The sequence below is a fragment of the Fundulus heteroclitus genome, chromosome 6 (genome assembly GCF_011125445.2).
Source record: "Fundulus heteroclitus isolate FHET01 chromosome 6, MU-UCD_Fhet_4.1, whole genome shotgun sequence".
In the NCBI taxonomy this organism is placed as follows: Eukaryota; Metazoa; Chordata; class Actinopteri; order Cyprinodontiformes; family Fundulidae; genus Fundulus; species Fundulus heteroclitus.
This window is the reverse complement of record NC_046366.1, coordinates 19,088,486-19,376,843: the sequence shown is the minus strand read 5'-3', so window position 1 is coordinate 19,376,843 and position 288,358 is coordinate 19,088,486. Positions and strand designations below refer to the sequence as shown.

The window sequence follows — 288,358 nt, the reverse complement described above, 5'->3', positions numbered from 1 at the left end:
CTCCCCATCCCCACACACACACACACACATTAATCTAAATATCTGTGTGTCTGCAAGTACTATACAGTAAACTCTTACATAATGTAGCATCAGGATGCGTTTGATCCAGGAGGCTGACCGAGCCATAGCATGCCTTTTTTTTTTATTTTAAATATCAGTGCAGTATTAAGACTACAAACTGTTTACCTGATACCCCAAAAATCTGGGCTCTCCCGCGCACAGACACACACACAGAACGGTTCTGGACACAGTAGACGGACTCACTCGTACCGAGCTCAGGGGTTCGTACTATCACGACAAAAAAAAAAAAAAAAACAACAACACAGAGACAGCTGAGAGGTAACATGAGCAGACCTGAAAACGCAGGAGGCCGTGTCCTGCACGGGGAAAAGGCTTCGATATCAAACTGTTTGAGGTTTTCTTTTCTTTTTATATTAAACCTTGTCCCAGCTGGGTAAAAACATTCTGAAGTACCGGAAATGTATTGCTACACAGTGTTACTCCTTTGAGTTTATATATATATATATATATATATATATATATATATATATATATATATATATATATATATATATATATATATATAAATAATAATATATATATATATATATATATAATAAACACACTATAAATGACCAGTAAGCTCAGTTTAAGGATATATCTATATATGTTTGTTTAATCTTGTGAACTGAAGACGAGAGAATAGACATTTCTGAAGGTGTGAATCCAGCTTCAGGGATTCTTAAATCAGTCGAGTATACTGAAATATTGACGATCTGACAGCTTTTAAAATGTTGCACAGCAGCACAGAGCGGCAGCTTCACCTGCTCCGTTTATAAATAGCAAGTACAATGAAAGCCATCAATCATTTCACAAAATAACAATGTGCAGATATTCATCTATAGGTCACAAGGCGCTCTGTCATATCGTCTTGGATTGATTTGCATCGGATGCATCAGCGAAATGAATGAAAACTGACCAAATCTCCCCCCCCCCTTTTTTTTGTTGTTTCTTTTTCTTTCTTAAACGGTTAATACGTATTCAGAATCGGTTCTGCCCTCGCTCTCCCAAACCGGACGCGTCGACAGGTCAGAGGTCAGGAAAGCGGCTCGGATCTTCCTTGTATTCGGCAGGGATGGAGAAAATAGACTCGTCAAACTCGTCGTAGCGGAACTCCTGAAAGGTGACAGTAGCTGTGATCGTGGGGAAGACGGGGATGTCTGCGAGTCAAGAAAAAGAAAACAACAATAATAAAAAAAACTAACAAAAAAAAAAAAAAACATCACTCCTGTGATGTTTCCCTCTGATACTCGCCCACTCGCAGGCGGTGCAGTGGCAGGTCGACACGTACCGAGTTTGACGGGAAACCCCGGTGGAAGCTTCATTTGAACGAACTCTCGGAGTTTGTTGAAGTGCTTGAACGGGGCGATGACTTCCAACACGTTTAGTAACCTGGAGGCAGAGCAAAGAGAGTCAGCAAAGCATTAAAAGAACGTCGAGGAGATTAGATGCAACATGAGATCCTGGTTGAACACGGTTAAAAAAATGGGTTTACAACTTCTCATTCAGAAACTTTATACAAAAATTAAAAAAAACGTGGTGTTTTTTTAAATGAAAACATAGAGAATGCACCAGGAAGAGATGGGGGGGGGGGTCATTGTTCCTTGACAATGTGGAAGACAATTTAACTGCTCAGCTCTTAGGTCTTCATAAATCCCTGAATGGATTGTTTTTAGGTCAGCGTTTGGGCGCTGCGTGAACACTGCGGTTCATTCTGAGTTCATCCTTGTCTGCACAACGCTTGATTCTTTTTAATGTTATTTCAAACATTCGCAGCTGAAATTTGCAAATCCCCCCCCCACCCCCCAGCAAGAACGCTTTTCCTCCTAAGCTGATCTAGTAAGTTCTAGTAACAAACAAAAAAGGACATTTTACAGAATCCAATCTAATCGGCATATTATTGTTCTTTTATTTCTTTTTAACATTTTTTTGAACAAATGAGCAATTTTGACATTTATTAGTTCGGCTGTGCGAAAAACACCGAGGTGACTCAGTGAGAGGGGAACAATGGCAGCAAAGAGATGATGGGCTAATTATTTTTCACTTTCACAGATGGAGATGTGAGAAGACAAAGAAAAAAAAAAAATCTGTATTTTTATTGTAACAGAATTTCAAAGCACGGACATCCTCTTCACTAATACAAAGATTAGGAACAGGGTGACTATAAAATGAGGCATATTTAGGTATGTGCGTCCATTTTCAAGAGATGATGCGCCGAGCGTGGCGACGGCGACCAGGGTTTCCACAAACATCAGCAGTTTAAAACGTTTTAAGACAACAGTACAAGTCCAACAACTTAACAGCCAGGTTGTTACTTTTTTAAACTTCAGAGTTTCCAGCTTCTAAGGTTCTTCATCTGCAAAGAAATACACACGAGGACTGAGATTTAGCATTAAATATCGCCAACATGCCATCCGCTGATATAAGATGCAAAAGTCAGCTTAGTCAATGAGCAATCCTTCAGTAAAACCATGTTTTCCAACCACTTCTGTCTCCAACGAAGAGGCATCAATAATTTAATATCCACTCGCTGCAGGAAGGCTAGAAAACATGTCTGGATGCTGTTAAAATCTGTTTGAATCGGCTAATATCGGTCCCCGGATAACGCAAATCCTCGCTCCCCAGTCTTCAAGCTCTGATCTGACTGTTTTAATACTGAAATATTTGTAAAAACTGGAAACCAGTGCATTATTGACTTCACAGTTATGCACTCACTTGTGTTGTGCCGTCATAAAATACATCAAAGTTCACGGTTGTAACGAGAAAAAAAATTTAACTTTTGTAAGATGCTCTTTTAGCTGGAGGAGAAAAAAAAAAAAAAAAAAAAAAAAAAAAACTTACCAAAGAGCTCCCAGGACTGAGACTTCAGATAATATAATCAGCTATAAGACAACCGCAGCACTGATCCCTTTTTTTTCCCCCATTAAATTGAACATTATAAAAGTAGCAAATATATTTTCAACAATGCAAAGCAGAAAATGTGAAGAGGAAGAATGACATTAAAAAGCCATTAACTGTAATAAAGAATGGGGTTTTAATGTTGTCCCCATTAAGGTTCACTCAGCAGAGTGAGATAATGCAATCTCCTTACGTAACACGGCCTGCATTCATCCTACATCATTTACTCCCTTTAACATGCGTGTATCTTTTAAACGGCGCTTTTCTCAAAATCGACTTTACTTGTTCTCCATGGCCGATTTGGAGATTATGAGTCGACGAAAACACCATTTTAGCTGACAACGAAACACGTTCTGAGATAAAGTTGAGCTTTTAGTGCATTACACGCAATAAAGTACTGCAAAAAAACAAAAACAAAAAAAAAACATGGCATTAGTCTCAGGATTAACCTACAGTACCTCTGAAAGACTGATGGCTGAAAATCCAACACTTATTAAAAACAAAGTGATAAATCTGTTCCCATGTTCTAACAGGCGTTTTAGGATTTGGAAAGAAAATGGCCCAACTTCTAGGAATTGCAGTTTTTTTTTTTATTTAAAGTTATTTTCATTACATGTAAAATAACAGTTAATTGGGAAACCAATTATTGAAGGTGGAAATTATAATCAGCTATGGCCACAAAAAATAACCTTCTACACGTCGCTATTAACAGCTGGGCGGCTGTTTAAACGTGTCTCTTAAACAGAACAGGTATTGCTTATTTATCTGTTTTCTAGAAAAAAAAGGAAGAAGTCTGTTCATTTTCGTCTTCAGTTCAGGGATGGGGTGGATTCCTCTGGTTTGCCTTTGTGGATTTCCTTATCAGCGGTTATGCCGTCGAAGAAGTGAAAGCTTTCATGTTGCAGGCCTTATTATCTGAATTATTTTATCTCTACTCAACGCTTTTCTGAAACCCCCAGGAGTGTTTCCTGGATCAAGCAGCGCTGAGAAGTCTGCGGAGAGATCTGAGGAGGATGGGATGTACTTACGACTCGATGCCTAGAGGAAAATCCTGGCTCATGGCTACAGTGGCTTTGAAGTTCTTCTTGCTTTCCTTGCACATGAGCTCCCGGCCGAGGTGAGGCGGCCTGGAGGGGAGAGGAGACGCGTGAAGATGTATTACCCGCTCAGCATTTACACAGACTGGCTTGGAGCTGCCCCGAATACTCGGTGCAAAGGCAGATGAAACCACAGAAACGCACTTTCCGTGCTCCGCCGTTATGTACTCTTCCCAAGAAATGGTGTTGGGGGCTGGAGCTGTGAGAGACTGCCTCCTCGCAGGCTGCAGACGGGAAAACATCAGTCAGGGCGGATAACCGCTGCTCTGAAGTGACACAGCTGCTAACTGCTGGCAAAACGCAGACAGATCATAGGGATGAACTGTTTTTTTACCTCAAAATTCTGTTCGCTGATGCTTCCTCCTTTACTCAGGCTCTCCATGATGGCTTTGTTCCTCAGGATGTCTTCCTCGCTCAAATGTTCCCGCCGTTTCCTCGACTCCAGCACCAGACCGTTGACGGCGTAGAAGTCAGCCATGAAGTTTCCCACCCTCTCCTGAACAGCAAACGAGCGTCTACATGTGATCGGAAGCGACTTTGGAACTCTAAAAACACTCAGAACTTAAACCGGGACACGGACCTTGGGCTACCTTCACACTGCAGGCCTTGATGCTAAATTCCGATTTTTTTGTGATTTTATTTGTGATTTTTTTCTAAATATATGCGACTTGTATGTGATCTCCTGTGTGAACTGAATTCATACGCCTAAGTGTCTCGCATGCGCAGTAGAGGACGCGATGACGTCATACGTAGCAAGCGTGCTCATTGTTTGCGGAAGTAAACATCGTAATGCTGCAGCGTATCTTGCGTTCTTTACGTTATTCTCCAACCGGAGCCAGCACATTACCAACGCAATCTTTTTAAGAAGATCGAAAAGGAAGTTTGCCAAATTTTAGCGACGTGAGCGGCTTTACTGATACGGACTTCATTCATAATTTTCGAATGACAAAGGAAACCTTTATGTGCGTCTGAACGGCTCTCTTTAGCGCTCTCACATAAAAACACACAACTTCGGCGGCCATAGCAGTGAGTAAACGCGTTGCCGTGGGGCTGTATGGACTTACAACAGGTGTTTGTTGCCGCACAATAGTCAACCTCTTTGGCATAGCCAGGTCCACCGTTAGTGACGTTTGTCAAATATCAATGACGTGTAGGCTGGATCAGATGCGTATCGGATTCAGGACCACATATCCAAGCGGCCCGGGTCGCATTTGAAAAAATCTGATCTGTGTTGTTCAGACTGTCATGAAAAGATCAGATACAGGTCGCATATGGGCAAAAAAAAAAAAAATAAAATCAGAATTGGGTCACTTCAGGCTGCAGCGTGAACGTATCCCAAGAGACAACATGACCCCTCTGAGCAGTTTTAGCCCTGCAACTGCTACGCTGAAGCCCTCAAGGCTTTAAACTTCAGGATTTTTCCTTTAACAGATGTTTTTTTTATTTTCTTTTTTTGCCTGTCCTCAATTATTATTAGAATGTCTTTAACTAAATAATAATTACAGCAAAAAATATAGATTTTACTGCACGCCGAAAAACAATACATCATCATGACATAGTTGTTTTATTTCAGTGATATTACCCAAAACGTGAAACCCATATAGATTCATTACACACAGTGATGTGCTTTAAGTGCCTATTAGCTGATTGGCTTAGAGATAATGAAAACCCCAAATTTAGTTTCTCAGGGGAAAAAAAAGCGATTTTTAATGACGAAACATATAACGCACAGGGGAGACGTCTGATAACCACGTGAAAGGAAAGTTGTGTGGAGGGAAAAAAGCAGATAAGTGACAGGGATAACGGCAGCTTTCATAGGACTGTGAAGCAAAGCAGCGCACATACACATCCAGGACATGTGCTGCAGCTGTCAACACCCTTCATGCCAAGCCACTCCAGAACCACAGGCAACATCAGAGGCTTCTGCTAAGGATCAGGAGGATCGGTTTGATAGAAGCCCAGGTTCACGATAGAACCCGGGCTTCTATCGCGCCTCAGCAGAACCACAGGTGGGTCGCCTCCATGCCACACCGCACTGATGCAGGAAATCATGCAAAAGGAGCACCAACCAAGTATTTAGCGCAGACACTTCACAATACAAGCTACGATTCACTAGGCAGACACTTCTTTATTAAAAATGCCTTTTAAAACTGGTCTTTTGTGTTGCTTTAATTTTCCTGAGAAACTAAACTTTAGGTTTCCCTCAGATAGAAGTCATAAATACCAAAATTAACAGTAAAACACGCTTTGCACAAATCACTTTGTCTGTGATCAAATCTACATGATGAATATGTTTCGCACGCTGAATTGAACTACTGCAACGTGCGGCTGCATTTCTAACACTACGTTGGGTAGGAAATGTATGAAATTGAATGTTTTGTGGGTAATATAATTTTTTTTTTAAATTGTTACCAAATACCGGTATATAATACTGAGTAGTGTGTGACACCGATGCTTCAGGTATGACATTATTACCTGCTAGTTTATTCTAAATGCTTCAAATAGAATAGTTTTATCAAGAAGAAACCATTTGCTTCTTTAATAGATAATAATTAGCATTATTCATCGGTACTTCTAAATATATCTACAACGTGGCCTAAAACACTGAATATCTAATTTAATGGTAAAAAACCTTTCTTCTAGATTTTTTTTAAACAATTCCTTATTTATTTATTATTTTTCTTTATAATTTATTTATCCATCACTTTAATTGTTGGGCTCTTTCAACACTTATTTTACTTGTAATTTACAGACCTAAATTATTAAAACGTAGCATTTTAAATGAGGTTTCTCATGACGCTCTGACGCGAGCCTCACCGTTTTGTCCTCTCTGAAGAGCCAGCCGATCTGACTCCGAGAGAAAGTTATCGACTTCGTTGACAGGGTTGCAGAGTAGACGTCGCTGCTCATCAGGATGTCCACCTCCTCCTCAGTCTCCATCTCTGACTCCTAAGGAGGAGAGTGAGCGTCGCTTGTCGTTACAAATTAAAAAATAATAAACAAATCACTTATTTTAACCGATTTCTGGTCACGGTCACCTCATGGTGTATTCTTTGGTACACTTTTGCTTCGTTGTCCAGAACCACGAAGGACTGGGCGGGCGGGGCGTCGCCGTTGAAAATGAAGCTCAGATCTCCGCGCTGACACTTCATGTCGTTGAAGTCGATGAGTGTCGTGTCAAGTCTAAATCAGGATGGAGGACAGCGAATTAGGAGGGCGCAGAGATTGTTTTGACCCACTTTCTGGCTCTAAAAGAAGTTCTTGGCCTAAATACCAACTATTTGCTGCATTCGACACTCCACATTCTACTTCCTCACTGGCACAGGAACTTTATTTTCAGTGTTTCACCTGATATTAATGCCCTGCTTGTAGATTTTACAAGCGTCGGATGGCAGGATCCTGGACAGCAAAGGCACTGGAACAGACAGAAACCGATTTGAGTCCTCTAATGTGTCACAGAGAAGAAATTACTTCCTAATGGTAACCATGAACCGCTGGAAAACAACAGGACAGCATATATCAACTATTCCTTAATCTGATGTCACATCTACACCTTTAGATGGTTATGCAATTTACAACTTGTTAGTGATCTCACCCCAGCTTTGAAAGTCCCAATGAACCTCGAGGTAAAAGTCACCAAGCTGCAAAATAAATACAATTTAAAAAAATACAGGCTAAAGCATAGATATGGATGAAAAGAGAAGACGATTTGAAGGGCTGGCTTTATTTGTTTATACCAGATCTCTTTAACTACAGTAAACTCATTGTTCGGTAACACAGGACAGCTGCAGCGTTAAAATCCACACAGAGCTGTGTGATCCTCACCTCCCTGAGAGCCTTCAGTAATTTCGGCCTCTTTTCCTCCACGTTCTCTCTTGACTGCTGCTTTAACTTCCTTAATATCGCCGTGACTGGAGAAAAATAAAAAAGGAATAACAGGGGCAGAGAAATGAGCTCAGACACGTTTTTACCAGCACAGAGGCGAGTTCCATCCACTGAAGGCTTTTCTAAAAAAAACAAACAAATGAATGCAGCCGACTTCCCGAATTAGAGCTGACATCACTGGCTGCCTCCAGCGTTTTTCCATACGTTTAAGAGTCAGCAAATCTTTAGGTTGATGAGCACCATGGCTCCTAGTCTGAACGGCCGGCGAAAGATCAAAGTACTGCGCACACACCTGCTTTGGCCGCAGAGGAAAAACGTATTTCAGATTTGTGGACACGTGGCCGCTGCACCCGGAGCGAATCAGCAGCTACAACCCGCCGGCTCATGAAACGTGGCCCATCTCAGAAACTAACCAGTGACCCTTTAATGATAAGTGGACTGAACAGAGCCAGTCAGCACATCTCGGTGTATCCTGGTTGACTCATGCGAGGGGGGGGGGGGGGGGGGGTGTTAGTGCTGACGAGGCGCATGCAGCACATTCAGCTGCTCAAACCGACGACACAGGTGACTTCAGACAAGCCTGCATTGTGTTGTTAAGACTTGTTACAATTTATCTAGAAGAGTGTTTTTTTTCTGCTCTAACTAAATAATAGCAGCAGTTCGCTTTTCCTTAAGCAAAAACTCATGATGTTCCATTAATTCATGACTTTGCGTGTCCTTGCAGATGACGGCCCTCTCCCTCTACCCCTCACTGCTGCCCCCCCCATGAGAGGCGTGACCTTCTCGAAGCAGAGCTCCTGGTCCCGCATCCTGTCCTCGGCCAGCTTGCCACGACAGGCGACTGTAGCTGAGATGCATACTAAACAAAGTTTTGGGGTCCTTTGTAAAAATGGCCGGCCTTAAAGTCTCCGACGCGAGCTGGGAAAGCAGAGGCTGCCGGTCGCAGAAAGTGAGAACGAAGGAGTCGGGTCAGTTGCTACTGTTTTTGTTATTTTATCTGGAATAAAATGAAAACATAAGGGGGTTGCCATCAGTCCGTAACATTAGAAGTCAGAGCACGAACTGCCTCTGGTCTGACCTGGATGACGAGCAAACAAACTTCATACCCTTTAGCTTTGTGTAGCAGACATCACATCATATAGACAACAAAAGCGACCACAGTAACCGCGCAGCATCCATAAACTGAAAAATGAACAAGGGAGGAATCTAGCATCAAGGCGACTGTTCTGAAATGAAATCTCAGGAAAATTTGAGCGAAAATCTGAACACAAACCCGGATAAAAAAGTGACTTTTTTTTAGCAGCAAAAGGAAGCTGGAACGTCACCGAGTAACGATCCCTGTTCAATCCTTGTCAAACACGACGTCGCATTGCTGCCGCCAAAGCATCACAACAGTACACCCCTCCGGTTGTTTAGACTCGCTGAATAACAATCGCATGCGCGGCTCTTGATTCCCGACGTCAAAACAGCGGGTGTGCTGCAGACGTGCCACTGAAAGGTCCCGTCATGATCTCCTCAGAGCTGTCTTCCTGCGACTTACTCATCTGTCTGTCACCGTAGCTGATAGCTTCTGCGAGGGGACTCCATCCCTGCGCATTCTTTATCTTTACAGGGGCGTTGTGAGCCAGGAGGAGAAGAGCACACTCTGAAAGACAAAAACACAAGAGGCAAACGTGAAGCCGCACGGTTAACCTGACCGTTGGTTCTACGACGGCGACACATGCCATGAGCACACAGAGAAGCGGCAGAACATGATGAAATCTGGGCGGTGTATTGCCCCGGTCATGATCTCTGCTAGTTTAGGGTCACCAGGGCTGGGTGTCATCTAGGATGAGCCGATTCGATACGATTCTCGATATAGCTCAGCTTGATTTGATGACTCCAACATTGATAATTTATTACTTTCAAATGAATGCCCAAAGTGATTCAATCAACAAAACCAGCCAAATATATTTATGTTCAATTTATTGAACATTGATATATTAACAGGAAAATAAAGTGCATTTGGTTCAATGCATCTCAGAAACCAAAAATGTGCCCAAACGTCTGATTTTAGGGACGAAGGAGCTTCTAAGATCCTGTCGGCCATTCCGCAAATTCATCTCACTTGCACTTCCTCGCTGTGAACAGTAATGGCGTGCTGTAATACCGCCCCCTAGGGGTTGGGAGGTATATCGACATTGAAAGCAGAGATATCGATATTAAATCGTTTTTTTAAAAACATTGATATTAATCTTTGTATCGATTTTTATGCACAGCCCTAAGGATCACAATTGCTCGTTTTCCCTGACACCAGTCGATAACGGTTAATAGAGTCGGACGACTCTGACGACGCGTTGCTGGCCTCCTCCAGCCAGTAAAAATGCTTTGTATACCGCTTAAGAGGAAAGCCCTCCTGGTCTGCTTCTGCCCAACTCATTTGCCTCCTAACTGTGCAGGAACACGGCCAGTGTTGAGGTTATGATGCAGAGTTTGCACGAGATAAAATAGCCACGTTCTATGCTAATCGTCCAACGCTTGGGTGGCATGTTTTAGAAGCACGCTCTGCGACAGCGGGCTCAGCCGTTGATCGTTAAAAATGCTTTACGTTCTGTAAGTGGAGCATGCTCCTAAAAGCGATCAGTAAACCGATTTAACCAAATTGATGGGAACATTTATTTCCTCCTCTTAAGAGGTTCAGAAGGTATGAAAAATATGATGTCCAATCTCTGCGGACCTCCGCGTTGCTGCGAAATAAAGCTTACAGATGCAAATGCTGGCTTTTTTTTTTTTTGAGCGACAGGTGTGCGATGATCAGCCTACGTGTAGATGGCATGAGCTGGAGCGGCATGGAGGTGCACGAAGGTTTCAAAAAGGTCTGACTCCCAAACTGATAAACCTTCCTGTCACACCGTTCCAGCAGTTTCAAATCCTTTCAATGAGATGCAGGAGGTACAGGGGGCAAGTTACAATCAGCATGTCTGCCTAAGCTGCTGGTTCTACCCGAGCAGATAGTGAGATCGTTAATGAAGCATTATCAGCTCGGTATAGTCCCAGTGTTACTCTTTAAACCCCCGGAACATTAACGTGGGATCATTTTCTGCAATAATTTTGCTTCAGCTTACATAAAGAAAAAAACAAATGTTACCGATAAAGATACAACTATAGAATATTTAAGCATCGGAAACAATTGCTCTTGCTGTTCTGTCTAAAATGGAAACAGAGATTAGCTTCCTGACAATGCAAAAAACCTGGGTTTGCAATATTATTGTGAGTTGCTATTTAACCCACATTTCCACTCTTCTATTCTGGCATTATCACTCTCCATATATAGGGACTGGATATGCTGTTAGTCTGCCGAGTTAGAACGTGTCACACTTGAAATATAATGGCTGATAGAACAAGTGCTTTGCAATAAAAATGATTGTGATTTGATATATAGCAAAACTATATATATTAGGTCTTGTTATGTGTTTTGGGTTGATATTTTTGTGTAAGCGCCATCATACTGCAAAAATCATAGTATTTTATATGAAGGTAATCATATCATAGGAGTCCCATATAGGCCACTCCTTAATCAAGAATATTTTAGCTCAGCTCTGCATATCTCAGAAAATTACAGGTTGAACGGCAGTAATGTGGTGCTGGTTCCAAAGCATGGTGAAGAACACTCAAAATTGTATTTACTGGCATATCCAGTTAAACACTGACAATGAAAAAAAAATATGCCCAACCTATTTATCAGGCTTTACTACTGAGTTTGTCTCCTTTACCTCTGTGGCCCAACATTATGGCAAGGTGAAGAGGGGTGTTCCCTAAAAAGACAAACAAAATCAGTCCACGTCAGACACAAACAGGCATTAGTCTATAGCAACTTTGACTTATTTCAGCAATTCTATGGAAAAAGCCCAAACTCATAACATAGATCCGTGACACACAGGGGGGTGGCTGCTCAGAGTGCCGAACAGCCAGCAAGCATATTCCTGGAAAGTTAAGCGGAAGGACAAAAGTGTGGCCTAAACGCCTTGCGAGAAAGCTGTCAAATGTTCTGTAACGTATTAAACATGCACGTTATTGGCTAATATTCCGATTTTCTGAAGGAAAACTGAATTTTTGGCTTTTCACTAAGCCACAATCCATAGAAATCAACTCTTTAAATATAATCCCCCCCTGTCTGTAATTAACGGATATAACACAGGTTTGACTTTCATAGTGGAATTACCGGCATAGACGTTTGATTTTCATTCTCATGCATTGAAACGCAGCAAACGCAGCTTGGGCCAGGCTTACCGTGCACGTCTTTTTGAGCGATGCTGTTGGTCCTGATGAGAGACGACAGCCGGCGGACGTCCCCTTTGAACACGCACTCGTGTACGGGGAACTCGGGCTCCTCGCTGGTCAGGAGGATGATGGGGTTCTTGTTGTCGTCGCTGACCACGGGCGCGTTGCCGTTCACGTTGTTGGCGTTGAGCTGCTGCTGCTGCTGCTGCAGCGCCGACGACTTGACGGGTTTCTGGAAAGCCTTGTTGGACCTGAAGCGGTTACAGTTGCCGTTGGGCACCGTCCCGTTGGACGTCTCGTCGTATGAGTCCATGATGGCTTCATTTTTATTCGCTTTGTTGTTGTGATCCTTCCGCATGGTGCGTATCTTTTCACCTGTCATGATGACTACCGTCCGCGTTGGGTGACTTTAGCTACTACAAAATGGTGAAGATGAAAGCGAACATAACAAACCCCCCTCCCGACTGACGCACAGTAAAATAAAACAATCGCTTATTGTTTAAGTGTTTTTTAAAATATATATATATATGTATATATAATTCAAATATCGTTACACCTGCTGACAGACTGGAAGCCAGCATTAGCTTCCATCAGACGTTAGCTTGCTAGCCCTAAATAAAAAATGAATACGGTGGGTGCGGCGATGAATAAAGAAATTAACCGTAAACATAACAGAACACACACGCACTAAATGAACACAAAGAGAGAAATGGAAACGACCTTCGGACGACTACATCGTTGTGTCTTCTGTCGCCTTTAAACGCACGTTTTAAAAAATAAAATCGGTTCAGTCTTTGCAGCAAAAAAAAAAAGAGAGTAAAAGTCCGGAGGACAGGTTGGTACAATAAGCCAACCGAGCTAACGTTCTCGCTAGCGAAACAACTGACAGCAGACAGCAAACATCGCGAGATCACGGAACTCGTTATGAAAAAAAACGAGACTGGAGCAAACGGCTGGCTCTGGGTCTGAATGTAAACTGGCGGTGGGATTTCTGGCTCTGTTTCGGGATCCAAATCAATTGGAAAGTAAAAACTAAATGTTTTGGTTGACATGTGTGAAGTAAACAAAAGAACTGTAAATGTCTTAGCAAAACAACAGCCCAATAAAACCCTATAATTCTTACAAGTATTTTGAGGCAGGCTTCCGCTCTGCAGCTTTGCATATCTTGAGACTGACGTTTTTACTCATAGGAGCTCAGCCAGGTTTAAGCAAGCGGTTTTGTGGACATCAATTTCACCTATTGTCATAGATTCTCAAATGTACTTTAATCTGGACTTTAACATGGTGACTCGAACTCACGAAAGTGCTCTGATCCAATCAATGCCTTTGTAGGGCTGTTTTTAAGGTTGTCAGGCGCTCTCTTACCCGAAATTCCCGAATATGAAGTATTTACTGCCTCTGGAGTTGTTTTTCTTAGAATTGCCCTTTATTTGTGCATGTACGAATTATACAAATTCCCTACATACAAATCTTACACATCTATTTTTTGCACTTTTTAAGCTTCCCAGGTAATATGCTTGGTTAGTGCAAACAACTGATCTCAAAAGTGTAAAATTTAAATCTGTTTTATGTGTGTGTGTGTTTAATGTTATTTGTGTGCATCCTGATAATCTGTATAAAAAAAAAAAAAAATCATCATGTGACACCAAAGATGCTTGATTCTTGCTCCATCCATCTTTGCTAGTTTGGAAAACCTCTATTAGTTTTCAAAAACTATTATAAGGTTAAAGGATATTTATTAAAAAAGACATATTAGGCAGAAAAACTAGATGTTTTACTCTATTTTGGTATGGCATGGGTTGTATGGAAGGTTAGAGATGACACCCAGGCAAAAAAGAATAAATCGATGCAAATAAAATGGAGCCAATCAAAATATAACTTGATATTTTAATGTTTGTACAATATACACATCTATCATGTTACAGCAGAAAATAAATTATGTCCTTACAGTGTCATATTTATACGAGACTGTACTGGAGATTAATGAGACTGATCTGACTGAACTATCAGCCTTTCTTATTGATCGACCGCAGGGGCACAGGAGGTTTCACGGATACAAAATAAACCACGTTGTCACACAGAGTACCGGTAGACAGTTAATGAAGTATCTGGATTCATAAAATGCTGAGCAAAGACAAAACTGACCGAAATTAATGTGGCATGTCGAATCCTAGGACAAAATGAATCGGTTCAGAACATGTATAAATGTAGCAATTGATAGCGTTTGTGTTTTAATAATAAAATGTCTTCTTTCCATATCTCTTTAGTTCTGAAGGTTAACTACAGAACCTTCAACCATAAAAGCAATCAAACCACGAAAAAGGGCACTGAAAATCATATTAATCAAAGTTACTCAAGAGGAAAAACTTAAAGAAATCTTTTATTTAGTTCCCCTTCTCAGTTTAGTAAAAATTGTAAATGAAATTAAAAATGACAGCTTATGATATATATATATATATATATATATATATATATATATATATATATATATATATATATATATATATATATATATATAAATAAATAAATATTTACTCTCAGTTCTTATTTTAATGGTTCAACAAATAATGAAACATAATTCTGAAACTGAATGAATTTCATTGCTTTTGTGAATTTCTGTCTCAAAGTCTATGAATCTTGACCATAGTGTATCATAGACTAAATGCAGATTTGTTTTCCAAAGTACAATATGGAAACTTTGCTCAATTTCTTTTGTTTGTAAAAATGAAAAAAGAAATTGTGGCTTTAGCGCTTGTTTTCCAATTCTAAAAGGATGGGTCCAGTCCAACCCGAACTTAAAAGTATCTAAAGTAGTGACATGTTGTGAAGTGGGTATCTTTTGTTTTTATATGAGTCTGTATTAGAATAGTAGCAATAGAGCAGTAGTAAAATTCGGCGAGTAAATCAAAAACAGATAACCTGATTTGTGCAATGATACGATCCATGATGTTCCAATTTTAAATAAAGCTTCTTATAGAAATCAATTAAAAAAAGCACAGAATTTGCCAATCATTAGTAGATGCTTCTCTTTTGGAAAATGGTGGAAAATAAACAACTTGAACAAACTGTTTTCCTTTTCCCATACATATGCAGGACTGCAAAAAGGATCCAAGCAGACAGCACCTAGTGGCTCTCCGTCTGCGAGTTGCCCTCCCCACCAGGTGGTGGCGCTGAAGACCCGAGCCGCCACGACAGTCAAAACAACACGAAGCGCGACGTTTCTGTTTGTGGAGCAACAAGTAGCTAAGCTAGCACGCCTCGTTCCCAAGAATGGCAACCAAGGCGTCCAAGAAAGGGAAGAAAGTAGTAAACCAAGAAGAGCTGCGGCGGCTGATGAGGGAGAAGCAGAGGCAGAACACGGAGAAGAAGCGCGTGGAATCTCCCTTCGCCAAATACAACAGTTTGGGTCACCTCAGCTGCGTCCTGTGCGCCGTGCAGGTGAAGTCTGAGCTGCTGTGGCCAGCCCATGTTCTGGGCAAACCGCATAAGGACAAGGTTGCAGAGTTGAAGGAAGCAAAGAGTCAACCAGCTGCGCCACAGAGTCAGCCGGTGAAAAGGAAAGCGACGGACAGCGCGGAAGTCGCCGGAAAAAAGACCAAACCGGCGGAGCAGTCTGGCTCAGGGTTGCCCGGAGACTTCTTCGAGAAAGGCACCGAAAAGGCGCCTGACTCTGCGCAGAAATCGGCAGGACTCAGCCTCTTAGCGGGAGTTTATGAGGAGGAGGAGGACGACGACGAAGACGCCGGTGAGCCCACGCCCGCAGCGCCGTCAGCCGCGGAGCTGCCGGCGGACTTCTTCGACAGCTCCATCCCGCCCGCGCCCGCCGTCTCCCACTCGGGCTCCATCCTCAAGGCGGACGTCCCGGAGAAGAGCGCCGAGAAGAAGGACAACACCGCCGAGGCGCTGCCCGAGGGCTTCTTCGACGACCCTGTGCGGGACGCCAAGGTCCGCAACGTCGACGCCCCCAAGGACCACATGGACAAGGAGTGGGAAGAGTTCCAGAAGGAGATCCGACAGGTGAACACCAAGTCCGAGGCCATCGTGGCGGAGGACGACGAAGAGGGGCGGCTGGAGCGTCAGATCGACGAGATCGACGAGCAGATCGAGTGCTACAAGAGGGTGGAGCTGCTGAGGGACAGGAGGGACGTGCTGAAAAGCCAGTCTGCGCCCAGAAAGGATGAAGAGATGGAGACTGAGGAAGACGACGGAGAGGAGGGGGAAGAGGATGAAGAGGGGTTGCTGGGGCTTTTGTCCCAGGACTGGAGGGCTAAAGGGGCTCTGGCCTAGAGTAAAACTTGTAAAACATTTTTTTTTTTTTCTTGGTCGAGATTGTTCATCTGTCCTTAAACAGGCAGCATGTGTACATAGTTCTGCTAAGAGTCACCATCTTTTGTAAATGTCATTTTGAGTCGGGCAGCATAATTCAGTAAAACCTGTGCCACACAAAACCAAGGCGACTCCAACAAACCTTTCGCTGTCTTTATTGGTTGGTGCTCAAACAAAAAAAACAAAACACGCATTCATAAACATCTCATTTACAGTTGCATCGTGGACCCAAACATCTGGCAGACACAGAAGCTTGACTAACCATCGTCCTGCAAAAAAAACCCAAAACTTAAATTCATAAATTATTGTTCCACGGTGAGCAACATGGAAAAAAAATAAAATAAAATAGATGTACCTGTAAATTGGTCAACTTTCCCTTGATCTGGAGGTCAGTTACGAGCAATCGAACCTTTCCATTTAAAGCATCAAGACCAACTCAAACCATTTTTAGTCAGTGGACTTGGATGTACTTTTTTTTTTTTGCTTAGGTTACAAACATTTTGATGCAAAAGGGTGCATCTGGAGTATCATCCAAAAATGAATTCAGTAATAATGCTGAAAAGTGACACTCATAAGAGATTCAATGCACAGTGACATATTCCAAGTGTTTATTTCTGTTAATTTTGATGATTCCTTACAGCTAACCAAAACCCACATTCCAGCTTCTCGGAAAAAGGGATTGTAATACAGAAATGTACAGTTGCTAAAGAGTCTGGTCGTTCAGAGCTGTACGCAAGCAGGTTGGTGGAAAGTCGAGTGGAAGGAAAAAAAACTTGCATTTTATTTCCCTACAGGATTTGGCGCATTCTCAGAAGTATCAGCGAACCTTTCTGACCCGTCGTCTAGAGCAGTGGAACCCAGCCCTGGTTCTCAGGGACCCCCTGTCCTGCATATTTCAGATGTCTGCTCCAGCTCACCAGATTCAAATGATTGCAAAACCTCCTCTGCATTTAATTGAGTGCTGAAAAAGCCTCTTAATCAGCCATTAATTTGGGCGTGTGGTTCCTGAGGACCAGGGTAGGGAACCACTGGTCTACAGCAGTGATCAGCAAAGAGAAAGCTTTGCCCAGGATTCAAATAGATTGAAAAATATGATTGGATAAAAATGCATGTGCTTTAGTAACAGAGCTGGAACTATTTTAGGGTTTTAGAAATATTTAATTCATCTTTTACGATAAGCAAGGAGGAAGCACCTTCCTCAAGCTGTTAAATGTTGAATTGCTGTAATGAACCTTGCTCCTATTATATCAAACATTCATTTTTTGTTTATGTTCACTTAAACTCAAGATCCAATTGACCCAATCAACTGATTTGATTAAAACACCACCAATGTGCACTTTATTTGGAAGGTAAACTGTGTTTATGACAAAGGAAATACATTTGCAGCCTAATGATTAAAAAAGGTATTTCTTGTTCCTTTAATGTTGTGGAGTTTCTATGCAACCCAGTAGAAAATAAACCCTGTGTCTGTTTTTTTTAAATTATTTTTAATAAAAAAGAAAAAGCCTGCTTAGTTTGAGATAATCTTTGTTCAAAATTATTAGGTGCTGCTGCGGGGGGTCCCAGAGAGCCACATGTGGCTCCAGAAGCGCAGGTTGCAGACCCCTGCTCTAGAGGAAGATAATAATGTGCCTGGTAGATATACCGTCCACAATGATACGGTTTTCACATCTCATTATTGACGTGACGACATCAGAACACAATTTACAGGCCCAGGAGAGCCCAGACTTCTTGGCTGAACGTCAAACCCTGTTGGTTGCAGAAACACACGTTTCTCCTGGCTTTCAATGTAAGAACCACAAGTCACAGCTTTTTCTACTTGCATAGCAATGGACTCATTTCCCCTAGAGCAGTTTGCTCACCTTCAAAAACCTTACATGAGATCCTCCACTCGTCTCCAGCAACAAGTCTGTATCTTGGTCTGCCCACAGATGGGGCATCTGAGCGCAGACGGACCGGTAAAGCTCTAAAAGTAGAACCGAGACAAAACCTGTTTCCACTGAAGAACAAAACGGCAGGAAGTGATCACCGGCTGATGGGTGAATGGGAAACGGGGAAATATTTGGGGTTTAGAAAAATCACTGATGCCATTTCATGTCGTTTGACGTGAAGATTTCGATGTACAGTTTTAATATAGACAGATTTGCTTGTTGATTCTTCTGAATATCCGTTTACATATTTGGTTCTTAGGTTTTAATGAATACAAGATACACAAAAACCTCAAATTTGAAGCTGGTGTACTTTTTTAGTTTTTTTTTCTTTTTACATAATGTTATCCTTTTACAGAGGAAACAACTGAAAGATGCTACTACTATTGGAGTATAAGTTTAAATATCAATAATTTGGTAAATTAATAAATGCTGCTACTGCTACAAGCAGCACTTATTCATATTGCATTATTTTTCTTTGATAGATTAGGTTCCTTTTATCTTATTTTTTTGCTATATAGTGCTGGATATTAAAACAGAAACACTTTCTTTAAATGGCATGACGTCATTTTGAGGCCATTTTGTCTACCAGTAGATGAGAGACGTCCCGTTATTAAAGCAACCGGAGGTTAGTTAACGCCTCAGTCTGATCGCCTCTGTGCTACACCGCACTCATGCAGTAATTCATGCAAAAGAAGCACTGGTGTACAGTATATGGACATATCTTGTGGGTTTGGCCAGCGTTATCAAATCATTTTTTTTTTATTGCGTGGGTTTTTATAGAGAATGGCAAGCTAAGCATTATCTTCTGAGAGTGTACATTGAGTTTTTATTTGCCGTAAACCGTAATAATCAAAATGAACGGAAATCAGTGCTTGAAATACGTCCTTCTGTGCAGAATGCAGTGTTTATGATTTTTACTTGAGTGTAATTACTGCAATAAGTTAGCTCTTCAAAGACATCATTTACTAAGCTATACCTACTTAGGGTAATCTTGCTATTTTAAAATAATAACTATAAATTAACCTCTTTTTTTTTTAAACCAGGTCAGAACTAATGGGAAACCTGAAAATAATAAACAGGAAAACAAAAACCAGGTCAATCATCTCTACAGATACATTTAAACAACCAAACCAAAGTTGAAAATACATTTTTACAGAGCACACCAACGTCTGAACATGAACCTTTTTGTGAATCCACACATAATTAGGTCCTTTATAATGCAATAAAACGTATCAAGTAAATGGTGATCGTCAGTGTTCCTTCACACTACTAGTTACATGTTGTGAGCTCGGCGTGCCTTCTTCCCACAGTGATACCTCACTTATTGCTACATGTGCCTCACATAAGTATCCGTTCCGAACTCCTGTAAAGAGTTTGTAGCCCTTCAAAATCTGCAAAACATCAGGCGAGGAGAAAAGCAAAAACAACACGCAACAAAACTACAGATAAATGCCCAGATGGACAAATCACATGATCACAACTGCCACTCTAAAAAGGTGGAGGAAAGCAGAGCTTCAAATGTCAGTTTCAGCTTAGAAAAGAGCCATACAAAAGTTTTGACTGTTCTTATACTTGATTGTTTTAGAGGGGAAGTTAGGAAACGGTCTAAAAACACAACCAAAGTCTGGGAAAAGAGCCATTTCTAGTAGTCATCTGTAAACATTCATAAAAAGTCGTTCTCCGGGCCTACACATAAGCTTTAGGGCGAGTTGAGCCAGGTGTTGATGTAGACACGTGGGACATTTTTTTTGCGATAGCTGGCAGTTTACATCCTAAAATAGTTTAGCAAACAAAAAGCATTTACATCGGGGTGAGACACAGAATCAAAACGAAAAATAAAGAATAAAAACTAAATACAACTGGATACATGAACAATTCAAGTTGAAGACTTATGGTGGAAAAGGGGACTTATTTGAGGTTTACCAACATGATTCCGGGAACCGGTTAAAATAAGATCAGATTCATACCGACACCTTTATGGATTTACTGGTTAAAATTCAAGCAATACTTGTATGCTGACAATATATTTAAGTAGGCCTGGGGGGGAGGAGGGAGGTGTGAGGGAAGGGCATACCAGTGCCACTTTTACCACCATCAGAAAGATAAATATTCAGTTCACAAAAGGTGCAGCAACTACAGACGAGGGTGGGGTATCCCCCCCCGACCCCCTCCCAGACCCTGCTGGGTGTTCCAATACTGTTCACTGCTCTCAGTGACGGCGAGCTCACAAACCCACAGCAGCTCTCAGCTCCGTCACCGAGTACCTCCGGTCTCCATCATCGAAGCACGCCACTGCGTCTTCGCTGGGAGCCGATGGCCCAAACTGCGTCTTCAGGTCTTGGTAGGTGACGCCGAGGGAGTCGCGCCTGACCCCGGCTTTCTGGTAGATGTCTTCAAGGTCTGGATAAGGATCGAGAAACAAATCCATCAACAGGGGTCGGGTTTTTAAAGTGGTTTTCTTTACCATCCGAGACATGTCAACGTGCTGCATTCCTCGTCTTCCAGAAGGCTAAAGTACTGGAAGACGAGGTTGTTTGGGCAATCTGCTAAGTAGATTGCCCAAACAATCTACTTCTTAGCAAAATAAATAAATAGAAAATAAAGACTTTCATGAATCTAGACACAGAGAGGGCATGTTTACAAGTAGTAGTACCGACAGTGTCACTGATCTAACAAGATAAAACCTGAGAGAGGCTCGAACAAAGAATGATTCGTAAGACTGGGAGGAAGCCTCCAACTGTCCAAGCAAACATTTAGACTTTAGTGAGTTCTAGTTGAGTTTGTGACCGGGCATTTGAAAACGATCTCTTCTGAGTGCAAACAGAATACAGCGGTAACAAACATTGCATTGTCATGATGTTAAAGCCAAAATTATTGCTAAAGATCAAATATTGCAGATGAGCGGTGACCACTCACCGCTCAAGTCTTCTAGGGAGCTTTCTAAAGTTTGTTCTGTTCTGATATCCTTCTACAATAAGGCTTTTTTTTAGGGTTCCCAAACTTTTATAGTTTTAAAATCCCATCCTTTTCCAGACTTGCATTTCCAAATTTCTTTTCTGGAGTTTTCAAGAAAATCCGGGCAACCTGAGTATAAATTCTTAACATTTACACTTAATGCCCAAATCATTTTAATTATCTTGAAAAAGCCTTTCTTTGACTAACATGTTTTCCGCTAATATTAAGGAATGGCCCAGCCAGACTCTAACAGAGAGTCTGTGGAGAGAGCTAAAGATTAGGGTGATGGCAGGGAGGTCTTCCACTCTCAACGACTTATAGCTCATCATTAAAGATAAATCATATAAATACAGACAGAAACGTGTGAAAAGCTGGTGAGAAGGGCTTGATTGCTGCAATGCATATAAAGGATTATTCGCCTGATTATTGATAAGGGTATATTTTTTTTTTCCAGACATTGTCATCTTTATTCAAATGGAAGTGAAAACATATTTCATAAACACCTTTACAAATCTTGACAAAAAACAATATTGAGACTAGGTTCCCTGTTTTCAGAGTCAATAGTGCCACTTCACTGCTTTGTAAGGACTTTTCAATAAGGCCTAAAGCATCCTAGACAAAATGCAGATTTTGATATATTTAATGGACTGTTTTGTAATAATTGGTACATTTATTCAGTTTGTCAAAAGAACAATAAAAAAAACTTGAATTCTTTGTTTGGCATTGAACAAGACCCAGTTTTAGAACCTCAGGTCCAGTTGAACCTAAGTATAAAAGTAGCAAAATAGAACTTAAAATTTTTCTATACAAAGTGTACATTCAGTCAGTAAGTCAAAAACCAAAATAAGTAATAAGTTGAAATTAAATTATAAGGTAACACAAACTAAAACATGCCATTTGAATATAAATAATATAATAATTATAAATAATTGTAATTTACATCTCATCTGTTAGGCATCGTTAGATCTGTGTCTCACCAAAATCTCTTTATGGTTACATAATGACAATGAAGACTCGATTCTTGCTTTTTGTACTTAATACTTAATAAAATTTTTCCATCCTTATCTAGACCTTCAAAATAAAAATAAAAACATATTCCATATTTTCCTGGCTGTAGAGGACACCTGTATTTTACAACTAAGTTTAATACTGAATATTTCTTCTAAAATCAGTGAACGCACCATATCGAGGTGCCCCCAGGTCAACCAAACAACACTCTGCAACGTGGCAGTTCTTACTAAGTAAACAAGACTCCAAGATATCTATTCTCAGTATCTGTGAGGTGTTTAAAAAGTAAGCAACCATTCATGGTCCTTGAGGGCGAGAAAGAGAGAGCGAGATTTTCAGCAGATAACAGCAAGGCTGAACAAAGAAGAGCAAAGTTGTATCCTTGAGCTTTCAATCTGTCTGCAATGAACCACGCTGAATTTGGAAACTTTGGCCAAAATTGGGGAAATGTCAGCATGAAGGAAGAGATCTGCATTCTTTAGTTTTCAACTCCACCCCTCAGGGCCCGGTGACCTGCGTATGTAAGAAGTGTTCCTGCACCAATTCAGCTGAATCAAATAGCTGAATTAGCTTCCCATATGGCATCTAATGACTAATTCGATTGATTTGGTGTGTTGAACCAGGGAAACATTTAAAAACATTTAGAAATATTTAAAAAGTTTTTCAATGCTGCTGTTAGACCCAAGCGTGTTTTAGTGCAGAGAAGTCAAAATTTACAAAAAAAGGTTGTCTGTGAGTCAAGCTTTTTCAAATAAATGCAAATCGACCACAAAACTCAACTTAAGGGCAACACTAAATTGTTTACATCAAACTCCAACATGGGGAGGCAGTGTGGGGGTTGCAGCATGAGTGCTAGGGGAAAAAAATGTTAATAACAATTTTTGCTCAGCCATGATGATTCTATCAATATGCTTATTGCTCAAGCTATAGCTGGCATTTCAGTCTGATTAAAACCAAAATGTAACACAGCCCACCATTTTCTAATCTACGGGAAATTAGGCAGAACGCACCCCGGCTTAGCTCCACAAGAGAAACAACAAATCTTTAATGAACTGTGTGGTGTGGTTCACCTTTTAGAGAACTGACACCAGGCAGGGACACCGTCTGTGGACATTTTGTTCCAGCGTTCCTCCTAGATCGCTTTGGAGTCAAGAAGCGAGGACGTCTGCTTATCTGTGGCTTTGTCAGCGGCGTGGACATGTCTGTCGCAGGAAGGAGTGAAGGGTCGTGTTAAACAGCTACACAGGGCAAAGAAAGCCCTGAAGATAAAGAGTTTTTTTTTTTTTCCAAAATCACTACCTTCCAAATCCTGAGGTGTTGCTTTCAGGGTTGTTGTTTCCGTCACCCTCTCGGTTACAGGCTCTTGGCTGCTCATACTCGGCGAAGCTACGGCATCATTATACTGCAGTTGAATGGCAGGAAGGAAGCAATTAAATTACTGTGTTTGAAATCCATGGAATAAGTTCAGTATTAGGCTGTTACCAATACTATTTTAATTTTTTTTAATAGTTAAAATTAACTTTAAAAGGGGTTCATTATCTGAAATTCACAGCGTGTTCTGGCACTTAAGCTAATCATTTTTTTAACATTGGGACAAATTGCTCAACTTGACAAAAGTTTTGGAAGCGTTTACACGTATATAACTTTTTATATTTAATGATGACAGTAAGGAAAATGTAGTAAGGAAAACGAGTTGCAAAAAAACAACTGAGTAAAGATGCATTTTGTTATCCTGATGAGGCGATCAGCTCTTATCTGCTGCTGTTAAGGGAGAGCAGCAAGATCTGTCCTTTACCATAAATGCAGAAAAAAAAAAAAAAGAGATAAATCAGTCACCAAAGAATTAGGGCATTACTCACGCTGTGTTTTGACCCATTCTCCAATGAGGCCATTCTTTGATGAAGATCTGCAACAGTAGACAGAAGAATGTGGATCTGCTCATCAGTCCACATATGGTGCTGCTCCTCGGTCTTGTTGACCTCACCCATGGCTCTTTTTAGGTCTGTGATGTCCTGCAGAAATGATACACGACATAAATATAACTGCAGTTTAGTGTTCAATTCATGTGCAAACAACGGGAGACATTCTGAAGACATTTTTTGTATGTGCAATAATGAGACTGACAATTCACTCTTCTTGAGTTTACACCACCCATCTAATATAGTTTATCTGATGAGCCTGAAATAAAAGGGTCCTGGAAAGGATTTTACTTGAATTTCCTTATTTGCACAGTTTAGCAAAAGCCACAGTTTGCAGAGAGGTTAAAAAGTATTTACATTTTTTAACCGCTAAACAACATCAGTCAGAAAAGAGTCAAAGACAATGGCACGGTGAGCAAATCAGAGAAAATAGTGGACAAGAGAGGCATTACGAAACCTGAACATTTCTCCACACTTGAGGAAAAGAATGAGACTTAAAGTGGTTAAGGAGGCTGTGAGGGGGCCGACAGAAACACCGAAACAGCTGCACTCACTTCAAATAACTACTGGGTGCGTTCCACATGAGAAAACTGCCTCCTCTCTTCCAAGTCTGGCTGAAATCTCACAGGACCTTGTAGACGTTACGTTCTGATAAAACCAAAATTAAACTTTCAAGCCTAAAGTCTAACTGGTAAATATGCCACAAAAACAGCGTCCTATTTAACCCAGAACTGAATATGGCGGTGGCCGCATCATGATCTGGGGTTTGTTTCCTTCAGATGAATTAGAACCGGAGCTGCGCGGTATTAAAACATCTGGCTCTAGCAAAGATATTATATAGTAGGCACTGAGATGATCATCTGTTGTTACATACCCACATTTAATTTTTTTTATTTCCTCTCTTTTTCATCTAGCCTTCCTGCACTTTCTGATCTTTAGCATTACGTGTCATTTGTGTCTGGTGTGAGCATTTGATGTTGGCCTCAAAGGTTTTGGCCTCAAAACCTTGAGGTGTCGGGCAGAAAATAAAGGATGAAGGACGAATACATGTTGGGAACACAAAAGCCTTAGAATGACCTCGCCAGAGTCCAGAACAAGATATATCAGGAAACCTGGGATGTCCTCTAAATCTGATAAACCCGAAGAAATGTTTAAAAGGTAGAACGGGCAAATACTGTCAAAACAAGATGTGGGATACTGACAGACTTCTCATAAAAATACTGCATGTTTAAACTGGGAGAAAAATAATAATAAAAATAAATAAATAAATCAGTTAAAAGGTGTGTGCACACAAATGCAACCATTCTTTTAACAGATTTGTTTTTTTTATTGGTTATTGTTTAAATCCTGTTGTCGGTTTTACATCACAAAACCCGCGTTAACAGGAGTGTGTACACTTTTTCAGAGCCACTGTAAGCATAGCTTGTAAAGCTATAGGAAATAAAACAAAATTACTGAGGTCTCGGTTTCAGAAATACATCCACATATAAATATTTGGTGATTTTCTTTGATCTCGTCGCGCTCGTAAAGAAATGAAGACAAATATCTTCCATTCTTTCAGATATCTGACCCAGTTTTAGTTCATAGCATCTACGCTCTCAAAATAGATTGGCACTCATTTAATGTATTATGAATGCAAAGCCAAGGCAGAGATCCCAAAAAAAAAAAAAAAAAAAAAAAAAAAAAAGAAAATGACAGGACCCTCTTATCCCAACGTCTCCTTTAACACAGGCTTGACTAGAACTGCCAAGCTGCTTACATGCGTGGGTTAACACACGTATTAATCTGGCGGTGGTGGCGGCGATCGCTGCTGCTTATCATTTGGATGCATGCCATGATTTGGAAGATCAGCACAATAAGCCTGAACGTACAGAAGTAGATTTTCTTCAGTTTTGAACAAGACAAATGTTAGAGTTATGAATCGAAGGAAGATTACACTGAAACCTCATTTCGCCAATGCACTAGAAACATTTACTTAACCTCAATAGCTGTTAAGTTGCTTGAGGCGCCAATGAAAAAAGGTACTTTCAGCAGGATTTCTAGTGAGCCTAAAGATGTAAAAACATTAAAAAAAAGATCTATATAGCTGCAAAGAGAATTGTATACTTTGGATTAGGGCCGGACGATAATTCCACAACAATATATATTGATTGATAGAAGTGTGGTGCAATAGGGGGGAAAAAAAAGGGTCAATAAAATGTTCAATAGAAAAACAGTTTTCCTTCCTTTTGTATTCTAGCGTATCATGTAGGTTGATACTATAATCATTACATCCCCCCAACCAATAACAAGTGTACATCCAGGAATGGTCAATCATCAAGCTCCGTCCCCTCAAAGAGATCAGAAAGCACCCGATTCTTTTTTTCTCCCCTTTTTTAAAAAACTTGCAGTCCGATAAAAGTTGGTTGAATAAAAGTTTAATTTCAGTCTTCTTTATGTACAAATAGGTCATTAAACAACAGCAGAAAATGACCAGGGCTGCAATTTGTTTTTGAAAAATATCGATATTGATCAATATGATTTCTATTTTATCGCTATGCTTTTTTTCTTAATTGTCCAGCCCCGCTTTGGACTGATGAAAAAGTCTTTAGCTTTGCTCATGTGAAAGTTTACCTTTAGGCGCTGAACCATTTATGGGGTTGTAAAACTTGTAACAAAGACCACAAAGATTTTCACATTGGGAGAGGTTATTTAGTTCCCTGCCGCTTGTTTTTTTTTTTTTGCTTAAGGCAAAAAACAATAACATTAATTTCAATTATGTTCAATTATGCTTAAGGATAACAAAGTCAATGTTTTCGTATGACTACAATGTCTGATTTCAACTGTAACTCATTCTGACGTAATACAGGGTAATAAAGAAGGCACTTTTCAAGGCCAGATATGAAAATAGTTAATTTCAATGAGCAAAAAAGTATCATTTGCAGAGTATGTTGGATTGTAACCTCGAACACGCAATTAAATTCCCATGAGGCAAGTGTTAACCTGACCATCCAGATTGATAATGTGCAGCACTCTCCGTTCTGCACATTATCGAACTGGGACAGCTCCTATCAAATCTGTTTGGGGAAAGGAGGGACATTCAGCAGAACTTTCCGAGCTGATTGGACAATGCGGAACCTAGTGCCCGGCTACATGAAGTTGGTTTTAGCCAATAATGGAATCCAATGAAAATAGCTCCTTTTCCATTGCCACTCAAAATCCTGGGTAGCGTTTCCATAAACATTCACCCTGCTAATTTCACTTTCCTCTGACTTTGGTCCGTCAAGCGGGTGGGAGTTGCGGGAGACCCAGTACTTTGCTCTTCTTTCCCGGGGATTGCTGAGGGGGCGAGGTTGCGTGCAGCAATAAAAACTGTCCGCCACAAGGGTGGAGTAAGGAGAGGTACGGAGATGAGGAGTTTACAAACCTATCGATTTAATAACCTTAATTTATCACAAAAAAGTTGTTTTAAGATGTCTTTAAGTACACCTCCAAACTTCATCTGTGCAGTCAGTGCATCGGGATTATGAGCCAATATTAATCCTGACTTGTCGGGACGGCAGACACCCGCTGACAGACGAAACCACACTGCTGCTGTGTTGACCTAATCTGTGATTTCCCACAGACTAGGTCTGTTCTTCGCGGTGGTAAAGTCAATGTAAAGCGTTTACTAAGTTAGTGGGGGATATCTGCATATAACAGATATCAAATGTGAAAATCCTGGCAGGTTGTTTTCAGCGTTTCGAGTTAATTATAAACTGTTTCACAACAGTTCTTGGCCCAGGCTGTGTGCGCACGGAGAAAGCGGAGGAGACCTGCTCAGCGGGAATAACCTATAACCTATAAAAAATTATTTTGCTGTGATTAAAAGTCCGCAAAACTGTACTTAAAAATAGTCTTGGTTGATGTCAGCATGGCTGAGGAAAAATTCTACTCATGAAGCTCTAAAGTTTGCCGAATGAAGGCAAACTATGAGCACAGATCAGTCACGTCTATCCTCCACTTCTGTCACACACCCACACCCGTCCAGGCAGAAACAAGCTGTGCTTAATTTTTTATGTATTTATACCAACAGCAGTAGAACAGAGAGGAGCCTGGTGGGGATAAATAGGGTCCTGTAAGTCTGTTGTGCGTTGTCCTCCTGTTTCTCCTGAGTCCAGATGAGTGGCAGCCTGAATGGCAGGATATGGATACAACTTCTCTGACTTTGTCTGTTTGACCGTTTTCTTCTTCTCGCCACCTGCTGGATCTGGTTGGTACTGCAGTTTTTCCTTGCAACGACCTTTACGTCATTGAGGCTGTTTTACATAAATGGCCCCTAGAAATGGAAACACGACTAACCTAGAAGCCCCTGACTTTGGTTTACCCCGGGAAACAAGAGCCTCGGGCTTGTAATGGAAAAGGGTCTAATGTAAGCAGCAGCCGCTATGAGAAAACATAACAAGGTGACCAAGTCAGGGCACTTCTTGTTTTTCTTTCAAGGATAAACTCGTGGATTCTTAGAAAACAGATGCGATAGCAGCAGCTACACGTGTGTCCTCCTGTGCAGCCATGTTTATGTTGGTTCGGCAACTCTTCCTTTCGTCACAGCGGACTGTGCCTTAAACCATAATACTGCAACGTGATTGGCCCAAACCGTTTTTTTGTTTCGGTCACAAATGGTTGAAGCGGGAGCGGTACAAGATGGGTTCTTCTGTGTTTGTGAATCCACAAGTACTGCGAGAGTTCAGCTTGCAGGCGAGGTTAGGCAATGTAATAGCAGTTTAAAATGTGTGGAATAAAAGGCAAAACATTACCGCTTTTAGCCCAAAGGGAAACTATTGTAAAAACATAAAGTTTGTGACTATGGGTGAAAGATGTTCAAAAAGGAAAAGAAGTCCAACTGGCTTCTGTCTGAACATTTACTATCACCATGACTGCGATGACAACGAACAAGGAAAAATAGACGACCAAGCAACTAGCTAGTCAGGAACTATGACAAACGCGTCAGGTTTAAAATTACCAAAGTCTTCTTTGACACGTCCTCTTCCTTCTGCTTGTCAAGCATCGTTTCCACGTCATGCTGTACACGCGTGAGCGTGCTGCCAATTGTGGCAACACTCTGAAATAGAAATAAAAATGTGCTTGAGGTTAGTGAAACCGGAGCAAACTGTTAAAGCTCAAGCTTCGGTTGCCTTTACCTTCTGAAGCTCTTCAACTGAGGATGGAAGTAAGATTAGATCCGCGGAGGATTTCAGATTGGTTTTTAAATGGTTAACAGCAGAATCCAGGGACGTGATCTGTTAAAACAAAACACATAGTGTAGCTAAAAGTGTATAAAGTATGTTTAATTCCTCTGAAAAACCACATGTACCTAGTAGAACATTAGTTGTAAAGTGTATTAAATCTGACTAATAGTTGTCAAAATGTTGTTTAGACAGAGCACTGAAATTTTATTTTGGCCCAGATTTACAGAAGTACTGCAAGACAGAACAAAATTACAGCAAGAATTTTGGTTAAAGGGAGAATTTAGAAAAAGATCTCAATGACAACTGCAGCATCTTTTGTCCTTTTTCGAAAAGTTTATTTCCCAGAAATACCAAAATGTGAAATTTTCTCTGCTGGCGTTTCCTTAAAACAGGACACATGCATTTTTATTTGAACAAAAAGTATTATTAGCAGACATAGCTGACCTTACGATTAATTTCTGTCAGGTTAGACCAGAATTTGTTCACTCCCCGGTCCCCGTTTTCAATGTCATTAAGTTTTTTCTCCAGATTTTTCAAGTCCTCGCCCATTTTGGGGATTTCACTCGATGACACTTTCTGGCTGGATTCCACTTAAAAAAAAAAAAAAAAACAGGAACATAAAGTGTTACAAACAGTGCCAAAAACATTTAAAGACCTTTGAAGAAAATTAACTGGTTCACATGACCAAAAGGCAATGTTTTGTTTATTGAAATCACAAGACTGCTTTGTGACACTTACTGCTGTGCAACTTCTCCTTCAGGGAGTCCAAATCTTCTTTCAGTGCAATCTGCATCCATATGAGTCCAGCACAAGCCATGACACAGGCGGCTAGTATGATGAACAAAAACAACGGGTAGCACACGTTGCAGCACTGTGAGTAGCTTCTTCTGTAGAAAAAAAAAAAAAAAAAAGACATGTAACATTAGACTTTAAAACTGCACAGCCTCTTTTATTATTCATGGACAAGGACTCTTAGAAGGCCGCATGTGTGGGAACGATGCGCATGCTCGACAGGAACTGGTCTTGAAAGCATGAGCTGCTAAAGCCAGAGTTTACAAAAGTATTCATCCCCACTCATTTCCCATTTTGGGACACTAAATGTACAAACTGAAGGCCTTAACCTAGTGTTGCGCAGCCTCTAGCAGGGATTCTTACAGGACTGCCCTGTATTTAGCTCCATCCATATTCCCATCAACTCGGACCAGTTTTCTTCTCCCTGCTGATGAAAAAGGTCCACACAGGACGTGGCGTCCCCCCGCCGTGATGCAGTTTTCAGGGTAATGTGCGTTTTTAGCGTGTTTTTTGTACGCACGCCTGTGATTTTAATGCCACTACGATCTGACTGTACCTTCTTCAATATCTTTGCAGTGTCCCCTGCAGACGTGGTCCCCTTCTCGTTTTGGGTTGCTCCGCCCAGCTCACTCTGCGTCTTCTCCTCAGCCATCAAGCTCAAAAATACCTGCGCCTCAGTGTTGGTCCGGTGTGGATTTCAGATGTTTCCGTTTTCTTTCAATAGAGTACTCTCAGAGTCGCTGTTGTGAGGTTTTACTAACGGCGGGTCTGATTCTTGTTAAGGGGTTTTGCACAAGTGAAGCAAAGAGTGACGCCTCCCCCTACCCAATCAGTGACCGGCGTCTTCTGACGATGCATTTTCAGCCCAACTCCGCCAAGAAGGTATTTTAAAAAAAGGGGGCTGGTACCATGGAAACGCTACTAATGGAAAACCCAAATAACTGGATAGAGTGCGAGCCGCCAGAATTGACAAAGACTCCTGGATAGGTGTTTGAATGTCTTCAAAAAGAATTGAACAAATGTCCGGTTGCCTCTGCTTTAAGCCTGTTTGCTGTTGCAATGACCTGGATAACTGAGAATTTGCACAGGCAAACTGGATGGAGCCGTGCCACGGCGCACTGACATGGCACTGATGGGAAAGGGCCATAAGCCTTCATGAGGGTTTTGACTATTACTCTCTAGCGTAACAATCAGACCTTTAGAGAACAGCTGTATTATAAGAAATTCAATTCAACACTAGTGGTCTCTATTTACTACCCATGAGGCTTCTGAAGGCCACTGAACACACAAGGGGTATTGAAGTAAAAGGCGTATTGAAGTAAAAGGCACCGCATACAGCGGCACGCCACACTTTGAAAACCATGTGTTATTTTTCTTCCACTTCATGATCGTGCAGCACTTTGTATTAGTCCATCATATAAAATGCCTATGATTTACGTTTGTGACAGTAATGTAATGTGACACAATACGAACATGTTTAAGGGAGTTCGTGTAATAATTTATGGCTACAATTCCTCAAACAACAATTTTAAATATTTACATTTTTTTTCTTTTAAGCAGCATGCAGTTCTTACGGAGCTGACTGTTTTCTCTGGGGTACAGGAACATATTTAAAGAAGGAAAAGGATCTTGAGAGTTTGTTTTGGAATTCAAACACCAATTTAACATATTTTAGCAAAGACCTTGAAAAAAAAAATCAAATATATTCATACACTGACTTATACAGCAGCAGATCACTCACTTCCCAAAGTTAGTTCCGCCGTTCAGGGTGTTGAAGTCATCATCCTCCGAGCTCGATTCTGATTCCGAGCCCGGTGGTTCGGTTCGGAGAAGTCGGTGCCCTGACCCCTTTTTAGTCTTCTTTCGCTTGCTGTCTCCGAGTCCGATCAGGGCGTTCAGCTCCTTCCTCTTCTTCATCTTCTTCTGAGGAGTCAGCGAACCCGCCGATCCCGATTTAAAGCCAACTAAATCCAATGTTTTGTCCAGTTTGCTGGATGTTGTCTGTTTATGTAGCAGCTAAGCTAACTTCACCCTGCTAGCCGAAATTCAAGCAGCGTAACGCAGAAAACTGATATATAAAGACATCGGGCTCGTCATCCGCCGGGTTACTTTAACAATATAGAGCTACATAGGGTGTTTTAGCTCCTGGTTATCATAACTTTACACCCAGAAAGTTGCTTATGTAAAACAACCGCTTCTGTCAGCTACCGGGTTTTCATGTCTGTTAAGCTAACTCAGCTAGCTATTGTTTGCTAACAGTAGCTTCCGTGTTCTTATTTTACGTCGGTTGTTTTAGAAAATATGTACTCCAATAACGCCCATTTTAACAAAAAACCCAAAATAAAAATAAAACATTACTAGATTAACACACGTTGATTTATAAACGAATTACTATGTTTCTACTAATTTAACCTGCTGCTGTCCGATGCGTCTATAAACCTCACAGCTGATTGGTCCAGTGACAAAGACACAACTTCCGGTGTGTGTTTTTAAGGGAGCGCAAAGGCTCAGTGCACTGGCGACAGATAGAAATGAGAATGGTTAGTTGTAGACTTATAGAAGTCACTACACTGAACGGTGTTCTAATGATAGTATTTTTGAGTTTTCAAACGCTATCTATCTATCTATCTATCTATCTATCTATCTATCTATCTATCTATCTATCTATCTATCTATCTATCTATCTATCTATCTATCTATCTATCTATCTAAAATATGTGCTCCATCAAATATGAGCATGCAAAATTTCAATCAATGATTTAGTCTCTTGTACATTTTGTAGGGCTTTGTACATTTGACTTATTAACAGATGGTCATCCAGCTGTCAGATTCTTTGGACTTGACAGAAAAAAATAATGAAACCAACTTTGTCTATTCTCAGCAATTTGAACAGGATTTGGGGAAGTCTTTGTTTGAAAATGTTTGCTGTGTTTAGCCAATTTTAACAAGTAAATTAAAACCAAATTTTGGTGCAAAAAATCTGCTTTTGAATAAATCTCATTGGATTGATGTGGTCTTATTTACCATGTCATTAAAGAGAATTGTAAAATGTGTGGTTAATAAAAGACAAATACTTTGTGACGTACTTTTTGACGTACCTTCTTTTAAGTTGTTTTTAAAGGCCCCTCCAGAGACGGACATTGCAAATTAGTTGTGACTATAAATATTGTAGTGTTTACATGTTTAATATAAACACTACCTAATATTTTCAGTTGTAAGAAGATGTCAAACTCGTCTGCAATAACTTTGGTCTAATTATAAATAAAGAAATCTCCATTTGCATCAACTACCTGTTCGGCTGGGCCAAATTATTCTTGAATTATAGCATTTGCCCTGATTTTGTTCAACAGACAAGACTTTTTTCACATTGGAGAGAAACAGGGGATTCACGTACAACATTCAAACCTCAGTGAAATTGTTTATCATTTATGAAATAACAGATGTTTGGGTATTCAAAATTACATAAAAACACAGAGTGGAAGTCATATGATGTAAAAAATATAATACAATAAAAGCTACTAAGGAAACCAAAGTAATAATAATAAAAAAATAATACTAATGAACAACTTTGATAAAATGACAAATATTAACCTGTAAAATAAAAGCCTATTTACAGGCCTGGGGTACAGATTATTGATTGATGGATGGATGGATTTAAGTTAAATTCAGGTGTGGTGGGCGTCGGCTGGACCATACCCTCTGTTCTTTTTAATAAACCTTTAACATGCTAAGTGAGGCTGCTGGAGTCTGAGCCAGAGCTATTTTCCCCCTCTGAGCATCACCTTCCCTGAATGCAATTTTTTGTTGGGATGTCCACTTCTGGGAGGAAGTGGATATCCCTGGCCGGCCCAAATGTTTTCCACTTATAATAAATATCCCTCACTGTAAAATGATAGAGTTTGAACAGTTGAAAATGGCTTTATAACCCCTTCTAAATTGATGCACAGCAACAACTGCTTGTCTTTAATCTCTTTGGCCAAGTTATTTCCATCCTGGCACTATATCACCACACACTTGAATGATTCTGTCCAGCGGCCTGTCAAGACTCCTACTTTTACACACGTGGATCTGCAGTTGATCAATCAATCAAGTACTTTAATTAGCAGCCCCTGGATAATGCTTTCCTTCTCTCTCTCATTTTGAAGCGACAAGGGTCCGCGGAGATTTTGCTTTGGCTGTATTTACAGTGAAGAAAACATTGTATTTGCCATGACTGTAAATGACCTGTGAGAGACTTTCACAGTGTGAGGGGATCAGTCTGATGGTGAGGGACTTCCTCGGAGCACCTGCCATATGCAGGCTGAGAGATCTAGTCTCCGTGATTAATGCTGGCTTGTCATAGCTGCCTGCTCAGTAGAGTCTGGAGGAGAGGACTGAGCTGGCCAGGTGACCACAACCCCCCCCCCCCCCCCCTTCCATCATGCTGCATGCACACACTGCCCCCAGCAGACCACTGCTCAGAAATGGTCTCATACCACAGAGTCATTGGATGTTTTTGGCAGTGTCCTTCATGCTCCAAAGAGCCTTTGCCTTCTCAGTAGAGGCAAGTTTAGTCTTTGATATACAGAACTGTGTGGGTGAGCCAGTTCATCTCATTGTTAAGCTGAAGCCAGATATTTACATACAATTGTCTTTTTTGTTTTTTCCTCACTGCTTGACGTTAAATCCGTCTAAAGTTTTTCTCTCTTAGGTCAGTGAGAATGAGTAAGATCACTTTGGTCTGCTTGTCAGAATAACGAAAGTCGTTGTCTTGGCAGATTTTATTACTTTCTTTCAAATTTAGTTTACCTGTGTAAACTGGTAAGGCAAGGCAAGGCAAGGCAAATTTATTTATATAGCACAATTCAGTACAAAGACAATGCAAAGTGCTTTACATGATTAAAATATAACAAAATAAAACAGAATAAAAGCAAGTAGGAATAAAATATAGATAGAAAATAGAACAAAAAAAATTTGGTGATTCAGTTAACTAGGACAGTTGAAGGCAATTTTAAAGAAATGTGTTTTTAATCTTGATTTAAAGGAACTAAGGTTTACCACATCTTTACAGTTTTCTGGAAGTTTGTTCCAGATAATTGGAGCATAGGTAAACTGAATTAGTCACTACACTGGTAAAATAACAGTGTAGTGACTAATTTATAGTTTGTTAAACAACATTTGAGTTAATTGGAGACAAATCTGTAAGCGTACGTCAAGGTAATCTCAGAATACTCTTCTCCCTTGTGTGACAGCGTGGGAAAAGAAATCTTGCAAGATATCAGGAAGATATCACAAGTTGGGTTCATATGCCTGAAGGTGTCCCAGTCCTATGTTCAAACAGCTCTGCAAGTATAATTAACACTGGAATGTCCAGATTTCATTCTGTTCAGGAAAGAAACTTTATATGGCACGGACATGAAGGAGTTTTGGGGCTACATGTTCAAGCATCAAACAAAGGCAAAAGACTTTTTGACGATACTAGCTAAAGCTAGTTGTACTGTTGATGGTAAAATGAGTCCTGTACCAACATAGGCTTAAAGGCCACTCAAAAGGGAAGAAGTCAGGGCTCCAAAGCACAGATTTCATAGCCTGGACAGCCAGACTGAATTACATGGGGCATAAATCAGTCTGGCATGATTTCAATCACAGGCGGGGCTTTACGATACGTCACTCTCAGCGGTAGAATTACCCATAATGCAGCAGCGTTTTTATGCTACAATACCAGTCAATATACATGCGGAGATTATTGTTGCTTGGTGCCTTGGAAGAATAAGAAAGTACATGTGGGTAAAGCATGTATACTCTGATTGTTTTAGACAAAAGCAGCAACAATTGTTTACTGGTGAGTTTGTTCGACGGCTTCACATGTTTCACGGACTACAAATTGAAAAAACAGAGTGTGTTGCTTGGAGTTTTTTGCATCACATTCGCGGTTATCTAATTGGTTCTACCCAGATGACGCTGGTCCTGTTAGTCCCACCTTTGAAATCGAGCTCTACCGGCTCCTTACCAGACTGATATGCAATGTGTACGACGTCAGTATGGCTGGCCAGGCCACAGATTGCAGCTTCTGAATATACTCAGTAACAAATATTTGCACCTCAAAAGTCTAGTAAAAAGGGTCATATATATATATATGTAAAAATCTGGTTTGAAGGAGACATATACAAAATCCACTTTTTTGGCCCTTAAATACATTTTGTTGTGTACTTGGAGTCTCTAGGAGCACAGAAAACTTGAATGTAGTCTGTAGTCCAGGTGCTGTGCAGTTATTTTTATAATCTGCTTGGGTCATATTTTTCAAGCCGTTCACCTTACGTTTTTTTTTAACAATAGTATCAAAACATTTGCTGTGGAACTGCTAAACAAGGTCCTAGATTTTTTTACTAACCAATTTCCAGATCCTCTTTGAGCTGGCAGTTCACAGCAACACAATGCAGAACTGGAGTGTGTCACGCTCTGGTCACTCCAGCATATTATTGGGCATGTTGTTTGAAGGACCTTGAACCAAATTGAAAGTATGACATAAGGTTTTCAGATATGTTTTTTTTTTTTCATTTTGGAAACATCTTTTTAAAACCATGTAATACTTTTATCTAGGTCAGTGGTCCAGGCCTGTCAAGGAGACAATATCTAGACCAAATCTTACATAAAAAAAATGTGTAGAATAAGTTGATGGAGCTTGTCTTCACATAGTGAGACGGCTGGCTGTTTCAGATCCAGTGCCTGTTGGCTCGCTTACCTTCATCTAACATTACCTTCTCCCCTGGACAGCTGCTATGAGGAGATTAGGGGTAAAATAGAGAGACTATGTCCAGCTGTGAGGGAGAGGATTGAAAAATCTATTTGAGAAAGACAAGATAGGAGGAGGACATCACTGGAGTTCCAGGTGTTGTGGGGGAGGGAAGGAGCTCGTGATCTGAAAGTAAATGGTTGAGAGTCTGGTAGTGGTGTACAAGAGGACGGAGGAGAAAGAACAGTCTGAGTCATACTTGCGAAGAAAGTTTCTGCAGCCCCCTAATATTGCTGTTGTGTTCTGAATTATTATTCCAATACCCTTCAGATTTTTTTTTTAATTAGCCTTTTGCAGACTGTTCTCCGTCTTCCTTTTGTAACTGTCCTTTCCTCATCCTATTGTCCTTTTTAGCTTTCTTTTTGATCCCCCCCAGCTATTCAGATCTGACGGCCCCCTCTTTGTCATTCAGCATTTCATTTCCATTATTGTTCACACTGTACACGGATTCTTGTGTCATGTAATGTATTCGGTTTTACACAGAACATTGCAATCGGCTCTCTTAAATGAGTTCCCTTTGGTTCTATTGTCTGTTACTGCAAAAAAAAGGTACTGAACATATCAATGTTAGGCTCAAAAATATATATTTCTAATGGTCCTGTGGACAATAAATGAAGATGAGACATTGGTTAAAAAAAAAAAAAACACGTAATTCACACAAACAAAGAAGTCAAATAAGTCTACACATTAAGCTGTGTATGTGTTGAAAGTGAAATGCACCTGTGTATGCATTGCTCAGGACCGATGTTGGATACTTCTTTCGCACAAACTGTTTAGAGACTGAGGAGGTTCTGGGAGCATCTTCCATACAATTAGATGTTTACTTGTCTTTTTTCATAGATTTTTCAATTGGATTCAGGTCAGGTGATTAACTGGGTTGTTCTAGGAAGGTTATTTTCTTCCCATGAAACCAATAAAGAGTTCCCATGGCTGTGTGTTTCGAACTGTTTCTGGCTTAATAAAACCCCCTTGTTTCGTCTACAGATTTTTTTTAGCGAGAATGTCCCAGTATATTTCTCCATAAGGTTGTCCAATAGCATTTGCTTAGACATAGCCTCAAACCATGATGCTTTAGCCCCTGAGCTTTTCGTTTCATACGCTGTGCAGTGCCAGTCCATCTCCACACATGGAGTTTGCTATGACATTCAAAAGGTTCAATTTCAGTCTCATTCGACTAGACTATAGTTTCCCATTATTTCACTGACCTTTCTCAGTGTTCCGCAGCAAACTCTAAATGAACTTCAACATCTTTTGTCTTCAGTACTGTGGGCTTGCGCAGTGAGTACACACAGAGGGAATTGCGATTCTTTCTTAGTTCCGACAGATTTCAGCTGTTTCTTGGCTTTTAATTTCATTTTTTTTAGCTTTTATTCTTCCTGTGTTTAGCACCTATTTCCTGCCCTTTCTATATATTACTTATAATTTATGGATTTATTTGTTTTGATGTCTTTGTGCTTGTGGATTACTTGGGATATAACCAACATATATTTACTATATAGAAATATATTTACTGAAATAAATATATTTCTAATCTCTAATCCTGTGTTGGCCCCGCTTGGGCGCCCTGCTTTGGGGGTCTGGGGTTATGGGTCCCCCGGCACCTGCCTCGGTGCTCGGGGGAAGCTGGCCTTTGGTTCTTCACAACCACTATTGAGCATTTTTCTTCTGGATAAATTTCACATACACAAGTGCACTCTCACAAACACCCACAGGTGCTGGGTTCCAGGTTCTAAGTGTTCACTTCTATACAGAAAGCCCGTAATTTATTTATTTATTTATTTTATTTTCTCAGCTATCACATTATACATGTTAGTTTAAATAATAATACATATAATTTAGCAATGGCATCAAGGTGTTACTTTATTGTATCTGTAATACTGTATCCGTTGGTTGTGCTGTTCTTTTTACATCTCTCTTTCCAGGTGATGAAGCAGACTGAAGACGTTTTATCATTCTTTCCCTTTTATCTCTTCATTCTTTCACCTCTTTTCTTTCTTTTTTTTCTCTTCTTGTTCTTCTTTTACTCTCCTACTTTCCCATTGTAGTGTCCACATGATTTGAAATACTCCCCGCAGGAATCACAATAAAACTATTTACATGCATAAATCGAGCGGAGCACTATGGCGAAAGCTGATTGCTCCACTTGGGAAAGTAAAATCTGTCGAGCTCTATTTGGCATCAATTCATATTGCCACATTGCTAGACAGGACACTGGAGAATATATATATATATATATATATATATATATATATATATATATATATATATATATATATATATATATACACTGAGAAAAATATTGTTGTTTTTAAATACTTTGTACAATTTTACCTGCAATGCACATTTCTTCACTCAAACATCTGTGCTGATAGTATATATTAGGAGAGTGGAAGAAATCACTGAAGATGCTGTTGAGGAGGAGAGACTGGTGGCCTTAAATCTGCAGCTGTGACCCAACAGTATGTAAAAGACTTTATTATCTGCCTCATCATTGGCAGTGGGGAGAGTTGTTGATGTAAGCTGATATCACAACGACGTGTGAAAGTTCCCTTGATGAGATCGGAAGGTCAAAGGGCAATGACTCGCAGTTCATCGTCCCTCTCTCAAAAGTTTCTTTTTGGAACTGATAAGTTCTTGGTTGCGCCATCTATTCTTCACATATGTCAATGCAACACAGTACACAGATATAACAAATAACAAACGCAACTCCTGATTCTGAAAAAGTTTTGGTTTGTGTTTCAAAAAAGATATACTCATTTCATCACCTTCCCTTTTAGAAAACAGTAGTTTGAGGTGTGAGGAGTCAAGTTTTAAAAGTACCAAGTGTTCCTGTCTTGATTGATAATACAGGATTTTTGCTCCTCAGTGTTTCAGGGTCTCCTCAGCCATTACGTCTCATAATTTATCTCTGGTCTTTCGTGTGGCAGAAGTTATTTCACCAAAATGAATTCTTTATGACGGAGCCAAGATGCTGCAATACCAGCTGAATGGGCTTTGGCTTCCTCGTGGTTCAGTAAGAAATCTGCTCCCCATAAAATAAATTGTTCTGTATCAATGCTTTAATGTGAGTGTGTAAACATGAGTAGACCCACATATCTATCTGCATGCAGGGCTCCTTTTGATTTTGTGCTGAAAAGCTGGGTGGCGTTGGTGATTTCTGTTGCACAACTTTTTCACATTTCACATTTCACAGGACTGTTTTGTACTTTGTGTCAAGGCATCATAAATACAGAGAAGTCAGTGATGTGTTTGAAAACTTGTTTACTCGTCATTGGCTTTTCAGTTATATACTTTAAACTTGAAGTTGTTATTTCTGCTGATGGATTTTGGGAAATCTTCTGGAACACACTAAATAATTTCTTCTTTAGGGTCCTGTTTGGTTTGTAATGCCTCCTCATGCTGGAACATCACAGACATTGGGTCTTGGCTTTTAGCCCCCTGCCTTTGTGCAGAGAGCTTTTCTCTTGATTCTTTCAATTTTTTATGATTCATCCCGACATGAGGTGGTTGCAGGTATTAAGAAGAAACAAGGCTTTAAAAAGTTACAGTTTCAAAACCTCAAAAAAAGTCTGTCAGATAACTGAAAGTAAATTAATCCACTTTTGCCTTGAATACAGGAAACACGCATTTGAAGGTGGAAATATTTCCTGTCTCAAAAACACACAGACAGTGGGGAAACCAAAGGAGTCTCACACGTCATGAGGTGAGGGACTTTGTGTTAGTTTGCAGTTTTGTTCTGTGGTTCACATCTTTTTTTTATTTATTCTCCTTTTGTAACCTTGTGCTCCCCTGCTGTGCTCCATGATTTATCATACTGGTTTCTTTGTTGCGTTGGATCCTCCTGTAAACGTTGGTCTCTTTATCTAATAAATCATAATTCTGTTGCTTTCATTCAACACAACACAGCTTTTAAACTAATGTTAGCCAACTAACAGGCATGTCTGCTTAATAGATGACTACCCATGGGCTGGCTACCCATGCAGGTAGTCTAACTAACCAACCAATTATATTAGTTGGTTATGCTTACATTCTCTGTAAATTTAGTAATTTTTATTAAGGATCCCCATTAGCTGTCACCGTGGCAAACATCTAGTCTTTCTGGGGTCCACATTAAAACATACAATAAAAGCATAGTTACAAATGTTACATTTCCAAAAATATAATTTCTCAACACACCATAATTTAGAAATTGTCAATGAATGCACAAAAGAACAAGTACAATAAAAACAGCAAATAAAACAAATAAAAATAAATGAAGAGTAAAAAGATAAAATAGTATGACATCCTACATAAATGGCTCTTATAATCAACGACTAAATCTAGCACATCCCTTTTCTGTATTTTGCTGTAGACTATGAGGCAAAATCGAATTACAAGGATGTCATGTAATTGATAACATTCTTAAAGCTTTAATAACCAATATTTTATGACGTTTTAAAAGCAGAATGAATATATGTTGTGTATGACAAATTGCATCACAATGAAGACTGTGTGTAAATACTGTACTACTGAGGTATTTTTTATTAAGGTTATGATACCACAATAATCTCATATCTCTCTACACCTGCAGCTGAAACCAGATATTTACATATTCTGTGTAAAAAGATACAGACGATTTTTCCTCCCCCACTGTTTGACATTTGGTCAGACTACATGTTTTCCTGTTTTATATCAGGATTATCAAAGTTAGCTCTATGTGCTCAACTTGGATCCTACCCAGCTTAATAATTACAGGCCTATCTACAAGATTCCTTTTATGTCCAAGGTCCTTGAAAAAATGGTGGCAGAACAGCTAATTTCTTTTATGGAAAAACATAAGCTCTTTGACAATCTTCAGTCAGAATTTCATAAGCTCCATTCCACAGAAATTGCCTTACTTAAAGTTTCTAGTGATATTTTTATGTCTGCAGACTTTGGAGCATCAACAGTAATAGTTTGCCCAGATCTTACATCCGCCTTTGATACTGTCAATCACAGTATTTTGTTTAATAGACTTAACGATGTAGCCAGTCTATCAAGTCAGACTCTAGAGTAGTTTAAATCAGATCTCTCTGGAAGATCTTTTAGTGTTTTTTGGAAACCAATTCATGTCCGACTACCTGCTATGTGGGTTACCACAGGACTCTGTCTTGGGACCTATTCTTTTTCTTTTATATATTTTCCCTCTTGGCCAGATAATCAGGCAGCTCCCTGATGTATCTCATCATTTCTATGCTGATGACATTCAGCTCTATTGTTCTTTTAAACCTACTACATATTTTAAGTTGTCCTGCTTGATAAATTGTGTTAATGATGTTAAACAGTGGCTATGTGACATCTACTTGCAGGTAAACTCTGACAGGAAACACTCATCATTGCCCCTGGGAACCAAATAATGGAAATTAAGACATTTCTGAGTGTATTGGCCTCCTCTGTCAAGCCAAGTCTCAGAAACCTTGGCATCGTTTTTGATTCTGCCAAGGAGTGTCATTTTCGCAGGTTAATCTAAAACTGCTTCTTTCAGCTAAGAAATATTTCTAAGCTTCGAACATTGGAGTCAAAAGCTGAATTAGAGATGATTATTCATGCTTTTATTTCATCTCGTCTAAGGCTATTGTAACAGCTTTTTTATATGTTTGAATAAGAAAGATATTGGCCGTCTGCCGTTAGTGCAAAAGGCTGCTGCAAGGCTTTTAACCAACACAAGAAAAAAGACAGCACATTACCCCAGTTTTCATCTGTTTACGTTTGCAACCGGTAAATTTTAGAATTCATTTTAAAATTTTAGTTTTTACTTTTAGAGCCCTGAGTGTCCGAGCTCCGCCTTTTACAACCATATTCCCCTTTAGCTTGAGAGCCTCCAGGCAAAGGCTGTTAATGGTTCCAGGAACTAATTTCACGACCAGAGGGGATCAGTCTTTTAAAACTGTGGCCCCCAGACTGTGGAATGTGTTGCCGTTATCTGTGGCTTGATGGGTTGAGTAGTTGTCTGGCAATCGGAAGGTTGTGGGTTTAATTCCAGGTTCCCCTTGCCACATGTTGATGTGCCCCTGGGCAAGGCACTTAACCCCAAGTTGCCTACCGAGCTGCGTCTCGGTGTATAAATGTGTGTGTGTTAGTGAGAGCGACTGGGTGAATGTGGCTATAGTGTACAGCGCTTTGGGTGGTCAGCATGACTGCAAAAGTGCTATGTAAGTTCAGTCCATTTACCATCTTTACACTATCTTGATTCTGTTCATTCTTGTAAGAAGCAGTTGAAGACCCACTTTCTTCGACTGGCTTTTAACTAGTTTTATGTTGTGACGTTGCATTTATACTGTTTTATCTTTTTCATATTTTTTCTTGTGTTGTTTTATGGTTGTTTTTATTGTGAAGCACTTTGTGGTTTTTATCCTGTGAAAGGTGCTATATAAATAAAGTTTGCTTACTCACCTAATGCAGAAATAATTAGAAATGAGAGAGCATTACAAAATATCATTGTTACTTTCTTCAATATCAGAAGTTTACATTTTCTAATATTATTTTGCCTAATACAAATTTGAGAAACCCAAGATAATGATGTCATTAGTTTTTAGGTTTGTGATAGGTTTAATTTGCAACGTTTTAGTTAATTCAAGGCCCAGATGTGGATGGAATTTAAGGCAAGACCTAAAACTTATAACTGCCTTAAAACATCAAAAGAAATCAGCCAAGATATCAGGAAGGAAATTTGGGACCTTTACAAGTCTGGTCCATCCTTGGGTACAATGTCCAGATGCCTGAAGATGCTACATTCATTCTGTCGCTTCATGCATGCTTGGTTTGAGAGATTGTTGCAAAGCCATGGTCAATGCAGACGACTGTCCCTGTGGCTCTACACTCTTTCACGAGGAGTGAATGATGCTTGTCAAGGCGCTATATAATATGTTTGGTTTCCTTAGATAGGAAACCTTTGACCAATCTGTCTGTATTTAAATGAGTTTGACTTTGTAAAGTGCCTTGAGATGACATGTGTTGTGAATTGGCGCCATATAAATGATATTGAATTGAAATGAAAACTACTTTATATCTACTTCTAAAATCCTGCAGTACCAAGATTATTTTTTCATAACCAGCTGTATTACTGAGCAGATGCATGTTACACAAGTTTTTAAGAGGAGATGTTATCCTCCAAAGCTCTTGTTAACTCTTTGCGGTCTTTCCGGGATTCTTCTTCTTACTTCCAGTCTTTATTTGAATGTGCTTGGCATCAGCCTCATAATGGCCACGGTCATGTGGTTTTTGTAAAACAGTAGAAATGTTCAGTTCTTATTTGTTATGCAGTATAATCTGTGTATAATCTATTCTATTATAACTAAGGAGTCGACATGTTTTGCTAATCATTGCAGTCAAAAAACGATTCCAGCCGGAGTGTGGTCCACTTCCTTAAAAACTGACAGAATGATGAATGTCTATTTACCTCTGCAGTTCAACTAAAATCCACAGTCTCCAGACAAGGTTTATTGTGTTATTCTAAACCCACAAATTAGCCCACAGATTTTTGTCTTCGCATTTTTGTCAGTGTTTTTAGAATTTGCATACGGTAATACTTTTAACGTATTCAACAAATTCCATAAAATTGCAATTAATGTTTTTGTTTCAGTTTCTTCATGTTCAGCATGAAATCCTCCATAAATCTATTTGACCTAGAGGGCATTTTGGCAGAGCCGGTGGGACACATGGGCCGAGTTCAGCCGGTGTTGCTGCACACTGGCTTTTAGCTCTTTTTCATTGAAAACAGTCCCCCACCGGCCTGTTCTTGGCTTTGAAATATTTTCTTTTGTGTGCCTGTTACCCCCCCTGCACACCACAGTACAGTGCTAACATTAATAACACAGAATGAAAACCCCTCACTAGATGAATTTACAGACACACAAAGGGACCTGAAATGTTCCTCGCAATCGCAGTGTGAGTTTGATTATTGAGTTGCAAAAGATGAGACCCACTGCTGCTGCCTTATTATACTCAGAACATAATTCCTTAAGGCAATAGTTGTCAGTTCACAATAACAGCATAAAACCATACAAAGAAATACAAAGATAGTATTGTGATCTTTTAGCCATGCTGATGGCCCTGCCCTCTATTTAGTGGTCATATACAGTATAATCATTTCATTCAACGTTTGCTTTTCAATTGTGTTCAAGCTTGTAGCTTATGATAATTTAATTCATTTCCATGACCAAAATTTATAAATATGTGAGCAAGAAAGAAAGAAAGAAAGAAAGAAAGACAGAAAGAAAGAAAGAACAAACAAGGAACAGAGCCAAAGCAAAACGTTGGAATGCCAAACTGATGTATCAGTGAGTGACACAATGTGCTCGAAAGACAGTGTTGAGTTCATAAAGCGAAGATTAATATGTTGATTTTATTCAGCGAGGAGAATGAAATCAGGAGAAACGTTTTCTGAGCAGTAGCTTGGAGACCTAAAAAAAAAAAATCTGCCCTTAAAAGGAACTAGTCACATACTATGCCATCATGAAATTCTACACCAGGCGCTCCCTCTGGTTGTATACAAAGGTTTGCCCATTAAATTATTGTGCCCTGTTGGCTTATTATGTTTAATTTATGTGTTTTACATTTGGTTTTTGGTCTGCGTGTTAGTAAACAAAGCACTTTGGTGTATATTTACCATAGCGAGACTACGGGACTGGAAGTATGTTACTGTGCATGCGCATGCAAGGAGATGTAATAGAGCAAGATGAGTAAGCAGTGTCCAGCAGAGGTGCGAAATAAAAGAGGTAAAGTAACCCTAACCCTGTAGATATTGTTGGTCTTCAATGACACTGAGCTGTCCTTTTACTGCTAGGTGTTGCAGGATGGTCTGCTGGCTTTTACAGTAACTGCATCAGTTGTCGCCATCTTGCTTTCCGATAGTTCCCAGGTACTGTTGGCAGATACGGTTGGTACAACAATGTTTATGTCTGCTGATAGCGCCCCGTGCAATGATCTTTTCAGGCTCAAAATGGACTAACTAAACATTATCAGGACGAACACTTGGTGTATATTGTTTAATTTAAGATGAATACATGGTTTTTTGTGTTTTCCATCTAAAAAAGACTGTCTGTCACGAGCCCATTCTGTCTGCATTGCAACCAGAATTGTGCCAAAAACTGAAATTCGAAAAGGCTAAAAAGTCTCGTTGCATTCAAATTTCTGCTCAGGTTCTGACCAGAATTACTATTCAGAAGTGCACCGGTATGCACCAGGAAGCTCCTCTTTAGAGAGGCATTAAGCAGAAACATGATGTGGTTATGGGAGTTTCGCTTTTCCCCATAATCATTCAGAATTTTACTTTTTTTTAACTGCACTAAAGTAGACCAGCTGTCACTGGGTGATTCAGAGGATATGTCTGTTATGTCCCTCAGAGTTTGGCTGCAGTCAGTCTGCACACAACAAATTGTTGTTTGGCTTCAAAAAGTCACTTAAAGCTATTGTGTATTGTTGATGAAATAAAAACAAAACGACATAAAATAAGGCTGCAGCTGCAGTCTAACACTCTCTCCTTCATCTGGCCCAGACACAGTAAAAAATGAGCTCCAGTTCAAGCCAAGTGTTTATGCTAAGCGAGGGCGGAGGTGGATTTAATATGCAGACATCAGCAGAGGTTTTTTGTACTGACATAGGACACAGAATAAATAGAAATTGCTGTGAAAGAAAGCATTTTCTTATACCTGACAACTCCTGTAGGTACTTTGATGTTTGAGACATGGAATTTGACAGATTTCGGATGAAAAGATGTTTTTAAATATTAGAATAATCTTGGTCCATCGGATCCAGGTAAAATTTCATCCTTCATATATAGTGCCCACTTCCTGTTTTTAGGAGAAACATGGCTACAATTTTTTTTTTTTTGTCATTTACATTAAGGTGTAGTGCACCAAACTAGGTGGGAGTTTCTGTGTTGTATCCTGTGTGTTTGCTATAAGTCCTACAGTGTCACATAGGTAGCAAGGTAAAATGGAATCAGTGGCTCTGCTTAGAGCACCTGGTGTGAGAACAAGCATCCTGCTGGGGACCTGTGTGGAGCCATGCCAGTATGAGGCTGCAAATCAAAGCATCGGAGGCGTTTCATCTCCTCACCGGAGTCTGTTTTTCATCCGAGGTTAAGACTGAAAGGATAACACTTCAACCTCGGCTTCCACACATCCACAGCCACGAGGTAGGCAGCATTAGTAGCCCCTCGTTTTCTGATTTCTGCCAAACATTTGTTTTTAGCACTTTGTTCACAGTGGGGTTTGCACACACTCTCACCAGGACCGGTTCCTGCAGCCGTGGGCAGGAAGCAGCCTTGGGAGCTGAAAGAGAATATAAATACCGGTGGCATGATGGAAGATACTGAAAAGAATTGACTGTTAATTGAAGGCTTTCATCTGACATGGCAGACCATGTGAATACAGATTACCATCAGTTGGAAGCAGGGCTGCCGTTAGAATACCAATTTCTCTCACTAGGCGTCTTTTTTTTTTTTTAAATGTATTTAAAATCTTCCAGCTATTATGCTGTTTACTCATCCACCAATAAATAACACATGCTCTTGAAGCCTTCCTGGCTGACAGATGAGAAATAATCTGCATGATATACATAACTGGGACACATGTATGACACGTATATACCCCTTGTTTCTAAATGATGCCTCATCAGGGGGGAAGCACTGCAATTTGCTCTGTTTGCAGTAAAAGCTGTTAGTATGCCGTTAGTCACACTTTTTATGGGAAGCTTAAAACTATGTTTTCAGAGGGACCAGTTTTATCTTCATCACATCCAAGCTTGCCTGTTGTCTGTTTTTTCTCAAGATTCCCTATCTTCATTGGCTGTATAAACATTCAATCCATGAGTAATAATCAGAGAACCAACAAAAAGGCCAGTGGTGACACCAAAAAGAGCTACAGAGAACCACAGCTCAGGCAGGAGAATCTGTTGACAGGACAACTATTAGTCATACAGCCCAGAAATCTGGTGTTTCTACCACAAAGTTTGTCATGACACGATTTCCATTAGTTTCAAGTCTGATCAAGGTGATGCGATATCATCTGCCCATCTAGCTCTATGATTTATATCGATATCAATTTACAAAAAAAGCAACAAATATAATATGGCCATCATATTTCAGAGCACTTGAAAGCATCATGCATTCGAAAGAAAAACAGCATTCTAATAAAAATATTAAAATATGATAATACAAATAAATCACCTGTTCACTATAGTCTTGTGCCTTGTGAATTTTTAAAGATAATGATGTGGACCAATGTTTTCATTTTTGCATCGATGCAACTTGGCTGTTAATCATTTAATTTCAATGTGGATCGATGTATTGTTACGCCCCTAATAATTAGTGTGTGTTTATTTTATTTTTTATCTTATGATTAATGTTGTTGTATGATGACATTACTTTTTAAGTGATCCAAATCACCATTTTTAGTTAGTCAAATTTAAACAACGAGCAGCAGCAGATTCAGAGCACAGAGGCTTTAAGTATGGAAAAACAATGTATCCATCCATCCATCCATCCATCCATCCATCCATCCATCCATCCATCCATCCATCCATCCATCCATCCATCCATCCATCCATCCATCCATCCATCCATCATATAGCCCACGCAGCAGGTTGGGGCCTATCTCTAGCACCAACAGACCAGCAGTGGGTTACATTAACAACAGGGTGACTCGTGATATCTAACCCATAAATTCATTGTGACATATTTTATTAATATTTTAAAATATTGCTAAAAAAAAAAAGGCCAGGGAGCTCTGAAAATGTCTGGAGTGTTTTTTTATAACATGAACCCAGGAACCCCGTCTTCAGTGTAACTGACAAAGATTGACAACAAAATTGTGACATGAGAGCACAGAGAACACGAGAAAGCTTGTTGAAGTTAACAGTGATCTTGTTCTGCAGAATTGAAGTGACCTCGGCCTACATGTGCTCTGTCACTCCTGTGTGGCTCTTTAGATATTGTGCAAAAGGAAATCAGCAGGGGGCAATGTTCTCACATCAAAGAATACCAGCTATACTGCATAAAAGCAATGCTTGAGTCAAGGACAAATGAGCTCAGACTCACTGGTTTAGCTCAGGCTAATGAAGCAATGCAAATATTCTTCATATCCAGCGCAGTGTTAATAACTGATCATGTTTATGCCGTAATATTGACTGCGGCAGCGCCTGCAGAGGTCCTGCAATGTCATAAAGGGCTTGTACGCCTAAATATTTCACTCACACACACAAGCCAGACAGAGGAAATGGCAGCGTTTTCCTCACACAGTCAGCCACACTCAGGGAGCAGAGCGCATTTGAGATCATGTTGTAATAAATAATTAACACAATTGTAACATTCAAGATTGTGCCTGGAAGCCTTTTCAGTGTGAAAAAGCTTCACGCTAAGATGGCAGTTTGACGACTACTTGCTGCTTTAATTTGAAAACCCGTCCTCCTACGCCTCCATCCCCATGTAATCAGGTGAATGCTTTAAATGTAAAGGAAGTTGATCATACTCAATTCAGCAATTAATGCTCTGTTTTCAGCCAGACCCCGTGCTGTGGTATGACTTAATGTAACAAGAGTCTTATATCAAGGCTATATAATGGTTTGATATAATGTAAAAATGGATAAAAGAGAATAGATTAATAAATCAAGGAGCATATGGCTGTGAATAGCAGAGGAAACATATAAGGAGAGGGGTCTTTCTGTATGAATTTCATTGACAAGTCACACTAAATCTTCTGTATTAATGTTCAGTTGCGGTCATATATAACATGTCCCCCTGACGAACCTCATCCCCGTCACCAATAAAACAGGTTCTGCTCAGCGGTCTCCAGTTTTTGTGCAGAGCCGGGTAACGTATTTTAAATTCAATGAGAGCCCGGATTGGTTTCAGAGACAGACGGTACGCCAAAGTTCTCTTTTTCAGTGCATTAGACCAGGATTAGTTTAATCCATGTCTGTGAAATAGGCCCCTCATTTTCCTTCTAATATCTTCAGTACACTAGTATCTTCTTACTTGGGTTTTCTTTCATTTGCCAAGATGAAAAATGCAAAACAATTACAAATTCACAGAGTCTTCCTTTTTTTCCCTTTCTTCTCTTTTTTTGGAAATGGTTGTAGCTGTGTTTACTTACATCTATTTTGCCGAAAGAGTGGGAAAGGGTGGCTTGAAAATGTAAAACAAGAGAGAGAGAGAGAGAGAACAAAAGGCAAACAGATGAGGGGAAGGAACCAGTTAGCATGTATAGGAGAATCAATGAACAGAAAGTAGGGGTGACACAGGCATCTGAAAGGGGGGCGAAATCCATTGACGTTTCTCAGATTTGATTAAAACTGTTTATGTGAGTGAATAAAGCATGACAGACTAAAGAATTGGCTTTATTGATAGCAGTACGTCCGCAGCTTGGAGAACAAAAGAACAAGGCTAATTTTCTCCCAGTTCCTATAAGGCGAAACAGAATTTTGTAGCTTTTTTTCCACCCCCTCGTCTTTTTTTGCTTTCTTTTTTTCTTTAAATCTGTCCCAGCGCAGATTTTAAAAAGGGGTAAACAGAAACACAGCGCTGGCCTAAATTTCTCCCTCACAGCGGCTGTTTTATTAAGTACATCCAGCTTGCAGCAGACCAGACTCCCTTTACTGCAGCTAGTCTGTGGAAAGGGGTCTGATGCATTTGGTGTTGCTGGAACATAGCTGTAAATTCACTGGAGCTGTTGTTATTAGGAAAATTGAGTTTTGGATTTGTGCTTGCAATACTTTAGTCTGTGATTCGATCAAGAGGCAATAAATCTATAGTTTCTTTGCAAATTTAGATCCCTAGCTCTATTATACAGGGTGTTTCCACAGGGCAAACTATGAATGTATCAACATGAAACATTTGAAAAAAGTTTGTTGTGTGCATATTCATTATGGTTATTAATACTGCCAGAGATTTGTTGAGATATGTTAAAAAATATGCAAAACGTCTTGTCAAAAACTGAGCGTCACAGTTAGTGTAGAGCCAATAGGATTAATCCTCATTCTGCAGCGTAAAGGTAGCTTTACCGTTAGTAATAATAATGATAAGAACAGTAGTATTAGTGACAATATTTGTAAAAGTAGTAGCCGTATGTTTTATAATTTTATTCAATTTTGAATCTGTACTACTTCATGTCTATTTTAACTGTGAAAAAAATTGTTTGGAGAATGACACCACTTGCCTCAGAGAGGTTATTTCTACTACTAAAGGTCAAATTAAAAGCTAAACGATGGTTAAAAAGATGAATGCGTTCTAGACTTGCTACATTTTAACACAGAATTTTAAACAAGCATGGGTTATTCCCATGAAATAAACCAAGACATCCAAGAGAGACATTGAGAATGAGTCAAACAGCTGAACTAATATGTTACCGTCTAATTTCTGTCTGCAGAGCATCATTTATAGAACAGCAAGCAATATGATTGTCTTTAGTAAGTTTAAAAGTTAAATTTGACAGCTGCCTTTTTTATTAAATGCTGTCATGGACAAAATACAGCCTCTAGCCCGAACACACAATGCATCCAGCATTCAGACTGTTGTGATTTCCAAAGGAGAGATGATACTGTAAAATCTTTGAATTATCCTCAAATTATGTTGTTTGAAATTCCGATTTAAAACAACATAATTGTTTGAAATCAGAATCGTTGTGTCTCAGTCTGTTAGCTAGGCTGCTATAAGGGCAGTCCAAGGAATAACATCCTATAATGAAAAAAACTGGAGAATGTATACATCAAACTAAAAGCATACTTCCTTACAGGGTCCCTACAGAATCTTATATTTGATATTTTCTGTTTCAGAGATAAAAAAAAACCCCTCATATATATGGCTAGATTTCAGGTCTTAAATTATGTTTAAGTTTACATTTCAAATTATTTTCTTTTAATTGTTTGATGTTTTACCTTCAGAAGTGATTTCATAGGCATTTGTTCTCCGTGTTGTAGCTCTGTGTGAGGAATTATGGCGACCTGTAGGCAGAGAACGGTCCCGGCTGGAGGAATTTAAAGCCAGACATTTAACCCTCAAGCAAACTCTAAAAAAAAAAAACATATCCTTCAAAAACTGGCATAGTGTGATTTATTTAGAGAACTGAAATCCTGAAAGGTTCTCGTTACTAATTCATATACCAGCTCATTGGTCTTAGTTTGGGTTGAAAACAAAGATTTCAGCAGTCGTCTTAAACCTGTCAACAGTGGCTATTTGTGAAAACTACTGTATTCAGTATTAAAAGCCAGGCAACCTATGGCTGTGAAGGGAGTCGAGTAACGCCAGAGCTGAAAAACACCAACTTACTGGACTAATGTATTTTACCATTAAATAAGTTAAATACACCCTGGATTATACGCATTCCTCCCCGGACACCGACTATTCAGCCGGCTCCGCCAGAGGAAGCGGTTCAAGCTGCTGAAATGTAGGACCAACAGCATGAAGGCTGTCAGATCCCTGAACTCCGCTTAAATGTATGTGCAATATTTTTTTTTATGTAGTATGTAGAGTTTTTGTAGAGTTGTAATTTTTTTCTTTATATTTTTCTTCTTGTGAGCTGAAAGTGACAGCTGCCATAATTTCAACATGCAATGGTGTGATGTCAGTAAAACTTTTTCATTTTCATTCTGATATAAGTAAATAAGTTAATATGTTATTTTGGTCAGAATAGGCTTAAAAGCAATGTATATTTGACTTACTAAAACTTGAAACCCATTATTCAGCTGCTGATGACATACTGCTTGTATCATTTTCTTCTGCATGTAGAGGACCAAACTAACATTTCAAATCCTTCCTTCACACATGTAAAGTCAAAATAGAGCTCCATTGAAATCTTGGTGAAAATCTTGGTCTAACCATCTTGCTTGTATCTGGAACATAATGTCTGAAATGTTCTGGCTGATGGACCGTCAAATATTTTTGTTTTGTCCACTGAAACTATTAAAACCAGTAAGGTGTTCAATCTTCAGTGGCTTACATTTTAAAATTACACAGAGACGTTTGAGGAATATCTCAAAGGCAAAAACTGTGTTTTGAAATATAGGATGCAATTCCAGATTTTCATTTTGGACAAGCTTCATTGTCCTCATTGAGAGCAAAGTGGAACCAAAGTCAAATTCCTTGTTTGTGTCACAAACTTGTGATGAAAGCTAATTCTGATTCTGGCTGTCATACAACTTCAAATTTTGTGTCTGTGAGGCTGAAAGCATTTAAAAGATTAATCCAGTCCGTTTTAGGGGAAAAAAAACTTCTCATTTACTGAACTAAACGTAAGGATCAGCATGCTAAAATTTAACAGACTTTAGAAAATATACTTGCAATTACGCTAATATTTTGCCCTACAGTTTTCACATTAGAACTTCTTACTGATAATTATGAGGGACTGAAAGAAAACAGCGCCATTTTACATATCTCTTTATCGCTTGATGAAAGAGCGAGTTCACATTCACGTAGATGCATAAGCATACCTCAGTTTATTAACTGAATTAAATATTTAACTTTTTGTATTTAACTTTACCTTATGAAAAGACAAATAAAGCATTTTGCAAAGTCTATGCACCTTTCTTTGAATATATGAAGAATTTAGGTATGATGCATTCAATAAAGGCAATGAAATGTAAAAACTGTATTCCTTGCAATAGACTGAAGTCAGGGCAGCTGCATCAAACATATACAAAGTGGAGTAGTTTTTATTATTATTATTCTTTTTTCATTTACATAAATCATGTGTTCCTATTTGTTAACATTATTGGTTTTAAGTTAGGCTTGATTGGATTTATACTATTTGATGGGTGTTCTTTTTCATAAAGTTATTAAAAAAAATCAACTATTGCTGGAAACAAACAGCATGTTCCTGAAATCCATTTTCTCAAATTTGCACTGCAGTCCATTACATTATTTATTGTCTTAGTATGTAGAGTAAAGTATGAGGCATCACACCATGATGACAGTGTCTCTGAATTTAATGTTGCACAGCAACACACAGACAACTTTGTCATCACTGCATATCTGAAGGTCAACATCAGGACACACCTCTAAAGGATCATTGAAACACAAAGTCAATATGACGGGACCTAAAATGGCTTCATGTGGAACTCCTGTTTCAATGTTTTGAGAAGATACTATACATTTTTCTTTGCAGACAGATTATATTTTGAAAAGTTTGGGCTCATATAAATAGCAAGTAGTGGATTGAAGCATATTTCAAAGGAGAAATGTGAGATAAAATTCCCCACAATGCAACTTTGGACTACAACTTGTACTATTGCAGCTCATGTAATGTGAGCTATAAAAGTTTTTTTTGCCACATTTTAGTAAAAGAAAACATAACAAATAAAACTCCTAACACCTGCCAAATGTTAGAACCAACCTGTTCAAGGTAAACATTTGCAAATAATGTATGTATTACATCCTGCCATAGATATTCTTTCGTAAGAATGAACCTTCAAAACTTTACATCACAGTGGAATACCAGAGTATGAGCTTAGACGGAAATGAAAGCGTGTTTAGAATGTTTTTAATGACATTTCCTAACTCTAGAACTAAATGCACAAGGATAACAAGTATTCAACCAGTCATCTGTGCTGCTTTAATTCTGGCCGTTGGTGTCCGCTTCACCCAGAAAAAAGGTTTACTCATGGGAGGTTTGCACTGACAGAGACATCTGCTCAGAGTTACTGCCGCCTGCACCTGATTGGAAAATCTGAGGGTGTTACAACTGCACCGAGTTAACGGTCCAATCACATCCATGCATGTGCTCGGGGGGGTAATTTAGGTCTTGTTACACCATACACTATTTAATTATCATTTTTATTACAAGTGAGGGAAGAATAATAAAGAACATGTTACTATCCGACACTTTTATGGCAGGTTTAAAAGGAGAGGTGTTTTCATTTAAGCTTCTGTGATTTGAGATAAATAAGAAAACAGGCTGGTTCGCCTCCTATGTAAACAAACAGGAAGTGAAAGGGGGAAAAAAATATGTATTTAATTTGTTTGGTGTGTTTTGTGGACACTTTCCTTTGCAGAAATGGAAACAAACATTTTTAGAAGGAAAATAACAGCCACGCTCACCATTCAGAGCCTCGGTTTGTGTTAAAAACAGGTCCAGTGTTTGGCTGTATTCTGCTAACATGTTTTAATCTAGTCCTATTAATGAGCTGCTTTCTTTGTGTTTTTTTTTTTTGTTGTTGCTTTAAGAACCATAGTTCTCCTGGAGGTTTTGTGGGCTGCTTATTAAAACGTAGGAGATTGTCTGTTTAAGCGATACTGGAACCATCCCATTTGGCAAGGACAATCACAGCAGCACCCTCACTGTCGCATCATTTTTGGAAAACCCTGTCCGTCTGCCTGCTTTGTCCAGCAAGCCTTGCCCACGTGCCCCACATTCGCTGGCAATTTAATGAATAATGTAATTTCTCCTCTAGTATTCCCAGAATGATCCGCCACACTTGCTTGGAAAAGTATCATTTTTCAACCAACTGATTGTTTTTAATCCCAAAAAAATTACAATTTTGCAGAAAAATAAAAGGCAAATATGACTCCCTGCACTTTGCATTATGCATCCTATTTATATCAAAGTGCAGGCAACAGTGTTTAGTTTCCTTACGCCCGGCTGTACTCACATACTGTGAAGCTGAACTTAATATGCAATTCTCTTTGTGCTGGATCCTCTCCCAGCATCTTCAATCCAGATGCACAAGGGAGAAACCTTGACGAGGCGCGCAAGAGGAAAAACAGCACATTTTGGTATGACTAAAGCCTTCAAAGCATTCTCCACCAGCAAGATATTCTTTTTTTTTGTGTGTGTGATTCAGACTATGGGAGACAAGCATCGCACGGAAAAACACATTTTATATTTTCGGCAGCATGTGTTGCTTTGCCTTTCGGTGGACCTTGACTTTCATGGAGCCCCCACAAAATGATATGTGAACTTTGCGGCAGCTGCAATGAGTGCATGTAGTACAGAAACACAACCATGTCTGATAAAGCAGCGAGGAAAAGCAAATTTTTTTTTTGAAAAGGAGAAAAGGAAATAAGAGGATTATGGTTCATAATGTGTGAGCAATCTCCCGCAAGGGGAAGAAGGCACTGTGGCAGAATACCTGTGGTTCTTGTAAAGGCTATCCTACATTCACAGCACAAGAGAGAAGCGCTCTGATTGGCTTTTGGAAATCATGGTAAAAGCAGCTACAGTGTGAATTTTAATTAAACAGAACACACCAAGAGCTCTCGTATGGGTAAATGTTCATGTTATCGATTTTGGACACTAGTTGTGTCCAAAATTGTCACTACTAAATGTGACATTGATAAGATAAGATCGAAAATAAAATAAATAGTTTAAGGACAAAACTGGGATGGATGTTTTAATTTAAACAAAACTCATGTAATAGGAGTTTATCAAACACACATACACTTCTCTATTAACCAAAAAATTAGAAGTCATTTCAGTTTGGGTAAAGGAGAGATATACCTCTGTTTTCTAAATACTGATGGTTACCCGGTGTACCACAGTGGCATATATATAATACTATATTAAAGAGGTTGAAATTCACTTTGTTTGCAGATGACAATTTTTCCCCCCATTGTACAATTAGGGAACAGGTTGTGGTTACAGTAAAAACTGGTCAGACAAAGACAAATGAATGCTGAATTGTAGCTAAAAAGATCTGTATTATCTTGTTATGTACAAAGAAAAAACAGGGTCAATTAAAATAATGTATGTATGAAACTAGAATTTAGAGTGATAATTGACTCGAAATTGTGTTGGAAGCCTCAAACAAGCCACATTAAAAGTGTAAACTTCCAGAAAATTAAATCAAATACTATCAATATTCATAAAACCACAGGCTTTTAAATTGTGAGATTTAAAAGAAGTGATTTGGCATTGATAATTTACAAAGCATGCACAATTCAAAGGCTTTGAGGGAGGTTTTGAGTTTTTAATATTAAAGAAAATAAGTATGAAATATGAGGAAACAGTTTCTTTCAAAAAGGGAAGGTCAAGGCACACCGCAAATACGAATGAAAAAGGTGAGGAAAAACTGTGAAGGACCATCCTTTATATATATATATATATATATATATATATATATATATATATATATATATATATATATATATATATATATATATATATATATATATATTATATTATAATGATTGTAAAAGGCATATGAAGTATATGGTAATTCAGTGAAAGACGTTAGTCTCCTCTAGAAAAAAAGGAAGTGCATTATTCCCATGGTTATTGCTGCCCAAATTGTGCAATTTCAATGATTGGTAAGTTCAACAGAGCACGTGTTTATATGCCTTAAAGAGCCAGTCACAGGCAGTCAGCAGTAATGGAAAAATGCCAAAACCAAAACTATCCCCAATTTTGAATTGTTTTGCAAACCCAGGTAATAAACGGCTCTGAGTGATGAAGAGGCAGCCAGGGCGTGAAACACTGACTTGTTGGCAAACTTTAATTTATTAAATCACTGCCAGTGAATGATGTGGGATCTGTACCACAAGGCATAGGCAAATGATTTTAGAGAAAGGTGATTATATAGGTCTGGGGGAATTTAGTTCTGACAAAAGGCTTCCAACATTGTGTATAAGCTCCCTTGCTACCGGCTTCCTAAGCTACATCAGATGTTAAGGCTTTATCAGGACTTGAAGCAGTTATTAGCCTGAGCAACAACCCTGCTGAATTTGTTTCCTGTTGAAGAGAATGCCATTAATGAGCTCTGCATGCTTTGGGTTGTATTGATTCCTTTTATTTTTTTTTTCAGTGCCGTTTCCCTGAAAGAAATAGAAATATGACAGCAGGTTACATTGTAGCTAATTCAAAAGGTCATTTATCTCATAAGAAAGGTTAATACGCTCAAAGATTCACTTGAGATCAAATAAAGACATGTACAAAGCCGTTATTATTACAGCTAAGCTGCAAAAATGTCTTCCTCAGTGCATTGAAGGAAAAAAAAAAATTCTATGAAGATAGACAGTGCCTGCATGGAAATCTTGCTGCATTGTAAGGCGGCTGATGGTTTACTCAGTCTGCGCTAAAATACTTCAGCTGGAGGGATTTTGGGGGAGGGTGAAGCATTTATGCCGTCTACTGCATGTTTCTTAAATTACACTATGCAGGTCATTTTCATAGGAGAAAGAAAGCAGGCTCAAGGCATAGTGAATTTGCCTCATTATGCCAGCAGAAACAGAGATTTTCCTGCCAAGCAGCATCACAACCCTTTTCTTTTTCTGACATTGTGTAGAGCTGTAATAGAAAACCCCGCAAATTATCTGCTGTTCTGCAGAAAAATCAAATACAAAGTCAAGTAAGTTGCAGTTCCGATTGAGTGATTACTTAATTAAAACGTTAACATTATTGGCTATCATCATTATTATTATTATTATTATTATTGTCTTGCTGAGGTTTCTTGCAACAAAGAGGCCTTTCAGTTAAAAGCGTGTAACATGTTGTTGGTGAATCCTGTATATCTGCTAAATGTAATATTCTCCCACATAATCTACAAACGCTAGCTTGCTCCAGCATCAAGCTGTGCAATGCAGACAGCTGGCTATTTAAAATATTATTGGAGGAAAACTAGAATTTGCAAAAAGTTCTTTTTAACTGACGAAGGGGAGGATGGCTGGAATGATCTCAAACGGGTGAACAGATTTTTGCCAAGAGTTAATCTGCAAGTAGCTTCTGCACATATTCTCAGAAGAACACAATGATACTGGTAAAGCTCTTGGGGTCACCAGAAAGGGACTCAAGGCCGTTCGCAGACTTTTATTGACAGAGTGTGGGCATGGATGGACAAATAGAAAAACAGTTTCATGAGATTGTGTGCGACTGTCACTGAAAAATATTTTATAACAGCTTCAATAGGTGAAAAGGTCTACCTGGCCCCAGGGAGGTGGAGGAAAAATAACACAAGTCAGTGTCATCCATAAAATAGACTTTTGTTTACATTCTTAACCACACGGGTGATACAGATTGTTAGAATTTGCCCTATAACAGTGGTGTGACAAGTTTCCTGTGGTTTAGTTGGGAGGGTTTTGATAAATATTTGTTTGTGTAGAAATTATGCATTTAACAGCTAGAAGACTGAAAAAAATCTCTCAAATTCTATGGTAATTATTCTGTGAAATTTGTAAAATGCAGCTATATCTAAGATCCTTTTACTTAAATAAATTAACTTAAATACTCAGTTAAATTTGGTAGGTCCTAACTATTCTGAACTTTGGAAGCAACAGGCAATGTTTGTCAATTTATATTTCCTTACGTGAATGGGAGTACAACATTTGAAAACATGCTGCTGTGACACCCTCCCCACAATGCATCCTGAGAGATTCTGGTGGTAGCTGTTGCTGATATTGACCATTTGGGTGGTTGCCCAGGGTGGCATTAAAACAGGGAGGGATGTACAAGCAACAGTTGAATTTATTTGTTGGTCGTGTCTTAAAAAGGTTTTCTCCTGCTTTTTCTTCCATGTGCAGTCAGGTGAGAGTCGGTTCCTTGCTGCTGAGAACATGGAGTTTAGTTTATGTACAAAACTATAATGCATTTTATCCCGCCCCAGAATTGAGATGATTTACCACCATTTGATTTGTTGGGGGATTGGTAAGAACTGCCACAGGAGTCAACCATATTAGTGTATGTGCGGAAAAACCTTTAAACACTATTTGTGTAAAACAGCAAGAGTTGTGAAGAATGTTGAACAAGATCTACAATAAACAAGGAATAAGTAATGAAAGATAGTCAAGTGGTGCAGTGCTGGTGCTGGTGCATGGGTAAGTTCTTATGAAAATGTACCTAAGAATAGGCCAAATCTTCCTTCCTCAGGTAAGACCATTAATTTGAGTTCAATGATTGTTAAAAATATTATTTTAACATGCTTTAGCTGTAAGCAGGATACTCCAAAAAAAAAAAAAAAAAGTCACGTTTATGTCAGTTCCTTGAATCAGTTGTGAGTGGTAGGATATGCACGTTTTTGGTATTTCACATTAAACTAGTGATGCGGCTCATAAGCTGTATAAAAAGTATTAGATAAAGTGTATGTGGAGGTTTATGTTCTGAACAAGTAACATTGTCTGACATTGTAGCAAGGCTTAAAGTAAATCAATGAAATGATGAAGTTTTACCTACAGTCTGTACATGTACGAGTGAGTGCCATTTGTGATGCGGCAGGAAGGGCTTTGTTCAAATCCACAATGCGATAGATTCCATCTTTAATCAGTTGGAAACATGCATGTAGTCTGCTGATGTTTCAATGTTGTTTTTTTTTGTTTGTTTTTTTTTTTTTTTAAGTTCTGTTCAACTTACACAAAGACTGTGACTGATGAAACGCTGCCCTTTGCCCCATGAGCTCATGTCGTGAACTGGAAATATGTGCTCCAGCACGTAGGACGAGCATTTCGATCTGTTTGGTGTATTTCAAATTTCTCAGTCCAGTAGCATCTTTCTTAATACACATTTTAAGATTTCAAGCTTGGTTTGATCCCTAACAAAGCTAAAGCTTATCAGAAGCAGTGGTTAATGTGCACGCACAAGTTTTATGGATGCAGACGATCCTCTTTGTCACGACAGAAACAGAGAGACCTCCGCTCGATTCTGCTTGGCAGTAAAATCATGGCTGACAGGCAGCTCCGGTTTTTCCTTTTTGAAAGCAACTTCTTTATGTTAAAAGGAGCAAAAAATAAGATTTGTTTGTGATTAAGGAATAAAGCCTTTCAAATCAGTTCTAACAATGTGGCATGCAAACCTTTTGCCTGGCAACCACGGCTAAGATGTGTCGTTCATTAGGAACCGCTTCCTCAAGGTTAAGAAGCTGAGCTTGCTCTCAAGTTTGATTTTAGCATTAGCACTGTTGCTAGGATTGACGGAGCTTAGATATTTAAATATATTTCTCTTTACTCTCCTTTTTCAGTGTTTAGGGTTGGTAAGTAAGGATAACATCCAGTGGTGTATTTTTGATGTAAAAGTTTTCATTAAAGAATGTGCACCAACTGTTAAAAAACAATAAAAATAAAATTACAGCGAGGTGCTGAAAAATCAATGTCCCCGTCAGGAATTCACAAAATCCATAGTTTTGAAAAGTGCGATGAAAAAAATCCGCTGTGCACTGATTCAGGTACATGACATCACAAGAGGTACACGAATCGAGACGACGAGACGGCGTTGTGTTTAATTGCATATAATCTGAAGTATGTCTCATTCATAAACCACTCTTATGTGTTTTATTGCTGGCCAATCTTTTATGAAATCCATGCAGTATATGACTCAAATATTTAGCTGCAGCTTAATAGAACAAAGTCAAATAGCAACCAATATTCCATGTGAAAATAAGAGGAAAAGGGAAAAATACAAATAGACAGATCAACTTCCGTCTGCCTTGTGTGACGTCACCAGAGGCATGTTGGTGTCCCTACCTTTAGAGTGGACCTCATCCTGATGTAAAAGCAAATCCTTGCCCCCAGACAAACTTTGAAAAACTCCACTAAAGTGGGCGGGTGCCAAGAGAAAGTGAGAGGTGTGGCGTGATGCGATCAGGATGAGGAAAAGAGACAACTAGCTTAATTCCACATATTGAAACATTGACAGTGACCAGAGCAATGCTGGTAGTTTAATCACAGATCTTTTGAGGAAAACGCTATCGATTAATCTGAAATATGATGTGAAATATGTTTACACAAAAATGTCAAAATTTGCGCTGTAATATAAAGAAAACACTTTCAAGGAATTTATCTGCAAAAAAGGTATACTTAGGGTTTAGCTACTTTTTAAGTGTTGGATTTCTTGGGCTTCTTAATTACTCTGTTCTCTAGTCACTTCCATTTTAGGCCAGTCTTGTGTTCCATGTCCATTCTTGTATTATGGAAGATCTCTTCCCACGTTTTTCTCTGGTCACTACTCTCTTCCCTTTATTATCAGTCTCTCTTTATTAGTATCCGCTGTACCACATCCCCCCGATTGCTCTCACTTGTTTCCAATGTCATTCACCACACTGCCCCTCTGTATATATACTTGCTGGTTTTCTTGGGTCTTTGCTGGTTTCTTTTGTTACTTTCATGTTCCTTGTTGCTCAGCCTGATTTTCCGTTGTTCTTCCTCATTGTTTGGTTCCCTGACCTGTTCTCCGTTTGTGTTCCACATGCCTGCTGTAAGCTGTTTTTGATTTCATGATTAATATACTGCGCTTGCCTTTTTGTCTGCTCTTGGGTCCTTCACAAACCTACACATCAAGACAGTGTGAGTAGAAGATTGTTTTCAGAAGGGTAAGTGTTATCGTCATTAGATTTTGTTTTATACAACAACAAAAAAAGAAAGAAAAAAAAAAAGCAGACCATGTTGTCTAAGGGACAAATCATGTTCAAATTGAGTTTGGTCAATTTTACTGAAAAATAATTGACCTGCAGCTTTAAGGAATTTGTGAAGGTAAGTTTTAAGAAATGAAAAACAGTGAGGTAAAGCTTGTCCACGCCTGAAACACAAAATAACTTAAAACCGGAGCAAAAATGTTCCCATTAAATGTCAAATCAAACCCAAATGTTTTTCATTAGGAGCCTCAAGTTTGATGGAGCTTTATGCCTGTAAAAGCAGCGAAGGTAACCATAACATAATTTGTTGGCGATTTTATTTGCTTTTTATTTAACACATGAAGAATGAACAAAAACACAAAATCAACAGAAGCAGGGTTTGATACAAATGATAAATAGAGCTTGCAAAACATCATCAAGTGGACCTGCAGAGCCACATTCAGAAAACATGGAAAGCAATCAGTGTTACTCACACATCTCATTAAAACACACTTAATCTGCTTAAATCACTAACAGACAACTATCTTTTAAGTAATACATTCTAACATGTGAAGGACCTTTTTAATAATTACCAATATGCCGATGAAATATACTAAACTTTTCTATTCTATCACAACTTTGGTAGAGTAAAAAGCCATATTTATTGCCTTTTTACAGTGACTTTTGTTGCACTTGCTGCATTCTGCAAAGTTGGCTCCATGCCCTTGATCCACTTACAAGAATTGCTGAACTTCATGGATTTTCTATTCATGCCTTGTTCTTTGTTGAGCACAAAGAAACCCAGCATAATGCAAAAGAGCTTTTCATCTTTGTACATGGAGAAATCTACAGTTATGCTGATTCGATTTAGAATCATCACCAAAGTTTGAAAAATGCCACTGAAATGGTAGCAGATGCTCATGAACATAGTTTTTTTTTTTTTTACAACTTGTAATGATGTCTCTCTGTCTCTCTATTTTGGATATGTAATAATTTTTCACTTTTTCTCTATCAGTCTGAAATAGTCGGTGCCAAGGCATGTTTACCCATCCAGGTGCTGGTCAGAAGGCTAGCTTGTCAACATTTCAAACACTTACAGGGTGAAGGATGGCCGCTGGTCTTGAATTTAGGAAAGCTTTCATGAGTCAGATCAGAGGATTTTTATTCTTTTTTTTTTAATATAACAGCTGCAGTCTATCTGCATCTTGTAGCTCAGGGTTACAAGCTCCTAGAACAGAGTTTGATACATATATAGCTCCGTCAGACTTTTCTTCTCACGGCTCAAATCTTTTTGTTTTTAATTTTCCGTCTATGTTGTATATTTAACTGCCGCCTGTTTAGTAGTCAGGGAAGCAGCTTATTTCTACAGTCACATCCCTTAGCTGCACAAAAAAAGATAACCTTTGCAACGATGAGGAAGGAAGAGCAAAAGATAAGAAGATAGTAATTTATTTTTCCCCATGTGGTGCCTGCTCCCTTTGTGCTCTGGTTAACATTCATAATATGAATAAAACCCTCCAAAAATAGATAAAATAACCTTTTGTTAACATACAGGTAAGACAACATTATACTAAGAGACCTCTAAGGGGATATTTATAAAGAATCAGATTTTTTTTAAATGTTCAACAGTGCCTCACAAAGGTGCTCATACCTGTATGACTTTTTGACATAACACCCACAGACTTTAATATATTTTATTTGGGATGATTTCTGATGGACCAAGACAGATTAGCACAAAATTAGATTCAGTTTACAACATTTTTTACAGATAAAAATCTCAAATGAATCAGGTGCATTTTAGATTTAGCACCCCTGAGTCAACACTTAGTAGAATTAACCTTGGCTGTCATTAAAACTGAAAATCCTTCAGGCTATGTCTCTACCAAGCTTTAACATGTGGCCCGTTCTTCCTCGCAAAAGAGCTCAAACTCAGACTGGATGAAGATTATCTGTTAACAGCCCTTTTAACACATGGATATGCTTTGATCTAAACCATTCCACCGCAGCCTGGGCTTTATTTTTAGGGTTGCGATGCTTCCGGAAGGCGGACCTCTGTCCTAGTCTCAAATCTTTAGCGGCTTTGTTTTCGTAGGACTGCTCCATATTTAGATCAATCCTTCTTCTCATCAAAGTTGACCAGCTTCTCTGTCCATGCTGCAACAGAGCATCCCCACAGCAGGATGCTACTGCAGTAATCTTGGAGGCTGAGTATGGGCATAAATTTGGTCTCATCTGACTAATGCACCTTGCTTATGTATTTAGTACAACAACTAACAGCTGTGGGGACCTGTTTTGGTAGTTTCTTTTTTCTTTTTTTATTTACCATTCTCTTCAGCCTTCTGCAAAGATCAGACTTGTGGGGTGCACAACTAATCGCTGCCATGTTAACAGATTCTCCCACCTGAGCTGTGGATCTCTGTAGCTCCTTTAGAGTTACTATAGAACCTCATCCGCTTCTCTGATTCAAGCTCTTCATGTCCGTCCTCTCAGTTCAGGTGAACTGCCATTTTGTGACGGTTTTGACTGATTTTTCTAGGTTTGTAGGTGGGTTTTTTTTATACCTATAGGGGTCCCAGTCAGGTATCCCTCCGGACAAGTTGGATTTTAAGTTTTTTTGGGTTTTTTTTAACCAGTCACACAAGGACCATACATTTCAAGGTGTAGACCCTTAAGTACAATGAATGACAAACAATTGTTTTACACATAAGACCAACAACAGAAATGTTTGTTCCACAGTTTTTTTGTATTTTTTAAATGTCCATTCAAAAATAAACATAAATCCCTTAACCACAAAAAAAAGAAAAAAAAAATCCTTGTTTCCTCCCAAGTAGGCAGGCTTCTACAACAATTGCCCCACAGCAAGAGCTGTGAATAAACAGAAAATACATAAGAATCCTTTCACAATTTAAATTCTACAATACACCAGCAATATCACAACACCACAAACAAAACATACAAAAAAATAGACTTACAGATCAGGAGATGGAAATCTGGCACACAGCAGAAGCAGGAACAGGTTTTCTTTTGTTGCTTTCACTGGACAAATATATTTACATTTTTTTAACTTCTTTAAAGGAGCACTGTTATTAGTTTTGCTTAATTTTAGGTTTTTGAATAATTCTAAAACAATATTTTGTATTAGTGACGTCATCAGCTTCAGGTGACAGGGCAGGGCAGGAGCACAGAAGTGGATGTATTATTTATTGTTTGGCTTATATTTAAAGGATCCGTGAAAGAAAAATCTATCTAGCAAAAAAAACTCAAAAAACATAGCCTGAGGGGTTAAACAGCCTCGGAATAATTATTTTTAAAGTCTGGTCACGGTTGTCTCTGTCTCTTGTCTGTTGAGACACTGACATTTTTGAAACTGCAGTCAGGACCCATCTTGAACTGCGGACAAATCAGGTGAGTGCATGTGGTTGGGGGCGTGGCCAGGGCATGTCTTGGGCTGTCAGAGGACAGGAGGTTAGAGGGAGAGAGGAAAACGGTGCAGCCAGCTCTGTGCAACAAGCAGGTTGTCACAATTTATGCCCAGAAAGGGTTTTTATCATGGTGGCTTTCTGCCTAGAATGGCTACCACATGGGGCCCCATAAGGAAAAAGAAAAAACAACATCAAAATATGTCATCTGGCTTATTTGTGTAAGGTCAGCCAATTAGTCATAAATGCATAGAACTCCTTTCCCCTGTGCTGTGTAAGCATCATAATAACAATATGGCTGAACAACACAAATTCTTTAAATCCTATCCAGCCAGATCAGAGGTTTCCAACTCCAGCGCCATACAGCGGAAACGTTTAGATGTGTCTCTTTTCCAACACGCCCCAATCACATGTCTAAATATCCTCATCAGCACACCATTCAGCCATGCAGAAATCTGGTAATGACCTCTTCATGGGAATCTGGTGTGTTGGAGAGGGGATGGATTAAAAACATAGTTCATGTTTCTGATGAGTTGCATTAAAAAAAAAGTTTTGTTGAAAAATGGCCTTTGTCAGGGTTTGGTACCAAGAAAGAGTACCAATATAGCAAGAACCGCCAGTACTTGCACCATATTCTTCCTCTTCTCAAATAATGGACTGACAACTGTTCTGTGAGATCTTAAAAACTTAGATATATTGTTTCTTTACCTAATCCTGCTTTAAGGTTCTCCGAAACATAATCCCTAGCTTGTATTAGTCTTTAGTCAACACATTTACCCCTTGTATCATCAAACAGCGTTGTTGTACATAGCATTACATTAGTAATGTGTAAAGCTAAATCATAAGCTTGACTGTGCACAGAAATGACGTCACTGGATATAATGTTACAAAGACGAGCTTTATAAAACTCAGAAGGAGGGTCTCCATAGTTTCACGTGATACATTGAGACATGAGTGGTCCGAGCCGGTAGATGCGTGCTTTTTTTGTTAATGTTCCCCATATTTAGGGACCTTTAAATCTCACCAGAAGTGTTTCAAGGAACTATCCTCGACCTGCACGAGACTAAACACGCGCCTCAATCTTCCCGAGGAAACAAAACTCCATTGAGGGACATTTCTTTGTTTTCTTTGACATGAATGGCTAAGTATCGGGTATATGGTATTTTCCTATGTGAATGGTCAACACTTACATGTATGCAATGTTGTGCTGTTTACATACCTGGTTGTGAACGCACTGGAGAAGCTGCTGCTTAGCAGTGGCTCCGCACCTTGTTGTGCCATTGGCAGAGAAAGTTGTCACGGGTTGTCTCCAGTGTGCTGTTTATTCCTGCAAAACAAAACCTGGACTTGCTTGAATGTGCAATCCATTAGTCCACTGTTGTTATCAAATTACGTCTTTTACCTCATAGTGTATTGTGTAAAAAGCAGTTTTCTCAACCAGACAAAAATAAATTCAGGTATAGCTTTTTCAAATAGCTATAAAATCCTAAGTATTTGAGCAAAAAATAAACAAGTAATACATTAAAGCCTTCTCATATCGGCCAAATAGAAGAAAATAAAGCTGTTTCATGTTGTTTAGTGGCGGAGTTTAAACACCTGTCTCAGCTTGGTCCACATGGGGGCCCATTATCATAGTATCAGTGTAAAGGGGGGTAATTATAAATGCATTCCTCACCTTTTACCTTCCCCTTCAGATTCATGCACTCTATTTTGTTGCCTGTCACATGAAATTTACATAAAATACATTGAAGTTGGGGGAGATATTGTGACAAACTATAAAAAAGTTTCTCTAGCCAAAGACCGCTCTTCAACTTGTTTTTAAATGATCTGTTGTTCTTTGAATATGATCTGTCAAATGTATGCTGATGATGCTGTTCCGTATGTCCATGCAAAAGATAAAAAACATGCTGCGCTAGAACTGACAGATGCTATGATAAATGTGTATAACTGGCTATAGAAATCCCAACTATGCTTGAACATATCCAAAACTACTTCTCAAAAAGAGCAAATACTGACAGAGAGCCTAACGTTTTTTGTGCAAGGTAAAACAATTGATGTCGTACAAGAGTTTAAATACTTAGGAATCACTCTTGACTCACAACTTATTTTAAAGACACATAAAAAAAATACTGTGAATAAAATTAAGCTCAACTTGTCCAACTTTAGGTTAATTAGAAACAATCTAATTCTTGAGTCAGCAAAATTGTACTTTGATACTATGATCATGTCACATATGTACGAATGTGTAACAAGTTGGCCATCAGCCTGTAAGACAACACTAAACTGATTTAAATAGTTTATAAACAAGCTTTGAAAGTATTGGATAAAAATCTGAAAACGTACCATCACTGTGAAATATTAACAAAATATGAGTGAATAACTGGGACAACACTCTTAAACACACCAATGCTATCTTGAATTACAACATCATCCATTGCAAACCACCTCCTCTGTTACAAGAATTTATAAAAAATAAATAAATAATTAAAACAGATTAACAAGAGCTGGTTCTAGAGGTGATCGTGCGGTTCCTTTTAGAACGAGTGCCTTTAGTCAAGTCACATTTTCTCTTTGTGCTTCTCACACCTGGATTTCAGTCCCAAACTCAACACGTGAACTCCCGACTCTGACCTCTTTTACCAAACATCTTAAAGCTTGGCTCCTGGAAGTGGAAGAACAGCACTGTTGCCATAACCATGCCTAAATTTGTATATTTGTGTAAAACTAGCAAACTGTTGGGGTACCATTTATAATTTTTCCCGAATTATGATTACAATCATCAGTATTTAATAAATGTAATGTTTTTAGTATTGTGCGCTTAAAATGGCACTTTATATTGACTGTGCAATTGAGATATCTGCGATATAATTGCGCATTCAACACTTTAATATTTTAGCACTCTGCACTTTTATCAGTCCTTTGATATCTAATTTTAGTTTCTAAACACTAGTGAAATATGTATGCTCCCCTGACCTCTTTGGCTAGTATGCTTTATGAACCAATATATTTTTCATTGTTCTTGCCTTTCCTTTAATTTTTATATCCTATTTTTTTCAAGGAAATGTTATCTCTCTCTGTAGTTTCTCCGCCTGTCTATACTGCTCACGACCACACGTGCTTATTGTTCTGTTTTTACTGTTGTTTTATTGATTTTATTATTTAATGTTGTTGACCCAACCTGCCGAAGGGACTACAGATGGAGATTAGCCATAGGCTATAATCTGGCATATTTACATGTACGTGACCATTAATATGCTTTGCCCTTTTTTTAAATAAATAAGCTCAAACTCAAACAAGACAAAGGCTTTGTCAAAGTCAGATATAAAAACAATCTCCTTTTTTTTAACAATGTTGAAATTATATTTTCCATTTGAGGGAACAAGTAAGTAAATATTTGGGGTCTGCAAAACTAAGTTTGGATGCTGATCAGAAATTTGCACAACACTACTCAACTTCACTTAGCAAGTCAATATGGTGCGCTTTATCCTTTCGAAGCTGGAGCGCAGTGGGGATGAATAACTGCTAATTTTAGCATCGGGTCTCTTTTCTGGATATGGAAACTGGAGTTTTTTATTTGCTGTGAATATAAAAAAAAAAAAAAAAAAAAATGCACGTGCAACATCTCATTCACATTAGAGCAATTCCCATGTCAGTTGTCTTCTTTTTCTGCTGTTGAAATTCATAATGCTGGTCAGATGAAACTTTTGTGCAGCAGCTGCTGCTCTTCCCACTCACTTTTTGCAGATTACTTAGCTAGGATTTCTTGAGCAGAAAAGACAAATTCAGCAAACTGTAATGGGCTTCAAAACAAGAGGTTAGGAAAACATAACCTTCTTGTCTGGGGCAATGTGGTGTGAGGAAAAAAAAAAAAAACATGCTGCTTCTGCTAATTCCCTCTGCGGCAAAAAAAAAAAAAAAAAAAAAAAAAAAAAAATCCCTAACAAGTAAAACAAAATCAGCAGAGAAAGTGTGTGTGCCAGGGAGAGAGAAAAATAACACATGTTGCAGGGTCTAAAGTAATGCACCCGATAGCGTCGGACAAGAAAACATACTGTAATGCTTTGTCAGATCACTGGGTTTTTAGAGCAAAATGAATTACCCATCTATGTATGTCTGGGGAGGAGAAAACTGAGCAATTTTGATTTGATAATAATACTTTATGAGCCTCTACAAGCTCCTCTTGAATCTGTTCAAGGAGTACAAGGTTACAACAAAACTGATAACCTATGCAGAAAATATTCTGCTCCAGTGAATATATGTTTTAAGATTATCTCTGATTTTGAATTAATGAGAGAAAACAGCACATATAAAAAAACAGAGACAACAACGATAATAATAATAATAATAATAATAATAACAATAATATGAACATTTAAATGTTCATTATTATTTCATTCTTTATATAATTTTAGACAGATGTTGACATTTTTCTATTTGTTAAATATTAACATTTTTTATCTTTACTATTATTATTGCTATTTTCTTCCTATAATAAAAAAAAGCATTACGTTTTTATGTTAACATGTTTGGATATTAGGGTCAAAATGTTTATTGAGTAGGATTAATCTTATGGTAAAATATTTTAAAAATTTTCAGGACAAAGAATGGTCAGAATAACTTACTTAACTTAACCTTGCTAACAATACTCCTAGGGTTTGTTGATCAAATTACTGGGCTTGTATTTTGAAATCACAAATACAGAGATCTAAAAGTGGTCGTACGACAGTTTTAAAATCTGTTGAAATATCTTTTAATGGTAAATATTAGTAATCGTTTTTTAAAAAAAAAAAATTTCAGCCAGCATATTTCTGCCTTTTTACCCTACATGCAAAAAGGTAGATGCAAGCGAAACCATTCCAAATTCTTGTTGGTTATCTAAGTTCCTCAAAAATGTCAAGATGCTTGTTTCAGAAATTTTGTTCAGTTTTTAAATATTGCATTTAATCACATGCAAATGTCTGCTTATGCAGTCTGAAGGTTGTAGTACGCTGGATAACCTTGCAGATATCCTTGGATTTCTTCAGTGCACTCTAGTTGCTAATAAAAAAAAAACTCTTTACCAATTCAACCAGGTTTTTTATTCATGTCTAAAGAAACCAGACATCGTAATAGTTATGGCATATAACTATTAGTATATATATATATATATATATATATATATATATATATATATATATATATATATATATATAAGCAAATTTTCTCTTAAAATAAAAACCCTTCTGATGGCTGTTAATTAGTTTATTTAATGCCCTTAATACACTATTGTAAGTATTTCTAAATTCTATAAATCTTCATATTTAAGCATTTAACTTTACTCTGTAAACAACATAATTACATGAATTGAATTTAAGTTTTAAATGCAACTCTTTTTGTGTATACTAATTTGCAAAAGAATATTGCTGTATGCATTATAAATCATAAAACACTGCCTTAAATTAAAAAAAAGTTGTTTCCTTGTTTTTATACAACCTCATTATAACGTGAAATTACATTTTTCTCTTGTTGCTTTCTGATTAATTCATGCAATACTGAGTAGCTGCAATGCTTAATGCTCTAAGGGAATCCTATTTAGAGAGAAACTCGTCACCTGAAACGCATTCCTTCATTTACTTCCCCTTCATTTATTTGTTTTGATTTTTATCATAGAGCAAAATGCTTATTAGACAAAGACAGAAAAAAATGGTTTCATGCGAAAGCCCAGACAATCAGGCGGCATGCTTCTTAATATTGCTCAGTCATGAGCAAAGTTAATTCAGATCGGAGCTTGTTCTGACAGCATCATCGCGTTTGCCCTTGAAGACTGCCAACAGACTGAAAAGTTGTGGTCCTGCAGAAACTTTCAATGCACAGATTAACCCTGCCTCCTGTTGTTTGATCTGGTCAAATCATGCGAAGTGCCAGAATTATCCACTCCTTATGCTAATGCCCGGGTTATGTGTAAAGCATCTGAAGACGGCACACGGAGCATCCGCCCCGCCAGCCGTCTTCTTAACAGCTTCCAGCCCGGGATGATGTCACTTCTTACCCTGCAGTGGAGTAATCTATCTCCTGCTAGCCCTGAAGGGCCCCTTAGGAGTTATCAGTCTTTAATAGTTGTCTCTGTTGCAGCTGATTCAATCCGTAACACCATTTTTGGGGCCTGTGCAAGCATAAAACAAACATACTTAATCATTTCTGTCGTTAGCAGAGGAGAAAAATCCTCCGCGAGCCTTTGCTTCTGCGTTCTCTGGGTGCAGAGCATTAATATCAGAGCAGACAAAGTGCTGCGGCTTGCAAGAGGTATGATTACGCACACACTCATGACAGAGGGAGACAGAGAGAGACAGATTCAAACACACACACACACACACACACACACACACACACCCGCGGGCAAAGAGTCTCACACACTGCTCAGTGTGCCACTTCCTCATCTCCTGCTGCTCTGTCCTTAAACCTCTTCACCCTCTTTGCAGGGAGCAGACACTCTGCTCTTTTCTCTTTGTCATGGTAATAACACTAAGCCTAACTGTCCCCCATTCTGCCTGTCAACTTGCATTTATTTTGTTTTCCTTTTTTCTTTCCTCTTGTCGGCATGTACTGTCAGATTTCTTGGGATATGTTAAAGTCCCTCCCTGTATCGTTCGCTGCTCCTGGAACCAATTATATTATCCGGCCTGCCTATTCCTACATAGGAATGGGAAGGAGGGGAGGCAGAGAAGAAAGGGGGGAAAAAAGAGAAGAGACTAGCACTTTTCCCATAGCTAACAGCATCTCACGTTCAAGAGATTTTCCTCCTCTAATCTGTTTTCTCTTTAAAAGTCTTTGCAGTGTAGTTTCTCATTCTTGCCATGACGTCTCCCTCCGACAGTGGGAATAAGGGTCTTCTTGTTGGCGACACCAGCCCACTGCTGTGTGACACATTATCTGGTGTGGTGTGCCACTGCAGCAGGACGCTTGCCTTGGAAGCTGAAAGTATTGTCTGAGCTTCCCTCTTCACCCCTGGCTATCTGCTGCACTCTGGCTTAAGGCTTATCCTCAGGACTCTGCTGTGCTGCCGGGTCACTGAACACAAACAACCTCACCTTTGTGCGCTTATGAGTACACGTTCCAACCATCTGTTGGTCCGTCCATTCGTCCGTCCACATGTGCGCGTAAAGTTTATTTTGATTTTTTGCTGGGAAAAAAAACTGTAATGTAGTGCACATTTGTAAAGATCATGGAAAACGACACGTGATTTTTTTTTTGTTTTTCTTTTCACATGCACGTATGTAGAAAGCTCAGTTGTGTCAGAACTTTTTAGAACCCCCATTTGCTCCACTTACAGCTGTAAGTGTTTTGGTGCATGTCTGCTCGCGTTGCACATCTAGTAATTTAAATATTTCCCCAACCCTTTTTGCAAATAAGCTCAAACTCAGTCAGACTGGACGGAGAGCATATGTGAACAGCAGTTTTTTAAATCCTGCCATGTTTTTTTTTTATTTATTTTTTTTAGATCAGATCAGTTTTTTGTACTTTGACTAGGTCATTCTTACACATGAATATGCTTTGAACCGAACAGCTTTGTGTTTACCTCAGTCCAGCTCTGACCAGCTTCCCTGCTCCTGCTGAAGAAAATCAGCCTCACATCCCGATGTCGATACCATCACGTTTTACTTTGAGGGGAAGTGTTCACGGTGTCGTGCAGTCTTGTTGTCTTTAGACATGGGGTTCTGGGAATTAAGCGCCAAGCATTTTTTAATAGCCCCTGATCTAGTGGAAGACATTCTTATGTCTCTTAAAAAGATGCATTAAGTGCCAAAGATACAACAATGTACTTCATGCAATCTGCTGATGTGTCCTTCAAACACTGCCTGCTTAAATGAACCAAATGGAAGGAAAACAAACACACAAACAAAGATAAACTATGGTAATTTGTGAAGACACTACTGTGCAACTACACACCTTGGCTAAGCTTTGTAGTCAGACAGATAATGAAATGTGTTTTTGTCCTAAGTAAGAGAAGTGCTGCCGAGTCTGGTGGAGGAGTCGTATAGTTTCCTCAGGCTGCTGCAGTAACATCAGAGCTGAGCTGCTAATTTCATAGAATCAGGCTGGAGCAATTTTAATAATCTCCTCTGAAATAAAAGAAATTCAATATTTTTTCATGAAAACAAATATAGCAGGTGGGTAAAAAAGTTCAATTAAGAAAAGACTAAAAACATAAAATGGTGAAAGAATAAATAGACCCATGATATATTTAGATGATGACTTCAAATTTCTGCTGAGGTCTCAGCATAAATGAATATTGTGTTTTAAGGGTACAATCATTTGACCAAAATTGAAGAAAATCAGCTAAGTATGGTCATTTGTTACTTTATCCTTTGTAAAAAAGTGTGAGGAATGAAGAACATGTAGGCAGATGGGTGGGATACGTTGATGAAAACATAAAATGTAAAGGTTCTATATCCAGTTTTTTTAAGCTTTCCAAATTCAATTACAGGCATATACATGACGAAATATTGCCTTCGGCACTACTGTGCATTCATTTGTAACGAAATTAGTGGTTTTCTGTTGTTATTTTCTGGAGCTATTTTGCTGAGCTTTTAACTATGTTATAACTGTTAGAACAGTGTTATAATGCCATTCCTTGGCTTAATGGTGCGTTCACACTGATCAGAGCAACCGATTTACATGATATCCCTATGTAGAAGTGCAACACAGGAGTGATGCAATGCAAAGAAATGCAACAACCACGTTTCTAGCGATGCCACAGGCACGATTTTGGCAATTACAGCGAAGCCACAGTGACCCAACCTGCGATGAAGGACTACAGCGGAGACAAAGCACTCAACATGAACAGTGGCTGATAATGAGTTGAATGACTCATTATCAGCTGAATGACTCAACCAATCAGTTGACTGACTCAACCAATTATTACCAGTCCAGAAAGCACCAAGCATGGAGAAGAGTAAGGAGACTGGACTGGCAGGTAAGTGAAAGCATCACTAGATAGTGCCAGTGCACTACTACATTTCTGGCTTGTCGCCCGTGGTGTGAATTGCTGCCGATATGTCAGGCGAGTGAAACCACACAAATGTGGCGTCGGTGTTACCAAAAACGTGCTTGGTGTGAGCACACCTTGAGAAAGACGCTTGCATTCGCTGCGGTGCCGGCTCCCCCCATGTGGGGTTGCCCTAGAGCTGCTGCAGCATGATATAAAAAAAGAGCAGTATTTTTCGCTGTACAGATTAGGTGCTAAAAGAGCCACTTCTTCTCAACTTTGAGCAAAAATCATCACAGTCTGCCTCACATCACCGCTTGTTTGTGTTGTTTACGCTGCAGAATCCAAAAATACGTTAAAAAAATAAAACTTCTATTCTGTACAGTTGTTTTATTTTTTTAAACCTTTTTTTGGATTGATCATGACCTGGATGACTGAGAATCCTCACCAACGTACTGTGCAGGGGTGGTGAGGTCAAGGTAGATACAAGGTAATGAGTGCTCTACGTCGACCTGGTCATGGCCACTTGTTTTCCAGAGCAGGGAGGGGCTGCTGCTCAGAAAGCAGAATTCACAAGGATTACTCAGACATGCCTGAATCAAGCAAAGCACCACTTTGGGCATGAATTGGATGAAGGAATAGTATTACAACACGGTTAAAAACTCAACAAGTGGATTTCGTATGACGTAGACCCTTTAAAAAGGATCACATTCATCAGAGTCAGAATGAACATGCGTGTAGGCTCTAAATTTAAGAGCAACCTTTCTGAGACAGAATGAGCAGAGATCCAAATCCAGATTTTTTAATAACCCAAAATGTTGATTTGATCTAGGTTTGGCAAAATGTTTTCAACCCTAAGCTCAAAATTCTTGGATAAGCCAGTGTCATGAAAATTCAACAATTTACGGCTATGGGCTAAGCCCCCAAGGTTTCAAGATCCTGCACTGCCTCTGTGTGGAGTATTAGTTTCCGCCACAAATAGTGTTTTGCAAGTAGGTCAAAAAGTTCAACGTTGGTCTCATCTGACCAGAGCTCCTTCTTCCACGTGTTTGCTGTGTCCCCTGAATGATTTGTGGCAGACTACAAATGAGGCTCTCTTTTGGGTTTTCATCAAATCTACAAAAAGCATAAATGGCAGAGGTTCGAAAAGGACAATCAGAAAAAAAACATAGATTTTAACTAATCATTTATTTTCCTTATCTTCTTTTTGCTCACTCTAACAAGATTGAATCAAATCAAATTAAGTCATTTTTAAATAATAATTTCAAGTTGCAGAAAAATGATTTTGAGATAAATAAATAAATGGCCTTTTAATGTTTCTCCACATTCTGTAGGTTGACACAGCCAAGGAATCTGATTGAAATTCTGGTTCTGCATTCCCCTCATGTTTCAGCTGAAAAGCGGGCCTGTATAATTTGCCTAATCACACTTTTAATAGCAGTGGAGCTGTCAAGTACCCCCAGAGCAGGGTAAGGCACATACTGGCTAGAAATGACGTTGCTGAGACAAACACGACAACGTGTCAGAAATGTCACTCGCTCAACAAATTGCCCTTCATTGTTGCTCTGTGACACCTGTGAGTACCTTTCTGTAGACAAGGTGTAATTATGGACTCAAACAAAGATGTAGATGGGAAATAATAATGCAAATTTATCTACTTTAGTGTTTTTTTTTTATTTATTTATAGTGGCTTCCTGCCCATTCTAACTGTTTTTATTCTTGTGGCTGTGATTCTACTCTACAGGCTTGTCACCCTTAAATGATTTTCTTCAGGTTATTGTACTATATGGTAGCGTTTACTCGACTTAATAAATTCTCTATTAAACTGTCATAAACAATATCATAATAATCTTTCTTTGTCTTTAGCACGTTCAAAGAAGCTGGGCATAACATCCGAGAGAATGCTTGTACGGTGTCTATAGCCTATATAATAAAATATAGATATGTGTTGGCAAACATCCATGTTGACTTAGCAAGATCATTTATATAAATGGAACAAATGCGCAATCTGTAACTATGTTAACAATGTTGCTACTGAAACTCCTTAATTGCTCTTCAGTGGAACAGAAATTTGAAAATGCATCGAGAGACCATGAAAGCTGTGGTTCGGAAATGAAAAGTGTGCAGATTGACCGACAAAACGCATGGAAAGAAATCAGATTTAAAGGGCTGCAGCTCACAGAACAAGCATTGATAACCTGGTTTTAATTTGGCAGTGCTTTCACACTTTAGGTTCTCCATCTAAAATGCCTCCTCCAAGTCCCCCTGCCCACTTTAGGTGATTGTGTGCAAGTCATTTTTAGCTGTGGCTACACCCCTCGACTGGAGCGACCGCTCTGGCCTGGTGCAGCCGTCTTCGCCCCAGACCGCTGTGGTAATCGGAGAGACTGAAGTCACCATGACCCTTAGGTTCAGCAACATTTACTGAATATTTTCATCTTTTTTCCAAGATATGGGTTGTGTCATTGACGTGTGTCAAGATTTTGCTTTTACTGTGCATGTTTATGACTAACTGTACATCTAGTTTCCAAGTGCTGCACCTGCCCCCCTTTTGAAAGACCCACAGGCCCTTTATTCTGAGTCACTTTGCGGTTAAAAACATTCCCTACAAAATGGGACACCCTCTCGCACCATTACTCAATGCTGCTTTCTTTTATGTAAGATAGATGTGACGAGTTGCTACCAAATGCATGTTCCGACGATCTCCTGTGCTTTGATTTCAACGAGTGGCCTGCGGAACACTTCCCATGGCAACCTGCTGCAAAATAAACAAATGTAGTGTTTCGAGATGCATTTATCATCTCTAAACACTAGCTGATTAGTAGGAGAGACAGCAAACAAATGTACTGCATTGATGGTTGGGATTTATAGCTTTAAATATTTTCCTTCCTTCCTTTTATTACAAGTATTCATGTGTTGAAGTGTTCAGAGAACAAAGATGTGAAAACAAATGTATCCTAAATTTGAAATAGGTTTAGGGGGCAATTACTTTTTGGTAAAGGGACTTTTTTTTTTCTTTACATTTGAATTGCTTTTAATTCCTAAAAGTATACCATTTTTTTTAATTCACTCAAGTTATTTTTGTTTGATATCAAAATTAATCGATGATCTGAAAAATATATGAGTGACAAAAAAGAAAAACTACTCCATACTTTAGTACAGCACAGTACGAAACTATGACTATGGTTTCGCATAGATAGCTGGTTGAGGCACCCCTGTCAGCAGAGACTGACATCAGATTTTTGAGATAAGATCTGTAAGACTTTTATATCGCTGTGGGGGCATTTAGAGCCATTCTTCTTCCCACATAATTATTTTACGTCAGCCACATTGGAGTGTTTTGATTGCAAAAAGCCTGTTCAACGTCATGCCACAGCATCTCACTTACTTCTAAGTCTTTGACTATAGACCACTGCTGAAACTTCTTTTTGGCCATTTATTTATTTAGCCATTTTAAGGTGGACTAGCTGCCGTGCTTCAGATCATTCTCCAGCGGCATAACTGGATTGCTCTTGCGCTTAAGGTCCCAAACTGATGGCTGGAGATTCTTTGTTAGGCTTTTCTGATTGTGAACAGAAGTCACGGTTTATGTTCAAGAGTTCACAGCATAAAATGTATCTGTCTTGAAACAGCAAAGCAGCTCCAAAGCATCACATTACTTTACGTATGTGTACACATACCTGGCAAATAAAGCTGATTCTGATTCTTACTTTAGATAAAACATTAACTTCCAAACACTTCTGCTTTTTGCCTCATCAGTTCAAAATAACATTTTACCAAAAGAATTTGGCGATCATTTTGATTTTTTTTGTATATTTTTGTTCTCTTTGGTCAGCAGATTAGCTTTTAAATTCTCACATGGATGCCATTCTTGCCTAGTTTTTATATTTATCATTGACTAACTGCCCTTATCCCGAGTGATTCTCAAGGAGATTTAGATGCTGTCTAAGTCCTTTAGAGACCCCCTGGATGAATCTTTGATGCACTTCTGGAGGATTTTGTTGTAGAACCCTGACTCTTGGCAAAGTTCACCACTGTTTTTTTCATTGGAGAATAATGAACTGCGGTTCACCAGAATAAAACATGCAGGATCCAGGAAGGAGCAGTGAAACACAGGAACCATCGGACAGAACACTGGCAAAAAAAACAAAAGAGGAATCCTATGAGGAAGAAACAGATACCAGGAAAAATGTAATACAACTGGGGAACAATCAACAGCGTAAAAATCAGGTGAGGATAATCAACAAAATACTAATCAGCTGTGTGTGTGTGTGTGTGTGTGGGGGGGGGGGGGGGGGTCAGCAATGGCAGAGAACCAAATGAGGACTGGAAAGGATCTAACAGAAATGTAAATGTACAGGAATACAAGAACGAACGGCAACAAAGTAAACAAAGGAATGAATAATTCCGGCCACACAATATTCAATCAATGATGAACACAGAAGAGAATAAAATAAGGCAAAGCCTGACAAGAAAATTATCAAAATGAAAACACAGGTTAAAAATCGCGGGTCCTTCCAGGTTCTCAGGTTTCCCGTATCCTTAATCAGTGTTGTTTACGAAAGGTAAATGCCCAACCTAACCACAAGGGTCCTGCGGGGGTTGTAACACTAACAGGTTTGAAGTTTGATTTAATCTGACTGAGTTTGAGCGATCTTAAGAACGGACAAAAAAAAAATAAAAATCTTTAAAACGACATACTGTAGCCAGTTGAGAGATATCCCAACGCAATTGCAGCTGTGGATGCTACTTTTCTTAGTCTACATCCAAACTTCCAAGAAAATACATCAAAGTTTGGGGTCATAATATGGTGAAATGTAACAAAAAGTTCAGGTGGTATGAATACTTCGGCAAAGCCCTGTACACCTATTGCTGGTGTTACTAGCTTTCACGCTCAGACTTTGGAAAACCCATCAGAGCTGGTTCCCTCTCAGGGTGTCTAATTTCAAAACCTTCAGGGGGTGGCTATTGACTCCTAACGAGTAGACAGAAAAAGCAGAGAAAGGTGTATTTAAAAAAAAAAAAAAAAAAAAAAAAAATCACTACGGTTGCCCTGACAGCACTGCTGCTGCTCTGCTCTTAAATATGTTTAATCTGGGATTGAAATTAATGTGCAGCTGGCTGGTGGTCACACAGCAGGTGTTGACTGAAGCTTGGCTGCTCAAGCAGGGCAGTGCTCATATCTCCACAGCAGCCAATAGTTTATTGATCAGAAGGTGAAAAGCAAGTGATTGTACATGTTGTCATGACACTTCCACAACCAGCCTTCTTGGCAGCATGAGGCAAAACAAGTGCCTGGTGAGGTGTGCTGTGAGGGCCCTGTGTACACACACAGAGATTCAGCAGGAGATGCATAATAGCTGGGTTACTGACAGTTCAGACTCCCAGCTTTTCAGCCCCGCAGTTTGTTAGGAGAGTCTCCTAAAGCGGGGAGAGGAGCTGCAGAGCTCAGCTGAGCAGACAATCTTATTTACATTTATTATATGAGTAAATTTATCCTGACTCATCAGAGAGCAGGAACCAGCATTAAGGCTGCATATCACACAAAATAAATCCTCTTATAAATTCCAACGGCTATACCCACGCGGGAAATGCAAATCAAGACACTTGTATGGGGTAAGGTTTCTGTCAATAATAATAATAAAAAAAAACGTATTCAGAAAAGTAATTTTGTAAATGTTATACAGGAGGCATGCACACATTTGAGATTTGTATTTTTTCCCCCCCCTTGCAGTCATATCACAGATAATTGGAAAATCTGCATTTGATCTGTGAGAATACAATTTTAAATTGTGAAATGCTTCAACTGTATAAACACCAATCACAAACTAATGGATGTGGATTCTTCACTCTGAATATGAATCCCCAAGAGTGAATAAACTGTTCAAAATGATGTGATGGGGTCACAGGCATCATGTGAGAAACACAATAAACATCAGTTTAGCAATTGAGCTAGCAAGGTATCCCACAATAAAGGAGGATTAAATAAATGCAAATTTTACATTCATGCATACTGACTTCTACTGACTAGTATTTACAAAGTTTGCACACTGAATTTGTACATTGTATATCATTATTGTTTACTATACTACTGTGTAAACCTAATCTCCAAGCGTTTTGATTGCAAGGATGCAAACTTTCTTTGAGCCTTTTTAAGTGGTCTTGACCAATAGTTTTTCAGCCTTTTTGAAGGTCTATTAAAGTTTTTGCTGTGGTCTATGGCTTCTTTTTCACTCTGTCAATGAAAGGAAAAGGTGTTGAGTAGGACGGCAGATCTACAGGATCTGAAAGTTATGATTTCAAGAAGAAAAAGAATATCCACAGACCAGACACAATTATGAGAGATGATCAGAGGTTTATCAATAATTCTTTTGGGATAACCGTTTATGTTAAAATTCAAATTTATATTCATAATACCGTGTATTATTATTTGTGTATACAGTACCTGTCAGAGATGTACAGAAATTGGTTTTAAATACATTTTAGGCTTGAAATTATTTATTTAAGTGTTTCATGTTTATGTCATTGTGAAGCAATAAAATATAAAACAATTTCAATAATTTTGGAAGAAAAAAACAATATATTTGTGCACAAGTTTGAGCCTATTGTGGAGTTTTCCTAATCCACATATGGGCAAAACATTGCATACATACTTAGAAATATGCTTACAGCCTCCCTGATATTTGGGCAAAATTCTCTTAATAACTTGCAAAGGAACCACACTTTGTTTGTTGCCATCAAGAAGTTTCTGGTATAATTCTGGCTGGATATTTGACCCCTACTTTTTTGGCAGAATAAAGCTTATTTAAACTGGTTGGTTTCCTGGCATGGACACATTTTTAAAGTATAGTGTTAACATGTTTAAAAGTCTCAGCTTGTTCTGCATCTAATTATGGCTGAGTATCTATCGGTGACTAGTTTGAAGCAAAACTTTTCTGCAGAAAGTATTTGGCTGGCCCCTTGTGATCAGCTGCAAAATTATTGTTTGAAGCCTCTGATTCTTTGGCCATTTAAAACTTGCTCAATTGTTCGACAGTGAAAATGGTTTTCCTGTCAAGTTATGAGGGTTTGTAGCAGGACCAAGAAGTAGACTGGAAATTGGGAGTGACGTGGTGAATGAAAGGATTTTAATGGAAATAAAATCTGACAGTATGGCATCAGGAGGTCAGGATGTAGAACATGGATGGAGCAACAGAAAAGGTAACCTGGGAAATAACAGTGTAATGCACAGAGCATCAGAAAACCCTTTATTCAAGTCAGACACTGTATTGCGCTTAATAGGTTTATAAAAAAAAAAACAATAAACAAAACTTAATGGCAGCAGGCACAGAAACAGATGACCACCAGTGTAGACAGGAGGATGCTCCCAACAGAAGATGACCGGCTGAATGGGCTGGAGGCAGAGATCTGGCCCGTGAAGCAGAGAAATGCTGGAGACAATCCGTGACACAGGCAAGGGTCATACACGGCGAAGGCAGGCAGAAGATGGCAGACAGGTCAGAATGGTCTGGGCAGGAATCGTTGTCAGAAACTGTCCAGGTCGTATCCAGAAATCAGAGGGCCGATGAGGTGTCCAAGGGAGGGCAAGGCGAGACAGGGAAATCCAAAAAACTAGAAACGCGGACGGGGAAACAGACAGTGCAAAACTCTGAATCCTGGACAGCTACTCACGCCAAGGCTTTTGACAACCTGGCAGAGATTGGCTGTGAGAGGCTGGTATGAAAAGGCAGGATCACAGGTGGCATGAGTGCAGGTAATTAGGAGAGAGACAGGTGTAACTACTCACTCTAATTAGCTGAGTACAGTGGGGCAGGGCAGCCGGCCCATAAAACAACAGATGATGGGTGGGGGAAAACAGGAAAGACAGGGCAGAATGCACAACACATAGTAAATTAATGCAGAACAAAACATCCAAATGTTCCAGCAGAGAACAATGAGAACTGATGAGCATTTATACTGAGGGGATGTGATGAGCCGCATGGAAAGCCGTCGACTACGAGCAACAGAATACAGAGCAGCTGGGAGCAGGGAACTGAGGGAAGGTGACTAAAAATAGTGCAAATGGGGTGAACTGAGGCCTTGTACACATAAAGTCATGTATGACTCTTTGTAATAAGGAATATTTCCCTCACATCTTTTTTAAAATAATATTGCACAGGTGGGATTGTTTTCAGAAATGTCTCCATCCCCACGATCGCATCACTGAGATATGTAAACATGCCAAAGGCATAGGGGCCAGTGAGCATAAAGGAACAGACAAGTATGAAAACACCTCACAAACAATAAACAATACTGGAAAATGAACTGAATATTGCAAGACCTACGGAGCATTACAACAAGGAAACGATCCACAATAAATACACAAAACAAAACAAAACCCAAACACTATTGTGACAGTTCCATCATCTTCCAGTTTGTAGACCACCAACAGTTCTTTTTTTATTTAATTTTTTTTAAGCTTTATAACAAATTTACTCTCATCTGAGGGTGACAGTTAAAACTTGGACATAATTTAGTGCTCAAACGTGCCAATGATCCCAAAAACACTTCAAACCTGGCTTTGGAATGGATAAAGCAGGGTGAGATTAAGCCCCTAGGGTGGTCCCAACATCAACCTTATTAACAATTTATGATCTAGGCTTAAAAGCTGCCTCTGTTCCAGAAAACCAATCAAATTGAATTTGCCCTCGTGTTTCTAATAAGAAGAGTGGTCAAATAACCAGCCAGAAATATGCCAGAAATATGCCAGATGGATACAAAAAGAAAGTAGTTTCTCTGCAGCTTGCTAAAGGACATTTGTGTAAATATAACTGAAGGCATACAGAAAAAAAGAATGATTCAAATCCATCATTGAAAGCGCAAAATTACTCAGATTAGCATTCGTGCTGATGCTGAACAGGAATATATATCAGAAATAATCAGAGGTTGGCCAAAGCACTGTGAAAATATGTGTTTGAGAAAGGCTGTTTGTAAAATAGCCCCCAAACATCCAATTTAAAATAGTTTACCTGTTGTGTTTTTGTTTATGTAGATAAAACACCGGTTGGTTTGGGTTGCTTTTTATGCATTGGTCAGTGTTGAGGCTTTACAAGAAAAAGACGAACAAAAAAGAAAAAAGAAAAGAAAAAAACCTGTCCCATGAAAATGGAAAGAACATTTTTAAAAAAGCCGCCAATGTCCAAAGAAGGTTAGATAAGTCTTGTTGGATATGTGACCCTGTCTTCCTGCCATGGACCTCAATTTTATTTGGATTGTCAAATCAGTAGACCAGATTATGTTGAATTTTCAACCACGTATTTTTGTATTTTTATGTAATGTGGAACAATTTTGAAAGTATTCCTCCTTCATTATTCCACTCACTTTGTACAATGGACTAGTGCCACTCGTAACAAAACTGAACCTTAGCATGATGACCACTAGTCTTGACGACTGGTACAGTCTTCCTGGGTTTGAAAGCTTGTCTTGACTCCTTTTGAGTTTAGTAGACTTTCATGCCCAAACAATTCACTGGTCACACTTAAGTGGCTTAACACGAACCAAAACCCCTCTTGGTGGAAAATTATCAGGCATTGGACCGAAGCTTTAGCAGCCAAGATCCAAATAATTATTTGTAAGAACTCCAGGTTCTGGCATAATTCTGACTGAAGGTTTTGTCCATTCTTCTTATCAAAAATGGTAAAGCTCATTGAAATATGTTGGTCTCCTGGTGTACACCAAGATTTTCATTGGGGTCATTATCAAGTTAGAATAGCCAATGGTGTCTAAGCGTCAAACATTAAGTGACTGATTTGACAATGCTCATTCTTCATCATTACCCACTTTATCCAATGCACCAGGGCAAGTTTATTTATTTAGCACTTTTCAACAACAAAAGGAGCCAAGGTTTTGCTACCAGTACTACTGGCAGCCAAACCCGAACATGATGCTACCGCCATCTTGCTTGGCAGCTGGTACAATGCTCTTTGGTTTGAAAGTTTCACATTAACTCCTCTTGAGTCTAGGAGGCTTTGTCTGACTGAACACTTCAATTTTCATTGTTAAGTGGCTTAACAATAGCAATAAAACCTCTCTTTTGGAAACTGACACTGGACAGAAAGTGTGTAAAATTACTTCCTATGTGCCAAAAAATAAATATATTGAAAGAGCTTAACAAAGTCTCTATAAATCTTCCTCATTATGACTACTTTTCAAGACTGTAAGAACAATCTGGGTCCTTGACGTATCTACCTCGATAGATGTATCTCTGAATACTTACTTTTATCATGATATATAATGTGTAATTACCCCCAAGAATATGTATCAATCACATAGTTCTATCCAAGCCACCTCAGTACAGCCTGATTATTCATTTGAGTTTGCATATGATGCCTTCAGTCAGCGTCCCTGTTTTTCATGAGATGGAATAAAGCAACCTCGCCACACTGTTTACGAACTTTTCATCATATCAGCATAACAACTGTTCCTTCTGATGCCACAAGCCGCAGTATAGAAAATTCACAGCTGCCTATGTTTAAGGCTCTATTAATTCCAGCCATGACTGCTGACAGATGAAACAGCTGGCAATAAACTATCTTGACAGCCTTGTGTGTTGTGTGAAAAAAAGAAAAAGGCAGAGAGGAAAAAAAGGACAGTTATAGTTAGGCGGCCCGAGTTTTGGTTACTCTGTCATCGCTTGTGTTGCTTTTCCCCGACTCCGCCAGAGACATCACATCAAAAGAGGAAAGATGGAGAGAATATTTCATCTCCAAACCGTTTCGCTTAGAAGTGTTTCTCAGGACCGCTCAAGGACTAACAGGTAGGCTTTTTGCAGGGGTTTCCTGCTCTCTCTGTACTTCCTCCGCCATGAAAAATTAAATAAACGGAGCCTGCGTGAAACAGCTAAAACTAGCAGTGTGTTTGGTTTTCTTGTACGGATACTTGGTTTGCTTAAGTGCAGTAAATCATTCTGTTAAACGTGCTTCTTATTCAGACTCAAACAATCCTGTCTCCCCAGCTTCTGAGTTGGTCAAACACTTAATCTAATAGCAGTGTATTTAAAGACCGCTTTGAAGCTGTCTCCACTTCCTGCCTGTGGATCCAGAACCTCTGGGGGGCAGTAGAGACATCAACACTTCTTTTATGTCCTTTCCTGCATGTGAGCAGTAAGGTCAGTGCAGGGTTTGAACTTGGCCTCGTGTGTCTTAGCTCGCCCGGCCTCGCTTTAAGCACAGATTGTCACCATTTACAAGCTACTTGTGTAATCTACTTTGTGGCCAAGGGTGGCATACAACCAAAGCCTCTCCTGACAAAAATAAACATCAAGACATTTAGGGAGCTACTAAAACGGTTTCCAACCAAAATATACTTCAGTGCAACCGCGTCAGGAGTTATTTGAAGAATTTTTAACTTTAAACATTTTAAAGTAAAGTGGATTCTTATCTGAACCCAATCTTTCTTACACAGCATGCTATCTGGTTGATATAAATTGGTCCTGTGGGAAGCAATTCCTGCACCATTTATTGGGTTGTTTCTACCGAGGCGTTCAGCCGGACGATCCCTCAAGGATTCACTTGTGTGTGATATGAAGCTTTGGGTGTTCTTGCAGAATCCTTTGATGCTTGTCTCCCATGTAGTCTGAGTTTGTTTCGATTGAGTAGCGGCATCATAAACACAACAAACGCTCTCTGGGTTTGATGCAGCCTATAAACAAGTTGCATGCAGCTTGATTGTAATGATGATTTGGCACAGAATAGAAGCGGCAGGCAGAGCGAGGCTGAAAGTGACCCAGAACAAGATGCTTGGATACGTTGCTGTAAACTGCAGAGACAGCTTCTCAGTCTCAGCTTCTCAGCCAAAACATCTTGATCTGACTCTCAATAGGTCAGCCGATTGAGGCTTGGAGGGTATATATATCTATATATATATATATAAAACACATAAGGTATTGTTTTTTTGTATAAATATGTACTGCACCTGGCACGAGTATTTACACTAGTTGTAATTTCATTTTGTCTTTTTAAATTTCCACAGCCTACAACCACAAGCTTCAGTGCATTCTATTTATTAAAAATAAAATCAGAAATGTGTGCTAATGTATTTGAACTCAGACCCCTTTCCCTAATGTCCCTGAATAAAACCCAGTGAGCCCAGTTGCACAACTACCAACCTGCCATGGCCATTGACAGAAGAAACCAAGGGGCCGTGGCAACTCTGCATGAACTGCAGCGATCTACAGCTCAGGTGGGAAAATCTGTGGACATAAAAAGGAGTGTTTATGCACTCCTCAAATCTGGTCTTTATGTTTTCATTTTTTAAATAAATCTTTATTTGTCATTGTACATTCCAACACAATTTGTCTTCTGCATTTAACCCATCCCCCAGGGAGCACCGGGCAGCTTTACTGCACCTGGGGAGCAAGCTGGGGCTAATGGTCTTGTTCAGGGACCCATGGTGGCAGTCTGCAAGTTTCAAACCGGGCACTTGGAGTCTTCTCAGAAAGCGAGCACTCTGCTTTAACCACTAATCCACCACTCCCAGGTATCCATCCATCTCTCTATTGTCTATATTGGCTTATCTTTAGACGGTTGCAGGGGGTTGGTGCCTATCTCAAGTGGTGTTTGGGTGAGTGATAGGGTACATCCTGGACAGGTCACCAGAACTTTTTCTTCTACATGAAGAATGTTTATTTATAGAGGAAAACTACCACTGAACACACTCTACTCACAGTGAAACAAGTATAGCTACATCAGGCTATGAAGATTAGCCTTTCTTCAGCAGGGACATGGAAGATAAATGGAACTAAATACTGGAGAACACTGAAAGAAAACTTGTAAGAGGCCGTTAAAAGAGTTGAGAATGTGGCAGAGGTTCACCTTCAAGAAGGACGGTGACTCTTAACAGATAGCAAAGAGGATGGTTTCATTTATTTACGGTTTACATAAAAAGCTTTGGAACTAATGTGTCCTTTTCACTTTGCAATGATGTATTATTTTATGCTGGTGCCCAAAACAGTACCGGTGACTTGCACTGAAGTTTTTAGTGATGGCTTGATAAAACATAGGGAAACTTTAGGGTGTATGAACACCTTTACAAGGCACTGTAAAAATATGAATTTTAAGATAAAGCATGATTTAATCATGATTTCTGCTGAAACCACAGGGAAATTAAGTGGAAAAAAAAAAAAATCGATGCACGCATATTTTTACCTGTCAGAAGGGAAGCTGTGTTTGACTAATCAGCATCCAGCACATGCATGGTTTGATGGACTTTAGGTAAAATGGTTAAGGTTGGATTCATCTCGCATCTGTTAAATCCAAACTAGCATACGTCTTCCTTTTTCATGAGGTCAGAGAACGACGTTAAACAAAATTTACCGCTGTAGATGTTTTCGTTTCCCCTCCTTAACAACTCTGGCAAGTTTGATTTATCGTGTTTATCTGACTGGCTAAAAAAAACAGCTGCAGGCAATAGACGACTGGATTATCTGATCACCTGGCAAATATTTATCTTAAAGCCTCGGCGCTTCTGCCAAGAAAGCATTAACATACTTTGATTAAAGAAGATGAAATCATCCACTTGTACAAAAACAAAGAAACTCCTCACTATTAAAACTCTCCCTGACCCTAAAGTCAAATACATAAAAAAAATTAGCCTGAAGAATATACCTCAGTTTTTACTCAGACATTTACTTCTGGTCCACCCTATAATGTTTTCTTTGCTCTCCTCAGCTCGATGGGAATTGATCCGAACTCCGCTGAGGTAACAGCTGCTAAATGTTTCTTACAGATTCCTTCCATAATAGATACCAAACTAAAGACCATCAAGCTGTTATTGTTTTATTTATTTCTCCCGGGGCCCGAGGAGGACTCCGCTAAGAGTCCCTGCGCGTCGAGGTCGAAGTCATCCAGCAGTGGCCTCCGTCTGGCATTTTACCCAGAGCACATCCTGTGGGAGTGGAAGCTGTGGAGCCGGCTGTGCAACCACATCAAACAATGGCTTTTTGTTGTAAACAAAGCCAGGGCAGCTTGCCGGGGGCCCTTTCTCTCTCGCTCGCTCTCTCTCTCTCCCCTCTCTCTCTATCTATCTATCGCTCTCCCCGCCGCTCATGACCCCCTATCCGGCCTGCAGACTATAATTCTCGACTATCAGTAAGTGTGTGCGACACTGCGCCACAGAGTCTCTCTTCCTTTTGTACCTGCGCACAGAAACCGTGAACCTGGCAAGGTAACAGACAAGATTTAAATTCAGCGGCAGCGAAAAGCAAGATGAAAACTAAAGGTTTGCCTTGAGAGGAAACACAATCACCTGAACAGTTGTTTCCCTGGCATTATGCATAATGTCCTTATGTTTGCTTATCGGTGAATTTTAACAGCTTTTTACTGCTGGATTCCAGGGGGTAAGACTCTTACCCCCTGGAAAAGACTGGCACTCTTACCGTAACACTGCCAGTTGTGCATAAAGTATTTAATACGCGGTTGTTTTCCTAAAATATATCATTTATTTGTTTGTGAGCTCAGTTTTTCTTTCAGTTATTTCTCAGTGCCGAAAACAACATTTCTAGTTTCCCTAAAGCTGAATAAAACATTAGTCGCTGATAGATGCGTCCGGGAAAAGCAGACTGCAGTGTTTACAGTGAGGCAGTGATGGTGAAAGTAAAGATTTTAGCCTGAGTGACAATCTGCGCATGGAAAGAATGAATTGGCTTGATTATTTCTGCTCTCAGGGTGATTGTTTAAACAGTTTCATTATTTTTCCTTTCTTTATTTCCACCAAGCTTACATACTAATGTGATTGTTTTCTGTCGGAATGCCTTTTGATTAAATTTGGTTCTGTTTTGTTTTGTATACATTGGTTGAATTTTACTTAATAAACAAAATGAATAAGATAAAACACATTATTTCAAAATGTACCCTTTTGATTCTGCAGTATTAAAGAAGAGGTAGATGTTATTCCCTTTGGTGCATGTCCTTGAGCTGGCTGTTTTTCCTTCTGTATTAACTTACTTTTCAAGTTCTACTAAACAGTTAGAAACTCCAAACATATGATAGTTTTGGCATAAATAAAGAACGTCGAAGGTCTCAAGATTTTTTTGGAGCCTCTCTTCATAATGTTGAACATCTTCTTTTGCCTTTTGAAAGAGTTAGAGGCATCGGAACAAATTCACACAAGTCGCGTTAAGAAATTGTGCCTCCACAAAACTGGCCCATTGGAATTTGAAAACATATTCTGCTTGATATCATTGAGTTCCTTTGCTGAAAACAAAACAAATAAAAAAAACACATTAAATCCGCATTTGTGACCAGGATTAGCCACATATGAAATTTCAAACGTTAAAATAATTTGGTAGTGACACAGGGGTAGAGCATCAGACCCGTGTTCAGAGGCCTCAGTTCTTCACGTGGCTGTCCCTGGTTCGAGTCCCGCCCTGTAGACCTTTACCGCAGGTCTTCACCCTCTCTCTCAACCCCATTTCCTGTCAGCTTACTGTCAAATAAAGTCTACAAGCACAACAAAAATGAAAAAAAGACTAGATAAAAAATCGTGTGGATATGTGGTACTATACAGGTTGGCGAGACAGAGATGTGAAGGATGTTCACCAAGTTAGGGTGATTAGGGATCCAGATGGAAATGTGCCCACAGGTACAACAAGTGTGATAGGAAAACAGGAGTACACTGAAAAGTTGATGAATGAGAAAACCAAAAGAGAACAAAGAGCAGAAGTGACCATTGTGAACCAGAAAGTAGCAAAGATGATTAAGGATGAAGTAAGAAAGGCATTGTAAAGGATGAAGAGTGGAAAGGCAATTGGTCCTGATGAAATACCTGTGGGAGTTTGGAGGGCAGTTTTGGACTAGGCTGTTCAATGAGATCTTAGAGAGCGAGAAGATGCCTGGGGAATGGAGACGAAGTGTGCTGGTACCAATTTTCAAAAACAAGCGAGACGTGCAGAGTTGTGGCAAAAACAAGAGGAAAAAAGTTGATGAGTCATGCAATGAAGTTATGGGAAAAAGTTGTGGAAGCTAAACTGAGGTCGGAAGTGAGCATCTGTTAGCAGCAGTATGGTTTCATGCCAATAAAAAAGGGCTACTGCTTTGAGGATGTTGATGGAGAGAAGCAAAGAGAGGGTCAAAGGGAGCTGCATTGTGTTTTTTGTAGATCTAAAGAAAGCACATGACAGGATCCCAACAGAGGAGCTGTAGTATTGCATGAAGTCTGGAGTTGTAGAGAAGTACGTCAGAGCATGTATGAGAGCTGTAAGACAATGGTGAGGTGTGATGTAGGTGTGACAGAGGGGTTCAAAGGTGGAAGTGGGACTGCATCAAGGATCAGCTCTGAGCCCCTTCTTGTTTGCTGCGGTGATGGACAGGTTGACAGAAGAGGTTAGACTGGAATCTCCATTGACTTAAGATGTTTGAAGATGACATTGTGATCCGCAGTGAGAGCAGGGAACAGATGGAGGAAAATCTAAAGAGATGGAGGTTTGCCCTGGAAAGGATAGGACTGAAGGTTAGTAAGACAGAAGACATGTGGGTGAATCAGAGTGACCCGAGAGGAGCCGTAAGGTTACAGGGAGCAGAAACAAAGAAGGTGAAGGATTTTAAGTACTCAGGGTCAACAGTCCAGAGCAACGGCGAGTGCGTGGAAAAGAGGTGAAGAAACCCTCTTCGGGCAGTTTGGAATGGGTGGAGAAAAGTTTCAGTTGTGTTGTGTGATTAATGAGTATCAGAAAGGTGGGGTTTAGCGACCGTGGCATTGAGGAAGAGACAAGAATCAGAGCTGGAGGTAGCAGAGAGTAAAATGTTGAGGTTCTCTTTGGGAGTGACAAGGATGAATAGGATCAGGAACGAGTAAAGAGAGACAGCTCATGTTAGATGTCATGGAGGTAAACCCAGAGAGGCCAGACTAAGATGGTTTGGACATGTACAGCATAGTGTACATGTCATAGGGCACTGCCTTTAACTCTGTGGAGTTAAAGGCAGCGCCCTATGGTAACTGCGTCAGGCGGGGTCCTCGGCAGCAAGGCCTCCATCAATCGTTCCCCCGAAATGTTTGTGATGTATGTAATGGATGGTTGTACTGGAACTGTAATTTCCCTCTGAGATTATTAAACTATTTCTAGAACTGTAATTTCCCTCTGGGACTATTAAAGTATTTCTGATTCTGATTCATTGGTAGAAGAATGTTGAGGCTGGAACTGTCCTGCAGGAGGTCTAGAGGAAGACAAAAGAGGAGATTTATGGATGGAGTTGAAGAGGACATGAAGGTAGATGTTGTGAAAGAGGAAGCTGCAGAAATTAGGGGTTAGATGGAGACAGAGGACTCGCTGTGGTGACCCCTGAAAGGGAAAAGACGAAAGACAAAGAAGATGTGAGGTATGTAAAGCACAATTTTGCACATTAGGAACTTGGTTTCGGACTATATTGATGGTATAATCCCTGAAACACGCGTAGTCTACATAAATTCACCTGTAAAAATCCTGGGATTAGATGAGAAGGAGCATGAAACTCAAAGGATCACATTTGATGCCACTGTGAAACCCATAAATTAACATGCAAACAAAGCTTAACACATGACAAAAACATGGTGCCTATGTAAATTCCTCTGCGAAAACCATGGGATTACTGCAAAATTGCAAATGAAGTGAATTTTTATGGGATTTTTAGAGTCACGCCAGCTATTCAAAGCATTTTTACATTTACCTTCGTGCACCACAAACGCGCACAGATTTGTACACCACCATGCTGATCTGTAGGAAACTTGGGGTTCAGCTCCTTGTGGAGGGTTTTTCAACATATGCTGTACACATTACTGGATAATGTATTTTCCATATGGACGTCACATCTTAATACACAATATAATTTATACATGTTTCGTGTTACTGCTAGTGACTGCTAGTACTGCTAAAACATGTGTAAATAATAATGTTTGACATTTCAGTAGGTATTACAATTTATACGAGTTTCACATATAACCACTTGTATCCACTTGTGCTTCACATCTTCTTCCACAACATAATTTCTACCTATGTTTTACATGTTACACATGTTACAGTTCCATGTGGGTTTCACACTACATGATTTCTACATGCATTTCATATACTGCACGATAGAATTTACACACGTGTTTCAATATAATATGCGCAATACAATGCGCTTCACATCCGTGTTACCACATGATATCACTTCAGGGTTGGTTTTTTCACATGTGCACAATATTGTCTCCTCATGTGGTGGACATGTCACAATTCATTATAGTTCCACATGTGCTTCACATGACATGATTTCTATCAACTGTTTCACATGTCACTGTGTGACACAGTTTCCTCATCTGCTTCACATATTCCCACATGGTATAATTTCCAGATGCATTTAATTTGTAAATGCTTGCTATAATTTTCACATGTTTCACATGTTACTGCACAGTATAATATCCATGAGTTTCATATGTGGAATATTTTGCTACCTGGAAATTGGATCACGTGAAGGGACATTTTGCTATAGTCGCTTTAAACTGTGCTTTTTGCTTTCATCAGATGTAAAACATGTGAACTTTGTGCATTCTTATCCGTGGGGCTAAGGGTCCGTAGTAAAGTTGTGAATCAATCTAATCAACATCTAGGTTATACTTGTTAGTAGATCAATGCAAGCTAGGGAGGCAAGTTAACAAAGAGTATTGATTATAGCTGCTCTTTTTAAATCACTGGTTTTACGTGCAAAATGAATTTATTTTTCCCCCCTTTTCTATAAGATGCATGAAAAAAATGTAATAACTAAGAATACCCTGAAGGGGTAACAAAGTTCAGCATAAATGCAGGGCAGAATCAGTAAAGAAGTTTATCTTTAGTTTAAGCTGAGGTGAGCCATCTCTATTTCAAAAGCTACCTTTCGCTCGCTCCAGAACAAAATTACTCATATCCAAGGCTGCTTTTTTTTTTTTTTTTTTTTTTTTTGGGAAAAGGTCAGAATCAAGTCGTAATGCAGTTATATTCTGAAATATGTTGATGCAGCATTTTGCTTTTGTAGGGCAGAATATAGGTTTCTTGCATGATAATGCAGTTAGCACACTGACTGGCTACAGTTATACTGAAATTACTCTTAATAGAAGCCCAAAGGAGCTGCTATATACATTAAAATTACACCGAAAGCCCATTTCATGACCATATGACTCCCGCCCATGACCAAGCCAACTGTTCCCGTTAGAATCATCTCTGCTCCTTCGTCTGCTGAGTGCTTAATCAAATCTAACAATGCATGTTTTTATAGCTGAGCTGGTGTTTATCCCAGAGATTATCACCACATTATCCTCTGGGGTCTTGACTGCTCTCGGCTGTTATAGACCAGTGAACGCGCTTTAGCTTTGATAATGAAATATTTTAAACAGTCTACTAAACGAAACAGCAGTGCAAGGCACCATCTGGGGCTATTGCCTAGCTATTATTACCAATAATATATTTGATTAAAAGGAAAGAACATTACAGGTTCTCCTTTGTGTCCCAAGAGCACTGAAGAACCATACATGTATCCTTAAAAGTATTACTAAAACTAACCTGTATTCCGCCAAAAACATTCTTGTTTTGTTGAGATTCTTTTGTCATAGACAAACACAAAATAGATGAATTTGTGAATTGAAGGTAAATGAGTTTTGATTTTCAATTTATTTTACGAATAATAATTTGAAAAGTGTAACATTTTATTCCGCCTTGCTGAGTTATGACTTTGTAGAACCACTACATTTACAGCTGCAATTTTTTTGGGTTTAATTCTGGACTTTGACTAGGCCCTTCTCATAGATAAATTTTCTTTGATCTAAGCAATGCCACTGAAACTCTGGCTTTTTCAAAAGCAATTGTTCTGCTGCAAGGTGAGATCCACCTCAGTCTCAAATCTTTTTCCGGCACCAATAAGATTCTCTTTGAAGGAGGGCCCAGTTTTTGCTCAATTTGGCTTAAAATTAATATGGAAAGGAATCCCCACAGCATGATGCTGCCAACGCTATGTTTCATTTTGGAGTTTAGGGTGATCTGCTTACATGCATGGAGGTCAAAAAGTTATAAGTTACATTTTATTCTCATCTGAAGCACACACACATGCACACACACCCATTCTTGTTTAAAGTACAAAGTGAGGACCGTGCCATGACTCCCATAGACTTCCATTTATCTTTAAGCTTTTCTATGGTGTTACCCTAACTCTTACCTAAACCTAACCACTAGCCTAAAAAAAAATGAGGACCAAAAAAAAAAAGGTCTACAATTGACATCAAAGTCCTCACTTTGATGCTAAAATACGAAGAATATGTTCTCACTCAGCTGCAAGTACATGCACACACACATTTACACATTATATACAATATGTAAATGTTAGAGTATAATGTTAGACTTCATTTATATATATCTGGTCAGTTCAGTAGTAGGTCAGCATCAGCTGTTTTGGTGTTAATGAAATTAACAACGGGTGCACTAAAGGTTAACAATGAGACAGCCCCAAAAACAGGAAAGGTTTTGCAGGTGATAAAAAATGTTGTCACTCATTTTTGGCAGCTTTTGTTAAACATTTGACCAGGGTCAGTGTCTCTACTGGTAGCATGAGGCGAGACCTGAACCCTGCAAAAGTTGCACAAGCAGTCCAGCTCCACCAGGATGGCACCTCAATACGTGGCATTGTTTACTGTGTCTCCCAGCACAGTCTAAAGAGCATAGAGGAGATTACAGGAGTCAGCCAGTTACTCTAGGAGAACTGCACAGGGCTGTAGGCGGTCCATCACTATCTGCTCCTTTGTGAAAGGAGGGACAGGATGAGGACTGTGGGACCTCTGAAATGTCTCTGACCAAGCTTTCACAAACAGATTTAATGAGGGTGGCCTTAGGACCCAATGTCCTCCTGTATGATATGTGCTCACACCTTGGCCAATACATTCAGCCTCCACTGAATTTATACAGCGCTTTTCTAGTCGTACTGACCACTCAATGCACTTTACACTTCAGCCACATTCACCCAATCACACTCACTAACACGCATGCATACGTGGGTTAAATGCCTTGCCATAGGGCACATAGATATATACCAGGGGGAAGCTGGAATCGAACCCATAACCGAATGCAAGACAACCACTCTACCCACTGAGACACAGTCATCCCAACAGGATAAACGATGTACAGGATAAACAGGGTTCCTACAGCATAAGGCAAGTTAAATTCAAGACTTTTTAAGACTTTTTAATGCCACTTGAAATAAAAAGTTAAGACCAAATTCACAATAAACAAGAAAAACATGGATGCGACAACTTCACCCAAATGTTTATTTTAACATAAACCATTACTTTCTGGCCCAGTAGACATGTTTAAAATTTTGAAAAACATTTCATATAGGAAGAAAGCTTAAAAACACAAATTACAGATATATTATTAACAACTACTGAACTGAATTCTCAAACTTTGTTTTGTTCCCTACTAAAATAAACTATTTTGGTATCTGGTAACAAATTTAAGACCTAAGAAAGACTGATTTAAGACATTTTAATGCCAATTAAGGCCTTAGTTTTAGGTCACAGAATTCAATGCCTTTTAAGACTTTTTAAGGATCCGCGGGAACCCTGATAAACAATGTCAATCTGACCATCATTAGGTATCAGGATGAAATCCTTCGTCCCATTGTTAGACCTTTCGCTGTTGCTGTAGGTTCATCCTGGTGCATGATGATGCCTGGCCTCATGTGGAAAGAGTACGCAGGCAGTTCCTGGATGATGAAGGAATCGATACCATTGACTGGCCTCCACCCTCCCCTGACCCAAATCCAACAGAACAATGTCTGGGACATTATGTTTAGGTGATGCCCTGGGTCAGGATCTGGGAGAAGATAGCCCGTGACACCATCCGTCTTCTCATAAGGAGGGTGGCGTGATTAACCCCTCTGTGGGATGATCATTGTCATTTTCATCAATGGATGTGGCCACATTACCAGTTCCATGTCAGTATGGACATCCGGCATGATATAATTTTCCAATTAAGATCTGACGTGCTTTGAAAGTGCCCCTTTCATTTTTAACAGCATCTGCCATATATATATATATATATATATATATATATATATATATATATATATATATGCAGCTTCTTCACTGCAGGCTTTGCAGATAATTGTTTCTTTAATTGTAGCCTACTCTCATTGTCCGTGGTCAGACACATGGGTCCAAGCCTATGCAGAGCTTGTCAGTGGTTTTTAAACGAAGGGGAAATGGAACAACCTGCTTCACTGCCCCCGCGGATCCCTCGGGTCTCGGCTGGGTTTTCTTTTTTCTCTCTCATACCTAGTGTGTCAAGGGCATTCCCCCATTTCCAAGCTTCTGGAAACAAGCAAAGGTCAATCACTCTAAAAGCTGGCGGAGGCTCGCAGCGGGGGAGCAGATTTACGTACTCTCCTAATCTTCCCTCCGACAGAGTGGCTAAAACGTGTGCTCTTAATAAATTCCCCAGCTGTAACCTGTAAAACTCTTCCCTTTCAAGAGAGCGCACACCGTAATGTTCAAGCATCATTTGTTTTGCTCTGAACAAAGCCCCGACTGGTATCCTGTTAACATTTGTTTCCTGACTGCGTTTTATATGAAGTGGAAATTGTAATAGAGCGAATTCTAACCAAGAATGTGCATGCTAATCGCACCACTTTGAAATCCAGATGCTGGCTGCTGAAGGGGAGCGAGGCTCCTATTGACTGTATTTGAATCTATTCGCGAGCACATGTTACAGTGTCGGCACTGAGAACCGAGGGTATAAAGTGTGTCGACGGGAAGTACACCAAAGGGCAGAGGCCATTGGCTTTACTGCCATTTGAAGCATGCTGTGTGTCTTTGAGGTTTGAAAAGTTTGAATTAGATTTGCTTCAGCACTTCTCCAGCTGCCCACTATGTAAATTGTCAGGAAGGGACTTTGCCTGGGAGAACGCTGGAGCCTCTGCCACCAGCTCTACAAGAGCATGTTTATATCCTTTACCCTAAACGCCTCGTCTACAAGTTGTCATTTATACTTCGCTGAATACGTTTCTCTTCTTTGTGTGGCTCCAATCTCCAAAAAAGAATATGACCACATGAGCACATCCTGCTGATAAAATCTGTTCCTGCTCCCATTCTTCTTTTTCATCGAAGAGAATTAGCACAGTAAGAAAATATTTTTTCTGCATCTTTTTGTTCTTAAAGAGAAACAGGATGTTGAGGCTCTCCATTCATGCGCAGTTATTCAAAATAAAGAAAGGCCTCGGTCCCATCTGGGGCTCGCGTCTTAAAAAGGGAGCATATTTCAGCTTTTGAATAACAGAGTAATGTCTTCATGCTGCAGTCAGGTTCAAGGCAGCGAGCGGTCTGGTTCAGCCTGTAGAGCCTGAGCAAGGCTTTACAGTGAGAAGCAACAATGCTCCGTCATGCCTGGTGGCCGTTTTTTTTTTCTTTCCCCTTGAACTGCAGAAACATGCGAGGGGTTGAGGCGCCTCTGTCTAGCAGGGGGGGGGGGGGGGGGGGGGGGGGGGATAGAAGAAAAAAAAAGAAGAAGGAATCATTTATTATTCAAATGAAATGAGGTCCAGCAGATGGTGGAAGAGGGGCCACGGGCTTGCGGCAGAAAACCTCCTGCTCTCTACCTCTGTGGTTTCAATCAGGCCGTGACGAAATAAAAAGTTCAAAGGGAATCAGCGATCGTGACAAATCTCATTTGCATATTTCCAATGAGCAACATTAGAGGCAAGGTGTGTGTGTGTGTGTGTTTGTGTGTGTGTGTGTGTGTATGTGTGTTTGTGTGTGTGTGTGTGTGTGTGGGGGGGGAGGTTAGTATCTGGTGTGCAGAAGCTAATCAATGTAAGCTGTGGACATATGATCCTACAAGCTTCATTTATAGATACACTTATTACTGGATGCATAAGAACTTCTTCCTGTTTCGGCTTTCAGTATCGCATGACAGTAAATAATCATTAATGAAATACTCCAGTCATGAGCCGTGAAGATAAAAGCCAGGACGTTTGCAGCCTGGGTGCACAAGACCAGAGGTGCCGGCAGGAATTTTGGGCCCCATGACAAAAAAACTCTAAGTCATCCCAAAAGCTTGTATAAATATATGCAGTTTTCTTCTCTGGGCCCCCTGATGGTCAAGGGCCCTTGGAATTGTCCTAACTTTACCCCCCTCTCCCCCCCACCCCCAACACCCCCCCCCACCCCGTATGGCGCCCTTGCTAAAGACACAAAGATTTCAAGTCTCTTGAAAGTTCTGGAAATTGCATAACCATCTGGGGTATCATCATCTGTGCAAAAAACAGAACGTTTGTATCTTAGTTATTTTCTATTTAAAAAAAATCATATTGTGTTTCTCCAAGATTTTCTCTTTAAATAAGCTGAGAAGTTTTCCCAGTACCTCCGTGGAGTTGTCTCCATGTTTTCTGAAACAGAGCAAAAACATACAAGTTTGGTTCCTTCAGGATTTTAATTGATCTTCAGTGTCAGTGTGTCTGCATCTGGTAGTCTGTTCAGGGATTATGCCTGAATTATAGAGATGATGATGGATAAGTCAATAAAATGTTTACAGGACAACAGAAACTCAAAGACATACATTTTTAAGTAGACTTGGTAGGAGTTAAGTAAGTAGGGTGCTGGAACTCATGAAAGAGGAACCTAACCTGATCAAGCTGCAGAAACTGAAGATTTTTCTGCTTCTGTCCAAGTCCTGTTTTTCCAGTTTTAGCAAGTATTGCTATCTCAGTTTTTTCACATCCTGTCACGTTACAACAACAAACTTTACTATATCCTACTGCAATCGAATGGGATAACCATCAAAGAAAAAGGATACTGTCATGATGTGGTTGAAGGAAGACCCAAAATGGAGAGTGTGATGGTGGGGAAAACATTTAATCAAATAAAGAAAACTTTCGGAACACGAGAAACAGGGCAAGGAGAACAAACCATGACGACAAGTGACAACGAAAATATTAGCAGAGGCATTCACAAACACGCAGGAATCCAACTTGTACCGCCCTGGCTTCAACCGTTTGTGTCCGAACCAAAAACAGTTTGGGCCAATCACATTGCAGTATTGTTGTTTAAGGAGGGACATACCAGTGTGACAAAAGCGAGAGCTGCCGAGCCCGAAGCCGAACAACATGTAGCTGCTGCTATCACATCTGTTTGGTCAGGATCCACGATTTCATCTTTGAAAGAAGAACAGCAAGAAGTGCATTTACCTGCTTACCTTCTAGTGCTTTCTCATGGCATCTGCTGCTTAAGACATTTTAATTTGATACCATGATTGGCTAAAAGCAACCTTTGGTAGGCGAGCACTATGTGTTGCTTTGCCCAATCAGCTTGGAGGGTTCTCCTGAATGTCCCTCCCTTCCCCCAAACAGATTCAATAGGAGCAGGTCCAGATCAATAATGTGCAGAACATAGAGTGCTAAACATTATCAATGTGGCTGACCAGGTTAGAACAGGACTACAGGAAGACGAAATCAGCAGTGAACCCCGCAGCCAGCTAAGAGATCCAGGGAGAATACATTCAGAGGCAAGATGAAGTAATGAGGCAGAAGACAGGTGAAAGTAATCAAAAGGAAATGAGGAGTGGCTGAGACCAATGAGGGCAGAGAGCTGGGAGAATAATTAGCAGGGGTAGACAGTGAGAAATACTGGGAGGAAGTCTAACAGAATATAATACATATTGAACAAGAAAGAATCGAGAACCCAGGAAACAATGATAACACAAGTAGAATATGAACAGGGAAAGAAACAGACGCCCTAAGGAATCCAAAACCCAAACACCTAAGGAGTGAGACAGATATGTTTTCAAATTTGTTTTAACAAATAAAAATCTAAAGATTCATCCACTTTACTCTAACACCCCTGAAGAAAATGTATTACAGCCAGCTGCTCTATCCACAGACAACCTATTTGGTAAACAGATTCTGGCTGTGTCTAATTTCATCTCAGTAAAAAATCAAGCTGTGCTCTGAAGGCCTCAGAGGTTTGTGGACAAGCAGCATGAGAACCAAGGAACACTGGCAGAACACTGTGCACATTCATCATCCGGATTGGAAAGCTTTGGTATGGCTGCAAATCTACCAGTACTCCAGATTAATCCAATTAATCCGACAGGTTGGCCAAGGAGAGCATTAATCAGAGAAGCAGTTGAGACGTCCATGGTAACTCTGGAGGAGCTGCAGAGATCCATAACTTAGGTGAGAAAATCTGTTGACAGAACAGCTATTGGTTGGGCACTCTTCAAACACTTGACACTCGATTTGCAAGAAGACAGCCATTGTTGAAAGAAGTTTTTTATTTAAGTTTTGCACATTACGCTTAGGGGATGCCTTTCTTTGGCAGGGCAGTCCAAACAAAGTGCGTCCCTAAATTCAACTGAGAACATTCACTTAAAAATGGCCTTTCCTGATCCAGCATGACTGTGCTCATGGTAATTTGAGATGACCAAAAAAATATATGATTATTTAAGGCAGTTGGTCCCACTGGATTTAATTCGGTTCCATCAGGATAAAAGGAGCAGAATACAAATGGACACCACATTTTTGGATTTGTCAAACACTTTCAAAACCACATATTGTCTTCCTTCGCTTTTAGAACTATGCCCCAATTATGTGTTGGACCACCACATACAGCATAACCCCAATGAATTATATTAAAGTTTGTGTTTGTAATGTGGCAAAATGTGGAAAAGGTTCAAGCAGTACGAACACCTTAGCAAGCCACTGCCGCTTGAAGTTAAGACTCGCAAAGAGCACCGGAACTCCTGCGCAGCTCTATTTCTTTTTCTCAGTGGATTCTGTGTTTTTTTAAAAACGCTATTTTGTCAAGCCATTCTCCTCAGCCCTAAACAGCACAGCTATGTGTGGGGTCAACCAACCAAGGCTAGACTCGTAAAAAGGCAGAAAACTGTTGAGCTGCCCTTCAGACATATAAGACTTCAGCACCTGTCATGCGGTAACTTAAGTGTTAGCCTGCAAGTGCACTCAGCAAAATGCAGCTACCTTATCCTACATGTTATTTTACACTTTTTTTGTTGTTGTTCCGAGAGGCCATGCAGCCTTCTGTTTCAAACAGAGCACCACTCCATCCTAGATTTGAAATATTGAGCTGGGAGATGCTCTCGCCAGAACCCCCCCACCAACCCCCAGGCACGACTGTATTTCAAAAAACTGAAATCCGAGTGAGTTATTCTGAAGTTCCCTGTGGTGCTGTTCTCTTGGACCGCAACAGCCCACAGATCTGGCAGCAGACGCCTTCGCTCTGCGAAAATACAGAGGAACATCTAGCATTAAAGAGCACAAGAGGAATTTGGTCAGAGACGGAATGCAATAAAATGTGTTTAAGAAAAGCCAAGTTCTGCTTTACACAAAGGATCTGAGAGCGTCCCACAACTAAAATGAGGGGCTATAAGGGAACAAATAGATCACAATCACTTTTTTATGAGCTAGAAAGAAAGGAGTGGTCACATCCTGCAGTAGGGTTTTGGTTATCACATAACAAAGGAATGTTCTGTCTGCAGAGTAGAAAGGCTTGTGCCGAATATAAAATCACAGGCTTTGCTAATCCTAATTTGGAACCAACTGCTAAAACTGTCGTAAACCGGCAGTTTCGCAATTTATTAGCATATTAATTGATTTAGGCGTGTTGAAACGAGGGTCTTCTTTTTTAGACAATCTGTTGCTTTAAGCGGAGAGCGAATAATAATTGAGTTATTTAAACAGAAACATTTGGGTACTTGGCTTTGCTTTTACTCTGCTGCTTTCTTCGGCACAGATGAAAAATGGTTTGAATAAATTGGAGATTAATACTCCTACCAGGGCGGGGGAAAACCCATCTTTTGTTTTATTACTAACAGTCAGGGTTGTGAATGTCTAAATTGATGATTAATGAGCAGAGATTTTCAAAGCAGAATTGGAGCCAAAGTTTTAGAGCGGTAAAATAAGTTTTCACGTCTACAGTGGATCGGCGGCGGAGCCTCCGGCTCTCTTGGAGCCACTGCCAGACAAGCAGAGGCGTCACTGAGGCTTTTTGTGACTCACCGGTGACATTCTCATGGTATCAGTTTGAGAATCTCACCGATCAAACAGAAGCCCTTTGCAGCGTCACATTGTAAATCCTCTTGTTTTAAATGCATCTTATTGCTTGGAAAATGAAGGGACCACCATGATCTTGTAACAGGTTCTTCTTTTTTTTTCTTTTTTTTTTTTTTTTCGGACTCCCACCCAAACACTGCAGCCACTCACTCCTCTCCGCTCGGAGACCAGAATAGAAGCAGCAAAGTGACATTGACGAGCCCAATGGGCCTGCACGCCGACGTTAGCCCACCCTGGGATGAGGCTGTTTGGAAGACCACCCCAGCGGTCCAACAGAAGCCCGGGGAGCCTGTGCCAATTTACGACACCTACAAAACAAGACTGCACTGTAAGCAAGTGGCTGAGTCATGGACTCTCTCCAGTGTTTCCTGCTTACCATCATGACCACATCTTTTTTTTTTTTTGTATTGTTTATTACGCCGACACAGTTTATTGTTTCCACTGGCCCCATGATTGTTAGTCTTCTATGCAGCAATCATACTTCTATTGTCCTCCGTGCTTATTGTAAAGTGCTTTTTTGTACACACCCGGAAGCTGTTTGTGATACACAAATTGTTGCTTCAAAAGACTTTCTGAAGAGGTTTCCCACACCAGATATTTGAAGACTTAAAAGCTTTTTCTATTCCCTTTTTGTCCGGCATTAAATCAGATTGAACATGTCATGATTTACTTCAATACAAATGACCAAAATAATTTCTATTTGCTAAATACGGATAAATACATGGTTTAGATACGTTTTTTTTTAACTTTCTTCAAAGTCAGATGTTTACATGAGATTACTTTGCCTTTAGATTTACGACAGCTCTGGTTACAGTCACGACATTTGAGGTAAACGGAGGCACTGCTGTGAATATCTTTCAGGCAATACCTCAACCTGTCGCTTCAAAGACTCTGCTGTGGACATCCACAAGTCTGGTCCAACCTTGAGCATGATTTCTTGTTGCCTTAAGGTGCCACGCTCATCTCCAAACAGTTGTGCAAGTATAAATACCATGGGAATATAAAAGTGCTCTATCATGAAAATGTTAGCGAAAGCTTTTCTGATATAGATGTTTTTAAAAAGGATAGTATTGAAAATGTAAGTAAATGCAAAACACAAAAGCAAAAATCTTCCTGTGATTTATATATGCAAAAATCAACATTACATACATTTTAAAAACTAAGTAACATTTTTTTGGGGGGAAGTGTAATAAGGTGGAGGTTGAAAATAACACAATGTGAATGAGTTAAGATAAGCACAAACACATCCTGACCTTATTTGAGTACATCTTTGATTATATTGCATCTGTGATTCATCCCAGTTTCACTGGTAAACATTTTCTGACATGTCAGATCAAACACAATCTCATTATACTAAATGGTTTATTGACCTGGAGAGATTAACATCTTTAACAAAAGATAGTGTTTGTATTTCTGCCATTCAGGGGACTTGGGTTTGTCTTTTATCCCAAACACAGTGTCTATAGTACCTGTCACAAATGGACATAAATATGATGTTAATCTTGGGTTTGCAGTATGTCAGCATATTCAGTATAACATTTATAGCTCTGAATTATATTTTTTAGAGAGTAAATCACCCCCAAATTGATTGTTTTTTTTTTTTTTTTTCATAGATGACTTATAGTGCTGTGTGCATGTCCCGGTCTTTTTTTTGTGATGATTTACTGCACATTTGTTGAAATCCTGCTTTTGTGTCTTAAACCATCTGTGTGGTCCCCTCCTCATGTTTTGCGAGTATACTGGATTGAATTTTGAATCAGTATGAATATTGGCTCGAAAGTTATTGTGACGTCCCTAAGAAAACACTGACGTCAGCAGCTCTTGTGCTGCTGGGGAATAAAAACGGCTCCATCTTGTGCATGCCTCTGTCGTAAGTTGGAGTTGGAATAGTTGGAATTTCAGGCTAGCCATTTATTAGCTTAGCATTCAGTTAGTTTATTTAGGCCTTTATTATTATTTATCTGGTTGTCATGAGCAGGATCTGCGTTGATATCTGACCGCTGTTTTGTTTTTCTTCAGAACTGGTAGAGTTCATTTGGACTGGATGGGATCCTGGTACACTGCTTCCCCTAATGTAAGACTGCTTTATTCTTAGCAAAGCCAGATTAGATGGATATTTGGGATCATTTTCTTGTGAAAACACCCACATTGATGCACGTTTTAATAATTTGACTTATCCTGCCACAGTTAGGTGAAAGGACACAGTTTAGGGCAGTGGTTGTCAAACTGTGGGGTCCAACCTCCAGGGTGGGTACGAAGGTCTGAGAGGGAGTGCACAAGAACAGCCTTGTTTTTTTTTGTCCAGAAAATACAGCGCAAATGTAACACAGTTACAAACTGTTGGGACATCATAGCTAAATCCAGCTAAATTTGACAACAGCACCGTCTGCTGTTTGGTCTGTACCTGCAGTCAGTAGTATGAGTAGCAAGGGATTCTGGGTAATCACCAGAGCAATGGCTTAGCTGCACTGGGGTAACGTAGCTATGCATGCCTGTGGGCAAATAATATTTCTAAACTCCTGAAGGAGTATAAAACCTAACTGTATTTTTTGCTTTGACATCATTTGATATCATTTCTGCTATTCAAGGTCTCTGTATTTTATTGATGATTAGGTTCATGAATAGCTAAAAGAAACGCATTCCGTCTTTCTAGAGAGAACGTTCTGTGTCCGCAGGTAGGGAACATTTTCTTTGATCCTTTGTTTGGATTGCATGTCATGCTAAACACGTTTTATACTGTTGTCAATATTATATAGTTTATAAAATATGGCTATATTGAAAAATGCCAGTTGTTTTCTATTATAAAATATATGTAACGGTTCCAAAATGTAATAGGTTAGTCTGGGCAATCCTCAAGTGAACTGCTTTACTGCAATTAAGAGGGAGAAAAAAAATACAATTTACATTTTTGGGTTAGGGTGTTCAAGAACAATCCCTAAAACTCTGTGGCTCAAGATAATAAAACATCAGTGTTGCCATCCACATTATAGACAGATTTACATCACAATGAGAGGGTGGGGACGAAAAAAGAAACACTTGTTCCAACACAGACACCTTCAAACTTGACTGAAATTTGCAGCTGACCAGACATGAGCTGTTGGTCACAATAACGACAAGAATGTGGAGCAGTCAAGGTGAGGCCTTGAAATTTGATCTAATCATGGATCATTTATACTGTCCATCAGGTGCTAATGTCCATTTACACACTCTGGGGTGTTGCTTGTACAATCATGCATACTGTATATTTTCTCACATCCTTGTGTAAATCAGCTGTTGTATTTGTTATGTTTAATTTGAATATTTAATTTTTATCTGAATATGCCCCATCATCAATAATTGTGCAATACTTATTTTCTTTTTTGCCTTGGAGTTCCTTCTCTGTTGCTTTAGAACTTAACTGTAGGTTAGCTTATTATTCTTTACTGATCTAGTGTGTGACTCCGTCTATGTTTTTTGCCACTGTCACGCCAGAATTTCCCCATCGTGGGACAATAAAGGTATTTTATATTTCCTCTTTACAACTTTGCATTCATCCAGATTAAAAATAGCATTCTGATGTAATAATCTAAAGTATTCGTCATGGAGCAAACTAAACCAACCTTAACCTCATTATAATGGCATTTAAGGTTTATGAGTGATATTTACAGTTTTGTTCCACACTGAATGGCTGTTGCAACCGAGCAAATACATTGCCGCCATTAAAATTTCTTGAACACCATAAAGCCATTCAAAAACAAAGTTTTTCCATTATTATTATTAACCCAGGTTTACCAAGCTAGCCTTCAAAGATATTGACAGTAATCAGAAGCAACCCTCCACAAAAGGGAGTGAAATTAAAACCAGGCCAGACTGTGGACGAGCCTTAATCCACAGCAGATTCTCTCCTCGGTTTGACTCAAGCTTTGCAGCGCGGCTCTCTCTCTCTCTCTCTCTCTTCTATGTCTACTTGCTCTGGTAACAAGCCTCCACTGTGACTGGGGAATTCACGAGCAAGGCCGAGGTAGGGGGAACCCTTCCCTCCCTCCCTCTTCAAACAGAGGCATGCAGAGCCTCGCCGGAGAGGGTGGTGGTAGAGGACCGCGGAGAGAGACATTAGAGCCGCTTCTTTCTCTCCCCCACGGTCCTCAGCTTTTAACCAGTCTTTTCTGCCGCTCGGTGCGCATGCAAGGCCAGCCGAAATTGATAATCAGAAATGTCAGAAACAGAAAAATCACCTCTACCAAGACCAAACTGTTCCTGAGGACTGGCTTGCATTCCGAAGCAACAGTGAGTGATTTATTACTGCACAGAAAAAAAAAAAGAAGAACAAAAAAAAAAAAAAAAAAAAAGTCTCCCAAAAAGACATTCTACACAGCTGGTTAATGCCAACTGGTTGTGACTTGTGATGAGTAATGACATCTCCTTTGAGCCAGTGGCTTTGTTCTGTCGTGTCTGGATGATGGATTGTTCTTTTAAACTACTTCCTGAGATGTGCTGATTATTCCTTTCACAACGATTATCTTATGGATCGTATATATATATATATATATATATATATATATATATATATATATATATATATATATATATATATATATATATGTATATATGTATATAACGAGAGCTCTTCCTCTGTCAGGTCAGTTGTGTTATCACGTTTCTGCGCTGCCGAAGGAGCAGCAGTTGTCCACTTTTCACTGGACTCATCAACAGTAGATTCAGGGTCCATACAAACCTAATTAAGAATCAATTTGAGCCAGTGTCAGACAGTCTGGCGCCTCGAGAGGGGTAAATGCTTTTAATATGAACATTTTATCGTTGTCTCACAGTCTTCCATTGTCTAACGGTCTGGCATGTGCAGAGTATCTGTCATACAGGAGAGCCTCGTGCCCCGTCTAACGCCGCGGCAGCATGTCCACAGATTTCAACACATGGCATGCACATGAAGGGAAAGGTGGCAAAAACTGATGCGTGAAGGAGTCCCACCTGAAAGGCATCAATCAGACAAATACCGCAAAACAACGGGATGTTGTCGGGGGCCGTGATAGGCGTGCGTGTGCTCTGCTCGCTGTTCAGGTTGAGTTTAGTCCCAGGATAAATGTCAGCACATGAAATTCGCTCTTGAAACATGTCAAACATGTTTGAGGCAGGCTCAGAGCAACGTGATGGTTATGAAGGCTTTGGAAAAAAACTAGCACCTTCCCAGCTATTATCCATTCTTCCTCCTCCTTCACATCCATTTCAGCCCTAAGTGAGATCAACAGACAATACACTGTTGTGCATATCTTCGTTTTTGTTCTTTTACGGTTATTCAGCAGCGTATAACGTCATCGATTTAAGGGAAATTGCACGTTACACTCAAATGTGAACGGTAAAAGAAATACTGCAATGGCAGACCATTGAACAATGTTTGACATGTGCATTTTTTTTTTTGTTGTCTTTTTTTTTTCAGACATTGAATGTGGAGCTTTCAGACCAATTACAAACTCCAACGCTATATGCACAGTGAACAGGCAGTTTCCATCAGTCTGCAGCATTCCAAACAACGAGAGCACACACCGCCTAAAACCTGTCAAACAAGAGCCTCTTTAGGGCGGCTCTCTCCGCGCTGTCATAGCTGTGGCTGTGAAATGCTGTGATTATCACTCGAGGGGACGCCGCGTGCAGAAATGACGGCTTCTGAAAGCAGAGTGGCAGTCAAGAAATTAGGAATGTTTTCTGAACACTTTCACCTGGGCATGGAGGTAATTTTTTTTTTTTTACACAAGATTTGCTCAGAGATGGAGATTGTTTGTTACGCTGTTGTTGACTGGGCTGATTAGGGTCAACTGTTGACGGGACCCGGGGTTTGAAACAACACAGGGGGCCAGGGTCAAGGCAGATAAGACGATGCTATATATTCATAATGCCTTCCAAAAGATTTTTGTCACACCACAACCAAAAAATTCTATGTATTTCTTAGGGGGGTTTATGTAAAAGACCAACACAGCGGGGCACAGACTTGGAAAGTGGAAGAATATTGATACATGGAAACTGAAAACTGAAGTTTCTGGCTTGCATGCATAAATGCAAATCAGTGATGAAAATAAAAACATCCTCACAGTAAAACATGGTGGTGTTAGCATCATAATGCTGTGGAGCTCCTTTTCTGCCGCAGGGGCTGGTAAGATGCTGGGGACTCTATAACACAGGGCAATACTGGAAGAAAACCTTACAGCTAAAAACACAGGACTGTAGTAGAGATTCACCAAAAATAAAGCTAAGCTACAATAAAATGGTGAGCATATTAAACTGTTAGAATGTCAGTTTAAATGAACTGGAGCCGTTTTGCCAAGAAGACTGGGCTAACATAGAGTGGGATGTGAGGCTAAATTAAAATCCACCCTCACTTTCTTTCAACAGGGGCTTCCTTCTTGCATTCAGAAGTCACCTTACTTTTTTTTAACGCTGGTCTTTATTTAGGAGCACACGAGTAAATGGGGGCTGCGTTTACATATGCAACACTTGGGATATTTTTAATTATCAATATATGAAAATAATTCATCATCGTCCTTTTACGCATCACTTTGCGTCCGTATAAAATCCCATCAAAACACAATGCAGCAATTGGTTGTAAGATGACAAAATATTAAACATATTTAAAGGCTGTGAATACTTTGGAAGGCACTGAAAATTCTGTATGCCAATATGTTTAACCAATATAATTTGGAATCAATATGATCAACATCCAAACCATCTGAAATATTTAATATTCTTTATTTTGTTGGACTTTGTCAGCGAGCCCTAAACATTATTTTAGGCACTACTGCAGCAAATGGAAGCAAACACACAAAAAGAGCCATAGATGAAAGAATGAGATGTATGATGTTATTTCCATTAAACATTTTCAGAAAAAAAAGAGGTGGTTTTAGGTGGAATTATTTAAGTCAGAGGTATTTGAAATGCTTTGCAGACACGATATGTCTCACATCATAAAAAGATCTACAGACACGTCCACGCGCTGAATGGATATATGAAGTCCCAACAGATCTGAATCATTCTCTGCAGCTGCATGTTTTTAATCTTCCACATTAAAGGCTGTGCTTATTTAGTCTCTTTAGAAAAGCAGCATAACAGCCACCAATTAACTACGCACCAGTCTCCACACTTCCCTTTTTAAGCTGAGTTGTAGGTAAAAGTAGTTATATATGGAGGTAATTAGGTCTATAAAAGAGGTTTAAATAGGTACGTTTCAGCCTGGTCTCTGATATCTGGGAATTTTGATTTTTTTGTTGTTGTTTTTTTTTAACTCTCAGGCAGAGCATTCTAGGTGGAGAAAATTGCTAATTTCATTTTTTTTCATGCAGCAAGGCATCTCGCAATGACAGAGGCCCAGCCGATGCTCTTTTTAGATGTATTTTACAGAGAAATGCCTGGGTGTTTTGAAACCTTTTACAGCTCAGCTCTCACTAATGTGCTGTTCTCCTGTCTGATGTGAAAGTGCTGACAAGGACCTGAAGGAGAAAGGCCATGGCACCTTTTAAAAGTCCCTACATTGGTAGCCTGTCAATTCGCATTTTGATTTGAAAGTTCTCTGACTTGTCTTTAAAGCACTTTAAGGCTTCATTCCAGCCTACAAACCTCAATTGGCTCTGAAGTATGAACCAGTCCCTTAGGTTTCCTGGTGCTTTTATGTTTTGGTTTGGTCCAAAAGGCAGGAGAAAATCTTTTTTGCGGTGCGGCTTTTAGTTTTTCGAGCAATCAAAGCGTCCTATCTGAACACTCTATTGAAAATAATTATTTGACTCTCTGCAGATTTGCTAATAGTGACCGAACTCTAACCTCTAACGCTGCCCTGGGCAACGTTAAAAAAGGGTCACACTTGCACAATATACTATATGAACAAATGTACCCATTTGTTACTAACTGATCAAGTTTTTCTGTTGCTTTTTTGTGTGTGTGTCGACAATGATGAGCTGGAACCCCGATACTCTGAGAGAGAGCCCTTGTTTTGCTGCTGAGGAGATCAGGGTGTGTTTGCTGTTATATGGTGATGCCTTCTAGCAGAAGCCTAGCTCTAGCCATGCTCAACTAAAAAAAAAATATATAAAATACACCTTCCCAAACTAGGACCATTCTAGTGCTCTAGTTTTATAATCATAGGAACAGCATATTTGTCAAAATAATCTATATTTCAATATAATCAATGTAAAAAAAAGGAATTATTAAATGACAGAGACCCACCTCGCACCCCACCTACTATCGGGATTGAGTTTTAGTATCACAAAAAACCTAGCAGCAGCAAAAGGGTGAATATAGTAGTGGCTGTTGAGGGGCCTCATGCAGGCCAGCACTCATGCGAGAATCATCTGGAAATGAACCAAAATACAAAATGACGTCAGTCGCTCTCTGGCTGAAGCCCCATGCAATATGTTGACACATGGGACGAGGATGAGGATGAGAACAGCGAGGTATCGACTATATGGGATGGAGGCTGCTCTAGACCTGAAACAGTTGTAACTACAATCAAACAAGAAACCCGTTTCCAGCTGCTCTCAGAGAGCAAATGAAAATGGTCCAGAAATAAGTGGAACCATTTATAACCATTACCTACCTACTGGTTTACTTTCTGCACGTCATTTGCATAACATCTTTATGCTTTTCCTCTTCAGCGACTTCTTCAATTGCATTGATCTGTGTGTAAAGTAAAATGCAACCAAAATGACCACTGATAGTCCTGAAGAATCTCATTTAAAAGGAAATATGACTTAAAAGGACCTCACTTTTGTTAATGAATTGCTGCAAATACGTACCATCTCAAAAGCTGTTCATTTAGACAAGGTTAGCACCGGGGCCAATAACCTTGGAATAAATGTGGGAACAAAGTGGAATAATGTGGGTGGAAGCACAATAGGGATTATGAGATGTGTTCGTAGACCATACTACAAATAATTACTCCTTTTTCCACTCCAGCCAAAGCATGATTTTCAGTGCTGCACTGCTCTGCACAATAATACATGACCAGACTACAAAGTGCTGCATTGCCTTCACACATTGTTAATACATTTATACCCACATAAAACCGCATCCATCCAATTTGGCAAAGGGGTAATTCGACTGAATGTTTCACTAAAATAAGTGTTCACCCCCCCCCCCCCCCCTCACCCCCCCAGCAGAACAGTTGCCAGGAGAGCCAAGCAGTCAAGTGAGGAAGAGTTTGTACACAGCCTTGTGAAGAGGTTTAATCAGCCACCTGTGCGGGGGTTATTGGGATTGTTTTATCTTGATTAAAATGACACAGTGCTCAAATGCATTCCATACCGCGGCTTTTCAGACATTCCTGTAAAAGCAGTCCGTTTCGAGTAAGAAAAAGTGGGCGCTAATTGAGGCGAAGCCTGAAAAAAGGGGCGGATGCGAAGCCTCAAAGTCCCACCTCACTTCAAGGCTGGGCTGTGTTCCTCTCACATCTATTCCGCCACGCATTTTTGCATAATGGGTTTACTGCACCCAATTTTCCCCGTGAGCTGCTTTGCAAATTATTGACTTCCAACCAACACTTGAGTGGATAATATCTTCCTGTTTTTTTGTGCATTCATTATTTATTGCGTCTGTGTTTGTCTGAGGGTTTGAGCCGTATGGTATGTGTCTGTGCTCCTCGTGCTAAAAATAGAGGCAGTCCCAGAACTCCTGCTTGAGTGACAGGATTCCTCTGCCTGGCACGCAAAGATGATCCAGTTCCCTTTTCCCTAAAAAAGCCCCCTCTCTATATGGAGGTATTTCAACAACTGCTATATTTCTATTCAAAATCAAACTAAAGCTAGAAAATCCTCCCACATCAAAGAGGAATGTACAAATCCAGCTCCGTCCCTGCAAATATGTAATCTGGTTTTACTTAAATGATTAAACACTTAAATGAGTTAAACATCAAACAAATTCTGATAACAGAATAAGAAAAAATACAGCTATCAAACGATGATTTACTTATTAAGCGTCAGGATCCCCAGGACTTTGGTTATTCAGTGTTAGGCTCCTGGAGATCCTGCACTTTAATTTATGTTCCCACTTTATTTATCTTTTAGTCTGTTAGTTTTAGTTCCTGTCGTAGTCAGTTTCTATTCATTATGATTTTAGTAGTTCTGTTACATCTTTATTTTCCTACTTACCTGTTCTTAGTTCGATTAATGAGTTCTTTTGGTTATGTTTGGTCATTCGGCATGTATTCCTGTTTGGTTCTGTTTGCCTGACCTGACAATAAACTGTCCTAAATGTCACCTACTTTGTCTGGCTGAATTCTGGGTCCTCCGTATTTGTTTCGTGACAAACCTCTTCCTCTAATATGTGGCTTCCCAGCTCTTGTCTGTGTTTAGTCTCACCACAAACACAACAAACTTGACGAAAGGGGAAAAAGCAAACCAAACCAACTGGCCCTATATCCATCCATCCATTAACTATATCTGTTTATCTGTGCAGGGTCGTGGGGGGCTGGTACTTACACCCAGTAGTCACTGAGCGAGAGGTATACCCTGGACATGTCGCCAGTCCATCAAAGGCCTGGCCTTGTAGTATAAAAACATCATTACCAGCTAAACCTAATAAGTTGCTGTGTCACCATTGCCATGTTTTTTGGTGTTATCTTTAATCAGTAATTGTTTTTGCCTTTCTTTCTCAAATGCATGCCATTTTCTCCAGTGTCCTTCTTATTGTTTAATTGTGAACAATGACCTCAACTGTGGGAAGCGAGGCCTGCTTTGGATGTTTTTATTCTTTGATTACCTCCTGGATGAGTGAGTGATACGCTGAGTAAAGGCTGATTCCCACAGCAGGATTTTTTCCCCTGATCTTCCCCTTCCAAGGGGCGCCAATTATCATTGTGTCTCTTAAGATAATATTAAGAGATATTCCTGCAGTCTGTGGTGTGTTAAGATCAATCTGGTGCGCAAATTTGGGACCGCCCCGACCTCAAATCGGGGATATTCAACATTTTGGATTGGTCTTGCTCTGATATGTTCGCATGTGTGCCGTTCCCGGAGGACAAACTAGCCAGCCTGTTGAATGAGACGTGTAGACAGTCAGAAAGCGAGGCGACAGATTCCCCAAGAGAAATCCCCCCCGCCCACCCCCTCACAACTCACCTCCATTTCACAGTGCAGCATGGTCTCCGCTTCTTTAATCAAAGCCTTTTCTTTTTGTTACGTTTTTTTCTCCTCTAAAATTAGTCCACAGACTATCACCAGTATTCTTTCTGGTCGTCCATGTTTATTTACTCTGAACACAGGTTTGATGTTGAGAGGATTCCCAAGATTTCCAGTGTGACACCTGAATGATCTTAAGCGACATTGATTCGTCTGTGGTGTGTTGAGCTCGCCGTCTGACCGGACACCACACACTGGACGAACAAACATGTTTCATCGAACATTTTTTATCGTTACGTCTGCTGTCTCTCAGGCTTTGAAAATCGTCCAACTGCACCAGCAATCCCTGCGACCCCATGAGGGATTAAGCGGGTCAGAAAATGGATGGATGGATGGACGTTTAATAACCCTGCCATGTGAACAAGCATTAAGTTTGGTAGACCGTCCCGTGTTTTCTCCATTTATGTATGGTGGCTTCCACTTTGGTTCACTGGTTTCCCAAAGCCTTCAAATAGCTGCGGCCCCACTCCAAATTAATGGATGTCAATGATTATGTTTCAGTTATATTTTCTTGAATTTATTTAGATCATTTCTGGTTTCTGTGTTTAAGCCTACTTCGTCTTGTCAGGCAGGCTTAAGGGATATCTAAGTTCTACAGGCCTTGCAGTAACCAGGCCTGGATGTTGCTGGTGAAATTGAACTTAACGGTCCAACAAAAATGTGGTTATTCAATGTTAGTTTATTATTTATCAATGGGTCCAATTTTTTTTTTTTTTGTATTAGGGTTATTTCACCTTGAGATGAAAAACGTTTTTGATCTGAAACATAAAACCCAAAACAGAAGAAACCTGTAAGGTGGGAAATACTTTGTTCACAACCCTGCATATTTGTTGGATCATAACGATTGCTCTTCGCTGCAGGACCGTGTGAAGAAAACTCAGGGTCTGCTACCGTTCAACGGCATCATCAGGTTCGCTGAGCATTTTTTTTTTCCTCCATGTCTGCCTCTTTTTTCACCCTCTGCCTTTTCACACTGGAACAATGAGCATCTGTTTCCATTTTTCGGCGTTTCAGCCTCTATTTGAAAGAGCGCAGACTCCACTGCACAACTTTCAGGGAAACAACACTTCCACGTACACACAAAATAAACAGTCACCATCGCAAAACTAAATTAAAACAAATGTTCCCAAGCGCTCCAGAATGCTCGACCGTAGATTGCGATGGCTTTTTCAGATAAGCATGTTTTTGGAGCAATTCGCAGTTGGAAAGCGGTGATTCTTGGTACATTACATTTATTTGTACGGTGCTTTTCCCCATATTAAAACCTTCGCCTTTTTTACAGGAACTCCAAGGGCAGAGGAAAGGCAGCGTTCTTTCAGCCAAAAAGATCTGGAAAGGAGACAAGTCTGGATCCATGTTGCTTGTCAGATTTTATCCACCATACAGGGCTGAAAACGCTTCCTTTTCTTGATCCCAGCTCTGTCGACAGAGTCTGCTGTTGAGGCAAATCTCTTGAGACCATAGGACTTGCAGAGAATATACTCTGCAGCCATGAACCCTTTAGAAAGTTTCTCATATTCAGGGCTTCTTGCAAGTTTATAATGTGAGACAGAGACAGAGGCAAATGCATATGAGTGAACTGTTTATTCCATGACTCTTTGAATGGTATACGTCAAACCTAGAGGAAAGAAAATTGCTAACATATGCATTTTTGCAGTTCCTTGTAGCAATATTAATCCCCTTGAATCTTGTTTCATATTTTCTCAGAGCAACAAACTTCCATGTTATGCATTTGATTATTTTGTTGATAGACTGACAGAAAGAAAGGCATGATTGTGAAGTGAAAAAGGAAAGGATGTATGTTTTTTTTCTTCAAATAAACATCTAAAAAAAGGTGGCACATAAATGCATTTAACAGCTTTTATTACAATGAGTTGGAAAAAACGGAAAGCTACTGTTAAAAGAAAACCATAGGAAGTCTCTTTTAAAGTTTTCAGCAGTGCGGCAAAGAGGATAGTTATCATCCTGGACACACCATCCTCGCAGTAAAACATGGTGGTGGCAGCATTACACTGTGAGGAGGCTTTGCTTTAAAAGTGACAGGAAAGCTGGGCAGAGAAGGATGGACCTCGATGCTGTCGGGGATCTGGGTGTGTTGTCTGTGTGGTCTTTTCAATTTAATTGAGCGGTTCCTCTTCCTCCTCTGGAGCTACAAGTTCTCCAGGTGGGCAGAGGGTTGCCTACTGCTAATCAAACTAGTTGATGAAGCTTTGAAGAAGCCGGCTGCCCAATGGAGAACAATTCTGATATTTTCTCTCCAGTTTTTTTTTTTTTTTTTTTTTTTTTGTCTTTGCTAATTCTGCTCTCTCCTCTTTGTTCCAAGGTTAGCCACTGAAGTATTACCTGGCGATTCAGCCTCTGAAGATTTCCAGTTCACCTTTCCCAGACTCATAACACTCATAAAGCGTGACAGATCTCTGTTTCCACGGGGGTTTCCATCCCTGGCTTCACTGGAAGGAGAGCGCAGTCCGCCCTCAAACGAACACCATCCCAGAGCGGAGATCGCCTACCAGATCAGTACCCTGGCCTCTGCCAACTCCCCTCCTGGTTTGCTCCCTCCCAGAAAATCAGTAAGAACCTCCCACCATTTGCTATCTTTCAGAAACAACTTTTTGTCTCCATTTACCATCTCTCTCCTCATAGTGGCTCGGACGTCCGAACCCCTCCTGGATCAAGAACCATCTAAGACCCCATTTCCAATAAACTGTCAAATGATCACTGCTGTCTCTAGGAACATTTTTCTTTTGGGTCAGAAAACTGCCTAACGCTGCGAGAAATACAGGCAAACGCTGGAAGGAATTCTGACAGAAAATTGCAAAAGGTTCACCTAATGGCAGGGCAATGACCCTAAACATACGGCCGGAGGTACAAAGGAGGGGTTTAGTTCAAAATGTAATTTTGTTTTACAAACGGTACAAAACGTTCAGCCTCTGGAAGGGCAAAACTGTTACGTAAAAAAAAGTTGCAGTTGGAATTGCAGAAAAAAGCAGCTCGACAAAGCAATGACGTAGGGCGGCTGAAAACAGATTTACACCATGCTTTTTCATATTATTATTTGTAAAACAAAAAAAAGAAGAAATTGACACACCATGTAACATTTTCCTCTGTCTTCACAATGATGCACTATTTTGTGTAGGTCTGCTAAATAAAATCCCAATAACATGAGGAAACATTTCTCATTTCAATGATTCATTTTTTAAAAGAGGGCGTGAATACTTTGCAAGGTACTGCATCAGTTGAACCCTGTATTGAATAAAGATCCACTAGCAGGCTAAACCTAATACTGCAAAGGGAAGAGGTACGTTTATTTCTAATACACTTAAAACATAATCCTTCCATCTATTCTTTTTTATATATACCCATTTAATCCTATGGAGCGTGGTGCTGTGCAAATCTCCAGCAGTTAACTATCCAATACATGCAAAGAATAACATTAAAACAAGAGCAGTGAATATTGGAACATTAAGCCCGCAATTTTGAGGAAACATTTGGTAACGTTTTCACCTCCCTCGAAAATAAATGCCACTCACTTAAAAACACGTTCAGAAGATTTCACGCATGCTGTTTGAAGAACAATCTCCAAGTCTTGAGGGGTGATTGTTTTGCAGGCCTATGACTAAGCACCACATGCAACTTGGGGTCTGCAAACTCTTCGAGCACCGCGATGAATGGGTAGGAGAAAAAGAACAAAGCTTCCATTAGTATGCACAGTCACTCGCTGTGAATTTATTTATCTGTTCTATTCACACAACGGCTCAGCCACGCAGTGCCAAGACTTGGTGCTGTAGTTAACTGGTCGGATAAAGTCAGTACCAGTGTCTGATATGAGGGAGACTGGAATATAAAATCACACGTGAAGTTTGTCAGAGAGAACTTCAGAGATAGTAGATTATTAACGGTTATTTCTCTGCATGTGAGCAAGAAACAATTATGCGCTTATCGGATCATCGTATCCAGGGGTTCTTCAAACGTATCAGCCTTTGAACCTTCTGTAACATCTTGTCGCAGTGAAACCGCAAATTACTATGCAGGTTTTGGGAGATTTCATGTGATAGATCAACATAGACTGGTGTTTTTGAGTTTGATTTGGTTTTTCCAAATAAGTATGGCACAAGTGCATGTCAAGCCACAACAGCTCAAGCTAAGTGAGGTTGAATGTAGAACAACTTGTTTCAACAGATTCTTAAATGGAGTTAGGTCAGGACTTTGGCTCGCTCATTTCTAAAACATGAATATGCTCTGATCTGATAGGCGAAAAGGATCCATTTCAGTCTCATCTGACTGGAGCACCTGCTTCCACGTGCTTGCTGTGTTCCCAACATGGCGACCTGATGGCGTTCTTTCATCGACAACTTTCTTCCTGCCATTAAGGCCAGATTTGTGGAGGGCACCACTAATGGTTCCCTACCTGAGCTGTGACCCTCTGCAGCACCCCCAGAGTTACTCAGAGTTGCCTGCTGTCTTCTTTGATCCTCATAATGCTGCTTGTGCATTAATGTCCTTTGAGAAACGTTGGAGGCCTTCACAGAACAGCAGGGTTTAAATTACACATAAGTGGACTCCGTTTACAAATTAGATTAATTTCACCAGATTTTCTTGAGAGGTACCAACGTAAATGGGGAGTAATATGAATACACTGCACACTTTTCCTTTTGATTCCTCTCTCAGTTCTGCACTATTTTATCTTTCACATAGAACATGTTAGAGTGCTAGTAACACAGCATAATGTGAAAGGATTCAAGGGATGTGAAGTACATCAGGAGGGACTGAAATCATTTTTGTCTTTTTTGTGGTTATTTGGGTTATTCAGATTACCTTGAGCACTTAGGTTTTGCTGAAAACTTTTGCTTTTTTATGTTCTGCCATTGTAACAATTTGTAGACGTTTCTTTAGACACAAGCAGTATTTAAAAAAAAAAGGACCAAAGAAATATATATTTTTAAGAAAATCATCATCCTTGGTTCCACTCGCGTTTTGATTTAACTAATCTAAAATTCACAATCAAAGCCCAGTTTTCATGCGATTGGCTCTTGTTCATCCCCACACCCCTTCACTGCAACCATTTTGCCTGCCTTCCGATTACAGAAGTGCAGAAAGCACCTCCAGTATAAGCTGGGAAACGGACACCACAAGGAATTTGCCTCCCCTCGCTGCAGAAGGAGAGCACAGAGTGTCTTTCTGCCTGGAACAAGAGCATTTAACAAATCCCACAGAAAATCCTCAGAAACTTATCCTTTGATTTTTTTTCTTCTTCTCTTTTCTCAATAAATAGCTCTTCCCTCCAAGGTTTGAGATTGCCTTTGATCTTAATGAGGAAAACCATCTAATAATGACTTCAGACATATTTACCACAGCTTTCCCAGCTACCCTCTTATTTACCGCGTGGATGTTTGTTGAAACGCGCCACATTATTCTCCCCCCGTTATGTGAATGGCACATTTGGAGGAAACACACATTTAGAAAGAAAGAAAAGCCACATGTAGTTGTGAAGGAACTTTAATTTTTTAGATCGTTTCTCTCTGTAGGGTCTCTTTCAGCTGAAAACATCACGATACTTCTGTCACCAAACAAACAAAAACGATAAACGTATTTTATTCTCACTTTTGTCTAACATGAGGAATCATAAGAAACTATTTTTTTCAGTGCATACCTTTTTAAAGCAAAATTAAAAAAAAATCAAAAACATTAGTGTTTATTTTGAATACAGGATTTTTTTAACTGCGTATCTAGATACATTTATTAGTTAGCAAGGGAGTAATATATCTACATGGAGTGTTCACACTGCATAACAACATGTGTGAATACATTTTATATGTGTTACTGATTAGAGCAAATCAGTAGGATGCTTGTTGCTTTCTCTCATTGAGCTTCACTGGCGTGAACGACGGTCTCCAAGCAACCACAAGTAATCATAGGTGATGTAATCTGCATGTATGGATGGGCAGTTTTGCTTCACGCTGCAAATTATAACTAATTGAGCAGACTTGCGGACGTTAAGCCAGAGCTGGGAGTGAGGGCAGTTTACTGCGGCTCAAACCGAACATCCTCAAAAGCCTCCACGTCGTGGAGTCTGTTTTTTTTTTACCAACAATGATGATAAAATAAAATAAAAAATTATCTGGACTCTTCAGATGAGTCAGCAGCAGCAAAACCGAAGCTTGCGTTTAGTCCCGTTGTGATATTGGGTTCAGATTGCACGTGGAGAATGACAGGCTCCAGCGAGAGAAAAAAAGCAGAGCGAAGCGTTTTCTGACAACTCCATCAGGCCATAAACAGAAAACAGACAAAAGAAGAAGAGGAAGCAGAGACAAGGGCCGTCTGTGTCTATTTACATATATAGTGCGTTGACCACGATGAATAAAACACCAGCAAACCGGAGCTCTCCCGGGTCAGTTCAAATGAAATAGAGAGTTTACACTTCCAGTAGAAGGCAATGCATAAACATTGTTTCTCTAAATAAGGTTACGTGCCGGTGGATCAGCATTATTACATCTGTTTTTCTTTTACTCGCTCGGTCTTTATTATGTAAAAGTACGCCTCGGAAAACATTCAAGCTCTGCTCTAAGCTTCTCACTTTCCACCTGGTGAATCTGACCCAAATTCACATTTCCCCCCCGTGCGACCTGGGGACTCTTTTTTATTTTATTTTATTTTTTATTGGATCCACGTGTAACAGAGCCCTTTGACCCCAGATGTAAGCTTTGGCTCATGAGTAAAAGAGCAGTGATATTTACAATATTATTCCTTGGCAATAAAGTGTTTATTCTCAGACAGGTTTTCTTCTTTCTTTCTTCTTTTTTTCTTTCTTGGGCAAATATGCTACTTGCTTGAATTTGCACAGCTGAAATAGCTCTTCCCTTACAATGCTGCAAAGGAGGGATCTAAAAATAGGAGCAGTGTTAGGGAAGAATGAAAGCTCCCACTAAGTGTATAATATCATGTTCAAAAGAAAGCTGCGTGTGGCTGAACTTTAGAAACCGGAGGAAAATGTTACCATAAACCCGCTTCCAGCTGTGCAGATCTTTTTCCCTTCCAGTACATCGATTGTTGGGAAATGACAACAACACAGACATCACATGATATTTAGAGGCGAAATATCAGAGCTCAGGCAGCACATCAAAAATCGTATGCTGTCTCAGAAGGAAGGTTGCTGTGCAGAGAGACACGCCGGCTGGTGAGGCAGATCAAGACAACCGGCGTGCCGAAGTTTCCTTAGTTTATCAAGGCAGTGGTTTCTAATAATAACTTCAATCTGGTTACTGAATAAATCAGAGCAGAAGGCATGCATTAAAATAAATCAAACTTTCCCACGTGTTTTTGCTGGACAGGAGAGCACCTATTTGGCCTGTGCATCCAGTTGACAATTAATGACAGCACGATCAGGGATGGGCTTCGCACAAATATGCTTGTTTAATTCAGGGTTAGGATGTAAAACAGCTTTCACCATATTCCTGAGCACGTTTTTTGGCCAAGATGCAACACAAACTGCACATAATACCCCCTGAACATAATACCCAATGTCCCCAGGGTGATGTTGGGTAGTGGCAGCATCATGCTGTGTGAGGATGTTTTTCTTCAGCAGGTACAGGGAAGCTGGAGAGAGCTCATTGGAAGATGGACAGAGCTAAACACAGGCTAATCCTGAAGAAAAAAAATCTGTTAAAGGTTGCAAAAAAAATAAAATAAAAACAGACTGGGAAACGGTTGTACTTCAACCAGAGCTGGTGGTTTGGATTAAAGCCTGTTCATGTGTTAAAATGCTCCAGTCAAAGTCCAGACATAAATCCAACTGAGAATCTGTGGAAAGATTTGAAATTTGATCCTCATAGATGCTTAGACCATGTAGACGTGCGAAACAAACTTTCTCTGAACACACCATCCCCACAGGGAAACACGGCTGAGGCAGCATCATGCTGGGGGGACATTTCTCCAGCAGGAACAGATAAACTGCTAGCTTAAAGGGACTGGATGTTTTTTTTTCAATTGTGAACCCATTTATAATGTAGAATCATCCATTACTTTGTGTTGATCTATCTCATAAAATCCAACCAAAACACACGGAAGCTTATGCTTTTAACCTGAAACGATGTGAAGTAGTTCAAGGGGTATGAAAACTTTTGCGAGGCACGAGTGCTAAAATGAAATGTGTAACAGTAAGCTCCCATATAGTGGTTAATCCTAACCTACCTGACTGCATCGTGTTCAAACGGTATACCTAATAAAAACAACAAATGTGTTCTTGTTCTTGATGAAATAAAGATGTTAACACTCTGGGCTATTCTTACCTCTCGTCTGATGATACTTGCGTTCCAGCTGGATACTCACACTATACCAGACACCAGTGTAAATCATAAAAAAGAAAAAAACCTAGCAGTGCATTTCATTCAGCTGCCGTTTCTGTCCATATGTTGTTTTTCAGTGGAAAACAGAGATATGTTTGGAACCCTCTGTGTATGAAATGTACGAGTTTCACATTTAAGAGCATATTTTTTTTTTCTTGTTGTTTGTTTTATTTTTCACTTAATCACAAAGCAGCAGACCTGTTTAGTTTCAAGAGACAAAAAGATATCACTGAGGAGAAGCGAAATCAGGTTACTTCCTTTTAAAACTGGCTGGGTTTTTTTTTTGTCCCTCGTCCCTGGGTTGGTTTCTGCACCTTAACCAAGGTTTTGCCAGTAAAATTGGTGGTAATGAAGAAAGAATACTTAATAGTTACAGCTCATTGCAGTGTCAGTCACACCCCTATGAATGTTTGCACATTTCTGCTCATGTTGCAACTGCGTTAATGTATTGCGTTTGGATTTTATGTGACAGACCAACACGAAGTAGTACGGAAATGTCAGGCAGAAAGCAAAACGTGACGTGGTTTTCAAATATCGTTACAGACATATGAAGGTGGTTGGACTAGATTTTATTTAAAGGTGCTTGAGTAAAAGGGGTCAATTACAATAAAGTCTAAACTTTGTGGCTTTTTAATTGTAAAAAAAAAAAGAAAAGAATCTCCCCGATGAATTCCCAACCCCATTGACGTTTGTGATTGTGACCCGACATAGCGTGGACACGGGTGTGAATAGTTTTGCTAATTGGTCGTTTGCAATATAGTAAGTGAAGGTTGGAAATTAAAATGACTTTGAGCTAAAATGAATAAACTTAAATATCACAGGTAAACATCTATGGAGCACCTTGAAAATGAGCATGTCTCTCTACTGTTGAGGGTTCTGTGTCTCATGTATAATTTAAAGACATCTCAGTAGCTTAAGATGATTTAGCTTCTCCGACACCGGCGTGTAAATCCTGCTTTACATCAAAAGGGAACCAATCAGCACAAGGGCTGCATTTTAGAAGGCTGGATGTATTCTTTCAACTGCTCTAAGCAGCCCCTGCCTTTCCATTCCAGTTGTTTATGCTATAAAAATCAGCTAAAAAGCCCGTGAAACTGGGCTCCCATACCACTTTTCATGTAACATCATCCTCTTAAATATACAGGGCGCAAGAGCCAAAACATCAGGCCCTTCTCAACAACGCTGAACCTTACTTGGTCCTTATTGCTCCATAAAAAAGCCCCACAACATCCTTTAGCCATGGAATGCTTTATAGTAAAACTCAAACATTTATTCATGTTTTATAGATGTTAAATCTAACCCAAAGGGAAAAAAATTATGCTCGTTAATTTTTTTTTCAACATTTTACACATGAAATATTATGAAAGGCAGCATGGCAGAGAAGTGGAAAACAAGTGGTGTGCCTGCAAAAGAAATTAGAAACATATTACGTGGTTATTAAACAACAAAATTATTTATATTTGCAAAAACTGAAAGGCTGGCATAAAATGTTACATTTTTGAAGCACAAGAATAATTACTTATCAGAAAAAAATAAATAAAAGGATTGCCTAATTCTTATCACAATGTCTTCACACATTCACTTGCACCAAAGAGGGATTAAATTATGAAAATAAGTAAGTTTATATATGGAATTTATGGACTTTTATTGGCACATGTGGTAATATGTGAATTAATCGGCTATTGCAGTTGCATATTCTTGCCCTGTAAAATTTTGAAAAACCCAACATTTAGTTTGAGATCATTAATTCAGCGGAGAGGAAAAAGCCCACATTAAGAAAAATTGCTTTTAAAAAAACAACCCCAAAACAAACAAAAAACACCCACATCATGAGGTAACTTATTTTTTTAACATATTCTTAACTTTCTCATTTTGCTCATGGTGTCTAGCAACTACTAATTATTACTTATCCATGACTTCCTGATTCCACTGTTTATAAACGTTATGTGGCGCAGAGACCCATTTCTCTCAGCCATTACTTCCAAAATGAGAAATACAACATCCTATTGAAGAAAGACAGAACGCCCTGATCTTTATGAGTCAGAAAATAGCTAAAAAGAAAATCGCTACCAATTGATGTGCCATTTGGAAAATTACCTGTATCTACATTCAGAGGAATAATGACCAAAAAAAAAATGCATAAAATGCAGTTTCATGATCTGACAATGAAACAATGTTTTCAGCCCTGTAACATTGATCCACTGAGCTATATAATACACTGGAGTGCTGATTTTGCCGAAAAACTGAAGTCACTGGCCGCCATCTTGCTACTCCCTACTCTCACAGAATCTCATAGGATTTGCTTGCAACAACAAGCAGTTTTCTGGCTTTGTGAAAACGTTTCACAGGTAATTCTACAGTCAGTGGATGTACTAACACTATCAACTACTAGGAAATTAGGTGCTGAAATATTTTACATGTTATTCATATTAAATATATGTACATGTATATATAAGTATGTGTATATGTATATATGTATATATATGTATACACATATGTAAATATATGTTTTTGTATATTGTTATTTATATATTTATAAATGTTAAACATATATATTTAAATGAATAAAATGCAAAATATTTCAGCTCAAGACTTTCTCAGCACTTGATAGTTTTAGAACATAACATAAAAGTATATGGCATTTGACATTTTAAAAGTTTTAAGCCCCACCTGAACATGAGAAAATCCTCATTATTCGATGCTGTAGCGCACATATACTCTAGTTACTGGGGGGAAATAGCCGGGAGTACCAATATGGCGGCTGGTGGCTTCAAAGCGACTCGTTCAAAAAGACGGTGATTAGCACTCCAGTGTATTATATAGCTCAGTGTTTCAGCCCTATAACATTGATCTCTTTCCACAGGACAAAACAAGAAGGATGATAATATTAACATGGCTTCTCTATCACTTCTGTTAACAGCGCCCCAAACGGCCAGCTGTCGTAACTGCATGATGCTGTCCAGGTTATTTCAAAATGTCAACTCTTTTTACATGACACGACACCCAACCTTAACCCTAAATTAGGAGAAGAGGTCAAGAATTACTAGCTTCTTGGTGCTCTAATGAATCAGAATTTTTTTTTTGTATATAAATAAAAAAATCTTGATTTTGTGAAGAAACCGTTCTGAAGGTGGCAGAACACCTCCCTGCATCCCAAACCAATAAATAAAAGTTGAACTTTGTCAATTTCTTAAGGCTTTAAACACATTTTACCAGGGGTGCCGATACTTATTTCACAAATTGCGAATATTATAAATGCATTTGCAGAGTGTGCTGTAATATGTAATATGTTTTCATTTTGCAATGAGAAGAACAAACAGAGGTCAAATATGCACGCCATCTGCACCGAGGCGCTGATTAAACATCCCCTTCTGAGCATACTGATGGGTCTCCTGCTTGAATTTCCACTTTCTGAATTTATTTCTTGCAGAGATGAGTCCAAAGTGAAGTTCTCGCTGAGAAAGTCCTTTGAAGTTTAATGCGTTTTCGTATTCATTTACGGCGTACAAACCAACTTTCTGGTTACAGCCCACTTAGTGTTGCCAAGCTTAAGCTCTTTTTGTTGTAGATATCACAGCCCGATAAGTCATTTGATCTGCACATTTTTACTCACTGGTTTGTTTTCTAGCTCCCGTCTTTTGGGGGAATATATTCCAAGTGAAAAGAGATAAGAGGAGTGCAGTAGTGGGAATATTTCAAAAGGTATTTTCTTATCACCTTGGTGCATTTTTCATTCGGTGCTTTATCCGTAAACTCTCTGGCCTGAGCCAATTAGAATAAATCTTACTTTAGACTCATTATTTTTTCTGCTGATGTGTTGTTTTTCTTAAAACCGTAATGATCCAGGTGAAACGCACCGCCCACGCGCCAGAAATTTTAATAGAGTTAAAAATAGTGAGTTATATACATGAACTGCTCTGAGTTACATGGGTTTGGGTAATTAATGGCCTTGTAATTCTGAGCCACTTGTAATTAAACCTGGGTTTGCTGATTAAAATATTGTGCTTCCTGGATTGTTAACATCACCTGCAGAAAACAAAAGGACGACTCCGGTTTGTGCTTCTCACACATGCGTGAAATGTGTGCACACGCTGGATGAAGAAGGAAAATTAGCCTTAAAGGGACAGTTCAGAATTGTTTAAAAGGTTGTGTTAAAATATTATAAGCAATTAATATATTACAACCAGTAGATCTTGGGGTCCTCAGTTCATATAAATTCAGATTAATTGGACCTGGAGGTTGCCTGCCATCTTAAAACAACCCCAGACTCAAAAACGCCTTAGCGGTTAAATGCAAATGCAATTTCATGACTGTTTAAACTGTAGTCGCGGGATCATTGCTGGTTATTTAGACAGAAGATGATGAAGCCTGCTCCCACCTAGCGGCTCAGCTCATTTGGTTTATCAGCAGTTTCTATCATGTTTAAAAATCCAGTTTATTTCACGCACAGAAAAGAATGACGATTCAGTTTCAAGTGCTATGTGACCAAGCATTCTAAAGCCTCCTAAATCTGATTTATCTTCACTTGTTACTAAAGCTCATCAAACTTCTTTGGTAGGTTAAGGGGATGATCATATCTCCAAATATGTAATCCTCACCCAAGCAAGTTTATACAGGTTTCCACCTTTGTAGGCAGTGGTTAACATCCTGAGCCAACCCTTCTCACCACAAGGTTCTCCTCAAGAGTTGCGAACAAACCAATGTACAGTTCCACTTTACACACCCCAGCCTGCTGCTGACATAATGTGGTTAATGACAGGAAACTTGACATAATCCAAGTATAAGCCTTCAGCACACTTGTCAAGTTTTTGAGTGGCCATGATTCCGCAGCTTATCGGCCCTCCATCATAGATTTCTGCCATCATTTCTTCTCTTCCGCTCACAGCTCCAAAGTCACTCACTTTCCACAATGTGCGATTCTGGACTGTATCGCACTCCCCAAAAGTTGTACGAGTGCCACAGAGAGCCCACTTGGGGTATAAATTGAAAGCATGCATTTACAGAATATAAGTATGTTTAAAAAAAATCCTATGGAAAGATTTTTTAATACCTCAGTTTTAAGTTCCTACACTGGAACATACCAAATGAAAAGCCCTGAAATGTGCTGGTTTTGGTTTCTGTGTGTCCCCCTTGTTATTATAAATGCCCCCCATCTGCCCATCCCTTGTAAAACTAGGTGGGGGGGGGGATGTGCAACAACAGTGATCTTCCTCAATTAAACAGGTTCTGAAAATGCAGCAAGAAGCATTTCCTTTCAGGGTATCTGTCTGATTTAAAAGTAATTTAAAGTAAAAAGAAACAAAATAGATTGCCACGGAGGAGGCAGAGCCTGAAAAGTCAGGAGAAGGCGATTACATCACTACGGCAGAGGTCGCTGAGGTAGTTAAAAAACTCGCTTACGACTGTGTCCCCTGATGTATTTTGTGGGGTGGGGGGTGCTGTGGGCGTCTTGGTATCTGGGATGCTTTCAAGGGACATCCAATCCTTGTATGCCCAGAGCATGTTGAAAATGTTCTAAGGTTTATTCATGTTGTGACAGACAAGAGACATTATTAGAAGATAACAGGAAGGGCGATGAAAGTAGAGCAGAGGTTATCGGTGCAATACTTTTAAAGCTGTAGTTGGTAATCCTGTTCAGAAACACTTTTTGTTACACTGGGTGAAATGGTCCTTCCATCCTGAAAGTAGTTACTACATTATGTATTCACAACAAGGAGGTTAAAAAGATAAATCTTTTCGACCAATCCTGTCATTCGGACCGAATGGCAGGGATCGGTCAGATGATCAATCCTGGCCACACACTCCTCTGTCCCTCCAGTTCTGGGGGGGGGTATCGCCTTATCTATTGGTTGTCCCACATGCCAATCATTCTGACGCGCTCATGTAATGCCAGTGTGCGTTCCTTGTTAGTTTCCTTGTTAGCCGTTCATTGTAGCTCCGCTGCTCTCACCGCATACTTTGAACATGACTGAGAGTCACAAGAAGCAAACTGTGTACAAGTTTATGAGAAGAAGAGGAAGGACTCAGTAGAAATAAATAAGGCCAGAGTGGATTTGGGATATTTTTCCGTGCGACCCCCCCTAAGGAGCGGAAGAGCGAGGTAAGATGATCTTGCGCATTCGCAGTTATTCAAAAAGGGACTTGGGAAAACGTACGGAAAAATCTACCTGTCATTTAGCATGCTAGTGTTTGAAATGATGGCAGCCTTATCGAAATCTCAGGGTAAAAGTATTTCAGAAGGAATACTTATGGAAACAGTTGTCTTACTATTGCCCTGGCTTTGCCAACTGCGTTAACGGATAACATAAGACGCTAAACCCAGTTAAAAATTTTCATTTTGTCGTTCAGAAAGTAACAGTGAGACCCTTGCCTGCTGTTCTGCTTCTAACATTAGAAATGATGCCCAGACTGAGTAACCTGGATGTTAACTGCAGTAAAACACCAAGTATCTAAGCTCTGCAGCAGGTTGGACATTAACTGCTTAGAACCTTTAGCCAGAATATCACTTTAAAAAAAAACCCCGAACTATCCCTTTAATTGGCATCTGAAGCCACTCCGCTCCGTGCCGTGCCGGCGATCCGCGCCGGGTTTTACGCGCCGCCGTGCGCAGCCAGCTGCTGCAGAGCAGGGGACCTGTGCGCCGTTTCTCCTCGCCTTGCTTGCCTCCAGTCCGGCTCTAGCCCCGACTGTCTGCGCGGCGTGTGGATGAGGCGCAGAGGGAACGCCACCGGAGCGCACACAGAAGCACCGGAGAAGCCACGTTCTCCCGTGTAGATCAGAGTGCCGCCTGCGTCCCAGACGGCCGGAGGACTTTTCGGACTGACTTGAGGCGCTGGGAGTTTGATTTCGAAGCCAGTCTGGGGTGCACCCCCGTCTCCTTGAAGTGATCCCTGCTTCAAGCAGTCTGTCCGTAGCGCTCCCGTCGGAAGGAGTCTGTGAGGGAGAAGAGGTGGTGGTGGAGGTGGAAGGAGAGGAGGAGGAGGAGGGGGGGAAACGATCATTACTTTTGAACAGACCCCTCGACATGGAGCTATTCGTCTGGTCCCGGGCGCACCGGCTGGAAGAGGAGCGCTTATCTGCCTCGGAGATCCCCATCTTCTGTCCACTGTGAAGAAGGTCAGGAATGCAGCAGAGCTCCAGCCATCTTTGTGTAGTTTATGAGGGCTTCTTTTTAAAATAAAGCCGAGAAAGGAGAGGCGGAGGACTCCTGGCGTTGGTTGGACTGAATCGGATCACCACTCCACGCCGGGGATTCTTATTTTGGCACCGCGCTGTAAGTAGCGTTCAAACGCGCATGTTTGACTCTTTCTTGTGGAGATGTTGGGTTGTGGCTCTCTGAATGAGGGCCGTTTATTTACACTCCCGAAATAGGATTAGAAAAAAAAAAAAAAAAAAAAATTGAGGAAAAAAAGGGGGGGCCTCCAGCAGTTTTAAACTGCTGCGATGAAATCAATGGATCCCCCCATGGTGTAGCATATAAAGACTTGGAGTTTGAAGTTGCTTTGCTCAGAGAATCAGAAAGCTATCTGCGGGTGCACATTATTCAAAAAGACAAGCCGTCGTATTGCCGGGTCTTTAACTTAACTGCTCCCTGTTATTTTACACTTGTGTATATTTAGTTCATTTTATTTACGTATCCCCGATTTACAAACAATTATAATCTTAGGGCTCTTTGTAAGACCAACAGATCCCAATCACACCATGAAATCTAAAATCAAACCAATCCTATCAGACAGGCAGACTCATCCTTAACATTTTAATTCCCGTCTATAAATAAAAACATGGTTAATTTTCACCGACGCTCAACATGGCAAGGGGATCTCTTGATGTGACCTAAAAGCCTCGAGAAAACAAATAAAATAGGATGCGTCAGTTAGCCACTATTATTCATGTTAGTAAAACAAAATCTATAAAATTATATATGGGGAGAAAGAAAACATAGAATTCCCCAAACATCTCCACCTAGTTGTAGACATCCTAGAGCTGGGTTGTCAGTTGCTGTCTCCATTTACTTTTCCATTTTGCGGCTGTAAAATAAGATCATTTCACAGGACATGTATAATTCACAGACCTGAGTTAGCCATGTGTGATGATGGGACACACACACACACACAAACACACACACACAAACACACATCCCACAAGGCAGACACATGCACACTCTAATACACACATAAATAGAGTTTTTACAGACTGAAGGAACCACATTTTATTCTCGCGTGAGGCTTTTAGGGACCTGGGCCTCTCAGACCTTTGGAGAGAAACAACAAGAGAGCGCTTTGGCCGCCTGTGCCAGCCAGAAATATCAAAGCTGAGCGAGATTTACATACAATCCATACTGTCTGTACTAAATCAGGACAGTGGCGCATCATTATATAAGTTTGGGGAAACTGGGGTCTTCCTTGGTCTTATATAACAGCTTCGTATTTAAGCGTATGGATGAATTTTACGGCACCAAGCAAATCCAGTCATATTCAGACCCTGACGGGAAAGATTCTTTATCCATAACGATGTGATAAATACCCATCCTTATTTTGTACTGAATATTTAAAATGTTTTTTTGGTATGAAAGGAAGACTTCCTTCACAGGATGTTTTGTACCGGTTCTCTGGTCAACATGTTGCCACTTTTGAATCCTTTTGGACAGCCGAGGATTTCGATTCCTTTTGAATCCATTCTGCTGTAAGGAAAGTTGACACTAGTAAATGTCCACCAACAGTAATTTGCTCAAAATCCTTTTGGTTGGATCGGGGAAACACGATTTTGCGTGTTTCCAATAAATCAGCCTTATCCAAATGAGGATTAGCGCCATGATCAGTGAGAAAAGGAGTGGCATGGGGAAACTTCCTAAGTTTTTTTTTGGAAATTGAATTCAATTAACTGTAAGATTTATACGTTTTGATAAATATTTGTCAGAATATTTAATCAAAAGTACTTCATTATCAGTTCAAGCTAACTAATTATCAATGGTAAAGGACATGGGTACGAAATTGTTGTTTTTAGGAAATGGAAGTAGGAAGGGATGAAATGGCAATGCATGATGGGTACAAAATGGAGATAAAGGAGCGACTTGACCTGGAGAAACTCCTCTGGTGTCATTTTGTTATGGATATGACGACCAAAGTGGAAGCAAAACCAAAATGAACAATGGAAATTGGGTGTATTGCAAAGCTCTCTGAAAATAGTATGAATTTAAATGACATTATATGTGAGATTCGAGCCTTTTCAGCACTATTTACGAATACAATTCATGATAATGCTTAACTGTGAAGAAAAATGAAAAGGTATGCGGTTGTAGAAGTAAACTGTGTATGAAATGGATTGTTGAAGGTGCAAAATGGAAGTAGGAAGGGACAAAATGGAGCTAACAATTAGAGAAGGAGCGACTATAGTGAATAGCAGAAATTCAAATGGGGGCACAGGGAGTGGTGCTAGTTGGGGACAAATGGTCTCTCTCCTCTTCCTCTCATCCCGCACCCCTCTTTCTGCAGCCCAGCTCCCACCCAAGTCACGCCGGTCGGTTTGGTCCATTTGTCTGGTGTTGTCTTTGGGAGGAAGTGCCATCTTATCTCACATTGGGCAAATGGTTTCGGTCCACGCTAGTGTGAATTCTAGCAGGTTTTTTTTTTTTTTTTTTTTTTGTAACTGGCAATTTCCATATCAAAGTGTTTGCATTTGAATAGGGGGAGAACTTTAGCTGCCAGGCCCCCTTCCTCCGAGCAGTTTTTGTTCTGATGGAGCACTGCTGCCGCCGCCGGTGGGGTCTGCGGTGGCGAAGAAGCAGGCTAGTCGCAGGGTTTCTGGAGACGGCAGTTGGTTGGGTGTGTGTGTGTCTGTGTCTGTGTGTGTGTGTCTGTGCGTATGGGAGGGTAAGTGAGAGAGAAGAGCTGGTGTTTGTGTTGGAAGCAGATTTACTGTGGATTGGGAGAATTAGTTGGCCATGATCTTACACCGAAAAGCCATGCATTGAGTGGAAATTGTGGATGCAGCTCATCGACTTGGTCATGTTAGAAAGATTTTCTCTCTCTCCCCCCCACTATTCAAAAAGAAATAGGGGCCAAGATTCCTTTTTTTTTTTTTTTGACAGAAAAGGGAATCCACAGCATTCACTAGATAAAAAGGGGAAAAAAACACACAAATAAGTTACAGAAAATGTATTTAGTCGATTTAGCTGCAGCGTTGAGTTTCTAAAGCGCCCCAAAACGAATTTGCTCTCGAGTGCCTTCTTGTGAGCTGAATGGTTTAATTGGACATTGATTGAGTGACGACGTAAAGACACGGCGTATTCATGCTTTGTTGCGAGCCTCCCGCGTGCCTACTGGTGTCTGATTGTTTTGGGCCCCCCCCACCCCATCCCATCCACCCACCCTCCCGTTGCAGAGATAATATTTATTTCCAATTCTGTGCAGGTGTTATTTGTCAGAGAAAGAATGCACCAAGACATTGTTTATTTTGATGGATCCTTCGTCTCTCTCTCTCTCTCCTCTTTGTCTTTGTGATGCACGGTCTAATCTTCGCTTCAGTTTTCGGCAGGTTAAATAGATGAAAATAAACAGACACTTTGCGGGCGAGCACAAAGAGAAACAAACAAACAATGACAACGTTAAAAAAAAAAAAAAAAAAAAAAAAAAGAAAGAAAGGGAAGCGCTTTCGTGCCTTTGTGCATGCCCTTACTTTGAAAATAGGATCAGCGTAGGTTAATAGTGAAAGAGGGTGCAGCGTGTGAAATGTTATTACACAGAGACAGGGAATGTAAATGCCATTGGAAGCGCAGTAGGGGTCAGCGGCCCCTTCATGCTCCTCCTGCTCCCCGGTAATAACATGAGCCAACTGCTCCCCGATCGGCAGAAGAGTTCGGCCCGCTCCTTCCTCCCCTTCCCTTTGTTTGGACAAAATAACACCACACAACGTTCGCAGAGGGGTAAAGGAGGGAGCGTAGATTCAAGTTTGAAGCCCAGAGAGAAGAATGGAGTGTGTGTGTGTGTGTGTGGGGGGGGGGGGGATCAGAACGTCACCTGCCATCTTCCCTCACAGCCGACAGGTTTGACAACTGCCTCGTTCAATTCCTCCAACTTCCTCGCGTAATGGTTGGGCAAACAAGTAGGGCGAGAGGGGGACACGGGAAGAGATGAGTAACGGAAGATGAGCTTAGATTAGATTGATCTTCAAAGAGGAACACTCCCCCGAAGACGCAGCGTGCAGATTTTTCCAATGTATGGCGTAATTTCTCTCCCCGCCGTTGGCGTCTTCTCGGTCCTAACAAAGCCTTGCGAGAACAGCCCGTCTGCGACTGCGGACGCGTGGGGAGAACGAGGCGAGAGCGAACTGTGGTTAAGTTTGTCGAGTTGGAGTGGAAACCACGCTGCGGTGCCGAGCCCGGGCCCGGCCGCTCAGATTATTAAAAAGCTGCTGAAGAGGAGAGGTGCTTGCATTCTGCTCTGTGGAGGCTGCTGTCAGTGGCGAAATTGGCATCGGTGCTCCCTCCTAAGATGGATTTCCTCTTGCTCGCCGCGAAATGATCTAGAGTCTAGTAGCGGCTGCAACCTGACATTTTCCTGTGATGCTCTCTAAAGACACCCCTCAACCCCCACCCACCTCCTCCTCCTCATTTTTTTTTTGGATTATTTTTTTATTTTTTTGAAGTAACATCAAAGCTGCTCTCTCTCTCTCTCTTGTTGTCCACATTTGGAAGGGATAGAAGAGAAAAAAAACCTCACTGAGTTAAAAAGCTGGAAAGGGCATCGAGTATTTAGCAAAGTGCTCGAGGGTGAGTTTTTAAATCACTGCTGAAGCCCATTGAAGCCATTTTGTGGCTTTACTTAGAAAAATAAAGAGGCAAATAAATGTGTATGAGGGTAGTTAAAGGGATAGTACAGAGTTTTTTTTTTTTTTTAAGAAAGGCATGTTTAAGAAGTTGTAAGGAGGTAATATCTTAACTCTCTTGATTCAGTATAAATCCAGATTAGTTGGTCCCAGATGTGGAAGGCAACAGACTCTCCCATTTAAAGACCTTCTATTCTCAATTTCTTTTAGCAACCTTATTAATTAACATTTAAACCATTGTCTTGTTTGTAAAAGGGATGTATTTACAGAGAAGCTGATTATTATTTACACTGGAAACTGTGGTAGGAGGAAGTGTGCCCCTAATTATCTTCCTGTGGGAAACACATACTGAGAACAGAATATGTAAAGAATTTCTGGATAGAGTATAATAAATAAAAATATTTACCAGTGCAAAAAGGTAAGAACTTATTTTTGCAGTTTAAGTGAATGCTATTTCTCAAAATTTTAAACATTTTGGTAGCTACATTTACCAGAAACATTTACTTGTTCTAATCAGTTTTGTCTCACACTGCCTCATACCATGTCTTCTCTTAAAAGAAGAGAAGACCATTGGCCTCTTTGTAAAAAACAAACAAACAAACAAAAAAAAAACAAACACCTGATTCAGTTGTGTGGACGGTTTAAAGGTTTATAAAATAGCATTTGCATGAATCATTGTGACATTTTTAAAGGAGCATAGTGTAAGTTCCAGGATTTTGCCAGTAGTCTGCCCCCTCTGGCAACAAGTTGAAATGACACCATTGTTGTACACATGCAAGGGAGAAGAGGAAAAACATCTGCCGCTGCTACTGCACAGGTCTTTTGTTTAGAGGTGTGATGTATTGTGAGGTAAGAAAGTTATAAATATTGAATTTAGCCTGTGTTCTCTCACTAATGCGCTGATTACGGCAGAGACTCAACGAAGAAGAAAGAGAGCGCACAGCACATCACATCCACGCGCACGCCCAATGAATTCGGCCCGGATCACTCCCTCATGAACCGACTAGTCCATCATATAGGGACAACGGCAGTAAAAAGAGGATAAGTCATTTTACACGTCGGGCAGTTTTAAGGGCATGTATGGGAAGGAAAAATAATATTTAACTTCTTTAAATATTTAATATTTAACTTCAAAATTTGCACTTTAAGATTGAGGGTATTTTAGGACGGTAGAAGTCCACACTGGTTTAGTTGTTGACTTACTCCTTCGGAGTCTTTCATGATTAAGCTACATCAATTTCCTGTGTTTATGATCTTCTGGTTTTTCTTCAAATAACCACCCAATGCAAATGTCGAATACTAAAAAAAAAAAAAAAAATGAGGTTTTTGAGATTTGACTTGTAGTCTGCTTTGGTCTTGCTTTTAGCTTCAGCCACAGCCGTATATTGCCTACTTAATCACTAGATGTAAAAACTATTAAGCTCGCTCTGGCGACTGTTTTTTTGTTGGAAGGAACTGCCGGCAAACCTACTGATTTCTTTTTTTTTTCTCTGATGGTATTTGAGACTTTTGGAGACTGAAGGGATAGCACATATCATTTTTCTTTACGACAAGCAGTGCGTGCAGCCTTTTGGCCCCTCCCCCATCCCAAAGCGCTTCCAGGTGGCCCGGTCCTCATGCCACGCAGCAGTCACTCCCAGCAGCAGGCAGAGCAGAAGATCTTCACCCCTCTGCCTCCAGAATGCAAATCAAATCGTCAAGAGTCTTCTTTTTGGGTTCCTCTTGCTGGTCCAAAGCCTGGATAAAGGAGGAGGATTGCAATGGTGACACAAGAGAGTTCATTTGAAGTTCATATTCAGAGTGTGTTGCACTCACATTTATCCTCTCACCCAACACACCCATCACAATTAGATGCACATGACCAATTATGCTAATGTGCCAGCATTCTCATTTAGTGACTTTTATTGACTTTTTTGGACAGCCAATAACTAGATTAACTTCCCTACAAAGTTGTTGGTGGACCACCTCCAGCCTTCACTTCCTGTGTAAATATTTAATGGCTTATGTGTGAATAATCCCTCAATGCAAACATGAAGGCGGTTAATAAAATAGGTTCGTGAAGTGGTGTTTGCATTACCTGCTATGACTATTTAAGACTGGAATTATGTCAAAAGGACTCATTTGGTTTTGGCCCAGCTCAGACTCGCCATTGGTCCTCATTCTTCAGCTCCAACTAATCTGGATTTATACCAAACAAAACGTTAGGTACTCCAGTTAAAATATGAAGTGCTTTAAACCTTTTAACAGACCCTCGCTTCTGAAATTCTGAGCTGTCCTTTTAACATTATAGGCGGACATATTCCTGAGAACCACCTCCGGTGTTTAAAATGACAGTTAACGTTCCCCCACTGGTTTGAAATGGATGTTTAATGATCAACAGAAGCCCTGAGCTTAGTGTCCTAGCAGTCCCATAGGCTCTGTGTGTGAGGAAGCTCCCCCCTTGGTGCCGTTGTCTGACGCCGAGTTCAAAAACAGGCTTGTTCTCAAGTGATGGATCGTCACTGGTCCCCTTGGGTTGCGTGTTAACCCTTCGGTGGGTGCAGATCTCTTCCCCCGTCAGCGGCGCTTGATGGATGCGTCCCGTGTGTTTGGGCTCCATCTATCAGAAGATTAGCACTGACCTGTGAGTCGTCTGAGGCGCCTTCTGAGCTCCTTTGCCCCAACGCTGCGCCGATATTAGCATACCAGGACGTTGCTGAGTCTCGGGGGGGGATACAGAGATAGTGTTCTTTATTTGGTCCTGCCGCTGTATAAGGTCACAGGAAGCGTGTAGATTAAAGGCTGAAGAGTGTGTTGGTATTAGGTGTATCTGACAGGTCATCTGTCTTCAGTGCTTCCCTGATATTCCTAAATAGCACCATATAATTATCCTAGAAATTGAGGTTCAGGCTATGCTTCACTGCAGTTCTTCCTTCGTGGCACTCATGAATCATATAAATATGTAAATCAGTCAACTGATGTGGTTTAACAGTTACTGTTCTCATACCATTGAAACGTATGAAACTGGTGTGGGTTTACACCCAGTTTTTATTTTTTTTTTATTTTCTTCCTTTTGCAAGGCCACCACACGTGATGGACAGCATGAATTCTTCTATTAAGTGCTTTCGCGGGAACTGCACAAGCACATTTGCCTCTTCAGAAACTAGTTATTGAAAGCATTAAAAGGCTAAATTAAATACTACATGGAAGCCCTTTCCCTCACCTTGGTTTTGCTGCGATCATAAAAATCTTTCCTCACTTAGTGCTTTCATGCAATGCTTAAATGTCACCTCCTACGGTATTGCTGGCATTTCGTCCTTGTTGTGTCTTTATGTATTGAAAGAATACCTCAAATGGCAGTTTTCATGGAGCTGTTTGGATCACTTGGGAGGAGGGGGTGGGGGGGGGGGAGTCACATGATCACCTGTTATCTTCAGGCTCGTCGTCTGCCATGTCTAATGGCTATTTGATGCTTACTTGGTGTCACTCGGCGTTCGGCGACAAAGCCAATCTATTTTCAAGGTGAGGAGATATTGTCAGAGTCCTTGAACGTTCCTCGGGCTTTGACTGGCAGGCGTTGTCACCGAGGATAAGGAGTGGTGGGAGTCACACTGCAAAGCGAATCTATTACCTCGGATGGCATAGGCACACTTTCACAATGTGTCAGGGAAGTCAGCCATCTTGCATACTCTCGGCGTCTGGAGTAGTCCCCTCGCCAGGGCAACAAGGGAGCAGCTTTCAGGTTTAATTTTGGGGCTTGCCACGAGCAGTCTTATTGATGCCGCATGCTTCGAGCTTAGTGCTATGATGAATTGTCCTGTAAAAGCAAAAACGTCGAAGCGTTTATCAGTGTCACCGTGTAATCTGTTTTGTGATCACTTGCAACATTAAACAAAAAAGAAAAAAGAAAGAAAAAAAAAAAGAAGCAAATTGTTCAAGCATGAAGCTGGAGTGGTATAGAAGTCCAAAAACCCAGCGGAGCTCTTTTCTTGTGGAGTTGTGCTGATTTCCGCCATTTCAAAAGCCTCTTTAGAACAGGGAGAAAGGGACTGCAGGGCTCTGCGAGTTGCAGCCGAGTGAGGGAAGCTTGTTGTTGATCAGCCGAGCAAATCAGATCTTGATATTTGAAGAGTGGAGTTGTGATTGCTAATCACTCCACCGCTGAGTTTTAATTGGGAGACTCATAAGCATTCTGTCATTTCCTTGTGTACCATAGTAGAGCATCATGTACTTAAAAGAACAAATAATTAGTCGCCTTAGTAGTTGGAGCTACGAAAACAAGCTCATGTTCCTGCAGTATGCACAAATGAGTGTTTGATTCTTTACGCTGAGTAAAATGTTTGGCACAGTTGTGCTTCATATGACCTCTTTTGCCCTTTTTTGATCTTGCTCTAAGACAAACCCACTGTTTTTATAAATAGAAATCAGGGACGCACAACATATTGTAACAATATCCTGAGTCCTGACCAAAAGGACCATTTGAAGTGTAATAATTGTTGGCTGATATATTCCAAGTTTTGTGAACTTGCATTTGTCATGCTGATATAATATTTAGCCTGTTAGACAAAGTCTGATGCCAGCAGATGCTCACACCAGGCACAATGGATGTGTTGCCCAAAATGCTAAAGATCACAAAGTAATGGAAGCACAGATGAAAAATACGGGAAAGAAGAGAAACTGATGTTCTCGCAATAATTACCAGTATCATTACAATAGCAAGACTGTCTAATGTTGTTTAGCCCTTTTAGAGATCGGCTTACTTTGGCCACCAATTTTCTATAAAACTCTTACCTGCCGTCTGCCGATACTGATTTATCTTTAAGAACTTCAAATAACAACAGATTAGTTTTCCCTACTTTCTGGAAGCATTGAAGATTTGACTGTTGTAATAAAATGGTTTAAGTAACAAAACAGATTAGTAACAAGTTACGTGTGTGTGTGTGTGTGTGTGTGTGTGTGTGTGTGTGTGCGTGTGTGTGTGTGTGTGTGTGTGTGTGTGTGTGTGTGTGCATCTCTGATAACCTGTAAATACAGTGAAATGCCACAGGCAATGGGACAAAAGTATTTATGAATTAAACCCATCTAAAAATAATTGCAGTTTTTATTTTTCTACATTACAAATCACATTAATATTTAAAATTTTCCCATCTTAAAATATAGAGGTACTTCATCTCACAAATAAATAACAGTGTCCAACTTAATATCCACGAGTAAATAAAAACTCATTCACTGCGATGTGTTAAATTGTTGAATAATTTACTAAATTTACTGGAACTCTACGGAAGCCTTATGAAGGCAAGATCAGACCATGTGTGAGAGAGAAGTGTGCAGTCAGCATTAAACAACTCGCATCTAAGCAGGATTGATCTAAACAATTATAAAACAAAGACAAAATAATTACATAATATGCGTTTTGACCCAGAAGTTTATTTCCTGGAGCTCGGCTATTTGTTGTGGGTTTTATGCCCCACTTTGGGCTTAAAAAGGTTGCCGATTTTTAAGCAACAGAATTTTAACCAATAAATCTTATACCTTAGTGATTACATTTCATAACAGACATGAATATAGTCGCATTAAAGTCAAAGGAATGGTGTACCTGTAACACATTTCAAAGGGAATTTTCCTGATACAGACCTTCTGAGGTCCTACCTTTTCAGTAACAGCTTAAAACAGAGCAACTTTGTAGTGATATTTTCAGATTCCTGTCATAGACTGAAAGTGTTGCTCTCTCTCGCTCTCTGGCAGCCTTCATGAATTTTAGACATTCTTAATATAAAGTTACATTTTGAACAGCTTTTTAAATTTCTGTGCTTCTTTTAACCCTTTAAACATAAGGAAAATGGCTCAGATTGAGTTTTCTAGTCTTGGTTACAGTTCCCACAAGAAAGTGTGTTATTGGGATATGTGAAGAGGATTTATTGGTCAGAAAAAAATACCTTATTGTTTCTGTCCAGCCAATCAAAAGTCAGGTCCAATCAAGCTGAAAATCACCTGATTCCGGTCAGCGGTGTGTATCTCCAGTTATAATAGCTTGGATCATCTTAGCCCATGTTTATACAACATACAATCTGCTGAGCAGCCACCATGCCTCTGGAGAAAATAGATTTTCCTTTCTAGAAGCTTCCAGCGCAATTTCTGCTCTCGGGCTTAATTTTTTTAAACATTCCGGATATTTTTTTGCTCAGCAGCAACCTTTACACAAAAGGCTGTTGTCCTTAGATAAACTGCTAATACTGTGTTCACTGAGAATTTTTTTTTAACTTTTGCTTTCCTGGTGTAAAATCATCTGATTTTGGTGGTCATCTCTTTTTCTCTGTGCACATCTAGGTATAAGCAATGCACCCACACTTACACATCCTTTCTCCAAGCAAGCTCCAATCTCATCAGGAGTTATTTCCTCGCAGTTATTACTATAGATTTGACTGATCTTTCTCTTGAATAGGTATGGTTTCTGTCCTGCACTCCTAAGACCTTTGTTAGGACATTTTAATTACAGCAGAGCTGGGTGTAATTGATCTTGGCTTAGAGGGATTTCACTGTCAATGAGAATGAGCCTGGGTGTTAATACGACCCGAGCAAACGCTTCCACCTTTGTGCCGCACCGATACACACTCCTGCAGGAGGGGCTGGGAGAGATGAGACGGCCGAGTCTCATTGTTGTTGGTTATATTTTAAAACAGCGAGGCGTCTGTCTTTTATGTATAACCGCTCGGCGCGAAACAAGTCTGGCTCCCGGATTTTAACATATCTGTTGCCAGCGTCGCCGCTACCTGAAGTGTCCTCTTACGAAGCACTTTCTTCATGGTTCCATGTTGTCACCCACGATCCTTAAATTTTTATAAGGCTGTTAGATAATGCTTCCCGATGAGGGTGAATTATTGATGGCCTTGTTCGTATGAGTGGGACAGGGCAGGCTTTTAACTCTCTGAGCTGTGCGGCCTCTTATGTGGTAACTAAGGGACACCGTACAAACACCCAAAGGAATGATGTACTGGAGGAGGAAACAAACGGAGGCAGGGGGCTCGAAATAAAACAAAAGAGGCATGCATCCTTTACACCGCTGTTGGGCTTTGCCACAACACAAGAAATAAAAAAAAAAACTTGGCAGCAAAGGAAGGCTTTGCATGAACAGAAGCCTTTTTTTGTTTTTTTTTTGAAGCTTTGAGAGGTGGTATGGCGGCTGCGTATGTTTTGCTTATATTTATACAGAGCTCTGGCTGTGCTTTCCCTCATTGTGCAGAAACACACGTTTGGGTTTGCTACAGTTACCAACACACATGAATGTGTGGTTTGAATAGATACGTAAACTTTGTGCAGACCTTACAAGGATTAGAGCTTACGAAGAGGTTAAGAGAAAGAAAGTGATCAGAGGAATGAATGGGATTGAGTCTTCAGCCGTTCTGGTTAAAGAATAATTGCTCCAGTGTAGTAAAAACCGGGTTTATTCAATGGCGATTGGTCACATTTTCTGCTTTCCTCTGTTATTGATCTCTGTGAACACTTGGGTTTTGAACTGCTGATTGGACAACTAAAACAACAAAAGGATGCCTCACCGCTCTCTTGGATCAACACTTGGTAGAAGAAATTATTTAACAAATGAACCATATCAACGGTCAATAGATGCATTGGTAGGAAAATTAATCATTGGTCCCTAAAGCAACAGTTAACTTACTACTGGACAGAATCTTTACAGTCCCTGTGGTTTAATTAAATTTTCTCTTTTTTGCCTTCCACATTAATTGAGGACTTTATTGTGGTTGTATAAAGTCTGAGTTTTGATAGGCTTTTGGTTAAGGGAAGCATAAAGAGTATTTATGAACAGTTATTGGGCCAAAAGAAGAATAAAATAGCCTCAAGTAGTATTTGATTATATGGTGACAGTCTGTGTTTCCCATTGGACCTTAAATACTAAACCATCTAAGATGCTGATTTTTAAATGTTTTATTTATTTAGATTTTCCTAGGTTTAGTATGATCTGCGCGTAACTCCAAATTCTGCAAATCTACACCCTGACGGCTGTCCCCCCCGTCTCATTGCAAGAGCTCTCATCATTGTTCAAATTCGCTCTCTTTGCACTCCTATGGCCCTGGAGTTTGCATAACAATGGAGTGAGCAGAGCAAACTCTGGAAAAGCACATCATTTAGACACGCAGAATTTCAGCTGTGTGGTCCTTGAAGCTTTAGGTGGGTTTTTTAACGATCTGTTGATATTTCTAGATGAAAGCGTTTCATTTAATCGTGGAATAATCTTTTCCGAGTAAAAATGTCACAGATTTTGGTGTCAAAAGTGTTAAACCTGGAGGAAAGGTTTTGGAGGCTTGACTAGTTGTTGAATTTCATGTTAAATTCCTTGTAAATCAGCCCGACTCGCATAGATCTTTCTTCTTTTTTTTTTAAAAGTCCCTCAAGTCAGCAGTCTGCCTTTTTAGAAAGAATATGCTCAAACATTTACAGCTTTTTATCAGACATAGATACTCTTAAATAACTACCTTCATCTACCTTCGCAAGTCAGCGGCAGCACAAGAAAGCAATTATGTAGAGCAGAACCAGAAAATCAAGCCCAACCTGTGTTCGTTTCCCAGAGGAAATGTGGCAGATTGATGCCTGCGTGTTGGTTTCTAAAGGAGTTGACAGAGTGGGTGGACAAATTATTACAAACCAGTGCTGAAAAAAAGTGAAAATGGAAACTCTGTCTCTGGGTTTACAGTATATTTGAAGTCCATGGCTGATTTTCCAATGTAAATTTGCCAAGTGGATGGTCTGAGCAATGCTGCAGTCCACCAAATAGGATCTTTTCTAATCATTGCCATCATGCAAAGTAATTAACCTTTAATAAAACCTTTTTGGATTTGAACAGACCAGAATAATTCACAATTACTGATTTTTAAATTATGGTTTCAACAAATTAAATTAGGGCACAGATTTTTCCAACAGTTACACCCACAACGATGCCTCTGGAACTCATCATTTATTTGCTTTCTCCCAAGGACCCTCCTCTATTTAACAAGTCAACAATTGTCTATTTCTGCTTCTTAAAATGAAGCTACAGTTCACTATATGATGCAAGTACATTTCAATGTTACTTTTTTTAAATAATCACACTTGGATGAATGGTAAGTTAGATATCAAGCTCATAAGAAGCTAAATAACGCATTTCATTCTGAAAAAGTGCGTTCAGCAGAAAATGTTTTAATTGGTTTAATAACATTGATGCTGCAAATATAAAGTAGTACTAATTGTACTGTGTTTGGTTCAACATTGTTCACCCTTATTAAGTGTTTGAATGCATTTGTACAATGCTCAAAATCCCATTCAGGGTTTTTACTTTATACTAACATTTACCTCACTGAAAAGTAATGCACCATATTTAAACGTGTGTGCAAGTTGTGAAATTAGGTCTCAAGTCTGCAGCGGTTTAAAGAATCAGACAAAATAAACATGCATTGGGAAATGGTCCTCTCATAGCTAATGAATGCAAAAATAAGCAAGAGGAAGAAAAAAAAAATGTTCGCTACCTGCCTATCATCAAACAGCAGACAGACAAATTTAGCGACCAGCTAATAAAGCAGCACTTGGCAGATTAAGAGCCAGATATTTCCCTCAGGAGTACTGCAGTCTGCAGCAGAGCTAAAAGTGAGTGCATACTGGCCCCGAAAAGCGTCTCCAAATAAGTGATAATTCTGGTCTGGAACTGTTGGATGTGTAATTAGGCAGTTGTTTGCAAGGGCTATCTAAACAGACTTGGTAATAATATATCATTATTGTGTTTACAATTTCCTCTGCTTGCCATGTTTGTCAAATTGAACTGATGAAAGTGGCGTGACCAAAGCTTTTCTGATGCAAGCCAACAAAAAAAAAAAAAGAGAGTGGTGTGAAAAGTAGGGGTGAGGAATGGTGTCTAATTTTACCAAGTGAATTAGCATTTTCTGTCTGCGTCTCCTACTGGGCCATCATGATAAGACTAGACATAATATTATGCTAATTTTATTGCTGGAAAGACTTGATACTCTCTCCCCCTTACTGAAAATTATATGATCATAAATTAATGTTGGTGAAATTACCAAATATCTTGCATTCTTTGTAAAAAAAAAAAAAAAAAGTGCCGAGGCTTCTTTAGTCACAATTATCGGCTCAAAGTTATCACGCAGAGGCAAGGTGGATGGGAATCAAAGCAGAAAAATTCACAGTGATTTAGTAGCTGGTAAACACCTTTACATTCTGGGAGCCTAAATGAACCCGCGTGTTCACCGAGACCCATGCAAACACACTGAACTGAATATCAGTGCAGGTATTAACGATGCCCTTCAGGATACGCTTTCATGTCGGGGCCCAGTCATAAAAAGGCTTCCCCGGCACGGAGACGCTGAAAAATTAACGCAGTGTTAAACGCTCCCCCTCCTGCATCTTGATGGGTTTACCTGCAGGGAAAAAACCGGTGGATATGTACTATCAATGGTTAAACATGGCGGTGGGTCCTTAATAGTATTGGCAGTCCTCCTTCGGGACTCATTACCTTCGACGATTACTCCACACAGTCCAGTAATGGCCGAGGTGTGGGAGGCAGTTTTACAGGACCACAGTAGCTCGACCTCATGTTGCAGCGGTTTTAGTGTTTGAATCAATTTCCCTGTCTGGTTTCCCACCGTCAACAGATTGAAACCTCCTCTAAAATTTGGTTAAATCCTGAAAATTGGGTTTACGCCTCCTTCAGACACTTAAAGATGTCTAAATATTGCTATCAATAACTTTGGATTTATTTCATATCAGAATAAGGTCATATTTATATTCACTGAGCCCACTGTATGTTGTTACGCTTTATTTAGAAGCATTTTAAAAGTTTTGAAAATGTCATTACAGGTCTTTCTGGTGTTTGTATTTTACTTGTGTGCGAATCCAACTAGTATCGAATATTATCCAGAAAAATTCCTGTCATGACTTGCAGCAATATGCTTTTCTGTATAGATTTTAACATTACGTAGATCTCGATCTCGGATGCGGTAATCAGAAATTGTTGCCGATTCCTTATCTCTCTTAGCTTTAAGGCGCTGAGAACTATAACAGGAAAAGACACAAGAACCTCATTCGGAATAGATTTTCTTGCCTGCTGTCCATGAGCGGTCATTAAATATTTATATGACCAGAGGAGATGTCACGGTGCATGTGAGAGAGCAGGAGCTGTAAAACAGGGTTTTACTAATTGAAAATAAAGATAAATGATTACAGAATTGATTTTCAACTGGTTAGTATTACAGATTAGGGTGGCTAGCATTACCTGAACAGGTGCCTTTGTGTGTATTTCCTAAAAGATCCTTATTTAGATCCTTAACTTTAATCAGAGACAATATTCTAAAATCTATGTTGTTCCATGGCGCACAGAAATTACAGCTGCAAATGATAAAGCAGAGAATCTTTGCTGGACTCCATTCAGCCGTCCTCTTAATCAATGCAAGTCTCACTCTCTCTCACTTTCTTGCAGCCTGAATAATTTTAGAATACACAGATCTATTAGCAGCTTACATTTTTATGTTTCTTCTGACTTCTTTTGCAACACCTCGCTAGTCTTGATACAGTGTGTTTAAACATTTGGGCAAAATGGAGTTATGTAGAAAAAACAGTCAATCATGACAATCTTTAGGTACCAGGAGCGAGACAAGGGCTTTCCAACAGTTGCTAGAGTGGACAAATTCGAAAAGTGTTATTTTCAGAAGCATTAGTCTCTCTCCACCCATACACCTATTCATGGTAGAAGTGTTCTGGTAACACTATCAAAAGGTACTGGTTATCCCCATTGATACGCTGTTTTTCAGAGAAGCGAAACAACACTGGCCAAAAAACCTCCAAGATGACACAATGTCTGCTTTTGCCTTTGCAGTTTAATTCGGAAAAGATTACAAGAGCAAACTGCACCCACGGGGGAGCTAAAAATGTACTGCTAAATATGTTCATACGTGCCATTGATCTCTGAAGTCTCATATCGACACTATGTCAGACCCAACCGGGAACAGGTACAAGTTGGAAAACCAGTGGGATTTGTTCAGGAACCGGGCAAAGCCAGCGCTAGAAAATGTATTTTTCATGCGTTTTATTCACTAGAAGGAACATGTTCACATATTGAGGGTCTCCAGTGTTATGTGTATGGCTGATTTAATGAGAGAACAGCCATTAGAATTACAAATTACCAGTTTATTATCGCAACTCTTACAAATGACATATGCAGGGAGTTCATATTAGGTGGTAAGGTCAGGGCTGGATTGGAACTGCTGACTTTCCTGATTTAAGTTTGCACTTGAGGGGGTGTTGAAGCTGCTTTTTCCAACGTGAAACTAACACATTCTGACTTTTTTAGTACAAATTAAACTCACCATATGCTCACTCCTCGATGCTGATTTATTGGACCCGTGAAATAGGAACACAAATATCTAGATTAGCAGAATTAACAATGGCATATGTGTGCGTACTGAGACCATTTGTTCCATCAGAGGAGGTGTTTTCGCTTGTGTAAAAGTCCTATTACACATATATCTTTTCTTAAATTAAAAATAGTCCTAAACAGTGAAACTGCTTCTAGCACAACTATGAAGAATTTCCTTCCCTTAGATTTAGATTTGTTTCAGTCATTTTTCTCTTTTTAATTTGTGTTATTATTAGTTCATGTCAGTAGATATTTCTCTTAGTGACGTAAAAAAGTATTTGTTGTTGTGCGGACACGTTTGAAGCTTCTATGTTAATTACAGCTGTTTGAGTAAAGGGTGAAATGAACACAGCTTGTGACTGACTGCCCCTTCCTTTTCTGAAGTATTTTCACTTATTCACATGGAAATATTTGAAGCTGGTTTGAATAATTGGCAGTGATGTCTGACTTTTGTTTTGCTTAAAATACCCATTCAAAGTTGTTTTTCTAAAATAATATACCAGTCAAGAATTACATAAAACAGTTGATGTTCTTATGGGGAGAAAAAAAAAATGGTTGGAGTGATCCTGCAGCAAATTAAAAAAAAAACTGAACTATACAGTCATTCTTTGATGCTGTTGTGGAATTGTAATTCATTAAAGCCTTACAGTACAATTATCTGCTGCTTTGTGACATGTTGTGACCTGCAGCCCTAAAACCGTTCTTTAGCTTAATCTAACAGATTTTCTTTTCAGTGTTTTGTTACGTGCCTATGTAGGGGCTCTGTAGTCAGGAGCTCGATTGCATGTCAGGCGCCGAGGTGTCAAATCTGCCTCAGTACAGACCACACGGGGGAGGTTGCCCGTGGGCCGACCATGCCTGGGTAATGCAAAGCAGACCGGAGATTCCAGTTTGGACAAACGTTGCAGCGGAGCCTCTCCTGGAAATGTGCGGAAACGAGAAAGGATGGCTATATCAGTGCATGTGAGGCGAGCCATGAAGTTGTCATTGTGGGCGAAAACAGTCACTGCATGAAATTGTTTCTCATGCCGCTGAAAGAATTCATCTAACTCTAAATAGCTCCTAGAAGCCGTGTGAAAGCGCAGTGAGCACGGACTGCAGACAGGAATGTCGGGAAAGGCCTAACAGCTTGTCTGCGCGGCGTAAGCTAGATCTGAAAAAAACAAAAAAAAACCTGATTTGTTTTTGAGATAAAACAGGCTAAAGAGTCTGACTTATGGTTAAACATTGGTGTGGGTGTCGTTATACAGTGATGCAGGAGCCGCTCAAGTAATGTGGATATTTGTCCGTGTTACTCCAAGTTCATGTCGGTGGTCATGGTTCTGTCCCATTTGTTCCTCGCCATCATCTGTTTGGTTTACTCTTGTAATTATGGGGAGACTCCTGATAAAATCTGAACATTTAATATAATTAGATGAATCAAATGGTTCAGAGCTTTCTGTTTATACCCAACTCATGAATCATGTTAAAAAGGGAGCTGATTTCTGTTTTTTACACTGATGTTCATGTTTGTTGGAAGGGGATTATCTAAAAACCTTTATTGTTAGATTATTTAATACAATACTTTATGCTCTTCAGTTGTAAAGTCTTGCGTTTGCCAAGCAATATAAAACTTTTTTTTTTCTTTTTTACACTTTTTTCTATACACTTTCTGATACTCTGTGATCACTTCCACTTTACCTAAGCCATCAGTTTTAGTGGCACATGCTGTCTTTATTGTTGCAATTTTGATAATTCTTTTAGTATAAAATGTAATTTCTCCCCCTTGTGACTCCAAGTAAATCTAAAAGGCTTTGATCGAATCATACCAGAAGTCCCATTTGTCTCTATGAAAGTTGATTACAAGCTTTTATGTGTGGGTCTCCTTTGAAGTTGCCTAAATTACCATTGGAGTTATTCAAAGTCACTATTTCACTTAATGTAACATCTCTCACTTAGGAACGATACGGTTTTCTACAAGACTTTTGTTTCTTTTTCAGCCCCTCAGCATTAATTCATCTTTGCTTCATCTTTCTTATTGTTTTTGGAGTTTTGTGGTCATAACTTATCTGAGGCACTTGCACTTGTTTTTGTGTTAACTTTTTATTTTCTCTTTATACATTGTTTGGTTTGGACCCCATCAAAGACAAGATAATCCATATTGACGGGTTAATTCAAAGATACGGCCGTTTTTAATTAATAAGAAAAATACGGTAAATATCATTTGACAGCAAAAACATAACATTTCCTTTTTAGTTTATCTGTTTAATCCACTTATAGACTAAGCCTGTGCAGAATTGTATTAAACCTGGATTTCACTTATTGTTTTTGTAAAAGTTGATAGTAAAAATGAGCTAAGGCTTGAGAATTTTATCAGTGTTTATTGAACTTAGAAGCATATTTTTTTTTTACTATGCTTCTAAGTTCTATACTATATTCTTCCAGCAGAGCCATTATTTAAGTTTACATTACACATACTCCTAAAGCTAAACTAAAAAACTATTTGGAAACATCATCAGGGTTTATTATGATTATTAGAGTATAACATATGTTTAATCAGGCAAAATTCTTTAGATGTCACATCTTAATCAAAACAATATTGCCCGTCTGCTGATTCAACCACTCATTTTGTTTCCCCAATAAAAAAGGATTAACCTGCAATGATTTACAGGATTGCATCATTTTAGAGGTCCCAACATTTCAAAAGACAACAAATTCTTATTTAGATTGTATACATGTGGGGTGACGAATAAGTGGAAGTAATTGTGTTTTTGGTTCATTTTGTATTCTGAAACTGTGTATTTGAAAAAAAAAAAAAAGAAGCATGCAGATTAGTTTTTCACCTTCGTCATTCTGCTGAGAGACTTATCAGCTGTTTCAGTCCCCTGAGTTTTGCCCGCAAGGCTACTTGCTTACTAGCCACAACTTGTTCCATCTGATGACATCTTTCCTGCAAGAGAATGCTGAATATAGCTAAATGATGAAATCAGACTAATTTGAATGCATGAATTACTACTTTCTGGTTGTAGTTCCCACGAAGGGCTATGGGAATCAAATATCAGTTTTGAACCAGATTGAAGATATCTGATGATAAATATTCAAATGCCAAAAATAACGTGTCGATAGATTTTAATCTTCTTGTCAATTAAGTTTCTTCTTGTTTTTTTTCCCCAAACATCTTTCAAAATGTGCATGTAAATCATTTTTACAACAATTTCAAATGTTTCAGCAGAGCTGCACCAATCAATCAACCAGATATCAAAACTGGGCCTTGGGTTTGTTTGATCTGGCTCTTTGCAAGTCAAATACAGGAAACTCTTGGCATGTAAACAAGAAACACTTGACCGTTTTCTGATACAAGACATGACAAACAACAGGCATTTCATTCGAGCTTTATGAACAACCCGATAATAGTTACACTTGGCTGTAAATAGATATAATTATGTATTTACCCAATTTTCTGTCAAATCCAAAACTACTACCTCCAACCAAAGAACCTGCAGCACAATTTCTTTCTCTTTTAGGTGTTATAGTCCCTAAAAATCATCTATTTTTTTGACCAGGAAAAGCCTGATTGGTACATTGCATTGTTTTAGATTACATAAGTATTCTGTATGATCCTGGACTCCGCTTTCTGATTTACAGTTTTCCTCTTTTCAAACTAAATCAAAGTTCATTTTAAAATCCTTACTTTGGCTCCACTCCTATTAGTATTAAGTATTGCTTTTTTTATTATTGTCTAACAGTCTGATTTGTGTGTTTGGGGGCAAAAAGCAGTTATTATGCATTGAGAGACAGCGTCCCATTTTGGCAGGATTAGTGCTCTTAAGAGTGAGGCAAGTAATCACCAATATTAAAGCTGTGCCTGAGTGTTTCCATGTTAGTAACTTGTATGTATTTCGGCTCCCCCACCTCTACCCCCAAACCCACGGCAGAAATAACCGCAGCTAAAACCAAAGCTGGTCCCATCCGCGGCGACATCACTGAGATCGTTTGCAAATAATGTGTCATTTCCTTTTTGGAGACGGAGCGACTCCAAGGGCTGCTCTGGCTCTCACCCTGGAGCCGAGATCTCTTCGGCCCAGATGCAACATTTCTTTTGTCTTTGTTTGAACATGTTGCTGTCACTTGCGGAAATTGTTTCTGATTATTATGATCCATCTCTGGCACAATGGAAACACATGAATGGAGTTGTGTAACGTTGGAGACTGATTAGACAGATTTCCCCCTGCCTGCATGTTGCTCATTAACATCACAGATGTTATGTATTAGCTTTATGCACTCCCTCCTGATAAAGCTAATCCAGTCTGAATGGGACTTTAGAGTGTGTAAAAAAAAAAAAAAAAATCTAACAGCACATCAGTGTGTTTAGGGTCTTTTTCTTTACCTCCAGGAGGTGTGAACGTCGCCATATCACTCACCATAAATGTGCTGAAAGTGTAGAGATCTGTTGTGCGGCACGTTTTAGTGTGTTCAGGTGGAGCCGACATTGCCAAGCCAGATATGGCTGCTTGTTAAAAAAAAAAAAAATGCTGTTTAACATCGGAGGGAGCCGGAGGTGAGAGGAGTGTGTGCGTTGTGTGGGCGTTTTTGTGGATAAATGCAGGGGAGTGTGAGAATGATGCATGGAGGAGGTGAGAAGTGAGGCTTTCAGAAAAATGTACGAAGAGATTGATTTGAAAAGAGAAACTTTTCTTTGTCGTGTCGGTACCAGACTGCCTTGTGTTCCTCTTTGGCGACCTTCCTGCTTAACCGGCTGCTCTTAGGTCAGTCTATTCATTTCAGAGACAAACAGAAACATTCACTCAAAGTAGTCCAGGAAAGTGAGCTTCTGTTTCTTTTACTTTACAGTTTTAATTGAGTATTCTTGGATTCAGCTTTTAGAAGTTCTATGAAATAAAATACCGTTGAGAAGTTGATTGATTTCAGTAATTCTGTTCAAAAGGGAAAATCACAAACTATATAGGTTCACACAGAGTGATGTATTTTAAGTATTTATTTATTTTCATTGTGTTGATTAAAAAACTAAAATTGAGGAAAATTGGAATATAACAACATCAGTAAAGAAAAGGTTTTTAAGTGTGGAAATGTCTTCCTTGGGAAAGAATATGTCCATTTATATGCGTTTAACATTTAGTATCTCTGTTGTTTGTGCACCTTTCCTCTTGACTTTTTCTGTCCACTTAATTTTCTATTGAAACTCTGTATACAACCAACTTCTTCAGGAATTACCTTTTGACACCCTCCGCAAGATGTGAGCATAAAAACAGCAAAAGTCCATCTGCATAGCCAGATGTATTATTAGCCAGTGCAGTTTGAATGCATAGGACCTGAAATGTTACAGCTTGCCAAAAATTGCAATTCAGCAAATTATAAAGCCATATATATGCAATGTAATGATTTTAAATAATATGAGTTGAAATAAATGACCTTTTCAATGACGTTCTAATTCATGAAGATGCCCTTAAATGACTGATTTTGAATAATTAAATGTTTTCCAAAATTTGTGATAATGCCAGTTCGGACTGATTGGCAGAAAAATACCCAACAATTCTGATAATGCACGAGCTTTTTAAATCAGTTATAAAGCAAAGTGCCAAACATGCACTATTTACAGTTTTCCCAGTCGCAAGTATTAATTATGATGGAGTAACAAGCACAAGCTGTCTCCTGTGAACCATTTCAAAGCTACATTTTCCCGAGAACCACATTCTGAGAATACACAATCCCCTAAACACCCAAACAAGCCGCGCAATATACATGCACACTGGAGCGAAACATAATGTTCTCTTTCTGTTTTTGATGCTTAGGAAATTACACATCACTAACCTAGTTAAATTTGTTTGTTCAGGATATTGTTCTGCTTGTGCAGCACAGAACTGCTCTTAACTCTGTTTAGGACCATCAGAGGTCCCCGTTTCCCCCCGGAGTGCGGCTCCAAATCAGTAGATGGCTCTAGCTGTTAATTTTGGTAGATTTTGTTTTGGGTTGATTGTGAAATCAGACAGGCTGTAGTAGGATGAACAGGTTTTTTTTCCTTCTAAAATGCATAAACAGTTGATGAATCAGTGATAATTACTGCTAGGAGGTAAATTTGCTGCAGATGAATGATGTAGGAGTCATAGCTGTAATTATTTCAAGCATGATTCATTATTTTGTTGACAGATGTTTCTTTTTTTTTTAAATGACATTGCCCCCCCTGGCACAAAACCTTGCTTCGTTTTGTTTGACACTAACTTGGTTGTTACCCCTGGGTCTTCTTTGTTCTCTTTACTTAACGTATTTTGCCCAGCCCTCACTGTTTTCACTATGTCCATTTGCCCGTTGGCTTTCAATCTTATCTGCTGCCTCAATCACTTGGCCAGGAGCCGCTGAACACACCAACTGTTGTGCTCTCTCAATAAAATAAAGAAACCTTGCACCTCACAGAGAGCTTCTCTGTGGGCTTTGTGTGCTGTGTTCAAGGACATTTCACCTTAAAAGCATAGTCATCTATTTATTTTTTTTACTTTTTCTTCTCAATGCCTCATTTGAACTCAAGTCATTTATTCCAAGACAAAAAAAATATAAAAGCCGAAGGCTTAATTCACAAAAAAAAAATCATAGCCTACCGCAGACACTTAATTTTGGTAGATTTTCTTTAATATTTCAGTATTCATGATTGATTTAAGTTCAACACCTTTAGTACATCTAAAAGAAATTAGACAAATCTCAAGCAATGTTTAAAATATAGTTACTTGACTATATTAGTAAAATTGTAAATGATTAGCTAGATAATCTCATAAAACAAAGTTTTATGACTTAAGATTAAACCATAAAACGTTACTAATGTGGTGTTAATGGCCAGCACCTACTCAGGGTAACAAGCTCTGCTTGCTAGTAATTTGACGTTGGCATTTGCACAAAAGCGCTAAAGCTACATACAAACTTTATCGTTTAATTTTAATAAAATGGCATATACATTTTTTTCACTGACAGCTTTTGCTAAGACGTCATGCTTATTGGCAACAGCTGCCTTTGGGCTAAGACACTCAGGTGGCTTGCAAGTTTGACTATGTGTTGGTGCTGCTAAGCTAGCTAAAGCTTGATACCAACTGAAATTCTTGCCCCAACACAGAAACTTTCTTATCCACACGTCTTTAACCAAGGCCTTGTCCTCACGTAGTCAGGTATCATAAAAAATCGACTAACTTTTTATGCATTTTGACCTTTCGTCCACAGGAAAACTCAGTTTTACATCTTTAAAATGATTAATTGATGATTAAAAAGTGTGTACATGGACATATAATGCAGCGCTAACGTCACATGTGTGACCACTGTTATAGACAATGGAGGAAAAATGAATGCTTTAGTGGGGTTAGTGTTTTTATCTTTAGTCAGAAATACATATGGTAATTAAAATAACCTAATTTTAGATCACGTTTTGTAAACTTTCAAATGTATTGTGAAAAAGTAAGTGTCTAGTTTATAGCTGTATATTTTAGGTAACAGCAACATGAAAGATTGACTAAAAATAGGTCAAAATGCAGAAGCTGTTTGTGGAAAAGCACATTTACTTTTTATGGGCGCTATTAATGTTTGCAAGACTGAGCAGCTGCATCAAAGGGAACATTTTGGTATTTTGCTGGTGTGGTACGTTCAGGTACACCAAGGGAGAAATACATCTGTAAAGCAATTTTTGCTGCCTGTCATCCTGGAAAGGGGTCATAAGCACATTTACCAAACAATTTGTAGTCAATCCTTCACAGTGAGAAAGATTATTCACAAGTAGAAAACATTCATGGCACCTGCCAGTCTTCCTAGAAATGGATGTCAGGAAGTTCACTCCAAGGTCAGACAGTGCAGTGTTCAAAGAAATTGTAAAACGAATGTTTCTGAGTTTGTTAGATGTTAAATTCTTTGTAGTCATGAAAGGGTTGTTTAAAAAAGAAGACACTCTTTATTTAAAAAGACATGACAGAAGGGCTTGCTAATTTACATCTGAACAAGTTAAAATGACATCTGGAACAATGTCGTCCGGAAACACTTTACCAAAGTGAAAATGGCTGGTAATAATCCACAGAAATACGATTGGCAAAAAAGAAAAAAAAAAAAAACGAGACAAAGAGTATCAATACAAATACCTCCCGCCATCTGTCAAGCATCGCGGAGGAGGGGTGATGATTTGGGCACGTTTTTTTCTGCCACAGGAGTTGGGCAACTTGCGTTAAGTGAGACGACAGTGAATTTTTCAGTATACAAAAGAAATCTAGAGTCAAATGTGAGGCCATCTGTCCGGCAGCTGAAGTGCAGCCAACGCTGGAACATGCAACAAGACAATGATCCCGAGCACAGCAGCAAGTCTGAAACAGAATGGCTGTAGAGCAAAACAATTAAAGCCATGTAATGGTCCAAGGTCCAGAGTTAATGAGTGCACACACACACACACACACATCAATGAAATGAAGTAACATTGTAAAGAGGAACTGGCAAAAATCCCTTTTTTATTGATTAAAAAGACTCATCAAGGAAGAAGACTGTTTTTGAGGTTATGACTCACAAAGGTGGTGCTTGTCTAGCTTTTTTTTTTTTTATTTCTTTTCTATAATAAGTAGTAAAAAAAAACAGTGTGTTTGCAGATTTTAAGTGGCGTTGCACACATATTTATGTTTGTTTTACACTTTCCAAAGCATTAAAACATTTGTTTCTCAGAATGACCTAATCTCCAATCAATCTACTTTATAGTTTATAAAATTAAGAGGATTTACTTCCAATTAGGAAGTAGTCAGCGTGTTTTGTTGTTGTTGCGCCATGTGCAGCTGCGAACCCGTTTACAGCCAGTTAATCCCCATGGCCGTTTATCTTATCATCGACGTGTTGATAAAGCACACTTTGTGCCGTGTGTGTGTGAAGGTGCAGCTCTGTTTCTGGATCTTGGTGGGGACTTCTCTTCATCACCGGTGGAGCCAAGGAAATGACATCATGTCCCTGCAGGGGTTTAAAGCGCAGCTCTGACAGGACTGTCATGACAAAAGAGTTCCCCCGGAACATCACGGTGCACCGAGGACAGGGGGGAAAAAAAAATTTTTCCCCGAGGCGGTGTTTTCTTAGTTCTTGTAGTACCTGTCTCCCACTTCTAGTCCATCAAAACCGCTTTCTGGTATTTGAAATTCCCCTCTTGAATGTGTCTTCTCTGCTTCTAAATGTAGGGCATGGAAGTTGGGGCCAGAAAGTTCTCCAAATTAGTACTTAGTCGCTGAGTGGAAGACGCGTCATTGTGTCGGGAGAGAGAGCCTGCTCTGCAGCTCCACATCTCTATTTCACTTGTAGATTTTCAGCTTACACTTGGACTTGCACATTAGCTTTTTTGTTCCAGTCTCACTTGATATGTATGTATGCGCTCTTTGACGCTCTCTTCTGGGTGTTGACAATTGAAAATAAATTAACATTCTCGGGCTTTATTTTTTTTGTCTTCTCTAAGCCTGTTGAGAAAACTTGGAGGCAAACCCACGAGGTCAGGCCGTACTCACAGCCTATCAATCCTCCACGGTGACCCCACCGCCCCGTTTCTTTCTCCCCCTACCATTCTTTTCCTCCTTTGCCAGCCCCCCCAGCTCCTCATCCCCACAACTCTCACATCTATTTAGTCCCTCCTGTCTTAGAAACTCTCACATTCGCCCCCCCTTCTCCCCCATCTCTCTTTCACCGGACGCCTCTCCAGCTTGAGTGAGGCAGACGCAAGCTTTGTGAAAGGAGCCTCGCATTCATTCAGCCGGTTGCTGCAGGCAGCCCCGCATTTCATGTTAAGACATGTGGGCCGTCTCCTCCTGTCCATTTGTTTTAATTATCCTTTAATTGCTCGCTGTCCGTTTTTAAACCCTTGTTTATTATTTCTATCAGGCCGATGTGAAAAATTTGCTACGGACCGTGATTTTCTCCATTATCTTAACTGATGATTGATCTCTCTCCTTGGGTTTCAACTGTGTCGGCATGAGAGACAAAAGAAAAACAGATGTCAGGAATGTTTGTGAATCGTTTTTCATTCCGTCGCTGGAGCTTTCGTCCGTTTTTCTCCTCGCAGATATGCTGTTAATGTTGGGAAAACCTTGGAGAATATAATGTGTGTTTTTAAGGAAAGGGAGCCTAATGCACAGATTAAAATGAGAATGCCCTTTATCTGTTGTCTCCTGGTGTTCATTACATGTGTGGACTCACAAAAAATAGTCATACTGTTTATGGTGGGGAATGGCAGTTATAAACCTGTATCTTCCTTTAAACTTTAAACACTTAGAGATGCACAAAGTAATGATCCAGAACTAGGAAAATGTCCAATAGTATTTTGTGATTAGTAGATCAAACACTACAAAACTTGTAATTTTTAATATTATTTAAACATCCAAAAGCGGAACACCTACCATTTTTGGTCTCTAAACTCATTATGAGAATCAAGAATATTCTTGTCACCATGTATTACCATAGTGAAACTATTTTTGAGACAGATACCAGCTAAGGATGTACGCAGATAACACATATACACAAACAACAGATCATAAAACAGACTCAGATTCGAGTAATGTAATCTATCTATATATCTATCTATCTATATATCTACTTCTCTCTTCTATCTCTCGCTAAATGATAATATTTATACATCATATATATATAATATCATAATAGATATTATCTATATATAACATCATAATATATATATATATATATATAGATATATATATAATATAATTATAATATATTATAATATATATATATATATATATATATATACAACACACAACACACACACACACACACACACCAAGACAGACACACACACCACCTTCTAGCAGCTTCGGCAACTCAGACACTAAAATCTACATCAGGTATTGACACCAAGGATAGTTGGAGTCCATTCAATTGGCCAGATATATAATCTGCATGCAGAGCATGAGTATAGCAGACTTGAAAAACAATCTACCAAGTAGTGCTTCCTAATATTCTGTTGCAATCGCAGTATTGCGTACTGAAAATAAGATGACGATCGCGACTTTGATATGTTGCGTAGCTCTAACGGTAAAATAATCCATTCAGTCAATCAACAGTATTTTAATTAAGTCTCCACAAAATTAGGAAAACATCTAATTGTGGTGCTTTTATTGAGCATTGTAATGATGGTAGTGGTAATTGGGATTTGTACACATTTCCTCGCTCTTGTCATTTCTTTTTTTTTTTATCATCAAGATGTTTCCACCATGAGCTTTAGTCTCTCCGATATTATAAATCTGTATTGGCTTTGTGTTGTGACTCCAATGAGAGTCCTTCTGACTGGCCAAATGTATTATTTGCAAGTCAAGCATTAATGCATCACGCTTATAATAGTCATGAAAAAATGTATCCGTGCAGTCCCTTGCAATTGAGATTTTGCACATGCTGACGTAATAATGCTGATACCGATTCCATTTTTTGTGCAACTTATAATTACATTTATTTCTTTGAGTTTGGTAAAACTCTGATAAAAGTTATGAGCTTTGTTGCAAATGGGGAGAATCGTAATTTATTTATTTTCCATTTGTTTCAAAACTACTAACTTTATAAAGGAACACGCTGCCCATTTTTCTCTTTTATGTATTATATTGTTAGAATGGGAAAAAGAATTGTAATTTGTCAAGATCAGAAGTGGCAGATTAGGCTATAAAATACCATCCAAAGGATGATTGTGTATCTCTGCAGATGATCATTATGCCGAAATGCTGGCCCTGCATCAACCTCAGTTTTAAGGTTGTAGGGCGGCTTAGTAGTGATGATTAATCCGTATAATATCTAAGGGGTTAACAGGGACTCATTTACCTTTTAAAATAATGTTCTGCTCGGAAACATCGAGGCCCTTATCCACCAAATTACGTCAACTCCCCCCCCGGTCCCTGATGTGAAATTATGATGCGTCTGTCAGCGCTCGTGTAAAGCATCTTCATGTTAATCGCCTAATCCGTTTATCTCAAGTCTGGACCGATTCAGCACAGAAATCCTACCAAACAAAACAGTCCTCTTTTTTTTTTATTTTTTTTTTTTTTGTTTAGGAAAGATGAACATAGCTGTGCTCTCCACCAGCTTAAGGCTGCGAGGGGAAATGTTACTCAGCAGGGCGACAGCTGATCAGGAGAAAGAACCCTGGGGTGAAGAGGGCAAGCCTTCATCTTGGAGGCCGGGCAGGATCTCGCCCCCTGGTGTCTGGAGGGGCTGATGTGGGGGGTGGGGGAGAGGGGGGGCTCAGCGTGTCCAGCAGCCCGGGAGGACAGGGGGCACGCCCCCCAACCAGCGGTCCCCAACAGTTTCCAATCCGGTCCTGTCCGCCACTATTATGGTCATGCCACAGCCTGAAACCTCATATGTGGAGGATGATAAATGGCTGCAGACGAAGTCCGGTTTGTCTCTGGAGAGTTGTTGCTCTCTTCAGTATTGAACCTGTGGCAGCCCTGTTGATAAACCGAGGACCGCGAGCTGCCCCAGCAGACGTTGGACGGAGACGTCCCATACAGGAGAGCGAGCCCGCTCCTCTTTGTTCTTATCTGATCTGCTCCGGCGCCACTGCCAGATAAACAACTGCAAGAAAAATAAAAGCACAATTCCTATAAAGGCACCCGAGATTGGCTGATAAATTTTAAGTTGTGCTGCATGTGTGTTTCCTTGGTGCAGAGTTTGCTTCTCAACAGCTTCGGTCAGGGTGACCTCAAATAAAAATAAATACTTTCAAGCTTTGAAAGGGTGGTTGGAGGACCGGAGAGCTTTTATTCCACCTCTGCCAGGTTCTGGTCACATACGAAATAATGTCTGTGTTTGCTAATGTGAAAGCTCTCCCATGTTCTTTTCTTTTCTTTTCTTTTCTTTTCCTGTTTTTTTTTCTATGTTGCCAAAATATCAAGATGTATTTAGTGAGGCCCAGAGAGTGATCAGTGTTGACTGTTGACTCTGCTGCTCATATTTGGTGCTCATTATAAAATAACCAGGGCATTTGAAGAGTGGGCCTGAGGGAGCAACATTCAGCAAGAGGAAAAATGTTCTCTGCATGGAGACAGGTAGCAAGTGACCAGTCCTGTGTGTATGATTGGGTGGTTACATTATTTAGAGACGCACCGATCAGACACGTCTTTGGCCAACTTCCAATTTCGGCTTTTTGTAAATCTTTGATCTACTGAAAGTGAACTTTTTCTTAAGAACTAGGGTTTAGAGAAGGTATAAGAACGTCTATGAAAATGGTAATGCCGCATCACTATAAAGCTATTTTTTTTTAAGTTAGGAGAAAAGGATTAAGGTAGCTGACATTTTAAACTGGCTTTACTGTTGTAGCAGGTACCGTGCTTGGCGTGGCTTGAATTGGAAAAGCAACAGTCTGAATATTTATGTTCTGGAAAATGTAGATCCTTACCTTACTCAGATTTAGAACATCACCAAATCTGGCATGTTCGTAACAGATGGCTAAAACCTAGAAGTATAAAAGAGAACAAAGGTACATTTGTTCAGTCTTACTGGTATCTGCTGAAATTCTTGTTCTTTATCTGTATTGTACGCTGCTCTAATGGCAGGCATGTCTCAGACTGTCCTATAATGTTCAGAAAAAAACATTTCCTTATAAGTATCAAATGTTTGGTAGCGATTCCACATTATTTTTCTCCATGTCTAAAGTTGTTTTACATACTCAAAATTTAAATGGGGATCGAACTAGATTAGATTATATTATATTCAACTTTATTGTCATTGCACAGGTACAGGTACAAGGCAACGAAATGCAGTTTAGGTCTAACCAGAAGTGCAATAGCAGCAAGTGCAGGACAAACAATGAACTATATGCAACTTTATCAGTTCAAATACTGTATATTATTTAGATCCCACTACTAAAGTCTGATGTTATTTTAAACAACCCGCCGGCACTAAAAATACTTTAACTTTGAGCCATCTTCATTCAGTAACAGTGTCCACACCGAAAGGGTGTTATCGGCACAGCAGGGTGGCGTTCGGTATGGTGTATTCGCTGATCTGAAAAAGTTAGGGGTTTTTGAGCTTCCGTCTGATCCAGGGCCAATCAAGCAGAAAGTTTGTCTGATTCTGTTCAGCACCCGATTTCTCGATGCATCTTCAGAATTCTTCCACAAGAAGAGGGCCGTCACAACAAAGACAGAAACAAACAAGCACAAGATTTACTATATATATATATATATATATATATATATATATATATATATATATATATATATATATATATATATATATATATTTGTTTATTTTTGTTCAGATGCTGTTTCTAAACTTGTTCCCAGATCAGGTCATACATAAACGTTACTGACTATATATTTGTTCAAGCATGCATATGAAAAAGCATGTGTGTGTGTGTGTGTGTGTGTGTGTGTGTGCTCGAGTGTCTGGCCTTTCACATGTGACACACAACCCATCCCTTCTCGGTGTTTGACTTTGGTAAGCAGCTTATCTGTCTTGTGTGTAAGTCTGTCTCAGGCTCTAACCTTTCCCTGCTTGTGCAGACAAAGGACTGTTTTTGCCGCCCCTTGATAAGGCAGGAAACAAAAGTAGCTCTCAAAGCCGCCTCGTCTGTAATGGCGTCCTGTATTAACGTGTTGCCGGAGCGACATGCCTTCTCCCGCGGTGATCTGGCAGCAAACGTACAACGTTGAGCACAGGGACGTAGAAGAATAAGGCAGAGTAAACGTTTGGTTGTAATGTCACGGCGCTGAATACGTGCTTAGGTGCGTTGTGGGCTTTTGTCTCATGTTGGTACCCCGAATAAACACGTGGGAAGAAAAATAATGATAGATTTTCAAGAAACCTGTTTGATCAATCCTCAGTTTGAAATGTTTGCCTTCACGCTGTTCAGGCTTTTGCGAGTCTTTTATTGTTAAAAGCAATTCACAGGTGGATTCCCGTCTTGTCTCGCATGCTGAACGCGCCAACACTTGTGATACTGATGCTAACCGTTCAGTTACAATGTTTTTTTTTTACACAGTTTGTCCTTTTCTTGTTTACTTTCCAGAAAAAAACGATGCTCAGCGACACTTCTCGGAGACCTGCCGATCGCTGAAGTCGTCCCGGCTCTCCGTCCTCCGACTGCCACACTTTGAATCGCTGTTATCAGCCCATCAGTCACCCGGATCGTTTGCTAACCGCGGCACAATGGCCTCCGCGCTGGGGAGGTGTCCAGTGTTTTGCTGCCTCCTGTTCGTTGTCCTGTGCTTTCACTGTACACAAGGTGAGTTCTCGGAAAGGGGAAATGAATGCAATTCCAGTCAGCCTTTTTTAGCATTCAACACACTGTGAATGTAGTTGAATTTATTAGTGCAAAATTCTGTACGCTGTTTTTGAGGAGTGAAGAGCAGGCAGGTAGGTTGCCAAGGTCGTCTTTGGGTTAAGCCTTGAAGTTTTAAAATGTCGTTTGAGACTAGACATAAATCGGGATGAAAATCTCATGGTCTAATAACTTTGAGTAAAAATACAACAATTTCACATTATTTACCACAAAACTAACATACTATGATCTGATTGCTTTTATTTAAAACAGAATTTATTATCATTGATTATTACAGCTTAGTACCATTTAGATTTTGTTAAGGGGACTGCAGTAGAAATCTAGCCTAGATACCCAGAAAATTTTGTAGTAGTTTTCAAAGCTAGGCAAGGCACGTTTATTTGTAAAGCACATTTCAGTAACCAGACAATTCAAAGTGCTGTACGTGGACATGAGAAAAGAAAACATTACAGAGGAAAGCACATTGCTGTGGAATGGTCGCAGTAGGTTAAGATATAAGACAGGTTGAACTACAAACCTCAACATTAACATTCAAAGGCAGCTCTAAGAAAATAGGTTTTTACCCTTGATTTAAAATAACTCAGGTTTTGAACACTTTTACAGTCTTCTGGAAGTTTTTTCCAGATAAGTGGAGCATAAGAACTAAATGCTGGTTCTCCATGTTTGGTTCTGGTTCTAGGTATGCAGAGAAGACCTGAGTGGTTTGGAGGGTTTTTACTCTGACACCAAGCCATTCAGTGATCTATAGACCAACATAAGTATTTTAAATTCTATTCTTTTGAGTTTACCTGCAAAAGCATCTGAACGTCTATTTTCAGGTGCTTATGCCGCAGAATATTAGGGTGGTTTTGTTGTTCTGCTCCCATAACAAGCAGATATCACCGGAGTTAACGAGTTGAGTTGGTTATAAGATTATGTATCCAGCCTGCAGTCAGCTGTCAACAGACATACTGCGTGTAGCTTGTCAACTGTACAGCTGTAGTTTTCAAACAGTGTTACCTTATCAAGAGTGATGGCTGGGAGTTATGAGCATTTATTGTATCGTTTATCATTATAAGGTGGAAAGAAATGTCTTCATTAGAACTTTGATTTATTGAGGCAACACTAAAGGCTTATCGATGGTACTGTTACCTCCCCAGATTGAAGAGTTTTCCCAATTTTGTTCCATTATTGCATTGCCAGATGTGAATATGTGTCGATGTATGTATGATTGAATGAATTTATTGTGTGCCCTTTACCAGCAAAATCAAATAAATATTTCCCCCTTTATAGTCCCACAGAGGGGAGATTTGTCTCCGCGTTTAACCCATTCTTCAGGGAGCCGCGTGCTGCCAACACTGAGTGGCGCATTGTGAGCAATCTGTATTCAAGGGTCTTGCTTAGGGACCCAGAGTGACAGACCGAGTTTCGAACCGGCAATCCTTCATCCCTCTCAAAGATGCAAACGCCCAGCTCCCTAACCACTAGGCCACCACTCTCATTTACGACACAAAGCGACAGCCACTTACTTACGTAGCGGGCGTACTAAAGTAGCATATTTGATATTTGGTAAGATTTATTATTGTGATGTATTGGCACAGGCCTCAAAGTATATCAAGTTATTACAAGGTTGAAGTTTGAAAACCAGAAAAATTCACTGTCATTCTTCTACTACGGTTAAATGTTCTTTTCTAAAAACATGCCAGAGAAAGAGCTGAGTTTTCGCCTATACTTTGGACCAGAGGTTCTGGAGGCTTGCCCAAGTGGCACATGTTTAATAGACAGAAAGTGTGCTTTTTTTTGAACGTCATGATGCGAAAACTATGATTAAAGGTAGCCTTTTTTTAAGTAGAGTCTGGATACGATGAGGCTAGAATAGGATTGTTGTTTAGCAGCAGAATGCAGGCCAGCTATTGAGCCTATATTCAAGCTAAATACCCATTTAATACTAGCTTGTTAGACTTCCAGTGTTACTCTATAAAAAGTAAAAAACAAAAAAAAACAAAACAAAAAGGAAAGGCTTCTGTACCCACATGTGCTTAATAAAAACCTCTACATAAAACTATGGGGTTTTTACTCCATATTTTATAAAACTATGCACATTTGTAACTAAATCTGTTTAAACAATGTACTGTTTTAGCTGACACTGATTTTAAATTTGTCTCTGTGCTTGTGATTGAAGAAGCACCTTATCTTTTAGCTTTACTTTTGCTAAATATCTTTAGTCATGAATAATTTGTAAGTCATGGTCATGAATGCATGGAAGAGGTGACCCTATCCATGCATCAAAATCACAATAATGATAATTTTCTAACTAATAATCGGTAACCTTTAGTTCCCAAACTTTGACTTTCTGTTTCCAATCTTTGCTTAATTTCTAAATAGACAAATTTGTCTTTATTTTGAGTGAGAGAAAAGTCTGGGAGCCTTCTTTCTGCCAAAACTTCCGACAATAACCAACGTCATTTTGCCCATGTCGGTATTTTCGGTGTTAAAAAAATGAAACAAGTCGTTTTTATAGGTAAAGGAAGGCTATGATCTTGTCCCTTTTTAAGACGCTGCGCTGCATGTACGGTCTGTAGTCACGTGACTGCACCCCATCCTGTCTGAAACAAGATGCGAAAGAGACGAAAAGGTAGAAGAATTCTGAAATGTTTAATTTGTTTTATCATCCATTTATCGTTATTGTGGCGAACTGCTCAATATATTGCGATATATCCATATCGCCCAGCTCTCCTTGAAACCACAAGAATGGCATGATGGTACATTTCGGCATTTTTTAAACTATTGTATAGCTTCACAGTGGAACTACCTGGTTATTTCTGGCTTATTACACACTATACAAAAGTGTCTTTTGCTTCAACAGTGGAAACTGCTGTCACCCTTCTCTGCCAGTAAAGTCTCAAAATGACACCTTTTCTGCTCCACAAGATTCATTATAGATTATGTGAGTGTACTTTGATGAACCAGTTTCTCAAAGTACCTTTGCATTTTTTATCCCCACCTTGATAAATTGATCACCTAGCGAACATGAACCCATCAAAAGCACATGCACAAGAGCAAGGGACATGGAAATAATGCAGCTGTTATAAATTCCCAAATGAAATCCTAAAACAGTTTTTTTTTCCTGATTTTTTATTTCAGTTTCTCCCTCTTCCCCTCACTTTTTATTAGCGCATTTGGCTGTAATTACACGTGTTGTGGCAAAAACACACCCATCAGTTATACAGCCGTCACGACGGCTGATGGTTGGTGTGTCTGAATTAATGATGATCATTTCCGTCTTTCCCTTTCACAGCCATTGTACGGCGAGACAAAGTAACCTGAAATCACACGGTTGCGTGCCTGGCATCTATTACAGATAGATGTTGATGCACTTTATTGTAGGAACTTCCTTTTCAATTTGGGATTTTGCATTATTTCTCCGTCTTGCTGTTCTTGTGATAGATTTCTTTTCCAGTCCCATTTTAGATCTGGCTCTGGTAGACAATTTGTTAACAACGACAGCCGGCTACAGAGCAGCCTATTCCAGCTGTCTCTCTCTGTCGTAGTAATGCTGCTTTTTTTTTTTTTTTTGTTTTTTTTTTTTAGATTAGGTAAAATGGAAGAAGGGCTTGCTGAGGTTCTTGAAGAATAGACCTCTGATTTGGTCTGGCTAGGAAACTAAGTTGAATAGTCTTGTCGAATTTCTTTAAGAGGAATACTGCTTTGGTATGCAGAAAGTGCAGGTTTTGGGTTTCAAGTTGATGTGAAGGCTCTCAGACCCAAGAATGCATATTTGCCAATCCGTCAATAAAGGAATGTGTGTGTGTGTGTGTGTGTGTGTGTGTGTGTGTGTGTGTGTGTGTGTGTGTGTGTGTGTGTGTGTGTGTGTGTGTGTGTGTGTGTGTGTGTCCATCTGAAAACAATATCCAATTCTATCCACATGCCATTCACCTTCAGCCCCTCCAGCCCTGAGGGCCTGCATCCTGCCGCTTATGATCTATGTTTCCATCAGCGTCCTCGCAATGCAAACTCCACCTGATAATTACCTCCTGTCCCTCACCAGGGGAGGGTATAATCAGGTTATGATTTTCACCCAAAACACCCCCCCTCCACACACACACACACACACACACACACACATGCCCCCATGCTTTGAACTACTCACTGACATACCTGAAGAGAAAGCGGTTTTCTCTCGGTCTGCGTTGGCGTTCCCATCCGTTCGGGAAGACCGAATACCAGTTTAACTTTTGTTTGGATAAAACTTTGAGTGAGATGCAACAGAACTGAATTAATTAGCTATCATGTTAGCGTGGAGACAGACAACGATGTGGCCAACAATTGTTTTTCTTCAAATGAATGTATTAAATGATTTTCAAAAATCATACAATCTTTTCCACAGCATTAGTTTGGATGTACAAAAGAGAGAGAGAGAAAAAAAAAGTTTGGACAGTCTGGTGGATCGCTGGTAACTCGATGATGGTTTATAAAAGATTTTTATTACCAGCCAACTTTTTTTTTTCAGTTCTTCTTTCTGCAGTTTTCGCTCAGTCTTCCTCTTGAGCCAAAATACATGTTTGATTTTGTTTTTTTAGGTCTGCCTACAGACAGACTCTTTGGCTGCGCAGAAAGATTGGGTTTCCGATTCCATCTTGCATCCTTCTACCGTATTTTGGAAGGATATCTATGTTAAGTGGAGGTGTGCACATTAGTCACGGTGTGGTATGGGAACTGTGCAACAGCAACAGGAAAGAGAAGTAAATACCAAACGTGAGATTTCTCTACCCTCTTTTGAAACAGAAAATAACCCTCAGAAAAAAACTGGGACACGAAAATAAACCACCGTGTTTAGAGAGGAGGGTCCAAGTTAGCAGGCTATGCATAGCGGGGCAAAAATATTTAAAAAACTTCCATCTGGTTTGAACTGGACTGTGTCCAGTAAACAGGGCTGCACACCAAAAAAAGAAAAAGGTTTAAAATCTAATACTAACAGGTGGCTTAATAAACCAAGTCAAAAATATGTTTTAATTAATATGATCTACCTTCATGCAAAAGAGTAAAAAAAAACAGGACATGACTGAATAACTTCTGTTGTTTAAAAAATAAACACAAATAAATAGGATATAAAATGTTAAACCCTCATTCATCTGTTGTGACACTGTTTAAACACAAGTCGGTCCTTGTTAAGAACTTAGTAGCATTTGTTAATTGTTTGGTGATGGCTGGTGGTGCATTCATTTTATGGGACTTGTCTGATAAAATAACATAAGCTGAAAAAAACAAAGATCCTGAAGTTTGTCAGTCTAGAAAAGGGTTACAAAAGCATTTTGAATGCTTTTGGCACTCAAGGTGTCCACACATAGAGACATAATTCATAAGTGGAAAAAAACATTCCCGGGACTGGTTGGCTCCCCAAATTTACTCCAAGAGTGCACCAACAACTCATCCAGAAGATCATACAGGAACCCAGAAGAATATATAAAGCATTGCTAGCCTCACTTTCCTCAGTTAAGGTCATTTAAGGTTTATGAGTTAATACTTAGAAAGAGACTGGGCAAAAATAGCATCCATGTGAGTTCAAAAACAACACATAGTAGAGTAGGCTCTCACTGGGGTAGAGCTACCCATGTGTGGAGGGCCCAGTCCCATCCATGGACCTTTGCTGCTTGGTAAATAAAAGGTAAATGGTTTGTACTTGTATAGCGCCTTAACTAGTCCGACGACCCCAAAACGCTTTACACTACAATCCCCCATTCATTCACACATTCACACCCTGACAGCTATGTTAGTAGCCACAGCTACTGACAGAGGCGAGGCTGCCAGACATCGGCGCCACCGGGCCCTCTGACCACCGGCATCAGGCAATGCAGGTGAAATGGTCTTTGCCAAGGACTTAACGACCGAGACGGTCAGGTTGTCAGAGTAGCCTCCTGCCAAAAGATGTTAGGTTTAAGGGGAAGCTACTTTTTCCTCACGACGACACTGTATTCTCTATTTGACTGCACGCACGTACCTGCGAGTGACCTCTGATGGGTTCAAGTGTGAATACATGCAGCTCTTAATATTTTGTAATCATTTTGTGAAAATCGGTTTGCTTTCATCGTGTTTATGTGCAATAAGGCCTTCTCCTGGTGAAAACAATCAACTGCCACATAAGCCTACTCGCTGATTAATGCTCAGTTGTGGATAAAGATCGTTTTTTTTTTTTTTTTTTTTTACAAAATCCTGCTGACTTTTGTCTTCAAACATGCTATTTTTTTTTCCTATCACTCCACAGGACTTGTTTACAAAATACATCAGCCGGGTTTGAATGTTCATCTGTAAATCTTCAATCCCGAAGTTTATGGGCAGGATGAAAGAAAGCCTTTTTTTTTTCCCCCTTTCTGTTTGTTCTTGTTTTGAGGCTGTTTGTGCAGCTGTTGCTTGTATCACACTGCACAGTCTGTTCCTGGAGGTCTTCAGCAGTCAAACAGGGGCTTTAATTTCACTGTCTGGCGTCTTTAGCCGCAGTTCTTTTCTAAAGTTGTTTTCTAAAAAACATTTTAAGTCCACAGCTCCCAGCTCGTGGTCGCTGCCGTGCCGAAATGGCTACCTAAGCACGACTTCGCTATCATCTAGTGCTTCGTGGGCATCAATTATTTTAATTATCGGAGTGCTTAGCAGCTGCTATGGGGAGCGTATGGCTGCTGATTGGTGGGACAAGCTTTGAGGAGGACAGAAATAAACCCTAGAAAATATTCTTAACCCGGGGTTTAATAATTACGAGTGGGAAGAAGGCATTGCACTAACAAGCTTGTTAAGATTTGAGAAGTTGTTAGAGGAACTGGCTGACCTTTTATTTGACCTAAAATTAGGAAAATATAAACACAAATACAGAAATTAAGCTTAAAAATAAGATGATACACCCCTATCTTTAGACTTTTTTTTTTTTAGGTTGGCATATTTTTCATCAAACTACAGTTTACATCAAATTATTTCTTTTTGGCATTTATATAATTCATTATCATCAGCAAAAAAACAATCTAATGCCTGATCTGGCAGTCCTTCATATATATTTATACTAACAGTGTGTCAAATGAATATTTTATAGTAGGGTACTCAGAACAGCAGCTCTTTTAGCATTGCAACAAGCTTCAGCTGGTTGTTCGGATGCACCGTCAATGCTTCCCTAATATTGTTTTCCTCTGCAGCAAGCAGCGGGCTAACAAGCATAGTAGCAGAGCTCCATGCGCCTTACACTTCTTGTTCAGTAAACATGCATATTTAGCAGCTATATTGCAAACATACAGGAGACCATAGCAACAAAACAAGCCAGTATATATCCCCACAGGAGTCAAACACAGAACCCAGAGAACGGGAGGTGGTGGATTTATGCGGCTCTTTTCTTAAGAGGTAAGAAAAGTAAAACTTTTAAAATAAATTTTTAACGCAATACAGGATCTAATATGGGTGGAATGAAAAAATCATAATCCCTTCGTTGTAATGGTAGATTATCTGTTTAAAAGAGAGAACTACTGCGTGGGAGGTAATTACTCAAGATAAACAGATGAAATTGCTATGACTGATGGAATTAATTGTGGCTGATTTTCATTAAAAAGCAATTTTAACTCGTTTTTTAATTAAACTTTATTGTTGTTAATCTCCAAATCTTCATATTCATTCACATTTTGCCACATTACAACCACAAATATATTTTCTTTGGACTATATTTAAATGGCCCGTTGCACTTTAAAAAAAAAAAACAAATACAAGTCTGGCGTATGTTTGTATTCCTTTCCCATTACTTTGATACGGCTGGACAAATCCAGCCCGAAGTCTTGCCTTCGGAAGTCACCTAGTTGGTAAATAGAGTCCGTCTGTGTCTAATTTAACGGCAGCATAAATGCAGCTTTTCTGTGAAGGCCTCAGAGTGGAGAACACAATAAACAGAAAGCGTAATTATCACCAAGCAACAATCAGAGAAGCAGCCAGGGGGCTCATGGTATCTCTGGAGGAGCTGGCCACTAAGCCATATAGAAGACACATAAAGAAGAGGGGCTCTAGTCAGATGCATATTTATACGGGAGGTGGGAAACTACATTGGTTCACCCCTCTGAACACACCCCCATGGTAAAACTTGGTGGTGGCAGCATCTTCCTGTTGGAAAGTTTTTTATCCATCACGAACAGAAAGGCTGGTCAGAATTGACGGAGATATGCGTTCTCATGTGTTGGAATGGCCCAATCAAAGTCTAAATTTAAATCTAATTAAGAATCTGATTTAAAAAAAAACAGCAACAATGTTCTCATTCCAGTCAGGGGAATCCACAAACCTTTCACATTTTACAAGGGCTAGTACAAATGCTGAAAACAAATGCCCAACACACATTTTCCTTGCACTCCACAGCCAGCCACTACTTTGTGTTGGTCTACTGAATAAAATCCCAATTAAATGTATCAACGTTTGGAGTAGAAACTTTCAAATACCTGAAAAACTTACAGGGGTGGGAATACTTTTGCAAGGCAATGCATATCTTGTTCCTTGCCTGCCTGATTTGTAGTCCTTTTCCGCTCTCTTCCTCGTAGCATTTTATAACCGGTCTATAAAACGAAGCCTCTGCCAGAAGGAAGTAGGTCATGCAGGTATTGGAAACTGTTGTATATCTCTCAGGCCGCTGCAGTGCTCCTGTCTAAAGATATGAAAGACGACGACCTTATTCAAGACGGAACAGCAACAAAGGGGGAGCAAGTGCAGGGCGGTTTATCTGCTGTCACTGAATACGAGTTGCTATCTGAGTCATTAAAGGGAAGAAACGACAAGTTTGGGAGGGGTTGTGTCAGAAAATGTCAACACTTGTCTGTGTTCTAATGTTAAATAGCCTTTACTGAGGCTTCTTTCACAAAAAAAAATAAAAATTGCACAAAAGTCTGCTGTAAAAGATTAAGTGGTTTTTGTTTGATAGGTGTTTTATATCTATAGAAATAAGGATCAGAGCAAAGACGGAGTGTTTGCCAAGGTCCTAGGAAAGTTGTTCCAGCACAAATAAAGTGTGGAGAGAAAAGACTTTCAGCCGCAATTTTTCTTTGAATAATGAACTCTGTAGAGAAAAAAAAAATAATATGTAAGAAAAACGAGACACTTTATTTCTGTGGAGCTGTTTCAAAACATCATTTCTGCCACTCTTAAGCCCCTGCTGCTCTGGGTATCGCACTCTGCGTCTCTCACTGAGGGTTTTCTCTTTGTTGTTGTTGTTGATTGCGAGAGACCCCTCCGCTGAACACACCAGCCTGCTTGTGTCCCCCCCACCCCCCCCACCCCCCCATAAGGTCGCGGAGGTTACCGCCACGTCTCGGCACAACATTTGTGTCAAGCGGTGCCATACATTGTGCTGACGGAGAGCCCTCCCTCGTGCCACGCTGGTATTTCCAGTTTTTGGGCTTGACAGAGTTGAAGGGGGGGGAGGCCATTGTGCTCCAACTTCTCTCTGGCCCCGGGCCATACACAACCGGTCTGTCATCCATTGATATGCTTGGCTTGCCGTTTTATGATTCATATTGAATGCTGTGGGTCCATGGTAGGGCGATCATGAATTATCTGCTAACCGTGGGAGATTCACAGATGTCTGGTCAATCTGTCTGGTGAGAACAAGCATAGAAGTGGGGGGAAAATGTGATATATCAGTGCTTCATTGAAATTCTGCCCAACTGGAAGTATTTCAAGAAATCGGGGTAGGGGTTCACCATTTCATCATCTGGACTGGACGAGCGTTCCCGCTCTTCGGAAGTCGCATGGAAATGGAAAGATGATCTAATTTTTTTTATTTAATTTCATTCAGTAAAGTGCTAAAGTGTTCTTGCCACCTGAATGTTTTAACGTTTTGGTAGAGCCACAAACCTCAATTTAATTATTTACTGTATTTATTGTGATTTTAATGTGATATATCAACAAAAATTACAGCATAATCCTGAAGTTGAAGGAAAATCAAAAAGAATTTCTGTTATGTTACATTGATACATTTCTGTGTGTTTTATTGGGTTTTTGTGTAACAAGGCAGGGAAAGTTGTGCGTATTTGGGAAGCTGAAGGAAAATAATACCTGCTCTTCCAGCTTCTTACCTTTTGAATGCAAACTAGGCTTGATCAACTAAGTGCATTAATCCTGATAGTAATTGAATAGTCGTTAACTGGAGTACGCAGACTCTAAAACATGCCATTTGCTGAAAGAACAACCCACTTAATTCAATTCAGTTTTATTTATAAAGCACCAATTCACAACACGTCATCTCAAGGCACTTTACAAAGTGGATTTAATCAGATCATACAGACAGATTGGTCAAAAAGTTTTCTATCTAAGGAAACTCAGCAGATTGCATCGAGTCATTGACTTGCAGCGTTCACTCCTGAGAGAACACAGTGGACAGTTGCTTGCAATGTGTTGTTGACGTTGCGGCAAACCCTCATACTGAGCATGCATGAGCAGTAATTAAACCAAAACTCTACAGAAAATGTAGTATTTTGCACTTAAGATGAAAAGTCTTCTTTGTAAATATGCTCTATTCAGAACTCCTTGGGTGGCTTAGTATTAGTTTCACCTGCTTTAGAGCCGGTAACAAAAATCTCCTATTGAGCACCTTCTGCTATCTGATTATTAATCATTTAATACAAAAAACTGAGCATTGAAGTTAGTTTTTACATGCTCTTTTTTCCATTTACACGTTTAAAATGTACAATAAATGTTTGTTTATTGAGGTATTTTAATTTCCTAAGAGTATCTCTTGTTAGATTAACTGATTAATTGAAACAAATAACTAATATAGATTAGTTGATTACTAAAATAGCTGATAGCAGCAGCCCAAAGGCAAACCACACTTTTTTGTGTGGTTTGCATTAGGATTCGTGCCCTTTTCCTATAATACCCCTAAATGAAACCCATTGCTACAGAGCTACAACATTTTCTGAATAAGAAAATGGAGTCCTGTGTGTATCCCCGATCTGAGTATAAACACAGCATCCCTGTTAAGTTTCAAAGGTTTGTTAGAGAACATTAGCGAAAAGATACAAAGATCCCGAAGACCAACGAGCACACAGCAGAGAGCTCAGGGATAAAGTTCACCATTAAAAATGAACAAAAGTAAATCTACCAAGACAGGTCTTTCCCCCTAAACCAGTCAAGAAGAGGATTTATTAGAAAAGCAGCAAGAAGCCCATAGTACCTCTGGAGGAGCTGGAGAGATTTGGAGCTCAGGAGGGATAATCTAAGAAAGGGAACCAATTCCTCTCTTGGCTTACATGCAAAAGTGTATCTTGCTTGAAGAACAAATAGTAATCGTCACCTTCACACAACAACCATAGCATGAAACGTTGCGGTAGCAGCGTCATGCTATGGGACTGCCCCCACCCCCCAGCATGGACAGGAAGGCTGTATTCATGGCCCAGTGCGAGTCCAGACCTGAATCTAGCTGAGAGTACGCAGCTGGACTTTATGTTCACTGCTGTGTCCTTTGTGTCAGAAAGCACAGACTAGATGTTTTCTCCATCCAGTCTGACTGAGCTTGGGCCTTTTTTGCAAAGAACAATGGACAAAAATCTCAGCCTTTAGAAGTTCTAAGCTGGTCGAGAAATCCCCCTGAAGACTAATAGCAACAAAAGTTGGTTCTACTAACTAAAGATCTGAAGGCTGAATACAAATAAATGCAACATTTTCCGATTTTTAGTTGGAAAGATTTTTGAAAAGCATGTAATTAATTTGTTTTCCCTTTCTAATCATGTACCACCTTGTGTTCTTCTCGTGGTCGTAACTTGTCAAGACGTGAAGACAAATCATTGATACCAGAGCAAGGCCCGGCGTTCTTCCCTCATGCAGCAGCGTCGGAGGCCTCTGCGAACCTCGCCAGATCCATTTCTGCATGACTTTGCCGTTTATTATTTTAATAATATCCTGGAAAGTTCGCAACCGTAGGAGAACACGAAATTGAAATGAGCCAGACCCACACGAATGTCCAGGATCAGGGTTTCACTCTGAGGAAATGAAATACAATATCAGCCTTGATGGCTTCATCCTAGATTTATTGCAACAGCCATCTCCTGAGTGCATTTTTTCAGTCAAAGCGAAAGCAGAGAGAGATGTTTCCATCCAGCACTTGAGTATTGGACTGTAACTCTTTCCCCCCCCTATCCAGAGGAGAGGCTTGGCCGTCATCGTGCGTCGTAGACAGGATTGTAAAAGTCAGTTATATGGGCCAGCTGATGAACAAGCGCTTAATTTAACAGGCTGGGAGATGCGCGAGTGGCCCGGCCGTTTCAATTCATTTGCAAAGCATTCCCTAAATCTTCATTTGCTCACAGCGTCTGAGAGCAACTCAATTCACGCCTTCTATGGCAACAAGTTGCATAAACACTGGACCGCATGCCCACCTCCTCTGTCCCTCCCTCAAATGCTCTATAAGAATGTTTTTTTTTTCCCTCTCTCTCTTTCTCCAGGCCGCCTCATTCAAGTAATGGATGAGTCCGGCTCAAAGCTACGACGTAGCCTGCCTCCGATTTGAAACTTTGCTCGCTGCAAGGCGCTGTTTCGCAGGAGAGCTCGGCTGTCATAACAAAGCATTTCACTTAATGTCGACGGGAAACAGTAGGGGTTCAGTAACAATATAGAAAGATGCAGGGAATTTTCTGCCTTTCATTGTGTCTTGGGATGTGTTTGCCAACAGTAGAAAGCAGCCCCTTTGAAACAGACAAAAGTATTTACAGAGGCAACAAGAACCTGTCGCCTTTTATCGCGATTTTAATGTTCAGAGCAATTTTAAATAGCTCGAAGGCACATCATAACTAATCTAAAGCGCAGCGGCTAAACAAACAAGCAACAACAAAAGCGTGTACCATAAAGTGTTGTTTTTTTTTTTGTTTTTTTTTTTTTGTGCAAAAGCAATCAAAGCCAGTTGTTGCTCTGAATACCTTCAGCAGGATCTCTTTTAGCGCTGCAACCGCTTTGTTTTTAATCCCGACATGGAGTTGGAGCAGTAATTTGTCAAGATGAGCAGACACATAAAGTGTGTCTGCCGTTTGGACAAAAAAAGGCGGCTCTCGTTGCAAGGGGAGGGTGGAATAAAAGGAGGCTACAGTTCTATTTACTCTGTGTGAAAATTGTTCCAAAATGATGCATTTGTCTCTACCTGTCGCCGGCGCTCTGAATCAAAAATGTCATAACTGCTCAGATCTCACATTTTCCACTGATGGTTGTGTTTTGCACCGCGAGCGCTGGAGTTAAAACGGATGTTGACAGTGGAAAAATATGGCAATCAATAAAAAGCATTGTGGATTTGACAATTTTGGCTTTTTGTGACATGTTTCTTTGTTTGCACAGATGCTGAGGCACAGGTACTAGTAAAAAAAAAAAAAAAAAAAAAAAAGACAAAATTGGCTCCACAGAGGCACGGCCAGCTCTGGTTGCTTTTTGCCTTTGCTCTTGCGTGTTGGACGGTCATATATGATGTGAGTCAGCGTAATGATGTGTGTTAGGTCTGCTGGCCTGCTCCCAGTGCTGCCCATGAATGTGCCTCTGTTGCAGTCACTGTTTTACTAATCTCTTCAGAGCTGAGTCTGTGCCATAGAGCATGACCACACGTTTTTTTTTCTTCTTCTTTTTTTTTTTTCGTCGAGGAATTAAATGTCACCTGAGGGCAGGTCACCTGCAAACAAAAGGCCACCAGCCGATTTTCAGGTATAAACAGTCCCAGATAAGGAGGCCTTCTCTTGCTGTGCAGGAAATTGAATAAGTACAGAGGCAGGGAAAAAGTCAGCGAAACAGCCGCGCACAAAGAGCGTTTTTGTTTGCCTTACACTATCAGTATTGACCTCTTGTAGCGTATATCCTCATTGAGCGTGCAAGGCACAATGGTCTCATCGAAGATGAGGAGCAGGAAGCTGTCTGTCATCTAGATCTCCCCATCTGGGCATCTGTTATCAGCACTGCTGTTTTCTGCTCGCATTGACCGGAATGCTGGTGGAAGGGAATGGGGCAAGGTCATCCCGCTCGAGTCAATCAAAGTGGTCAGCGTTGCAGAGATAGCGGGGGGTTATTGCCAAGGAATGTGTGTTTTTTCATTGACTTTCTGAAGTTCTCCAGGACTCCCAACAGCGTAGCGGATAGGCCCACAGAGTCAGTCGGTGTACAATGCAATGCAGCTTTCTTCTTTATACCCGTTTACCTTTTCCACATTTCGTCGCATTAGGACCACAGACTTCGAAGCGTTTTAATATGGTTTTATACGACAGACTAAGACAAAGTTAGGCATGATTGTTAAGGTTTTTTTTTTTTGTTTGTTAGACTTTTTTTTTAATAAATGAAAATCTGAAGTTTGGTGGTTGTTTGTATTCAGCCTCCTATACTGTGATACCCATAAATTAAATCCAACCATTCCCCTTCAGAAGTCACTTCATCAGTAAAAAGAGTGTGTCTGTGTGTAAATTAGTAACAGGATAAATATAGCGATTCTGTGAAGGTGCCAAGGGTGTGTTAGCAGACATAATGGTAAGAGTATGGCACAGATGGTGGCACAAATGCAAACTTTCCATGACATGGCCCTTCTCCTAAGCTGACACGCAGGGCGAGGAGAGGCTTAAGGGAGCAGACCAAAGGGCTTGTGGTATCTGTGGAGGAGCTGCAGAGATGCACAGCTCGGGCTCGTTGTACAGCTCAAGAAATCTGTCCTTTATTGAAAAGTGGTAAGAGGAAATCTAACATTTAAGGAAAAACCACAAGACGTCCAGCTTGTAGTTTGCAGCAAGACACGGCAAACGTGAAAGAAGGTCAGACGTGACCAAAATTAACCTCCTTGGCCTACATGCAAAACACTGTCAGTGGTGGAAAACAAGCACTACTTTTCCCTGAAGACACCATTACCAGTGTTATGTGTGAAGTTGGCAGCATCATGCTGTTGGGTCGCTTGTCTGCAGCGGGGAGAAGGAAGCTAAGCTGAGCAACTTTGCGAAGAACAATGGGCAACAATGTGATTTTGTAAATACAGAGAGATGCTAGAGACATACACTGGAAGACAGTCAGCTGTAATTGCAGTGAAAGGTAGTTCTACAAGTACAGACGTGGGCAGGCTTGAATACAAATGCACGCCACAATTTTCTGATTTTATTTTTTTTAGAAGCAATATGAAAAATCTAATATTTAACTTTTCAAACATATTGCTCCACAAAACCCCAATACAATAACATGAAGGGAAGCTTGTAACATGAAAATGTGAAAAGGCTTAAAGGGTTTGAATGCTTTTTAAGAGCCCTGTAAAATATGTTAAACCCCAACGCTCCCAAATTAAAAGGTTCCAGAAGAAAGGACAATTAATTATTAAGTTATAACAGAGTATGTCAAATGTCCTCCTGCCAATATATTTAAATGTTTTTTTTAAATGTAATTTCTTCCAGTGCTCGCTTTTGTGGAGATTGTGCAAGTACCAGCTTAAATCTCCTAAAAGAGGACAGAGTGCAAGCACACACTGATGTGACCAACACATTTTTTAAATTAGGTTGCTGCAGAGTCTGCATTCTAGAAAAGAGACTCCTGCAGGATGAGCACAGTTGGTCGGAAAAACTCAGGACGGCTCTTGAAGAGATGGCTGATAAAAATCAACCCATTAATCTAAGTCAGCGCAGCCTCTGCCTTAATTGCATTAAAAGTTGCATTTTAATGCGGAAGGAAACATGCATTCAATGAAAAACATATGGCATGATAAGAGAGGCAATAAAAACAAAAATTTTTTTTGCATGTGCCGGCAGAAAAATGTCCTTGTTGGGATAAAAAGGAAAAACAAAAACAAAAAAACGGAGAACTGAAGGCTCCAAAAAGTTAAATCACCATAGAGATACCTTTTAATCTCAAGTGAATCACAGAAAACAAGCCGGACCAGTGGAAGCGATAATGCGACATCTCTAGAAACCATTTGAAGATGAAACTCTTTGTTTGTTATCTGAATTGTCCGTTTATCCCCCATCTCAAGCCTGATCTCTCCTCCTAGTCATCGTTGTGGCCTCGGGCTCATTAATCATGTAATCCGTGTTCCGGTTGCAGCTTCCTCTGACACCCTGTCTCAGCTCCATACACGCAGGGCCGGGTAAAAAAGAAGGCGGGGGTTGATTCGGGTGGAACACTGCCCCGGCGAACAAGAAAAGACACGAGAGCACGTGATGAAGACTCGCTCTCCACTACCACCGCTTCTCTTTTCTTTCTGCTTCATCCTCCTCTTTCTTCTTCTCCGTCCCCACCCTCCGGGGAAAGGCACCTGACTTACTCGCAGACGTTTCTTGCATGGAAAATCCAGCAGGGGGGTTTAAGCGCAAGGGTAAAATGTGGGCTTCAAGGGGGTTTAGGCATCACTCAGGGCAGATCAAACCCGCGAAACTATAACCCTGCTGCACTCTGGAGGGTTAGTGTAGCTCACCTCTTTCTGCGTGTTTCATCAACTTCCCCGAAGAGATGCCACTATACGTTGGATATTGAACAAGCAATGAACTAATTCTGTCAAAGCGGCACTCTCCCACAAGAGCATAGGAGGTTTTCCTGTTCCAAGCTGAACCTTTGCTTCTAAATATTTACTTTTTTTTTTTTTTATTTAATCAGACTAATGTTTCAGTGAAGCGGCCCAAATGTCACAGCCTGCGACAGCTTCTACAGAATTGCCACGGCCCTCGTGAATTTAGAGGGCTGTGTGTGTGTTTGTGACGCAGCAAAGTTCCATATATCTTCCGATGTGCGCACCCAGAGGGTCAGAGATACGGAGGATAAATCTTAATTATTGTGACCAAATTAAGTCATTGCAGCCTGCAAGTTCTGCAAGAAATGAAGCATTTTATGTGCAATCCTAGAGAATGATTTATTTGACATCTAAATGGGCGCCTTCTCTTTGCGTTTCAAGTATTTTATGTGGTAAGATGAGCAAACATGTTACGTGTTCACAAAGTGCCACAAAGGTCAGCCGATTCTCAGGAATTTCCAGCTGGGGGAAGCTTGAACGACGCTGCTCAGTCTGTCCCTTTGCCGTTTTTTTTTACATTTGTAGTTTGTGACCTTTCTTACCTGCCTTTTTGTTTTGTTTTGATCATGACCATTTTATCTCCATGATCAATGAAAACACTTAACTAACAAGAAAATGCTTATGCATACAAAAAAAGGAAGGGGTAGAACGTAAAAGTTACGTACCGGCAAACAGGCAAACCTATCTTTGTGAGGGCCGAACAGTATGAGGTAACCCTGCAGTTGTCATATTGGGATTCTATATTACTGTTCAACTCTACTTGTTTAATTTATTTGCAAATGTTAGATGCAGAACATATTCAACAGCCGTGTCAAATAATATGTTGCATCATTCAAATGTGCTGTTATATATGGTACATTTTTGTATTCTATTGCCGTGCATGGTCTGACGACCAGTATGATTTATGTCGTTGCTAAAAGCCCTATACTTCTGAAACTCAGTTTGCAAACCAGGTGTTTGGGTCAACCTCTTTATCCTCATTTAAGCCAACTGATTTGGCTTAAATGTAGCTCATTTGTTCGTCAGTTGCTTTTATTCCGACTCCGTAAGCCCACAGGAATAAAAAGATTAAGAAAAAAAAAAAAGGTCATAAGCCTCTTAAAACTACAAAATATAATTTCTTCTTTGGATTAAACGAATCATATCATTGGACTTTTTTTCTTTTACACTTTTTGTAAGAAAGGTTTTACATTAAATTAGTAGTAAAAAAAAAAAAAAGGAATGCAAGAAAAAACTGAGAAAATAAAGCCCAATCTTGGGGGTTTAACAAAGAATATTACAAATAAGTAGCGTTACATATGCTGAAATCACTAATGATATAAAGCTGTTGTGGTGAAAGGTTGTGATTCCTGGACAGCCATCGCTTAGTTATGCCCTTTTTACTTGTCGTCATCATAATTTTGTATTATATATTTATCAACTTTTGATATGTTTGGGTCAATATTCCCTTAATAAAAAGCTAAACGGGTAGATTCAATGTCATAGCCTAAAACATTTTTTGACAGTATGATGGACACCGTCCCAAAATGTCCTAAGGACAGGGCATCCCAAAAAAAAAAAAAAAAAATTAAGTGGTCAGCAAGAAAGGAACCTCATTTCCGCCAGCACCCAGGTGGACGTTCGGTCCATTTTGATGTCTGTTTTTGGGTGATAAAGTACCTAACACTATTTTTCAAAGAAAAATCTCTCCACATTTGTTAGTTTGCAGTGGTAATAACTGTTTCCCACTGCTCATGTGTGATATTAAAGCTGAGCTCTTTCTCTCGTTTCTCGTTAATATAATGTGTAGAGTTCCCTAGTAATTTAATAAATTCCAGTAAATGACCAATTTTGATTTGTAAGCCTTAATAAACATCTTTGTAATGGGAGATATGTTCTCTAAAGGGAGAATCCTTGTATTTTTTATGTTAAAATGACGGAGTTGGAGATATCTATAAAGGTGCTGTCGATTTAAGCCATATCTTTCAGACATTGTTTTAAAGTCGATAAGTCAGGAGAGACAGTGCAGCGATTCCTTGTCTTTCACATTCTATGTAACTCCTGTCAATTTGGGCTGGTTTATAATCAGTCATATACTGGCCACATTAGTACACAAATGTCTTCTTGGAGATTAAATCGTTTAACCAGATCTATTCAAATGTTAATTGAAAGGTTAACCCACTGATTCTGTATATTGCATTGTTTAATGGCTGCTACATTACTTAATAAGCTGCGTAATGGTTTATTCAACAACGATAACTCTGTCTCCTTCCATTTTGCTATATATTACACCAAAGTACACCCAGACTGCTGGATGTTTGTTTTTTGTTTTTTTTGGTGTCTACTGTTTGAAAAGGCACCAGTGTGAGTAAGGAAGACCACACAGGAGTTATGTTTAACCACATTGTTTACTCATCTCCAACTGACAACCTCTTCAAACAGCTAGCGGCAAAAAAAAAACTTGCATCTGTAAATTTTAAAATCTTACTATCCTGTAATCTGGGTGTGACTGGAGTCCCGTAGTAGTCCGCCACAAATTTCAGTTTAATCCGAGGGGTTTTTCTTGTTGTTTTTTTTTAACCAACAATTTACCAATATGTCTCTCATGGACTAGCTGTAACGTTAATTTTTCGGACTGGACAAGCCCAGACTTGAATCTTATGGTAGCCAAAATGGTTTCCTTTACAATATAGCAAGGTGGACTTTAGTAAATATGACGATGCTATTTTTGGTTATTTTTTTGCAATCTCAAACTAAAGGTTAGTATGATGACAAGGAGGGCTTCCAGCCTCAAAGCTCATCACCAAAGATAAATTGTCAAAAACAAACAAACTTTTCAGATAGACACCAGGGTCCGTAGAAATATAGTTTGGTTTGTCTAAATGAGCTGCAAAGACGACCAACATGCTGCTCCCATAATCTGCTCATCAAAACTCAAACAAATCAACTCTGTTCGAATTTACCTTAACCCCCCTGCTTCGTCAACGTTCAACAATGTTTGGATCTATGTTTATCTTATCCTGTAATCTAAATTTCAAGCTGTATGCAAACGAAATTTCATTCTGTACGCACTTTGTGCATACAAAATGACAATAAAGTTGTCTAAGTCATCTGGCTCAACTATAAATCTACTCAGTTTTATTTCTTTTAAAGAACACCAGTGGATTAACTATTCAACAAGTGTCAAAATCATATTTTAAGTCCAAAACTGCCCAACATTTTGCGCAGTGCATCGCAGTAATAATATTTGACTTTAGAAAATTGCACAGGCAGCACTAAAATCTTTGGTTTTATCTTTCAGAAACTACGAAGTGCCTCTATCTGGTGTGATATCATCTAACGTTTACTAAATCGGCCCACCCGCTGAGACTAGAGGCAGCATTAGGGTCCTTTGACCCCAGCGATACGACAATTCCTTTTTCCTTAGACCCCCTTCGCTGAGACATGCGTCAACATTTAATATGTTATTCTATACTCCCCACACTGTTATTCTGAGTTAAGACAACATTTAGAGAAAGAAATGGAGGAAAGAGCAGCGGTACGAGTCGCCGGTTTGCAATTTGAAACTGCACTGCTTAATTTATGTATCACCAAAGAGAAAAGGGATACAACGCCAGCGCGCCTCATCTGACCACCGGATTCTATTTTCGAATTCTTATATGGGAATCAAGAGTGTCTGATGGCAGCAGTCTGGGAAGGGCGGGTGTAGCCCCGGGGTTTGTGGTCTTGTCTGACGCTGTCTTTAGAAACAATTCCCATCAAGGTGGACTGGAGCGGGGACTAAAGTGTCATGGGAAACGGTGCAATGTGTCCAACTTGATTTTCAGTGTTTCACCGCATTTTGACAGTTAGAATGAAACGTGAGCTGCGGAGGGACATGGGAGGCTTCTTTGGGTGTCATCTGTATTCGTAAAGCAGGTGTTACGTTGTGAATCCCCAGATCTCTGTTCTAATCTCCCACCTCTCTCTTGCGTGCTCCTCGCGGCCGATAAATGGTCATGTGAAGCATTTTTTTTTTTCACTTTTTGGGCAGGATTGTCGACTGTCTCCCCAATTAAGGAGTATTTTATGTCTCTTCATAAAGGCTCACACAGGCTAGTTAATAAAATAATTTTAATCTTCTGTTCCCAAATTCCTTTTGAAAAACCTAACTCCACTGAAGTAAATCCCGCTCACTCCCTCCGGATATTGGATTATGGAGGCATCTCCCACTTTAGGAGGAAAATCTTGACTCTAAGATCTTCTTTCTTTTCAAGACGTTGCCTACCAGTAGCACCGGGAATAAAACAACACAAAAAGACAAACAATCTTGAAGTCCTCCTGCTGCGAACCGTGGTGGGGGCACTCTTATTTGACTAAAGGCTACACCCTCCTTTATGCTGCGAAAGAAAGCGTCCCTGTCAAACTGAAACCCAGAACAATGGGGGCCAGCCTCGGGGAAACAGGGCCATTTGCATGCAGCTGTTTGCCGTTTCCAGGACCACAAAGGCCAATCAAAGGGGCCTTAATGGGAGATGACAAGCATCAACCAGTGCCTTTGCTCTCTGTCTGTGCCAGGTCTCGTCATTCTCTCCTATCCTCCAAAAATGGCCTAGTTTTTTTTTTTTTTTTTTTTTGAATTAAACATTCCTCCGGTCGTTTTTTCCCCTCCCACTGCCTGATGGTGTGTAGTTTGAACGGTTAAAGGGTGGTCGTGACTGCAGTCTTGAGAGCTCGCAGGCGGAGCAGCCAAGATGAACCTGAGCATGTGTGTTATGGTCTGCCGCTTGCAGTTGGCAGACGGCAGTATCTCAACACGAAAACGACATCATGTTCTCGCTTTATCTCCAGGGATTTTTTTTTTTTTTTTTTTTTTTTTTTTTTTTTAACGTCGCATGCAGGGTATAACTACAGAGGCTTTCAGATGCACCCATCTGAGCCACAGTGCCACTTCCAATTTCAATGGTGTTGATAGAAAACAAAATATGTATTATGAGAGGGGTTGTCGCCAGTGAATTATAGGCTGTCAGCTGGAGGAAAAAAGGAGAGAGAGAAAAAAAAAACTCCCAGAATGCAACAGATTGAGAAGCAGTACCAGTCTTACTTTGCTCTCTTGAGCTCAATAGATGGCTTAGCAGGCAGGTCAGGAGGAGAGATCTCAAAAGCTACTTTTCTGTGGAGCCACTCGCTGACGGGAATGCGTGATGAGGCCTGATGTCAACAAGGGCAGGAATGGGGATCAGAGCCAATTATCACCGTGTCAAAGTGGTTTCCATTGCAATATGTCAAGTTGGTCTCGATCAAATATGATGATACTAGGAGTGGTTTGTTTGACAGAGATAAAATATCGTGATTTCTTGAAACAGGAAAATCCTGATTACCATTTTTGTGACGATCTCAATATATATAAAAACAGAGAGTTCAGGCTGAAACACATTTCTAATCAGGCTTCTGCATTCAGTTTATTTGTTTTGACCAAGAACAGCTACATGAATAAAAAACTAAATTTAATAATTAAATTCAATTAGATGTACTCTTTTTTCTTAAAGACATTGCTAGTTCATCCAGTAGCATTAATGTAGGACAGAATTGCGCTAAAATTATAATTTCGCTGTTGGAAATACTTAGGAGGCCAATCACTGCTGCGTATTGTATGTTGCATGTGTAGCTGCCTAATTTCTATCTGCAGTGCATCAGTCACAGCACACCAAACGGTGATATTGTTTCTATGTTTTTTTTTTTTACATCAAACAAATTTAACAAACTGATATAATGGATAAAATGCAGCCTACATTTAGCATTCATCCAGCATTCAGAATCATTTTTGCACAAGCAGAAAGGATAATGTACCGTCCTTTGCAGAAATAGTCTGTTCTCCTGAAATCTTGCCTCTTCACATGTTAAAACCACAAACTTCTATGTTTTATTTTGATTTTATGTGTAAGACCAACACATAGTAGCACAAGGAAAGGATTTTATGGTGGTGACAGCATTATGGCGTCCTAAATGCCTTACTTCAAAGCACTATACAAGTGCAGGCCATTTACCATTTACTTCAGCGGGAGAGGGAAGCTGATCAGAACAAGGCAATATGGACAAGGCTGGACACTTAAGACTAGGATGTGGGTTCACCCTCCAGCTTGACAGCCAGGGCCATGAGCAAAGCAGGTAGAGACAAAAAGATATGAAGACGAAAGAAACCACACTCATTTTAGTTTGTAAAGATTAGGAGACTGTGTACCGTTGTGCTTCCATTCACAATTACAAATTGCTTTACGATGGTCTGGCTCATAAACTTCTAATAAAATACAGTAACGTTTGTGGTTGTAATGCGACAAAATTTGCAACGCTTACCAGGTGTATAATGGCTTTTGCAGAGCACGGAAGCTGGTTTTTATTAGCATTAAAATGCGTTATTTAATGTTCACAGCACGGTATTTGCTCGAGGCGCTCATTGCAAAAGTTTGAAGGAAATGGTGTCTGAGTTCTTCTGTTGTTTTAATGACATAAAATAGATGCCCTTCTAAGTGGTTCAGGCGAAGAGCCTCGTGTTATTGTTTTAGCTACCTTACCAAGAATCCCCCTTATTTATAGATGCATCACATCCATTTGGACGGCAACTTTTTGATTTCGTGCTCTAAGGAAATATTACTGATCAAACAATTGTTAATTCTGAAACCTAAAGTCATACCTGATTTGCTCTGAACAATACCGAGATACAGTTTAGTACACACAAAACAAACCACTCAGGTGATATCATACCAGAAGTTGCAAACACGTTTCTCCAGCACCAATGGTTGGTATAGGAGGGTAGAACAGCTGCTAATATAAAGCTTTTCTTCTTAATGTAATATGATTCTGATGTTTTTTATGATAACTGGGTACATTCTTATGGCATTGTCACATTTAAACTGTAATATTAACAACATTTTAACAGGGAAATCCACAATGGTAAACCATTACATCCAATGCCTGTTTCTGCTCTACTACATGCAAGCACATTTTGGAGGCAAGGATGAAATTCAACAAAGTCTGAGCAAGAGCATAAAACAGCAATGCATAACATTTGCCAATTTAAATCATTGGCAGTGATACAGCACGATGGCCTACTCTTTTGTTACACACACCTACACAGGTTTTTGCGTTACGGATTTGATCCCGCGCTTTTCCTGACATCATTCTCCCTGCAGCTGGTGGCCTTCCGTCGCATTCTTCAACTGCTGCAAAGTTGATCAGTCAAACAAAGCGCAGCGCGCGAGATGAAAGGCTTTCCGCGCCTCCCTAAGTCACACGGCACACAAACAACCTTCGCTTCTTCTCGGGATCTGGCAAAAAAAAAAAAAAAAAAAACGCGTTTTTAAACCAAGGAAATCCACACAGAAGAATAGACGCATCCAGAAACCTTTGTTGTCGCAAGGTTTTTCCTTCAGAGCTTTGTCTAAACCCTGAAGATCTTAGGCGACATCCAGTTGAGCCACCAAAAATATATTCCTTTGAATTCAGAATGTTCCCCCTTCTACGCAGTGGGGAAAAAAAAAAAAAGTTTCCTTTACACATGCTGAAGTTATTTGTTTTTATTCGGATTTGTCATTACAGGCCTTGTTACAAGTTCACAAGTTGACCATTAATGAGAGAGAGAGACTACGCTCGGTTTAAAGAAGAGGTGATTTGTTCTTTGGGCCGCCGGCAAAGTCCAGGTGCTCCTTTTTGATGTAACGTTAGCCTAGGACTGAAGAGATCTATATGAGCGAAGGGGGGGTCCTGCCTGGCATGAGCCTAATCAATCGTTAGGCTTTTGCTGACAGCAGCTTGCCATCATGCCATAGCGATCTGATAGATGGGCAGAGGCGGCGGTGGACAGGCGGAGAGAGAAACTTAGACAAGGCAGATGGCGCATGTGTCCGTGAGGGTGTTGTTTTTTCTTGTTTTTTTTTTTTTTGCGGAAAGACGGCCTTTCTGCTTAGAATTTTAAAACCCCACGAGATACATTATTTCCGTCTGTTCTCTGTAGCTGCCGTGATAAACCCGTCACTCCGTCCGTGAGGAATGGCAGGCGGGACGATCATTAGTCTTCGCAGTAAAGCCGCCAACTCCTCTCTCTCTGGGTTTTATTATCCACCATTCTGGACAGGTTTTCTGAAAGGTTTGGGTAATTGTCGCGGTTATTGGGAAAGATGGAGCGACCCCGCAGCCCTTCACTTATGATTTGGCTGGACTGATTTCTTCTAATGAGGTGACAAACAGTCCGGCTAAGAACAATTTACTGGCTATTAGATGGATCATGGTTTCTTAATGAAATGTCTAGAGGCCAAATGCCAGAGAAAATCCGCCATTAATTTTAGATTTTGTTCTCCTGCTGCTTCTCCTTGTGCGCCTCGAAATTTTTCCCAATATGCATAACAGCATATTAACAGTATATTTTTAACAGTGAATGCTTTACAGATCCCGGTTTTCTCCTTTTTTGCTGCTGCTGCTGCGTGTGCAGTCTTACTTAGACTATCATTATAGCTGAGCCAGACGCAGAAAGGCTGAAATGACTTGCAGGCATGTGGGTCTGGTTTTTAAGGACGGGAGTTTCGGGGGCCGGATTCACAGCCGCTCCGAGCAGTTCAAACAATGCTAATTGCGCCGGGCCCTGGCTTTCAAAAGTGCGAGGATAATTAAAGGTGGTAAGTGTTAGGACATGACAATGGTCGGCAGCCAATGGGAGCAGGGAAAAGGTAACGGGCTGAAAGGAGGGCTAATTAGGAGAGAGCAGTGTAGAAAATACAAATGGTAGCTGCTCCCTCAGGAGCCCACCGGCGCTGAAAACAACGACGATTATTGACAGTTCAAGCGGAGCTCTGCTTGCTCTGATTTAATGGAGCACATTTCCATGCTCTACTTAGATTTTGCCTAATTGTTTTCTCAGAGTTGCAGACAGTTCTAGTTTTTGCGACTGCACCGCTTTAACTCCAGTTAATGGATTCCTTTCTTTTTTCTTTTTTTTTTTTTTTTTTACTTTTTTATGAATCATCTTGCAGCGGATATACAAAGATCATATGCCTCTGGTAGAACGCCAGATGTGTGGGATATAAAGTATACACACCCTTAAACTGACACTTTGTTGATTCAAGTCCAGCATTCATTCTTCTTGTGTGCACCCCTGCCATCGTTTATAGTGGACCAGATTAAACTTAGAAAAAGTAGGAATCCTCCGTAGTTTCTTCTTTAGGATTTGCTTATTTATGTCGTTTGGCTAAAGCCAAAGTTTAGAGGTAACAATGGATTAAATTGATGTAATTTTTTCAACATCTGTCAGAAGAACAGCATACATCCATTAAAACCTAAAAATCATTAACACCCCAGGCAGCTTTAGAATACATTTTACCTTGCATGTATGTTTTAGAGTGCCCCCCCCCCCCAGAGTTGAGAATTAAATCTGATAGAGAATCTGAAGAGGGAGCTAAAGATTAGGGTGATGGCAAGGAGACCTTTCAACTTCAAAGACTTGGTTCTCGTCAACAAAGATAAATCTTGCGGTCAGCTATAATGAGAGGGGTAGTATTAATGTAACGCCAATAAAGATTTGTCCTTTGATTGTTAAAGGAAGGATGAAATTGTACTGTAAATAAAAACTGCTTTTAAAGCTTTTTATTATCTTTTGTTTTTATTTCCTCTCGTAAATGGTCTTCTTGGCTGTATAAAAATAAAGAAAATATAGAACAGCTACATTACTAAGATGTCATGTTTCTCCACAATTGATAGAAGGATAAGATGAAAAAAAAAAGAAACGCTGGTTTGGAGGCTGCCAATGGCCTGACAGTAACATTGAAGAGCCTGCAGGAGTTTCTGGTTAGTCCTGGCTGTGTTCTACCAGCGACAACAATCTCCTGCAGTTGTCTGCTGACATGACTGAGGATTAGGGTTGAGCAACAGCACGTTTCATTACATAAAAAAAGGAACCTTTGAGAAAAAAATTTTTCTCATTGATAAACCTTACATATACAAGCGCACTCTCACAAACACCTACAGGTGCTAGGATCCAGGTGCTTCCAGATTCACTTCTACACAGAAAACCTCTATTATTATCTTCAGCAGTCACTTTATACATGTCGTATTAATTAATACTGTATATTCTTCAGTGATGGTATCAAGGCGTTACTTGATTGTGTCGGGTCATACTGTTCTTTTTACATCTCTCTTTGCAAGTGAAGAAGCAGACTGAGGATGTTGTATCGTTCTCTCCTTTTTCTCTCCTCTTTCTCTCCTCTTTCTCTTTCACCTTTTCTCATTTTTTTCTCTTCTACCTTCTTGTTTGAGTGTCCATTTAACATGAAATATTCACTGCATAAATTATTATGACGCTTCTTGCATGTATAAATCAAGCGGAGCACTATGGCGAAAGCGGTAATGCTCCGCTTGTGAATGTAAAATCTGTTGGGCTCTTTTTGGCATTAGGACAACATAAATTCTTATTGCCACATTGTCAGACAGGACACACAAACACACACGAAAAAAGGACCTTTTCTAGACATTTAGATGTGAGTTAAATACATAATTGTCCTCTCAAGTAGAGCTTTCTGGCAGTGTTCCCACCTACTCTGCTTCAGCTATAGATCAGTTGTCCTATCCGGATTACACACTGTCCCCTGTTCAATTGTCCGCAGCATAAAATAAGATTGTATTACACTTAATTCAGCTGGGAAAGCAAACAAAGCAAAAAGAAAGAAAGGAGGAAAAAAAAAGAGAGAAATTCATTAAAGTGTCCATATGATAATAAAAGAAACTGCTCTTAGTCCAACTGGGTTTGGTTCTTTTGGTGGATGCTCTCTGTTGGCGGAGAACATCTCAAAGCACTCTGGCCTTTATATTTGCTCAGGAATTTATTAGATTACCAGTGATCTCCAATGATTTAAAAATTTGACAGGCCTGACCACAGAGCGACGGAGAAATGAATTGTTTTTCATCGTTCCCCCATTCCTGGGTTGCGTGTAATGGCCCCTCTGTTTAAAACTGCGGTAAACATTGGACTGCTGCGGCCTATTCGGACCGTGCCAACACATTTTTACAGCATGATGTGCGGTCTTATTGTGCTGGCGCAGTGATCCTTAAACCTATTAATTTAGTGATGCGCTTTCTTTGTCTCTGTGTTTTTTTTTTTTCCCTCTCCCATCCGTCGTCAGGCTTCAGCCGCGCGGCCTTGCCTTTTGGGCTGGTCAGGAGAGAGCTCTCGTGCGAAGGATATGCGATCGATCTCCGCTGCCCCGGGAGTGATGTCATCATGATCGAGACGGCCAACTACGGCCGCACCGACGACAAGATATGCGACGCCGACCCGTTCCAGATGGAGAACGTCAACTGCTACCTCCCAGATGCCTACAAGATTATATCACAAAGGTAAAAACACTGGTGGGGTGGGGGTTGCACGGATTTCTTTTCACAAACACGACCAGGGCCTGGGGAGAAAAGACAATACATGCACCGTTCATACTGGACTTTTACATGCTGTAATATTTTTGTACATTTTGGCATGTACTTCTTTACCTTTGATGTTCATTATTTCTCATTATTATAATTTTTGGTACAGCTCAACAATTAATTTAATCAGGAAATTAATTTGCTCCTGTAACTTGATTCATGTTAGACAGATTCATTCCACACAGAGTAATGGCTTCAAGTCTTAGGTGAGTATCACCTATATCCAATAAAGATCCAGACTTGATTCTACAAAAATTTTAATATTTCATAATAGTGGTATGACATGTTATGGCCATGTTACAGCTCAAACGCCCATGCAGAAAACTGCTGACATGGCGGTTGTCCAACAAGCGGTCCTTGACTCCTTCCAGAAGGATGGTGAAAAAAATAAAAGGTTAATATTCACTTTCATAACAAAACGCTTCAGTCACTGCCTTTAAAGCAGTGCCCAAAACACCCTTTTCTGCCTGACTTTTTCCTTCCACTCAACTTTGATAAAACTGCCTACAGCACTCTGTGCTCAGCCAGCTTCGTCAGCAGTGATATTTTATGGCTTTGTCTCTGTTTAAGAGGTGCCTATGATGTCAGTTAATAAAAAAAAATATATAAAGTCAGCAATTTCATCCGTGTTTGTATAAGCCATAAGTCATTCCGTTTCTTTAATGAAAAATCCTTGTTTAAATTATTTTATATAATATTCTTTTTTGCAGAGTTTTGCGTTTTCATTAGTTTGAAGATACAATAATGAAACTTAACAGAGATAAATGTTTCAAATAAATCGCTCTGTATCATGTGTTAAAATAAAATATAATTTTTACTTTTTGAATTGAATAATTGATTTAAATTTACACTTTCCCTTATATTCTAGTTCATTCTGATGCGTTTGACCTAAATAATTTTGCTCTTGTTTGACTTAGTGGAAGAACAATTCTGTCTTGTTTGGAAGGTTTACCTAACAGTTTTTCATGGACTATCCAGATAGATGTTATTAAGCAACAGCAAAAGAAATAAAACCTGGACTAGAGGCGTCGCACCTCGGGCAGATGAGGATCAGTGTGTGCCACGTGTCCTTGGCACCTCACTGACTCTGCAGAGCTTTTTCTCATGCACAAAAACCCAACGCCACTCGCTGAAAGCTAATATGTACAGACAGCTGAATGTCTTCACGCAAAATGGCGCCATCCTACACCCTTGAGGTTCCAGCTTTTGCCGTCACTTACCAAATGATGTGGGTGACATTTAAAATCTTTAAAAAAAAAAAAAAAGTGCAACGCAGATTAAGACTTGACAGGCAGGAAGTGACATCCATGCGGGGCATCTCTTCACACTAGCTGCGTGTTGTTGCTTCTGTTTGAGTCATAATCGGTAGTAGCTCAGGGAGGCGACCGCCAGTCACATGAACACCCTCCTAATTCCCTATCTGGAACACTGCGCCTGCTTTGTTCAAACACTTGTAGTGCATTGAAGTGGCTTTGCCTCAGGTAGCAAGCAGTGCCCATCACCGCGCCTTTCATCCCGGTTACCCTCTCACAGGATGCCGCCTCATTGTCAAACGACAGCCCTGCAACATTTCAACTCGACTGCTGCTTACCCCTAGAGGTGTGTGCGTGTTTTTTTTTTTCTTTTTTTTTTTTCTAAAGGGCACTGGATGAGCTATTCATAAACAGTAACGACCACTGTTCACTGTCTAATGTGCCGCTCTGTCTTTTAAAGCTGGCTTTTGAGCATCATCGCCCACCGTGTCAGAGCTCTGGGATTTTTTTTTGCATGCCTCATTCTCTCCTGTTTACTCCCATGAGGTGCAGCTCCACAGAAGAGCTTCATGAATACATCAGGTCCTGCTGTCTTTCTAAATCTACACCACGGTCCCAGCTCAGGAATGCCGTAAAAACCCCTGCAGACGGCGTCCATGCCCTCTGCTTTCACCGACTACCGCTGCACATTTGTTGTCAAGTCAAGACCCCGGCTGGCTGGGGAATTCCTGCGAGCCTACAGTCATGTGAAAATTAGGCCACTTCGCTAGAGCCCGTTCTATCATATTTGGACGTATGCATATTTAATATCAGTTTCAAAAATACTGAAATATTTTGGTAATAACTCTAACTTAACAACAAAGCTGGAGAAAAAGACCTTTTAAAACATTTTGTGAAATGTAATACAATGTCTGGAGAGGAATAAATCACACAAACCCCCCCGCATTTATTCCCACTCAACACTAAAAAAAAGAATTGTTAAAGAACATTTTGAAGAAGAGGTTCCATGTTTAATCCCCAGACATTTAGTGTTCTGTGCTGCTGGCTGTTGAAGTGAGTGTGAACACTGTGGTGTGATTGGAAGAGCTGTCTGAGGCCTTCCGAAAATGGGTTGCTGCTGCTTATGAGTCTTAATTAAAAACGTCTAAGAAGAATTAGAAATTTGCCATTCCCGCTGTATGGAAAAATGGTCAACAAGTTGAGGACGTTGAACAAAAACTGCCAACACACTCATGTCCGCCCCATCTAAGGGAGTTCCAGGATAGTAAAATGCTAAAAGTAGTCTCAAAACCCCCAGAATGTCTTTATAATATAACCCGACCTACAGCTTGCGTTTACAACTGCTGCTGTGAAAGTGGGTACCTGTACAACTGGAAAGAGACGGCACCCATTTAACTTTCATGGGAGGTGTACAAGGAAGAAACCTTGGCTCTTTAATAATGTGCCCTTGATATTTAAAAAAATAAATAAATAAAAATAAATCAAGGGCACATTGAAAGTTTCCAACGAAAATGTCAGACAATCAACAGGAGATCTGGAATGATGTTCTTGGGACAGATCAATCCAATGGAGTTGAATTATTGGGACATCAGAAGAGTCGACATCAACCAAACACAGCATTCCAGCAAAGCTCACCATCATCGACTCCACCATGACTTCTTGTCTGTACGACAGGGCGCTTGAATAAAATGCTGGACCGTCTGTAAAGCAGACGGTCCAGGTGAAGATGAAGCAGAACCGGAACCTGCAACATGACAATGAGTCAAAACATGCTGGTAAATCCATCGAGCACTGGCAGAAAACTAAGAACTGGGATGTCCTGCGTGAGTCACAGTCCAGATCTTGATCACACTGAGAGGCTGTGGGATGACTTGAAACAGACTATAAATGTAACAAAAAAAACAACAAAAAAAAAACTCCCCAAACATCTTATAGCTGAAAGTAATGAGCGGGTCAAGCTTTCCTCAGATCGATGTTACCCGGCAGGCTAACACTAGCTATTAGGGGCTAGTTTGTCCAGATGTTTTCCTACTTATGTCTTTTGTAGAATATTTCTGTTGTTTAAGAGCAATCAAGACAGTTTGTTTTCCGGAGATAAATAAAAATAAGATTATATAGTAATATTTTTTCATTATAAAAGTATCACCTTTCGTTATTATGTTTTAATCTTAAACATCAAAAGTAATACGATTCAAACAAAAACCAAATCATGTTTCTTAATAAATAATTCTATTTTTTTCCACATGACATGAATCTTGATCCAAGTTCCCAGGACACGAAGGCTTTGTAACGAACCTGTGCCACAAGTTCTTAAACAAAATGATTGTAAAGATTCAGATCAGAGGAAACGGGCTCCTGATCGTAATTAAAGGCGATGTGATAAATGGGCACGTTAAAGCGGCCGCAAATCTTTCAGAGACCATTCAGCGCTCCATTGGTGTGCAGCAAACTAGAATGTGGGTATTTAAACTCCATCACAATGGGCCAGTCAATACTGTCAGGATTAACAAAAGGCAACAGCCCCACAGAAGGATAAACAAACACATTAAAAGAGAGCGGGTAGATGGAAACAGTTGGAGGTCCGCAGCACAGAGTGGCAGCTTCTGGAAATTGCGACAGAGAGCATTCGTCAAGAGCTAGTTTTTTTTTCTTATTTATTTATTTTTCTCCCCACTTCAAAAATTACTAGACAAGAATCAAATGGATTGATCTTTTTTTTCACGACAGCTCCATCAAGCTATTTTTTTTTTCAAGAAGAACGTTTAGTTGGATGAAAGTTTCGGGAAGAAAGTGCTGCAACCTCTGGTCACGTCATTTAATATTCAAGTCCTCATCCCCTTAGAAACGAGCCGTGAATGGACTGTGAATCTGACCTTTTCCGTCTCTAGACCGGAGCAGGTGCAAAAACTGTTCACTTGTAAAAAAAAAAAATTATGATCTAAATACACTTTTCGTCTCTTTGCCTTCCATTACTTGATTTGAATAGCAACCTCTTCTCTGACCCTTTAAAAACTACCAGAATGAATCTTTTATCCGGTCAAAGGTGCGGCTCCCCGATAGAAAGCGAGTGGAATTCAAACACTTGACCGCCGTGAGACTGTGCAGTGCAGCTCGCACGCTGAGACTCGCTGCCGTTATAAACAGACTGTCAGAACCCTTAGCTACAACACCTGCTCCTAAAACGCGGAGGCATCTCCAAATTACCGAGAAGGAAAATACTACAGTGGATTGTTCCAGCATAAAAGGTTTTTTTTTTTTTTAGTGATGGAAAAAAAAGCTATTTTGATCTGTACCTGTACACAAATCAATATTTAGTGCTTACAAAAGATCCGGTGATATAATACGATAGGCCTTCTCTTGTGATGGTTAACCAACAGAAAAGGATCATCTAACAAAACCTTTTTTTTTTTTATTCTGCCTTTTAACTCGTGGCTTTAGTTTTCTGGGCCGCAAACTAAACAGTTTTTATTTAGTCCCATTGCTCATTGCTCACGTCAAGTCAGCTGAACACAACCTGCTTAGTACAACAAAGACCTCATAAATAGCCAGAAATGTTCCCCTTCGGAGCTGCTAGAAGCCAGACGTGGAGCTAAAGCCTGGGTGAATATATATGAGGTGTGTGCCAATGTGTGTTCTTTTGTCCTGCAGGTTGGCTGCAGTGTGACACAAAGCCAACTAAAGTAAAAAAGAAAAAAAAAAGGTTGTAGATTAATATTAAATGTTTTTTTATTAGTGATTTATCATCACTTATACGATTTAGGTGCAGTTTAAAATTCGTGCAGGTTGAGATGAAGCTAATTGCTTCTTCCATAACATATTGAACAGCAGATTTAAAGTACGTTGCATGATAATGAAAGGGGTGCACCGATACATTCAACCCACGGGACAATGCATGATGACAGGTTCTCGAGAACAAGGCAGGATTTAAGAGTTATTTTCTTGGAAAACAAAAAAAAAATTAAATAAGGACACACACTATTTTAAGAATATATAATCCCTGTAGAATAGTATAGTCCAGGTTTTACTTCTCCATATGTTATGCTTTTTATGCTCGGCTGATTTTAAAATGTCCTAATGCCAAGAAAGCATTGAAAATCATATTTTTTTTTTTTTGGTTTTCAATAAGAAGCTGTGAAACAACTCTTAACTTCATCATAGTTAGCAGGGAAACCTTCCCTACCTGCAGATTTCACAGTTCTGAAAAAATGTTTTTATGTGTTTTGGCACTGTGGCACAAGTTTTTTTTATGGTTACCCAAATTGCTGCTGGATAAACTATTTATTGTGGTAAGCCTTCTTTAATGGTGATGTAAGTGTTGTCAGCAAGCTGAAGAAAGAGTGTCTTAGAAAGATTTGTCTCCACAACAGGGCAACTCAAGTTCTATTTCATTTCTTACTTCAAAATAAGAGTCCCAAACATCAGAGTATCTAGCTTTAACCACTCATCTTCATACCTGGGGCCCATAATATTAGCTTATAATATATGAATCCTATTTGTAGTTTGCATGTGTGCTTTGACAAGTGAAATAAATGTTTCATCAATCTCAAATAGAAGACTCTCTCGTTGATGACTAAATATCCAGTTCAGTTTGATTCGATTTAGAGCTGGATATAATCAAATGCCTTGCGGATTCATAAAGAAACAAAAACTATGAAATAACCCTTTAGTTTAGCAAGCAGCAATAGGATGCTGAAATGCAGACGCTGACTTCAGTGTTGTTACAGGCTAATACTTTCTCTCTTTGGTGAAGAATTTTACACAATGTTGCTGTTCATCCCACCACACCATCTGCCGCATTGAAATGAACAATCCAGCAGCGAGAGAGTATTTATCAATATTTGAATGCCTATTTCTGATCACCTGCAACAGTTGACTTTAACCTGCCTTCACTCTGAATCAAGTGGAACGTCGCTCGGTGCATTTGAGGTGATCCAGCATGTCCCACTTGCTGTCAATCAGATCACATTTTCACGCTGTGACCCTGTTCCCTCGCAGCAGCTCTCTTGAACATTTGCTACGCTGGAGCCACAAAAGTTGATCCTCTAGAAATACAGCTGGTATTACATTGTCTCTGAAGTTTTTAGACCATAGCCGGTTCTCTTTCTTAAAGTTTGGTGTGGACTGTGCGGGTTTTTTTTTTTTTTTTTTTTTTTTAGTTATATGCAATATTTTGAAAAGCCATTAGTTTTAAAGCAAAGGGCACTGCAAAGTAAATTCATGTGCACCATTAAGCAAAGTCTTATGCTGGTTTACATGTGTGTATGTTTAACTTAATTATGCTCTATATAGATGGGTAATCATAGTCATCATTCTTTTTTTTTTTTTGCCCTTTCTGTGCAGCACTTTGCAGCGACGCAACGTCTTTTAAACTTCTAAATGTTGTCCACCGTTCGAATGTGTGTCCAACTTGCATCTGTGCCTCTGACCTTTTTTGAAACGTTCACCTCGAGCCCGAACACTGTTAGAGGTTTCTTTTTTTTTCCTCTGTACCGGTTTACATGTTGTTTGCCTCTCTTGCTGACATCATTCTCAATCCCCGGGCCCTGAAGAGAGCTCGATTGGAGCGGAGCCAGTTTCACCCCATACAGTATTTACACAAACTCGATATTTGTTGCTGTTCTTCCCCTCTTGCTCCCTCTTTACTTGACTTTATTTTTTTTTTTACACCCAGAAACATGTGCTAGCACACAAACATGCACACACACACATATATATACCCACTGCAATTCATACGCCATACTGTTATTTCACTGAGGGACACCATATCATGCTGTAAGGCAAATAACCTTTCATAGAGTTGACACATTCATGTCTTGTTTGAGCATACATGCAGAGGAGCTGCTCTGTTATACTCGAGGCCACCCATTCCACTCCAGTGCATGTCACCGCCACCTGTCGGGTGTATTTTAATGAATGTCCTCTCTTCCAATAGCAGCCAGAAGACAGTAATTCCCAACATGCCTTGTAGCTGCTCTCTCCCTCTGTCATTCATGCCATCGCCTTCATTTACTCGTCCCTTAATGCTCTCATTCCTCTGCCCCCCCCCCTTGTCCCCCCCCGTCCCCCCCGTTCGCCAAGGTTTGAAACTAGAATGCAAAAAGTAACAGTCGAGCCTGGGATTTCATCAATGTCACTGAGGCTGTAACAATGAAGCGCTCCCTCCTTTTGTGTTGTTAATGTTGTCTCTTGTGGAGTTCTCTTGCTGTGGGTAGTCATGATGAAATCTCTGGTCAATCTTTTTTTTCCCCTAGGTGCAACAACCGTACGCAGTGTGTGGTTGTCACTGGCTCTGATGTCTTTCCTGATCCATGCCCTGGCACCTACAAGTACTTAGAGGTCCAGTATGAGTGTGTTCCCTATAGTAAGTATCGCCACCCCAATCTCATACTGAAATCTTTGCTGTGTGGTAAAGTGTCTGATGTTACCGCGGCTTCTCTTTTTTAGACGACGCTTCAACTCTTATGTCTGGATTAACACTGTGTTACTAATGATTTGAAGTTAGATTGACTTGTAACAGTTCTTAAGGCGTTTAAAGGTTCAGTTCACCCAGTTGAGCGACAAAACGCACATTTTTTCTCTGTTCCCTTAGTGTGGGTCATGCAGATGCGATTTCAGTAGGCTTTAATAATTGAGACGTTTTATGGACCATAAATGCGTTTGAGTTGGTTACAAATAAGCACAGAACAAATGGCAACATAAGTTTTATCTCTCTTCCATTAAAAGGCAAACATTTCACTGCATCACAGTATTTACACAAACTTTTACAACTAACTGTGTATAACAAGATGTTAAGTAATTAACTTAAAACGGAAAAGAAACCCTCATTCCACCAAAATAATACATTCGTTATTTCAGTTACAACAAAATCATCTGTAGCAGTTTCATTTTGATTCGTTTGCCTGTAGTGCCATGTATTGCACATTTCTGCTGTTCCCCTCTTCATAGCAGCACTCTAGTGTAACAAGCTTGTATTACCTGCTTAATTAGCCGGGCTTTCTGCTCCGATAACCAGCCTTTTTTTGGGTGCCTACTACCCCCCCGACACTTGTGTATCTATTTTTCACTTCATCGCTGGAGGAAGACCCAAATGCCATAAGAAAATAACTCTGGAAATGCCTTTAAGGGCATTTGATAATCAAATTGAACTGACTGTTGCCGGTAGCTTCTTAACTGTAGTCTTAAAACGGCATGCTTCCAATAGAGTGTGGACATAACCTCTTTCACACTCCATACATTTTTTGCGCCTGAAAATATTTCCAAACAGCTGAATTTGTCTCTTTTTAAGTGAAGGGAAAAGCTGTCCCACTATCCTTCAGCCTGCTGACCTACAGTGTGCAGCAACAGGCGGGGCACAGGCAGTGCTCCCTTCAGCTGGGAGGTCACTCCGGCCAGCCTGTTAAAATGACTTTAGACTCCAGGCACGGTATGGTGGATCATTTTTGCAGTCTTGAAACCATAATTGTTTCAAGGTTTGGTATAGCTGCCCACCTTCATTTTAAGTTGATGCTTACTGGCTAATAAAAACAGCCTAATATTTGTTTAGACCATTTTAAAGCTTGAACCAATATGAAGACACTGTCCTTCTACCCATGATTGTAATTTGTTAAAGTCAATTAGCAACCCATTAGGAATCAATTATTCCCACATTGTACCTTCTTATGATACTGTCTGAAATATTCAACTGAAAAAATCCACATAAGTGCTAATTATAAAGACCAAAGTTAACAAGTAAGCTAACCAAAAAGTTATTTATAGCAAAAGGACATTTATGACATAGTTGCGGTTAAACTCTAAATGACCGCAAGTTTCCACGTCCTAATATGCTCGTCGCTTACTTTAAAACAAATTGCTTACGACTCTTTACGTAAATGGATAGCTTTTCTTTATTTCTTCGTCTTTTTCTGTCTCCTGTTTGCGAACGCTACACTTTCCACCCTATTCATCGCAGTCGCAGCCAACAGTCGGTAGCCCTATAACGCTGACCGAGGTCACTGCTCGGCCTCGTTTGCTCCAGACCGTCTAATGGAAACATGCTTAATTTGCATCCTCGTTTTTTTTACCTGACAGCTACGTGGAAGAACAGTTGCCGGCATGCCAATTAGCAACAGCGGGAGCTGAGCGTTGACTAACGGATTGTAAATCTCCAACTGCAAGATTGAAAATTTAGTTGCAGTCAGTTTAATTTGCCATATGTAACTGTGGGAGCCGAGCACATGGGACACAAATCAGCACGTCAAACTCATTAGCTTTAAACGTAGTGAAAGAAATGACGCCTTTCATGCCTTCTCAAGAGCTGCGGACTTTATCTGGCTGCATGATATATCATTTATTGTAGTCGGCGGTGTTTTTAGTTTAGCTTTGGCTTGGGGTTTTAAAGTAAATCTTCGCGTTTTAGTCATGTATCATTTTAGCTCCGACCACTAAAGCAAAACCGAGTGAGATTCAAGCAGAGGTTCCACATGATTCAATTTCCACTGAGGGATTTCTCTGGGGACTTAGACGTGATAAATGGCTGTTGATGTGTCCCCATCACCGTCTATCCCAGACTTCTCCTTCAACGGCAGTAAATGCATCCCTGGTTTATGGCTTGACGCGCTCATACAGATTAAATGGAGTTTTTCATTGGCCGTATCTTTCCTTAAAAAAAAAAAAAAACGGCATTGCTGTTTCTGCGGTTAATCCGTAGACCTTACTGTGATCAGTTTACTTTGGAACTACTTCTCACTGAACAAACAGTCCCTGCTTTTCCGATTTTTTTATTTTTTTATTTCAATAACTCCGTCTCTCATATTTGTGGTGCAGCTGAAAATCTCAGGGGTATATATTTCTAAGCTTGACAAATAAAGCTGAAACTATCTGCATGACTGCATATTAATAAGGGTTGGCGAGACAATGTTTTCTCACAGTTTCCGTCGGCTTAAAGATCTTTTTTTACTGAACGCATGGTTTCATTTAATGCTCTTGTTGACCTAAGACTTGTTAAAAGGCCTAAAAAGTTAAGATATATTCTGCTTTTACTTCCTCAGAATCAACTGAATTCTCACACCTAGTCATAACTCTTCTCTTCCTCTAGATTTTTTTTTAATTAACTTTGCTGCAAAATTGTTTAAAGCAGGTACTATTTTACAGTTAATCCATCTTAAAATGAGTTTTACAGAGTAGTTTATAAATGCAGCTTTATCCCAGACTGCGAAAGTACTCCATATTTAATTTGATGAAATGTAAACCTTGGGAAATACTCACTCTTCTTTCCCCTCTTCTTTCAAACAGACCTCCCTTTCACCTCCGGTCTCCCCTCCCTGACTAACTCTTTCTCCTTTTTTTTTGTCCTTCAGTTGCCAACCTTTTTTTACATATTGTCTCCAGCTTCTCTCCTTGTCACCAAAGCCCACTCGGCTGCATCGCTCTAGAACGTCAATATTAGGCAGACTGTCCATCAGTCACCTCTTGTGCCGCCGGCTCTCTTGAGAGTCGGGTCGGTAACTTTAGGGGCGTGTTTTACGTGTGTGGGCGCGAGCAGGTTTGGAAGTCCGCCGTTTGATTCATGTTAAGCAAAAGTTTTGACCGAATTTCCCCCACAGCCAAGACACGCCAGAAATAACTCCTGTGCTGTTTCCCTTAGGCTGTTATCCATCGAAATATGACCGGGACTTTTGAGTGTTGTTTCCCTGTCTCTTGCTACTTAGGGCGAAGCGCTCTTTGAGGAGTTTGTTCGGCTTTTTACTCTGTAAACTGTTGCTCTGTTGGCAGAAGAAGAAAAAAAAAGCGACGAAAATGAAGCGTTTATTGGAAACGTCGACCTGTAGCTCGTCTCTTGCCATAACTTGTCTGGTTTTTTTTTTATTCTAGGATGAGACAACGTTCTGCTAACACTTTGCTTTCTATTTTGCTCCTCTATCCCAGCCAGCCTGGTGGCTCATTTCACACTCGCACCCTCCGACTAATTCTCTTTTCTTGTATCTACTAGTTAACTCATGATAACCTTTCTCTCCCTTTTGCACTCTTCTTTTGCTTTCTTTTCCAATGCCTGAAATAGAAGTGGAGCAAAAAGGTAAATGAGGGCTCTGGTCCTTCCCTCCCCTTTCACCCCCACCCCCACCGCCCCTTTCGGCCTCTTGTTCTGTGGTGTTGAGTACAGATCCCCTCACCTCCCACACCCTCCCACCCCTCTCCCTCCCCTTCCTGATTGCCTTCTCCTGTCAAATTGTAAACCCATAGGAGGATGGTTTGCACCCATGGAACCAAAACGATTTGCAGAACGAAATTTCAAATGACAACCATAGTCACCAGACTAAGTTCCTCTTCGCAATATGAAAGAAAACACACAGACTGTTTTCGGTGTCCATTCATTCCTCGGACCCCCCCACCCCCCACCCTTGTAAGCAGTGTAACCCCTGACCCCCGACTCCCCCGAAGAATGACTAGTTGTGTGTATACCTCCTAATTGGCCCAGTCTCAGTTTGCCTGGCCCAACTTTTGCTGCACCCATAGCACGTGATGTGAAATAGCAGTGATGGCTGAGTGAGTTTGGCACCGCCTGGGGAAAAGAAAAAAAAAAAAAAAAAGTTTAAGAAGGGGGGAACAAAAATTTCCCTGTGTTCCCTTTTTTATCCAGTTGAAATTAATTTGTATTGGAACCTTGCCGCGGCCTCCCTCACCCATCAGTGGTTACTCTTGTCTTTCGCCACAGAAGTAGTAGAAAATCCTTTGCCACTGTCGTTTCTATCTATTCCCCCTACCTCCACTTTTCATTTCTTTGGGTTTGTTTTACCTTTGCTTTGCTGCCGCCACCACCACCATCTGACAGCCTGTTGTTCACTCTTACCACAAGATGTGAAGTCTGTTCCCTTTCCCTCATGTTACTTAATGGCCCTCAGTCATAATAGAATGCATGTGCAGTGTGTCCGTGTACAGTGGAGATAGCAAGGTGCACACACCGCTGTTAAAATGCCAGGTTTGTGGCGCAATTAATGAGACCATGATAAATCCTTTGAAAACGTTTTCTACCTTTTTTGACGTGACATTTGTAATTTTTCAACTGAGAAAAAGAATATGTTTGAGGGAGAAATTATAAGAAACATAAAAGCTGTGATAAACTGGATGCAGAAGTGTGCTTAATGCTTTGGTGAACAACTTTTTGATTCAATTTCAGCATTCCGTCTTTTTGATAAGAGCCTCTCCAGATCTTCCTTGAATGCTCAAATTTCTCAAAATCTATCAGATTGTGAGGACAAGGCTCTTCTGCAGCCCTCTTTAAGTGAACATTTCTGTCTGACTTAGTTCTGAACTCTGGCTCAGCCATTTCACAACTTTAACTTTCTGCTTGTGAAGTCAATTATTTATTTTTGGCTACCGTTTCATCTTCAAGCCTTATAGCTGACAGATAAGGATTTTGAGTCAAAACTTACAGGCACCTTCATAAAAAAAGTAAAGTAACCCCAGACTATGATGCTGCCACCGCCATATTACACTGTAGTGATTGTGTTTTCATGATGTGCTTTCTAACTTTTTACAATTGTGGCAAAGGTTAAAATTTGGTTTTCATCATTCCAGACGTGGCGATCGTAGGAGATTGTTCCCACATGTAGAATACAAGCAGGACTAACCAGAAATTTCTGCAGCTCCTTCAGTGTTACTGGCAGGCCGTTGGCAGCCTCCCCAAACCAGTTTCTGTCTTGTCTTTTCATCAGTTATGAAAAACGTACAGTTTTAGACAAGCACCTGTTGTCCAGATTGTCCACAATTATTGACAGCGGTCTTTCTCAGACCTTTCTGATATCTGATACTATGATGAGTCCCATCATAACATCTCTGCAGACTAAGGTCTTAGGTATATGATGCTGATGATCAAATGGCAGAATAATTCTCCTCATACATCAGAATTTTATTTGATATCTAACAGATTCACTATAAATGATGACAGGTATTTATTCAAGAAACATGAATGCAGGAATTGAATATAAAGTATGATTAAACAAAGTATTAAATCGTAGGTGTGTGCACCTATTAAGTCTGCTTTTTTTGTTTAGTTTTTTCGCTTTTCTCCTCGAACAGAGTTGACAGTTTTTCGGTTGAACTGAACAAGATGTTTGTCGTGTTAAGGGTGGAAAACGTTCTGAAAGGATTTTTCATGGTCTCCCAAAGCACTGGCATTTTAGCCAGGTTGTTTACACTTTATAGCCACTCTACGCAGCTGTTCGTGTGGCATTTGACTTTCAAAGACAGGCTGGTGTTGGATAAACCGCAATAAAAAAAAAAAGCACACAAAAGCGAAACACTATGAATTCTCCTCCCACCAGTTCCCGTGTCTTTCATTTGCAGGACTTTAAAACTTTTTTTCGTACACATTTGATTTGTTTTGTCCCTGGTACAGTGTAGCAGCAGCCCCATGAGATGCAAGTTCTATTAACCTCACATTTTTCATCCCGAGTAGTCACTTTGACACGTACATTTGTTTTCCTTCCCCCCCTCCTCATAGTACAAAAGCACTAGTCAAAAGCTTCCAAGTCCCTGATCTTTTTGTCCTGTACTTGAGTGGCACAACTGCGAGAAGTGTGCCTGTCAAATGTCTTAACATTTGAGGGTTTTTTTTTAATATTCTGCCTTGTTGTATTTTTCTGTCGCTCTCCCCTGTCACCAGTTTTCATTTGTCCGGGGACTCTGAAGGGCATAGGCGCCGCCACCTTCCTGTTCGAGGCCGAGCAGCAAGCGGGCTCGTGGTGCAAAGACCCGCTTCAGGCCGGGGACAAGGTCTTCTTCATGCCCTGGACGCCCTACCGGACGGACACGCTCATCGAGTACGCCTCCCTGGAGGACTTCAAGAACGGTCGGCAGACGACCACCTACAAACTCCCGCACCGCGTGGACGGCACGGGCTTCGTCGCCTACGACGGCGCCATCTTCTTCAACAAGGAGCGCACCCGCAACATTGTCAAGTTCGACCTCCGCACGCGCATCAAAAGCGGCGAGGCCATTGTGAACAACGCCAACTACCACGACACCTCGCCTTACCGCTGGGGCGGCAAGACAGACATTGACCTGGCGGTCGACGAGAGGGGCCTTTGGGTTATCTACGCCACGGAGCAGAACAATGGACGCATAGTGGTGAGCCAGCTCAACCCGTACACCCTCCGCTTCGAGGGGACTTGGGACACGGCGTACGACAAGCGCTCCGCCTCCAACGCCTTCATGGTGTGCGGCGTGCTGCACGTGGTGCGCTCCACCTACGAGGAGAACGAGAGCGAGGCCAGCCGCAGCCAGATCGACTACATCTACAACACCAAGCTGAACCAGGGCGAGTACACGGACATCCTCTTCCCCAACGAGTACCAGTACATCACCGCCGTGGATTACAACCCGCGGGACAACCAGCTGTACGTGTGGAATAACTTCTACGTGCTGCGCTACGACCTGGACTTCGGGCCTCCGGATCCCGCTGAAGGTGAGCGGCTGCTTCGTTTTCAGGTGTCGTCCGTTGTCTTTGTGTGAACTCCTCCATTGTTTTGGCATGCGGCTTGGGATGTCACAGATGGCTGACTTTTAATTCTGGATGCGGTTCAGGTGTGATCAGGGAAAGAGGCTTGTGTTATTCTTGGGGAAAGGCCTCATTTGCAGACAGAAATTACGGATTCCCTTTGGAATAAGGCATAACCTGCTGTGGGTTTGTGGCACAGCTAAAAAAAAAACATGGAGAGGCCCATCTTCATTTAAACAAGGCAGGCAAGGCACTCATTCCAGCTGATGCTCGGACCACATCGCATTCTTCAATCTCAAGCCTCATCCGAAACCATTATCTACACTGCCCCCCCCCCTGAACTTCCCTCTCATGCTGGGAACATGTAGGAAAAGGGGTTTTTGCACAGTGTGACAGAGGTGATCCTCTCTTCTCTGCCTCAGGATTGCACCATGTGTTGCCATGGTTACCTCTTCAACTTTTTTTTTTTTCCTCCTTTCTTTTACGTTTTGTTTTTGTAACAGATGAGGCGATAATCAGCAACCTATTGTGGGCTAATATTTTTCAAAGGCGACTTATGGCGCACACGGCGCATCTGTTGCAGGAAAAATGGTCGGAAAAGGGAGATCCATTACAGTGAAGAATCGTGTCAGGCAGTTAACAGGCTTAAATTAATCTGTGAAGTGCTGAGAGGCGACATATGTGTCATCAGACAGGGACATTACATCAGGCTGATAATGGGTTTAATTACCTGACAGAAGCCAATTTATCCCATAAGTCTTCTGTATGAAGTGGGTGAACAAGAATCTTGACCCGACTGAATGAGATGTGAGAAGGTCGGGTTGCAGCCCTTCCCCCGAGCACGGCTACGTATCAGGTTCCGACTGGACTGCTACTAAAGGTTCATGCGGTGAGGATATTATTGTTAATTATTGCGATGATGAGATCTGTTGTGATTTGTCATTACATTACTTGTAAAAAAGTCCGGAATTTTATTTCATAATTAGAAAAGCCTGGCTTGGTAAAGAAAAAAAGCTGGCTGAGTATGACAAATGTTTTCTTATTGTTTATTCCCCCATCTACAAGACAAAAATTAACGTTTGTAGAACATCAGAAACATTTGGCACAATCTTTGAAAACTACAAAATAAATTTTACAGGTTTTTTTTGGTCTCTAGACCATCTTGAATCAGGCTTTGATGCACTGATCAAGTGCCTTGAGATGACATTTGTTCATTGAAAAAATATATAAATAAGCTGAATTGAAACTGATCAGCCTTTCCCTGGCCGATTTCTCTCTTTTTTTTTTTTACCTTTTCAATGACTAAAACACATGAAAGAGAAAAATGTGCTGCCGGTTCTTTGGTATAAGTAGCGGCTTTGAATCCAACCAAAAAAAATTAAAAGACAAAATTAAAATAATTATTTATACATCAAAGAGTACAGTTAAGCCAAAAGATTATTCATACCTCAGGCAGATTTAGGTTTAAAGTAATCTGTTAATTTTAACAACATGTTTCTTCTGGCTGGAAGTAATATTAATGTTTTGGATAAGCCCAGCCAGAATCCTGACTTGAATCTGATAGTGAATCTGTAGTGGGAGCTATAGTGCCAAAAATGATTTCCCATTGAAAACGGAGAAAAGGTATATATATATAACTTTCCACCGCCCTTTTTATTAGCTTTTGAGAAATGCCTTTCTCACTTCCTAGCAAAAGCAAACTTCTTGGTTTATTGATAATAATTTTAAATTTATGTCTGTCACAATTATAATAATTTTGACCTAAACTGTATCTTACTAACCACTGATTTCTTGTGTATAGGTGGTTGATGTGTTTCTAGACTGTAAATAGTCTCGGTCAAATGAACGAATTAGAAAATAGATCAGATTTTTCTTGATTTAACCTTCTGATCACTTGTCAGAGCCGATCAAAGGAATATTGGCAGAGTCTCCACTAGAGTCTCCTTGATTCCATTGATCTAGGCCTTAAGCGGGGGCATATCATGTTTTTTAATGCCTTCCTTTTCACATTTAAATCATTTAGTTGTGTGGTCTATATAAAGTGGAACAGCAATGCTTTGGTTTGAGTTCCTCATTATTGTTGCCCCCATAGCCCGTCATTTCCCACTGTTCTTGCATCTGAGAGCACCTCGTTTTGGTGCTGTCTCATTAAATGCAAAGGAGGCACTTCACACCTTCCAGGTTGCAGAGCGTTCCACTCCACCTCGTTCGGCCAGTTTGTAGTCTGCTAGAGGATGGTGTGATGAATTGTCTGTACTAATACAACCAACAACCAAACATTTTGACTTATCCACATGTCGCTTTGGCATCCTTGAGCTTGGACTACAAAATCACGGTGAGAAATTAAAATGGTGGATTCATGAAATTTAGTCGGATGTCCATGACCTTGTTTAGCAGCTCCGCAGCTAATATTGTGACGTTTTGCTCAAAAAACATAAAAGAGAATAGAAAAAACTGAAAGGATTAAAAAATATGACCCAAACAGAACATAAAGTTATCTATGCATCACCTTGACTGACTTTACTGGAAACTTTCCTGCACTCCTAGCGACTCCAAGTACACAACAAAATGTATTTAAGGGCTAGAAAACTGGATTTTGCATTATATGTCCCCTTTAAACTGGTCCCACAGTTCTTAAATTGGTCCTGTACATGATGCCATACAAAGCATTGGAATTCCTATCTTGAAAATAAAGGTATCACAAATCGCAAATCATCAAACAATGTTGTTAATAGTAGGATAATTCAGTCCAGATTTTATAAGTGGGATAGATTTTGAATTATTTGAATTATTACAAATAAAAGAAACATAAAACACATTGAACTGAAGCACAAATTATTTTAATATTGTAAAGCAATATTTAAATATACCAAGGAAGAATGCAAAGGAGATACACAATAGTCTGGTTTAACAACATTGCATGTCAGATGTAATAGATATAATTAACTGTAACAGTTTCATTTTAGGATTTGCATTGTTTCCTGAACAGAGTTTCAGTTCACATGGAGGATGACTGATTTCTGTGCCCGTTGTGAGCAACGACTGCAGTGAGACTTCATCCAACAACCTGAATACATTTTTGGCATGCAGGGTCGGTTTACGAGCATGTGGGCCCCAGGGCCAGAGTCCGTTTGGGTGCCCTACCTACACAAGAATGTAAGCCGCAATAGAGCAAAAAACTTTTCCACATGAAAACAGTTTGTCCAGACAGAATCTTCCTGTTTGCCCTTTCTGAAGAGTTGCATGTCATGGCAACATTTCTAAAAGAAAGCTGGGCACATGCACTTACAGCATTACAGCCATGTACCTGGACTCTAAGGTTAGGTGGGGCTGTGACAATAATTTTAGTTAGTTTTAAATTGCTAATCCACATGAACATCGAACCAATCAGAGCCCTTAATGATATGAACTTGCCCTTTGTAGGAATCCTATAGAAAACCATGCCTGCAAAACATCTGAAACTTTTATGGGGCCCTTAAAACTTTGGGGCCCCAGGCGTCTCCCCCCGTAAGCCCATGCAAAGCATGCAATCCTGACACTTGGATTGTAATGGCCAATAAATATCGAATTCCAGCCCCTCCTTTGCTATGGCAGTATTACACAGACTGATACTGTGATAAAAATATCTTCGCAATACATTGTGCAGTCTTTTCTTTTTTCTTTTTTTTTAAATACTACTGAATATTTGGGATGGGGGTTGCCTAGAGGCTTGAAATCTGATTCCTGACCTGTGCTATTGAAGAGAGAGATGTGGGGAGAGGTTGATTTTAGAATGGAGGCTGTGTGCTCCTGAACTTTGGCCCCTTGTCAGCACATCTTGTTTGTTTTCCCGCTGTTTCCCCGGGAATCTCCGAAGCCTCAATTAAAAGTATGTCAGAGTTGATATGAAAACTACTCGAACTTTGACGAGTTTGCCATGCGTGCAGACTGCGCGCTGAACTGCTCACGTCCTGATTTATGTAAATGTAATTAACAAGTGAATTATCATAATTACCCTCTGTGTCTCTAAAGAGTCTCGGATAGAGGAGGGAAGTAGCCATCACGAAGCATTTCCAGTGAAGGGTTTAATGTGCTCTCTCAGCTACTGTAATGCCTGGGTAAACATAAATGCCACATAGGCTCGGCGTTGCCACTTGCTGCGGTGACACAACACAGTTGTTGATTTCACCCATTAGTCTAAGAGCTGGTTTCATGCTACTGCTCTGTCACTGGGATCCATTCAGAAACCTGTCTTTGCTGCAAAGCTTGTCACAGCGGATCACTGAACGTGTTTTATGAGAGCGTTTAGCAATGTGGTGTTCTAAAGGAGGCAGGATCTAAATATGCCAAGGCCATCAGCAGCTGCAGTAGCTGTGTGTGCTGTAAAGGGCTCTTGAAAATAATCGGTCCATGTTTATTAGTTTCTTTTCCCCCTCCTTTTTCCCCAGATCTACACCTATAATGCTGTACGGTGCAGCTATCAGGAATTATTGCTGGCTGCGATATGTCGCTGAATTAAAGAACCTATTCTGCAGGGTAGTCTAATCGTGCTGAAATAATGTCTCAGTCTCTGAAACTGAGGGGCACTTGAGGCGTAAAGGAAATTAATTGTGCCCATTAAGATTCATCGACCACAGAAGCAAGTTACACCAAATCCAGAGCATCTTTTACTGTGTTTCTGTGTGTGTCTGTGTGTGTGTGTGTGTATGTGCGTCTGCAACAGCCGGCGCCGACGTCCTTTTCTGTCAGAGGCATCAACCTTGCCGGCGATGCTCTCACTAGAGAGGCGCTGAAACAGCAGCGGGATTACGGGTTCATTTTAGGAGAGTTTTGGCAAAGTGATCAAAGCGGGAGATAATTGACCTCAGCAACTTGCCTGCTCCTTTACGTCGCAGGAAAGTCTTTGTAACACCGCAGGCTGCTCAATTCTGGCCTCGGGTTGAGGCGATTAGCGCGGGTCATTCCACGTATTGATCCCCCTGCTTATTGTTCCAAACAATTCACACAGAAGTAGCGAAAACATCAGCGGGCTGCTAATACGTTGCGAACACAAGCCGATATCGGGAGAGTTACAACTGCTCAGATGTGAATCGAACAGCCTCCTCCCCAACCCTCAAAAAAAAAAAAAAAAAAAAGATACAAAAAAAAAAAGGTAATTTCAGTGCCTGTAGTTAGAAAACTTAGAGGGACATTGGTAATGCATTCTCTGTGATGTACAAAGGCATTAACTGATGTCTTAGCCAGTAATTGCGGAGAACATTTCAAACTAACAAGGAGAGAAAGGGGAAAATGAATTTGTCTTTGAGGTAGCATTGATTCGAGGCCTTAAAGAGGAGAGGCGTAAAATTGATGGCTTTGTTCAAAAGGCTTAGCTCCTTGGAGCATTCTGGTAGAACTGAACAATAAGTGGGCTGTGTGTTAGAAAAGGGGAGGGGGAAAAAATAAAAAGTCCCATCTTGGTACCCACATATGCATTGGTTGGTTACTGGGATCAAGGTTTTTTTAAAAGTTGTAGTTTCAAAACCGCTAAATTTCCCATCATATCTTTTTATAAATGAAATGACGGGGAAAAAGTGCCTGGACGACACGGAGAGCATAAAGTATACGGCGCGGCTCATGCACCGTCTGTTGCTGCGCACTGCCAGTCAGCTGGCAGAAAAATAGATGAAGAAATGAATATATCCCTTTATAGTTCCGCAGAGAGGAAGACTGTCTCTGCGTTTTAACCCATCTCTTAGGGAGCAGTGTGCTGCCAACACTGAGTGGCGCACAGGAAGCAATCTATGGTCAAGGGTCTTGCTCAGGGACCCAGAGTGACAGACTGAGTTTCAAACCGCCGACCTTTGGGGCCTCTCACAGACGCAGACGCCCAGCTCTCTAATCACTAGGCCACTGCTCCCATTAAAAAGGCTCCTACATCTAAATTTTCCTCAACTTAAAACATATATAGATTTTTAAATGTGTATAAGATGACTTTGAAAAATGTCGTCATCTAGCGTCCTTTATGCTTCTGACACCTGCCCTGGAACACTTTTTAGAGACCTAAGACGATTTTTTTTTTTTTTTTAATTAGAATAGCAATCTTTTGCAATGTTTTTAAATTGCATTTGTAACAGTCAGTAGATGAGCAACCAATTAGGGACAGAAATAGCTCACGGTGTGATCTGGCGTTATATAAATTGTCTAATAAATGTGATGACATTAACTGTGAACACGAACAATTACTACATGCCATGATCTAAACGCTGTACTTTAAGACATGGCTTGCTATTTACCCCTAATAATTCACTAAATCTTTGTTTGTTTCAGCTAAAAAACATCCTTTTGTTCCAGGTAATACATTTTTTTGATTACCTTACCTGGCTACCCAGACGTAGCTATGGGCCAGTTACCGGTGTCAAGACATACCGAGGTTCTCTTTCATACTTTGTTTCTTATCGCACATTGGGAATGCCCTCAGTAGAAATTTAAACAGCGCTGCCCCTCCCCCATCAGTTGCTAGTAAAACTGGCTAAAATAAATACGCCTGCAGTTTTCTTTTGCTTACAAAGAAGACAGATGTGGTCATTATAGATTTCCAGTGCCAAAAAAAATTAACATAATCAAACCTAAACAAATAAATAAATGCAGAGATAATGGCTCTCTTCCCCGTGTCGGGTGGGACTGGTCGCCCAGTCAGAAAATTATTTAAAGAAACAATGAGGCCTGACTCACAGGCATCTGTTAAATGATGAATGTAGCTAATAAATCCATTTATCTCTAAAGAATGTTTTTCTTTGGATATCAGAGAACTCTGTGCTTTGCAAATGTATTACAAACACAACCAATACGTCACATTGGCCTTAGTAACTATATCTTACCATATCCAATCATTTTTCTGTTATTCCAATTATGTGATTACTTCCTTTTAGAACTCTTCTAAATTAAACAAAATAAAATGATTAATTTGTAGGAAACTTATTACTCATTTTCCTACAAGAGAAACTTCCACATGTCCAGTCAGGTACTCAGGTAAAGTTGGAAAATGACACTCTATCAAGATTGTAGTCCTCCCTAGGAGTTTGAAATCCTGGGTCGGAACCTGTGTGGATAAGAGTTTGCCTTGATGACCTTTTGATGATTCTTTGGTAGAGGTAGTTAGTTGTAAATCCAACAGAAAATGAAGGAATTACAAGATTAGGCTCTTTTCTGGGTCAAAGCATATGGCCCTAACCTATATCTCGCTATTACTAAACTCAGAAACAGTGCACCTAAGTATGTGCTGTTAGTTGATGCGTTTATAGTCTGAAAAATAGTGGTGAAATTTAGTTTTGATGCATTTACTGGATATGGGAAATTTAGATTTTCACATATGACCTAATTGATGAAAAATTACCCTTTTTTTTCTTCTTTACTTTTGTGTAAATATCATGAAACTGTGCTACTAATCCAGGCCTAGTTCCACATAAGACAAAGTTTGTCTTTTGTCGTTCTTTTCCCTTTTGTGATGTTCTGGCTAGCTCTGCCATTCGCTCTGCTTTGCTTTCCTCTAACGCTCTGTATGACACCTCTAGGTGAGCCTCGAAGACTGCGAACATTTATAGATGTATCACGCGCTAAGCCTATGCTCCACGCTCTGAAGCATGTTTGGCAACAGAAATAGAGTCTGAAGCAAAGGAAGTCAGGGAATTTGGAGCAGCCTTAATTGTTCTGCTTGCTGGATTATGGCAGGAGACTGTTTTAGTGGACCTCATAGGTGTACATGACAGGGAGTTTTGGAGTATTTTGCTCCGAGTGTATTTCTGTCTCCACATATATCTTCCTGTCTGCACGCGGGTGTCTGTATAGCGAGCTGCTCCGCCGTCTCCTCCTCCTGAATCAGACTTGTCTCGTTGTGACTGCGCTACGCCTGCTGCTCCACAGTGTTCGGTTTCTCCAGGCCTCATAAATTACCCCACGCAGACACAAGATATGTCAGACAAAGCTTTTCTCGTCCACGGCTCTTTTAAGGAACAAATGTCGATAAAGCTGTCAGCCCAAGGATATTTTTTTACCGCTTTATTTTTTTTATTATTTATTTTTTATTTTGAAGGCACGATGGCATGTTCTTTAGCATCAAATTTGGGAGTGCGCGTCAGTTAGCTTGTTACTACTTACGAGTCACGCTCCCGTCATGTAACCCTGAATCAAGCAGAAACGGCACGAGCGCCTATAAACAGCCTGATGTAAAATTCATGTCTTGTGGGATTTGTTTCTCCCGTCATTAATTATCGGCTCGAGCGCCAGGTAAAGAAGGCAACCGAAGCTCGGTTTTCATCCTCTAAGACGACCTTGTTATTCAAGCAAGCACCTACACATAGATTTATGTAGAGCCACATGCACATGGTATACATGGAGTCCCCACTGTTGTCACGCACTCATCTCCACTAAGCTGTCCGGCTGCTGGGCCAGCTTTAGATGGATTTTTGAAGCTATGTTCTGTTAAAAGGTTATAAGCAGGTAAAATCTTACCTGCTTTAGATAACCCCTTGGTGACTTCATTAAGTATAGCTCCAGATTAGTTGGTCCTAGACACTGGAGTTGACGGAGAGGGTAGAGGCCCCGCTCAACCCTCTCTCTGAATGGTTTTGTTAGGTGGCTATTATTGTCTACATTTACATTGTCTGTTAGATTCCAACCCAAAACGCTGTATGACTTAGGCCACCACACGGCTAAAGCAATGCCAGGCTTAAGATTCTCTAATAAAAGTTCCATCTCTTGTCTTTTCTTTGCTTTTTTAATTTTTTTAAGCTTTAATAGAAACAGAGTGCGGCCGCACCGGCGCAGACATAACAATGGCTTCCTTGTTGTTGAGATTTCTAAAACAGGTAGGAGAAGCACGCCTCCGGATGTTCATTCACCATATATGCTCCAAAAAGCATATTTAATATTCAATAGTCTCCGCTTTGAGAAGTGTGTTTAAACGTTTGTTTTTGATCTCTTCTTTCACAAAACACTGTGATCAAGAGCCCAAGGGGGCCTGAGACAAAAGCAGATTTCTTCCGTCTTAAGACAATTCCACTCTTACAGACATCACAGCGCCTTATGCAGATGTTGTTGGTTATGTTGGGTGGCTATTCACACATAAGTCAGTGATTATTTAGATGAGGAATGGAGGCTTGGAAGTATTGCTTAACCAATGATCTTCCTGCGGGAAACACTAGGAACATTATTTCCTCTCAAAGGGGACTACATTATAGAGAATAGGCAAAGTAGAATCAATAGCATAAAGTTCACTTAAACTTCTTTAATACTTGCGTCTTTTACTCTGCTTTACTTGTCTATAATGCAGTTACTTTTATTGGAAATGCTACAGGAGACACAACAATCAGGATTTTGCAGACTTTCTGATACCGACTTTTAGCTGATTCCGATTTCTCTTAAAGGAAGATTAAAGCACAACACTGAACAATAGCCTAGCCTTCCTGCCGTTAGTGGTCATTGATTCATTATTTATAGAGGGACAAAACAAAGTCATGCTGTACGTGTGAGAGCACAGTCACTGCAAAAATGGGGTTTTACTATTTCACACCTAAAACAAAACAATTCTACCAGTGATAGTAAAGTTTCTTTAGCGTTCTGCCTTAGTGAAAATTAGCACCTTTAGTGCAGCGAAGTTTATTAAAACAGCGGTATCCATGTGTATTCCCATGAGAAACCTTGTCTTTACCTCTACCCTGTCACATCCAGAAGGCTGCCAGCATCTCTAAATCCAGCATGATCCTTGACAGACAGGTTTAAGGCGCAAAATGATAAAACGGGGACTTTGCTGTGCTCCAGTCGGCCTTCCTGTCAGCTGCGGAAACTCCTGTTCTCAGTCGCAGTCTGGAGAACAGCACGGACTTGTCTCGGCAAGTTCCAGAAAGTACAGGATTTTTAATAACATTTAAATAGCTTCTTAAGTCTCTGTGGTTCTTCTGACTTCCTTTTAAATACCTCATTGAAACTCATAATGGCTAACGTTGGGTGTGCTTCCACATGTAATGGCCTCCGCAGGAAGAGGGTTGTTGTTACTGTGAGCTGGTTGTGCTAAGCGCGCTGCATTCACTTATTGGAAAAAGATCCGATCTTCCTAATGTCACCTGTCGGGGCCTATCAAGCTGAAAATGATCCTACCCCCAGCCAGGTTCACGTTGCATCTCTAACACTTAACACCTTCCACTGTTAGAACACGTTTCACACAGGAAGATCATTGGTGGCGCACCACCTCCTACCTAAATTTACCTTTTAATTAGGAGTTGACTTCTGAGCTCACCGCAAACACGACAAAGGTTTACATGCACATAAAGCTCTAGGAGGTTCCTGAAGTTGGATTATTTTAAGATATTAACTGATTATAACCCTTTAGCCCAACATTGCTTCAACCGTCCTGAACCATCCCTTTAACCCCTAACACACAATATCGTGCCCCTTTTTTTTATTCGCCCACCATAGATGGCAGCAACAGCGGCAGAGAGATGTTGGGTCATTTGATTATTATTTTATCCCGGTTCAAATTAGACTCTTGCACGTTATAATTTCTCATAACTGCATGTGTCTGTTTATTAGTATACAAGGAGGGCCAGCCGTGTTAAGTGATCCGTCTTCAGAACCGAAACTAATTAAAACAGCTTGATTTGACTGCAAGCTGTCATTCCGCTTCTCTTAATAGCAAGCATTAGACGGCTTACGATACATTTATTCATGTGTCTGTCTGGACAGGTACGGACTGCTCTGACGGTGCAATTCAGGAGGAAAAAATAAATAAAATAAAGCTTTGCTAGTGGGAAAGTTTGAGCCATAAAATCAAGGACAAACAGAATAAGCACTCTTCTCATCAGATGATTACGCTTTAATATTTTTTGCCATCTTCCTCTCAGGAATGACTCAAGGGGGCTATAATGTGATGAAACTAATTCTGCTTCATCTGCCGCGCTTCGACTGATGATCTTGCGGGACGATGTTCCCGCTCCCCTTTAGCTGCGTTTTAATTTACACACTCTGCTCTGACACTGGTCACAGTCATTTTTCAAGTGCTCAATCTCAAACTCTCCCATTATATACGAGAGGTAATATTCACCATATGGCAACAGCGCGCTCTTTGGTGTCAGATTTCCCATAAAGAGTGACTTCACTGCCTCTTGAGAGGAATGCAAGCTAATTGGTGCAGCCCTCTCTTGGATGAGTGCTATCAGAGGACGCGAGGCTCTTACTGGAGGGAGTTGCTCTTTGCAATCAAAAGAAAATTGTAGAGCGCATGGTGCCGAGGCATCAGAATAAGCCCGCAGATGTGCTGCCTTCTGAGCGCCTTACTTTGTGTGGTACAGAGGAGCTGTGCTGCGTGGCCGACTGTCTTGATGTTACCCACACTTTGATTTGAAGACTTAAGACATGATGACTACAAGGATCCACAAAGATTTTCTTTGATTAAATAAGGTGAAATGATGGTGGTGAGAGTAAGAAGAGAGAAGAGTGAACGAGGAAGATGATGACCAAGTGTCTAATGGCTTAAAAAAAAAAGCACAAGGATGCTGATTGAAGTTTACTTAAACAATTCACAATTTTTTTTAAAGCTGGCCTGCTGATTTATTGATTTAGTTATTTAGCAATGCGTTTAGGACCGAGCGAGGGGCATGCTGAACGAAAAAAAAAACATCTCAGAAACAGTGGCAGCTTACAGATATCAAAAAACACCTTTATGTTATTTTTTTCATTAAATAATACTAAAATAATAATAATAAAGACAATCTACATCCCTTGAACGAAGCATTATTGCCCACTGTTCTGTTACACTTCAAAGCGTTAAAGCACACAAATGATTGTGATTTTTATTGTCTAGAGCTTAATTTATGCTCATTATCACCCGTGCAAAGAATGCCTTTATTACAACAACCGCATTTACAAATGAATGTGTCAGAAAGTTAAATGTTGAAATGCGATATCAATCACAGCTTGACACTTGAAGCACAAAACAATTAAACCTTTATTTACATCGGTCCTGTGATTGCAAATTACAGTTCTCACAAAGTGCGCTGGAATTAAATTTGTCACCTGTCTATTTGGTTGCCTGTACTTTAAGGGAAAAGCTCTGCCTCTATGTTACTGACTATGATACCTTCCTTTTCCTGAACTCCTATAAAGCTTGATTCTTCCATTGGGCACCTAGTTAGGGGGGCTTTGTTCTCTTAATAGAGAGGAAAAGGGCATAATGGATGGAGGTTAGCACTTTTGGTTAAGTGGAGAAAAATCTGAGAAAGATCTGTAACTTTTCTCTCATACCTCGAGCAACAGAGATGGCAGCAGCAGCCTTCGCACCATCCAACAGGATAAAGGGGGGTGTAAAAAAAATGTAGATGAATGGAAATCTTTTTTTCACCTTAGAAATGGTGCCGTTGCCGACTAGAGGTTGTCAGATTGGTCTTTCGATCTAAACTTTGAACTAAATCTGACCAGCTAAGCCATCGATGTGCACCTGTTAAAATATTTTTTAGGTTTCTGTTTCATGTTTGATGGTCAGAAATACGCTCTTCAAAAGTTAAATCAACCATTTTTAATTGGAGTATAATATCCAGGCAGTTAAACCTCTGGAAACAGATGGGGTCATTTCAGTGGAAGATGGGCTTGTTAACCAGTGTCCGTTGTTCTGGCGTTAAAAAAGAATAACAACGGGTGCACTAAAGCGGCAATAATGATCCCAAAAACAGGAATGGTTTTGCTTGTAGAGGCCACAGACATTTCCCCCTTCTTTTTGACTGCTTTTCAGTAGTTTTCCATTTGACCAAGGTCAGAGTCAATACTGGTAACATGAGGCGATACCTAGAACCTACAGAGGGCTGTCAGAGGTCAGCGGGACTGATATCTGCTCCTTTGTGCAACGAGGAACAGGATGAGTACTGCCAGAGCCCGACAAAGTGACCACCAGGGGACCGCTGGCATGAAAGTCTCTGATCAAACCATTAGAAACAGGCTTCATGATGGTGGCCTGAGGGCCTGCCATCCTCCGGTAGGCCCCGTGCTCCCTGCCCAGCGCCGTTTTGACGTGCCTTTGCCAGAAAACACTGGGATTGGCAGGTGCAGCACTGGAACCCTGTTCTTTCACAGATGAGAGCAGGTTTCCCTTTGAGCTCATGTGATAGACGTAAAAGGGTCAGGTGTAGCTGCGGTGAATGTTTTTCTACCCGCAACATTTTTCAGCATGATCGGTTTGGCGGTGGGTCGGCGTTGCTCCGGGGAGGCATATCCATGGACGGAAGCACAGACCTGTACAAGGTAAACAATGGCACCCTGACTGCCATTAAATATCAGGATGAAATCTTTCGACCCATTGTTAGACCCTTCACCGGTGCAGTGGGGTCCTGGGTTCCTCCTGGTGCATGATACTGTGCCAAGAGGATGCAGGTAATTCCTGGAGGATGAAGGAATTATTACCGTTGACTGGCCTCTGCGCTGCCTTGACCTAAATCCAAAATAACATCTCTGAGGCGTCATGTTTAGGTCCATCCGACGACACCAGGTTGCACCTCAGATTGTCCATGAGCTGAGTGATTCCGTGGACAGGATCTGGGTGGAGATACCCCAGGACACCATCTGTCATCTCAAAAGGAGCATGGCCCACGACGATGTCAGGCATGCATACGAGCATCTGGGGGGCATACGAACTACCGAGCACCGTTTTGAGTTGCTGAATGACATTTCAGCAAATTGAACTAGTCTGTTGCATCGGTTTTTCAGTTTCACTCTCCCTGTGACTTTGAATTAGGCCCTCTGTGGGTTTATCACTTTCATCAAATGATGTTGCATCTTTTTGTTCCTAACACATTACCCTTTCCATATCAGTATGGAGATCCAGCAGCATTTTTTTTTTCAATTGAGGTCTGATGTGTTTTCAAAGTGTTCCTTTGATTTTTTTTTTTTTTTCCAGCAGTGTAAATTTGCATTGGACACATTTTTTTTTGCAAGAGTCTGATCTTGGGCTGTTGCTGATCTAATTTGCCCAATGATGATGTGAACATATTATTTCCGTAAGGCATCAATGAGAACTTTTTTTCCAGTGCAGAAACATCAAAAGTGAAATTCATGGGGCTGTTCAAAGCTGTGAAGAAAAAATAAATAAATGTTTTTGTGGATTATAGGTAAGAAGGTTATAGCTAAAAGGCTTTGTGTTTTTTTTACTCTGTTTACCAGGGAAATTATCTTAAATAGAGCAAAGAAACATTTCCAAGGCTGTCAATAAAAGAAGTAAATAGGGGCTTCTAACTAACTGATTAACTTAACATCAGTAAATGGGACCTCCTTTATGAAAGCAGGAGTCTTTGCCGTTTGCTGGTGTAGTGCATACAGGTAAACATACAGGTGTGTGAGAAAACAATGCCAAGGTGGGAAAAAACGTCGGCGATGACATTTCAGAGGCAACTGTTGTAGTCCATCAATCTCGGATTAGTTATAAAATAAAATAAAGAAATCCAGTATTTTATTTTGTGAAAGATTATTCAAAAAGTTCAAACCAGTTGAGACAGCTGCCAATCTCAAACTCACAAATACATCAGACCCCTTTTTTTCTCCCATTTCTTCTGGGAAAACCCAAGCGCTCCACCTCAGAAATCTGCTGGCATGTTAAATATGGAGGTTCATATCAGTACAATTGCAAAAAGACTGAACAAGCATGGTTTGTCTGCAACCTTGTTTTTGTGAAAGTAATTAAGACAGTGTAGGTTTGGGTTGCAATGGTCCATTTGAACAAAGCACAGGACTTGTAGAACATCGTCCCTTAGGGCTGAAGCTCTTAAATTCATTCTTACCATTACATCAGTGCACACATTATTGCAAATAACTGCTTGGACTGCAATAAGTATTAGCTAATTATCTAAGCATTATTGTATCCAGACTCTATATTCCGGTGATATATATATTTGGCTTGCTGTTCATTGCAGCAGAAAATGTTTTAAGAAAAAACATTACGAGGTTCGGGAAAAGTCATTAAGAAACTGCAAATAGTTTTAATGTCAAGTCGGCTGATGTAGCCAGATGCAACTTTTTTAACAAAACAAGTTCGTGAGATGGACATACTGCATGTCATATACATTTTTTATATCAACACCGTTTAAGTATTTGTTCATCTATCACAAGTCATAATGTAATCGCACCAACGTTATCTTACATGGTTTCCTCTAATGTTCTTTGGACAGGTGAAACCAAAGTAGAGATATTTGACCCTTATGGACAGCACCGTGATAGGTGAATGTCAAACTCAGCATACAGACACAAGTATGTCATTCCAACTCTGAAGCCATCAGAGGCCAATTCGAGGCCATCAGTGGGACTAATAAGGCCTGACCGAATTTGGACCATCAACAGGACAATCTCGAACATATCTGTAAATCTACAACAGACTGTCTGGGAAAAAAAAAAGGAATAAAGATGTTGCAATAGGCGATTCAAAGCCCAGACCTCCAGCCAGCTAAAAGGCTGTGGTGGGACCCTAACAGAGCTGTGCCTAAAGAATGTCTGCAAAGCACAATGAACTGAGGCAACGTTATACAGAGGAGTGGGCCAAAATTCCTCCACCGAGATGTGAGAGCCTGATAAAGTCGTACAGAAAACGACTGCTTGAAGTTATTGCTGCCTAAGGTAGTTCTCCAAGCTGCTGAATCCTGGAGCATGCAAAGCTTTTTTTTTTTCTCCGTTATTGTATAAATCTGCAAGAAGACTGGTATGCATTTGGTGGAAAATTGTTGGGGAACTAAATATAATATCACTTTTGAAGGCGCTTTTACTTTAGACAAGCATTTCTTCTTTAAAACAGTACTTGGTTTATTGTTAACTTGGCTTCCAATTTTTTTTATTTTTTTTATATTTTACAAATTCATGACCTGTAATTATAAACTACCCTTCTATTTTTAATAATAATACTTTATGATGAATTGAATTAAGTATTAAATGGACTGAACTTATATAGCGCTTTTCCAGTCATGCTGACCACCCAAAGCGCTGTACACTATAGCCACATTCACCCAGTCGCAGCTCAGTAGGCAACTTGGGGTTGAGTGCCTTGCCCAGGGGCACATCGACATGTGCCAAGGGGAAGCTGGAATCAAACCCACAACCTTCTGATTGCCAGACGACTACTCAACCCGTCAAGCCACAGTCGCCAACCTCAAAGAAGGTTGTAGTTAAATATACCATAAGCTCTGGTCAAGATTTGGATTTAAATACATTATTTTAACCCTTTAATAATTAAAAATTGAAGTAACATTTTAAGTTTTATCTTTCTGAACTGTATCCGGAGGCCAAGTGTTTTCAACTATTTCTATTGCCTCTAACAGCTGTCATGGTTAAATGTTTTACCCTAGGGCATTTAAAAACACAGCGTGTATTTGCAGCATACTACGGCTAACCGAATCTTTGATGATATATGTATATATATAAAAAAAAAGATTACCGCCTAAGAATAATTAAAACCCAAACCATTTGCATGTTGTGACAATTTGAAACAAGTTGCTTGCAGAGGGTTGAGTTGGAGAAATGTGTCTTCAGGAGAAAGTTAATCAGGTGATGCAAGCAAGCTGTTACAAACAGCTGCGTATCAGGGTTTATATCAGCCTGTGAAAAAGCAGAGGTTTGCTCAGGTATGGAGAGGTTTAATATTCCGAAACCCAATTACACTTGCCCTTGTATTGCATTATATGTGTCTATTGAATCAACCAAGTCAGCCTATGAATCTTCTCACTTTCCCTGACTCAATGAAAAAACTTTGCCTGCATTACATAATATATCTGAAACTTTTGTGTTCATTCTTTTATATACCATTGTTATACTGTAGCAGCTTGAGGGCCTATATTGAGTTAAGGATGAAATAAAGTAGGATTTAGGAGTGGAAAAAATAACCATGAATTTAAAACTGCCATGGATTTAAAATATAGAAATTAAACACCCCTTTTTAATTTGAGTCTGGGATCAATTTCATGGTTTTTGACTTTTTTTTTTTTTTTTTTTTGTTCTGTGTGATAATGCAAACCGCACAGGGCTCAGCTGTTTAAAGGGGCAGCCATGTTGACCTGGCCAGGCTGGGAAATGTGTGGGTGACAGCCACATTTCTGTGAATAAGTGCCAGCAAATTGGCCAGGGCCCATGTAGGAAAGGGAAAAAAGGTCATCCTGTGAAATGTCACATTTGAGGCACACTGTAGAATTTCCTTTTCTCATCACGAGCGTCACCCACCAACCCCATCATGCTCGGCTTGCCTCTTGGCCTCATCACAGATATCAGCTTTGTAATAAACTCAAATATTTTACCTGAATGAAGAAGCGACGATCCCCCTGACCCGCTGATTGGTGTGAAACAAGAAATGTCGGCTCTGTCACTATTCTCCCCCCGGGGAAGTGGAGATAGGTGTCTGATGATGGAGTGTCAGATAGCATGATATTGCGTTTTCCCAAAAGCACCCCGGGAAACATGATGAAGACTATAGTGGCTTCTCGCATGGGTAGACCTCATTTTAGGAAGCTGCTTTTATCTTAAAATACAATCAGCAGGTTGTGGGTAGAAATGTATGGCCTTTCAGGAGACAAGAAGCCTTGGATATCCACGAAGACACACACACACATACACACACACACACACACTCACTGTGTTTTCTCTTTTATCCATATTGACTCTTCATACTGTATTAAATTTATTGATTTCCCATTCCGGCTCTCATTTCCTAGTTATCTCCAGGCCCTACGCTGCAGATATCAATCTGTGAGCTGGCAGTGATTTTAAGCAGGGACACACCTGAGTAATAGAGCAGACGCTGGTCGGGTTGCACGGTGGCGTGTGCGCGCGCGGTCACACGCCGATTTGCTCGGTAGGCGTCGGCCGAATACAGTGGAATCGCATTATTGCTGATGTATGGTTTTTGCTCGGGGCAGTGCGGTTCTCCTTCCGCGCTCCAGCTTTATCAAAGGGATGGAGGCGGACGAGGCAGGGGGGAGGAAAAAAAAAAAAAAAAAAAAAAAAAGGTAAAACGCAGACAGGCTTTGTCTTCATTGTTGACATTTAATCAGCCCAATACTGAGCCCGCTTGGAAGGAATCACTGCTGTGTGAAAGATTGCCCCGCCGCTATTGCTTGTCTTGCTTATTGGCTTAAGTAAAATAGAAATGGTCAAAGATAGTGTCACATTGTTAGGTTTTTTTTTTTTGTGTGTGTGTGTTGCATTGTTAGGGAGAGCAGCATAGGTGGAATTATAAGCGAGACCCATGTGAACCTTTTTTACTTTCAGCCAGCAATTTTACTCTTTCTTTCACTGAGATCAAGAAGCCACATCTCTAACAGCTCCGCCGTTCTGCCTCTCCAGTCCCGACCACGGAGGATGCCTCCGTCACGTCATCCGTGCCCAGAACCACCCCGCTGTTCACCACCACCACCGTGGCCGCCTCGAAGGGGCAGGGCGACACCACCGGAGCGGGAGCCGATCCGAGAGAGGGAAGGATACTTCACGAGGGCAGCCACGGGCCCGTCACGGCCGAGCCCACCGTGCCCGAGCTGCCCCCGACGCCCCGACGCTTCTGCGAGGCAACCCGGAGGAGAGCCATCGACTGGCCCCAGACGCATACTGCCACCACGGTGGAGAGACCTTGCCCCAAAGGAACCAGAGGTAAGGACATTTTTTTTCTACATTGATTTTGAATATATTCTTTAGAAGGGTCTTTGCACATACTTTTGTACTTTTTTAAAATTTTGTTTTGGGAAGTTTCCATCACCAACCTCTGTGTATTTCACCAACATTTATATGACGCACCAACATAGTTGTACATAATGGTGCAGCAAACTCAGGTTTTCAAAATTTCTTGCAAATTAAAATTTGCAAGCCGTTTGTTTAGGTTTGCACAATGTTTGTTCTCTTTCGGATTGGAGACCCTCTGACTATTTTAAGTCTTGCCAAAAAATCTGACCGTCTTCCCTTTCTCTGTACAACAAAAGCATCCCTGCACCATAATGCTGCCCCCTCTGTGTTTCACCTCCAGGGAAGTTTTGTTAAGGATGAGATTCTGTGTTTTTTGCTACAAAATATGTTTTTTTCCTTTTTACAAAAAGTTCATCTTCTTCCAAGAGTATATTCTTGTTTTGCCCCCCCTACATGACCTGCGTGCAAACCACAAACAGGGATATTTATGGATTTATTTAAACAATGGCTTTCTTCTTGCCTTACTACCATAAAAGCTAGTAAAGGCCAATATTTGTGGAAAACTGTTAGTTTTCCAGTCAACAGATTCTCCCACGTGAGCTTTGGGTCTCTGCTGTCTCTCCAGCGTTATCTGGCTGCTTCTCTAATCAATAACAATAATAATGATAATAATACTACATGTTATTTACAGCTTTTCTGAACTCCAAGTCACCTTACCTCTGAAAAAAAAAAACAATAACAACAATCGAGAATGTAACAACTGAAAATAAAGCATAAAGCTTCATGGATGTTAACGTGTCAACACAGGCCCACATTCAAGGGTTTTAATAACTTTGCCAGGCATTGCTGTTGGTGTTGGAGATATCCACTTTTACTTTTGATGAATGTGTTTTTAGAACCAGATTCCTGGATAAAGCTGTACGTTTATGTGAGAAAAATCCCTTGCTCTCGTGGCAGCTTTAGCAAGACTAAACCCGTTTTCCTTAATTCATTATGTATAGAAACAGGAACATGTAAGCTTGCATTTGTTATGGCTTCAGACTTAACTAGCATCTCATTAACTCCTCAGCAAGTCTGTGATTAACATCAGTACTGTCCAAAAGTTTTTAAACCCCTCTAATCCCTTTACCTGCACAAAACCACACACCACAGATTTTTAACAAGTCTTTATTTGTTATTTTGTCCCCTTTAAATAGGGCTTTTAATTGAGCCATTTTTCAGGAGAAATGAAGCACTGTTTCCTTGCGCTGTATGGCTACAAACAAATTTGTTCTGTATGTTAAACCTACTCAGTCCTTCTGCGTCCCTCTAAATTAGAATGCCGTCAAAAAGGGCATTTATTTCACTAATTGAATTCAGAGAGTTAAACTCATATATGGATGTCTTACACACAGTAATGTGTTTATTTTAATAACTGTGACGTGTGGCTAGTGCAAAACATTACTTTACTCCGAAAAAAGGCATAAAACAGGAAAAAAAGGGATTTTTAATGTTGTAACATCGGCCTAGTGAGAACTTATGTTCTTGCATGTGACGGTATGTGCACTCAGTACTTGGTTGAGCCTTCCCTTGCATAAATCACAGCATCAAAACAGTGCTGCATGGAGGTGATCAGCCCATGGCTCTGCTGAGCCGTGAAGGAAGCCCAGTCTGCTTTAATAGCGGTCTTCAGCTCGTCTTGTGTTGTCGCTTCTGGTGTCACTCATCTTCCTTTTGACACATGGGTCTAGGTCCTGCCAGTTTGCTGTCACGTCTAACACGGTGATGCCATGGTCTTTAAAACCAGGCTTTGGCACTTTTGGCAGAGTGGACACGTGCCAAGTCCTGCTGATCTGAGTTCCAACTTGGTAAATCAAAGTGGACCAGCACTGGCAGATGGCACAGCTCCCCGAATCATCACCGTAAACTTTAAACTGGACCTCGAGTCACTTGAATGTCCAGCCTCGCCACTCTTGGTCCACATTCTAGGAACTTGATTTCTGAAAAAGGTTCAACATGTACTTATCGCCTATACAAGTCAGCCAATGCGGGACTCTATCGCACGCAGGGCGTCAGAGAAGTAAAAGAGGCCAGACTAACTTCTGCATCGGTTAACTCATCAAAATCCAAAATGGAGATGCCTAAAAGGCACCTCGATCCCACGTTGAAGGTTTTTGTATAAGAGGTTACTGACAGCCTGTTGGACAACTGACACAGACACAACACACAATATTTATATAGTGTTTTTATTGGTCTAAGACAGAGGGCTGCAGAGGCCTGTTAATCACCCATTTATTTAACTTAGGTGTGAGAGGGCAGGGAAACACCTAAAACATGCCGTCTAGTGGGCCCAGAGGACCAGGGTTGAAGTGCTCCCGATGCAATATTCATAAATTTTGTAGAAACTTTGTTTCGGTTTATATTAGCTCCAAGGCAGATTAATTAACATAAACAAATAAAAGCATGAAATTCGTCATTCTGTGTGTAATGAACCTGTATAAGTTTCAGTTTTGAACTGAATTGCTGCAATAAACAAACTTTTCTGATATTCTAATTTACTGAGACGCACCTGGTACACGCTTTAGTTCTCCCTTCTGCCAGCAGCAAAAAGATGTAAAATTGCTCTCTTTAAAGCTTCTTTTTTTTGTACCGCTAAACAGTGTCACAGCAGGAATATAAATTACCGAGCTTCCACCTAAAACACACCTATAAGAATTGAAATATGACACAATTAACCCTCTATTTCACAATGTGACGCAACCCGGAGCAAGCGCGGTACAGAACAAGCTATGCCCTTTTAAAACCGCCATGTTGTTAATCAGGATGAGTGTTTTTTTTTTGTTTTTTTCAGAGACTCTCCAACCAAAAAAAAAAGAGAAAAACAATATGTATCCGTGTTTATATTTTATTATTTTGGTAAGATTGTGTCCGTTGTCATTCAGTACAACGACGATCCGTTTGGGAAAAGTCACTTTTAACCGGTGATGTTTGGAAATAAAAATAAGCGGAAAAAAAAGCAAAGATCCAAAGAACCTGACAGAATCTGTTAAAATGATTCCTATTTGTGTGCTCAGCGTGGTGTTATTTCCACCTCTATTTACATGCACCGACTCAACAACATTTCAGCAGCAAGGCAGCACGTCAGTTTCAAAACCAAAGGGTTGCATGATTAGAGCTTTTTTCCTTCCTACATCAAGGAGGGAGGGGGGAAAAAAAATCATAATGTACTTTCTTGTTGTTTGCATGTTATTTTGAAACTCTAAGATAAAAGTGCACAAATAGCAGGGGTGAAAAACTGTTGCCGGTTTCCAAAAGCGCAGGGAGAAAAACAAATAAATGTGATGGACAGCTCATTTTGGGAAACAGAAGCTCTTCCGCAGTAGGTAAATTTAAATAATGCACTTACAATTTACTTAGTGCAGTTAAAATCTCTGCTGGATGCTCGTGAAGTCAGCAGTTAGCGGGAAACAGTTTTTTTTTTTTTTCCCCCCTTTTTCTGATGTAGTTATGCGAGATCATCTGACAACGGCGTTGCCGCGGTAATCGTGCCGAAAATTACCTTCGGAGCAAATCACAGAATCTGAACGGTCTGTCGGAATAAAAAGCAAGGCTGCGGGAGAATAGAAAACATAAAATAAGGAGATAATGTTTAAAAAGGAGAGAGGGTCGATATTTGTCTCGTCGTTGTCAGTGTGGCGGGATTTAATTGGAAGTAATCGTGGTTCTGAAAGGCGAGGTGGCGTATAAGATGCTGAAAGCTGTGAAATGTGTTGATCTTTAAATGTAAACAAATGCCACTTTGCTTGCTCTGTCAGGGTTTTCGTTTTTTTTTTTCTCCTCTCCTATCTCAAGCTACACAAGACCTTGACAGCCTTTTACTAAATCTTTGCAAACATGATTTTTATTTTTTTTTTTTCTAAGGGGGACATTGAAATTCCTCTCAGCCTTTCAGATCATTTGAAAAATTCCTGCTGCTGCGGAACATTTAGTGTCCTTTGCAGGAGAGAGTCTGTATAAATGAGTGATCAGCAGGAGACATTGTATCCAAGCAAGGTTTTGGCCTCCCTCCAACTGTTGTGTTTTTTTTTTGTCTCACTCTCTCTCTCTCTCTCTCTCTCTCTCTCTCTCTCTCTGTCTCTCTCTCTCTTTGCTGCTGCAGGCACAGCTACTTTCCTCTGCACCGTGATGGGGACTTGGTGCTCCAAGGGGCCGGACCTCAGCAATTGCACCTCCCACTGGGTGACTCAGGTGGCGCAAAAGGTAAAAAAAAAAAAAAAAAAAAAAAAGAGGAGAGTTTGTCCATTACAAAACGTAGCAGCGATCAAGCATGTGACACGGCGGAAGTCAAACATCTACACTGTGGGCAATGGATGACCTCTTCGCTTGCTTGGTTTATTTTCTGAACAGGTCAAGTGGGCTCATCATTGAAACACTTTCTGTTATTCTGCAAGGGGAGCCAAAGTCATGTGGCAGGAAAAAAAAGAAATGCTCTCTCTCTGTCTCTATATCTCTCTCTCTCTCTCTCTCTCTCTCTCGCTCAAAAAAAAAAAAAAAAAAGCTGGCATAAATGCCAAGAGCTGCAGTGTGCTACCGAGAATCAAAGGACCCAGGGTCTCTTTCGTCAGTGCTTCTGTTCTTTGATGTTTTGCAGGTAGAGATGTAGATGTGCATATAAGAGCTTCTGTAGCCTGAATGCACAATAATAAAACAGGAGCATGCTGCATTCTGAGTGAGAGATTATTGTTCTCTCTGTTAGAAAAAGAAGAAGTGAATGCAGCAGGTTCAGGCAGGGCTTCTATTGGGGGGTGGGGGGTGGGGGTGCCCTGATTTTAAGCGGTTTACGTGATAGAAACAGAATTTAGTACAATTTTCAAAAAGTGATGCACAGCAAATCACCATGGAAACTTTTTGCACTACTTCAGCACTATTTCTGTGCATATTATCCCATATTCTCCTTAAATGTAATCTGCGAAGAACAAGGACGGTAAAACGAATAGGCAGATATATAAATTAACGCAGGTTTTTTTTTTTTTTTTTTTGCCAACTCAGTGAACTGCCTTTATACAAAACTGCAGGGGCAGAAAGAGAGGAAATCCAGCATCACTGCAGGTATTCTCTTATTAGTTATAACTAGAGATGCACCGACTGGAATTTAGTGGCCAGTTTCCAGTCTCTGAGTTTTATAAAGCTTTGACTTGTGGATACTAATTTTATCCAATGCCAATCTCTCTTTTAGAGCTACAACATGACAGGATGTGAGAACATGATTAAATCCATTTGTTTCTTGCCTTCCTGCCGTGAGCCAAAGGCAAAAATGATTCCAGATTCCACATTTTAAACCATCTGTAGCCTCTCATATTAGCAATTAGCACAGCGAGTATTCCAAAAACAGCTGTCTCCGAGTAAAATCCAGAGAGTGTACATCTCCACTGGGGCTGACCTTTATCACGAAAACATCCGATATACGATAATATTGCCAAATGTTGAAATGAAATAACAATATGGCTTACAATAAATGAACAAGTACATTTGTTCATTCTGCTTTGGGTTCATGGAAAACACAAACCCCATACAGCAAGTAGTCTATCCACTTTCTGGAATATAATTGAAATTCATTCTTTCCATCTCAACAACGCGGCTTTATTGAAAAATTAGCTTCTGGCATGCTGTTTTATTATTGAAATAACTTAGTTGTAAATTCTTAATGACTTTAAGACCTTAAATTTTTTAGTAATCTAAAATTTTTATGCTGCATCAAGCATCAAGTGTCACCGATACGTATAGTACAGGCATAGATTTTCCTAAGGCATGGTATCTAGACAAATAGCTGTATGCAAAACTAAGCGCAGTTATGTTGCAGTAATATATTTGTGATATATTGTGCAGCCATAATGTCTACCTTAACTCTGAGACTGCTAAAAGGCTGCTAACCATTCCAAATGCAGCATGTTCCAAAATGGCCAGAGGTTGAACGCTCATAAGGGTAAAAATAGAGCAACTTAATTGCACCTTCTTCAACCTTCCGATTATTTGCTTAAAGTCTTGCTCTCTCTCTCTCTCTCGCTCTCTAAATGAACCACAAACGGTTCGATAATTTGTGAAAAATAAGACTTTTGAAATATTTTTTTAAATTTCTGCACTTCCTTTGACTTTGTACAAAGATGGCTAATTTTGAGCCTTCGTCCCTTAGTGACAGAAAAAAGAGGCGTTATTACCAAAACTCGATAGCCCTTAGGTGCGCTGTGTTTACAGTTCAGAAAAAGAACAGATTTTTGGGTTTAAGAGCTGCTCGTCACCTCTTAGGGCCAATCAAGCTGAAACTCAGTCCCCAGCTGATTTCTTGGTGCATCTTTATTTATAACCTCTGTTTCTACGAGACTTTGCATAACTCGGCTGCATTTTGTTTTCAGTTTAAGTATACTTTAAGTAAATTGGGTCCCACAAATATCGATGGGCCTATGTCTAAAATGGTGACGGTGCGCTAACTTTTCACCGGGGTATTTTTATACTGCTTCGTCACCTTTCTTTTCGGCATAAATAAAATCTCGGAAGCCGAAGAATTGAATTAAACTGTGCTTCCTGTGCCCGTACGTGCATTGCTTCCTCCCGTACAAATTGATTCATCACCGAATAAGAAAACCAATCCCACCATGAGAATTAGTGTAGATGTAGTCAGCGTACGTACTACGACGGTGAGTCACTTTGCAGAGTCGGGATTGGGTTTAATAATAAATGCTATATTACACTAATCACAGAGGACAGCTTCTAATTGTTATGCTGGTGTATTTTTCTTTACTCCTCTAATGCTTGCGGGCGGCTAAAACCTCTTTCTTTGTAAACGAGCCGTGTTGCTGTGGATTAGGACTTTGAGATGTATGTGGAATAAATTATTCAAGCCGCCGTTATATAACCATCATCTCAGGCCCTGCATCACCCACATTTCTTTGACACCCCCTCCTTGTTCCCCCCCCCTCCCTCGTCTGCTGTTTTTAGATCCGAAGCGGCGAAAGTGCGGCTAATTTGGCCAACGAGCTGGCTCGGCACACGCAGGGCCCCGTGTTCGCCGGGGACGTCAGCTCCTCGGTGCGGCTGATGGAGCAGCTCGTGGACATCCTGGACGCCCAGCTGCAGGAGCTCCGGCCCAACGAAAAGGACTCGGCTGGACGCAGCTTCAACAAGGTCTGGCCTGTTGTAACCCCTCATTACACTTTGTTCCCTCCTTTACCCCTCACTTGGAGTCAGCACTACCCAAGACATTCATTAGCAGGATGCTTACAGATCAGACGCAGAGCTGTTCTCTCTCTCTCTCACACACACACACACACACACACACACACACAGAGTCTTAGGTGAATGGGACCAGGCCTCTGCCCTGAGGGGGAACCTCATTCCTTTACAGCTCCCGGGTAATTACGGGCTTTTTGGAAAAACAAGCTCACCTGGCAGTTCCACCTTATCCGAGCTAATGGCCACAAACCCCGACACGGAGAATAGCCGGGTTCCGAGACATGGCTGCCTCTCTCAGCCGCCGGAGGTACCGCTGAGGGATGACCGACAGGTTGAGAAATTGCATTATTATAATTCAGACGCTACGGACAGTAGTTGCTCTTTTGTTTCTGAAACGACGCCCACAGTTTGCGTCCATAGGCTCAGACCGCAAACACACAACCGTCACAGGAATTCGAAAAAAAAACTACTCTGTTCATAAAGGGGAGTTTTTATGAGGGTTTTCCTGCAGCGCTGCTTTGAAATGTCACAGAAATGGCACAGTGCAACTGGAAACTTGGGGGGGGTTTAACCTCTCTGCAGCGATGTGAAGGTGTACTCCGTGACATTGATGTGCTTTGTTATTACAGCTGCAGATGCACACTGGAGTTTTCTGTCCTTGCAGCCTGATATGAAGTTACTCTTGAAGCAGACCCTTTCCACTCGGGAGCTGGGTTCTGTTTAGCCTGTCTCGACTATGTTAGCTCCATGTGAGCAACACATTATGTTACCACGGGTTAAGGTTAAATTTTTCATTTGAAAAGTGTACACACATCTGTTAAAAAGCAACGATTTTCATGATGCAAAAAAAAAAAAAAAAAGACGTTATCCACTTTTTTATATATATATATATATATATATATATATATATATATATATATATATATATATATATATATATATATATATATATATATATATCCCTTACAATGCAACTAAGAGGGACTAGATTAAACCCTTTTAGCAATTAAAAAAAAAGCTGAAATAATCAAGGTATACAATTGTGCACACCCTTAAACTAATACTATCAGTTTTGCATTCTCTGCCTGGCAAAAAAATCTCCAACTCTGTTCTATTGTGAGCACATCTCTTGCCCACAGCCCTCTTCAGGTGAATTTAGATTTAAGTTTAAGACTCTGGTCAGGTCATCTCCAAACTTTCATCCTTGGGAGAAGACTTGTTTTTTTTTATTTTAAATATTTCTGCTTTCTAGAAGGTTTTGGCACAAACTGGCTGGTGTTTGTAACTGTTCAAAGTTGCACCCTCCTTGACGAACAGCAGAGTTTTATTGAGAAACGTAACCCCCGGAACACGATGCTGCCACAGTCATATTTGTCTGTGGGTATGATGCTCTTTTAGTGATACCATCTGGAATTGGCGCTTGAATTTCAGCCTTGCTTTTTCTAGACTCTAACTAGCCCCCAAGGTTTTGAGAGATATTAGCCAGACTTGTTTTGGTTTTGGTTTTTAAAAAAGGCTTCGCTGCCACAGCCCTGACTTATTAGTCCAAATACATGGAAAATACAGGAGCTGGTTGGCAAGCAACTTTTAACGACATGCACACCTAAGCAGACAGATTTTTGCTGCACTTATATATGTTCCCCTAATCGTTTTTACTACTTTTAGTTGATTTGTTCAGGATTTGTGTCACATTAACAGTTGGGGGTGTGTACAATTGAGATCGACCTACTTGTCCAACAAACTTCCCCTCAATCAGGAAATCAGGTTTTTATCAAAGTGCAACAAAACATAAAACAAGACGCTTCGTAAACATCTTTGGAAACGCAGAGAACAGAAATAGATTTCTTGAAACAATGTTGCACAAATCTACATTTTCTTTTCTTCTTGTTTTTGCTGTTTGTTTTCTTTCTATCTTGTGTTTCGCACCTCGTGGCTGCGCCGATTACCCGCACTGTATTTTATTTAAGACATTTGACTCCCTCAGAAAGCAGCCTGCGAAATCTATGTAAATACGAACGCAGTCGAGCCAGTTCCTGAAGTCGGCTTGTTGATTTGCGTGCTCTGCGCGCAAACAAAATGCGGAAATAAAAGAGGTTTACGTTTGAACAGCTATGCCCGTGGAATTTGGAAATGTTTGTTTCGTAAACTGTGATTTGTTTCCAGGAAGATGAAACCGTCAAAATCATTGTCTGCTTCTTTAGGTTCCCCGCAGGCCCCTTCGCTGCAAACCAACAACTCGAAGGAAAGTCGCGATCTGCAGACGTTTTAGCCGTCTCTTTAGGTGTTTCGGATGCAGTGGTCTGGATAAAAAGCCTCTTATGTTGCAGCAAAGGCATCGGCAGCAGCGTCTGATTCTTCTGTGGCGTGACTCACTTCCAATGAGGGCCCAGAGATTAACAGAGGGTTGTAAAAATAACTAGCATTTAATTATTTTCCCCAGCACGGTGAAAAACAAAGGACCTTATCCCCAGATTGTTTATCCTCTCGTGTGTATTTAAATGTATCAATAATGGGTACTTATTCCTCCCCACTGTCTGTATGTTTCTTATCGCCTCCTTTCACTCGTGTGTGATCCATATTCATAACAAGGATTTACCCCTTAACTTCCTTCGGGAAGCCTTTATATCTTTCTCATTATTTTAAGGTGATAGTTCACAGATCTGTGCCTTTCCTTCCTTTCATTAATGCTGTAATTGATAGTAAGTTGCATAGTTTAACTCTTCCTTTTCTCGCCGCCTTCTCTCTCTCTCTTTACAATCTGTCTCTTCTGCTTGATCTTCTTGTTGTGCGGAAAAAGCTTCAAAAAAGAGAGAAGACATGCCGAGCGTACATGAAGGTATAGCTGCCAGGCTTTTATTTTTCTCTACATTGCCATTTTTTTTTTTCCCCACCTCACCCTGGCCCCTGACGTCCGACTCTCAGCATGCGCCTTTGTCTTTGGTTGTCTCTGTGCCAGGTGACCCAGCTTGTGCGAAAGTGCGGCTTCTCCGTCCGTCTCCGCTCTCCTGTTGCTCCCCGTGTCTGAGGATGTCCCCGTCGCCGTCGTCCCTTTTGTGTCTCATCCTCCCTCCTTAACGTCCAATCACTCGTGTGTCTTTGCCTCGTTTTTTTTCCCCCCCTCCCTCCTCCCACTTTTCACCCTCTCCATCACTCTCATTGGCTCTTTGCGCGTTCTGTGAATAATTGCCTTCCCACGGTTGTAATTGCATCTCCCTGTCAGAGAGAGAAGTGTGATCAAAGTGGCTTTGTGCGCAGTTGTCACTTGCTTACATGGCAAAAAAATCTCTACTCTCCCCTGGCTGTCCCCACAGTAAGATGGAGAGGGGAAAAAAAAAAAAAAACTTTTCTCCCACTGTGTTTTATCTGAGGGATTAATTTCCGAGTCCATTACTTTGTTTGTATTTCGCTCCGATTTTTACTTCTCCTCTGCTGCGTTGGAGTTTATTTTCTCAGGTGGGCTTTGCTGAGCGATAAGGGCATGGGATAAACTCGGGGGAGAAGATGCCTTGCACAGAATAAAACAAATGATCATTATTATGGTTTACTCAGGGGCTAGGCTGTTTTTTTGTTGTTGTTTTTTTTTTTTTACTTTTTTTTTGCTTGACATCTCGGGTTGCAGAGGGAGAAATGTCACGCACTTTCTTTGCACTCATTTGGAAAAGTTGTTTCAGCCACACTGGCAGCCCAACTGAAGGTGCCGTCGGTCTTCTGGTCAGTCAGCTCAACATCTGCTGAATGAATTGACACAAAAAGCAGAGCAGATATATTCATAGCACCCAGAGGCTGCATCATAATTATTTTTATTTTTTTTGTGTGTGTGTGTGTGTGAGTGTCTTATATCCTATCCCTTTTTAAAGCTCAACTTTGTGCAGGCTTGAACTCGCGAGGTGACATTTGCAACATCGCCGTAATTAGCGAATCCATCCTTGCAGGCTTTAAATTGCGCTTTGGTTGCCAAAGCACGGAGGGTTCAGCCAGGCGGCGTTCGAGCACCGGCAGCGGAGAGGGATCTTTAGAAGCAACAACGATGTAAGCTTAGGGACTTTGTAGCATCAATTCCAGGATACCTGGAGAGTATTTTGGAGAACAAATACCGCCAGTGTAGGCTTTTCATCTTGAAGAACATTTATTTGCTTTCCTCCCAGCTGGATAATACCATTTGTTCTGCTATTAGCGGTTCGCCTATCTGATAAGCTCGACCAATGGCACATCCAGGAAATACGAAGCTTTGCAAAAGTATTCACATCCCGTTGAATTTATTCGCATTTCACCAAACCACAGTGATGCATATTTGACAAGTTAAAGGGAAATTACGCCTTGCTAAGAAAATCTGAACGCTTTCTTATGCAACCAATTGAGAGTCTGCCTTTCATTTGACAGCTGCTCTGCGAAGGTCTTGGAAATTTGCTTAAGAGAATTAGTGAACAAGCAGGGTCACGAGGAGCAAGAATCATGGCAAACAGGTCAGAGATAAATCTGTGGAGCAATTTAAAGCAGTGTTGGGTTTAAATCATCGTCTGAACATGGAAAGAGTACGGCACAACTGCAGACTTATCAAGCCACGGCCGTCCACCTGAACTGACAGGCCTGGAGAGGAGAGCATTAATCTGAGAAGCAGCCAAGAGGCCCACGGTAACTGCAGAGATCCTATGGTTAGGTGGGAGAATCTGTTGACAGCACAGAGTGACAAGAAGTGCTGAAAGACTGCCATTGGAAATCCCATTTGCTGATTACAACAAGCCATTCAGGGGTCACAGCAAACATGTGCCCTAGTCAGATGAGACCATGATCAGAATTTTTTGGCCTGCACGCAAAACGCCGTGTGTGGCAGAGCACTAAAAGTGCACACTATGCAGAAACGCCATCCCCAAATTGAAACCTGGTGGTTTCAGCATCACGGAAGATAAACGGAGCTAAATACAGAGCAATCCTTAGATCAAAAACTATTAGGTTGGCCTAGTCAAAGTCTGGACCTAAATATAATTTAGGAGCAAGACTTGAAATACACTCTCCATCTAGCCTGACTGAGTTCGAGCTATATGCTGTGTACAACAGCTGGTAAAGTCTTCAGTCTCTAGATTAATGTCAAAGATGCAAACCCAAAAGAGTTGCAGCTGTAGTTTCAGCAAAAGCTCAGGGGGGATGACTGAAACTTTTTCGCATTTATATTTGTCAAACTGTTGTTCCCGTTACCCTTCACTTCCCAGTTATGTGCTACTTTTTGTTATGTCACATAAACCCCCACCAAAAAGCTGCGGCGCTTCTGGCTGTAACACGAGAAACGATGAATAAGTCCAGTGGGTATATTCATTTCTCCAAGGCGCTGCGTTTTTAAATTAATTACCCTGATTTCAAACAAAAACTAACCTCTAAGGTGTGTAACCCTCGTCGCTCAAGTTTTTGTAAGACAAAACTGACTAGTGTGCCTAAAACAGCTCCTGTTTCCATCCCACACGTTAGGGGAACGCTAACCTGCTTAATTGTAAATACTCTTTGCAGGGCAGCAATGTTATTACATCACTTTTACAATGAACCAGAGACACCCTTTTTATACTTAAGAGTTGATTGTTTTAGCTGCAGCCATACAGGATGAGCCTCAGCATATCTACAAATATATCCCATCCAGACTTAAAAACAAATAGACTCGAGTTGCTCCAGCTATATGGAGGGGTTTTGAGACAGCTTGAATGTTGACTGTCCTGTTCAATAAGCTCCCACCATATGTCTCCCTAAAGGCTCCCCCGGCTGAACCCCTGTGATTTGTAAACTGACCTCCAACCCTGGCGAGATTTAAAGAGGACTCAGTCAGAAGACAGGCTCTTTCTGCGCTAACATAAATTTGAGGGTTTTTTTTTTCCTTCTCTTTCTTTTTTTTTCTTTTTTTTGTGTGGTGTTCAACTACTTTTAGTTTAGCTCGGCTCAGGGTGGGAGAAGACCATTTAGTATCTGTGTCGCTCTCTTAGATGCACATCAAGCACACACTACAGTCTCCCCATTGCCTGCAAGGTCAGGACCATAGATATTGATTTTTTTTCTTTTTTTTCCCCTCAAACTCTCAGATATAAAGGAGCACTAACAGCCTGGTGTCTGGAAACAGTCGTCATTGTTGTGGTTACCAGGAGCTTTGTGGTTTTAAATGTTGCGGTTGGTAAAATTTCGGCATGGACTTGGGCCCAACATGTAGAGGATCCTGTCGTTGGTCAATTAGTATTTTGGAAAATCACAGCCGTGACTAATTGCTGCGGCTAACAGGGTCCTGTTGCGGTTAATTACCATTATTTGCGGTGGCCCTCGGCGTGGGTAATGACACCTATGGTTAAATTGTCACTCTGAATTATCACACTTCAAAAAGTAGCTTTAAATCTCTCTGCAACTGTTTCTTTCTTTTTTTTTTCTTCTTGTTTCCTGCAGGATTTCGCAGAGTTTAGTCGTGTTGTTTCTTAATTTTGCCCATCCTGAGTCATGAACCCAGCCGTCCAGGGTCAAAGGAAACTCTTGTTTTATCGACATATGATACTTGTGCCGGGTTGGCTGGAATGTTTTGCCTACTTAGGGCTTATCAGAAAGCAGGAAATTAAAGGATTGAAACCGAAAACAAGCAAACCCTACATCCCTTTGCCCCCGTTTTGACTACTACTTAGGACGGGGATTTAATGACAATCCTCCCCCTTTTCCTGCAGGAAAGCAGTATCAGCAGATTTAGTTATAGAAACAAGAAACAAAAAGGGTAACCCTGAAATGCAACTTTAGATGCAGCTTCAATAAATAAAGCTCTGTTTGGTGTCCGAAAGCTTTTCTTTTGAAGAGAATATTAAATAATGCCCACATTTTTTTCTTAATCATTATTATTTGATTATTTGATTTCCCCCCCTGACGATCCTCTTGTGCATTCTGTCGGAACAATCTTGATATTTCAGTCCCCAACTTTTAGCGCTGTGACTGTTGCTCATCCATGTTCGCTTCCAGCATGCGCTTCCCAGTCCCTCGGCGCTTTCGCTGTTAAACTGGAGCCGCGACAGAAAAGGCGAGGGGCGGCAAACTGACGTTTTTCTCTTGTTTCCGTGGATGCAGGCGATTGTGGACACCGTTGACAACCTCCTGAGGACAGAAGCGCTGAAATCCTGGAAGGACATGAATTCCACGGAACAGACGCACGCCGCCACCATGCTCCTGGACACCCTGGAGGAAGGGGCCTTCGTGCTGGCGGAGAACCTGATCGAGCCGGCGATCGTCAAAGTGCCTGCAGAGAATATCGGTGAGTCCTTGGGGGGGAAAACGGAGATACAGTGCCGTTCAAAAGCATTTATAGCACCTTAACCTTTCCATATTTTTAAGTTGCGACAACAAATTTCAAGGGAGTTCATTTGGGTTTTATGTGAGCGATGCATAATTGTAAAGAGACGGTTAAAATAAACTGTGGATTTGAATCAAACACCCCAGGGTCAGCGCTTTATTGAGCCCCCTCGTAGCTGCATTGGCAGCTACTAGTCTTTTGAGCTCAGATTGGATGGAAAGTATCTGTGATTTGCTAGTTTTCAAGTTTCAGCACAGATTGTCATCTGGATTGAGGTCTGGACTAATTTGTTCAAAATTTTAAATCATTTCAATGCAGCTCTGACTGTGTGCTTAGTTCGGCCCTGCTGCAAGGTAAACATCCTGTCTCAGTGTTTTTTTTTTTGTTTTTTTTCTTTGCAGCCTCTAACAAGTTTTCCTCTAGAATTGTCCTGTGCTTAACTCCACCCATCTTCGTATAACAACTCGAACCCTTGACCCCCATAAAATGATGCTGCCATGTTTCATTGTGAGGATGATGTGTTAAAGATGATGGACACTGCTAGTTATCCACCAAGCATATCATTATATATGTAGGCCAGGAATTTGGTCTCATCTGATCACGGTTTCATGTGACTGGTCCATTCTACACATAATTATGCATCTAACTCATTCCTTTATAGCTCTGGCTCTATGTTTAGGTTCATTGTCTCCGTGGGAGGTCAACCTCCGCTCCGTACTCGAGTCTTTTGCAGCCTCTAAAAGATTTGCTTCCCGTCAGCTCTGATCAGTTTCCAACGTCTTTGTCTAACAGAGAGATCCCCGCCGCATGATGCTGCCGAGGCCTCGCCTCTTAAAATGATGTTTTCAGACGGATGTGAATTGTTAGTTTTCAGCCACACATAGCAGCCAAAGATTTTGTAAACAATGTATTATTTTTCTTGACTTTTATTACTGTACACTCCTTCATATATATATATATATATATATATATATATATATATATATATATATATATATATATATATATATTATAGATATCTATATATATATATATATATAATATGTATGTATGTATATGTATGTATATGTATATATATATATATATATATATATATGTATATGTATGTATATGTATATATATAGATATATTATATATCTATATATATATATATATAGTATGTATGTATATGTATATATATAGCTATATATATATATATATATGTATGTATATGTATATATATATATATATAATATATATATGTATGTATATGCTATATATATATACATATGGTATATATATATATATATATATATGTAGGTATGTAGATATATATAGATATATCTATATATATATATATATATCTATTATATATATATATATATATATATATACTGACTAAGCTGAAAGGAATTATTATAAGTTTTTTGTATCCCTAATAGGCAGCTTATCTCATTGAGAAACCAGTTTACAAATAGTCACATCACTTCCTTGCAGAAGTCACCATATCAGACTTGACGTAAAAGGGGAAACAAGGTTTATTAGCAAAGCTATCTCATTCTTTTTGGTCTTTTTCGTGGTGCGAACCGTCATGTTTCTGCTCGTAGCTCTTTGTTGCTATGGTTATGGTTCCTCACTCACCCCAGCTCGTTTCTTTTTTCTTTTTGTCTTATTTCTCATTGATTTTTAATCTGTCTTTGTGAAGTCACCTCATTTGAACGCGCGCTACGAGATGAACTGTCCAGACCTCTTGGGGGTGGGGTGGGGTGGGGGGTGGGGGGGGAGAAACAAAAGAAACCAACTGAATGGCACCACTCCATTCAGACTGCCTCACTATCGGATTTCTCCGAGCCTTTCCCATTAAGGGGTAGTTAGCTCGGCTGATAACGACGAGTTCTGTCTTTACCAAAAGCACTGATTAATACGTTTGTGTAGTATGCTGTATATTGTCTATTTAATCACTGTGTTCTGGCCGTACTCATGAGGCCGTTGAGCTGTCGCTTATCTGCAACAATGAAGATAATATTTCAGTTGGGGGAGTAAAGATACACCCAGGAGAAGTGCGGAGAATAGTTTACCTGACCTTTTCTTTCTTCCTAATTTGCTGTTTTTGAAGTCCAAATTAGTTCTCCGTTTAAAAAAAGAAGAAGCGCATAATGAAAAAGGGAAAAAGGAGAGTGAGATGGAGCGGAGGGCTGAACCAAACCGGAGAACAGTTCTTCATCTCTGTCCGTCAGAAGGTGCCTAACTGCTGAAGTGTGGCTGTTTCTGAGGGGAGGGGCAGATACGTGTATCTTTCTGACCCTTTAGTAATTTCACACATCAAAAGGAGCACCACCCTGTAGCTGGCATGCCAGAGAGAAGGAGAGAGAGAGAGATGGGGGGGTGGGGGGGGGGCTGCAGGAATTTGGAGGATTTTCAGAGATTTGCTCATCCAGCCCCGAGTTATCTGAGCCCACAGGGGAAAGAAAAAGTAAAAGTAAAAGCACAATGATATGTTTGATCCTATGAATATTTGACATTCATGCTGCAGCAGGCTGTGCGCTGGCGTTTACTCATCTTCCACAGCAGCCCTTGTCGTTATTCTCCCCCCCCCACCCCCCCACCCCCACCCCTTTGCTTTTGCCTCGGAGGCTTTCACAATGCCAGGAAACAGCTCAGTGACACGGGTTTTATTTAAGTAAATGACACCCTACGGGATTTTACCAAAAAGGCTTGACTCTGTTACTGTTACAATGAACGTTGAGTCTTTTACAGATGCACCACTGGGCCTTGATGGTAGAACTCTATTGAACACAGCAAAGCTTTTAAAATGTCACCTACGAGTTATGCATCACCCTGTGTTAACTTCCTCCTTTTTTTTTTTACTTGGTTCCATCTCTCAGTGTTGGATGTGTATGTAATAAGCACCGATGGCCACGTGCAAGACTTCAGGTTTCCACAGACGAGCAAGGGTGGAGCGACTCTTCAGCTTTCCTCGAACACGGTGAAAGTCAACAGCAAAAACGGTAAGAGAAACAACAAAAAACCAGAGCAAAAAGCGTTCTCATCAGATGTCGAAAATTAAAACGTTATTGCGCCAGCGATTGTGGCTGGTGGCCGTTCTCAACCTTATTAAATGCTTGTGGGATATGCATTGAAGTAGTGTCTGTGTCAGAGTGACCAACAAAACCACAAAGGCTGACGGGAAGCTAATGCTGGCTGGGGAATGGGACGCCAACCCACATCAGTGTGTGACTAAGCTGGTGACCGGCATGGGGAGGATGGGCCAGACTGTTGTGGGTGTGCACTACCGAGATGTAAATGGAATGAAACGCTAAATCACCAACATGTTTTCCTTTCTTCAAACTTTTAATTATTTAATGCGATAAACACCAAACGTGAGCGAATAGCAGAACAAGCCCTTTGCTCGGCTCTGCGGCTCCACCCACAAATGTGTTTCCTTTGCACAGACTTCCCTACATGTTGTGCTGAGTTTAGTTTGACATGTTCAAACCGAGCCTTAATCCATTACAAATGGGCCTACAACTCAAAAACGGGTCTTCCAAAAGTACGTCATTTTACAAATCGTACTTTTCTCTATCGTCTGCAAAACCAAACATGAACATAAGCAGAGAGATGGGTAGACATCCTCAGACCTGTAACTGGAAAGGAAAAGTCTTATTCATCTGGTCAGATAACGTGAATTATAATTACACACAACATCATAACAGTTGTACAACACTGCAGAACTTGCAATAAAAAGCAGTGCTTATAAAAACCAACAACAACAATAAACACATCTAGATGTAAAAGAAAACATCTGTTTAAATCTATCTTGTTTTCTGCTTGCTTTCGTCTCTTACAACTCCAGATTGCTGAGCTACTTTGGTGATTTTGGCTCAAAAACTCAAAATAATGTAGAATAATTTCATAAAGCCGTGAGCCTGCGTAATATGAAGCTGCCGCCCCCCTCGGTACAATGACGATGATTGTCAGAACAACGTCAGACAGCTTTTGTTTTTGTTTTTTTAAACTGAATAGATTCTTGATTCTTGAACCGTACACATCTGCATCCCATCCATCTCCTGTAGGGACTAAAACATTAGCGTGCTATTTAATTCATTGCAAAGGGTGCAGGGTTTATTTGCACACCTGAAATGGAAAAATATGTACAAAATTGTTAAAATAAATTCTATTTTAATTGAATTAGCTCAAGCTCATATAAAAACAGATTTTCTACCTTCCCCTAGCATCATGCGAACTGTGCGTGGTGCCAAGAGAAACTAGCCTAGAACTAGTTTGGCACTGTTCCAGTGGGTGTAATCTTGTTAATTATTGCCTGAACCTTAGCTACTGACAGGGTTTGAAGGGTAATTTTTTTTTTCGTAGTCATTTTCCAACTTACAAAGATCAATAGACATCTGCCTTCCGTTGTCGTCCCCATTTTGAAAAGTGACTACAAGAAAACGGCCCTGTGTCGTGTCATATTTATATCCGCAGGGAAACAAAAAGGTGTGGATTTCTAATTAAAGGTTCCTAGATGCTCAGATTAATCTAAGTAGTAAAGTATAAACGATTATGAGATTTGTTGTGACAAATGTTCCTTATTCAAACAAATATGTTCCAATCAGAGGTTAGGTTTTTCAAAACTTTGCTACTGGAATCAAAAGTTTAATTTCTTTCAAGACTTCTTACACGTTTTCCAAAGGGGACAATATGTGTGGATGGTCCTGTTAATCTGACCAATGAACCCATCAGGACTCTTGATATAAAATGATGTCTAAATCCTGCATTTGTGCTTCACCTAAATGCATTGGCATTGCTGCTTACTATCGTTTTTTTTGTCTCGTTGCAGGTGTGGCCAAGCTGGTGTTTGTGCTCTACAAGCACCTGGGTCAGTTCCTCAGCACAGAGAACGCCACGCTCAGGGGAATGGGGGATCTGAACAAACACAACCTCTCCCTCACCGTCAACTCCCACATCCTGTCAGCCTCCATCACAAAGGAGTCCAGCCGTGTGTTTGTCGCCGACCCGGTGGTCTTCACTCTGGAACACCTGGATGTAAGCCTCCTCCTGCGATTTGGCCCGACCCCCTGTTAGGGCTAAGCTGCGATGGATGCTGAGCGTGTGCCATTGTCTTTTATACAAAAGGACATTGAGGGGGTTATTGCTGGGGCAAATATTTTGTGGGATTGGCATTTATCAGTTATTTTAATTTCTAAGGCAATATAAAATGTCAATAAACAACCTTAACTTTGTTACATTTTGCAGCAATTAATAATGTAATGGCAGCCAATGGCATAATCATTTTGGGCATTTTAAATGTAATAAAGTGAGTAATGTAGTATTTTTGAGCCAATAATGTAATAAGATAATGTGTTATTGGCTTAATGTTAAAACATCCACATTACCTGTGCTCTCTGCCTGGTGTTCAGCACATACTACTAAGTGATGTAACCTATACAGACACCCCAGTGATTAATTAATCGTTCCTCCATGCATGAAATTATAGATTTTCATATCTAAGCAACTGATACATTTCCATAGTAAAGATTTTCTACAACAGGTCATTCTCAGATTGGCTCTTTCAACCACAATTAAGGAGAGGGTGATGGATAGTGTCTTTATGAATAAATATCCAAACTGTGGCAACCACCTTTACCTATTGCTAATCATCCAAATGCACAAATGTGCACAATGCACAATAAGAGGAATCTTTAATTTACAAGGAATGTAGAAAGCATTCCAAGTAATGTGGCCATTATTGGCCGCAGTTATTACATTTTCAATTTTTATCTAATTTTTTTTTCATTATTTACCAATAACAAAACTCACCAAGTTACTGACAAGTTGTTACATTTATTGGTTTTATTATATTTATGAATGGCCAGTGTTATTAGATTATTAGCAGGTATTATGTTGTTGGTTGCTTCCCTTATTACATTTAGCCACTTTGTCACAAACCTTAATGTGTTTTAGGGGATTTTATATTATAGAATCAAACAAAACAGCTCATAGCTGTGAAGTGGAAAGCAAAGGACACATAGAGTTTGAGATAAAGCTGAAAAATCTATTCACTCCCCGTTTACTCTGATATGCCTGAATAAAATCAGGTGCGGATTTTATTAATCACCTAATTTGCGACTGTGAATCTACCTGTTTGTAATTGACTTTCTTAATATAAATACAGATGTTTTTTTTATAAAGGCTTCAGAGGTTTGTTAGAGAGCAAAGTAAACAAAAAACATCATGAAGACCGAAAACCAACCACCAGACAGGTCAGGTTGTAAAATGATAGCCAAAGCTTTAAACATCTTACAGAAAGAAAAGGGAAACGTCGTTGTTGTAGAAACATAAAGCTGTAGGGGATGAAGTTTTGGAGCAAATAGGGCAAATCTGGAAGGAAACCTCCGTGAGACTGGAAAAGATTTGAGACTGGGGCGGCGGTTCACCTTGCAGCAGGATAGCAACCCAAAACGTACAGCCAGTGCTACAGTAGATTGGTTTAGATGAAAACATATTCACGTGTGCAAATGGGCCATTCAAAACTAAATCCAGTTGAGAATCTGTGGCGGTGCTAATAAATACTTTTCCAAGGCCCCGTGCATGTATGCGATTACAGCATTTATTCAGTAGTTATCTGATTTAGGTTCTTCTGTGTGTTTCCTGCTTTGCAGAAGGAGCATTATTACAACCCAAACTGCTCCTTCTGGAATTACTCGGAGCGAAGCATGATGGGATACTGGTCCACTCAGGGCTGCAAGCTGCTGGAAACCAATAAAAGCCACACCACTTGCTCCTGCAGTCACTTGACCAACTTCGCCATCCTCATGGCTCATCGGGGAAATGTGGTAAGTGGCCCCAACCTTGCCGTTCGCGCCTGCTATTTTTCTTTCTCAATTAGTCCTTCTGTGTCCCGTCCCGCTGAACGGTTTGTGCACACGTGGCAAGTGCTAGAGTGGCATCTCAGCGGCGATAATTAGATTAGTGCTGGAGGAGAAGGTGAGTGTATAGGCGGAAGGGGTGGGGGGAACGGCAGAGCGGGCTGTCATTTTAAAAGAGCGACACTGTGGATCGGGATAGGAAGTGGCACAGCGTTATCACAAGTAATTATGTTTCACCTGTGGTCCGTGTCTAATATGCATTCTCCGCGCCTGCGTACCTGAGCATCATGGGGAAACGGCAGAACCTTGGGTTTAACTTAGATTTGCCGCCCTTCTTGAAGTGGTCCAGAATGCATTCAGTTACAAAATGCAATTACAATCCAATTACATGATAAATAGCATGTGCAGCAGGGACCCAGCCAGTAATAAATGTAGAGGATAAGTATGTGGTTTGTTTAATAGTACGTTCCAACTCCTGAACTTGGTGCCTCTCATCTGTCTTAACCTCAACCTTAACCACATCTTGAAACCAGAGCCCAGAGGCTGGGCCCAGCCTCACACCAGTCCCCGTACATATCACCTCAACAGTAACTCCTGACCTCAATGTAATTACAAATATCACAGAAGGAATTGCCTCACTTTCAGGCCACCATGAGTTTGAGTGATATTTCTTATGGTCAGGGCTGCTTTCCTGGTCTTTTTTTTTTCTTTCTTGGCCCGTCGCCCACTCGGTTTTAGATCTTCTGAAATGCTGCATGATTCAGCCGTACAAGGCCGCTGCACTGTGAGGCAGGTTTCTCCCTCCCCCTCCCCCTACACCACCAGCACCACCTTCTGATGTCGCTCTCTGTAACACGCGCAGCATTAAAAAAAAAAAAAAAAAAAAAAAAAGGGATGACGGATCGCTTTCAGTTCTTTTGCCAAATGACGTCAGGTCCGATCCGGATAAATTAGAGCTTTGCAGTTTGTCAAGCCTGTCCCCTTGTTGATCAGTCAAACGCCCAAATGAGCGCTGAAGCGTGCCTAGCTCTGATGCCAAGTTGAACTTATAGCGCTTAAAACTCCTATTTCTGTAACAGTTGCTGCATTTTGGATGAAGGGGAAAAAGAAAACCCTTCAAATCCAAATCCACCTAATATAAAAGGAAGCGAAAGAAGCAAGTACAGCCTCCGCAAAACATATTGAAACGATGTGTAGGGATGTGTAAAGAGCACTCAAATGTATTCATTTTTCACTGCAGGAGCGCAAACTCACCCTAAAGAAATTATATATGTCCAACGTGTAATTTGAGTGCATTTATTAATTCTGAGAAGATATCCCACTGCTACAATTATTGGAACCCCCTGCTGTTAATACTTTGCACATCTCCATGTTACCCAAAAGAAAAGAAAAACTGCATTTTCCCTTCATATTTTCAAAAGATTGGAGACTGAGGGATCTGTGACGATTCCTCTTCTTCTTTGCAGGATATCTCTAGGTAATTCTGAGTCCTGGCTTCTCCTTTATGCACTCTCCCCTTCATTTCAGCGTACAGGTTTTCAGTAGGAAGAAAGTTCCAAAAAAGGTTAAAAAATAAAACAACTGGACTTCTGTTCTGAAGCTGAAGACGTTTCCTATACAAGAAGCTTTCTTAATTCAAAATGTCTGGAGTAGTGTGTAGCTTTGAACACCACACTACTCCAGACATTTTGAATTGAGAAAGCCTTCTGGATGGGAAGCCCAACGTCTTCAGCTTCAGAACAGAAGGCCAGTCGTTTTATATTTTAACCATTTTTTGGATTGATCATGACTGAATCTTCACCAACATTAAGACAGAAAGGCATGGGGACTGGGATTCCCATTAAAGACGGCGGATTCGTTAATGTCTTGTGAGCCGTTTCTGTTCTGACTTGGACATGATGTTTGAGATCATTAGATCGATGATAGCAACTTTATTGACACTAATATGCTTTTTAAAGACCCAACAGTGACCCATTTTCAGTAGTCCGGTACAGTCCATCAGATACTTATGTAAAACTGGATTTCTGCCAAGTCTTCGAAAACGTTCAGAGTTTACTGATGTGTATTATTTGGCTTCAATAGGTCTTCAACATAAGGCCCTAAATCACCTGTAGGTTGGGTTCAAATTGGTACATTCATTGCTTCGTCCATTGCAATAGAAATACTTTCGCTTTAGTGGTAATCTTTCTTTTCCACCTGCTGTAGTTCTTGTTGAGGAACAAAAGCACTTTTTGACTGCACAGTTGGAAGGAATTTAAAGCCCGACAATCACCTTACCTGTGTGCCCCTGAAGCAATTCCTTAGGAGAAATAAACTCAAAGCTTTATCTTAATCATTTTAATCTAACTCCTGTTTTCATAAAATATGGTATATTTAACCAGGTTTGGCTTGGAATCTGGGCATGTTATTATTCTTCTATACCTTACTTGTCCTGTGACAATCAGCACTCCTCAAAGCGATGAATGGTTGTCTTTCCCATTTTAAAGAGTGGCTAACTGAAATGGGTCAATGTGTCATGTTATACGTAAAGCCCAGGAAAACAGGAAATAAGGAATTACTAATTAAACGTTAAAAAAAACCTCTGATCAACTTAAAAAGTACTTTTGTGACTGATCAGGTGTGGCAATTTGCCGTCTATTTTTTATTGTTTTGCTCATGCGCTCGTATAAAAGGTAGATTTTTTTTTTTATTTTTTTTTTTTGGTCCCAGTGCGCGAATGTACAGCAATAAAAGATTATTTTCTTTTAAGGGCTTTTACTCATCTTTAATAGGGGTAGCCAATAAATGTGCCGAGTGCTGGATGTATATGACCACTATGAAACTAAACTGAACACCTCACGATTTTCCATTTTCCTTACCAGGATAAACGTTTCCACCAGGCTGGAGTTTAATCTACAAGAAACCCCAAGTGCCAGCTGTTATGAAGAGTGGCGCAGGAGTGAAACAGTCTGTTCTTTCTGTGTGTGTTTCTGCAGAGAGACAGGGGCATGCACGAGGTCCTCCTCACCGTCATCACCAGGATGGGTATCGCCGTGTCCCTAGTCTGCCTGGCCATCAGCCTCTTCACGTTCTTCTTCTTCAGAGGCCTGCAAAGCGACCGCAACACCATCCACAAAAACCTCTGTCTCAACCTCTTCATCGGAGAGCTTCTCTTTCTCGTGGGCATCCACATGACCGAGCCAAAGGTACAGGGGAAATGATTCCGCTGTGGCTTTTGATTTTAATTGTCTCAGCTTGAGCAACTAACCTTTGCTTGCCTAGATTTCACGACTAATTTTCTTTTTAAGTGTTGCACCCAAAAAGGAAGAAAAATATCTGCATGGGAATAAAATAACAAGCCTTCTTGGACTGGGAGTTGGCACCGTTTACAATGCATCCATACCAATAGAACATCTTCACATTTTTTTTTCATGATGATGCAACCACAAACTTAAATGTACTTATTAGTACTTTACTTGATATACCAACACAAACTAGTGCATAGTTGTAAAAACAAAAGAACCTGTTCCATATAAAAATCTGAAAAAGTGAGTGGAATACGAAATAAGAATATTTGTATTCCACTCCATTATAATGCAGTGAAAACATGGCCACCCACCTACACTGGGAGATTGTTAATCCAAGAGAACAGTGGTAACTCTGGTGGAGCTGCAGAAATCCACGGCTCAGGTGGGAGAATCTTAGGACTGCACCACTATTAGTCCCGCACTCCACAAATTTGGCATTTATGGAAGAGGGGCGATAAGAAAGAGATTGTTGAAAGAAAGACATGAAAAGTCGCGTTTCAATGTTTCCATGTAGTGGGATGAAGCAAACCAGTGGAAAAGCACATTACACACAAGAACTCTGTGTCAGGGGAAGCTAAAACAGCACATCACCCTGAAAACATCCCCGCAGTGATAAACGGTAGTGGCAGCATCATGCTGTGGGTATAAAACCTTCCCCAAGGACAGAGAAGCTGGTTAATGCCTACTGAAAAGTCCAGATCCACTTGGGAATTTGTGTCGAGACCTGACATTTGCTGTTTACATATCATCTGATTCGGCTGAATTTGAGACAGTTTTCAGTCTCTAGATGTGGAAAAACTGCTAAAGACAAAGTATGCCTGAGGGGTGTTAAGGAACGCAAATTCTAGCCACATTTTCAGATTTTTATGTGCAAGTACATCGTTGATGAAAACTTCATATTATATTCTTTCCACTTTAAGCGCTATTTTGCATTGGTTGAAATCAAATCCTAATGATATGCACTGAAGTTTCTGGTTGTACCGTGACAGAATGTATAAAGGTTCAAGGGGTGTGAGTACTTTTGCCAGAATCAGCCAGTACACTTGTGTACATTGCCACATCATTTCTTTCCTTGTAACTGCAGAAACTTACAGATCCATGAATTTGTAAAAAAAAAAAAAAAAGTTACTTTAGAAACACAACACTATTGACTTCTGTCTGTCTTATAAGGGTAACTTTAAGAAACGGATTGCAAAGCAACACGGGCATCGATTTGCTGTATATATGTCGGCATGTTTGGTAAATGCAGGTTCGATATTTGCTGTCCTCTTTACATTCACGTAGTTCACTAATTAGAACTATGTGAACATTTGATGGCCAAACACCGACCAATCAGACCCTTTTTTGGCGGACCGTGTGTAGGTGAAGCTTATTAAAGGTGTTTAATTAATCGGCTGAAAACCAAAAGAAAAAAATAATTAAAATGGAGAAGTAAACAAACCTAGTCTGCGTGAAGAAAGTGTTAACATTGCAGGGCCTTATGGCTTCAGCCTTGACAAAAGCATTCAGTGTTTTTACTGAGAATTAGATTTCTTCAAAATTTCATAAGAGATTGAGCTGAACTAAAATACCCCCCTTCGACATCGTCTTGTGCCTAACCCCTTTGCGTGTCTCTTTTGTCAGCTGGTCTGCTCCATCATCGCCGGAGTCCTCCACTTTTGCTTCCTGGCGGTGTTCACCTGGATGTGTTTGGAGGGCGTGCAGCTCTACCTCATGCTGGTCGAGGTCTTCGAGAGCGAGTTCTCGCGCAGAAAGTATTACTACCTCTCCGGCTACCTCGTCCCGGCAGTGGTTGTTGGCATCTCGGCGGCCATCGACTACAGGAGCTACGGAACGCAGCAGGCGTAAGTGCCCCCGTCCTTGGCGGATCTCTTCCACTGCTTTTGGCAGAGATGAGATATAAAAACCAAAATCCTGAGCTTCACTGCTTAGACACACCCACACAGCATGCATATGATGCTCTGAGCTAATGACAGTAATATCACGGGGAGTAGTCCACCTCTGGCCCTTGGCAAATTTACAGCCTGCCACTGCAGTAAGAGGAGGCTGTAAGCACAGGAAGAGCAATAATGAAAGTGCTGGCTGACTGGCTTGCCATTTCTTTTTCTTTCTTTTTTTTATTCTTTGCAAATGGGTAATCACTGTCCTTATCAGTTAAAGGTTTAAGCACTTCCCTACTTCTCTTTATCCAAGCAGTAACCTTATAACATGGATGGCTTTAATCTTCTAATTTAAAGAACTACATCCTGTTTTATTGTGGCAGTCCTCACTTCACCTATGCATGTTTTTAAATAAAGACTGAAGGGTTTTCGTAACGTTCAGCAATACGTTGTTCACGAAACGCTGACTTTGGAAAAATGTCTACATAAGTATTCTGTCCTGACTTCTGAGGCAAATGACAACAACTGGTCACAATAATAATGCAAGCGTGAGAAAAGATTCATGCGTTTTTATATACGCACACATATACACACACACACAGAAGTTCCCGAGCTGCCTCCCAAAGTTCACACATGCGGAGAGAAAAAAAAAAAAAAAGAAGCAGCATGGGCTGAAGACAAAGCACTGCAGATGCAAGTCGGACAAGGGTCAAGACCCAGCGAGTCGTCCAGGGCCCCCCGTTCGAGACCAGGGTTCCCACAGTGAAACACACCCCCACCAACCGCAGCTGAACAATTGATTCTGCCACCACCCGGCATCAAGAAGACCTCCTGTTGTACTGAAATGCCTGCAAAGCCAAGTAACAAAACTCTACACAAAGACCGAAACCACATTCCGCCAACAAAACAAACACAGGCCACGCTGCGCCTGGCGAATGTGTGGCTCCCCGCACAACTTAGACGCCCACAGGCAGCCCAAAACGCCAGCGAGGCCCGCGAGAAACCCTCCCTCGGTCAGAGGAGCACCGCCGGATCCGCCGTGCCACCGAGCCGGGCCACAGGATGGCACCCCGGGGCACGGCTCAAATGAACGCCACCAAAACGCACAAATATCTATAAACCACAAGCACACCAGACCTGATGCCCGCGCTCCACCAAAAACGCCCAAACATTCTTGAGCAAGATTCTTATCCCACCCTCCCAACCCAAAAATCAGACCGTGAAAAAATAAAAAAAACCAGGCAGGCCGTCACAATCTCCCCTAGCCTAACCCCACCGATCCTCAACCCTGGACCGGATGAGACGCCACGCTCACCATGCAAGCAGCATCACCGCACCAAGCACACATGGACCGCAGCACGTGGCAGAGCAGAGAGCCCTAATGCAAGACCAACAAAATTATCAATAAAAAACAGTACTTATAATGCCAAAATAAAAAATTCTAAATTGTGAAACTTTTGTGCCACAGGTCTCTAGTAGCACCTATTTCAGGGCGACCTCAGAACAGACAGTGGTTTTGCACTGACCGCGCATTTGAAAAGACGGAAATGTTTAAACTTTGAAGACTCAAGTTCGATAAGAGTTGCCTTTTACCCCGCAGCTCCTCGTGGCCCTATTCCAACCCCCCCCCCCCCCCCCTTCTCTCTCTCCCACCCCCCTTGGAGGTCGAGCTTTCTTCACTGTGGTCAGACGAGTTGCCGTTGTGTTGCCGCGGCCTATCGTCTAACCAGCTCCTCTTTGCACTAATCAATACAACTGAGCAGCGTTTTGCCATTGAGACGATTTGATGAACTGAATTGTTCCCTTTTTTTTCCATGTTACAGATGCTGGTTGAGAGTGGATAACCATTTCATCTGGAGCTTCATTGGGCCAGTGACCTTCATAATAGTGGTAAGTTTTAAAATTTGTGCAGGCGTAGGATCTTTTTTTTTTTTTTATCCAAGAGAAGCTTTGAAAACAGTTTATAGATTTTCTCTCCATGTGTGCTGGCAGCCTCTTAGCTCTGCTTTCTCAGATCAATTTGCATGAAAGGAAAGTGGTCCCATTATAGCTGACACGAGGACATCAGTGTCCACTCAGCTATGAAATCCTATGAAATCAGAATTGTTGAGCAGTAACAACGCGGAGCTTTTTGGTCCTCTCGGCTCAACTAGAGAATACTCCCTTCCTGCAATCAGGAGGAGAAATCGTTTCAAGCATGAAGGTCATTTGCTCAGTGGGAAAACAAGGGGGGATGTTGGTGGGGGGGGGGGGGACATGGAAGTAATGAGTGGGTGGGCCGGGCAACCATTACCAGAGCGCGCAGCCCTGCTGAGGATCATGATGCACCCGTAGCCAATCCCATCGCGCAGACATCTCCATCTTCACTTTTTAATATTTCATGTAGAGTACAGCGAGTTCGCCGCAAACTCACAACACGCGTGCAAAAACGAGGCGAGAACCGAACCAGCGCGCGGCGAATACAGCCATACTGGGGCACGCATGTAAAATGTGTCCGGCGGTTGTTAAAAACATGCAAAACCCAGAGAGGAGCTGCGCCGGCTGCAGCGGTTTAATGTGCTTTATTTGGCAGAGAAGTAAGAGACCTGAAAACTGGGAGGATGGTTCCTTAGAGACCGAGCGCGGCGGAGGAAAGGAGGGGAGGGGATGGGGTAGCGGGATCCATATGCGGCCTTGCCTCAGCTTTCTGCAGAGCGCCTCCTAGCTTCTCGCCTCTCCGTCCGTCCGTCTCACTGTATCTGTGTCATCACTTACGGCTGTGTTAAATGCGTCTCCAGCCGCTCGGCTCATGCGGACGTAAATTGGCCCCAGTGGCTGGGAGAGACACAACTCTGTGATCTAAAAGCCTCTTTCTGTCTTCGTAGCCTCTCCTCCGTCTCCCATCTTTCTCCCCGCCGCTGTTCGGTTACATCTGCTCGCCGCTCACACGCTGCTGTTTCCCTTCCAAGACTACGTCGTGTTGTGTTGTGTTGTCTTGTCGTTTTTTTTTTTTCAGAATGCATCCATATGGTCGGGTAATTGGGAGCTTTTCTTCCGCTAGGAGAATAGGAATTCAAAACTGTTTATAATTATGGCTTGCTTTCTAGTGAATTCTACATTTACTGATTTATTTTTATTTTTTTAAGTTGAAAAAACAAGTTTTAGGTAAAACCAGTTTCTAATGGAAAACATTTTTTTTTTCCCCATACATTCCTGTTGTTTTTCATGGAATATTTATTGTGGTCCATTTGAACAGTTAAATATGGTATCAGGCCAAATCGAAGCTCATCCCCTCCCTTCCCTTCTGCGGCCGCGGGCCCTGCGGTGCTTACAGAAAGAGACATCCTGAGAGCATGGAAACCTTTTTCTGGATTTATGGCTTGAATCACTTAAATGTTTTTCCTGGCCTCGGTAGAAATTGCTTCTAAAATATGGCATTCAGCTCCCATTGCTCCCACCCGCACCTCTCTCTTCGAAAGCTTCCTGGGCTTTTAGCCGTGACGCGTTACGATTTGTTTGGGCTTTTGCCGCGTGTGCATCCTCGTCTCGTGTAATTGCGCTCCGCGTTTGGCGTCGGCTGTGATGACAAACACGAGAATGGAGACAAACGGCGAACGCGGCTCGTGTCGTGTCAAAGACTCGAGCGGACTGAGGAAGACCAAAGCGATAGCCTCCCGCTGTTGAATCTCTCTGTGAAAGTCAGAGTGCCTTATGATCAGTATAAAAGTTTTATAGACCTCTCACCGATGGTGCGTTGCTTTGCTGTTAAGACAACACAATAAAAGATGTAGTATTTTTCTTAGACTGCACTGGTATCAGCGTTTTCCAAAAAGTATTCCTACCACTTGAGTCTTTTCTACATTTTGTCACGTTACAATCACAAACCCTACTTAATGGGATTTCCTTTGATTGGCCAAGGCAAAGTAATGCTTCATTCAGAACTGGACAAAAATAATACACTGTTCGGTTCTCAAAGTATTTCCCAAAACAAAGACCTGAAAAGTGTGGCATGTGTTTGTATTCAGCTCTAATTAATCACGATTGCAGCTGCCAGATTTTTGAACAGCTATGTCTCCCGTTAGCTTTGGATGATCAAAGACTTAAATGTTTACGCTACCCTTCCCCGCAGTAAAGCTCAAGTTCAGTCAGAGTAAATGGAAAGCGTCTCTGAACAACAATGTTCTCATCATGTCTACGAATCTCAGTGGGATTTCTTAGCCTGGGCCACTCTAACACATGGAATACGCTTTGATCTGAAACCGTTTCAGTGTAGCTCCTAGTGTTGACGTCCTTCTAGAAGGTGAACCTCTGCTCCAGTCACATCTCTCCTGCAGCTTTTTCTCCCAAATTGTCCTCTGCTAATGCTGCGCTTGATTTGCCCTGGGAGTCGGGAGCTCAGACCTGGGAAAGACGTCACAGCCGAGTTAAAGGCGTACTTGCAAGTCGTAAAAACTGTGAAGTTTGCTATATGTTGTGGTTTGCTAGTTTTAGCGGTGCATGCTGATAACAATAGATTTATCTTCGTTTTATGCTTTCAACTACAAAAGGAACACGGTCACAAGTAGATGTTTTCGAGCACTATGTGCACTTTTCAGGCGAAAACATAGAAACAGGAGTAAAGTTGCCAGATAGAAGAAAAACACTTAGGGACTAATCTTTAGAAGGATGAGTCTAAAATTGAATTACCTAAAAAAACCATGTTGGCAAAAATACAATTCACCATTACAGGAAAATAGCCTCACCTGTAAAGCATGGGGGTAGACGTGTCATGGCTTGGAGATGCTCTGCTGCACTATAAGGTTATCTGTAAAAAAACAAAACAAAAAAAAACAAGCATTTATGCTGAGGCATAATTGGACCAACTGCATGACAAGGATCCTAAACATACTACTAAATCCGACAAAGGCTGGCTGAGAATTAAGAAACGGTGAGTCCTGGGCCGAGTTAAAGCCCACAGCGTGATCTCACCGAAGTGCTGATGGGTGACTTGAAATGGGCTGTACCTGCAAGAAACCCCGCCGACAGCTCTCAGTTGATAGTGAGAAGGGCAGTTCACTTTCCATAGACTGCCAATTTAAAGTGAGCGCTTTGGAGTGTCTCACCAATCTCAGGCAACAAGGGTAAGACTAGCTATTAGAGTGTAGGGGTATTCTCACTTTTTCCTGATAGGAAATACTTTTTTATATATCTTTTTGTTTAATGAGTAAAACTTTCCAGAGCAAAAAAAAAGACAGATTAAACATCAGTATCTGAATATTTCTTAATACAGAACTGAATATTTAACAGGGTTTCCTAACTCTGAGCAGTATTTCAATATAATGTTTTACCTTATATTAGAATATCCTTCCAGCATCCTTACACCTATCCTTACAGCAAGTGCTGTGAAGCACTTGCTGTAAGGATAGGATCTGACTACATCTCTACTGACAGCACCTAAGCCTGCGCTGCAAGCACATGGAACCGGATGCCTGCCTTAGTGCAGTCTATTAACCCTGATGCACATCTGTTTTGACAGGTCAATGTCATCTTCCTGGTGGTGACGATGTACAAGATGGTGAAGCATTCCACCTCCATGAAACCCGACTCGAGCAGGCTGGGGGGTATCAGGTGAGGGGTGTCACTCTAGGAGATTAAGAGGCTGGTGTGCTGTTGCTTGTTGTGCGACTGTGTGTTTGTATGTATGTATATATATATATGTGTGTGTGCGCATACTGAAAATGGGATGAGGGGGTGGGATGGAGACTCGTATGCGAGGAGAAAAATAATACGCACCATCACCGCTCTCTGCCTTGCTGCTATAATTTCAAAAGCTGTATTTGACCTACACGTTTTATTTGATTTTACTTCCCCGCGAGACCCGCGGTTTTCCCTTTCAGATTTTTATTTTCCTTTTCAGTCTGTTGGTGGTGCTTTTTTAGCTCACTTTTATGATTTCAGTATTTGCACTAGTCATGGGTATATTGCCTATTTTATTTCTTCATAAGTGCATTTCTGACCTTTTTGGCGTCGCTTTGCTCCCGGGTTTTCGCTTAGTTTATGGGCACATTTGGAAGATAGATCCCAACCACACGTCTTGTTGATTTCAAGATGTTTAAAACTGGGGGGAGGGAAGAAAATTATTAAAAAAAAAAAATTAAAAATTAAATAAGAAATATGGTGGTGGGGGTGCGGAGTTGGGGTCTTCCATCTCCGTGCTTCCAGTGGGCTGCTTTGGGTTGATAAAACAACAAATCCCAGACCGTTCCCTGCGCTCGGAGCCTTGTTCAACAATATGTTTGACGGCATGCCAGCATATGTTATGTGGGCGTTTGATTTTTAGGCAGCAACTCAGATTTGGGTCCAAACCAACAAAAAGAGAGGGGGAAAAAATGAACAAGAAAACATTTTAATTGGCTTTCGTGCTTGTTTTAGCTCACATAAATGACACATTTGTGGATGCTGCGTTTTGCGCGACTATAACAAGCAGTCAAAACTCATTAGCTGTCATTAATTAAGGGCCACCGCTGCGTGGTATAGGGTTTCTGTGTTGTATATTGGAACTTGTTAAAAAGTTGTGACTTTTTTTTTGCTTTCCTGGACCAAAAACAAACGTACATCCCAGCAGAAGAAGCACAAACAAGTGGACAACATATCTAATAAGGCATGATTATTATTCTGTGATTTCCTTTCTAGTGACATGTTGAAGGCCTATTTCTCCCCTCATCTCCAGGCTCCCTAGGTCTATCTCAGTTTTGGGGGGAGGGGGAGGACTCCACTTTTTTCTTTTTTTTTTTTTGCCTTTTTTTTGTCACTGATACTATTCAGTCATCTTGTATCCTTTAGGCTTTTCTCAAAAAGCATAAATAAATGTATTTCTGTCCATGCCAGAAACCTGTCACAATTTATGCAGCATGTCCTACAGAGGAAAAGAAAACTAGACATATGTTTTTCAAAGGGCAATTCAGAAGTGTTGAAACACTGCACCGTTTTCCCCTTTTCAGTTGTTCATCATCACTCTTCCTCCTCTTTTTCAGGTCGTGGGTGTTGGGAGCGTTTGCTCTGCTCTGTCTTCTGGGTCTCACGTGGTCCTTCGGCTTGTTCTTCCTCAACGAGTCCTCCATGGTGATGGCTTACCTCTTCACCATATTCAACACTCTGCAAGGGATGTTCATCTTCATCTTTCACTGTCTACTTCAGAAAAAAGTGAGGAACTCTTTATCATCTGTAAAGCTACTATATTTTGGCTGTACACATTGTAAAAGTATTGATATACCTCGGCCCTTTACACATTTTTGATATGTACCAATTAAAAAGTCAGCGTGCTCAATGGGATTTTATAGACTTTTAAGTGTGAAGAGAAAGTACTCCATATTTAATTTAAAAGACAATCACACCAATTAAGTTATTTCCTGCCTGTTTTACACTGATACCCCTAACTAAAATCCATTGTAACCAGTTCCTTTGTTCACGAGTCAGATAGGATCGATAGTATCGGTTTTCAAGTTTTCCCACAGATTCTCAACTGGATTTATTTGTAGCCTTTGACTGGGCCGTTGTGAGTAAATGAGCTTGCTTTTATCTGTGGGAGAGCAACTCCTAAGCTTGATGACGCCGCCACCAGAATCAGTGTACGCACTATTAAGATCACAAAGAAGCGTTTTGAATGCACACAGTTCACGCTCATGCTGTGCAAACCAACATAAAATGGATTAGAGCTGCACGATGTTAGGAAAAGTTCCGATATGCGATAATATTGGTAAGTGCTGAGCTAACGACATAGCTTGCGATAAAACAAATAAATGATTAAAGCGGTGTCTTTCTGCTTTAGGATCATGGCAAACATTGATCCAAGATAATGAGTAGTCTATTCAGTAAACATTTCCATCTGAAACACCAAATTTTAATGAATGTTGTCTCTCTCCAACTTGTGATGTTTTGGCAATGCTACAATTTAGCTGTATTTTCTTATTTACCTTCCCAAACTTTTTTATGTTACATTTAGCAACAAAAGTCACCAAACATATAAGGGGCGCTAAGAGCCTGGATTAGCTAACACTTATTGCCCTCCAGGCGGTTCTTTGCGACATGCATTTTGCGATCCGTGATACTGCGATAAATTTGCAGTATATTGTGCAGCCCTAAAAATGGAGCCCATTTGGTAGAGTCTCACAGCAGCAGATGCCTATTCCTTTGATATGACAGAGGAGAGGTGTCATTGCAATATTTACTACTGTTAACGCTATCACAGTAATATTGCTTGTGAGGTGTTAGTTTTCTCCCACTCATAGCATGTCCATAAAAGTTCAATTTTGGTCTCTTCTGACCAGAGTAGGTTTTTTCTACAGTCGCTGTGTCCCCTACTATGGAGGGCTGATTCTGATCAAAAATAAATATAGAAATAAATACATCCATGCCCTACATGACAAAACTGAAAATCTGTCTTCTTTTGGCTTTACTTCAACAATGTTTTTTTTTTCCTTGACAGATTTGTGGACTAATGTTAGTGATGTCAATAGATTCTCCCATCTGAGCTGTGGAACTCTGCAGGTCCTCCTGCGTATCCATTGGCCTCCTGGCTGCTTTTCTGAATAATTGACGTCCCTGTCATGTTGCACTGGATTTTATTTAGGGCTATAAGACTAAAGAATACAGATCCGTGCCACACCATGGCAGGGTTTTATTAGTAAAAAGAGAGAAAAAAGCTCTACTTTGTGCTGATCTTTTACATAAAATCCTAATAAGATACATTTAGGGTTTAAAAGAAGTATGAATATTGTTTTGTATATATTTACCTTGTTAATGCTCTTTAAATATCTAAAACAGGGGTCACCAACCTTTTAGAAACTTTAAGCTACTTCATTGCTACTGTGTCATACGAAGGGCAACCTGTACTGACCTTTGAGTCAGAGCTGACCTTATCTTTGTGTAATATAAGCATGTTTTTAATGCTTTTAAATCGATGTAAATACAGGTATGGTTAAAAATGAAGATCAGCTGAATAAAATAGCATCTTAAATGAAGCTAACTAAAAGGTTTTGCTATTTTTTGAACAGGCTTGAAGGCATTGCATGAGGTCCTGGGGGCTTTAACTGGTACCAATGGATTTCTTTATATTTACTGCTGCTAGAATTTACTTCCCTTAAAATTATTTTAGAAACATAAGGGAAATAATGAAATAATTAAACTATGAACTAATATGTTAATGCAAAAAAAAAAAAAAAAAAAAATTCCAATTGCTTGCCAGCTGGTTATTGTTATTGCAGTGTTTGTTCTATACAGATTTAGTATCTGAGAATTTAAAGCAAAGCGTACAAATGAATAAATTATTAGATTTTCTTTCCATCTTGTCTTGAATTTCATTCAGCTTAAACCCAACCCTTCCCCAGAGTTAAGTAGATATGTGGATCACTTGGACTTTTCTGAATCCTCGAAATAAATAATTTTCCCACTTGCCTTGCAAAACAAATATTTGAGAACTGCATACATTTTTTTAGCATGTACTGGTTTTCTTGCATCCCAGTTCTTGCAGATTTGGCATTTTAAACGGCTGCCGGCTGGCCTGCCCGTACGCTGATAAAGATTTTTTCGGATTTGCACCTCTCCCTGAGGAGAGGGGGGATGTGTCAAACTCTGTGTCCGTGTGTTCAGTTTGTCCTAATCTTTTTGCTGCTCTGCAGGTCCGGAAGGAGTACAGCAAATGTTTCCATCAGTCCCAGTGTTGCGGCGCTCTGCCTTCTGAGAGTTCCCACAGCTCGGCCAAGGCAGCCACGTCTCGATCCACGGCCCGCTACTCGTCCGCTACACAGGTACGGCTGCGGGAATCAAGCAAAAGTTTAAGCTTTGAAAAACGCTGTGAAGAGGTTTTCAGGAATAAAACAGTTTTTTTTTTACATTTTTATTTCTCTGAAGAATAAGGCTTGTAATATTGCTACATTTTTGGGTCAACAAATCCTACTGAAAGGTTTAAACTAATAGTCAGTTAACCTGCAAGTAATTTAGCCGTTTTCCTTTCATGTAAAGTCAGTTCAAACCAGGGGCCCCTTTCACAAAGAATCCTGAGACAAGAAGTGGCTCTCAGTGATGTCATTTTTCTTATAATTTGAGGTAAGATAAAAAGCTATTCACTCTAACGTCTTTAAAAGTCTTCATGAGGTGAGGCGCTTTTACGATCAGAGTCTGGCTGAAGGAAATGCCTCTCAGTGAGATAACGAGTGAAAGATTTACACGCTTTCAGAAAGCAGCCGCAGTCGTCTGTCAGCACAGTTGTCAAAACCATGATGTGAGTAAATATATCCGCGAACAAATTACAACCGCGACTTATATGACGCCGTGAAGACATGTCAGGCGTTCTATTTTATTACATAAGTCAGATCAAGCAAGAAATACATATAAGTCAGACTTGGATAGATAAGTATGGCCATTTGTCATTTTTAGGCTTCGTATTGTTATGTTTCATTATGAGAACAACTATGAAAACAACACGGAGCTCAATTTTCATTTCTCCTGTTTAATTGATGGGATGTAGCTCATATTCAGCATAGGAAAACCTCCATGTTTTCCTTTTTCATTTTCATAAAAAAAATGATTGGTAACATTTAGATAGTTAAGCTAGTTTAAAAAAACAAAAAAACATTGATCCAGAGTGAAGCTCCCTTTAACTGGAACCTGTATTAAAGCTGTAAAAAAAAAAAAAAAAAAAAGCCTTTTGTTCTCCTCTGTTCAGCTCCCACTAAAGGCTTGATCTTGTGTCTGGTGAACCATTTCCGTGTCGATTTGTCCAGATGTCATTGTTATATTTCAGTGGGTACCTTGCATTCTAACAAGGATCCCAGAGGTTTTTTTTTTTGGCAAGAAACAGACCCACGGCATTAGAGATCTCCCACCATGTATTCCGATGGGCATTAGGCACTTTTCTGAAAATGTTGCTTTTCACACAAGACCTAGCTGGGGTGTTTGTCGCCGAAGACATCAATCTCGGTCTCGTCTGAGCAAAGCACACGAGTTTCAGTTTCAGTGTCTGTCGAGTTTAGCAAGCGTCACGCCACACATTCACTTTTGTGATTGTGGGACAATGAAAGACCTTTTTCTTTTTCGTCATCCCTCCCAGACAGCCATTTGACGATGTAGATGTACTAACGGTTCGCCCCACTGGTTCTTTAATGAAATAATAGCCCTTAAAATCAAAGTACGCAGAATCCCATCTCTGGATTCACAACGCACAGAAACTTGAATCAGATGGGCTCCAGCCGCAGAGGATGTCTCTTGTCAGCTGAAAGCCAGAAACTGAGACTATTGGGAGAATGAAGTGGGACCTCTTGGGCCTCTTATGCCGCTTTTCCACTTGTATCAACTCAGAGCAGTTCGCCATGTCACGCAAAGGATTGTGGGATTTGTTATAGCTCCTTAGCGCCTAAACTAAAGAAGCTGAGAAAGCATTCAGGCTCCATTTCCTACCTCCTGCCCCCATTGAGATTTTATCGAATTGTAACGGAAAAAAGAATAAAACCGTGCTAAACTTGCCCGACCCGTGCCGTCCTGCATAGATTAGGCACTAATAGAAAAGAGAAGCGTTTCCCCCTCTCTGACCATCCTCCTCACTCTGCACAGTGGCAACAAAAACACGAGTCCTTGCCCACTCTTATTTTCTTTTGTCACACTTCTAGTTGTTTAAAATATTTTAATAATTGCTCTAACTCCAGTTATGAGTAACCCAACCCTACCTTAAACCCCTGCTTTAAGGTAGGGTTGGGTTACAAACCAGCATGCTAAACATCTCAATCCATTATCAGGCGGGTAGATATTTTGTTATTGACTGCCAAATGTTTGTAAGGGTACTGGTGTGTGTGTACTAGAGTTTCTTCCCTAACATTAATGAACCCGACACGCAGCAGAACATGTTGTTAAGGTCTGGCAATTCTGCCTGATTTCATCAACCCTAATGTAGTATTTTAACATTATTTTTTTTAATCATTATTATTGTTTCCTGAAAAGTACCCACTATGAACACAAAACATTTGCACCCCGTGGGAGAGAATTGCTGCTCATTCCACTTATGATATCTGCTCCAAAGACTTTGTTAGGTCTCTCTCAGGGAGCACCGGTGGGGATTTGATGGCTGCTTCTGCTCTCTGCTTCTGCTGCGAGTAAAAGAGAGCAGCTCAGAGTCAAATTACAAGCCGTAAGATTTGCAGCGGCTCCAATTTTAGGGAGCAGTCGAATCAATAGCATGTTGTGGAGCTTTGTGATACACAAACATGTCATCAGCCACTGTGTCAATTAGATCCTGATTTATAGAGGGTATGGTCTGAATCACAAAACCACGCAGCCACTCAGGCCTGGGGACCAGAAGCCTTGAAACATAACAGCGCCATGTTGAGTGCTAATCAGCGGCTGCTTTTTTCTCGACGCAGAGCCGCATCAGGCGGATGTGGAACGACACTGTGAGAAAGCAGTCGGAGTCCTCCTTCATCTCGGGCGACATAAACAGCACCTCGACGCTCAACCAGGGTAAGCAACCGCTGCCTCCGTCATCACCAGACGAGACACGAGCTCTGCTCTCTTTGTGATGAAGCTCCGAATTAACAGTAAACACTTCAATGGATGCAGCCTGCATTGCTCCGTGCTGACTGAGGAGAGAGGGAGATAAGGCCTGATTTCATGCCGCTCTTCTCCAAACGAACAATCAGATGCATTAAATGCTCCAGGCTTTGCAGCAATTTATCCCGTGATATTTTGCAGGGCCTTCCGAAATGCTTCATATCCCTAGAACCTTTTTTTACGCCTTGTCACGTTGCAACCAGAAGTGTGTGTACATTAATGCAGTTTTATGTGATGGATCAACAAAAAGTCGTGCATAATTGTGAAAGGGAAGGAAAATGATACGTGGATTTCAAAAGATTTCACACCTCACTGCAAAAACAGAACTAAAAATAAGTAATATTTTCTTAAAATTAGTGTATCTGTCCTTGATTTGAGCTGGTAAACAAGATGATCGGCCAATGGAATTCAGATTTTTGCACTTAAAATAGGAACAACTCATCTCCATCATCTTACATCAAGTGCAGTATATCTAATTATCTTGTTTTAGGGGTCAAAATACTCATTCCATTGGCAGATCATCTTATTTAACTACTCAAATCTAGGTCAAAAACACTCATGTTAAGAACATTTTACTTATTTTTAGGTCTGTTTTTGCAGTGCTGAAACTCTGGAAAAGTGTGGCATGCATTTGTTTTCAGCCCCCTTTACTGTTTTATCTGTAAAATTCATGTAGATTGTCTTTAGAAGTCATCTAGTTTGTAAACAGGCTTTACGTATAGATGTTTTAGCCTTTTAGCTTTGTTGGAGAATTTTTGTGAGCAAGGAACCATAATGAAGACCAAGGAACACATGACAGGGATAAGGATGGGTTTAAGGCAGGGGCTCCCAAAGAAGCAGCTAAAAGGCCCATGGTAACCCTGGAAGAGCTTCAGAAGTCCACTGACATTAGTTCTTTAGGCCAGAGAAGTAGCAAGACAAAAGCCACTTAAGAAGGAAAGACGGATGAAGACGTCATTTTTGCCACAAGCCAAAAAAGAGGGCACAGTCAGTCTCTGTTAGAAGGTGCTATTGACAGATGAGTCCAAAACGTAACTTTCTGGCCTTAACGCAAAACTCTGTGGTAGAAAACTAGCACTGCTTATCAGCCTTAGCGCACTATCCCCAGTGTGAAACATTTTAGTGGCAGCATCATAATGTGGAGTCACAGATAGTCTAGAGCTGATAGGATGATGGATGAGTCTAATGCAGTCTCTAAATATAAAACGCTAGTTGAGACATCCCCCCCAAAAGACTTACGGCTGTAACTGCAGCTGTGTTTTTCACTCAGGGAGTCCTATTCAGATGCATGCTTTACTTTTCTGACGTTTTTCTTTTGTAAATCACTTAATATTGTTCAAGTTTGGTCTGTCACATAGAATGGTTGCAGTAGGACAAAATGTAAAAGAGTAGGCAAAGCGTTTGTAAAGCACTGTAGTAAGGTTTAATATGTCATGGATCAGGACTAAAGAAAGTGCCATCCCAGGGTGACTTTTAAGGTAGAATAAGAGGACGGAGAGGAGCAAAATCTAGTGGAGGTCAGAGCAGGTTTTGGGCGCTATCCCAACATCATGAAGCCAAGGGTCTGGACGCTGCCAATAGAGATTTGGCTTTAGATCAGCAGTGGGAAAAAAAAAATAAAAAATCCCTGCCAATGCAGAGTTCGTCAGTGATGCATCCAAATAAATTCGGACGTGTTATTACATTCTCAAGAGCTTATACAAGCGGGCGGCCGGCTGATGAGGATACTGTGGCGTTCGAGCCAGGCCGCGCGGATATGTTTCGTCTGCTGTCTCGACTGGACGACTTTGTTTGGATGAATCTGTCTCGCGTAAACACTGCAGCTGATTGTGTTGCCAGGCTTCGGTCAACACTTGTCACGGTAACGTTGTTTGTCAGTTACCTCGGCGGGCTTTTTTTTTTTTTTGAGGAATCGCACGCTTCGACCGGCGTTTCCGCCGCCGCTTTGTCCTGCGTGCAGGAGGCGGACGACGGAGCAGGGGTCGTAAATCTTCTGCGGCATGAGGTTCCGGACAGGAATATCAGCGTTTGTTTATGTGGAAAGCTGCCCGATGCCTTGCTGGAAAAAAAAAAAAAAAAAAAAACCCGCAGAACCTGCAACCTTGAGCTCACTTCCTCTACTGTTTTTCACCTCCTAATTTTTTCTCCCCCCCCCCCTTTTTTTTCTGTCTCTTCTTCCTGTTATTGCAGGGATGACTGGCAACTACCTCCTAACTAACCCCCTCCTCCGAACCCACGACACTAACCCCTATAACAACCTCCTGGCTGAAACGGTGGTGTGCAACACCCCCTCTCCGCCGGCCTTTCACTCCCCAGGTGCACATCCGTCACCCCTGCCTCCCCACCTTTTTCTCCTTCTTTGTCTGGCACAGATTTGTGGCTGTTTTAAAGCACACATGCGGCATTTTGAGAAGCGTTCCCCTTTTTGGAAAAGGAGAGACCGATTGCATCCGTTCATGACTAGTCTGTTGAATCCACAGCCAGTGCTTTATTTTATTTATTTTTTTAAGCGTGAAAGGGTGAAAACCTGGCTCTGGTTTCAAAGTACACCTACCAGCACTTCCGAGTCTAAATAATTAACATGCTTTATCCTATTTGTGTAAAAACAACAGGATGTTAGGGTTTAACAGCGAGCTGGAACATCAGGCGAAGCCGCCTCAATAACAAAATCAGCCTATCAGGACCTTAAAAGGGCTCTTAATTAACACTTTATATCTCATTTGTTTAAGCCATTGGAAAACAACAATTTGCCATTTTAAGGTCGGTTATCTGCCAGTCTTGGAGCAGAGCTGTTCCCAAGCAACCAAGAGAGAGAGAGAGAGAGAGAGAGAAAGAGAGAAAGAAAATTAACAGTCTTTGCCAAGAAATATTTCAGCAGGAAGTTGTCTTTTTTTATACATAGCACATACTTGTGCAATTAATAAATGATCCTGATATCAAGTGTTAATTAGGGAGCTCTAGAGGTGGCCGCAGCTGGGTTGTGTTGCCTGGTTAACAGCCGTTATTCTTTCCTGCTATTTTAGTCAAAGCTGCTCCTGGCTGCAGCCTCGCTTTAAACAGCCGAATCTTGAGAGTGATGTCACTTTTCTCGTCTGTCTCCCTGCCAGAAAGCAAATCCTTCTCAAAATGCCAAACTGTTCAATGAAGTATGTTCGTTTTTTTTTCTTTCTTTCTTTTCTTTTTCTATGTGAAAACTCTGGAGACTGAGACTGGGACATGGCATAGCTGAAAATGTTCAGACTAATTACGCTGACTTTATCTTTTGTCCTTCATGACTCACATCTTCCGAGTGTTTTATTTGCTATCGTTTTAGTGTTTCCCTTTTCAAAATGGAGTTCAGCGCCAGAGTTTTCTCTCTTATCAGGTCTACTTAAAAGTCATGTGGGAATTCCTTTCTGGTAAATACAGCTGCAGCACATTGGTCCAGATTATCTAGATCGCTTTTCACCCTGCAAGAAATATCCAAGGCTTCTAGACTGTGTGGAAAAGGAGGGGGTTAGATTAGAGTAGAATCATTTGCCCACCATTCAGTTTCCATCCATCCGTCCATCCATCCATCCATCCATCCATCCATCCATCCATCCATCCATCCATCCATCCATCCATCCATCCATCCATCCATCCATCCATCCATCCACCCAGTTGGTTCATAGAGCGATAGATCTATCCAACTATTAGTTTGTTCAACCATCCATTCCCAAATACAACCATTCATTTGTCATCCATTCATCACACATGATCCATCTTTTATCCATTTGTTTCCATCGGTCCATTCATCTGTTGCTCTTCACCAGTCCATCTATCATCCATCCATCCATCCATCCATCCATCCATCCATCCATCCATCCACTGATTTGTCTATCATCCATCCATCCATCCATCCATCCATCCAACCATCCTTTCATTTGTCATCCATTCATCACACATGATCAATCTTTTATCCATTTGTTTCCATTGGTCCATTCATCTGTTGCTCTTCACCAGTCCATCCATCCATCTATCATCCATCCATCCATCCATCCATCCATCTATCATCCATCCATCTATCCATCCACCCTCCTTACAGTTTCCATATGTAAAGCTTGATCACTGTAGAAATATCAGCAATAAAGTCACTGTGAATGTTCTGTGCTTAAAAGCAAACCAGTCAAACATTGAAAATTTAACCCTGGAAAATTATGGAAATTTTAAGCATGTATACTTCAGTATCATCACGCGGCGACAACCTATCGAAATCTCCACATTTACTGAAGATAAGCCTGATTTGAAACAGCGCTGTTTATTGTGACCTACTTCCTCTCTTCCAGAGTGAAAGAAGTCCAATCAAAGGAGGAAAAAAAAAAAAACAGAAGCTCATGACGCAATGCGGGCAGAGTTACAGGCCTCTGTTATTTCAGAGGCAACCAATGATAAAAGAGAATACACCAGGCAGCGGAATGGCAAAAGTGTGTATGGAGCGGCTGTGCCGATTAACCTGCTCCAGTCTCTGTTGTTTTGTGCTGCGAGCTGGCTTGCAGCACAATGCGAGCACTTCATGCTCAGAAGTAATGAAGCAGGGCTTGGATCAAACAGCTGCTGAACCCCTGAAAACCAGATGCATTTTTTGGATTGAATTTGTTTATTTATTTCAAAATTGATTTAATTTAGTTTTTATTGAGGTGAGTTCGTCTCCAGCCAAGCAGCTCAGGTGCATAACTTAGCTCCTGTTTATTACCCCTAAAATGTTTACTTGCCTAATCAGTGTAGAATAATTGCGTTTTAACTTCAGCGCACTGGAGACAGATAAAAAGAGGGAATATTTAATTAGCAGGTAACTCTCAATGTGAGCGTAATTCCTTGCTTTTACACACTCTTTTTTTTTTTTTTTACCTCTCTCCTCCTGAGGCTAACTGCTGTTGTTGTGTTCAAACACAGGCAGAACAGAAGAAATAGTTCACATACTTAAAGACGGCAAGAAAAAAAATCTAGGATTTAACATATGGAAAATAACTCTAAGGGAGCTGCAGCAGCGCGACACGCAAATGTCAAAACCTGGTGTGAAGATCACCAGCCAAAAATAAAATACGCATAGAGGGAAACTGTCAAGCTCAACACAGGCATCCTCTAAGTTTGCCTGCAATAGTCATTACACTTAGCTCCTGGAAAAGGATGAGCCTGTCCTCTATTATAGGTGTATTAATACAAAGTAATATTCTGCAGATGTTCCTCTGATGCAGTGAAAACTGGAAAGAGGGAGCATATTGAATGGATCTCCGCTGGAACGTTTCCCAGAGTGCAGCTGTTGCCATGTCCAGTTGAATTCTGTTCACATCGTTCCCCCCCACCCCCCAGCCCATCTTCCCGGTAGACAATACCTGTCTGCGGAAAAAAAATAAAAATAAATAAATAAATAAATAAAAATACAGCCTGCATGCATAAATAAATGCAAATTTAGATGCAAAGCCTATCCAGATACACGGTTGATAATCCCGCTCCCAGCACCGCTACCTGGAATTGCCTTTTACTCTCTTCACTTGTTCTTTTTTATTCCCTCTGGCTCTAGAATTGTTTTTTATCTGTTACGTAGTTCTTCGATGTGCTGGTTTAAATTCCAGCACTTACAGCTTCTTCATTTGTTTGCCAGCAATAACAAAAAAAAAAAAAAAAAAAGAAAATAGCACTCCAAATAAACTATCCTGGACCCAAACCACTAACTAAATTACCAACAAAATAGGTTGCAACTAATTCACTGTCCTCATAATTCCTTCTTTTAATTCCTTTTTGATGAGCTGCTTTGGATAAGAAGTAGAGAGATGGCAAGCAACCTTAGCCGAATCCCCCTCCCACCCCACCAACCCTTTTCGTACGACCCTTTCTAATGCCGCCCTGGGCAACTTCCTATGTTGCTCATATCAAAAACTGCTACTGATGGCAGCTGATCTAGAGTGGAACGTTTCAGAAACTGCCCATGGTTAAATTGTGCTATGCCCAATGAATAGTGCATAAAATAGTACATAAAATTTGCAGACACCCCCTCAAGCGACAACTTAAAATAAGAGTAGTTTAACCTGAAAGCGATGGATACAATTTGAGATCCTGGGCAAGCTCCCATTAATAATCCTCTTGGTCTTTGCTCCCTGTGCTTCTTTTTTTATATGCTTTCTGTAAAAAGGTTTTGCTGTTTTTGACCTATTTTCTGTTATTTTCATCAATTTTCTGATGAGCTCATTTGAACCCCCAGCACTGACACTTTCTCCTTTTGTTCGCCTGCAGCAGTGAAAACCAGACGCTGCAATCACATTAAATCCTTCTAAAACCAAACTCGGCCCTTCCACTTTAATCTTTAAAACTGGCACTGCAGTTTAGGCACAGGCTGTGCAGAATCAGAGTAATTTGTTGGACGTTTGTATGTGTGCTATGGTGTTCGTATAAAAGAGGAACAACGTCTGTTCCATCTAGAAAGCCTTTGCTGATTATATATTTTTTTGTTTTTTGTTTTTTTTTTAAATACAGGGCCCATTAGAAGTTTACATACACTTACCATCAACTTTAATATTCATTATGGGCTCTTGGTAATGCATTTGAAGCATTCTTTTTTCTAATGCCTTGATGACAAATAACTTCAGTGAGTTTTGAAAATAATATGAATTTATTGTGGTGTTTTTTTTTTTCTTCCACAATCCACGCAGGATATGCATAGAGACTCAAATATATTGATGCACCTCCACCTAAATTTAGTTAAATGTCCACTTTTGCGGTCTTCAGCAAGCTTGTGGCAAAAGCTGTTGGTTGAATATTTGACTGCTGTTGTTTTCAGTATGGTAAAGCACATTTAAACTGGTTGGTTTTCTTGCTGCTTTCTGGAAAGCGCTTTTAAGCCTACAGTAGAACTCAGATTTTCACGGGTTGCAATATAGATTCTCCCAGAAGACTGTTAGCATGCTTTATCTAATCCAAAACCATTTTCCTGTTTAAACACCCAGTCTTGTCTACCAGTTTTTAGTTTTGGGATGAAGAATCTGTGAGTAGTCCTCCTTTATATTTAGCCAAAGTTCAAGTACCACAGTCAGTTACAATAAACAAAAAAAACTATGCCACTATGCGTGACAGTGGGTACAGCGTTCTGAAACTAGAAATCCCCACCTTGCCCTCTACAAACATTATTCTTGTCACTGAGGCCAAATACATCAATCTCTGTCTCTGACCGTAAAAACCTTTCCTAATCTGGCTTGTAGATGTCAATTTTAGAACAGATGCTTCTTCCCTGGTCAGCGCAGTCTAAGTCCACCTAGCAGGCACATCTGCAACAAGGGAAGGCGTAACCTAAAGAAAACATTTGATTGGATGAGCATGTTACAATAAGCTTATCTTTATGTTAAATTTTACCACAGTTCTCGGAACTATATGTACTGCCAAAAGTAAGGAAAAAGAGGGAAGACGGGGCCAACTGAACAGACCAATCAATGTTTGTGCATACAAAGCGCCTTTCTGACGTCCTGCTCAGCTTTCAGCTCTTTTCCAGTCCAGCTGATGTGAAACTAACTCTACAGAGGAAAATAACTCTGGTACTCCAGCAGCTTCCCGTTTATAACAGGTCTGAGGTGATCCCTGGCTTGTTCTTCAACACCTTGTTTCTTTCATCAGAGATAAGAGTTCAGGTCAGATGATGGAAACTTTGTTTATAGCTGGGTCTTCCATTGGGTCAGCGACCTCGAACTTACATCAGAACTGATTTTGGAATGGATAAAACAGACAGATTAATTTTAGGGCTCTGGAAGGGTTCCCAAACTCAACCCTGTTGAAAATGTACAAGCTGATGCTTAACCGGCTCTGTGCCAGAAAACTAACCAATTTAAATTAACTCTTCCGACTCTGCTAAGAACAGTTGTCAGACCTCCCATCAGAATTACACCAGAAGCTTGCTCCTGGCCGCAAACGGTGTGTGGTTTCTCTGCAACTTCGTAAGGGACAGTAGTATATTACATTAGAATATTTGAGCTTGTATATGTAATTGTGAATCTGTGTGAATAACATATGTTCCACTGTAAATTTAAACCTCTGCACTCCTTGTTTTAAAAATTCCCTGAAGTTGTTTTTTCTATATTCATTCCCCTCAAAAAAACCAACAACAATGTTTTAATTGCATCATTAAAAGCCCCAGAATGAATATTAAACCCACGCCAATGATAAGTGTATGTAACGTTCTGACAGTGACTGTATATGCTTGCTGCTTAATCCTTTCACCTGCAAAATCTTGGATTCAGTTGTTTGGTCTTTGGCTATGAGCCGTCAATCTGGTAAACAAATACATTTATTTTCCATTCAGCGTAGGCACCTCTGAATAAAAAAATATTGGTGGTGCATTTGAAGGACACAGCTGAATCCAGGCTGAATGTTACAAGCTTCCACTTTTGTCTTATTTCACTAATTTTGTTATTTCTGCTGCAATTGAAAAAGCATCTTTTTTCCTTTTCTTTTTCTTTTCTTTTTTTTTCTTTTCTTTTTTTTTTTTTTTTGTTTTGTTTGCAAATCAGCTGTTCTTAGGCCAGATAGCCTGAGCAGACACACTTGATGTGAGTGGTGGCAAAGTGATACATTGCACGGTGCCTGTGTTTCATGGTGTGTGGGGGCCTGCTGCCGTTCTCATGGGGCCCCTGGTGCAAAGAGGTGGCTGGCCATCTGTGTTTGACATTACACTTTAGTCTCGCCTTCTTTTACCAGGTGGAATGTTTTATTCATCGTGGATGACACATTTTCTCATGTGCTCGTTTTCAACTACTTGGGTTATGCGCATCACCTATTGCCGTTTCTGTTCCTGTGTTGTTACCTGGTCTTGAGGTTCTTTGATGTAATATTGTCGTTGTTTCTATTTTTAAGTTTGAAGTCATCCTTTGGTCTCATGCTTCCAATATTGTTCAGGATAATATCTTATATTGGCCCTATGAAGCGTCTGCGATAATGAGGACGAGCATGGTGGGAAGCTAATTGGGTTCTTCTTTGAATTTCATGTTGTTGCACTTACATGAAATTAAAGTCAAACCTCAGATCAAAAAAGCAAACGTCTAAAGTGTCCTGAGCAGTATCAACTGAAGTGCCTCGCAAACGTATCAGGACCCCTCGAACCTCTTCACGATTTTTCACGTTTTAGCTGTACATTTCAATGGATTTGTTGGGATTTTATGTGCTAGACCAACACAAAGTAGCTCATAACTGTGTGAAGTTCAAGAAAATTAAACATACTTTTCTTTTGTTCAAAAAAATCTGTAAAGCGTTTTTTCTTTTTTTATTCGGCTCCCTTTTCCCTGATTTTGCTAAATAGAATTGAGTGCAAACAAGCGCGTGTAACCGATCTGTTAATACATCAGAGATTTGTCAGAGAGTTTTAGTGAACAAACAGCATCATGAAGAGCAGGGAACACATCAGAAAGGTCAAAGATAAAGCTGTAGAGAAGTTTCAAGCAGGATTACGTCGTGAAGCAATATCTCAAGCTGCGGACAGCTCACGGAGCGATGTTCAAGCTATCAGGTGAAAACGGAGAGTCTGGCTCTACTGCCAAACGTTGCTGGACGCTGGCCGTCCATCTAAACTGACCGGCCCGAGCAGGGAGAGCGTTAATCAGCCAGGAGCCCGGTGGTAACCATGGAGAAGCTGCAGAGATTACCAGCTCTGGTAGAGAATCTGTGAACAAAAAAAAAGTATTCTTTGTACATTCTGCAAACCTGACTTTTGTGGGAGTGTGACAAGAGAAAAAAAAAACGTTACCTTAGAAAACCAATTTGCATTTGCCGCAGCAAAAATGCTGAAGATGGTGCCCTGGTCGGAGGAAACCGGAATTCAACTTTGGGATCTGCATGCATAACTCGATGATTGGCAGAAAACCGACGGCGCACATCGCCCCTGAACACACCGTTACCACAGTGAAACATGGTGGCATTATCATTCTGTGGAAATGCTTTATTTCAACGGGGGCAGCAAAGAGTTGATGAAACAAAGGCTGGAGTGAAGGACGGGACAATCGTGTTAGAAAACATAGTCGAGGCTGCAAAAGATTTGAGACTTAGACAGAGGTTCACCTTCCAGCAGGAGATCGACCGTCCAAACATGCACCCAGGTGCTACCATGGGACGGTTTAGATCAAAACACATTTATGCAATGAAGTCCAGAACCAAATCTAGATAGGAGAGTCTTCCTGCGAGAAGACTTGAAAATTGTTGTTCTGGCTGAGCTTGAGCTAAGTTGCACAAAAAAAGGGGCAAACGTGTCTGTCTAATAATCATACCTTTATAAATAGACATTAAAAGACTAGAAAATAAATAAAATAAGATAAAATGTCAAACCAATTAAATATATTTCACAACACATAAAGGAAAAACAAGTGGGTCTTTAGCTTTGCTTTTAAAACATCTACAACACATTCCTGTCTAGATTTTCAAAGCTGGGAGAGACGTACCATTGCAGCTGTAATGGCAGTGAAAAATTATTCTAACATACAGTTACACAGTTATTTCACAAATAAGCAGCACACTTTAAAAAAAATAAAAATATCTGCAAAGAAGTTTAAGAACCTCCTTAACTTGACAAATATATATATATTTTTTTACCTTGTGTTGGTCTCTCACATTAAATACCAAAACGACACATTGAAGGTTTCGGTTGTACGTGACGAACCCGCAAACAAGTTCAGGGGCTGTGAATACATTTGCAAGACCCTGCATATGTGGATGGTGTGGTGGTTTCCTTTCATGGCGTGAGTGCAATTATCTTACCTGCTTTTCCGCCTTTCGTTCTAGGACAGCCCTCTCTCAGCAACAGCAGGGACATCAGCGCCATGGACACCCTCCCCCTCAACGGCAATTTCAACAACAGCTACTCCCTGCGCGACGATGACTACGAAGCCGTGGGTGTCCGAGCGCCCGGTGACCTGGGCGGCCTCAACCTGGACGACGCCACATTCGAGAAAATGATCATATCCGAGATTGTCCACAACAACCTTAGGCCCCGCGGGGGCCCCAAAGCCCGCAGCACCCCGAGAGAGAGGGACCGGGCGCCGCCTCCCCACACCCGGGTCAACGTGGCCCAAGGAGGGGGTGGGAGCGGGAGCGAGGATGATGCCATCGTGGCAGATCACACGGAGGCCTCATCCCCGCAGAGAGGAGGTGGAAGAGGAGGCCACACCACTCTGGAGCTGCTCTTGCACCCCCACCACAAGGAGGTGCTTGAGGCTCCCCTCCTGCCCCAAAGGACTCACTCTCTTCTCTACAGTGCCCAGAAGGCCCCCAGGCGCCTGGAGGGCCAGGGCGGCCACGGCTCCGAGACTGTTACCGCAGTGGAGGACATGGGCTCCCAGTCACCCAGCAACAACAGAGACTCTCTGTATACCAGCATGCCAAACCTAAGAGACTCTCCCTCACCTTCAGCTTCGCCCTACCCGCCGGATGAGGGGGAGGAAGAGGAGGAGCTCTCTCCCTCACCACACAGCGAAGGGGAGGACGTGTACCACAAGAGCATGCCTGAGCTCGGCGACGCTCCGCAGCCGCTGTCCTACTACCACATAAACCGAGGCACCAGCGACGGGTGCATCATCTCGCCCAGCACTGAGGGCTCCGAGCAGGCCGGGGACGCCCCCACCGACGGACAAATGCAGCTGATTACCAGCCTCTGAGATGGGGGCGTGGGGGTAGGGCACCTCTGTTTGCACAGGTTTGAACAGCTGGGTGCTTAGCGGCGATGTCATGAGAGCCCGGCGAGCCCGGCCCCGCACATGCCCTTCCCGTTCGGACAGGAGGTGAAAAGTCGCTGGGTCAGGAATAGGAATGAACGACTTTCTTTTTTTTTGCACAGAGATCTCATTTTACACACAAGACACACCCAACTGAGGCCAGACAAATGTGGTGCTGCGCCAGCTCTGCTGCTGGACTAATGAGGTGCAGAGGATAACACAGAGGCCGCAGTTTCAAAGATAAAGTCTGGCGTTTCTGTCGTACTGAGAGAGAAATCGAAGAGTAAGGGATTTGAAAAAAAAAATAAAAAATTGTTAACCTCCGAGCGAAGAACCATGAAGCTCTTGGCATATTCCTGAGGGACTTTTACAGAACCAGGGTCCTTTTTAAGTCAAGAAGTGCAGAACAAGAACTAGTGAGGCTCCACTTACACCGTCAAGACTGTAAAGTTACGAAACCACTAATTCAGACTCAGGCCTTATATTTTTCTCTATTGCACAATTAACTGTTGTACATGTAACAGCTGAAAAAATATATTTTGCTGTACCACTAGTGTAAAAAGTAAAACAAAAAGGCAAAGTGAAGAAAAAAAAAAAAAGAAAAGGAAAAAAAAAAAGAAACGGCAAGAATTCAGTAGTTATGCCCTTTCAATGTTAAAATTCTTCAGACAAAGGTTAATCAAACTGTTGAAAATGTGCTTTTTTCCTCTCACACTTGACTTGTTGTAGAATGTTTGAATATTTAAAAAAAAAAAGGAAAAAAAGAGGTTTTGAGCGACATCAGTCCATATGAAACCATGTTCACATCTCTGCTTGTGAAGTGCTTTTTTTATTAGCTTTTTTATGAACGACAATTTTCTTTTCGGCGGTAGTATATTTGTTAACACCGTGCCATGCACAGACTTATCATTAAGATGAATCGGATCCCCGTGTAATTTATTTTACTTGAAAGAAACGTGCAGCATTTACTCATTTCGGTTCATGCCTTTGCGGTTTTTTTGCAGTTTTTTTTTTTATTTGCAACATGTTTCATCCTTTGACACTAATTAATTTATTAAGTAATTGAAGAAATTGCAAAAAAAAAAAAAAAAAGATCATGTGGGAAAGTGTGAAAAGACATTGCCGCACTGATTAGGTTTATTATATTTCTTTTGTAAGAGCCCATCGTCAACTGGTATTTAATTCAACTCCTGTTTGATATCAAATAAATATGAAACTTTTCCTCGTTCGCAGACATCTGGCTGCTCATTCTTGTTTTATTTTTTATTTTTTTCCCCCCATTTATTTCTGTGGTGAACAATAAGAAAAGATGCTCTATATTACCTTCATGCAAATCTAGTTCCTGCAGATGAACAAGCACATTAAATCCACATGTATTCAGCTTATCACCATCTATCAGGGGAGAACGTTTCATCTGAATTTGACCTTTCAGTGCAACAAACAAACAAAAAAAAAGAAGACGTTCTCACGGCAACAGTTTGTCCCTGTTCCCATTCTGTCCGCTCTGTTCTTTGCCTCTCTTCTGTATGAGACATCTGTTGTCCGTCTGTAAAGTCTGTCCGTTTTATGTCCGGTAACAGCGGTGCCTTTGTATGCTACCCCCCCCCCCCCCCCCCCCCCCCCCCCCCCTCCCGTAGTGGAAATGGCAGCTGAAGAGTTGCACATGGCATCTTGATTTTAAGCTGTTTTTTTTTTTTTTTTTTCCAACATGCGGTAAACTGCAATATTTTACAGTTAACAGATACCAAGAGGAATAGAGTGGATGGAGGGAAACACATGGTAAGGGTAAGGGGGAAATGAGCGCTTCTTCATGCTGTGCTTTTTCAAAGATGGAAGCAAAGAGTTTCTGAAAAATTGGATGGATTGAGTTTTTTTGGAGTACATCCAGGAGCATCTCAGTTAATCTGAATATCAGTGAAACTTAGGTTTTCCTTTTACACTATCTCAAATTGTGAAAGTCATTGATACAATAAATACAGAGTGCTATATTGCAAGCATTTAAGTCTATTAATTGTGGTTATTTTTGGTTTAAAAATTCGTGTTCTCAAAAACAGTACTATACAAGACCAATACAAGTAAATTTTGATTCAGAAATTTCACGAAGCTGCCATGTTATAGCCTACTCAGTCATGGGGATAGACTGCCGAATTGACAGACACTGACAGCCTGCAAGAGAAAAAAAATAAGAAATTGCTGTAGAACTTTGTTGTACAAACATGGCTTTTCCTTCTACTCAAATTTCCAAACTATATAGAAAGTTGGAAAAAGTGAGGGGGGAAGAGAAAACGGTTCACAAGACGACAGGGATAAACTGCACATTACCTGGACACATCATTTCAGTAGATCTTTTATATTAAAATCCCTTTTCAGGGGTATTAATTAGTCTCTGTAATGTTTAAAATTTCTGCACAATTTTAAGATCTCCTTGGCTGTACGCCATAATAATCAAAGGTTGGTGAAATAAAACTTTACATTTATTGTTTATCACCTTTTGAATTGATTTGATGTAACAACCATTTGATAATGCTATACTTTATTCATATGCACCTGTAAATGATTTGTAAAAGAAAAAAAACCCTCTAGATACAGTAATTGTGTGCTTCTTTATCATCGTAAATCATGTGATCTTTTGAGAGCAATCATCGGAACAGAATGATCTAGAATAAAATCTGATCCTGGGCAGTTTTTGACTGCTCTATGTTGCATATTTTACATGCGGCTGCAAGATTATATAGAATTGTTTGTCTTGCAAAGCATGACTTCTAGGGTTTCTGTGAGATTGCAAATCCAGTTGTTTCTGATCCTGTGAAACAATTTTTTCTCCCACTGGGTAACAAAGTAACAAAATTTTACATTGTAGATTTAGTGTTTGTCTTTCAGATGGCAACTTACATAAAACCGAGTATACAGTGCATTGCAAAAATATGCAAACCCCTTTAACTTTTTGTTCACTTTCTTCATGTTACAAACACAAACTATAACTTGCTTTATTGGTGTTTTATGTCATAGAACAAAACACAAAGCAGTGTGTACCTGTGAAGTGGAGTTGTGATGATGCATTTGTGTCATACATATATATATATATATATATATATATATATATATATATATATATATATATATATATATATATATATATATATATATATATATATATATAAGCACTTTTTAATGAGAATGTAGCATCAAGTCAGTTAAACTTCAGTCCAGTAGTAGAGGGGACTGTTATTCAGCTTTGGTTGTTTTGTGTTAATCAAATTAACAACAGATGCCCTAATGGGGCAACAATGAGACGACCCCAAAAACAGGAATGGTTTTGCAGATGGAAGCCACAGACATTTTTCCCTCCTTGTTTTCCTATTTTATTTTTAGTTTTGCATTTGACCAGGGTCAGGGTCAATACTGGTAGTATGAGGGGATACCTGGATCCTTCAGAGGCTGCAAAGGCAGTCCACCTCCACCAGGGTGGCCCTTGTGTCCCTGGGCAAGGCACTTAATCCCAGGTCACCAAGCAATCTGCGGATTGGTGTATGAATGTACGTGCATTAGTAAGGGCTACCGGGTAAATGTGGCTCTAGTGTAAAGCACTTTGAGAGGTCATTTATCCTTAGTGCCATAAACTCCGACTAGCTTTCCTCCTGCTACCAAAGTAAAAGATCCCCTCAGCATGATGCTGCTGCAGCCATGTTTCAGAGTTTGTTTAAGGGCGATTTGAAGCTTAGTTTTTCAAGGCGCTTGGATTTCAGAATCACACTTTTTTTAAGCTCCCTGGCCCTCATTTTAAATACTCACCTTTTTTTTTTTTTACATGAAAATGAAACAAAACCATGAACAAAATAAAATTAAACTGTAGAGTTACAAACAGAGTTAATTTAGGGGCATACCTTTGAATCCAATTGGACGCTTCCTGCAGTTCAATTTTAGAGAAAGCTGATGAAAAGTGGTGCTGGGTGGTACTTGCTTGAAGTACAGCGGGTATTTAATTATTTGTTTTTTGTGAGCATGCAAATCTCCATTCATCCATCAGTTTTCTATTCCAGCTTTTTGCAGTTAACAGTTGCAAGAACCTGAAATCTTTCCCAACTGTCAGAGGAGAGGGATTGGGTATAAAGATACTGGCAGTATAGAGCCAATCAGTGCACTCCTGGCCATGCCACTGAGACTTGATAAGTATCCTTTTGTACTACTGTGGATTGTAGAGGGCTTATTTTTGCTGCTAAAGCTTCTGCTCTTTATACCCAGATTTGATTCCTGAGGTGGAACAGTGTTGATATTTTGTCCCATCAACCATGACACCTCACGTGAGAATATAATGATGAGGGTAATGGGCCTGTTATAAGTAATGACATCATTTTTTTAGTTCCCTATCCTCTAGGAACATTGTGCATACTTTAAAGATGGCTTTCTAAGTTAGAAGAAAAAAATATTAAAGCATTAAGGCACCCAGTCCTAACCACACCCTATGTTTGGCCGGCAAAACCAATCATTTCAAAGTTTTCACATCTGACTGAAGCTAATAAAGGACATGTGTTGTAAAGTTGAACAGTTTTTACAGCTTTCTTTTATTGTCTGACTGCAGTTCGCATCCTCAATGTCCAACTCAGATAAAATGGTTCTTTCCAGACTGTTGCTCAAAAGGATAAACAATTTTGTAACTACCCGACTGAGAACCCTGCTTAAATTCCCATATTTTCTTGTCTTATTATATAGGCTTCATCTCTTGGTCCTTTGTACCTCCAAGTATTTATTGGCAGAAACTGTGCACCAGTTGTCCAAAAAAAAAAAAACATGTAGTATGCATTTGGATTAATTTCACCCCACAAGCCAACATTTTCTGTCTGAAAGTGGTGGCAGTTGGCTCAAACAGGCTGCATGTGAGCATTTTCGCATCAAAAAATGCTGCTGCGGATGTATATGAGGCTAGCATTACGGAGGAGTTTAATCCGTAATGACAAACAGATCCTATTTTGCAAGCCATCACTGGGATATTTGAATATTTGGGGTGAAGTATGGTGAGAACACAGACTTTAGGTTCCAGGGTGATTCATTCACACATGCGATTCTCATTTGACGATCACGCCAAAGCAATGGAGAAAGACTGCAAATCGTTTTTTTGACACCGATGGTGGCCCGAACAAACGGGTAAATGAAGTTGTTTAATCTCTTTAATCTGACTTCTTAGATTGTTCTAGGATCAGCTTATTGTTCCTTGACGCGTCAAGGAAGTAAAAATATAATTACAGTGTTTGGCTGTAAAACCTCACTTTAAAATACAGTGTCTTGCAAAAGTAATCATGCCTTGTGGACTTTTTCACACAACAGCTACAAACCTTAATGTCTTTCATTGGTATTTTGGATGGTAGACCACCCATAGTGGTAGTGCATAGCTGCAACGTGGATGGAAAGTGACATAAAATCAAAAAACTGTTGCATGCCTTTCTATTCTGATACTGCTAAATGCAATCCAGTGTTAACCTCTGTGTAATCTAATCTCAGTGGGAATCCAGCTGTTTTATGAACGCATCTGAGGTTGGTTAGAGATTAGTGAACAAACAGCATCATGAAGCTCAATGAATGTAGCAGATAAATCAGGGAGAAAGTTGCAGAGATGTTTTAAGAAAGTTTAGTTTACAAAACAAATGCTCCTCAATCCATCATCTGAAAACGGAAGGAGGATGCAGGACAAGTGCGAATCTACAAAAACATGGCTGTACACCTAAGGTGACAGGTAGGGCCAGAAGAGCATTAATCAGAGAAGCAGCCTAGAGGTACACGGTAACTCTGGAGGGACTGAAGAGAGCCATAAGGCAGTTTGCGGCGAGCTATAAAGTGAACACAGCAAACATGTGGAAAAATGTGCTCTGGTCAAATGAAAGCAAAAAAATAAAGTTGCTCTAACTCTGCACATGACCCGGATCGCAAAACAAAGATAAACATGGTGGTGGCAGCATCATCCTGTGGGGAGGCTTATATTCATCAGGGACGCTCCTTCAGGAAAACCTGTTAGATGCAGCAAAACGCTTCAAACCGAAGTAGGTGTCCGGCCAGATCAGAGCATATTCATGTGCTAGAATGGCCTAGTCAAAGTCCAGATCTAAACCAAATTAAGAATTTGACACAAGAATTGAAAAATAATGTTCATAGACACGCTCCTTCCAATCAGAACAAATGGTAAATGGCTTGTACTTGTGTAGCACTTTATCAAGGAAGACGACTTCAAAACGTTTTACACTACAGTCAGTCATTAACCCATTTACACCCTGACATGGTGAGCTATGTTAGTAGCCACAGCTGCCCTGGGGCGGACTGATAGATGAAAGGCTGCCATAAATTACCACCACTGGACCCTCTGACCACCGCCAGCAGGCAATGCAGGTGGTCCCACCCAAGGACACAACGACTGAGACAGTCGGAGCGGGGGATCGAACCAGCAAACCGGCAGATACAGGACAACCTCCCTAACTTTTGCCCCACCATAGCCCAAGCTCAATACTTTTTTTGCAAAGCAGAGTGGGCAAAATATTTCAGTCTCTACACGTTCAAAGTTGGTATAGACAAAAGAGTTGCAGTGGGGGGGGGGAAATGGCCTACGACGTATTGCCTTACCATTTCATTGTCTTAAAGTGTGCTGCTATAACAAGACAAAATGGTAAATAAATTCAGGGGAATAAATGGTTTTGCGAGGCACTGAATGCTGTTTACTGTGCATCATCAAGAAAAACTCCCCTGACATATTTTAAAGATTTAGCAAAAAAAAAAAAAAAATCTTTCATCTTTATGTTTCTAGAAGTTTTCCAGCAGGCACAAAGCCGAGGCAGTCGCTGCAGGATCTTTGTGGTGCAGTTTATTAAGTGGAAGTTGGTTGCCAGTTTGCTGTCAGGAAACTGACGTGGAGGCCAAAGCAAAGGTCTGGGTGCAGTATGGCTCTCAGCATTGTTTTCTGAATATCAAGTACTCAGTTTACGCAGAGCCCTCCAAAAAGCCCCCAGAGACAACAACCCCATCTGTATTTCATACAGGCTTCTGGCTTCTCTTCAGTTATAAATTAAATTAAACGCAGGGCTTGATGACCCGCTCGCAGTTCGCTGAAGAATGGACGGACATCGGCTTCCTCTTCATATGAAGGCCCCACCGCGAGACGAACGCTCCGGGACGCCTGTGATGTCACAGCGAGGACGTTTTCCTCGAGCGCCCATGATGAGTTTCCTCCGCTTCCTAACAGACAAAATTTTGATAAATGAATGTGCTGAGCTCCCGTTTCCAAGCGTAAGGATCACTTTTGCATGATGCATATATATTGGTTCATTATCACTAAGTCACCTATGCTCTGTATTAGCTTTCTCACAGCATTATTATTTTAAAGAACATTGGATTCTGAGATTGAACAATGTATAGACGAGCCCATACTTTTTTTTTCTCCAAATAACGTTATAGGAGCAGGGTGCTGATGCAGGGGGGAGGGGGGTTCCAGACACAAGGATCAGCATTTTCTCTGCCTCTCCTTGTCCCGCTGTGACGGTTTTTAGCCGTTCATCCTCTTCAAAGACACTCCTTACACCTCTGACTTTTCACTGCGTCGCTGACATTACCATCTGTTCTTATCTGATACCGCGAGTCACCATGTTAGCCATGCAGTGTTTGCGGTGCAAATGAAGAAAAGAAAAAGTTACAGAAGTTTGCCAGAGATGAAAGTGCTTCATTTATCAACTCATCTTTTATCTTGGTGCAGTCAAAGCCCGGCATTCACGGGGCAGCGGGCAAATGACGACGCAATAAATAAGGCCTGGTCCGAGAAAACATTACCGTGTTTTCATTTTGGAGCCGTTTGATGTTCCAGCTCCAGCCCCTGGTGATTTGGACATTATTTCATGTCCATCATCAAAAAGACATCAAACAAGATGCTTCATTCAAAATCAGATCACAGGCTAGACCAGAATGCGCTTTATTTTCCCCTGCATGCTGGTGCTCTGTACTGTATATGCACTCTCGGTGCTCTGAAATTTACCCAAACATATGTTGTTTTTTTTCCTTTAACTTACTGAAATGATTATTATGTTTACAGAATCAACTTTTTGTAAGCGCGCTCCGGCGAGGTCGTGCTTTGGAAAACATAACAGTATTATTAAAACTACAAGGCAGCCTTGCAGAAAATGTTTACTTTCTTGGATAGTGATCTTTTCTTCAGCTTGTACCGGACCTACGCATAATTACATTATCAAAACCATAATGCAGGAGGAGTATTATATATCCCGAGGGCCTCAGCTTACATTCCTCTACCTTTTTTCCTGCAGTATGAAGATAAAGACCATCTGAATCTCTCCTGCTCTGCTGCCGTCATCTCTCCAAACAACAGAGCATTGAGAGGGCCATGTGTTCAAGTTCCAGGAAAAGCCAGACGCCTAAGTTTGCAATGCAAATGACTAGAATATGTCTGCTAAATCTTCCAGAAGAGCATGTTGTCTTACAAAAGTGTCCACACTCTTGAAAAGATTTTCCATTTTCACTTCCCGCACTGTATTCTATTTGGGATTCATGGTTCCCTGAATTTTTTATAAATAAAACTCTGAAAACCTTGGTGTGCATTTGTATTTGGTCGGCCAACATAGCCAGCAAAGCTTTGGAGGAGATGCAGAGACGTACATCTCAACTGTGATTGTCTGTTGACAAGGCAACTATTGTCCACTTGTCTTTTATGGAACAGCAGCAAGAAGAAATCCACACGAAGTACTGTATGTATATATATACATATATATATATATATATATATATATATATATATATATATATATATATATATATATATATATATATATTATTTATTTTTTTTTTACACAGTGTCTTGCAAAAGTATTCATACCCCTTGAACCTTTCCACATATTGTCACATTACAACCGCATACATAAATATATTTTATTTCGATTGTATGTGAAAGACCAACACTAAGCGGTATACAATTGTGAAGTAGAAAGACAATTATACGATTACTTTTTTTTTATATATAAAAAATGTAAAAGGCTATTGTGCAAAGGTATTCATCTCCCTTTGTGAAACCACCCTTTGCTGCAATTCTAGCTGCAAGTCTTTTAGGGTATTTCTCTACCAGCTTTGCACATCTAGAGGCAGACATTTATGCTCATTCTTCTTTGCAAAACAGCAAAGAAACTCAGAGAAACTCAAACTCAGTCCGATTAGATAGAGAGCATTTGTAAACAGCAGCTTTCAGATCTTGCCACTGATTCTCAATTGGATTTAGGTCTGGACTTTGACTGGGCCATTCTAACACATGAATATGTTTTGTTTTGTTTTAAACCATTTGATTGTAGCCCTGGTTTTATGTTTAGGTTGTTGGCCTACTGAAAGGTGAACCTCCACCCCAGTTTCAAGTGTTCTGCAGACTCTAACCGGTTTTCCTCCAACATTGCCCTGTATTTGGCTCCATCCATCTTCCCATCGGCTCTGACCATCTTCCCTGTCTCTGCTGAAGAGAAGCACCCCCAGAGCATGACGCTGCCACCGCCATATTTGACAGTGGGGAGGGTGTCTTTGGAGTGATGTGCAGTGTTATTTCTCCACCACACAGCATTTTTTATTTTTGCCAAATAGTTCAAATTTGGTCTCGTCTAACCAATGCACCTTCTTCCACAAGTTTGCTCTGTCCCCAACACGGCTTCTGGCAAACTGCAAACGGGACTTCCTATGTTTTTTTTGTTTTTTTGTTTTTTTTTAACGATGGCTTTCTTCTTGACACTCTTCTTGACACTGCCCTGTGGACAGATTCCTCCACCTGAGCTGTGAATCTCTGCAGTTCATCCAGAGTCACCATGGGTCTCTTGGCTGCATCTCTGATCAGTGCTCTCCTTGTTCGGCCTGTAGGTTTAGGTGGATGGCCTTGTCATTGTAGGTTTACAGTTGTACTATACTCTTTCCATTTCTGGATGATGGATTCAACAGGAAGAACAGTGTGGTTTTCATCCTTGTCATGGAAGACTGGACCAGCTCTACATCCTCCACAGGGACTTTGTGGAGTTAGAGAAGGCATTCGACAGTGTCCCTCAGAGGATTCTATGGGGGGTGCTCTGGGAGTATGGAGTACCAGGCCCTTTAATACAGGCTGTTTCGTCTCTGTATGACAGGTGTCAGAGCTTGATCCACATTTCCAACATTAAGTCGGACTCGTTTACGGTGAGAGTTGGGCTTTGCCAAGGTTGCCCTTTGTTGTCAATTTTGTTCCTAACATTTATGTACAGAATTTCTAGGTGCAGCCAAGTTGTTGTGGTTATCCGTTTTGGTGGCCTCAGGATTGCATCTCTGCTCTTTGCAGATGACATGGTTCTGTTGGCTTCATCAGGCCGTGATCTACAGCTCTCTCCGGAACAGTTCGCAGCCGAGTGTGATGTGGCCGGGATGAGGATCAGTGCCTTCAAATCCAAGCCCATGGTCTTGAGACGGAAAAGTGTGCCTTCTCCGGGTTGGGGAGGATGTGCTGCCCCAAGTGGAGGCCAAAATTAGTTTTCTCTGTAGTGTGTCTGGGCTCTCCCTTAGAGTTAGGGTGAGGAGCTCGATCATCTGGAGGGGACTCAGAGTAGAGCCGCTGCTCCTCCACATCGAGAGGAGCCAGTTGAAGTGGCTTAGACATCTGGTTAGGATGCCTCCTTGACACCTCCCTGGTGAGATGTTCTGGGCACGTCCCACCGAGAGGAGACTCAGAGGAAGACCCAGGACAAGCTGGAGGGACTATGTATCCCAGCTGGCCTGGGATCGCCTTGGTGTTTCCCCAGAAAAGCTGGCCCAAGTGGCTGGGGAAAGGGAAGTCTGGGCCTCCCTACTAAGGTTTCCACCCACGCCACCCGATCCTGGATAAGTGGAAGAAGATGGACAGTTAGATGGATGCATTGAACAGTGCTCCATGAGATGTCCAAAGGTTGGGAAATCTCTTTATAGCCTACGCCTGCTTTTAAACTTCTCCACAACTTTATTGTTGACCTGTCAGGTGTATTTCTTGGACTTGATGCTGTTTACTCCCCGAATTCTCTTACCCGACCACTGAGGCCTTCACAGAGCAGCTGTATTTGTACTGAGATTAGATTACACAAAGGTGGACTCTATTCAGTCATTAACAATCATCAAGCAACTTCTGAAGGCAATTGGTGACACTCAGAGAAAAGGGGCTGAATGCTATTGCACTCCACATTTTTCAGTTTTTTTTGTAAAAAACGTTTTAAATCATATATAATTTTCTTTCTACTTCACAATTGTATACCTCTTTGTGTTGGTCTTTCACATAAGAAAACAATTAAATGTATTTATGTTTGTCGTAATGTGACAATATGTGGAAAGGCTCAAGGGGTATGAATACATTTGCAAGACACTGTGTAAAAAAATAATATATATATATATATATATATATATATATATACATATATATATATATATATATATATATATATATATATAGTTAACTATGCTGTACAGTTCCTCCTGACAACCTTTGTTAATTGATACCTAAAATATTTGTAACCACATCCAACGGGGGGTTGTTTCAAGAGAAATATGGCCTTGGTTCATCTTTTAGAATGAGGCATATTGTGAAGAATTTAGACATCAGAATAAAATATGCTCGGGAGCCCTTTTTGAGTCAGTCTGGCAGGGCTTGATGTAATTTCTTACCCACTGGTGTTTGTGAGGAATAAAAGAAATGGATTGTTTCTCACAGAGGCCCAGAAAGGCAGAAAGCAGGAGATGAAGAGGGGGTGGTGGTGTACATTGTGAGACAGACGGTGAGCAGCAGCCTAACATGTCAGAAACTATCCATAGTCTGAGCCCGGCAGCTGTAAAGCTGTCATACCTCGTAGGAAACACCAGCGCTGACCTTAGAGCTGGGCTAAGGTAGCATGTCCCACCCATTATACCGTAAACACTCCGTAGAGGCCCGTGTTTTCGCTGGGTTGTCTCTGTTAAAATAATAGCAATACATTCCCAGGAGACACAACCATAACATACGGCTGCTATTAGTCAAACGCTTTAGTGAGGAATTTTTCCATATTTAAGCAATTGCTCCCACAGTTCCTTTGGCCATTTGAGACAAAATTGTAATGATTGTAATTTTTTTAAATGTACAACTCAAGGAAAAAAAATGCATTTCAGCTGTGGGAAGAACATGCGAAACAAGAGTATGATCATTTTATTATCGCAAAGAGCCTTTTGTTTATCACCTGAAAATAAAGACTAATATAGTACAACCCTCAACCTTTCCACATTTTGTCACATTACACTCAAAAGCCTCCACATATCTTTTTGGGACATTCTGCAACAGAGCGACACAAACAAGTGCATAATTGTTTAGGTGAAAGATAAATAATACACAATTTTAAGACTTTTTTTTAACAAATAAATATCTGAAAAAAAAACATCACACTTCCAAGTGAAAGGATTTCTAAACTTTTTTTCATGATTTTTTGCAAACTTCATAAATATTTTATATCTCTAAACAAATTAGACTGAACTATAGAAAAATAAAAACTATTTGGATTGTGAAGGATGCTGACTCCTGACCTAAACTGTACAAAGAATAGCAAGAGGGAAACCATAAAAAGTCATGTTAGCGGTTTTCTGCAACTATGTAGTAGACATAAAAAACATGTAGAAGAACGTGCTCTGGTTTGATGACACCAGAATTTACTTTTTACTTTCTTTTTTTTTTTTTTTTTTACCAGAACTGTTTGGCTATATTTGGAGAAAAAACAAGTCTTCACATGACCCTGCTATTACAGTGAAACATGGTGGTGGCAGTGTCACGATGTGGGGATGCTTTTCTTCATTAGGGAACAGGAAGCTGCTCAAAGTTCATGGGAGGATGGGTGGAGCCAAATACAGGAAGAAAACAGGCTGGCCTCTATAAAACTATTGCTGCAAAAGCACCTTAAATTATTATCTGATTAAAGCCTATGGCTGGTTGATGCAAATTCAACACATACTTAGGGCGGTACTGGAAGCACATTCCCTTTATGTAGCAGTGAGATTAATGCCCATTGAGTTCCAATTATGCTCAATTAAAATTTTTACACTAGTGCTATATGCAAATTCCAGTTATCCACTTAATGTTGCATGCTTGAACAACAGACCCCTGGGGTGTGTGAGGATATGTGTATATATATATATATATATATATATATATATATATATATATATATATATATATATGTATTTATGGTTGAAATGTAGGAGAAGGAGGGATGGGTTCAAGTACAAGGTAAAGTACATTTGGCAGGCATTGTATATTTAGCTGTGTTTTACATTTCCAATTTATGGCAAAAATATATCAATAGGAGACAAAACATGAAATAAGGTGCCCCTGGTTTGTCTCTGAGAAACTAAATAAAGAGTTGGAGCCAAAAGTTGTGCATTAATCATTTTCAGACAGTGTGTGCAGCGCTTTTGTTGCCCCCAACTTCCCTGTTGGATAACCGAGACGATTTGTAGTATTAAACTGCAGGGTGCCCTGATTTAAAAGGCTGTTATTCACAGCTAATTTACTTACAGTTTGGCATAATCATCCAGCCAGGATGTAGTCTGCCTCATCTGAATGTGAAACACAGTGGTACAGTAACATGTGGAGATAATTATGAAGCTAAGATAATCAATGTCATGCTTGAAGTTGCAGTCAAAAGACGCCCAAAGCAATGTTTTCTTGAGCCATTGGTTTGAAAATCAAAGTGACGGGTTCAGGAGGGGGTGGGGCTCAGCTCCCGCTTTGGAACTGCTGAAACCTAATGGAGTGTGCAGCTATGAAATGCTTTATTAATGATTTATTTTTTAGAGACTAAAGTGACCTACCTTACGTGTACATCAGCACAGTTTATGTTTCAACAAAATATTTAGTTTGGGGCTAAAGACAGACAAGACCAAGTCATTATTAAATATTTCTAAACGAAAGGAAACTATTACAGCATAAATAAAATTGTTAAGGATGACGTTTGTTTTTGAAGATGTAAACTTTATGGCAGAGCGAAGAGAGAGGAGTGAAAAAAATGAAACTTTTTTCTTTTTTTTTTTTCTTTTTTTTTTTAAGAGATCAGATTTCAGAGGAAAGGCCTTTTGGTAATTCAGTTAACAATTAAATATGCCCTGAAGCAAGGTTTAACAATGTATCTCGTGTCAGGAAATCCCACAGAGGGTGCAAGTATGTGCACAGAATTTCTTTCTTTTTGGCTATAAAATATGAAAGTCATGCTCCTACTACTAACCATTGATTAGACACAGTTATTTCCCATTACTAGAGGCAGTATCTGCCAAGATTAAAAAAAAAAAAAAACAACTCAAAGATGGACCAAAAAAAATTTACAAACAAACTAAAATGTTCATGTATCACTTGAATAGGGAACACATATCTTTTACATCTACATTTTGAACCAATATTTGTACATTGGCTTTAGTGGAAAGAGGCACAAAATCAAATGACAACAGAGTTTAGAGCTTCAGTTTTATCTCAAAGATCATTGTGAATTTGCTGCAGATGGGAAATAGAAGCTACAGT

The 288,358-nt window shown here is 40.4% G+C and overlaps 4 protein-coding genes and 1 long non-coding RNA gene across 15 annotated transcripts; 3 read left to right on the top strand and 2 right to left on the bottom strand.

Moving 5' to 3' along the window:
• Window positions 1-648: 648 nt before the first annotated feature.
• LOC105935468 (ankyrin repeat domain-containing protein 13C) lies at window positions 649-13,092 on the bottom strand. 2 transcript variants are annotated; one of them, XM_021323171.2, is made up of 14 exons: window positions 12,210-13,092; window positions 11,693-11,734; window positions 9,481-9,585; window positions 7,881-7,966; window positions 7,651-7,696; window positions 7,404-7,470; window positions 7,094-7,238; window positions 6,873-7,004; window positions 4,390-4,551; window positions 4,200-4,279; window positions 3,987-4,085; window positions 1,352-1,452; window positions 1,083-1,220; window positions 649-1,052 (listed from the first exon to the last, which is right to left on the bottom strand). In XM_021323171.2, exons 1-13 carry the CDS (start codon window positions 12,580-12,582, stop codon window positions 1,090-1,092), a joined length of 1,569 nt encoding a protein of 522 aa, XP_021178846.2. In that variant the 5' UTR covers window positions 12,583-13,092; the 3' UTR covers window positions 649-1,052; window positions 1,083-1,089. The 2 variants fall into 2 exon arrangements, with proteins under 2 accessions (XP_021178846.2, XP_012731316.2); XM_012875862.3 differs by having other exon boundaries at window positions 649-1,220.
• A 2,230-nt stretch (window positions 13,093-15,322) lies between these two features.
• On the top strand, window positions 15,323-16,530 carry znf830 (zinc finger protein 830). The gene has a single exon (XM_012875912.3). It carries the CDS (start codon window positions 15,471-15,473, stop codon window positions 16,485-16,487), a length of 1,017 nt encoding a protein of 338 aa, XP_012731366.2. The 5' UTR covers window positions 15,323-15,470; the 3' UTR covers window positions 16,488-16,530.
• A 3,017-nt stretch (window positions 16,531-19,547) lies between these two features.
• Window positions 19,548-32,806, bottom strand: efcab14 (EF-hand calcium binding domain 14). The gene is made up of 9 exons (XM_012875897.3): window positions 32,080-32,806; window positions 30,285-30,433; window positions 29,991-30,136; window positions 29,499-29,597; window positions 29,321-29,419; window positions 24,280-24,432; window positions 23,720-23,822; window positions 23,491-23,622; window positions 19,548-20,857 (listed from the first exon to the last, which is right to left on the bottom strand). Exons 1-9 carry the CDS (start codon window positions 32,253-32,255, stop codon window positions 20,682-20,684), a joined length of 1,233 nt encoding a protein of 410 aa, XP_012731351.2. The 5' UTR covers window positions 32,256-32,806; the 3' UTR covers window positions 19,548-20,681.
• A 75,460-nt stretch (window positions 32,807-108,266) lies between these two features.
• Window positions 108,267-117,151, top strand: LOC118563342. Its single transcript, XR_004931156.1, has 3 exons — window positions 108,267-108,550; window positions 116,301-116,547; window positions 116,621-117,151. It is a non-coding gene; the product is annotated as an uncharacterized LOC118563342 (long non-coding RNA).
• An 11,792-nt stretch (window positions 117,152-128,943) lies between these two features.
• LOC105934788 (adhesion G protein-coupled receptor L2) lies at window positions 128,944-275,059 on the top strand. Of its 10 annotated transcripts, none has more exons than XM_036138258.1 (24): window positions 128,944-129,592; window positions 161,523-161,738; window positions 189,396-189,609; window positions 197,195-197,304; window positions 200,980-200,994; window positions 203,584-204,384; window positions 222,730-223,029; window positions 227,198-227,298; window positions 230,032-230,217; window positions 233,063-233,101; window positions 237,337-237,520; window positions 240,424-240,546; window positions 242,376-242,581; window positions 244,198-244,371; window positions 247,380-247,589; window positions 249,315-249,535; window positions 251,395-251,461; window positions 255,066-255,157; window positions 256,564-256,732; window positions 259,207-259,335; window positions 261,940-262,036; window positions 264,317-264,442; window positions 270,640-270,678; window positions 272,902-272,991. In XM_036138258.1, exons 2-23 carry the CDS (start codon window positions 161,663-161,665, stop codon window positions 270,675-270,677), a joined length of 3,678 nt encoding a protein of 1,225 aa, XP_035994151.1. In that variant the 5' UTR covers window positions 128,944-129,592; window positions 161,523-161,662; the 3' UTR covers window position 270,678; window positions 272,902-272,991. The 10 variants fall into 10 exon arrangements, with proteins under 10 accessions (XP_035994151.1, XP_035994150.1, XP_035994149.1 ...); XM_036138257.1 differs by having other exon boundaries at window positions 272,897-272,986; XM_036138256.1 differs by lacking the exon at window positions 270,640-270,678 and having other exon boundaries at window positions 272,902-273,114.
• Window positions 275,060-288,358: the final 13,299 nt, after the last annotated feature.

Coding starts and splice junctions, on each gene's coding strand:
- LOC105934788 (XM_036138251.1), top strand. CDS start 161,663: ATGGCCTCCGCGCTGGGGAGGTGTCCAGTGTTTTGCTGCCTCCTGTTC. Junction 161,739..189,395: donor GTGCTTTCACTGTACACAAG/GTGAGTTCTCGG, acceptor ATCCGTCGTCAG/GCTTCAGCCGCGCGGCCTTG. Junction 249,536..251,394: donor AGCTACGGAACGCAGCAGGC/GTAAGTGCCCCC, acceptor TCCATGTTACAG/ATGCTGGTTGAGAGTGGATA.
- znf830 (XM_012875912.3), top strand. CDS start 15,471: ATGGCAACCAAGGCGTCCAAGAAAGGGAAGAAAGTAGTAAACCAAGAA.
- efcab14 (XM_012875897.3), bottom strand. CDS start 32,255: ATGAAGAAGAGGAAGGAGCTGAACGCCCTGATCGGACTCGGAGACAGC. Junction 23,623..23,719: donor AACACCTCAGGATTTGGAAG/GTAGTGATTTTG, acceptor TTCCTGCGACAG/ACATGTCCACGCCGCTGACA. Junction 20,858..23,490: donor TGGTGTCAGTTCTCTAAAAG/GTGAACCACACC, acceptor ATCCTTATCCAG/ACCTTGAAGACATCTACCAG.
- LOC105935468 (XM_012875862.3), bottom strand. CDS start 12,582: ATGACAGGTGAAAAGATACGCACCATGCGGAAGGATCACAACAACAAA. Junction 11,735..12,209: donor CGCTCAAAAAGACGTGCACG/GTAAGCCTGGCC, acceptor TTGTCTTTTTAG/GGAACACCCCTCTTCACCTT. Junction 7,239..7,403: donor AAGCAGGGCATTAATATCAG/GTGAAACACTGA, acceptor ATCCTGATTTAG/ACTTGACACGACACTCATCG.